Source organism: Trachypithecus francoisi, unplaced genomic scaffold, assembly GCF_009764315.1.
Source record: "Trachypithecus francoisi isolate TF-2019V2 unplaced genomic scaffold, Tfra_2.0 Lachesis_group3, whole genome shotgun sequence".
Lineage (NCBI taxonomy): Eukaryota > Metazoa > Chordata > Mammalia > Primates > Cercopithecidae > Trachypithecus > Trachypithecus francoisi.
Window position 1 is genome coordinate 11,291,226 of NW_022681468.1, and position 208,857 is coordinate 11,500,082.

The 208,857-nt window shown below is 48.1% G+C and overlaps 2 protein-coding genes, 2 long non-coding RNA genes, 1 other non-coding gene and 2 pseudogenes across 13 annotated transcripts; 5 read left to right on the plus strand and 2 right to left on the minus strand.

The window, feature by feature from the left end:
* Positions 1–7,555: 7,555 nt before the first annotated feature.
* GLRX5 (glutaredoxin 5) lies at positions 7,556–17,378 on the minus strand. Its single transcript, XM_033191439.1, has 2 exons — positions 16,884–17,378; positions 7,556–8,342 (listed from the first exon to the last, which is right to left on the minus strand). Exons 1-2 carry the CDS (start codon positions 17,176–17,178, stop codon positions 8,164–8,166), a joined length of 474 nt encoding a protein of 157 aa, XP_033047330.1. The 5' UTR covers positions 17,179–17,378; the 3' UTR covers positions 7,556–8,163.
* On the plus strand, positions 8,560–9,681 carry LOC117071458. Of its 2 annotated transcripts, none has more exons than XR_004432309.1 (4): positions 8,560–8,627; positions 8,974–9,085; positions 9,171–9,330; positions 9,551–9,681. It is a non-coding gene; the product is annotated as an uncharacterized LOC117071458 (long non-coding RNA). The 2 variants fall into 2 exon arrangements; XR_004432308.1 differs by lacking the exon at positions 8,560–8,627 and adding an exon at positions 8,638–8,809.
* Positions 17,379–18,624: 1,246 nt separating the features above from the next.
* Positions 18,625–18,899, plus strand: LOC117071876. The gene has a single exon (XR_004432605.1).
* A 15,917-nt stretch (positions 18,900–34,816) lies between these two features.
* Positions 34,817–36,321, minus strand: LOC117071462. Its single transcript, XR_004432312.1, has 2 exons — positions 36,237–36,321; positions 34,817–35,469 (listed from the first exon to the last, which is right to left on the minus strand). It is a non-coding gene; the product is annotated as an uncharacterized LOC117071462 (long non-coding RNA).
* Positions 35,768–153,241, plus strand: SYNE3 (spectrin repeat containing nuclear envelope family member 3). 7 transcript variants are annotated; one of them, XR_004432310.1, is made up of 21 exons: positions 35,768–35,878; positions 73,934–74,091; positions 81,415–81,587; positions 82,925–83,234; positions 92,079–92,240; positions 93,366–93,713; positions 96,694–96,830; positions 99,598–99,772; positions 103,608–103,790; positions 105,101–105,244; positions 106,743–106,877; positions 109,966–110,127; positions 110,257–110,429; positions 110,884–111,013; positions 113,317–113,478; positions 116,893–117,042; positions 118,159–118,197; positions 142,435–142,531; positions 144,170–144,278; positions 150,336–150,569; positions 152,841–153,241. XR_004432310.1 is itself a non-coding variant. In XM_033191446.1 (19 exons), the coding sequence occupies exons 2-18, from the start codon at positions 73,948–73,950 to the stop codon at positions 142,510–142,512; spliced, it is 2,805 nt and encodes a 934-aa protein (XP_033047337.1). In that variant the 5' UTR covers positions 35,768–35,878; positions 73,934–73,947; the 3' UTR covers positions 142,513–142,531; positions 144,170–145,307. The 7 variants fall into 7 exon arrangements, 6 of the variants coding, with proteins under 6 accessions (XP_033047337.1, XP_033047332.1, XP_033047336.1 ...); XM_033191446.1 differs by lacking the exons at positions 150,336–150,569; positions 152,841–153,241 and having other exon boundaries at positions 144,170–145,307; XM_033191440.1 differs by lacking the exons at positions 142,435–142,531; positions 144,170–144,278; positions 150,336–150,569; positions 152,841–153,241 and adding exons at positions 68,376–68,509; positions 130,780–131,199 and having other exon boundaries at positions 35,813–35,878.
* LOC117071460 lies at positions 83,241–88,753 on the plus strand (annotated as a pseudogene).
* Positions 132,999–140,891, plus strand: LOC117071461 (annotated as a pseudogene). The gene has a single exon (XR_004432311.1). The product of XR_004432311.1 is annotated as a putative uncharacterized protein encoded by LINC00341 (transcript).
* Positions 153,242–208,857: the final 55,616 nt, after the last annotated feature.

The following is a 208,857-nucleotide window of genomic DNA, read 5'->3' on the forward strand; positions in this document are numbered from 1 at the left end:
CTTTCCTGAAACGCACCCCTGCCTCTAAAAACCCTTACCCACAAGTCATCGGTGGGGGGAGCGGTCAGGATTTGAGCATTCGCTTCCTGGTCCTCCCTGAATGGTACCCTGCAAACAAATGGCTTCCTTTCTACTGCTGCAAAGCCTCAGTGTGGATATCTGGTCTTAGCGTGCTGAGCAGGCAGACCCGAGTTGTATAACAATATCGGTGTAAGGAAACCTTTTCCAACGATCTGGTCTCAAAAAGTGAACCTCCCATGCATCTTCTTTAGGAAGCTTTTGCAAGATGTGCTCCAGCAGAGCAAAGGAATAAAGCAAAAAGACCAAGACATGGGACACGGGGAACAGAAAATCCAACACCGGAAGAGCAAGGATGATGACAGACATCAGACAGCAGCTGGACGGTGGAGGATTCCAGGAGGGAGCTTGGCAGGGGTCAAGGGCGACTATGAGTTACATGATGCTTCTGTTCAAAAACTTTATTGACAGGTATTTGGCAGATGCCTGTGCACTGTATAAAAATCCAATACGAAATAATCAAATAGAAAATAAACAACTAAAAAAAGACAATTTTTAACAAAGGGAGATAAAAGTTATAAAAAGAATATAGCATTTGCTTATTTATATATATTTATTTCACTAACATATATACTGTCAGTAATAATGTCAAGACTGATGATTGTGCTAATTGTATAGGGAACAGTGAGTAGGATAGATTGATGGTCATATGAGAACATTCTTATCTATCAAAATGGGAAAGAGGTTAGATAATATCTGATTGATTAGCAAATAAATAGCAATACAAGCACATTAAAAAACACTGGCTAGGTACAGTGGCTGACGCCTGTAATCCCAGCACTTTGGGAAGCCCAGGTGGGTGGATCTCTTGAGCCTAGGAGTTTGAGGCGAGCCTGGCAACACAGTGAGACTCTATCTCTTCTAAAAATACAAAAAAGTAGCTGAGCGTAGTGGCACGCACATGTAGTCCTAGCTACTTTAGAGGCTGAGGTGGGAGAATCGCCTGAGCCTGGGAAGTCGAGGCTGCAGTGAGTCGTGATTGTACCACTACACTCCAGCCTGGGCAGCAGAGTGAGACGCTGTCTCAAAAAACAAAACAAAACAAAGAAGAAAGGAAGGGAGGGAGGGAGGGACGAAGGAAGGGAGGGAGGCAGGGAGGGAGGGAGGGAAGGAAGGAAATGAAATATGGAGGGGAACAAGAAACTGCTTAAGACATGGAAAGGTGTTGCCTATAGAGAGCAGGACCCATGGATCAAAAGGTAAAAGGCAGGAGAGTGCTGTTTTTCATTATACTGTAGTTTGTAAAGTATCATTTGACAAATTATATGCATGCATCGTTTTATTAAAAACAAGGTTGAAATTGCAAATGAATGGGATACTAAGAGCTTATACCCTATTTGACCATGTTTCTGACAACCACAGGAAACAAAAGGACAACTGTGACCAAGGAAAAGGCTGGCGGGTGGGGGACAGACAGAGGAAGGTGGGGGCAGCAGCAAGGGCTGGCAGAGGGACGCCGCCAGGAAGTAGAACTTGGGGCAACAGGTGGCCCTGAGCATGGGTAGAAATATCTGACCCTGCCCAGGGCTGTGACCGAGGTCGGACGGAAGTGCAGGGAAAGGCCAGCAGCCTGCAGGAGCTCGTTTATAAAGCACTTTGTTTACTTCCTGCTGTCTGGCATTTCACAGTGAAGTCCAGCGGGACCTCTGGCCTGGCCACCTGTCCGTACAACACATGGGGCCCAGGAGACTTTCCCTGGCATCATTTGCAAGGAGGCATCATTTGCAAGGAGGCGTTATTTGCATTCACCTACCATTTGTCTGACCTCAGAGGTGGGATCCTCTGCTTCCTTCACATACGTGACAGTGGATGGCCAGGGGCAACTTCCAAAATCCCTGGCCTCCCTGGCTCTTTCAATAGGAAACTGAAGCTCAAATTCAGTTATTCTCAGGGCTACAGGGCAAACACTCTGGACACCACGGCCACAGCTGCACTAAGTGGATGCACTCACTGAGCTGGGCCTCTGAAGGGTGCTACAATATGGATTTGATCACAGCTCAAATTCCACTAGGTAGCAACCTTGGACAAGTAACCTGACCCCTCCCGGTCTCTGTGTCATCCTCTGAAAGGAAGAGTGAATATCCCACATTTGCAGATCTTTGGTGAGGACCAAATTATGGATGTAAATGCTCAATAATTGTTTGACCCTTCCCACTGTCTGCTCATACCAAGTAAGTGTCCACCATAAAATCCAGGCAGCCAGGTGAATTAGTCTCCTTTTGCCGCTGCAACAAATGACAAGCTTAGTGGCTTAAAGCAACACCAATTTTTAATCTTACAGAGCAGGAGGTCAGAAGTCTAAAATGACTTTCACTGGGCCAAACTCATGACCTGTGTTCTTTCTGGAGACTCCAGGGGAGGATCCGTCTCCTTGGCTTTTCCAGCTCTAGAGACTGCCTGCAATCTTTGGCCCGAGGCCCCTTCCATCCTCTTCAGAGTACATCACTCCCACCTCTGCTTCCCTCCTGCCCAGGACACCTGTAATTACACTGGGCCCACCCAGGTGATCCAAGACAATCTCTCTATCTCAAGATCCTGAACTTAAACACGGCTTACACTTACCCCAGGTAACATAGTCACACATGCCGGAGATTAGGATATGGACATCCCACCACACTTTTTACGAAGTGCACCTGAAGTAACTTAGCCAGGTGTAACTGACACCGCCCCTTGTCCTCTGCTCTCCCAAGAATCATTTTAAGAAGACTTTACTAAGGAATCATGGACAAAAGTTAAAAAAACAACTTAAAGGCCAGGCGCAGTGGCTCATGCCTGTAATCCCAGTGCTTTGGGAGGCTGAGGCTGGTGGATCACAAGGTCAGGAGTTTGAAACCAGCCTGGCAAACATGGTGAAACCCCATCTCTACTGAAAATACAAAAAATTAGCTGGGCATGGTAGCAGGCGCCTGTAATCCCAGCAACTCAGGAGGCTAAGGCAGGAGAATCGCTTGAACTCGGGAGGCAGAGGCTGCAGTGAGCCAAGACCGCGCCATTGCACTCCAGCCTGGGTAACAGAGAGAGACTCCATCTCAAAAACAAACAAAAAACAAAACAATTCAAAAGGCCAACATAACAGGAAGTGTGCTGCTAGTTTCCCAGGATTGCAATTTACTTTTAAACGTACTGAACAACTGAGACGTTGATTCTCCTTGAGATCTGAAATATTATGATACCTATGTGAGACTCTGACTGCACCCTAACACCCTCAAGGTCAGGGCAACGGGTGAGGGGTATCTGACACCCAGCTCAAGTCTCAGCCTCTGCGCAGCCTGGGTCTGGAGCCAGAAGAGGTCCCCATAGACTCAGGCTCCGCACGGCCTCCCCAGGAAGGTTTCTTCATTGGTGGTGGGGATGATCAAAGCTGATAGCTTGCTCAGGACTAGTGAAGACACAGCAATAACCTGGAAATACTTTCCACATTTGCTCACCACGTTTCCTAGGAACCGGCGAACATTTCTACCTCCTTTTTCTGGCAAAATGAATCCCTGTGAAAATGGCTAATGAGGTATAGTAGAACCCAGTGTCACAATCCTTGCTACTGCTAAATTAGAATTAACTCAAGGTTAAACTGCGTTCTTTGAAGCCTAACTCACCACAGTAACTGTCTAACATATCCGTTCAAAAAAGACTCTCCACTTTGGTATGAAATAGAAGCAGTCTTTTTAAAAATAAAACTCAGTGGCAGTAAGTCAAACTGTAATGGTAGGAAACATACTTTACAGGGAATTCTTTCTGGCTGAAGGCCCTGCCGTCCCCTAGGGCTGCTGGGCAGTCCACTGACAGATGATCACAAGGATTAGATCTTGTCCTTTGCCTTCAACAATGAATCTCTCTGTTCTGGAGGCAACCAAACATGGACATTGTTCTGTTCATCAGCCTGTCCTCCACTCCCTTAAACACTCCAAACGGTGGTGGATACCACAGCACGGTACAAAGTCCAGGTGTAATCCAACATTAACTGTCAGGGTCAACTTACAGGAGAGCTCATTATGAGCCATGTTCTCGATAAGGTGCTGTCATCTAAGCTTGTAACACGCCTGAGGTCAGTGGCATCTGCTATTTGCCCACTTAAGCAGGAAGGGAGGTTACTAAGTCGTCCGAGGTCAGTAGCACACCCGGCAAGGGCTGGGATACAAATCCCGGGAGGGTGACTTAAGTCCCGGCTACTGCTGTGTTGCGAGGCTGTAACCTGTCATAGTGTGACTTGAGTCCCAGCTCTTAGCTACTGCTGTGTTGCAAGGCTGTAACCTGTCATAGTGTGACTTGAGTCCCAGCTCTTAGCTACTGCTGTGTTGCGAGGCTGTAACCTGTCATAGTGTGACTTGAGTCCCAGCTCTTAGCTACTGCTGTGTTGCGAGGCTGTAACCTGTCATAGTGTGACTTGAGTCCCAGCTCTTAGCTACTGTGGTGTTGCGAGGCTGTAACCTTTAACAGTGTGACATTTCTTGTGACTAATCCAAAAGGAATGAAGAAAGGAAATTCTTCGCTCTTTTCTAAATATATTTTTCGGGGCACTGTGTATGCTGGCCAGAGGGGATTTGAATAAAGCCAAGTAAAAGGTAGTTAGGTCCTGGGGTGATGAGCAAAGAACAGGGCTGTAGAGTGGATTAAGGGCTCTGTTCCATCTGGGGTCAGGGGAGGCTTTCTGGGGTAGGAGAGACTTCACTGCGACACAACCAAGCACCCCGGGAGGTTCACAAAGAGGGGAATAACATGGCTATTCTGGCTGAATCTGGGATAGAGATCTTTGAGGTGACGTGCACCTTCAGTGGCATCTATTGGCTTAGACTCTGCCCTCAGCTCAACTGCACTGGGCTCCCAGGGCGACTGCCAAGAAAACAATGCTCCCCTTACGCACAATGCCCACATAGCTTTCAGACCTCAAGTGATGCTACTCTCAGGAAATAAGACGGGAATGTGGCTTTACACGAGTCCACCTGGGTCACCCCATGCGTCTCCATAAGCCCCTGGACTTTAAAATGGCTTTTTTCTTCACCATTCCTCTGCTCTGCTTCACAGTAGCTATTATATGCTTCTCAGGCACCATTTAAAGCTGTTTTTTAGATTTACTAAACAGTTCTTAAGTGGAATGTTAAATTTTTAAAACAATCAGTGTTCTGTGTGGCCATCCCCTAACATGTATCTTTTCCTGTCGGTGACTCTCAGGAACCAACATGAAAGCTTTCTCACCTCACATTTCAATTTGTTTCTGCCGGGCACAGTGGCTCATGCCTGTAATCTTAACACTTTGGGAGGCCAGAGTGGGAGGATCACTTGAGCCAGGAGTTCAAGACCAGCTTGGGCAACATAGAGAGACCCTGTCTCTAAATAATAATAATAATAAATTAGCCAGGTGTTGTGGTGCACATCTGAAGTCTCAGCTATTCAGGAGGCTGTGTGGGAAGGATCGCTTGAGCCCAGGAGGTCAAGGCTGCAGTGAGCCATAATCAGGCCACTGCACTCCAGCATGGGCAACAGAGAAAGACCCTTTTACAATCAATCAATTTGCACCAATAAAACCTTGCCAACCCAAGTCATTCCTCTACCCTTAGCACAGTCCCTCCTGTCACAAACAAGGGACCTGATTTCTCAAAGTATAATTTATATCAAAGTATCTAAGTAAACCTAACGAATGTAACAAGAATTCTCTCTTAAGCTGGCAGCTATGGCTTGTAAAAAAGAAACCCAACTTAAAAGTTATCTTCTGTACTAAGGTATCTCTAAAACTCATAGCTTACATGAAGCGTAATGACATTTATGTAACTACCAATCCATGAAAAAAAATTAAAACTACCTGAAATCATAAAATGTTTAATCTTCTAAAATAACGTGATCTATTTCTAAGGGTCTAATAACACAGACCCTGAAGCTATGACAGAGACAATATAATCACACGAATACAGGCCTAATGGACTGTACTGAACACCCGAGAAGCAGTCCTTGCATTTTAAATAGCTGTGTGGTACTGCTGTTTGCACAAGGAACCTCTGTGCCTCTTCTCACAGCAAATTCTAATGACGCAGACCATCAAAATTATTCAGACATACACTAGATAGCATCTTCAATTTTCTACTTGGTAAAGTGGTTAGGCATATAGAAAAACTTATTAATTAACTCTGAGAAAGAATACTTACATTCCTGGTAGAGCCCAGTGATTCCTTCAACTTATTAAGTTCCCTAGTGACTTTGATATGATCTCACTATGACTCATAAGCATGGGTCAAATTATTCCCTTGGCAGCCTTTTCCTAGCTCTAATCACATTCTAGAGGGGCTTCTCACATTGATGCTTCCCATCAATAAGTTTCTCATCATTCCACTTTTCAGATGAAACCTAAGGGTACACAGGTAGATGTAAGGAAAAGCCAAAAGCAGCAAAATTGTGAATACATACCACACTCCTCACTAGATGTGACAGCAAGGGACAATTTTGTAGACCCGGCCTCTGGTCCACGGCCTATACCCATCCAGAGGCAGTATGAAGTGACTTATTCATGGTGACTCTGTCTACAGGACAAGGTGGATCCCTCTAGTGCTCCTGCTTCTCTCATTTCTAAACCAAATGGCTCCAATGGATGTGTTTTAACCTCCTCTAAGATCCTAAGGTCCTTTAGCTTACAGAAGACATAAAGGTATCATGGGATGTAGCAGACAATGAATGTAATAACCTTTTTTTCTGAGAATAATCTATTTTTCTTTCTCTGACACTGTGAGGTGGGTGATCACTGAGGAGCAGTGCTCTCATCTGATGCGGCAGTCCTCAGGGTGGGGGGCATGGGGATACAGCTTTCCTTCCCCTTCCAGAACCTCTGGGGAAGGGGAGCAGGGGCAACTCCGTCCAGTTCTAGCCTGACTTCATGGAGGAAGTCTGTTTTCAGAGTATTCTCAAGAGGAACTCAGAGAGATTAAATAAGCAACGAAGAACAAGCCTCTAGAATGGCTCTGGGGAAAAGGAGCCATCCTGTCCCTTTTTGCCTTTTTCATGAGAAAATGCATCCTTCTTCCCATCTCTGCCACGTAAAGATACATTTCTAGACAAGTGCTCTCTTTAAGTCCCTGAAGATGAACGAAGCCTTCACGCCACACAAGGATAGGCTTCCTTCCCACGGCCACTGCACAGCCCCAGGCTCTACCAGGCTCCAGTCTTGGGATGCAGAAATCATGGAAAAGTCTTTTAAAGACACCAGACACTGGGAGAATCTCTGCCACAGTCCCAATTATGTCCTCTTTGAAAAAGGGCCGCATTTTTTAAGAAGTAAAATACTCATTAAATCCCCTAGCTCTGTGGACTGCTGCCGATGTCTCCCTATCTAACTGTAGCAGTTTGCCAAGCACAGGACTCCAGAGATAGGCAGGTGGGGCCGCCTCCTCCGGCCTCACCCACTTCTGCTCCCTCCAGCCCACCCGCACCTCCAGCTGCACAGTTGACTCACCATCCAAACAGCAGCTTCCCCCAGAAAGTAGACCAGGGCTCAATGGCAATTCTTGTGGCAAATTTAATAGAAGAATATGAGAATCACCCTTACTTCACCCTTACTTCCCACACATAAAACATTGCAGGCACTCCAAAACCTTACAGACACATGCACTTCCGAATTAACTCAGGCACGCACAGCATCCCTGTGCTGGACTTTATTTTAAAAAACAACGCCAACACCTCAGTTATCACAGTTTCTTTTTTTGTCCATCATTTTCCGTAACAAAAGAAGCTACACAAAAATCTGGGGGGGAGATACTGTCTTTGGAGACTGACACATTTGCAGAGGGGTCATGAATAATGATTCCAAAGCTTCTACTTAACTCCTGAATCAGGCAAAGAATAAGCGACAAGAATGAATTTTGTTTACAGCAATCTCATAATACAGCATTGAATCGTTACAGTGCAGTGGTTGGAATTAAGTCCACAATAAAATATTCTTAGCCCAAACACCAGACAAACTAAAATCACCCAACTGCTCACGAACCAAAATGATCAGTGCAAGCAGCTGCGGTCTCAAGAGTGAAAACCAAAATGGGTAAGGCTTTTCTGGCAGTGAGTCTCTGACGTGAACGGCTCCCTCTCTGCTCAGTGAGGACCTGGCCGCCCTCACTTGGAGTCTTGGTCTTTCTTTTCATCTAAAAGGGCGGAGTGGATCCCCAGCTTTTTCAGTTCTTCCACCAGGTCCCCATTCTGGTGCATCTGCAGAAGAATGTCACAGCCCCCCACAAACTCGCCATTCAGGTACACTTGCGGGATGGTGGGCCAGTTGGAATAGTCTTTAATGCCTATGGAGAAAGAACATTTATTTGTTATTTAAATGGTGAAAGCTGAACCTTTCATGATTAAATATGTAATTCTGATCCACTAATAGCAGACAACCCATTGTCCCTCCCTGGCTTCCCCCAATCTTGAGAGCACTGTGTTTGCTACTGAGAGCACGAGTTTTTGTGTCAAAGAGATCAGTGGTTAGGCCCTAACTCTTCCAATTACAAACCGTCCGCCCTCAGACAAGTCACCTGACTTCTCATCCTGTTTCCACCCTCATCTTACAAGGTTTTTGTGAGAATTAGGTAAGTAAGATTCTCAGTAAAATACCTGACACACTGCAGATTAATGGCAGAGGACTGGACTGGGTAATGCAAGTCACATAAGACACATAAGGCCATAATTCTTCATCTACCAGTCAAGCTTCAGGTGAAGCAAACTTGAAGAAATGTCACAACCAACTTCATAACCAAATGGATCCATCACGGTAATTCATGGCCAATTCGGGCAATCCCACCTGTGTGCTTTTCATGACTGTGACTGTCTAGGTTGGTGCAGGCCATCAGTTATTTCAGCTCGAGATGATGAGTTGCTAAGTTTTTGTTTTGTTTTGTTTTTGTTTTTTAATTTTTAACAATTACTTTTACCCAGGGAAAAATTCCTGTCCCATGGCTATGGGTTGTCAGTTCCCATCTATCCAGCCACTATGATGGGCTCTCTGTGGAGTGGATGATCAGGCTCTGGGCAGAACCCGAAGAGACTGGTAAGTCTAATGAAGGGCCAGAGCTCAGCAAGGGCCCTGTCCAGGGCTGGGGGGTTCAGGGGCTGAGACCCACTCTGCTCTTCAGAGCTCACAGCAGCCAAGAAACCAGCCAGCAAGCACGTGATCAGTCCTGTGTGCAAATGGCTCTGAGGACACAGAGGAGATGAGGGACGCTCTGTGACAGCGCAGCTGTGCGACTACTCTGTTCAATTCTGAGTCACAAGGACGACGACTGTAACAAAATGGTAAGAAAGTAATGTGGCTTCAATCTTAAGACATAATAGATTACTCTTAACATTCCTCTTCATCATTCTACTTCCTTTTCTGCTTGTATGTTGAGATGACTGTGCTTTCAAAAACATAGCCGGCCATTAAAAAGCCTATATTGGTCATGTTAAAAATGAAGATGGTCAAAGCATGGCATATAGGAACTAACTCTTATGTGACACTTTTATATTTACACAGATATTTTTAAATGGCCAAAATGAGCATATGGGTAAACAAAACAGAAAAGTCAACTTTGTTCAAGTACAGTACAGTTTACACAAATTGATTTTTATGTAAACAAACTAAAAATACAAAAACTTGCTCTTGATACCCTATAATTTATTATCGTTTTCCAAATAAAATTACTGATTTCAGTTATATCACAAGTCCCAATATACAATTTAGTTTTTTCTTAAAAGTTATTGCCTTATAAAAAAAACTGACTTTGCTCTAAACGACAGTCCTAGAGAAAGCCCCTGAACCAAGGGCTTTATCTTCCTTCTCCAGACTTCACATATTAAGAAAGGGTTACATTGCTCCAGGTCTCCAAAAAGACACCTCTCAGCCACTCTGGGTGCTGGTAAAGAAACATCAGCTAGCTCTTTTGGCATTTGCTAACAAAGGGTAAATTCCATTAATCATCAAAATGTCTTTATAATGCCAAATATCTAGATATACTAGAATACCCTGATGAATTCAAGTTATTCATCATGCTGATGTTTGATGCTATGTCAACAAAAACAACTAGCATAATTTGTGTGTTTTTTACTTTCTTCAAACTCTGTCCTCAAATACAAAGTCTATCAAAACTTACTTTTTACAATGATGCCGATTACAAACTTTTATCTTTATGATGACTGAGAGCTGGGTGCGAGATTAAGAAATGTTTAAAGTAAACATGAGCTTCTTTTCGTTCTCTTAAACTTTCTTATATACCTTTTATGCAAATGAGTCATTTATGTGCATGAACGATCTGTTTTGTTTCAATGAGTAATATATTGCGTGAAGCTTTCTGTAATAACCAGTTTTTACTGATTTAGTTTGGTGGGTGTCTATAATTTTTGAAACACACCAAAAATGGAAATAAGTTTGCTGCCTGAGAACAACCCAAAAATACGTTTTACCCTAAAAATACATGTTTCTAAAGTAAAATTGCTTTTCATCAATCATTTTTTATAGTATCACACTCAATCAAAGCACTGGGCTTGCCTCATTCATTAAACTTTATGTTGCTGCAGATTGTATGTCCTGACTATGAGAGAAGGGGAGACCCCAGAATCCTTACCACCAAAACTACCAAAACAAGCAGGCTTTCAGACGTTCTGAACACCCAACACACACAGCCACATGCAAGTGATACTAACTTCTCGTGAGCCACCTCCCTGTTCTTGACAGCAGCTGACAGTGTATCAAAATTAAATTTAGCTGCTTCTTTAATTTTTAGATGAATAGGTGCAACGGGCAGCTGACATCAAGGCCAAACGTTGGCACCCTTCTTAATGACTATGCTACTTTCCATATTTAAGAAAACTGATTACCAGTTTAAATATTTAAGGAAATAACCAATTGCTTCCTAAGGAGTGAAGTTGAGAAACTGTTAATAATAAAAGACTACTCTTCGTAAGTTGAATATTAAAATGAATCCTGCAGACTCACAAGTAACTGTTTAAACATGGTTAATCTCTCTCACACTTTAGTTTTCAAAAACTGCAATATGCAGTGGTAGTTCTTACAAATATCACTTGAATATAACTCAGAATCAGAGAGCTACTCTTGAAAATTAGAAAATCATATCCAAGAATGAATTTTAATGATAATCATTATTTCATACGTGATAGACAGTGGTGATTCCATTCGGGGCAGAAAATGCTGACTGCAAAGTTATATGGCAGAGTAACACTAGGAACTGGTAGTTCGGAGGCTATCTTACAAAGTCAGTTTACGCACATCTAATGCCCCACCAAAAAAACCCATACAAACACATTCATATTCCAAAGTATCAACCCAGAAAGAGGACAGAAATGTACTTTAAAATTCCCTTCCAGAACTTTCAAAAGGTATTTTTCAAAATTCATCACATTCAGAACACTGGACAATACTCCTGGTTTGGACACTAAATTATAAGAGCAGCATAATCATAGTTTTCTTTCTTTTTATTTTTCCTGGTAGAACTTCACTACAGTAGCTTCAGAATCTAATGTGAGTTCCAACTCTGTCTCTTACCTACTAGGCTCTGTGACCTTGGGCAAGTTGCACCACCTCTGAGAGTCACAATTTCTTCATATTCTCTAATTTAGAGAATGGCGTTAAGTCAAGATAAGATGGTCTGAGCTGAAAGCATGGAAATCAGCAGACCCTCACTAGAAGAAAAGCAAAGCATGGGGCAGAGTGGGCAAGGCACAGGCTTAAGGGTCAGTAGATCTGGTTTGCTAGCCTGTAAATGTAGCCTCAGACAAATCTGTTCATCTCTTAGCCTCAGTTTCCTCATCTGTAAAATGGGAATATACTCTACGCCTCGCAGATGTATTATGAAGATTCCGTGATATCTAAGGAATGAAATGAATTGAGCTCCCAGCATAGTACCAGGCACAGTGTGGACATTCTCTCCATACCAACATCCTCCACCACCCACCCTGCAGAGCGATGCTTTTCTGAGAAAAAGAGGCAACAGAAAAAGCACAGGAAAATAATGCAGGAAAAAGTGATTACGTATACCATAAAGTAATAAAAATACCATTTAGGCCAGGTGCGGTGGCTCACACCTGTAATCCCAGCACTTTGGGAGGCCAAGGCTGGTGCATCACCTGAGGTCAGGAGTTCAGACTCGCCTGGCCAACATGGTGAAACCCTGTCCCTACTAAAAATCAAAAAAAAATTAGCCAGGCATGGTGCCAGGCACCTGTAATCCCAGCTCCTTGGGAGGCTGAGGCAGGAGAATCGCTTGAATCCAGGAGGCAGGGGTGGCAGTGAGCCAAGATTGCCCACTGCACTTCAGCCTAGGCAGCAGAGTGACACTGTCTCAAAAAAAAAAAACCCAAAAAACAAACAAAAAAAAACCAACAAAAAAAACCCATTTATTGAGTTAAGGATTACTGAGTTTCACACTCTTTAAGCGTTTTACAAAATAATCTTATTTAATCTTTACAAAAATCTGACAAGGCAGGTACAATTATCCCTACTTTACAGATGAAGAAAGTAAGGCTCAGAAGGGTTAAGTAACTTAACAAAACTCACAGTGACAGCATGCAGTGAAACCAGGATTTATATCCAGGCTTCCAGGAGTACAAAAGCCCAGACTCTTAACCGCATGCTACCTGAGTCCCTCACCAGAGGTGGCCTCTACCCTCTAGCTGCCATCTGTCACTCCTGCCCATGAGCTACAAGTGCACTGCACACATATCTGCAATATATGGGACTGTTTTATATCTTTAACATTTACATATACAAATGGTATTATGCCATAATTACATGTTTGCTACTTGCTTTTTGACTAAACATTGTATTTTTGAGATTCAGCCATGTTAAATACAACTAGATCTAGTTTATTTTAACAACAGTTTACCTTTCTATCATATGACTAAAGTTTATTTATCTGGTCTGCTACTAATAGACCAAGATCCCTTCCTGTCAAGTTTTTCATTATTGCAAGCCATGCTACAATGAACGCCCCAACACAGGTATCCTGACACAGAGGTCCCCAACCTTTTTGGCACCGGGGACTGGTTTTGTGGAAGACAATTTTTCCATGGACAGGGAAAGGGTGGGGATGGTTTCGGGATGAAATTGTTCCACCTCACATCATCAGGCATTAGTTACATTCTTATAAGGAATGCACAACCTAGATTCCTCGCATGTGCAGTTCACAACAGGGTTTGTGCTCCTATGAGAATCTAATGCCGTCACTGATGTGACAGGAGGTGGAGCTGAGGCGGTAAAGCTTGCTTGCCCACCGCTTACCTCCTGCTGTACGGCCTGGATCCCTGGCCTGGGGGCTGGGGACCCACGTCCTAACACACCCATGCAGAAGTCAGTCTCTAGGCCAGGGGCGGATAAACTGTAGTCTTCAGGCCAAATCTAGTCTACTTCCTATTTTCGTAAATAAAGTTTTATGGAAACTCAGCCTGCTCATTCATCTACATATTGCCCATGACTGACTTCAGGCTATCTAACAGCAGAGTTGAATAGATGCAACAAAGACCACACTGCCTACAAAGCCTGACATACTTACTCTCTGGCCCTTTACTAGGGTAAGTTTGCAGATCCCCCTCTCTAGAATATATACCTAGGAGTCACGCAGCTGGGTCTTAGGCTCTGTTCACCCATAACTTGACTGGGTACTGAGAGTTACTCCTCCAAAGTGTTGGTGCCATTTTATACTGCCATCTGCAGCTTACTACATGTGCACCACACAAACACAAACACAAACACACAACTTGTTATCCAACTTTTAAAGTTCACCAGCATGACATGCGTTTCACTACTGTCCTCAATTCCCCGATACTGAAAAGGTTGAGCGTATTTTCAAATGCTTAATAAACACTCAACAATAGGATATGGTTATTTATTCCACAAATATTTGAGTCCCTATTCTGTCACTGTTCCAGAGGCAAGGACTACAGTGATGATCTAAATCGGCAGCAAATGTTTATAATGTCTTTGAGGCCACAGAGTTTGCAATATAATGACAAATAAAAGCAGCATTTATTTATTTATTGAAATGCTCACCGAAAGCTTGCTTTGCATAAGCCGTACATGCAGTGCCACAGGCAGCTGCATAAGACATGTTCCCTCCTCTCTGGAGGGCAAAATACTATGTATAGACAAGCATGGTCTCAATGTGTTTTTTAAAAAAAAGCTGTTAGGAACTAGATCCAAATGTTAATACAATGGTTTCCATAAAATTATAGGTGATTTTCCTTCTTTAAACTTTTTCGTGTTTTCCAAGTTGCTTCCATGAGCATACGTTCTTTTATTAAGACTAGGATTCGGAAGCGATGTCAGTCTACTAGGACCTGATCCCTTTGTGGCTGTCTTCGGTGTGCGCTCCAGATAAAAAGAGAAGTACAAGAAGGTCTTGAGAAGGCCAGAACACAATGCTGCCTCATAGTCACCTTTGTTCCCTGGGTCCCAGTCTCCAGATCTGTCCGCATCACACTCCTGGGAACCAAGTACCCAAAACTAGGAAAGAATGTTTTCCTCTGGTTTGGGCCCTTTGTAAAGTTCAGGTCTCCTTGGCCTAAGAGCCAACAAAAGGCCAGTTTTGCAAGAGCTCTGTTCCTGTTACTAGAAATGACCTTGGATCTGGTGTACACAGCTTTGGCTGGCAAAAGCAAGCATCAGACAGCCCATCAGTTGCTCTTGGTAAATAAAGCTGTATAGGGAAGAGGGCAAGAGTCTTAATACCCTGGCTGAACTAATCCCCATTTTGGGAACGTGCTTTTACCACCCTGCCCTAGTCCAAATGTTAATACTTACGCTAATCTTTACTTTTCTAAGCAGTAAAAGAGGTATATGTTATATTCAATATCTGTGCAACACATTTATTAACCAAAACAGCAATCTGATGAAACTCAGTGGTCAAGGAACGTAAGGGTTAAATTCCTGTTGCTGCTGTTTGAATACTTAAGAAAGTAAACTCCGAAACCAGACACCAGACATGGATAAATGACAGAAAAATAAAATGGTATCAGTACATATTCTTATTTTTGCTCCTACTTTCAGTTTATTAGCTATATTCCAGCATATCTCATTTCCAGTTATATTAAACAAGAGAAAATAAATTCACAAACCGAAGACCCTCAAAACTTTATACTAAGCGAGATAACAACACAACTTTTTTACTAGTGCCATATTGGCAATTTGCAGCGGACCCCCTGCAAGGTCTCTGTCAAAAGACTGCAAAACAGTTACTCCTCTTTTAAGCTGAGAAGCTGTCTTTGAAGGAAGACTGCAGGTCCTTTGCTTTGTACGTGATAAAACTGAGCCCAGTACCTGGCGGCATTCTCGTTGACCAGGAAGACAAAAGGGTCATGAGAATAACACAAGGCAATATTAGATATACGTGGTAATTTGAACTTGCCCTGTCAACTCCTCAACTTCACATGCCTTCTAGGTCCCACCCACACCACTATCACCTACAGCAAATGGAAGATCACTCATCACCAAGAGTCTTTAAGGACTAGATAATCTGGGAAAAAATACGTTTGAAAACCATAAAGTGCTATATGAAGCCAGCTACCATTTACCGGGTGCTTTCTGTGCCAGGTAAGATGACACACACTTTCTGTAATTTTTACTTTGTCTTCCTAACAAAAACTTTGCCAAATTGTCTCATTATCCTCAAATGCAGTTGAGTGACTTGAGTTTTACACCTGATTAGCCACAAAAGAGGATTTCAACCCAAAGCTTTTCCAAACACCAGCCTGTCTCTTCAATGTAAGGAATGACTATGGTTAGTAATTTCAAATTTAGAGTAACAGAGAACCTGGCACCTATTTTTAGCACACACTTGGCACCTCTTTTTAGCTAGGGACATGCAGGGACTCAGTCACTGAAAGTCTCTAACTGGGATGCAGGTACCCTAAGTCACTCTTTAGAAGGAACAGGTACAGCCTTCCCAGTTCTCCACCAACCCTGATCATCCTGGCCTCTTCCTCCTCCCCCACTCAGATAAGACTGGCGAATGCACGTGGGGTACTTGGAAAAGATGCTAATTAGCTGCAGCCTCCCCTCTCTTGGCCTGATCCATCTGGCCCCTGGTCCTCTGGGCTCTGAGGCTGAGCCAGTGAGTTAGCCCGGCGCCCAGGAGCCAGGGCTGCTTCTTTTCCCCACAAACCTCTCCAAGCCCTGGCCCACATACATTCAGTCCTGTGTTTGAGTATCTAAAGCCAAATGTCATGACTTTTCCCCGACAACACAGATCCCGACTAAGGCCAGCCGACAGCAGTCCCAACCCTTTGCTTGTAGCAACCACAGACGATGGTGCTTGCCACCCTGAGCCGTGAGCCAAGAGAGATCAGCCTCCGACCTCACCAGCCTCAAAGACAACTTCAGTCCTCTCCCCACCATCGACAGCCCCAGACCCTTACCCACGAGCAGGCCAATGGCTTCCAACCTCCCCAGAGTGTCCGCGAAAGTACCTGTCTCACAGTGGATCCTTACTATGTTTCCTAACCGTGCAGAGCAGTCAGGCTGCAGGCCGCCCTCCTCCGAGTCAGTCATTGACAAGTCGCCCCGAAACGCCTATATTAGCTCGAAGTGAGGATAACTGAACTCTCAGGACTTTACCTACTGCTCAAGTTGGCAACAGCAGAGAGCCGCAGATCCTCAAGACCCAGTCAAATCAACCACACCCGCAGCCCAGACTCTACTCCAGGACAGTACTCCTCGCCCTAACCCGGCTAGAACCTCCAGACAGACCCCAGCCGATGGAGCCCCGCTCTCCAGCCCGGCGCGGCGGAAGCCCTCGGCCTCGTGCAGCGATGCTCCTGGGCCCGGGGCGAAGGGCGCTTGCCCAGCACACTGGCCTGACCTTGTCGGAGTTCGGGGTCGTCCAGCACGTTGTAGGCCGCGTAGTCGCGGACGCCGTGCAGCCGCAGGATCTGCACCACGGCGTTGCTGAAGCCGCACTGGGGCTGCTCCGGCGTCCCCTTGAGGAAGACCACCACCTTGTCCTTCTTCACCAGCGCGTCCAGCTGCTCCGCCGAGCCTCCGCCGCCCGCGCCCGAGCCCGCCGCCCGCACGCCCGGACCCCAAAGGCCACCGCCGCCCGTGCCGCGCCCCCAGCGGAGCAGAGCCGCCGCCGCTCGGCCGAGGGAACCGCTCATCTCCGCACGCTCGCCGGAACCCACGACAGCCGGGGCACCCGGCTGGCCACCCGGAGCGCTCCCCGGCCCGCGGCAGTTTGACCCACCCCCTGGAGACCCTCATTGGACCGGCTCTAAACTGCCCTCCGTGATTGGGCAACACTCATCGGCAATTACTCGATTCTACCAATCACGTTGCTCGTCTCGTCCAGCAGGTAGGAGGTGGGCCTTATGCCTGAGTCGCATCCTACTGCCTTACTATTGGCCGTCGGCAACCGCTTTGCTAGTTAATTGGAGAGAATGGATGTCCATCAGGGTCACGCTTGCAGGGCAACGAGAGGCAAAACAAGAGGGAAGACGACTTTCCTCCCGTGAGCCAATGAGGCCAGATGGGATACCCCGAGACAACTGGGAGAGGCGCGGGACTCGCCCGTTCCGCGGAATGCCGGGAAGGGGTCACCTCCCGATGAAGTTTCCGGTTCCGGTGTTGGCGGTGGTTGAATTGACATGGCAACGCGGTTGGCTGGCGCGTGGTTCCGGTCTCTTGGGAGGTAGCGGGGTTAGGCCGGGCCAGTATCCGCCTCTTCCAGCTTAGGTGAGCGTCCCTGGGCGCCTGCCGAACGCCGCGGCCGAATGCAGTTCGTCGTGGCGGAGAGCGGGAGCCTGACCGGGATTCCAGCGCTCGGGCTGTAGCCTCGGCTCCTGGACTCTCCCTCGGCTCCGCCGCCACGTGGGAGCTGAGGCTCCGGGGCTTCCGCCTCCGGCGCGCGATTATTTCTCTAGAACAATTTTCATTTTTAAAGTTTGTAAAGCGCTTTTGCGTGTGTGATTTCCTCTGGGTTTCGTTTTTCTTCCTTTCTTTTTGTAGAGACGGAAGTGGCCGGGAGGGCGGTCTCACTTTGTTGCCCAGGCTGGTCTCGAACTCGTGGCTTCAAGGGATCCTCCTGCCTTGGCCTCTTAAAGTGCTGGGATTACAGGCGTGAGCCACCGCGTTCGGCCGCCTCTGAATTTCCAGCCTCGTTGGCCCTCCAGCCTTTTAAGCTGTTGGGCCTAGGATCAGGAAAGGTTTGTAGAATGGAGAACTAAGAAGTGAATTCGTTCGTTCGACAAACGTCTTCTGAGCAGCCGCTGGGTGCTAGGCGCGGTGCCAGCGCGGAATGTCCAGGGAGACCTGGTGCCCAAAGCTTGGAACCAGCGTGAGAAATGAGAAGCAGATACAAAGCAGTGTGGGAGTGCAGAGGAGGGAAAGCAAGCCTCCTTAGGCCCGTTGCTTGTTCTGTTCTCCCTTGTTCTTACCAGTGTTTGACAATATACAGGATTTACTAGCTTGGTTATTGACTTCTGTACCCTGCATTCAACTTTATTCAGTGCTGTATCCTCAGTGCCTAGGACGGTACTTGGAACGTGGTAAGTGCTCCTATTGGCGGGAAGAATAAATCCGGAAGAGCAGGACCAGTGGACTTACATAATCTGTAGTCTTGGAGCCGCATGGGGTTGGTAGTACCCTCGAGCACACCAGACTTGCAGAAAAAGCATACTCCAGAGGAAGCTGAGGCATGCCTGCTCGAGAGCCAGCTGTTCCATGTGCAATTTTCCTCTGATAGTTTCTGGTCACTGTTGCCACGGTGATAATGACTGGGCTATGTCATTATCTATCCGCCAACAGTAAGATAAGCTTTGCAGTCGAGATATTGTTTAGCAGATGGAGTGTTTTCTGTTGGACACTAAGTACTGCTACAAGTTACTCCTTTTTTTAAAACTTTGAGTATTTTTTTACAGTGTTGCTGGAGGTGATCTGTTTATGCTTTGGGAGTGTTCAAATTTAAAATCAGAAAATCAGCACATGTCAGTGAGTGAGTCTTTCAAATAATCCTTCTCCATGAAACCTGAGCCTAGTAAACTATGAAAGTAAACTCGGAACATTACCTGGAAGTCTCAGTGTCATGTTTTCACCTCCATCAATATTACTGATGCTTGCTCATTTTCTAATGTGGGACCTGAAATTTACCAGGTGCTTAAAGAATCTTTTTGTTTTTCAGATTCCTTGATTCCGGGTAAATCAGAGGAACAAACAACATGAACAGAAATATGTAGAAAATGCTATTATGCTGAAGCATAATTGTTGTTTCAGAAGTCCAGCATCTGGTGCACTTAACAATAGAGAATATATTAAATTCTTCCCAAAATAACCTGTTGTTCATGCCTGTGTTTAAGTTTTTTGTTTGTTTTTAAGTAAATATTGGTGATTTGTTGCCAAAAACCTAAACTGTTTATTGCTGTCAACGAACAGAGAGGCTCCCTAAAAGAAAATGGCATTTATTCAGGAATAGAGCATTGCAATGAGAAAATGCATGCTATAGCTAACTGTGTGTATCCTGGGAGATAGAGGAAGACAAAGGTCTTTAAAGGAAAAATGAGGAGGGTTACATAATTGTTTTGAGATAATTATTTTTGACTACAAGGATTAGTAGCAAAGATGACGCCAGTCCCAGGTTGGACAGGCAGTTGCTCAGCAGGCATTGCAGATGTATTTTTTGTGTAAGATTGAGATGGCCTTTGTGCAGGATTGTGGTTTTGCAATCTTTTGTGATCGTTTTTGCTATCAGGCATTTATGCTTGCGAACTCTTTATGACTTTCCCTGTGTCTATTTTGATTCTGACATCTTTCTCGTTGCTCACTCTAAACTGTCTAATTCTGCTTTTGTGTTGACTGACATTGGGAGAAGAATGTGCAAACGTATATCCTGAGACCGAGCAGTAATGAGGAGTGTGGTGTTCCTTACCTAATGTATAATATTGGGCTCAGAAGCAGTTGTCTTTTTTGTTTGTTCAACGTTGTATTAAGTTGAGAACGCAGCTGCCATTAAAGATGAAGAGTAATCCTTGAGAAGGAAGAGTACAAAGCCTGTGTTTTGCTAAATCATAGGGAAGTTGCCGTGTTTTTGTAGAACATGATAAGAACATACAGTGCGTGAAATGCTAAGGATATGGAAAAGCATGTTGGTGCTCTTTCAAGGAGCTGTTTTGATAGCATGACCAAGGGCAGGAAACAGATCATGTATCCGAACCAAAGAAATTGAAACAATACATCTAAATTTAAGTTTTTAATAAAACAACCCAAAATATAGTGAAATACTTAGCCCCAAACGTCAGTGATCTTAAGAAGCAAAGAAAACAGTATTCAATATATTGCGTCCAAAGTATCAGACTTTTGCCTGTATGTTGGCATTTTGGTTTTGAAATTCCTCTTTAGTCCTATGATGAAAACATGACGAAATATACAACTTAAATAAACAAGTGTCGTCAGTCTGCATCTATGGCCAAATGTTTTGGGTGTTGTGAGTAAATGGCCTGTCTTAGTTTGTGATCGTTTCCTGCCCCTGGACATTAGTGAAGAGGTGAGGGTGGGAAGTACTCAGAAACTTCTGAGAATCCTGGGATTTGAGTCACAGGATGGATTAAACCCCAAACTAAATAATCATGCCATGGAAACATGCTGACTCAGGCATCCTAAAAATGTTTTTCTTCCTTGTGTTTATTTATAGATAAGGCTTTACTATATTTAGTAGAACTCCTGTTTTCTATCCACTTCTCCAAAAACAAATTGACCATTGAATTCATAGTGTAAACCTTCACCTATCTGAGATAGCCCCTTTTTCAGCCCCAAATGAAGAACTAGAGTTCAGATTATTGAACTGAAGGTGATGCTTTATCTGAGCACTCCACATGTCAGTGTTTCTATACCTTTCCTTTTTTAAAAAATTATTTTTGAAGAGGTGAGTTCTTAGTAGGTTGCCCAGACTGGTCTCCAACACCTGGTCTCAAATAGTCCTCCCGCCTTGCCCTCCCAAAGTACTAGGGTTATAGGTGTGAGCCGCTGCACCGGCCCTGTTGCTTTTATACTCAGTGCTGCATTCTTGTTTGTTCTTAGAAAATGAGAGGGTGTGTTTGCATGAGAATGTGTGGTACAGCAGTGTGTATCTGAGCTGGCCAGAACATTCTGCAAATGTCATATTAAGGACAAGGTGGCTGCTTGGATTGTACAAGGGGCCGAACCACCACACATTCCTAAACTAAAATAGCATTTGGGACCCAGAGTTCTGTTGACCTGAGCTGGAACCTGAAACCTTTCTCTGTAATGCACTGAGCTAACATCTAGTAGTTTTAGAGCATCACTGCAACCCTGGAATTAACTGGATTCCCTGACAATACCAAAAATAATGTGTAAGAAACTGAAGCAAAATCCAGCCCTCAGAATTTTTCTAGTTCCTAATGTGGAGATAGAAATGCTTGTTTGGCCGGGCGCGGTGGCTCAAGCCTGTAATCCCAGCACTTTGGGAGGCCGAGACGGGCGGATCACGAGGTCAGGAGATCGAGACCATCCTGGCTAACACGGTGAAACCCCGTCTCTACTAAAAATACAAAAAACTAGCTGGGCGAGGTGGCGGGCGCCTGTAGTCCCAGCTGCTCGGGAGGCTGAGGCAGGAGAATGGCGTGAACCCGGGAGGCGGAGCTTGCAGTGAGCTGAGATCCGGCCACTGCACTCCAGTCCGGGCGACAGAGCGAGACACCGCCTCAAAAAAAAAAAAAAAAAAAAAAAAAAAAAAAAAGAAATGCTTGTTGGATTTCTACTACCTCTATCTGACAAGGCAGCTGGTTTATTAATATTTCTTTGGCCGAGGCTTTGCTCATGACAGCCGCCCACATCTTGGAGACAGGAAGGCAGGCCGCCTCCACTGTGTCACACAATTCCTGCTCCCTTCACCTGCCCCGAGTCACTGGGTCACTGAAGAGAAAGGGCATGCTATAGATCTGGTTAGTTCAGTCTAGAATAGACCGTGGGAGATAGGTGAGTGTTTATGAAAAGCCCAGATGCCATGACAACCCAGTTTTGTCCTGGAATTTGGGTAGAGGTGTAGTACTGGGTTCTGGTCTTAAATGTTGCTGAGTACTTGAGTTCTTTTTGATTTTCCTCAGATTTTTCCACATCTGTTTTCCCCTTTCTGGATTTTGGACAAATCCAAATTGACGTCTGCTAAAGATTGTATATAATTCAAGAATTTCTTCATATAAAGGCTGCAGGGTTGTAAGGAATCTGTGTGTACTTTCTCTGCTCCTAAATATTTACCCCCAAGTGTTATCATCTTGCATAGATTGTACTTTTTTTGTTAAATTTTTGTGTAGATATATGAATTCATTAGAACCATACATTAACCCTAGGATAACAGTTTTCAGACATTTTGGTCTCCAAATTATGTTTTTTTTCCGAATATAATATGTTAGATATTAGCACTTGTTTCTCTAAGTTTTTTGCCTTCACATGCAATTTCTGTTCTTTTGCTGATTCATAGCATCGCCAATAAGTCCTGTAGAAAATCAACTATCTCAGTTATCTTTACTGGTTCTGCATATATACTAGATACACAGATGATTTTTGTGCTTTGCAAATTAAAATGACAAAATGTGCAATCCAAAGATCTAATAGCGGGATGTGGTGGCTCACACCTGTAATCCCAGCACTTTGGAAGGCCAAGGCGGGCAGATCACCTAAGGTCAGGAGTTCAAGACCAGCCTGACCAATATGGTGAAACCCCGTCTCTACTAAAAATACAAAAAATTAGCCAGGCATGGTCGCGGGTGCCTGTAGTCCCAGCTACTCGGGAGACTGAGGCAGGAGAATTGCTGGAACCCAGGAGGCAGAGGTTGCAGTGAGCTGAGATTTTGCCACTGCACTGCATACTCCAGCCTGGGCAACAGAGCGAGACTCTGTCTCAAATAAACAAACAGAAAACCAAAAATCTAATAAAAAAATCTAAGCCCATAGCCTGCTGTTTCTGAAAGCTCTGTCCCTCTTATCCCCGTGCTACTTTCTCGCATTGAGGACCAAGCTCCTCGGCTGCATGCCTTGAGAGTCGTACACCTGTTGGACTTCATTCTGTTGCCTGATTTAATAACAAGGACATGGGCCTGAATCATATCTCCCGGAAAGCGGTATTAAGAATTAAGTGGTAATCATAAAACTTGTGAAGCCTTTTGATTAAAGGTGATGAAAGAATTGTTTATTTTCCCCAACTGCCTGTTGAATGGCAATGTTTTGTAGTATTATGTGTTTCATTTTTTTTAAACCAGTAGTTTTTGTAACTCAAATTATTACATTCCAAAGACCTGAAAAGGTCCCTAGATCACAGAATACAAAGAGTAAGGAGCCAGTGCTGCTGTTTCATGTATCAAACCTGTTAGGAACCTTTATCTGTTAGTTATGTCTCCCTCTGATAGTACTGAGTTTGCAGCCAGAAGAACATTTAGGAAGTTTGTTTTCTTTTGAATAATTGCCGAGATGTATTGCCAAGGCCATCAATGCACTTTATGGTGAGTCAGAATTTCACTTTGTACTTCAATCTTTGAGCTTTAATAATTTCGTGCCTTCACAATGCAGTCTTGCTATTGTGGGAACCCATTGCTCCAGCCTTCTTCAATCGTTGGTCTAGGCCTGGCACAGTGGCTCATGCCTGTAATCCCAGCACTCTGGGAAACCGAGGCTGGCGGATCACTTGAGATCAGGAGTTCGAGACCAGCCTGGCCAACATGGTGAAACCCCAGCTCTACTAAAAATACAAAATTAGCCAAGCGTGGTGGTGGGTGCCTGTAGTCCCAGCTACTCGGGAGGCTGAGGCTGGAGAATTGCTTGAGCCCAGGAGGTGGAGGTTGCAGTGAGCCACGATCACACCACTGCACTCCAGCCTGGGTGACAGAGCAAGACTCTGTCTCAAAAATAAATAAATAGAAAACAGTTCATCTAGCAAAGAAGAAATTGCCCCCGTTTCATTGCAGGGAGGGGAGGGATGATTCAGGTTAGAAATGAAATGAGGCATTAATTGTTCACTTTCCTTTGCTGGAAAAAAATGGAAGATTTTAAATATTATTTTCTCCTTTTACAGTCAGAAAAATCCTATTTGCTAATTCTAAACTTACTATTTTTTGAAAGTGTATCCTAGTGAGATACTGTTAATTGATATCAAATTTTAGTGAGCCACAGTTTTGAAGAGTTTTAATAAAAGACTGTATCATAAGGCTGGGTGTGGTGACTTATGCCTGTAATCCCAGCCCTTTGGGAGGCCAAGGCAGGTGGATCACCTGAGGTCAGGAATTTGAGACCAGCCTGGCCAACATGGTGAAACCCCATCTCTACTAAACATACAAAAATTAGCTGGGCATGGTGGTGGGTGCCTGTAATCCAAGGTACTGAGGAGGCTGAGGCAGGAGAATCACTTGAACCCAGGAGGTGGAGGTTGCAGTGAGCCGAGATCATGCCATTCCACTCCAGCCTGGGCAACGAGCAAAATTTCATCTTAAAAAAAAAAAAAAAGTCTGTATCATAAAACAATTACATTCTGTTTTTTTAAAAAAAGCTTTTTTGCATAAACTTTATTACATAGACAAAATTGGGTGACCAAAATAATTTTGTATTATAATAGTAATTTTGTATTTTAATACAAAATTTTTCTTGAGGAGAAGCCATCATATTGGCAAACCTTCTTCCCTCTCCAGATAGAGGGTGATCTGGCATTTTCATGTCTTTGCTGTATGAGTGCAGCCCTGAGGGGACATGCCAGGCTAGTCGATGTGAAATCGATGTGATACTCCCATCGTTTCATCTTTTTATACCGTGCAGCCACAGCTCCATGATAATCCACATATACTATTGGCTGTTTAATTACAGAGCAAATAATATCCTCTTACTTGAAGGAATTTTTGCTTGTGTTCAGAACATAACACATCTTTCAAAGTCATTCTGGTTTTGAGAAACACATTTTATAATCGAATGAGTGTCTTTCCTGGCAAGGCAGGTAGGGGGCACTAGTCTCTTTTTCTTAGGAAGCTGGGGCAAGAGCCAATAAGGGCTGCCCCTGTAATTATACAGTGTCTGGAAATTAATCATTTTGCCCAATTCTAGGAAGAGCCTCTCAGTTCTCACCCAATTGCTATTCTTATTTTAGGGAACAACTAACTTACTTAGTTTTCTAATATAACCACAACAGATCAGAAGCAGTAAATGTAAAAGGCTCCCACTAAAAGCAGAAAGAAACAATGACTGAACGGTAAGTGAAAGGTGAAGCACTAAGAGGCAGATATTCTGGGATTCTTTTTAAAAAGCAGCATTCTGGGGCATTCGATGTAAGAAGGGGTGAACAGCCTTCACCCGTGACCGTTTCTTGTGCATTAATGCCTTGTGATGCTTCCGAGCAAGAAAAAGAAATTCTTTTCTGCATGCTCTGAGTGGAAAGTCAAAAAAAATGCTGTTTATTTTAGCTTGCCAGCAAAAACTACAAACACACACACACACAGCTTAAGGTGATGTTAAAAAATAAAAGGATTACTCCATTGTGCTAGATAAACAGTTGTTCTGACTCTGTTATGTACTTCATGTTAGTCCATGGAAGATACCTTCGAAGTACCTACTAGATTTCATCAGGTGTTGAGGGACTGAATAATATTGGTGTAAAGTTGAATTTTTCTAACTGTAAACCAAATGGGCTTGATGAGAGCTCAGCTGACGTTAGGTCAGAAAGGGCCGTCCATAAAGTGGTTCTGCAAATGCTGATGTCAACCGAGGACACACAATTAGAGGCGTCAAAGAATATAACCACCTCACTTGTCCTACTGCCCAGCCCTGTTTCACAGTGGTTGGGGGCCAGCACCCCTTCAGGGAGTGTATGCATTGTAATGTTACCTATTCCTTCCCCACCCAGCACCACACACACACTAGGCCATCAGCTTCTAGTTAGGTAGGATTCATTTTTGAAACCTGGTGCCCCAGTGCCGTCCCTGGCACTTACTATGTGTTCAATATGTAATTTTGAATAAAGAAAACATGGTGAACAATACAGAGCAGGATCTCAGCAAATCCCAAATTGTGTGAAACTCATATCGACCACAGGTGCCATAGGAGGTGGAGAAACATTCAGTGATGTGCCCACAGGCTCTGTTAAGCGGGCTACACAGTGGAGTAAGATGCTCCCAAATCCCAAGGACCTTGCAGTCCTGTGATGGGGACAGATGCAAGAATGCCCCTGAGAACTGGAGAGAGGGGGAAAAGCTCAGCGCCTAAGGGGTGGGAAAAGCTTAGTAGGGAAGCAGCACTTGAGCTGAGTTTTGAGAGAAGGGTAAAGTGCCTCTATGTAAAAAGGAGGAGCATTCCAGGAAGAGGGAGCAACCAGGGCAAAGGCACAGAGGCCCCTGGGCCCGCTGGGGGAATGCCGGGCCGTTTCTTGAGAAATGCAGGACTGGATATGGCTGAGGGGAGGGCAGATGGTAAGGGCTTGGGCTCTCCTCTGGATGAGGGAAAGTCCCAGGAGGAGTGTATAAGCTGCTGAGTGCTTGAGAGATCACCCTGCAGGAGTGTTGATGGATTGGAGGTGGCTGAGCTAACGGGGCCACTTAGGAGAGGGTCACCAGATTTAACCTTTGCAGATATTGGGGTGGGGGACATAGGGGAAGGGCACCACTGCAAGCTGAGTTCTTTGAAGGTAGGGATGACGGAATTTGGTGACTGGCTGACTGGGGAAGGGGCTGGGAGGAAGAGGGGAAGATTCAGGCTTATTCCTGGGTTTTTGCTTAGCCACTGACTACACTTGCTGATGCAGGGAATACAGCGGGAGGGGGAAGGAGGATTGGAAAGGTAAGATCAGGAATTACTTTTGGACATTTGTTTCCAGGTGCATGAGGAACATCTAAATCATCTGGTTATGTCTGAAATAAAAGGAGAGATTATGCATATTATTGCCTCTACAGGTCTGGATCTATTGATAAAGGAGATTTGGGCAGGGAGGGCAAGAAGGAGTGCAGAGAAGAAAGCCTGGGGAAAGCATATAACTGGGGAAGGACAGGCCATGAGGAGAACTGGGAGCAAGTGCTTCGGGGAAGAGGAATTTACCAGAAGTCACAGAGGGCCTGGGCGTGGGGGCTTACACCTGTAAGCTCACACCTGTAGTCCCAGCACTTTGGGAGGCTTAGGCAGGAGGATTGCTTGAGGCCACGTGTTCTAGACTGGTCTGGGCAACATAGTGAGGCCCCGTCTGTAGAAAAAGTTTTAAGTTAGTTGGGAGCAGTGGTGTGTGCCTATAGTCCTAGCTACTTGGGAGGCTGAGGTGGGAGAATAACTAGCCCAGGAGTTCTAGACTGCAGTGAACTGTGATTGTACCACGGCACTCCAGCCTGGGCAACAGAGCAAGACTGTCTCTTAAAAAAAAAAAAGCCACGGAGAGGCCAGCTAAGGGCCCAGGGTCTTGTGGATTTGGTAATGGAGGTAAACACAGTGTGGACCGATACAATCAGTGTTTGCTGCCCTTGGACGCTTCACTTCAAGTGTAAGGGGCTCTGTAACATGATAGAGTTGGGCCAGTGAATTTGTCAAGTGTCTTCTGGCTGTTACTTTTGTCTGTGTGTGAACCCTTATTTTAGGCCATTTCTGTAGTTAGTGAGCAGAGCAGATGGAGTTCAGTCATTTTGCAGAAATGTTTCCGTTTGGATGATGAAACAAGCTCGATTGCTGAAGCTGGTGCACTCATCCCACTGGCATGGTGCTAGCCGAAAGCTTTGAAATACCTAAGGACACTTCTTGCCTATTTATAGAAGTTGCTTCTGTCTGCTGAATAGGGCTTTTTAATTAACCAGGAGGTGCATTGAGTGACACTGGCCATTTTTCTCTGCATACCAAGTCTATAACATCAAAGAAGAAATTTAAGATAAAAATTCTTTAACATCTTAGGCCAGGTGCTGCTGCTATTACCACTGCAAGGACTTGCGGCAATCAGTTGGGAAACGTTTGTTCTGCATGTGTTCCGTGCCAGGTGTTGGCAATAAGATTCTAAGGTTTTGGAACTAGGCTACGACAATGAAACAACTTTCTCTGTTAGGGAAGTGTCCTGGGCCGTCAAGAATTGTCATCAAGAGCAGCAGGTTTTATGAGATACATGGACCTATTTGGCATTTACCAGCCCCTGCCGCTCGGATAGAGGGACAGGGCTGGGCCCCAAGTGTGGGCTTCCCGGAAGAGCCAAGCGCCGGCTGCTCATATGGGATGGGTGGGGGTGGTGCAGGTGCCCTGCATGGGTTCCGCTGCCCTAAGGAGGGTGCCAAGGCCACGCCTCTGTGTGTCTGCCAGGGCTGGGCTCAGAGCCTCCCCGGCTTCCTGGGCACTCTGCCTATCACACAGTGATTCTAATATGATCACGTGTTCAGAACAGTCACACTTGTCAAAGCAAGGAGAGAGCGCTTGAGCAGTGTTCAAAAACGTATCTCCAGGGATAAAAAAAAAAAAAAAATGAAAGTTTCATTTTCCTCCTTAGTGGGGAAGTCTTCTTTACTCACAGACTCCTCCTGAGTTGGTGTCTATCGTGAAACATTCTTTGAAAGCATAGTAAGTGGAGGATTTAATTTACAATAGTAGTACACATTTGCACAGAACCTCAAGTTTGTAATGCATTTCATCATCTTTATGTGAATCTCATGACAGCTCTTACAGGGAAAACAGGAAGAACTGGCCCCATTTTCTAAATGTGGAGACAGGAGGTGAGATGGCTCGCCTCTGCCCAGCCAAGTGGGAAATGCAGAGCCCAGAAAGACAGCAGGTCAGGAGAGGTTGATCCAGGGAGCTGTTCATTCTGCCACCCACCCCATCGCTGGCAACACCGACATTATCAAGGCTGCATTTAGATTTCAAAACAAAAACAAGCAAACATGCCAGGCTCGTAGTATGCTGTTGTTTTAACCAAAATGAGACAGCTCAAAGGGTGAGCAGCCATCAGTGCTGTGAGTGAAGCGCGATCACACATCTTGTGTGTTTAGCAACTCAGGAGGTAGCTGAGCCTGGAAGTGACTTTCCTGGTATGTAGCAATTCAGAGAATACAAAACCACATTCATTATCTGAAATGGGCTCAGTTGCCTCTATGTTTTACCATATAGAGCCAGGAACTTTGATGTGTGTAGTGTGTGCGTGTTTTGCTGCATATGCAGATAATCTACACAACTGGAGGCTTCAGCCTTGCTGTTCACACACACACACACACTCACACACACCAGCAGATACATCACACACAGACTTCTCACCTGTTATGTTACTAACAGTGGTGCTGGTTTGTTTGAAAAGTCTTTGAACTTATCAATAACCTTCCCCCAGAAGGCTCAGCATAGCTGTAGCATATGCTGTGTGTGGAAAATATAACCGAAGAAACACATTGGAATTGAATCATGACCACTATTGCTATGAGACAGAATCCACAGCGATGAAGTGGGCGCTGGGGTCAGACTGCCTGAGTGTGTACCCTAGGTGAGTCACATAATAGCTGGGTGAATGGCCAAGTTTTCACCGTTTTTCCCTCATTTGGGAAATGGGATGATAATAGGAGCTATCCTGAAGGGTGGTGATGAGGACTAAATTAATAATATAGGTAAAGGCTTAGAACAGTGTGTGGCAGATGGTAGGTAAGCCCTTAATAAACATAAAATATCATTATTTGTCTCCATCATTTGAGATATATCTCACATCTTATCCAGAGGACTCCCAAACACTCGTGCCTTCCCTTCTCTCTCCTGTCTCTGGATTCCTCTACAAGTCAGTTTTGTACCACGCAGTCTCACATATGACGGACATGCAGCATTACTTAGTTCCGTGAATGATTCACGTGTCTTAATGTTGCTTCCCCAACAGACTCTAAATTCCTTGATGTCAGGAACCCTGTAACTGGCTTTTGTTAGATTTCCACGAGTCAAGACCCAGTCCAGGGCCACTGTTGGACACTTAAACATCTTTCATCACTAGCTGTGTTCATCACTAGGAAAAAGTAGGAAAAATCCAGTGTTGTGGGATTGTAAGTAGATATTAGATCCAGCAGCTGAAACTTAAGATGTTAAGAGTATATTGACACAGATGTGCACACAAAACGTTTATAGCAGCTTTATTGATAATAGCCAAAAACCAGGAACAACCTGGAGGTCCTTCAGCAAGGGAAGGGTGACCCAGCCAGTGATGCATCCATCACACCGTGGATTGCTGCTCGGCAATGAGGAGGCACAGACTCGATACAGGAACCAGCTTGGGTGATGCTCCAGAGAACTGCACTGAGTGGAGAAGGGCAGTCCCACTGTGTGATTCCATTATTATTACATTCTTGAAGTGACAGAATTATAGAAAGGAGAACAGAGGAGTGGCTGCCAGAGTTTAAGGAGGGAATGGAAAAGGGGGGAAGAGCAGCATGCGGGATCCTTGAGATGGAAGTGTTTTGTGTCGTATTGGTGTCTGTCAGTATCCTAGCTGTGATACTGTACCATTGTTTTGTAAGATGCTGCCATCAGGGGAAACCGGGTAAAGTATATGAGGACCTCTCTGTATGATTTCTTACAACTACATGTTAATTTACAGTGGTCTCAAAACATTAAATTACACAAAAAAACCCACATACACTTAAAATAGTCCCAACAGAAGCAGAAAAAGTAGACCAGGCTTCCCACTGTTGGGAGAAACATGGCAAACCTCTTCCAGAAGGATTTTATATTTTTTATTTTCTGTTTTTTTTTTTTTTTTTTTTGAGATGGAGTCTTGCTTTGTCACCCAGGCTGGAGTGCCGTGGCGTGATCTCGTCTTACTGCAACCTCTGCCTCCTGGGTTCAAGCAATTCTTCCGCCTCAGCCTCCTGAGTAGCTGGGATTGCAGGCACCCGCCACCACACCTGACTAATTTTTTTTTTTTTTTGTATTTTTAAGAGAGATGGGGTTTCACCATGTTGGCCAGGCTGGTCTTGGACTCCTGACCTCAGGTGATCCACCCACCTCGGCCTCCCAAAGTGCTGGGATTACAGGCGTGAGCCACTGCACCCGGCCAGATTTTATTTTTTAGGAATAAAATGTATCGATTGTCCTTTAACACTTTTGTTTATATTAGTATTTACTCCTTGGAGTATAATAGTAGCATTGTTTAGTTATGTTAAATGATGATTGTTTAACACAAACAAGATTCCTCTGTTTTCAAAAAGATATATGTGGAGAGAGAGAGAGAGACAGGGTCTCACTCTGTCACCCAGGCTGGAATGTAGTGGTGTAATCATGGCTCACTGCAGCCTTGACCTCCCAGGCCTAGGCAGTCCTCCTGCCTGAGCTCCAAGTAGCTGAGACCAGGCATGCAACACCCTGCCTGGATAATTGTATTTATTTATTTGTAGAGACGGGGTCTCACCATGTTGCCTAGACTGGTCGTGAATTCCCGGACTCAAGCGACCATCCCACGTTGGCCTCCCAAACTGCTGGGATTATAGGAGTGAGCCACTGCACCTGGCCATTATATATGTATACATATATAGTGATATATGTATACACACAGTATATATCATGATGTATTTATTGCATTATATATATTACATTATATATAATACTATGTGTGTGTGTGTGTATATATTTCTTATAGTTACTTAAATTGGGGGAATAATTTAGAGAAAATCTTTTCCAATTCTCTCATTTCACATATTCAAAAACTCAAAAGTGACCCGAGGTCATACAGCTAGTTAGCAGCCTTAACAAGGGTAAGAACCCCGTCATCTGAGAATCCAGTCCTGTGTTTTGTACACAATTGTATTTTATACATGCAGCACAATTAAATGTACGTAGAGGAATATTCGAGTTACTGCAGTTACCCTGCTTGGTACTGAGATGATTCATTGCCACCCGGGGGGTGCCCCTGCTCAGTTGATGGGTGGCAGCTGCCCATGGAGAAGTGAAGAAACCAGGGTGCTGGATGTGCTCACCCTAGAAGCACATGTGGCACCCGTGTGGGAAAGGACAGGCTAACACTTGGAGGACTGGCAAAGAAAAAACAAAGGAGAAGGGAAAGTTCAGAGCAGAACTGGGATGAGAACCAGCTCTCCAGGCTCAGACCAAGACCTCTCTGATGGGGCACCCCAGAAGTGAGCACCCTTAATGTGAGCTTTTCATCCGTGCTAAGCTGAAAGCACTTATGTTCCTCACCACTAAGTGGGAAGCCAGGCTAGAGACAGAGAGATGGGAATGTAAATGTTCTGAACAGCAATTCCTATCCTGGGACTGTGGGCAATGTCCCTCTTCCCTACTCTCTTGCCTCAGTTTACCCATGAGGTGCTTTATTAGCCAGAAAAGCCATTGCAGCTTTTGCTGTCATCTATCTGTGGAGATTGAACACATACACGCAAACAACTGAACACATCATGCTTACAAAATGAGGATTGTGCAGATTGCTGTTGAAGCTGGCTAACCAACAGCAAATGTGAAACAGACCCAGATAATTTCCCCTGCCTTCTTAAATTGATTCCTGCTTCCCCGTGAGTGGTGGTGGAGATGCTGGCTGCAGGGAACAGATACAGGGAAAGAGTGGTAAAAACTTCGCTTTTTGGAAGACATTTGGTATGTTGCACAAACAGCCCCCACTACCAAGTGAGTCAGAACTTCCGAACAGCATAATTTTAGTGCCCTTCTTGTGGTTCTCTCTCTGGGCTGCTTCTGAAAGGAAGGTCTCAGGGCGGGGTTTCCTGTGTTCCATTCCAGAGATGACAAAGGGACTTTTCCCCCAATCCTTTGCCAGACTTTTTTTTCCAGATAGGTTTTCATGTCCACCCGCTTCTGTAGCTGCAGGTAATGCTGAGGACTAAGGCATTGTGGACTTCCTAGTTGCAAACTGCCCCATCCCTTCATATTCTTTACTCAACTTCTGTTTGCCTTCCATATGGACTACTTTGGAGAGGAAAAAGACTGGCATCAAATAAAAAATAGGATTCTGTTTTTGATGTAATGTTTATGTCAGGCTTAAGAAAAGTAATGGATGGCCGGGCATGGTGGCTCACACCTGTAATTCCAGCACTTTGGGAGGCCAAGCGGTCGGATCTCTTGAGGTAAGGAGTTCGAGACCAGCCTGGCCAGCATGGTGAAACTCTGTCTCTACTAAAAATACAAAAAATTAGCTGGGCGTGGTGGTGCATGCCTGTAGTCCCAGCTATTCAAGTGGCTGAGGCACGAGAATTGCTTGAATCTGGGACGTGGAGGTTGCAGTGAGTCAAGATTGCACCACTGCACTCCAGCCTGGGTGATACAGCGAGACCCTGTCTAAGAAAAGCAATGGAATGGGAGAGTATTCTGAAAAGCAGCAAGCCCTGTAAAGCCCAAGATAATAACAATCACATTGATAATAATAAAACTATCTGCACAGTATTTTGCATTTCATAAAATATGTTTATCACATGTGTTTTCACCTATGAAAAATTATTACTATCCCCATCTAACACGAGAAAAACCAATGTTGTAAGAGGTCACATTCAGTGTAAGATTACACTGTATGTGTACACTGTATGTGTAAGTCAGTCTTACATTGTAAGATTCACTCAGCTAAATAAGTAGCAAAGCTTGACCAGGAAAGTGAATATCTCCACTGCTCTGAACTGGTGCTCTGTACTGCACCAGCAGCAGGAGGGACAGTTCATCTCTGTGCACCATGGTCCCCTGACACAGAATTATTACACCCTGACCTCCTTGGAGGTAGTCGTCTATGCCTCATTCTTCTTCGTATTCCCAGAGACTGGCACATAGTAGATACTCAGGAATGTTTGATGAAAGACTGAGTAGCTGTATGCCAGAAACTGTAGCAGTCATACCATTCCCAGAACCATAACATAACAGTTCACCTGAGTTGGGTGCTCAAATACCAGGCACAAAACCATACAAGATAAGCTCCTATTATTAGATCTATTTAACAGAAAAGGAAACGAAGTATGAGTAATCAGCTGAAAGTTGCAAATTGGGCACTTTGTCACTAGAGCCTGAGCTCCCAACTATACCCAGCCATCTCTTCCTGCAGGACATTGAGTTACAGCGGCCTGCTCCACTCTTGGAGCAGCCTGGGGGAGCCATCTCTCTCCTTGTGCAAATCACCTGCCCTCTTTGTGCCTTAGTTTCCCTTGTCAGGCGAAACTCATTAAACTTTTCCTAACTACCTGGAGGATGTTTGCAGAGATTTAATGAGGAGACACATTTGAAAGCATTCTGAAAAGCAAAAAGCATGATCCAGATGCAAGCATTATAATCATTGTTACTCACTGCCTGCACCTGCAGTTTGACTGTGGTAACTTCAAGGCCTGCGGCAGCACTTCTAATTGAGTCACAGTGATAATAACACGTATAATAGCATACTTGGAACCAGTCAGTCGCAGGGAGATGGGAGGGGTCTTGTGTATGTCTTCAGCAATGCTGTGAATAATTACAGCTTAATAAATGGGATCTAACTAAGAGGTGTGGGTCTACCTCAGAGTGAATCCTGGGTTTTGGCTAATTCTTCTACCTCCCTCTCAATTTCGAAAAGACATACACACACACACCCCATTAACTATCTTGTCCTGCTTTACAATTTAATCTCTTAGGATACTGACTTTTACACGGATCTGTTCTGCAAACATCTGGCATCCCTGCTAAGAAACAAAAAAAGGAAAACAGCATCCCGGAAGCACTGGATTTGGGTCAGTTACTAACTCCTCATCTGTAAAATCGCTAGCCGCACCTAAATTGTGATGACTGGAGTTCACATAAAACCTAGTTTTACAACCTGTATCCCTCATTAGTGGCGCTCATCTGATCCAGAGGCGGTGGAGTCAATCATGCAACTATGTAATTACTCGGAAAAAGATAAGAGCTGGGGCCCAGGGCTGTTCAAAGCCGGGCTGGATGCACAGGAAGGCCAGTGACTGCTGACCTGGGAGAGAGGGCCAGGGTGCGAAGGCTTCCAGCCATCAAGCAGTAGGAGTTTGGCAGAAGGCTGTGGAGCAAACCCCAGGCCAAGGCAACTTCATGTGCACAGGCACAGAGGCAGATACAGTTTAGACATTCTGGGACAAGGTTAAAGTGTTGGCATGGCTGGAGCAGGGGTTGGCAGGACGAGAGGATGTTTCTCCTGGATGGGAGGGAGAGGGGAGGAGCATTTTGAGGCCTTGGGTTTGCTGGGGGTTCACATTATGTCTGGTGATTCACATTCCTTGCGACTGCCGGACTGTGGGCCCGAACTGTGGAGTGGGAGAGGATGGGCAGGGTGCCACTCCCCCCCCAACCACCCCGCCCTTTCTCCCCGCGTGAGGCTGGCTGATGGGTGTCATTTTCTTCTTGGATTTCGCGCCTCCGGGCGGTGTGCCCCTTCCTAGGCCCCCACCTCTCCTCTGTGAGGGCAAGATCTGCCGGTGTCCTAATGCCTTTTCCAAGTCTGGGCGCACAGATCCAACTTTCCCGGGGGAGAGGCAGCTCCGCGCCATCCCCTAGAATGAGAAAAGGGAGGGTGGCTGTGTGTGTGTGTCGCGCAGACAGACAGGGGCCAGGGCTCCGGGCTGCTTTCCAGGCCAGCGTGGACAGGACACCCCCTTAACCCCCGCCCCGGGTCCGCGACAGGGAGCGGTGAGGCTCTTCCTCGGCCCTGGTACCCGGGGCCACGCACGGTGTCCGCCGGGCTCGGGTTGCGCACCCGGGGCCTCCGTTGAGCGCGTGCGGAGAGGGGCGCGGCCTCTCCCGCGGGGCCACCGGGCGGGTCCCGGCGGGGGCGGGGGTACTCGCGGTGTCCGGGCCCGCCCCAGCCCTGCCCCGCCCCGGAGCCGCCCGGGACGCAGGAAGGAGGGAAGGAGGCTCGGCCCCAGCTACCCGCGGCGCCGCGCTCCTCCACGCTCCGGGCGGGTAAGTGGCACCGGGCCGGGAGGCCAGGCCGGGGGCCGGGGCCCGGGCGGGTGGGGTCCTCAGTCCCCGGCCCAGCTCTGACACAGCCCCGGGGATCGGGGGCGCCGAAAGTCTGGGGGACCTGGGGAGGCGCGCCCGGCGCGGGGGCGGGGGCTCCGGCATGACAGCTGCGGGCGGGCGGGTATTTTTAGTTTAAATCCAACCGTTCCGTGCTGGCTGCGAAATTCCCGAGCCTTTCCTTTCAACCCCGGGAAGCTTCGGCCGGCAAGAAAAAGCCCTAAAGCCCGGGGCAGCACGTCCCAGGCGGGCCAGGTGCCTCCTCGGGGCTTCCCTCTGCCTCTCCTAGGGGCGAGCTGACCTGTCACCAAGGCTTGCGCGCGGCGGGGGCCCGACCCGCTCCTGGCGACCGCGAGCGCGCTCAGTGGTGTCTGGGAGAGCAGAGCAGGCGGTGAGGAGGGGAAGTCCAACCCCGAATGCTCAGTTTTGTTCAGACGCCTCTTGGCTGTGCAAACTTGACAAGCAGCTCAGCCTCTCTGAGCCTCATTCCCACATTTCTAAAGGGGAGGGCAGTGAGGCCAGAGGTGGCTTGCAGGGCCTGAGAGAGCCTCAGATGGATGTTGACTTCCCTTGGGGTCTTGGGATCTTGACCCCAAACAGCAGACCCATTGATGTGGCCCATTGGTCAACCCAGGAGCAGTGCCCCACACCGCCCAGCTGACTTCTGCTTCAAAACTGGAAGCTAGGGGCTCCAGCCTGGGCGGGGTGATAATGAATATTTTTAGTGAACCACTTTGGCCCTGAAGCTCCAACCATGGGCTGCCCTGGGACTCTTTCCCAGGTTCCTGGTCACCCCTTTCAACTCTGAAGAGTTACCCTTATCCCAGCACTGGGTGCAGGGGCTTTCTACAGCCAAGGGCTGCTAGTGGGATAGCCTGATGTGTCTTGGGGGCATGCCCCATCCCACATGAATGAGGGCATGAGGAGACTGGACCATCCTCCCAGAAAGAAGAGCATGTCAAAATCACTGCCGTTCTGAGCTTGGCAGGACAGCCTCCCTCATCCACCAAGAGAAGCAGAAACAGGCCCAGAGAGGGGGAGTGATTTGCCCAGAGCCACACTGCCTGGCTCTCTTAAAGGGCCTGGCCTTGACGCCTGCACTTCCAGGGCAGCTAACAGCCCACAGGAGTCAGGAGCTGGGAGGTGGGAGGGGCGTACCGGTGCCAACGAGCTGTTTTGCTCAGTTTCCTGTCACTGTGCCCCAGCGGGACGCTCCAGCACATGTGGGTCTGCACATTCCTCAGGCCGGACAGCGCTCCGCAGGCTGACAGCCACAGCTGTGCCAAGCCTGCTGGCCCCGGGCGTTGTTTTCAACCAGAGAGGCCCCTCTGGGGGTGGCTGAGCGGGAAGTGGGCTGGGATGTCTTATTTCTGGAACTTGTGTCTTGCTGCGGGTCCTGAGGAGAAGACCTGAGGATGTGTTGGTGGCACAGAGGGAAGTGGTGAGAATCCAGGCTCAGGTTTCTGCCTCCAGGTACAGTCTGGCATCTGGCACCTGGCTCCCTGCAGGTGCACTTCAGGGTGAGTTGGAGTCTCCATGGGAACAACCCTCCTGCCCGGGTGCTTTGCATGCTCTCCAGCAGCCATGGACCTGGCCATGCCTGGGCAGCCCCTTTGCCTTGTGATGCAGCCTGGAGCAGGCTGCCAGGGGCCCTGGCTTGGTGGCCCCGGGAGGCAAGACTGGGCAGGCCCAGCTCAACCTTAAAATCACCCTGGAGGCTTTGGGAACCCACTGGGCAGCTAGGTCTCCCACACTGTCCAGCTGTTAGGAATGAGGGCAGTCAAGTTGGATTGCCTGAATCCAGTCCTGCCTTAGCCAGCTCCTGGCTGTGTAGCCTTGGGAAAGTTGCTTCACCTTTCAGAGCTTCAGTGTCCTTCCCCATGGAAAGGGGCTAACCATAGCACTGCAGGTGTTGCCTTGCAGGGCGTCATGAGCACTGAATGAGCTTTGTCCTGATCAGCATCTCGTATGATGTCAGACACAGCACACGTGAGAAGGTGTAACAATTTGAGGCGAAGGGGCCTCATCGGGATACCTGGATTCCCCTCTGCTCTGCCCCTCCTCTCCCTACCTTGATTTCCCCTGTCTGTCAATGGTGAGTGGTCCTGGCTCACCCCCCTCACAGTCCTTCCAGCACCGAAAGCTGGCCCTTGGCCCCGGGGAAGGCAGGAGGTTCTAGAGAAGTTACAGAGGGACTCAGATGTGTCAATGGGGTCTTCCAAAGCACTTCCTGCCTCTCACCTCCTAGGATCTGGCAGTAGGCAAGGCTGTCACTGCTGGCCCGTTTACAGATGAGGAGGCTGATATCCGTGGCTGGATGTGGTAGAGCCAAGATTAGAACTCAGGGCTTTTGACCTGATGCTCTTCCTGATACCACACAGCCTATCCTAGACAATCCAAGGACAATGTTGTACATTCATCACTGGGAAAACAGTACCAACTAGACAGGATGCTTATCTTCATTAAGTCATCAGTACTTGCTGGAAAATAATATGGATTCTGAATATATATATATTCCTAAAGCAGCCTGACTGGACCACAAAGATAGGAACCCAGGAGCAATAGTGTTTCCTGACCCTCCCATCCCAAAAGGAACCTTTGCTTTAGGACTGAGGGATGATGTTCTGGGGCTGAGCAGCTAGGAAGTGGACGGGAGACACCTTTAATTCTGTCCTCTCTAAATACTTCCCTTTCAGGGTTGCTGTGAGGATAAGTGAGGTCACTGAGGATGATGCTTAGCAGAACGCCCAGGATGGTGGGGGCACACCATAAATAGGACTGATGGTTTTTGTTATTACTAACCTTCTGCTATCACTGGAACACCAGAGTGCAGCCTGGATCTCTCGCCTGGCTTTCTAGGCTGCAGATGCAGCATAGAGAACCCTAGCATCTCCATGGAGAACTGCTAAGGCAATTGTAAAAGCTCAAAACACAAGCACACTAAGCAATGAGTTGTTTAGTGACACATAGCTGAGAAGTAAAATGATGACAAAAAGCAAGAAGGTGATTATCTTAAATAAAAGCCAAGCATTACCACATGTGCCGAGGAAAGGCAAGAGAGGATCAGGAGAGTCATGGGGGGCAGTTGCAAAGGAAATCACTTTGTAGTTATTGGATAATTACATGTATGTTTTATACATGCCTTTATACATAGATTCTTTTTTTTTTTGAGGCAGAGTCTCACTCTGTCGCCCGGACTGGAGTGCAGTGGCCGGATCTCAGCTCACTGCAAGCTCCGCCTCCCGGGTTTACGCCATTCTCCTGCCTCAGCCTCCCGAGTAGCTGGGACTACAGGCGCCCGCCACCTCGCCTGGCTAGTTTTTGTATTTTTAGTAGAGACGGGGTTTCACTGTGTTAGCCAGGATGGTCTCGATCTCTTGACTTCGTGATCCACCCGTCTCGGCCTCCCAAAGTGCTGGGATTACAGGCTTGAGCCACCGCGCCCGGCCACATAGATTCTATTTCACAAAGTTCAGCCAGTTTAAAAAAGAAAAAGGTAAGGGAATGATAATACAAAATGAAGGTGGTGGCCGGGCGCGGTGGCTCAAGCCTGTAATCCCAGCACTTTGGGAGGCCGAGACGGGCGGATCACGAGGTCAGGAGATCGAGACCATCCTGGCTAACACGGTGAAACCCCGTCTCTACTAAAAATACAAAAAAACTAGCCGGGCGAGGTGGCGGGCGCCTGTAGTCCCAGCTACTCGGGAGGCTGAGGCAGGAGAATGGCGTAAACCCGGGAGACGGAGCTTGCAGTGAGCTGAGATCCGGCCACTGCACTCCAGCCTGGGCGACAGAGCAAGACTCCGCCTCAAAAAAAAAAAAAAAAAAAAAATGAAGGTGGTTATCTTTGGGGAGAAGTGGGTAACTGATCAGGGAGATGCCTGTTTCACTCTTAGTGGGATCCATTATGTTCTGTTTCTTCAGTCCAGTGGTAGGCTTGTGGGTGTTGTTTTTTATTTTAATATTTATTTATTTATTTATTTATTTGAGACAGAGTCTCACTCTGTTGCCCAGGCTGGAGTGCAGTGGCGCGATCTTGGCTCACAGCAACCTCCATTCCCCAGGTTCAAGCAATTGTCCTGCCTCAGCCTCCCGACTAGCTGAGATTATAGGCATGTGCCACCATGCCTGGCTAAGAGTGTTATTTTTAAATATTTTTCTGCTTCACCATTTGCAAATAGGAGACACATATATTACATTACATATATATATAATCTTACATAATACCAATTAAATTAAAAGATCATATGGAGCATTTTCAGATGCTTTCCTTGAAAATCTGCCTCTCTCCTCAGATTCAAATGTTAATCTGGCTGGATTTAAAAAATAAACCAACAAATCCTGTTGTATGACACATACTTCTCTTTAACATAGGAGACATAATCTCCTTCTTCCCAAATCATACAACGAGCAAGATAACAATAACACTGTATGACCTCAGGTGATCAGCAGGATTTGTAAAGGGCCTGGCCTAATGATTTATGCTTCTGAATCATAAAATCCTGAAATATTTGAGCTGGGAGGAACCTCAGGTCACCTGGACCAATCTGCTGGTTTTATAACAAAAGGAAGTGTCCTGGCCAAGATCAACACTGGCACACACGTAGGGAAGACACTTCTCTCCAGACTGCCACACCTGTGTGACTATCATGAGGATACCACCCGAGAGACAGACCAGTGTGAGTCCTGGGTCACTAGTCTCCTTCTTAGGGCAGTCAGGGAGAGAGACGGGAAGTATGCATGAGATTAAACTGATAGGATCATTTTATTTATTTATTTTATTTATTTTATTTTTATTTGTTATTTTTTATTTTTTTTGACACGGCATCTTGCTCTGTCTCCCAGGCTGGAGTGCAGTGGTGCGATCTTGGCTCACTGCAACCTCTGCCTCCCAGGTTCAAGCAATTCTTCTGCCTCAGCCTCCTGAGTAGCTGGGACTACAAGTGTGTGCCACCATGCCCAGCTAATTTTTTTTTTTTTTTTTGTATTTTTAGTAGAGACAGGGTTTCACCTCATTGGCCAGAATGGTCTCGATCTCCTGACCTCATGATCTGCCCACCTCGGCCTCCCAAAATGCTGGGATTACAGGCTTGAGCCACCACGCCTGGCCCAGGATCATTTTATTTTTTAAAAGTCAGAGGAGAGTTACATTTTACAATGGAACACACATTTCTAGAACTTACATGAACAGAGACATCCTCAAAGAAAACATGTAAGCAGTGCTTAGAATCTCCTTTCCTACAGGAAGTCCTCTTAGGGAAGAGCTCCCCTTACTCATCCTATTTTTTGCTGGCATATTTGATCGCCAAAACAATTGAGTGCTGCAGGTATGGTTATTTCCATTTTTCCGTGGGGGAAACAGGTTCAGAGAGGTTCAGTGCTTTGACCCAAATCACTCAGCAGGTGAAGATGGAGCAGGACTTGCATCCAGAGCGGGAGTGGAAGAGATGAGCCACTTTTGTTTTCAGTGCGCTGTGCTGTGAGCGCATTCTTCACTTCTTAGATGCTGAAATTCCGCAGCCCAGCCCAGCCTGGGCGGGCTGTGGGGAAATGTCCTGGTGGAGGATAGTTGAGTGGTGGCTTTCTAGCTGTCAGATCACAGAGACGATCTAAAGGCCAAAGCTCTGCCTCTGCCTTGCTGCTCTCCTGCAAGGAAGCCCACTGCCTTTGTGGCATGGGCAGTGGTGAGTCAGGAGTTGGAGAATCCATCCCAGTTTGGTCCTGCAATTTTTTTTTTTTTTTTTTTTTTTTGAGACGGGGTCTCACTCTGTCACCCAGACTGGAGTGCAATGGTGCAATATCGGCTCACTGCCACCTCCGCCTCCCAGGTTCAAGCAATTCTCCCTCAGCTTCCCGAGTAGCTGGGATTAGAGGTGCCTGCCACCATGCCCGGCTAATTTTTGTATTTTTAGTAGAGATGGGGTTTCACCATGCTGGCCAGGCTGGTCTCGAACTCCCAACCTCAGGCAGTCTGCCCACCTCAGCTGGGATTACAGGTGTGAGCCACTATGCCCGGCCAAGTGCTGCACATTTTGATTCTTGGCCACCTTCTTCTCTCATCAAAGGTATTCTTCCTGCCCTCCCTCTGCAGAAGTGCCTGTCACAGACGACAGGGCTCCAAGGGACAGATGTTCCAGGAGTGCTTAGCTTCAGAGGATGGTTTTCCTAATGCACGGTTGCTGTGTCCCAGCATGGGTGCTCCCCTGGGCAGTGTAGGCCTGGGTCCAGGTCTCAGCCCTTGCTCTCTACCCTCTGCTCTGTGAATCCATTTCTTGGCCAGTTGCTGCACTGTGAATCCAGTTGTTTCCCATCTAACTGGGTTGGTGATACCTCCGCATGGGGCAGGGCTTAGTAAGGACCTAATGACAGAGAACTTTACATGGGTAAGGCAGCTTTCAGAGACTAGGACACAAATCCTCATGTACGTGCCCAGAGACACTGTGTGTGGGAGCTGGAGAAGTATTTAGAAGTGACAGCTGCAGTGGAACCAGCCCGAGCCTTAGAGATGATTTACGCTTGTACTTTCACATATGGGGAAACCGAGTCTCCACAGCAGAAATGGTTGGCTCAAGTCTTGCAGATGCTTTAGGGCCAAGATGGTATCTCCTAACTCCCTGACCAGTGCTCTTACCTTACAATCACCTTCCCTAAGAGTTTGTCTCATTGATATTCGTGGTATAACACAACTTGGGATGGTTGCTTGATGAAAATGAAATGGCAGCGTTCAGCCCGTGTGGTCATCACCAAGGCATGGACAGAACAGGGTGGGCCACCATGGCTGGTTGGACTCTAATTTAAGCCAACAGTTTTATTTGAGATCTGAAAAGAACTGAGCCCCTCCCAAGTGACACTTGCTGAAATAATGCAGCCGGCTGACTCACTGGGGTAGCCTCGTTCCTTAAGGACGGGAGGAGCCTGCATTTGACCTTCACCTGGGCTAGTCTCTGTTTCCTGCTCTTTAAAGAGAGAGGTTGAGATTAGGGGATTTCTAAGGTACCTTGAAGTTCAGATGTTTTCTCATTCAAGGACCACAGCTTCAAAGTAGGTGTTTGGGGACCTGGGTCTGGCCAGTGCAGTTCACCCACTCACCCCAGGAGGGTCCAGATCACTGGCAGGTGACTCCTTGCTTACCCGCCTTGCTCTGAGGATTAGGTCCCATGTTCCCAACTGGTCCAGCTTTCTACAACCTGGGCCACCTTCAAGGACCATCAGGCCCCTAGCTCATCCTGGCCTTTCTCACCTGGACACCTGTGTACAAGCTGCTCCCCCGCTCAGCTCTCCTTCTCCCTGCCCCTTCCAACCAACACTTGGCTAGACATGACCTCCTCCTGGGAGCCCTCCTCAGCCACCTCCTACGGGATTGGTGATCTCTGTTTCCCTGTTCCCGCTGCACTTTGCCATTGATACTAATCCACAGTTTCAAGAGTGATTCCACACTAGCCTGTGACCTCCTTGAGGGCTGAACACAGGATTATTCATCCTCACATCCCTGTTCCCAGCCCAGAGAGAGAGCGTGCTATTACTACTATTATTAAATTAAAAGGCTTTAAAATAGGATCTTACAAACTTTAGGGGTGCTCACAGCTCCCTTGAATTAAGTATAAAGGGCAGATCCTGATATTTCCAGGACACAAGAAAAAAGCGAGCTCTGGAACCGTGATCTGAGGCTGGGGAGAGAAGGTGCAATATACATCATCTCCCTCTGTGGCCCCTTCAGGGAACTGCCCTCTTGGAGATCTCTCCATTCTCCTGGGTTCTGTGGGGTTGGCCCTGGAACCTTGCAAATATCTCTTGGCATCCCTGGGGCTCACATCTGATGTTCTCTCTCCTGTGCGTGCCAAGTCTTTCTCCCTGCAGCTTGACTTTTTGTTCGCTCCTCTTCCTAAAAAGTGCCTCCCCCAGGCCTTCCCCTGGCCACACCCTCTCTGCGTTGAGATCTCAGCTCACAGTCACAGCCTCAGAGGGACCCTCCTGCCCACGCAGTGGCACTCATCCCATCCTGCCAACATGCTCTGTCCTGTCACCCTGAAATTATTTGTGTTAATTATTTGCAGTTGAGTTTATTGTCTGTCTTCTGCACTAGAAGAAGATAAGGCCAGGGATTGTTATCTGCCCAGAACCCAGCCATCAAAGCTGCTCAATACTGTACATATTTTTAGAACGAATGAATGAATGAGTGAATGGGCTGATGGAGTCCATTGGGTGCCACCTAAGATTCCTGCATGGTTCACCTTTACAGCTCATATCTGCTCAGTGCTTACTGAATGTCTAAGTGCTCTCTGCCTTTTCTCTTTATCCTCACAACAGCCCAATGAAGGATGCTCTGATGTTGTTCCCATTTGGCAGAAAGGTTAATTAACCCATCCTCAGCTACCTCAGTTAGCAGTGGAGTTGGAAATTGAACCCAGGTTACCTGATCCCAGAGTTCTGGCAGGAAACTACCAGGCTACACTGGCCCTTCCACGCCAGGAGAGCTGTGGGCTGAAAGTGGTGAGTCACTCAGCCTCCTAACCAGGCATCTGGCTCTTTCTCCACAGTCTCCAGTGGCTCTCACACTGCCAGGCCATTCCTCAAAGGAAATCCTTTCTGTGGGACCAGTGTCACATGGGCTAGGAAACCAAAGGTTTTCCAGAGCCAGGGCCCACCCCGGAGCCTGTCTTCTCTGACCACATCCTTTTCTCCTAGGGAACCCCCTCTGCCATTTGTTCACTAGCTGTTGAGAACTTGGTGACCACAAGCCAGTGGCTGTGGGGTGGGGTGTGAGCCAGTTGGGGTTGCCAGGTTAATCTCTGTCATTTATCCAGCACCAGGCAGTGCGCAGGCCTGGCTTCCGTGATTTGCCTGTTTATCTGTTTGCCTTTTTCAAACTCAAGTTTGCTCAGGCATAATTTTAGAAAATTGATTTTTTAAAAAATTTCATCTTGTGGCATCTCTTGTCTCACTTCCCTCTGGGTGAAACCACCCGAATGCCCAGGGAGGGGGATCCAGGCCAAGCTCTTCTGGTCGCAGTCTTCACTTGCTAATGTGCTCCTTTGAGGGGCTGAGAGGATAGCCCCGGTAAGTTCCTGTCTGGGTCTCCTGCAGGAAGCTGCAGGGTTAGTCATGCAGCGCTTAGCTGGAGCTAGCTTTGGTTTGGGAGCCAAAGAAGCACGTGTTTGTGGCTGGGATCTGGGCTCTTCCGCTTTGTAACCAGTGCCTTGGGCAATGGCGTTTCTTCAACGTACTGACACTGGCTGAGGAGGACACGAACTAGGAAGACGCCAGAGACATGGCCCTGCCCTGTGGGAGGAGTCCAGTGGGTGAGGTGTGTGCTTTAAACAGTCCCATCCTAGGGGACGGTGACTCCGTGAGAGAGAAGCTCAGGGGATTGGGAGGGGCACCAGGAAGGACCCTTTAATTTTGCCCAGAGGTACAGTCTTTCTGGGCCTCAACTCTCTTCTCTGTAAAGTGGGGGTGCAGGTGCCACACTCCTTGCCTTGCTGGCTGTGCTGTGAACTGCAGGCCACCCCATGGAGGTAAGGGGTCATCACTATTGTTGGTTTAGCCAGCAGAGCAAGGCGTCACTGGTGCCATCTGTGCAAAGGAAGTTCGACTTTCGACTTTGGTGGAGTTTCTCTCTGTTCCAGGGCCTCAGGTGGAATCCTGCAGATCTGAGCTGGAACCCTGATTTTGTCACCTGTGGCAAGTCACATAACCTCCATGGGCCCGGCTATCACACCTGTAAGATGGGGCTGGCCACACCTTCCCTGCAGAGTCATTGTGAGGCTCAGATGAGATAACAGATGCCGGGATTCCCAGTAAACAGAAAGTGCTGGGTCACACCCATTCCCATGGATTCCCCTCCCAGCCTCTCCAAGTGCTCCCTCTTTTCTTTGGGTGCTCATTAGCTGGGGAGGTGACTTTGCCATTATGCAGGTCACTTGGAAGGGAGCGCAGCACTTCTGCCTGCCTCTGCCCCCAGCACGTGCAGTGAGTTGAACAGGGCACAGCTGCTGGTGTGTCAGCCCTTGGCTCAGGTGTTGCTGGCCGATGCCCATGCCCTGGCAGGTCTAGGAAGGCATGATGGGCCAGAGTCGACCCAGCTAAGCCTGCGCCCATGTGCACAGTGTCCCCCTTTAGAGGTATACAGGGTACAGACCATACACCTTGACCATTCATTGCCTGCCCAGGGCACCAGCCATCTGCAATTGGCCAATGTGACTTTTTTCTTTTATGGAATTAACTATGGAGAAAAAAGTCAATATCACCGCAGCAGGTCCTGCTGTCTCATTCCCAACCCTGAGCCTCAGGGTCCTCCTCAATACAGTGGATGGGCTTAGACTAGGTCAGATCTTGGTGAATTTGGACTAGAGGCTACTAGTAATTGCCAGGATAAATTTCATGGTACAAGCCCAGGGCATTGAATGACAGCCACTCCCTCTTCATCTCCTCTCCATCTTTTTCTTTTCTTTTTTACTTTTTCTTTTAATCTTTCTCATTATATGACCTTCTCATAACCACCTGGGCTCCACCTTGGACCAAGGAATTAGAGAGATCTCTGGATGTGGGGCTGCTTACCTGTAGCTTTTGAAAACTCCCCAGGTGATCCTGATGCACAGGGGTGGTTGCGAACCTCTGGATTTTGTCTAGGAGAACATCTCAGTGAGTTGCTAATGTGTTTTTAATAGCTCTCCAACACTTGCCTCTGTCTCTAACAATGAGCAGGCCCCAGGTGTAAACTGGCAACATTATCTAGAGTTAAACACTGTTTATATTCATTATTTTATGATATATGGCAATTTATCCCAACCCTGTTTTTTATTTAAGGTAAAAATATATTTCTTAATCCAGCTATAAGAAAAAAAAAGAAAAAGGTAAACAGAAAAAAATCTTCCTTTAAAATAGTTTAAATGGGTCAAATTGAAGAATATTAATTAGAAAAAAATGTGGATGTGTCTGCATGGCAGATATAGTCAAAATCATGACTAATGCACAAATGGCCACACTGTGAAGACGTGGAACTAGATGACCTCTGAGGCCCAACATTCTGACAGATCTGAGGGCTGCCCAATGAGATCGCTAACTCAGGACCATTGGCACCAGCCACCTGGACTGGCAGAGAGTGGGGTAAGCAGGCTGGGGTTTCCCAGTGTGGCTTTACTCAGAGCTCTCCAGGGACAGTGCAGCTAGATTCTCTCTGTTTCAATGCATTTGCCTTCTTGCTCCACCTTCCCCAGACCATAGAGGCAGCCTGAGAAGCAACCTGTCCAGCAATCAGGGCCATTTCCCTGGGGACAATGCTGCCATGTAAACTCGTTGACTGCAACATTACAGGACCCCAGCGCCCACAGGAGCCCGGCTTCTTCACTGGTGCTTGGGTGAACCAAGCCATGGAGGGAAGTGAGTCGCCCAGAGTCCCAAGGCAGGACCCAGCAGCACTGCTGCTTCCCAGGCCTGGATTTTGTATATCAAATAGGGCCCCTGTCCCCAGGTCTTAAGCTCCCCAGAAGGGAAACAGAAACAGAATGTGATATAAACAGGCCCTGCCTGGCCCTGGCCAGCTTTTTCCGCCTGTGTCTGGTGGACCCTACCTGTTATCACTGGAGAGTTGGCCGGTGAGCCTTTCTTTTGTGAGTGATTGTGAGGCTCCTATTGTCTTTTTTTTTTTTTTTTAAATAGAGGTGGAGTCTCGCTATGTCGTTCAGGTTAATCTCGAACTCCTGGGCTCAAGTGATCCTCACTCCTTGGCCTCCCAAAGTGCTGGGATTACAGCCATGAGCCACCATGCCTGGCCTCCTATAGTCTTTTAACTGATGTAGTAATTCATACCGTGGGCCCCTGGGAGGGTGGGGCCCAGTCTAGAAATGATTCAGATAGTGCTTGGAGGACGTGGGGAGATGGTTTCAGCAGAACAACCGTGACGGTGTGGGGGAACCTCAGCTTAGTGGCAAAGGCCCCCTAAATGACTGTAAGTAAGATAAATGCCAGATGGAAAGCCCTGATGAACACACGATTCTTAGCATTTGGAAACCTTTGCCCATCAGCAAAGCTGGCTATCCGGATTGTGACACGGTTTGCTGAAAGGACTAGTGTAGAATTTTCTAGGATAATGGACCCGCAGGAATGCTGTGTTGATAGGTAGAGGATGGGGTGAGGTAATTCCCTTGGGCTGATAAATAGTACTGGCCTCTGGAGCTTCTAGAACAAACTTTTTTGGTAAAAGGCCAGAAAGGAAATATGTAAATATATTTTGGCTCTCCATCATATCGAGAAGGCAGCCACAGACACTATGTAAATGAATGGGTGTTGGTTGTGTTCCAATAAAACTTTATGGACACTGAAATTTGGATTTCACATAATTTTCATATGCCATGAAACATTATTATTCTTTTGATTTTTTCCAACCACTTAAAAATGTTCAAAAACATACTTAGCTTGAGAGCTGTACAGAAACAGGCAGTGGGCCATGGTTGGCAGCCTCCTGTTTAGAAGCCCCGTCTACAGTGGAGGGTGAGTCTTGCAGGTTTGAGCTAGTCACTCTTCTAAGAATTTCAGTTCTTAAAAATGTAGTTCTGGCTGGGCACAGTGGCTCACACCTGGAAACCCAGCACTTTGGGAGGCTGAGGCAGGAGGATTGCTTGAGCCCAGGAATTTGAGACCAGCGTGGGCAACATGGTGAGACCCATCTCTACAAAAAATATAAGAAAATTAGCTCAGCATGGTGGCCCATGCCTGTGGTCTCAGCTACTCAATAGGTGGAGGCAGGAGGATCACTGGAGCCCAGAAGGTCAAGGCTGCAGTGAACTGTGATCACACCACCGTGCTCCAGCCTGGGCGACAAAGAGAGACCTGTCTCAAAAAAAAAAAAAAAAAAGTAGTTCTGAAACAAGTCTCAATCTTGTGTCTACTGTTTAAAATAGAACCTAGTGTTAATTTGTTTGCTCATTCAGCAAATATTAATGGTCTAGTGGTTAAGAGCAGGGGAAACTTGTCATATACAGGCTGTGGGACTTAGGGCAGGTGGCTTAGCCTCTCTGAGCCTCAGTTCTTTCATCTGTAAATAGGCAGGAATAGTAGGACCTACGGCAGCAGTGAAAGGATCCTTGTAAGACTGAGCCCAGTGTCTGGCAGATAGCATGCCCTTGGTGAAGGTTTACTATTACTGTCTCATGTCTATAAAGAGTTAGAGATTGGTATACAAAGGTGGATGGCAATGCTTACCCTGCATGGTAGGGGAGGCCCAGAGAAGTTAAGGGGCATTTCCAAGGTCACAAGCTAATAATAAATGGTAGAACTAGAAAACAGTGTGAGCCACAAGACCCAGCCCTTTCCATGCGACGCCCTTGCAGGGGACTTGAGGGTAGATTAAATCCACTTTATCTGGAGGCTGGCTAATGGGATTAATTTAATCATTAGCACCTTTCGCATGAGAGCTAGAGCTCTTGTAACTCCTCATCCCCGTGCCTCAGATTCTTGAGGAGACCTGCATTGTTTGGGGAGCCTCAAAGCTGGGAGTCAGACCTCCAGCAGCTTGGGGTGGCACCAGCCTGACTGTATTCTGTGAATGTCTTTGGTGGAAACTCGCTGCTTGACATGGAGCTCTACTTTAGAAACCTAGAAACAAGCATCTGTGGAAGACTCAGTTTTTCCGAGTCCTGTGGTTTCTGAGTCTCTGCAGGGTTAGTGGAAAGGGCCCTGGAAGTCAAGATTGTGAGTAGCTGCTTTTGAATAATGGAATCCTCGGGGCCTTGTGAAATGAATCCCAGAGGTGAGTTCCTGACCGGTTTTCCATGCTGGTTTTCCTTCTGCAAAATGGAGATGGTGGTGTCGTAATTAGTTGCTCGTTGCTTCAGTTTGGCACGTGGTTGCTTGCGGGGCACCCACAATGGGTCTCTTTCTGAATGCACAAAGACAGGCCGGGGAGGAAGCCTGTCCTTGGATTGTGGAGGCCTCGGGAGATAAAGCTCAGATAAGGAAGACAGTGAGTGGATCTGAGAGCCTGTGGCAGCTGTGATTAGGAGCCAGCCGGGGAAGATGGGACCTCAAAGGCAGGACACACAGGCTGTAGGTGGCTGTCCCATCATACCCAGAGCAAATCTCCCTCTCCACCCTGGAGGAAAGGCTGCTCGTGAGCCTGGCTAGTTCTGAGGACACAGGCTCCAGGAACCCAGCCCTTGTGAGTGGCTGGAAGGTGGGGGTGGGGTGTCAGTAGAGTGGGGGACAGTCTGGGGATCTTGGAAGGGGATATGAAGGTGAAAGTAAGTGTGACCAACTGTCCCTGGTTTGCCCAAGACTAAGAGGTTTCCTGGGGTTTGGGACTTTCAAGGTTAAAACCTGGATGGTGTGCATCAACTCAGGATAAATTGGTCATCCTCGGTTAAAGTCACGCTACTCTGACTGTGGCACTGGGCGGTCGAGTCATTGGTAGAAGGAGTAAAGCGGGGATCATCTCTCCCCTGAGCCTTGTTGCACCCTCAGACTAGATTGCCCCTTCGCAGTGTTCCCGGAGCCCCCGTGCTATCCTTCAAGGGTCTCTGTGCTCCCCCAAGAGTCTGTGAAGGCAGAAAACGCCCTTGTGCTTGGGGCCAACTCGTGCCTACTCTAGGCCAGCGTGTTTTGTAAATGCTGTTGAATGAATGAATGAGGCTTGAGGCTCTCCACCTTCATTTCTTCCCCGCTGGGGACAACCTACTCAGATGCTAATTCATGCTTTGCTGCTCTGCACATCTTGTTCCTTCCCCCCATGCCCTTCCCTCCTGCGGCCACCTCCCCCACTGTCCCTTCAGCTCAAGAGTCTCCTTCTCTGTGACTGCTCCTGACCAGCCCTCCCTCTGAGTGGAGTTTCTCCTGCCCTGCTGTGTCCCCTCTGAACCGAACCTCACTCAGTTCCCTAATCGGGCCTGCTTGTGAATGCATCTTTCTCCCACATGCGCTGTGAGTTCCTCAAGGGCTGGTGTCCAGCTTAGTGTTTCCTCTGCTGTACGTGGCGCCTGGATGCCCCATGGAGGTGCCTTGAGAGAATGAATGGAGCTGAACACACGGAGCACAGATCCGTTCATTTCCTCACTCACCAGCTCCTCTGCGAGGCCTCCTGTATGACAGGCACAGTCCTGAGCAGTGGGGTGGGAGTCATGGACGAGATTGGTAAAGCCTTTGTGCTGTTGGAACTCACATTCTAGAAGGATCTAGAGTCAACAAGCAAGCAAATAAATAAATGAGAACATATCAGAAGGATACGTGTGTTCCGAAGAAAACACAAAGGAGAAGATGAGTCACCTGAGCTCCTGCCAGCTGCTTGCAGGCTGGGATGGAGTCACCAGCTCCATGGAGCGGGCATTGCTGAGGCCCAGCACATGTGCCCATTCTATGGAGGCAGAAGGCATGCATTGTCCCCTGGGTCGTGGCATAGTCAACTTGGGCACAGTGGCTTTTGGCTTTCATGCAAAGTGTGTGGACTGTGAGTCCCTTTAGAGAAATTCATTAAAGCCAGTATTGTCTGAGAGGAGAGAGAAAATATTTTAGAAAGTCAGACGGGGTTTTGTGCCTGGTGTGGGAAGCAAGCGTGTGTCCTTCCCGCTTCACCACTCCCCCTCCCCCACTGGGAGTACAAAGAATGGGGCTCGTGTGCTGACCGTCCGCCTCTTCCAGTTGGGTGGGTGGCCTTGGAGCTGTAGCTGCAGCAGGAAGGGTCATGACTCTGCTATGGGGCTGCTGGGGACAACCCAGGGTCCTGCAAGGGAAAAGGTGTTAAAACGGCCAGCCACTGTCCCTCAGGCTGTCAGGGAGAGGATGAACAGGGATCATGAAGTTGGTTGCTCAGCTTCCAAGCACTGCACACAACAGTGGGGCATTGTTCTCTGGGTCTGATGGGGAGCTCAGCCCCGGACACAGGCCAGCTCCAGGAGGAAGGCAGCCTCCTCCCACTGAGTCCGGCTGGGCCAAAGCAGAGCCCCAGAGGGCAGTTTCTCTCTGCTGCCTGGCTGTGGGCGGCCGCTGGTGCTGAGGTGTGGGGACTCAAGAGGACACCTACGAGTCTGCAAGGTAGTCACTCACTCCTGCGGGTAGCCCCTTCAGGTTGGGAGCCGCAGAGAGCAGTGGGACAAAAGGCAGTTCCTAGGCTGGGTGCCTGGCTTCTCACAGGCACATCGTAAACCTGGCGTTGCAAAGTTCTGGCAGGAACAAGCAGGTACTAATTATAACCTGCACAGCCTGTTAATGATCGACCTTGGACTCCAAGGAGGTGAAGGTTCTGGGGAGAAGGTCTCAAGGGTTCTCTGAATATCTCAGATATAAGACAGGAGGTAGGCTGGGCACAGTGGCTCACGTCTATAATCTCAGCACTTTGGGAGGCCGAGACGGGTGGATCACCTGAGGTCAAGAGTTCAAGACCAGCCTGACCAACATGGTGAAACCCCGTCTCTACTAAAAATAAAAAAATTAGTCGGACATCGTGGCGGGTGCCTGTAGTCCCAGCTATTCGGGAGACTGAGGTGGGAGAATTGCTTGAACGTGGGAGGCGGAGGTTGCAGTGAGCCAAGATCGCGCCACTGAACTTCAGCCTGGGCAACAAGAGCGAAACTCCGTCTCAAAAAAAAGACAAGAGTTAGTGATACAGGGGGCTCTTCTAGGTAACTCAGAGGACATTATCCTGCAGCCCCAGCAGAATGAAGACAATTTAAAACCGCCCGGGCTCTGCTACGCTATTGCTTGCTGTGTGACCTTTGGCAGGTTACTTAGCCACTTTGAATCTAACCTCAACTTCTTTATCTACAAAAAGAAGCCAGTCATTCTGGTTTAACGGTGGGTGGGAGGACTCAATGAGCTGATGTGTACAAACACCTCATGGGTACTTAGTAAGGTGCTAGTTCCCAGTCCTCTACACTATGAAAAATCCTGGAAGACTTTCTGGAGGTGGTGATGCCAAAGCCAATGGGTGAGTGTAGCCAGGCAGAGAAGGGCGGAGGGACCAGCAGGAGCAAAGATCAAGGGGAGAAATGATGCATACAGAAGCCACAGGTGGCTCCTGCTACAAGCAGAGGAGATGGAAAGTAGGGGAGGCTGAGGCTGCAGAGATGGATGGAGAAGGACTTTGAATGTCCTGTTAAACACCTTGGACTTTCTTGGGTGGAGGCTGTCAGGCACAGGAAGTGTTTATTCAGAAAAGCCTTTGACCCTGAGCCTTTAGATGCTCCTTTCTGCCAAGAGAGGACTCTGGTCCCACTGCCTCCTGCAAAACTGGCAGGTTTCCTGGGAAATGAATGGAAGCATCCTCGTGCCTGAGCCTCTGGATCCAGGCATGGATTTGGCTCTGCCAGTCAAGGGCCCAGGCACTGCAGGGCCATGGATCTCCCTAAGGGTTCAGTGAGCTCTGAGATTCACTCCCGCCAAGAACTCCCATTTGAAACGAACTCTACCGTTTCTCAGGCTGGGGCACCAGTTATTAAATTAAAAGTGAGATTCGAATGGTTCTGTGTTGTTTTTGTAAACCAAAGCTGAAAACTGTGGAGAGTATTGTTTTTAGCTGGAAGGTAAAGCATGCCAGGCTTTGTAGTCCGCCTTGTCCTGCTGCCATAGACCCAGGGCCAGCAGGATCCAGCCTGGGGGACACTGAGAGGTGGCTTCTTTGTGTTGAGGGCCTACAGTGCGCCAGGCTCACTCAGTGCCAGGCTCTTTGCATGCTTGTGGGTGCCATTGTCATCCTCATTTTACAAATGAGGAAACTGAGGAACAGAGAGGTGAATACACTTGCCTGAGTCACACAGCTAGTAGATGGAGAAGCCAGATGCAGTCCTATTCTATACATACTTCAAAGTCTGTGCCTTTTCTGTCTCATGTAATGTGAATGCTGGACTTAATACTCTTAACTTTTTCTGAAAGTCTAGTGGAACAATGAAATCTTTTAATTTCTAGGCCAGGAGTAGTGGCTCACACCTGTAATCCCATCACTTTGGGAGGCTGAGGCAGGCAGATCACCTGAGGTGAAGAGTTCAAGACTAGCCTGGCCAACATGGCGAAACCCTGTCTTTATTAAAAATATAAACATTAGCTGGCTATGGTGGTGCATGCCTGTAATCCTAGATTTCTGGCGAAATGAATGGAATCCCAGCTACTTGGGAGGCTGAGGCAGGAGAATGGCTTGAACCTGGTAGGTGGAGGTTGTAGTGAGCCAATATTATGCCACTACGCTCCAGCCTGGGTGACAGAACAAGACTCCGTCTCAAAAAAAAAAAAATCTTTTAATTGTGATTAAAATGTAACGTTAAAAGCCTCTATTTTTTTTTTTTTAACTGTTAATACCACTTTAAGGAAATTGAAATCTTAGAAACATACCCATGATTTCACTGCTCTGTGATGCTACTTTTTTCCCTTTCTTTTTTTTTTTTTAAGAGATGGGATCTTGTCCTGTCACCCAGGCTGGAGGGGAGTGCAGTGGCGCTCCTGTCACAGCTCACTGCAGCCTTGGATTCTGGGCTCAAGAGGTCTTTCTAAGGCTCTCTAGTTGTTGGGATTACAGGCACGTGGCACTGCATCCGGCTTCATTCCTCATCTTTTTTTGACAGTTTTTGAATGATTTGCACAGGAGGGGTCGACAAACTGTGGCCTGCTGGTCAAATGCCACCTGTTTTTGTAAATAATTTTTGTTGGAATGCAGTCATGCTCATTTATTTACATGCTATCTGTGGCTATTTTCATGCTACCATGACAGATTTGAGGAGATGTGACAGAGACCATATGGCTTGCAAAGCCTAAAAGCCTTGCTCTCTGACCGTGTCTAGAAAGAGTTTGCCAACCCTCGTCCTAGAGTGCGGCGCTTTGCAGTCTGCTCTTTTTCTCTGCAGACCGTACATTATTCTAGGGCATTAATTTCTCATTATAAATGGCCAGAATATGCCGTAGAGTGGGTGAATGTCACAAACTTTCCTTGCTGGACTGTTATATTGCATCTTCTTTTTCTCCCCTCAGGAGAACTGTCACATTTGCACATTTATTATTTATTTAGGAGGCACTTCTGTAGCACCTACTGTGTGCCAGCATTTTTCTAAGCACTTTACCAATATTAACTTACTTAGTCTTCCGACCTGCAGTGAGAAGTTTGTGCTAATACCATCCCCATATTATAGATGAGAAGGCAAAGTCAGAGGAGTTAAATATACTAGGCTAAGACCGCATAGCTTATTTGGCAGCAAAGTCAGGTTTGAATCCTTAGTAGCTGTTAGGAAGTGTCCCAGGAAAAGCAAGTCTTTGTGAATCCCTGTGTAGGGGGACAGGGGCTGGGGCAGTGACTCACCAGGAGTGAGCCCTGCCAGACCCTACCTCGGCCCAGCCCTGGAGCCTCACACCATCGAGATTTGACTTGGCCCTGATCTTCCAGCTTGGGCCAAGTGACCACAAATTTTATTTCTTTGTTTAAAATGGCCCTGAAAAGATGGCCAGCAGCTGATGCTGAAGAGAAAGTGCAGAGGCCTAAGAAAATAATGACTCCAGATCAGAAAAATACCATTTGGGTGTAAGAGTACAAGAGTGGATGGTTGAGCCTGGCAGGAGCTCTGCTTTGTGGCCGGAAGAGTCCACAGCTTGCTCACTTGTTAGATAAATGGTAACTCTGCAAATATTTGAGTTGCCTGGAGAAAACAAAAATGTAATGTAACTATCCAAGAAAAAGGAGGTAGTTCAAGAAAGTTTGTGACCTTCACTCCATAGAATATTCTGAGCCATTTCCAATGAGAATGTAATGATGGACACCGTGGATTGCTTGTGGCAAGCATGTTCTTAGTCCTCTGGGAGATAAAGGGCCTTAGAGGAGCAGGAGGGAATCCCAGACGTTCTCACCAGGAGAACAAGCTTCCTAAGATTTCACGGAGCCCTCATGGCCCCTCCGGGCACCCCCACTCCAGTGATGTCAGAGGAGGCTGGTTAAAATCCCCTGCTCACGGAGACATTTTAGAATGTGAATTTAGCCAGGGCTTCCCACAGGACATTTATGAATGGGTGGATTCCAGAAGATCCCGTGTTAGGAAATGCCATGTTATCGAGACTGGAGTGGAGGCGGGCAGGGGAGGGAGCCCACAGTGTTGAGAATCCTCCAAATGCAACACTCACTTTCCAGAAGAGGAAAGACATACTGAGCTGTGTCAGGGCAGGACGCTCTAATCTGTTTGGTTCGTCTCTGTGATCTTCAACACTGACCACAGTGTCTGGCATAGGCTTTGAAGTAATTGTTATTAAATGAATTAAGCATCTCCCAAGCTTTGGAAAGGAGACAAATTGGGTCTGACATGGTTCTTGGTCAGAAGACAAGATGACCACAACCCAACTCTCTGACCATCCACTTAGGGTCCTTTTAGGGCACGGCCTTCATCTTCTCCCGGCCCCTCTGAGTGGAATGAGAGGTGGGAGAGCCCTGGCTTTTGGGGCCGCTGCCCTGTTGAGCTGCTCTGCCTGATTCATTTCAAGCCATACTCTTGAGAGACCCACTGAGGAAGCCTTCGCAGGTCTGGCTGCCATAACCCTAAGCCTGGCTGGCTCCTCCGGCTTGTCCCAGGCTCAGGAATGCTCACAGGGGATGGTCCGGCCTGAGCTGCTGGGGCTCACCCTCCACCCTGTCTGTCTCTCAGTCAGTTGGGAGGGAGATGGGAAATCCTGTTCTGAGTCGAAAAGCAACCCTACTCCCTTGCCTTCCTGATTCACTTCCTCATTCTGCCGACATTTTACAGCCTGGTACAGGCGCGGGAGCCACGCAGGCCTGGGCTTGCTTCTGACTTGGTGCCTCAGTCACTGTCTGACCTGGGTGGGAGAGCCAGCCTCAGTTTCCCCATCTGTCAGGCAGCATGATGACCCCTGCTTTGAAGGTTGATGAGGGCCTTCATGGTGTCTGCCCAGTGCCTGGCATGCAACAGGCCTCACACGTGGGAACTCTTGCGGTTGTGAGTAGCATTTGGTAACATTTTACCCAACCAACAGGAGTCTCCTTCGGCATCCTAAGCTCAAGACCCAATGATAACCTTGACACCTACCAGGACAATCACAGGGTCGCAGATGAGCCCAGAGCAGGAGATAGGGTAGCAGCAGGGAGGAGACTCCTTAACTGTCAAACAGCATTGTCCAAGGTGGGCCCGGCTGGGCATTTTGCTGGGAAAGGGACTGTAAGGACAGACTGGGCACAGACACTCTTGGAAAGAATGGAGGCTGCTCTCACAGTTCATTAGATATTGGCAAGCTTAATCAGTTCTTAAGAAAAGACCCTTCTATCTGAACCCATGGCTTGCTTCTCTCTCTCTCTCTCTCTCTCTCTCTCTCTCTCTCCTCTCTCTCTCTCTTTGTTTCTATTGAGTCTCGCTGTGTTGCCCAGGCTGGAGTGCAATGGCACGATCTCGGCTCACTGCAACCTTCGCCTCCCGGGTTCAAGCTATTCTCCTGCCTCAGCCTCCTGAGTAGCTGGGATTACAGGTGCCTGCCACCACACCCAACAGTTTTTGTAGTTTTAGTAGAGATGGGGTTTCACCATGCTGGCCAGCCTGGCTCAAACGCTGGACCTTAGGCGATCCACACACTTCTGCCTCCCAGAGTGCTGGGATTACAGGCATGAGCCACTGCACCTGGCCCCCATGGCCTTTGTTTTGAAGAGCAGGTTTACAACAAATAGGATGCCTTAGGGTTAAACGGCGCCTTGCAAGGCATCTCCTAGCATGTGACTTAAGGTGCCCTGTTGCAAGGGCCCTGCTTGGTCCAATGTGGTTTTCACACCATTGAGCAGATGCTGCCCTGACTGCATGTGGATCCTGTCACTGAGTAGGCCGTGCCACTCTCTTGCTCACAAACCCTCACTGGCTCCCTATTGCCCACAGAGTAAAACCCACACAACCCTTTGGAATCCTGTGCTGTTCAATACCCTCAATCTGCTCTCCACTGGGCTTTTCAGTGTGCTTATTGGCCTTCTTAGAGGTAGGTATGATTTAAAGAAATGTCTATTCAGATCGTTGGCCCATTTTATGATTGGGTTGTCTGTTTATTATTGAGTTTGAGTTCTTTGGACATTCTAGATGTAAGTCCCTTATCAGGTATGTGGTTTGCAAAAATTTTGTTCCATTCTGTGGGACATCTTTTCACCTTCTTGATGATGTCACTTTTTTTTTTTTTAACCTTTTTTGCCTTTGAAGTACAAAAGTTTTCATTTTGATGATGTCTAATTTATCTATTTTTTTATTTTGTTATTGTGCCTTTGCTATCACATCTAAGCAACCATTGCCTATTCCAAGGTCAGGAAGATGGATGCCTATGTTTTCTTCTTAAGAGTTTTATAGATTTGGCTCTTACATGTAGGTCTTTGATCTATTTGGAGTTAATTTTAGTATACAGTGTGATGTAAGAGTCTAATCTCATTCTTTTTCATGTGGCTGTCCAGTTGCCCCATCACCACTGTTGGAAAGATTATCCCTTTCCATTGAATTGTCTTGGCACCCTTGTTGAAAATTAACTGTCTGTAAATAGGAGGGTTGATTGTTGCTTTCTCTGTGAGTCGTTTTGAAGAAATGGAAGGATCCTTCTCAGAGGTACAAGATAGGTCTTGGCCATCACTCTACACTGAGCTGCTGCCAGATCTTGGGCAGGTCTATTTCCCTCATTAAGTCTCCTCATCTATAAAACAGCACAGCTAGATAACAGGATTCCTAAGAACAGGTCCAACTGTGACATGTTAGCTGGGAGATTTCCACAGAACCTTTCATTGTTCATTGGCTCACTGGAATGTCCTGTCATCCCATGAGCCTACCCCACCACCTGAGATCTACAGCCAGCCTCAAATCTGGGGGCAGTTCCAGCAACTCCCTACCCTGACCTGGCCCAGAAAAGCCAGCCCTGCTTTTCCAAGAATGTTGATGTTGTGTGTATTTATTGAATAAGCAGCACTGCCCTCCTCCTCTGTGCCAGCTGTGTCCCAGGCCTGAGGATACTGAGGGGATGAGACATAGCCTCTGCCCTTGAGGGGGACATTCTAATGGGAAGACAGACACATCAACAGATGATGCAGAGCTGAGTAGGGCATGCTGGCTGGTACTGCGTGCCACAAGCTGCAGATGCGAGAAGGTGGATGGCAATGCACGGCCTTGCTGATAGGGCCGCAGACCTGGCCACCGTGGTGAACACTTGCTCTGGGCCATATCTGAAGAGTGTCAGGTTGAGCTATGGAGTCAGGCCACCGTGGGGAACTCTTTAAAGCTCTTTCACCCGCCATCCAGCAGCAGCTCTTGCTTGACTTACGCCTTTGGCTCTGCAGCCAGCCTCAGCATGCTGACCAGGGGCTTGCTAGACACTTGTCTATAAGCTCAGTATAGTTCAGGGTAACAGGAAGCCTCTGCAGCTGGCCTGCCTGAAGTTCAATCTTGGCTCTGCATGCTTTTGGGAAAGTTATTTAACAGCTCTGTGCCTTATTTCCTATCTGTAATAAAGGGCTGGTCATGGCATCTACCTGATAGGATGTTTGCTTCTGAAGCCCTGTGTGGTACTGTAGAAAATAGCTGGGCACAGAGCTAGCTCCTGCCAAGGTCTCCAGCTGTTGCAGGTTGGAATTAGAGCTTGGAACAATATAGCATTTACTCCAGCCTGCTGTGCATGCCATAATCGGTTATAGCCCATGGCTATTACGCATTATAACATGGAAATATGGTATAATTAGCCTTTAGGTTGCCAGAACAAGAGATGACAGTGCTAGTCCTTTACACTGGGATAGGGCAGGGTCTCTCAGCAGCGTGTATTTCCCTTACTAACTGATTCTGTTAGAAAAAGCCCCAGGGTGAATCAGACGTGCCCCTCTCTTTCACAGCAGCCTTCCAACTGAAAGCTCACTCGTCTCAGAGCGGGTGGAAGTCAGGTGTGCACTACTGCTCCCCTCTGACCATTGAGGAAACTGGGGCTTGGGCGCAAGTTGGTGGTGGAGCCCACACTGGAACCATGACCCCTAACCCCATTCCAGAGCCTGTTCTGCCCCCACTCGTGACCTGAAGGAAGCCTCTTATTTTGGGGTTACAGAGTCTGTGCTGAGGCCCACTCTTGCCTCTGATTCCTGCCTTTCTCAGTTCCCCTGAGCCAGCAGCACGTGAAATCCAGGACTAATGAGGGCACAGAGATGTCCATTCTGGCTCCACACTTCTTTCTTTTCATAACAAAATAAGCCAGGCCTGGTGGCTCATGGTTGTACTCCCAGCTACTTGGGAGGCTGAGGCGGAAATCTTGGGCCCAGGAAGTTTGAAACCAGCCTGGGCAACATAGCAAGAGCCTCTCTCTAAAAACAGTCAAATAAAAGAACACTTTCTGAGTGCCTACTAAGCACCAACCGAGGTAGGTATTGTAGTTTATATTTTCCAGATGTATCTTTCCATTCACAAATGTGTGTAAGCACTTACTGTGTGTCAGTACCTGTTCCATGCCACATGTCGTGGTTAAAGTAGGCAAGGGCTGTGCCCAGAGGCAGTTTATGTTCAAATGAGAACAACAGGCTCAGAGTTCAGAGGAAGTGGACTGGAATCAGGTCCCTGAACTCAAAAGTTGTTGATTTCTAATCCTTATTCTAGGAGACCCCCTGGCAGCTGCACGAGTTGTTCAGAAATTCCAGGCCCTACACAGGAATCTGTCTGGGACCTGCAGGAGATGGGAGAGAGGCCCCGTGGATGTGCTGCTGGGGAGCTCAGAGAGCCCCATCACCTGTGGGTGACTCCATTTGTCTTCTGCTTTTACTGGTTTTGGCTGTTGGTTCATGGTGCTTGGTTCTGTCCTCAGAGAGTTGCCTGCATTCAGGGAATTGGCTGGTAGCACCCTGAGAATTGGAGCAGGTCCCTGTTGGCCATGTGTCTTTGTCACTCAGTCACTCAGCTGCTCACCCCCTTAGCCTTCAGCCAGCAGGCCCAGTGCTGAGCACAGCAAGGATCTTTCAAGGAGGAGATCCCTGGGAAGCGCTCAGCACAGAGTCTGGGAGCTCAGCTAGGCCGTCCTACACCACAAATGCCAAAACCCTTGAGAAATGCAAGCCACAGTGAGCCAGCATGGCATACTTACCAGAAGGGCTAAGATGAAAAGACTGACCTTACAGTGTTGGCAAGGCCGTGCAGGAACTGGAGCTCACACATGGCTGCTGGGTATGTAAAGAAGTGCAGCCACTTTGGAAAACAGTTCTACAGTTTCTCCTCTCCTCTCCTCACCTCTCTTCTCTCCTCTCCTCTCCTCTTTTATGAAACAGGATCTCCATATGTTGCCCAGGCTCATCTCAAACTCCTGGGCTCAAGTGATCCTCTCACCTTGGCCTCCCAGAGTGCTGGGATCACAGATGTGAGCCACCACACCTGGCCTTTGGCAGTTTCTTAAAAGTGTAAACATACACCTAGCATGCAATCTAGTCATTCCACTTCTAGGTATTTACACAAGAGAAATGAAAGCATATGTTCACACACAGGTATTCATCACAGCTTTGTTGGAGACTGTCCATCAGTGGGTGAATGAATCCACAATCGGTGGCACAGGAATGCTATGGAATAGTACTCAGCAACAAAAAAGAACGAACCACTGATACAGGCAACAACATGGATGAATCTCAAAGTAGCCATCTTGAGTGAAAAAATCAGATCCCTCTCTCTAAAAAGAGTACAGTTGACCCTTGCACAATGCAGGGGCTAGCCCCTTCAACAGTTGAAAATTTAAGTCTAACGTTTGAATCCCCGAAAACTTAACTGCTATAAATAATATAATATAGTAATATATTATAATTATATAGCTATAAATAATATAATATAATATATACTAAATAATATAGTAATATAATTAGTAATAATAATAAAGTAAGCTAGAGTTAAGAAAATGTTATTAAGAAAATCATAAGAAAGAGAAAATATATTTACTGTTTATGAAGTGGAAGTGGGTCATCATAAAGTTCTTCATCCTTATCATCCTGATGTTGAGTAGGCTGAGGAGGAGGAAGAGGAGGGTTGGTCTTGCTGTCTCGAGGGTGTCAGGGGCAGAAGACGTCTGCGTATGAGGGGACCCACACAGTTCAAATCTGTGTTGTTCAAGGGTCGCCTGTATTTTCTGTGTCATCCCATTCCATTTATGTACAAAACTCTAGGAAATGCAAACAAATCTACAATGACAGTCAGCAGATCAGTGGTGACTGGCACAGGGTGTGGGTGGGAGGTGGGAATTACAAAGCCAGACAGGGACCTTTCAGGGGAGGTGGATATGTTCATTTTATAGATGGGTGTTGGCTTTATAAGTGTATATGCTAAAACTTAATAAATTGTGCAGTTGAAATATATGAAGTATCTTGTTTACCAATTATACCCCCAAGAAGGTGGTTTAAAATAATGTCAGCTCCAATCTCCAGCCAATCAGTCAGGAAGATGAAGCTGCCACACCCCTCTTTAGGGAGCTCCTGTGGTTTGTGCCAGCAACATGGACAGTGAAACATGGCACCGTGGTGGAAGTGCCAGCTCCGGGTCTCACTCTATCCCTCACCTTGCCAGGCCTCCCCAAGCCTTGGTCTTCTCATTGAGAAATGGGAACAATAATAGGACCTACCTCCAAGGTGTAAGAAATATAAGAAAGAATATAAGAGAATATGAGAAAATCATGTCAAATGCTTAGTAAACGTGTCATAAATGGCAACAGCCACAGGGCCCCGTGGGGACCCAAAGAAAAGAAAAGTCGCTTCTACCAGGGGGAGCAGAGGCTGAAAAGATTTCTTCCCTGCACCTGCAGTGACTGTGAGCTGAAAGAGACAGGGAAGAGTCAGCTAGAGGCAGGTGCAGAGGGGCGGGTGGGGCGGAGTAGGGGAAGGACTCTCCAGGCAGAATTAACTGGAGCTGTGGCACCCAGACTCTGATATTCTAGAAATGCAGGCAGTGTGGTACAGCCGGCGTGCAGCGTAGAGAGCACCCTGGCTAGTTAGGACTGTAGGGCTGGCAGGAGGCACTGTTCTTGAGGGTCCGAGGAACACTGACTTTATCCTTCAGGCTGGGATCCCTCACCTTGGGGTGTCAGGAGGATTTCTCTGGAGACCATGAGTTTTATGTGAAGTTTAAAAATTTGTGTGTAATAAAAACAAAAAAGTGTAAACCCTATATTTTGGCACAGTCCTTTTCAATGGAAAGACATTTTCATCCAGTAGAAGGCTGTCATTTCTCAAGTCTGTGTTGATAAGAGTACAGTCTGAGGATGTGTTCTTGTGCAGCCATAATTTTGCTTTAAAAGGGTCTGTCCACTGGCTGCTGGGGTTTAGGGCTGAGGAGGACTGTGGTGAGGTGTGTGTGGTCATTGTGCCATTCCCGCTTCTTTGGGCTGCAGTACAGATGGCCCAGGAAGAGGGAGATGTCTGGGAAGGCAGGGCCAGCCGGCCAGGCAGGTCTGGGGGGTTCACGGAGGGTCCCTCTGTGGGGAAGACTCCTGTCTGAGAAGGCATGAGGCGCTGGTGGGGAGGGTGAGGTCTGGCACCTCTGACTCCCAGGGCCAAGAAGACATTGGGAGAGGGGTGGGGGATGGCCTGGGGGACAGACGTCAGTGCCATGCTGTCAGGGGTGCTGGGTGGGTCACTGGGGAAGGTACAGGCAGGTTCAGGGACCAGGGGTCAGACATCCTGGCTGGTTCTGCCTCACTGGGCCAGATCTTCTTGAGGGTGATGGGGGCCTGGGGCCTGGCTCAGTACCTGGGATTAGCCTGGCCCCAGAGCATATGGGAGCTGTCCTCTGGGGCCAGGGTCCTGGGGGTTTCATCTATGGGCACTGGGGAGTATGTTTCCGCTGCAAGGTGTGCGGTTGGGGAAGGGCTGCTTTCCCAGGGCTCCTAGAGGGCACAGCCCTTCTCCCTTCTGCCTGGCATGGTGTGGATGGAGCTGATAAGGGGTGGTGGGGGTGCAGTGTACCGCTTGAGTGCAGGCTGCTGTCCGCACCTCTGTCCCTCCCCTGACCCTTGTCCCAAATCAGACTCTGCTGGTCCTCAGGGTTGAGGTGGGAGAAGTTGCATTCATTCCTATTGACTCAGAGCAGGCGCTGAGCTCAACGGGGGAGGTGAAGTGGGGAGCAGGAGAGATGAGGGGACAGATATTTATAGTCCAGTGGGATCCAGGCTGAGATTGACATCTGCATAGGAGTGGACATGGCTGGGTCAGTCATTCAGGGAAGGCTTCCTGGAAGAGGAGCCATCTGAGCTGAGCCTGTGGGGATGCTGGGTTTCCTAGAGGGAGTGGTGTAAGGGGAGAGGGAGAGGAGACAGCCTGGCGAGGGCAGAGGGGAAAAAATCGCTGAGCATTTCAGCTTTACTGGGAGGTCTAGGGGCTCTGGGGCAGGGGTGGCCATCAGAAGGTGGAGTTGCAGCGCTCCTGGCACCTGTAGTTTAGGGAGTCCTGTCCTTGGTCGGGGAGCAGCCAACTCCCTCAGTTTACCTTCAGGGCCTCTGAGGAATGTGTGCATTTTCACCCTCAAGTGAATGCCTCAGGTCTATTGATTAAGGTGGCTCCAGGGAAGCTGTGTGAAGTGAAGCCCTTTGGAATTTGGGGAGGGAGCCAGCAGCCCCGCCTCACTCCGTCCTTCTCCAAGAGGAGGAAGCTGATTCTGCTCTTCAGAAACAGAAGTGACTGATGCACCTGAGGCAAGAAGGGCAGGGGTTCTTTGCACTTGTATTGCTTTCTGATTTCTAGTCTTGGCCCACATGGACTCAAACCTAATAGCACCCAGCCCCAACTGCCCCCCACACCATATGGAAGAATTTGCCAGATACACTCACGCCCACGGTTAGAATCATCTGTTTTCATCTACTGGAGCCTGAGACATCCTCCAAGCCCATGGTTCTCAAAGTGAGGTCCTGGAGCAGCAGTGTCAGCGTTACCTAAATACTCATTAGAAATGCAAATTCTTAGCCCCCACTTTTATAAATTGGGGGTGGGGTCCAGCTATCTGTGGTTTAACAAGCCCCCAGGTGTCTCTGAGGGAGGCACCAGTGTGAGAATCACTGAGCGAATCCACCGTTCCTCAAAGGATTTTGGTTTTGTTTAAATCACAACTCTCAGGGAAATATATTCTACATTTATACATATGCAACGCATCCATCAAACAAGCAAAAGTCTCACAAAACAGTATTTATCCTTCGTCCGTGAGAGGCACTGTGATATTTTTCATTCTATTCTGTCGTCTTTCCTTACAAAGCACTTTTGATCAAGACCCCTGATTTGATTTCACAATACATGCGTAAGTCACACTCACAGTGTGAAAAACCAGTACCAACCCCGCTGCATTAACTGGCCTGTCCATATCACTCCAGTGGCCCATAGCACTCAATGTTCCAGCCAGGCTGGGACCTGTGCCCTGGTACCCTGCCCAGTGCTCTCTGACCTGCAGCAGACAGCCAGTGCCCTGCCTGCCTGCCCTCTGACCCAGCTCCACCCACACTGCCAGCAGCCCCTGTCACTCTGTGGCCAGGGCTCCTGGGAGCCCCCTTGAACCTGCTGGGAGCCGTCCCCTTCACAGTCTCTGGAGCCTGAGACAATCACACCTGGTCCCAAGAGCTAAGGCCCCACCCCTTGGAGCTGCCCGCCCTGCCTTAGGAACACACCTCTGCAGCAGCCTGGCCTTCATCCCTACCACAGCTGGAGACCTCTTTTTATCTTGCACACACTCTGCCCCCTCCGCTCTGTCCCATTTCCCTCTTAGCTGCCCTGATGTCTTCCCTCCCTCTCAAACACCTGTATTTGTGTGTTGCTAAGGCCAGCACTCCTGGGTGGAAATCCTGGCGTCCTCCAGACTGTGCCTGTGGAACCTGGGCTTCATTCATCGAATAGAGACTGGAAATGGGTTCCATGGTCGGCGTATTTGGAAAAGGAGGTGCATCAGAGAGCAGCTGGCTTTCCCTACCAGGCACCACTGGTCTGTGACAGCGGGGCTGACTTAAAACGGCTTTGGGACCACCTGCCTCCAAAGCAGTCCCTGGCCAGTGTCCTTTGTGACTGTAATTGTAGAGTGGGCCTCCCAACCCCTTCCAAGGTGGGACTTCTTGTGTAACCATGCATAGCCGGTGGACAGAGGGCAGTGTGGCCCTGCAGCCTGCATGGCTTTGGTACAGTCCCTTAACCTGCCAAGCCTCTGTCTGCTCACCTCTAAGATGGAATGAAGCCCAGTAATTGCTCCTCACTTTGGATTAGCTGCCTGGCAGAGTTGCTGTGAGATTAAATGAGATAATGCATGGGCGCCATCATTGAGTTCCTATCCCTCCTTTCACACATTTTGTTCTGAGAATCACCTTCGCCAGTGCCACAGAGGAGGGGATTGCCAAGGTCCGTGCTCTTGGTGCAATCTCCTCTGCGATAAATAAACAAAATTGTGTTCCCAGAATCCACTGGAAAAAGCTTTGGGATTAAGACCAGCTGTAACTCAGTGCCTGAAATTCCATCCAAGCATAAGAGCAGTGGGAAAGAGAGGATAAGGGTGGGAATGTGTGTGGCGGGGCAGGAATGAGTCACAGGACAGCGAGTGAGTCACAGCAAGTGAGGACACCCATGCCAGAACTCTGGGTCAGCTCGTGGTGGGCGGCCCTGGCCAGCTTGACAGAGCAGGGGCACCAGGCGGTAATTGCTAATGGCGCCTGCCATGGGAGCTGGGGTTTACCTGGGTCTGAATCCCAACGCTTTCTAAGTTCCAGAGCAGAATGTCAGTGGGCAGCTGGGTTGGCACAGGGCTGGAGTGAGCGGGCACAGTGTGACGGAGGCTGCCTGGCAGCTGGGGGGCTCAGCTGGTTGTCCTGAACTCTAGATTCTTGAGCTGCAGCTCAAGATAGATTCCTGCCCTGGAGTTACCTTCCTGGAACTCAGCAGCTCCCATTGGGGTTCTGGGAGGGACAGGGAGGGCCGTGGAAGCTGTGTGGCACTGGGGGATTTAAGAGCAAAGAGTTTAGACTCAAGTCATCCTTGGTTCAAGTCTTGCCTCTGCTACTTAGCGTCCCAGTGACTTTGGGCAGCGGTGTTAGTGTCATTAAACCTGTTTTCTCGGCTGTAAAGTAGGGATAATATGAATGTGTCACTGGGCCTGTGTAGGATAAGTGAGTTAATACCTACAAACATTTTATCATACGGTCAGGCACATGCAGAACACCGGGTAAATGTCGGCTTTTACTGTTATTGATGGACCCGGGTTCGTCACTTTTCAGCAGGCTGTCTGCTTCTCCGAGTCTCAGTTTCCCTCTTTGTAAAATGGGACAAATAATGCCCGCCACATGACAGTCACTCCCTGAAACTGACGTTGCCGCTTTCTTTGCTTGGGAGGGGCGTGGCGTCATGTTTCAGGGGTGTTCACTAAGGAGATTGGGTTAGGTCCCGAGCAGGATTCTTGGAGCCTCTGGATCATTGAATGACAAGAAGAATTACAGTGTTTTCAAATTCCCAGATAATATTAATTAATTAATTAATTTTGAGATGGAGTCTTGGTGTCGCCCAGGCTGGAGTGCAGTGGCGCAATCTCTTCTTACTGCAACCTCTGCCTCCCAGGTTCAAGTGATTCTTCTGCCTCAGTCTCCCAAGTAGCTGGGATTACAGGCGCATGCTATCACGCCCGACTAATCTTTGTATTTTTAGTAGAAACGGGGTTTCACCGTGTTGGCCAGGCTTCTCAAACTCCCGACCTCAGATAACTCGCCTGTCTTGGCCTCTCAAAGTGTTGGGATTACAGGCGTGAGTCACCGCGCCTGGCCCCAAAGAATTTTAAAAACTGCTGTTAGGATGTTGGAGGGATTGAGACAGAGGTAAGAACCTGGTCCTCATGGGGTATCAGCCCCTTACCAGTGGCATTGCAAAGCCAAGTAGGGGCTCCACCCAGCACCCTGAGCTTTGGAGAGCCAGGGAAGGAGAAGGGAGGGAGAGAGGTCTGTGCCCAGCGACCCCAGGACACAGGGCCCTCAGCCCCAGTTGGCAGTCCACGTGCTGACCCAGCAGGCGATCTGCCTCAGGCATTTTTTCAGTGCCAGTATCTTTCCTTCCTGCAAGGCTGGTCCCCCAGAGACCAAATTGCATCTCGGCCAATTGCTTTCAGGCCCAGATTCAGGGCAAAGGGAGCTGATGTCCAGATGGACATTCACAGTTACCCGATGGACCACAGGAGCAGCCCTGGCCTGGGGGCCCACACATCTATTTCTCCCTGTCCTCAGCTCTGCCCTTTGTCACAGGAGAGCTGACCCCTGCAGGCTACATTGTCCCAGCTCCCCTATACTGGCTTCTGGCAGGACCAGAGGTAAGCAGTCGGCTGGGGGTTTCTCTGACAGCCTCTTCTCTGACAGCCTCTCCACCCCGGGTGGCGTCTCCTGCAGCAGATGTATCTCCTTTGGGGCTCTAGTTCCTGCTGCTCAGCGGCCCCCAACATGGGTCTAGTAACATCTAACATCGCCTCCCCGCCTTGTGTCTCCAGCCTAGGGGCTGATCTCTGGGCTTCCCTTTGTCTCCTTGCAGCTTCTCAGCTCCTCCTCCTCATTACACCCTCCTGGTTCGTAGCTGGACTCAGAGGGGCTTTGCTCTGCTGATTGGACCTTGACTCACACGGGGTTGCTTTCCTCGCAGGGGCAGTTCTGTCGGATGCCCCCATGGTAGGTGAAGTTCAACTTTATTTTGGAGTCAATATGGTCTAGGGAGAATCTAGGGCTTCAGAATCCAATAGAACAAGGTTTAAATCTCAGTGTTACTGCAAGCGCCTCCATGCCCTGGGCCAGTGACTGCAGTCTGCACATTCTTATCCAGGATCTTGGAAGGTAACAGCCACTCCTGTGCCCTGGGTACCTATTACCGCTCCGGGCACCTATTACCGACCAGGTGCTCCCACACCTGCCCCAGTCAGCCCCACAGCATTCTCAGAGGCAGATGCCCCTGCTGTGCCTGGGGGCGGGGTGGGGAGGAGGCTCTGCCTAGGCCGCCAGCTAATGGGCCACAGAGCTCACCTGAGACCAGCCCTGCTGCTCCCCTCTCTGCTGCTCCTGAGATGGGCTGGGGCTGCCTTTCAGACCGGGATGCAGGAGGCCCAAATGGACAAGGGCCTCACATGGTGTGGGCCTGTCATAATTTCATGAGTGTTAGCACCTTCTCTTCCATGGCTGGCCTTTTTTTTTTTCAGTCTGCATCACGTTTGCCCGTATCTCCGAGTCAACCACATGCTTCCTTATGACATTTCAGCTTCTTCAAAGCGCTCTGAGCTTTCTTTATGACTCAGATTAAGGTGTCCCATTTTGAGAAGATGGCTAAAGCCTGGAGCTCAGATTCTGGAAGCTTCCTGTCCTCTCCCAAAGTGCATCCTTGCCGTCCATTCCTGGGGAGACTGTGTCTCCAGCTGTGCCCACAGGCCTTATCCACCTCTGGGGGACTGGCTGGTCTTCCAGGCCCATGGCTTTTGACCCAGGTTCTGTGTTCTGAGCATGTGCTGAGTCTCAAGCCTGCCTTATCATCTGCCCTAGCTCGGGGCTTTCCATCATGAAAAAAAAAAATCACTTCTCTTCCGCTGTCATTTGTGGTAACCACATGGACGCTGAAACCCAAACCCAAGGCTGTTTCCTTTCTGTCTCCTCCATACATCAGCGCCAGCATGACCTAGAAAAGGTCAGCACCCTCATGGCCAGCCCTCTCACTGACTCAGTGGGGACTCAGAGACACGCCTAGAGCCCCACTCTCCCGCTGCCTGCAGCCACACCCGAGGGATGTCCCCAGACAGGGCTTGGAAACAGAAACTACTTTTTTTTCTTCTTTTTACCCCCGAGCACAGTTATTTTGCAATATTGTTTGGTAAATGCACAGTGCCTTTTCTTTCTTTCTTTTTTTGTTTTAATGCTATCTCCATTTAACCAGTCCAGAGATGAAAGTTCTCCCCTCCCAGAGAGGCATGCTGGCTCTGCTCACTCCTGCAGCCTTTTCTCATTGTCCTTGGCCATGTGTATCTGCCGTCTCTGCAGGGACCCCAGTGTCAGCCTCCCTCTGAAGTGCAGAGCGCTTCCCTCCTCCACCCACCCTGGCCTGGAGCTGTCTCCCATCTGCCCCCTCCAATGCCTAACCCTTGCCAGCTCCAGTGCCCTCAGCAGGCAGTGCCTCCCAGCCACCTTCCTCAAGCCAGGTGACAACCACTCCTTTGAGGTCCCGTGGCCCCTGATCTCCTATCTCAAAGCTCGTGCTGGCCTCACTGTAGCTGCCTTACTGCATGTCCATCCCTGCCGTCCACCCCTACTACACTGGACATGGAGCCTCACCAAGCCAGAGCCACACTTGGTCTGTCTCCACATCCTCAGCACCTGCACTCAGCAGCCACTTAGTGCACTGATTCATTAGTCTATCAGCCGGTAACCCAGTTCCTATGCTCCCCCAACCTTGAGCTGGTGAGACAGCTGCTGTCTGGATACAGGTTCCCAAGGAAGGAAAACCCTCCACCCAACACCTGTGCGTTTGGTAAAAAGGAACTATTTCCAAGCATGGTGTGTGCTCCAGGCTCTGGACAATTTTTTATTTTATTTTATTTAATTAATTAATTTATTATTTATTTATTTTAGAGACAGAATCTCTCTCTGTCACCTAGGCTAGGGTGCAATGGTACCAGCATAGCTCAATGCTGCCTGGACCTTCCAGACTCAAGTGATCCTCCCACCTGGCTATTTTTTGTTTTTTTGGTAGGGACAAGGTCTCACTATGCTGCTTGGGCTGGTCCTGGGCTCAAGTGATCCTCCCATATCAGCCTCCCAAAGTGCTGGGATTATAGGCGTGAGCCACTGTACCTGGATGGGTTTTTAAATTAATTAAATCTAGGTGTTATCCCCATTTTCCAGATGAGAATATGGACATCCAGAGAGGTTAAATGACCAGCCAGATGCCACACAGCTAGTGAGTCATGGGGTCTTGACCACTGGGACCAATTCTAGATCCTTCTGGCCTCATGGCTGGCTCTTTCCCAGACACGTGCCTGTGGGGTCACTTAGCCAGCGAGCTTTGCTGCCTGCTGGGCTTTCCTCAGTTTCTGGTTGTAGCCTTGGACCAATGAGGGAGGGGCTGGCTCACAACAGCCTATAGGCCAAGTGCCCTTGTGGTGTGTTTTTGTCTAGCCAGTGAGCTAAGAAAGGGTCTGACATTTTCAAAGGGTTGTAAAAACAAAGAAGACGATGCAACAAAGACTGTATGTGGCCCGAGACAGCTAAAAATGTTTTCTACCTGACCCTTTACAGGAAGAGTATACCTCTGCCAATAGACAGTGTCCCCTAGACCATTCTTCCTTGCAAGGGGTTCAGGGGGTGACCAGCAGCTGTGCAATGGTTGTGGGAGGCTGGCTTACCTCAGCCTGCCTTAGAGGGAGTGGTGACACAGGCAGCAGTGCTCTAGGCTGGCTGAGGAGCGGTCTGACCGGCAGAGAAAGGGAGGACCAAGAGCAGTCTGATAGTCCCAGGGCAGAAGCTAGTCCCCAGAACTTGGCGTGCAGAGGTCACAGTAACATCGACCCTCTCAACCTACAACCTCAGAGGTCCCTCGGAGACTCTCTGTTCAACTGTCCCTAATACCACATGAGGTGGTAAAGAAGCTCCTCTGAGAGCTTCTTCAGAGTAGTATAGTGTCTGCTGTCTGCTTATTTGATGCTATGGTCGTAGCATCAAGTCTGGCTCTTAGCATGTGCTTAAGTCCTATGTTTCATTGAACTGAAGCAAAATAGGCAGAATTGGCCAAGAGGAGGCTCAGGTCTCCTGAACTCTGCCTGCAGCCTCGCCCAGCCCACAGTTTGGTTGGTTTGAGGCAGCCCCGCCTGCTCAACCCCACTGGGTCCCTGGGTTTTCATCTTCCATACCCTCCGGACACCAACCACTGAGCCTCAGAGGCCACGGGCGTTGCCAACAAGAAGGGATGCTCTAAAGCCTCGCTGCCCATTGATGATTAGAGCCACGCTTCCCCACTGTCCCATCATCTGAGACTCAGCGGGACTCTTCTCTGTCCCTCCCATTCTTTGCTTAATAAAAATAAAAGCTGAGTTTTTGGAAGCCAGTCAAGTCACACACTAGCCGAGAAATGAGAGCCAAAACAAATACATTTAAATGCTTGCACATCCAATGTGCTTTTCAAGTAAAGCATTCAAAGGCAGGGAGTGGCTACAGGGAACATATTCAGTTGTTACAAAAAAATCAAAACAGGCCTGAAGGGAAAACAACTCGTTGGGAGAATCACAGGACAGGTTTCCAGAGCACAGCCCGCTACGTCGCCTGCCTCCCCTGGCCAGCCCGCATCCTTTGGCCCAGCACGCGTCTGATGGCCTCTTCCATTTTCTCCTTCTCTCTCGTGGATTCTCTCCTGAAGCTTCCTCTGGCCCCGTGCAGGGCCTGGGGAAGGTGCCCAACTTCCCAGTAGATACGTACTAACGGATGAGTGAAGACAATTTTTATTTTTAATCGTGATGGTTTTTACTGCAATGTAATAAAAATTGTAATGTAAATTCTAAGTGCTTAATAGAAAAAAATAAGGAAAAAAAAAAACTTTCAACAGTGGTCCTACCCATCTCAACCAAGTGGCCGTCAAGGTCACTGTGCCAGGGAGAAAGAGGCCTGAGGGTCCCATGGGATGTGCTTAAAAGCCAGGCCTGGAAGGGGCTAAGGCCACTGCACACAGCCCCAGCTTGATCACATAGACCGTTTAATGGCAAGACGTCTCAGCCTTTTTCTTGAACTCCTGAGCTCAAGCGATCCTCCTGCCTAAGCCTCCCAAAGTTCTAGAATTATAGGCATGAGCCACCATGCCCAGTCCCGGCCTTTTTCTATGAGTGTAATTTTTGTTAATGTTTTGTTTTCTTTTACTAGTTGTTGAGCTAATATAAAATTTTGTCTCTTTTTTGGTATTGCCATTATATCCTACAAATTCCCATTCACGAATTCATTTTAAGCCTCCTTTTTGCTGGTTGCATAATATTCTAAAGTGCCAGTATACCATAACTTACTTAAGCAATCCCCTATAATTGGGCATGTGAGTTGTTTCTGGTTTTATTTTGCCATTTTAAATAATGCCGTGTTGAGTTTTTTGATGTGTTAAACTTTATACCCATTCTGGGCTCATTTAACAGCATCGGCCTTACTCTCTATAAGGTATTGTGGGAGATTGGAGGATAAATGAGATAAAGTCCCTTTAAATAAAATGCAGATACAAATAACTTTAGTTCAAAGCAGTTACATGGTTGCTATACTCAGACTAGAACTGGAATACGGAAGAGTTTTGCCTGGACTTACTGGGATTTCAAGAAAGTCACAGGAGAAAATCTGAGACTTTGCAGCCATAGCCCAGGGGAAGTCAAATGGACATTCCAGCAAAAGTGGTCTCTGGTGGGTGACCTATGCCAGCAGCAGGTGTTACCTGGGCCAGCGTAGCAAGCAGGTTGCACCTCAAGCGTTAAGTTCGTTTTCAGTGGTTGCGAGGAGTACTGTGCGGACATCAGAGGGGAGCGGCTCAGTGGGTAACTTTAGCAGCACCTGCCCATGGACCCAGGTTGGTGGAGCGGTGGGGACGGCATACACCTAACATGGCCATCCCCAGCCTGAGAGGTTCATCTCAGGGAGAGCTCGGGGCTGGTGTCGGCTTGGCCCATGCCCAGAACTGTGTTCCTTAGGTTGAGGCCTCTTTGAGCTATTCAAATCAGGACCATTATGGGTCCAGACATTTCGGACTGCAGGTTTTGAGGTCCTCTTTTGGAGAGCGTGCAGTCTGAATAGACAGACGAGAATTGCCTCTGGGCCCCAAGCTGGGAGAACAGGAAGCAGGGAACCTGGGAGGCCGAAGACAAAGCAGTTTTGCCAGGCCAGAGCCCTGGACTGCTTCTCCCAGAGGCCAGACCTGTTTTCCTTCCCTGCCTAATTCCAGTCCTGACAAACGCTCCCACCTCTGGCCGTATTGCCCAACTGGGAGCACCAGGGGAGGGTTGGTGGTGGGAGTGGACCTGTCCCAGGTGTCCTGCCGGAGTCCTCTCCACAGCCCCCTACATTCCTGCCTGTTGACCTGATCTGTGGCCCTTTCTTAAGCCCCTGCAGGTGCCATGACTCAGCAGCCCCAGGAGGACTTTGACAGGAGCGTGGAGGATGCCCAGGCGTGGATGAAGGCTGTGCAGGATCAGCTGCAGGTCAATGACAACACGCAGGGACCCCGCGCGGCCCTGGAGGCCAGGCTGTGGGAGACAGAGGTATGCAGAGGCGTGACCTCAGATGGCCCTGTGGTCTTGGCCCCGTCCTGTCCCGCCCTCAGACCTCAAGTTTCCTATCTGTTAAAGGCAAGGGTGGACTAGACCAGTGTTTCTCAAACTCTGATGTGCACACAGATCTCCTGGAGATTTTGTTTAAGTGCAGACTCTGATCCGGTCTGTAGAAGTGAAGCCCAAGACTTTGCTTTGGGCAAGTTCCAGGTGATACCATTATTGCTGGTCCTTGGAACCTTATCTGATGATAAGGAACTAGAGCCTGTCCTCTCACCCTGCTGTCCCTGCAAGGGGAACCTGTGCAGCCAGGTGGGTCCCCCAGCCCTTGGTGGGGGGCTTCCCACCCCTTCTCTGCTTCTGCCTGGTTGGGGTCCCTGCCAGATCTGGGTTGGCCAAGGTCTTCCCCCAGAGGAGCGGGGAAGGGGCTCTGCCCAGCTAGAAGTGACTTCCTGAGCTTCTCCAGAACCGGAGTCTGGCTTTACCCACCCCACCTGGCACAAGTCCATGTAGCACTAAGTGCTGGTGCCCAGTGCCTGGCCTGGCATAGTGGTGCCCCTCTCTGAGGGTGGGTTGCCGACAGCCTGGGGACAAGAGGGAAGAATACTGAGCTAAGAGTTAGCAGCTGGGGTTATAATCTCCTTGCTGATGCTAGACTGCTGTGTGACCTTGGTCAAGTCTCTGTCCCACTCTGGGCTTCAGTTTTCCCATCTGTAAATGGAGCAGTTGACTTACACACCTCTGGGGTCACATCCATTTAGATATTCCATAATTCTAATTTATCACCCAACAATGGTTGCTTGTAGTTGGGGGATGCTGCCTTCTCCTACAGCAAACCAGTCACCCAGCCAGGCTGGAAGCAGTGGTGACCCCACAGCTGGTTCCTTGTGTGTTTCCTTTGTGTGTGTTGTCTTCTCGATTCTGCATACTGCGCGTCGTATTGCATATATCTCATGCCCTTGCTGGAAGTGGACAGTGGGAATTAAGAATCCTCATCACCTTTCTGAGTCAATGTTTGATTTCAGTGTCACCACCACATCCAGACGCAGGGGCCATTGTCTGCCTTTTGCAACTAGGGAAATGGAGTCTCCTCACACCGTTTCCTGTGCCCGGAGAGCCCTGTCACTCATGTTCAAGCTCTCTGCTGTGCTCCCTTCACCTTCTGTTTTGGGAAGCTCCCTCACAGATCACCCAAGAGTGGAATACCTCCTGCTTTCCGCCATCCCTGTGCCGGGGCTGGGGCTGTGCAGGTGGGTGAGGCCCACCCTGCTCTGGAGGGTTCCCAGCCCAATGGAGACACATATGCAAACAACCAGGGCGACTGCACAAGCATGTATAAGGCACACCCCTAACGTGGGTCCCATGATGTTATGTTCTTCCTCTAAAACCTTCCATGGCTCTCACTGTCCACCAAAGAAAAAACAAACGTCACCTGGCATCAAAAGTCCCCCACTATCTGCACTGCTCTGTTAGCTCCAGCCACTGTCACCCCTCCCAAGCTCACACCGGTCTTAGCTCCAGCCACTGTCACCCCTCCCAAGCTCACACCGGCCTGAGCTCCAGCCACTGTCACCCCTCCCAAGCTCACACCGGCCTGAGCTCCAGCCACTGTCACCCCTCCCAAGCTCACACCGGCCTGAGCTCCAGCCACTGTGACACCTCACAAGCTCACGCCCTCCTTTGATTGGCTGAAGACCTCCTAGACTTCCCATCACCAAGCCTTTGTTCACGTGTTGCCTCTGTTAGGAATGCTCTTTTGTTTGGGTCTGCGTGTGCACAAGAAATGAAACCCTCCTGTCCATGCATCTTTCCTGACCAGTTTCCCCCTTTCTCAGCCCCAGCTCCTGACCTTCCCTGTCTATGAGCATCACAGCCACTGTGTTAGGGTGCTTAGCATTTCAAACTTTCTGCCCTTTGCTGGCAGGTCTTTCCCCGCAGGTGGTGGTTCTGGTTTAAGCAAAGTCAAGGGTGGTCCTTATGAAGACACATTGGCAGGCAGGGTGGACGGGCCCTGGAAGCCAGCGGCAGCACTTCTGTGGGCCCCGAGGGTGCGGGAGTCCAGGCAGAGAGGAGTCATGGCCTGAGCCTTCTGCCACTGTCTCCTCCCACAGGGCTCCAGCATGCTTCATTTATTGTGTGTTTTGCCATTTTCAAAACCAATTTCACAATAAGAAAGAAAACATTTTCCTATTGCCAGCTGGTAAGAGGGGGCAGCTAGTGCCTCTCGACCTACCCATGGGACCTGCCCCCAGGTTCTGGGATCTCCCTTGTGCTTCCTCCACCAACTGTTAGGCTTGTCTCCAGTGCCTGTTTGCTGCATGGACGAGGACATGGACTCTGATCCAGTTCTGACCCTTAATAGCCTGCAGCTGGGAGGATGTCCCATGCCTTCCCGGGACCTCATGTTCCCATCTGTAGAGCAGGAACGAACCCCCTCAGCCCTCGTGTTCCCAGGGGGTTAAGGGAGACTCCAGAATCCTCATGGGATGGGAGCTTTCTGTAAGGTGTGATTGGAGAACCCATCACTCCTGGATTGAGAGCTTGGCTACTGGGCCTGCAGGCCTGGGCTCCAAAATCTGCCATGGCTGTGACACCTCAGGAGGGTTTCCCAGAGCTCTCTGAGCTTCAGCTTGCTTCCAGGGAGAGTGATAACTGCTGCCTTGCAGGAAGGAGGGAGGATTAAGGAGAATCACTTATAAACATGCTTGTATACACAGTGCAGGGTATGCTGGCAGAGCTGGCTAAATGGAGACGATTGTTTCTTGTGGTTTTAGAAGCTGGGATACACAGTGTACCAACTGTCCCTGACCATCCCCAGAGCCTCCAGGAGTGGGTCTTAGGAGCTTCCAGCCACACTCCCAGGTCCAGCATAGGTAGTTATTTATTTGTTTATTGAGATGGAGTCTCGCTCTATTGCCCAGGCTGGAGTGCAGTGGCACGATCTCAGGCTCCCTTGTCCTGTGTCTGGGTCCTGGCCTGAGCCAGGCAGCTTCCTCACCAGCTTCTGGGCCACCCTCTTGGTCAGGAGCATCCTGGTGTTTCCCAAAGCTTGGCTTCCCAGTGCACTCAACCTTCAATATATCTTACTTCCCTACCTTTGCTCAAATATCCTTCTCCAATTGTCTTTAATTAGAGACCTGCAGGCTTGATGCCAATGCCACCTTCTCCACAAAGCCTTCCTGGATTTCTCCCATCCCTCCTTGAGCTCTCATACAAACTTTGCGGTCTCTTCTGACCCTTTTTGCAGTCATCTACGCTCTTATCTGCAGCCCTCTTTCCTGCCAGCTTGTTCATCCAGGACCCTAGCACCCAGCGTAATGCTCAGCTGGGGGTCACCTGGTCTTGGCTGGGTTGAGGGGAAACCCTGATTAACCCCATTCCTCCACTTTCCTGGTCTCCTGATTCTTCTCTCCAAGGTGTTTCCTTACATCCACTCGCCACCTTCCCCTTGACCTCATTGGCTGCTTCAAATTGGAATAATTTTGTGGCTGCAGTTCAAGTACTTTCTCCCACTTGGCCTCGCAGCCCTTGCCAAGCACTCCTGGACTGTGTCCTTGCTGGTGATGGGCTATAAAAGAACCTCGCACCAGCCAAAGAGTGTAATCATCAGGACAGTCAAAGAGAGTGGAATCTACTTCTCAAAATTTGGCTTTTCCAGCCCAGCCACAGCCTCTGGCCTCCCCTGGCTTCAGGCCTCCAATAAACACCCTACAGGTTGATCTTTCAGGGCAGACGTTTCTTCTCCAGGTCGGGGAAGGGGGCTTGGTGTCTGGCCTGCCTTTGGACCAGCCAGCTCCTCTGCTTTGGTAAAGAAGCATCAGACTCACTCCCTTGAAAAGGCAGTGGGTCTCAGGTCTTTGTGTCCCCCTCTGTCCAGCCTGTGCCTCTTTCATGAGGATAAGAAGGACAAAGGTCCAGGGGCCTGGGGGGACCACACAGTCAGGACACCAGGCTTTGGAGAAGGGGCCATTGTCCACACGGGACATTCCAGACCTGGCTGCTCCTTCTAGATGTGGCCAGGGGAGATGGAATTTCACTTCTTCCCCAGAGTTGTTGGCTCCTATGATTTTCAGAGCTGGACTCCATCTGAGCTGAAACCGGGAGCAGGTGTGGAGGAGGCTTCTCTGGCAGCTACAGAGAATCATTCCTGTGGTTTCCGTGGGTCCCCAGCTCCCCTGTTTGTAAAATCGGACTTATTGTGATGCCTGTCTTGCTAGCTTGGGGAATATGAAGTCTCCTTTCACATTTCTGGGAATCAGAAATATCATCTTACTTTTTTTTTTTTTTTTCCTGAGATGGCATGTTGCTCTGTCACCCAGGCTGGAGTGCAGTGGTGTGATGGCTGGAGTAAAGTGGTGCGATCTCGGCTCACTGCAACCTCCACTTCCCGGGTTCAAGCAATTCCCCTGCCTCAGCCTCCTGAGTAGCTGGGATTACAGGCACATGCTGCCATGCCCAGGCTAATTTTTGTATTTTTAGTAGAGATGGGTTTCACCATGTTGGCCAGGATGGTCTCAAACTCCTGACCTCGTGATCTACCCGCCTCAGCCTCCCAAAGTGTTGGGATTACAGGTGTGAGCCACCATGCCTGGCCCTTTTTATCTTATTTTTATTTTTTTAGTGACAGGGTCTTGCTCTGCTACCCAGGCTGGAGTGCAGTGGTGTGATCATGGCTCACTGCAGCTTCAACCTCCTGGGCTCAAGCAATCTTCCTGACTCAGCCTGTTGAGTAACAAGGACTACAGGCATATGCACTAGGCCTGGCTAGTTTTGTTTTGTTTTGCTTTGTTTTAATTAAAAAAATGCTTTTGGAGAGATGGGGTCTTACTATCTTGCCCAGGGTGGTTGCAAACTCCTGGCCTTGGTCTCCCAAAGTGCTGGGATTACAGGCCTGAGTCACCATGCCCGGCCTACTATTATTTTTAATCAAATTAAATCTCTCTCTGAATGACAACAAATTCATCCTCAGCCATGCTGTGGAACCCTGCTCCTTGGTGGTGTGAAACGTCCTGGGTGGATAATCATATTCGGTCTAGAACATTCCGCACTGACCCTTGGGTCTTCGGGCCACACTGGCCACTATGGTACTTTTGTTTGCCCCATCATTGCTTGCTGCTGAGAGGGACTCAGGGTCCCTGTCTGGGTACTTCCTGTGGCCATCACTCCTTGGGCTCCTGCCACATCCTGCTACTTGGCCAAACAAACCCTGTTTCCTCTCTTGGGGCATCTCCCCATTCTTCACTCCCCCTGAGCAGCCCCCACGCACATGCACACAGAGACAGCCTTTGGAAGGAGCTTGTTTGCCTCACTGTTTGGTAATGCACGTAGGAGGGGAAGTCCCTCTATACTGTTATCATCGTCATCATCATCATCGTCGTCATCAACGATTATTGTATGGAGTAACAAAAAGGATGGAGACCGTTGCCCATTTGCACACATTGGGGAAGAGTCTACATAACTATTCAACAGTTTACAAAGTACTCTAACTTATACCCATGTTTAATTCACAGTGTTTTTATTTTATTTTTATTATTTTTAATCTTATTTTTTGAGGCAGGGTCTCACTCTGGCACCCAGGCTGGAGTGTAGTGGCTTGATCACGGCTTACTGCAGCCTCAACCTCCCAAGCTCAAGTGATCCCTCCACATCAGCCTCCCAAGTAGCTGGGACTACAGGCATGTGCCACTACATCTGCCTACCTTTTAATTTTTTTTTTTTTTTTTTTTTTTGTAGAAACGTGGTCTCACTGTGTTGTCCAGGCTGGTCTCAAACTCCTAAGCTCGAGCAATTCTCCCGCCTCAGTCTCCCAAAGTGCTAGGATTACAGGCATGTAGCACTGTACCTGGCTAATAGTGTTTTTAAAGTTAATATTATAACCCTGGGAGGTGGACAAGCAGAGATTGTTATCGTTGTCTCAGGATGAAAAAGGAGACTCAGAGTAGTCTAGTGACCTGCCTGAGGTCACACAGCTGTCGGTGGGGCCGCATTCCACATGGCAGGAGCTCCTCCCTCACCCCAGCCATGGGGAAGGGTCAGAGACAAGCAGGCTGCTGGGAAGCCAGTGTGAGGACACTGACCGCCAGCCCCCGGGGAGACAGGCTGGGGATCTGAGCTTGAGCTTTAGACCATGCCTGCTCTTGGTAAAGACAGATCCAAAGATAAGGATAATAATAATAATAGTGAGCAGGTAGTAACTGGGATGCGGTGTGGACTGGGCAGCGTGCTCATGGCTCTCCCTACATTACCTAATGCTTATCTTCCCTCATTCTTAGGCCTAGAGAATGTCACTCCTGTGACAAAGATCACATCAGTAGTAAGGAGTGGCCCTGGGTTTGGAATCCAGTGATATTTGCCTGCAGAGACCAAGCCTTGGCTGCCACTGAATAGTAACAGTGGAATAGTAACTGGAATAGTAACAGCAATGACAACAGCTAGCATTGCTTGGAGACTTGCTATTTGCTGGACATCATGTGTTGGTCTTGGTCCTCCAAGAAGCTGACAGCAAGATGAGATAAAATGTGCATGGCATTTATTATGGGGATCACCCCTGGGAGAATATGGGGAGGAAGGGAACCAGGAGAGGCTGGTCAGAGGGATGCAGATGTGACCCCAAGGCCAGGAGAGCAGGGAGGAAGGAGCAGGGTCAGGAGGGGCCATCTCAGACTGCTGTGGGTTCTAAGGCAGTTAGCAGGAACATGGGCAGTCTGTGAGTTACAGTCACTCACTCAGCATCTCCCAGGAATGGAGCTGCTTCAGTGTCCCGGCTGCTCTTGGTCTCTGGTGGGAGCAGCCTCAGGAGCAAGCCTCTGGTGCAAACTGCAAAAGACAGAGATGATTCTGGAGGCTCAGCTGGGCCCCGGCTTGGGCCAGCTCCCTGCTGTCCCCGTGAGAGGTAGACCCTCACGCTGTACACTGAGACATGTACCTCACATGCATTTTCTCATCATTTAATCGTGAAAAAATCTGAGAGATAGATGTGATTAATACTTGCTTTTTACAAATGAGAAAACCAAGTCCAAGGAGAGAACAAAACTGGTCTGAGTTCACACTCTAGAAATGGGCCGAGTGGGGAAGGAGGCAGCCATTCGTCGGACAGCACCCAGCATGCTAATTGCCTTTGCTCCCACCTCTTACCCTCAGAGCTATTAGCAGGTTGCCCAAGACCCCACAAGAAGGGGTGCAGGGCCTGTGATGTGAATCCTGGATCCTCTGGCCTTCGAGTCCTGGCTCTTTGCACCATGCCGCTGTCTTCTCAAGGCTGTGCCTGTCTGCCTTTTGCTCAACCCTGGAAACTGGCTTGTGTGTCCACAACAGAAAATATGCCAACTGGAGCCCGAGGGGCGTGTGAAGGTGGACCTGGTGCTACGGATGGCCGAAGCCCTCTTGGCATGCTGCCCTGGGGACCAGAAGCCCGAGATCCTGGCCCAGCTGAAGGACATTAAGGCCCAGTGGGAGGAGACGGTCACCTACATGACCCACTGCCATAGGTAGGGCATCCAGGGCCTTTGTCCACAGCTGCCATTGACCCTCCTTGCCCACTGCGACACTAGCTTGGGCCCTCTGCCCAAGAGACATTTCTCTAGTCCTGGGATTCCAGGGGACAGGATATTCTCTTGGGATTAGGGCCAGCCCTGCCTGCCTCCTTCTAAATATAATCAGGTTGAATAATGATAACAGGCACTGGGAACCCAGCATGTTTTGCCAACAATTCCTAAGAGACTCGCCGTGTGTGCATCCTCCAGAGCATGGCACAGTGGCTCTGGAGAAAGAGGGCCTGGGGCCCTGCTAGCACTGTAGCCAGACTCCCTGCCTGTGCCAGGAAGCTGGGTGGTGGTCAGTGGGGACAGGGGGTGGTGGGGAGCAGACACTCGGACAGACCTGGCATTGACTATTGTCCTGCTGGTTACTTCCTGTGTGGCTTTGGGAAAGTTACCTGACCTCTCTGAACCTCAAGCACCTCCTCTGGACAATGGGAATAATCAAGTGCTCCTTGAAGGTTGTTAGGAAGTTAGAAGGGGACACTGCTTGGCGCAAAGTAGGCCCTCAGTAAACAAGAGCTGCCAGGATCATCTCCATTTTTAGAAAGCAAGGATGTGCATGGAGATGGGAATGACTCTGCCCAATGCTTTCTGCTTTCTAAATCCTTGTGCTTGAAATTCCGAACAAAGTGGCTTGATGTTCGCTGGGGAGATAGAGCCACCTCCATGTTAGAGATGGAGAAACTAAGGCAAGCGAAGAGGCAGGGTTGCAGAGTGAGTTCACAGCACCCCTGGAACCCACACGCAGGCTCCCAGCCTTCCATCCCCATTGGGTTCAACAAGCCCACAGATGCAGCGGTGCTTTGCAGCTGCCTGGACACATCCCAACCGCAGTCTGCTCCTAATATTAGTGGGTGTGCGTGTGCCAGGGGCCTGGAGAAACTGTGTTCAGAGCCCCAGTGCCAGAGAGAAATGATTGAGGGTGTCTGTGCATTGATAGTCGGAGTTCAGGGCCAGGATTTAAGGTGCTAGAGGTAAAGGACTCCCCAAGATGCGTCCCCAAAACTGGTGGTTCTGGGAGGAAGTTTGGAGTCTGAGCTCCCCCGGCTCCTACCCTCACACAGGGAGCTTATTTACTGGGCAGAGGGTCTTATCCAGTAGCACTGAGGGAGGGTCTAGAATCTGGAGTGTCAACCAGCTGCCCAGGTGACTCAGGGGCCAGAAAGGGCATCACCATGTCCCCAGACCACAGCCCCCTAGTACTGGGGAGGGGATGGCAGCACGGATCCCCGACCTGGGAGGCAGGTGACGGGTTCTTCCCAACCTTGAGGTCTCTGTGCCCACAGCCGCATCGAGTGGGTGTGGCTGCACTGGAGCGAGTACCTCCTGGCCCAAGATGAGTTCTACCGCTGGTTCCAGAAGATGATGGTCACGCTGGAGCCCCACATCGAGCTCCAGCTGGGCCTGAAGGAGAAGCAGTGGCAGCTGAGCCACGCCCAGGTGCTGCTGCACAACGTGGACAACCAGGCAGTGCTCCTGGACCGGCTGCTGGAGGAGGCAGCCTCCCTGTTCAACAGGATCGGGGACCCCAGCGTGGATGAAGATGCCCAGAAGAGAATGAAGGCCAAGTATGATGCAGTGAAGGCCAAGGCCCAGGTGAGGGTGAGGCTGAGTGGGCTCCATCTTCACCCACCCATCCATGTATCCACCCTTGTCTATCCATTCCAGCCACTGTTTGCCTACTATCAAGCTGTCTACCTACTGTCAATCTATCTTCCTACTATCAATCCATCTACTCGCCTGTTTCCTATCCAACCACCCTCCTATCCATCTACCCACTCACCCATCTACCTCCCCACTAAATCACCAAATCTCCCCTTCACTGTCCACCCACACACCACCCCATTCACTTATCTACCCCACCATTTGTTCATTCACGTATCCTGCCACCCATCTGTTGACTCACTCATCCATCTACTTCCCTGCCAGCCTAACCAATCTCCTATTCATCTCTTCAAACACTTAATTGCCCACCCATTCATCTAGCTATCCATTCACCTACCCATCAACCCAGCCACCTCTTCCTCACTCACCCATTCACTCATCCATCTCTCCACTGCCTACCCCTTCACCACCTACCTACCCACTATCGACCATCACCCACTTGTTTATCCCACCATTCACCCACCTAGCTACCCATCCCCCAATCCTCACCTACCTACTCTTCCACCACCCCCTCACTCATTCACCATTATCTACCATCCAGATACCCAGTGTTGCGCAGTGCTTAATATACATATGGGTGTGTTGACCGACTGACTGATGGACTGTGATGTTCACTTTGATCCAAACAGCTTCCCCCTTCTCCTCCTTTCTCTCTCTTCCTCTCTCCCTCCTCCCCTCCCTTTCTCCTTCTACCCTTTAGTCCTTCTCCTTCAGTGTTTCCTCCTTGCTCTCTCTTGCCCTTACCCTAGTCCCTCTGTCCATCCCCTGTCTGCATTTCCTCAACTCATTCTTGCCTTAATTTGGAAACAGTCCATTGAGTTACCAAGTTCAATTATATATTTTAGAAATTTTATTTGGTTCTGTGTTATGTCTCCCTGTTCTTTTTAACGCATTTTGTCATTTTCCCCCTGAGATTTTGCATTCCTCTCAGAGATAGCTTATATTTGCAATCATTCTAAACATACGTATTTTACAGTCTCCGTCAGATTGTTCTAGTGGCTGAAGTTCAGGGTCTAAGGCTGAAGTTCCACATCAGGCACCTACGTGTCCCCTGACATGGTAGCTTGTTTCCTTGGGGGGTGTCGTCCTTTTGAGCTCTGAGCTCAGCCTGAGCGGGCTGTGTCTGCAGAAGCCCACAGCTGGGACACCGCCTGAGAGTGGCTTTCTGTTGGCTTCAGCCGGGCTCCCCCGGAGGTTTATCTTCATGACTCCTATTTTTATGTCAGTGAATTGGCTTGGGGGTTCCCAGATCAAGCGGATATTCTAAACGTGAACCCCTAGCCAGAATCACACAACAGGCCCCAACTCCATATTCTGAAGGGTGATTGGGATTTTTGTTGTTTGTTTGTTTGTTTTTAGGCCGAGGCTAAAACACACAAGTTTCCTTCTTGAATTGTGTTTGTAACGATTTTTTTTCTACTTCACCCTTTGGCTAGTGGGGGCGGGCAGTCACTTGAGGCTCTGTCTTTTTGCAGTGGTCTCTGTTGCCTCTGAGCCCAAAGTCTCACTTCTTACTCTAGCCTGAGCATTAAACCCAAGTTTCTAGTAACCAAGACTTCAGGCACCTGTGTGAGCTTAACAGAGTGGTTTCCTGGGCATCTTTACTTCTAGCTCACAGGAATGTCTCTTCCCTCGGTGTGACGTGGGTCTGCATTGAAACAGTGTTTGTTATGTTACATTTTATCTGGCATTTCTGGCTCTCTAGTCGGCTGTAGCGCAGGAAGCTGGACGTCTCCTGGGTTCTTCATGCTGACGGTTTAAGGGAAGTAAGCTCTATGATAAGCAGAGCTAGAGAATCCACCAGGAACAGGACTCTGGCACTTGGGAAGGGACTTGGATTCCAGGCCAGGCACTGCTGCTTTCCGGCTGTGTGGCCTCAGGGCAGCTCACCTGACCTGCACCCAGGTTGTGGGGGCTGTATGGTTACATGTGAGCTCTTTGAAAACTGGCAAACATTTTGCTAACATAAAGAATGACTTCTACTCTCAGTAGCAGTGAGAATAAATAGTAACAACAGTGGCTCTTTGCCATGCAGCAGGTGCTCAGAACTATCTGTTGAAATAATGAGAACTCCACCCCTGCAGTTTGAAGGCAAGCAACACCCAGGGCCCCAGAGAGAAGTGGTAGGAGGCTCCAGGAGGCTGCACAAGGTCCCAAATGGATGGGATTCGACTTGGCTCTTGCAGAGGCAGCCAACAGGCCCTCATCCGGTCCTGCCAAGTCCCGTGTGGCACAGGCAGGCTTCACGGAAGTTCTCCAGGTCTGCCCCTCTGGCCCAGCTGGGACAGGTGCCTGGCTCCACAGCCTCTTTGCTGTGACTTTACAGGAAACAGGTGCTCATGCCAATCAGCAGACAGCGCCTGGTGCAGGGTGTAGAGATGAGATCAAAAGTTGTTGGTGTGTGTGCAGGTTTACATGTCTGTGCGTGGGGGTGTGTGCATGTTTGTATGTGCGGGTGGATGCTGGGGTGCTGAGTGAGCATCAGTTCTGGCCCAAATGCTGAAATGATTGCCTTCAAGAGCCTCATTTTCATTCCCGGAGGCTCTCCCCTCCCATGATCCAAAACACTATAGATACCATAGCTCTTATCAGTGAGAGCTGTTTTTTCTAACCTTTTCCTGTCTCTGACCTCATCTGCTCCCCCAACCTTTCTATGAAGTAGATAGAGAAGCTGTTATTGAACTTTTTTTTTTTTTTTTAATCTGAGACTGAATTTCACTCTTGTTGCCCAGGCTGGAGTACAATGGCACGATGTCAGCTCACCGCAACCTCCTCCTCCCAGTTTCAAGTGGTTCTCCTGCCTCAGCCTCCCAAGTAACTGGGATTACAGGCTTGCGCCACCATGCCTAGCTAATTTTTTTAGTAGAGATAAGTTCTCTCCATGTTGGTCAGGCTGGTCTCGAACTCCTGACCTCAGGTGATCCACCTTGGCCTGGGATTACAGACGTAAGCCACTGAACCCGACCTTTTGGACTCATTTTTTAGATTAAAAAACATTCTATGTGTCAGACACCAGCGGCCCAGTAGAAAAAGCCAGAGGTGCTGGCGACTCCTAAGGTGGTACTCCCTGCAGTGGCACCTCAGGTCCTGGGTGAGTGTCTGCACCTGTGACCATCAGGATGAGCTGGGGCCCCGGGTGCTTCTGTGGTCAGGCTGGGACAGTGAAAGGCAGGTTTGAGCTGCTGAAGAGGGAGCCCTTGCGTCCAGGGCTCTCAAGAGGCGAAGGCCCACCTGGCAGTGTCCTGGGGCAGGAGCATGGGAGCCTGTGTCATGTGCGGAGACAGCAGTGATGGGGGAGATTTGGGGGGCAGTGAGGGGGAGGCTTCCTCCGTGGTGGAAGCCCTTGGAGTTGCCAGATGGCTGGTCAATGCTGATGCCAATATGGAAATGGGGTGCTGTTGTTTGTGGGGTGACTGGACCCTGCATGGAGAAGTGAATTCAGTTTTGGCTTTCTCAGCTGTTGGTTGAAGCCTGTGGCTCCTGATTAAGTCTTCCTGCAAGCTTGAGGACTTTGTTCTCACTCACAGGGAGCCTGGTCAGCTCTTAGGCAGGAGACCTGTGGTGTACCCTGGAGGGGATTCCTGCCTCTATAAATAAGCTGGTCATGGGGAGGACTGAGGGGTAGGTGGGGAGGGGCTAGGCAGACCCCTATGGCCCCTTTGATCTTGTATTCAGAAGGTATGAGCATGCATTTATAAGGTATGAGGAGCTATAACATCCACCAGATTCTATGGATGGAGCTTTTGTGGATCCAGAGGGTGCCATGTTCTTCCTAAGCCTGAGAGGCTCCTGAGAGGGGCAAACTTTTCCATTGACCTTGGCCAGAGATTTAACCACCCAATCCTAAGCTCCTCATCAGCAAGGTGGGATGCAGTCCCAGGCGTCGACCTCCTGGGTGTCCCCAGCCCTCCAGCCCCAGACAAAGGGGGAGGATTCTAGCCTTATCTCAAGGCGGGTGGCGACTCCACATACCCAGCAGCCCGCAGGGATCCTTGATGGTCTCAGCCTCCCAGTCCCTGCTCTGAACGTTGATGAAGACCCCCCCTGGGTAAAAGGTCTCTCTCAGGGCAGTCCGCTGACTCCAGCAACAAATCTGTCCTGGTGCCTTCCTAGGGATCCAGGCCTGGCTTCGGGGTGGGATTGGTCTCTAGGTTCAGATTAGTGCCCTTACTTTTACCTATGAGAGCCCATTGCCACTGCTTGGTGTGCTAGGAACAGGCCACTGCTCCAACAAGGAAAACACATTTTTGACGTCCAACATGTTAAGTAGCACAGCCTCTAGGGTTGATGGGGACAGAGCCACAGAAGCACCATGGGGTCCTTCCTGAACTGGAGCCTTTGTGACCACCTGATGGAGGGAGATTCTTGACTAGGGCCAAGGCTAAGCCCAGAGGGGAGCAATGGCACATTGTCACCCCACAGCGTTTGCAAGTGAAGTGTAGACAGGGCAGGCTGGCTGCGGGGAGGGGCTTGCTTGTTTGTTTTTAATCCTGATTTAGTTTTCCCAAAGGCAGGCACATGGAAGCATCTTCACCCCCCGCTGCTTCCCGTGGTGGCCCTCACAGAAGGCGCGTCTGTCTGGCATCTTGGCCATGAACCAGAGCTGCTTGTGATGAATCAGAGCTGCTCGTGCAGCCCTTTGCAGAGGCATAAATCCACACCACCCTTGTTAATTGGTTGGGTTTTGACATTCCTGACAGCTCTGCCCGCCGCAGATAGTGTAATTGCTGGGTCTAATGAGAAGGTTGAGCACCTTCCCGTTTGTCACCCTGTCATTCTCCAGCACGGCTGGATTCTGCCCTGTTACTGTTATGCCTGGCGCAGGTCTCAGCTGGATCCCTGCGCCTCCTGCCAAGGTCCCCTCTGAGCACCTGCTCCCCATCACACAGACTTTTATTTACCCTGGACTTCTCTGGGTGCCAGCACCTCATCCTTCACACCCTGGGAGCTGCGGCCGGCACTTCCATGGGAGAGTTCACTCCTAGCTGCATCTATCATCATCGGCGCGGCCAGGGGCCCAGCATTCAGCCTCTGCCTGTTACTCCTGACCCACTTTGTTTCATGAATGAGCCTTTCCTGTGGATGGAGGAGGCTCCAGGAGAGTTTTGACGGATTTAAATAACCCTGCAGGAAGGGGAAGCCAGCAGGGGAGCTTGCCGAGGCCCTGGAGCCATCCTTAGGGCTGCAGGCGGAAAGCATGAAGGGCACCATCCTCCCTGCACTTGCTCCATTTTCAGATTCAAGCAGGGCCCATGTTTTGTAAGAATTTTGTCTTTCTTTATTCAAATTGTGAACTATTTCAATTACTGTAACTTTAAAATAGGCTTTTGACTGGGCGAGGTGGCTCACGCCTGTAATCCCAGCACTTTGGGAGGCTGAGGCGGGTGGATCACTTGAGGTCAGGAGTTCGAGACCAACCTAGCCAACATGGTGAAACCCCATCTCTTCTAAAAATACAAAAAAAAAAAAAAAGAAAAGAAAAGAAAAGAAAAAAAGAAAGAAAGAAAAGAAAAGAAATAAAAGAGAAAAAAAGCTAGGCATCATGGTGCACCCCTGTAATCCCAGCTACTTGGGAGGCTGAGGCATGAGAATCGCTTTAACCCAGGAGGCAGAGGTTACAGTGAGCCAAGACCAGGCCATTGTACTCCAGGTTAGGGGACAGAGCGAGTCTCTGTTTCAAAAAATAAGAAATAAAAATAGCTTTCTAAATAAGAATGTATGGTGCCTCCAATGTTATTTCTGTTTTTCACAATCCCAGTTGGAGTGCTCAACATTTGTTGTTGTTGTTGTTATTTTTTGAGACAGAATCTTGTTCTGTCAGGTGAGATAGGCTGGAGTGCAGTGGTGCAGTCACAGCTTACTGCAGCCTCTTACCTCCCGGGCTCAAGCGATCCTCCCGCCTCAACCTCCCAAGTAGCTGGGACTACAAGCGTGCTTCACAAACCCAGCTAATCTTTAAATTTTTTGTAGAGATGCCATATCACTATGTTTCCAAGGCTGGTCTCGAACTCCTGGGCTCAAGCGATCCTCCTGCCTCAACCTCCCAAAGTGCTGGGATTACAGACATGAACCACCATGCCCAGCCTTGAGAGAACTTCTCAGCTCTCTACTGAAGGGCTTGGTCCTAAGCCTGGGCTTCCCGTTTCTAAAATGGGGATATTTTCTCCTACTTGCAGTGGTGGTTGCAAGGTTTATATGAATTCATATTTCTAGATTTGGTGAGGAGCTTCCCAAAGAAGAGAAAGGCATATCTGAAAGAGCTAAGGGTGCATTTCAGATGCATTTGCTGGTTCACTCTACCCAGCTGAGAATGTCTGACTTAGCTTTGTGGATGGTCAGAACCCTCCTGGACAGGGCCTGGCTCCATGGTGAAGAGCTGAGGTCAGCCAGCTATGGTTCATGCACCACATCCAACCCATTCCTAGCTTCAGCCTCAGCCTCCCGAGTAACTGAGACTACAGGTGCACACCACCACACCCAACTAATGTTTTTATTTATTTTTTGTAAAAATGAGGTCTGACTGTGTTGCCTAGGCTAGTCTTGAACTCCTGGGCTCAAGGAATCCTCCTGCCTCAACCTCCCAAAATGCTGGGATTATAAGCATGAGCTAGAATGGCATTTATATTTTCAAACGGTTGGGAAAAATGAAAAGCCAAATATTTCTTGATGTGTGAAAATGACATGAAAAACATTTCAGTGTTCATAATTAAAGTTTTATTGGAATGCGGCCATTCTTTTCACGTTATCTGCAGCTGCTCATGTGCTACAACAAAAGTTGCATGACGGCGGTGGAGGAGCTCCATATGGCAGGTCAAGCTAAAAGCATTTCCTGGGTGGCCCTTGACAGAAACAGTCAATGATTTTGGAGTCTGACACTTGCTGTTGGAATCTTTTCTGTAAGACCAAGAGAGTTCTGTGACATCCCAACTCCAGTCTGAACATTTGCAGATTAGGAGGGTTTTGCGATTGTTTGAGTATTAAATAAGATAATGCTTTGAAGTTTCATGCACACCTAGCATAGGTGCTTATTGAATGAGTCTCCTTTTTCCCTTTTCTTGGCTCTCTTTGGAAACTTCCCTCCGATGGCAAACACTCCAGATTTGTGCTTCCTGCCATTCAGGAAGCGTTCACAGAGCCTGCCCTGAGCTAGACCCTGGGAGATGAAATAACAGGGGTAGCCTTTTTTCTAGGGACCCCCTGGATCCCCCAGTGGGTGACGATGCCATGGACAACTGCTGTGCTGGAGTTGCATCCCAGTGGTTTGGGAACGCAGAAGGAAGGCCATTAATTCAGCTTGGGGCAATGGGCACAGCCTCAGAGTGAGAAGGGAGCCTGGGGTTAGTATGGCAGGTGGGCACCCGCTGGGGGTGTCAGAAGAGCTTGGAGAAGGCAGGAGACGATCAGCAATGCCTCGAGGTTGTTAAGCACTTATCAGTTGCCAGTCTCTGTTTTGGGGGCTGTGTGAGCTCTGGCCTATTTCATCTCACTTTCTCCCAATGAGGCAGGTGTTATTAACCATACCATATGGATGAGGGGACTTGGGCACAGAAGGGTTAATTAGGTACCTAAGGGGGGCCAAGGTTCAAGCCATAGGCAGTGGGATCCCAACCCCAGGGTCTTGACTGCTGGACCACAGAGCTACATCATGGGGACCTGTCCTTGAAATGATAGGCTACCAGGATTGGACTTGGGCCTGGGGCCAGTGGGGAGCCATGAAGGAATATGGGGAGACAGCACTGTGATCAGGGCGTGTTTTGAAAAACTTAGTCTCTAGGAGTACAGTCTGGCTCATAGCAGGGACACCATCATTTTTCCAAATGTCAGCCACCCTCAGGACATCATCTTGCCTCTGTGTTGTTAAGACCTTTGGTGGGACTGGCTGAAAATAGAGATGACTCCAACCCATGCAACACATATTGCCATATTCATGGGGAAGTGGGGCAACTTGCCATTGATTTGCACACCCTGTGGACACTGTTGTGTAATGGAGCTAGAAATACTGGTTTCTAGCATTCAACCCAGCTCAGATTGAATCTTGGCGCTTCCTAGCTGGGTGCCCTTGGGCAAATCGCTTTCTCTCTCTGTATCTTGGTATCCTCATCTGTCAAACTGGGATTGTAATGGTACCACCTTATGGAGTGGTCAGAAGAGTTCACTGAGCTCGTGTATGTCAAGCTCTTAGAGCAACGCCCAGCACCTTGATGAGCGCTCAGAACGATAGTGTGATGTAGTAGTAGTCAAGCTCTTAGAGCAACGCCCAGCACCTTGATGAGTGCTCAGAACGATCGTGTGATGTAGTAGTAGTCAAGCTCTTAGAGCAACGCCCAGCACCTTGATGAGTGCTCAGAACGATAGTGTGATGTAGTAGTAGTCAAGCTCTTAGAGCAACGCCCAGCACCTTGATGAGTGCTCAGAACGATAGTGTGATGTAGTAGTAGTAGTGCTAATGTTGCTGCTGCCGCACCTCAGTCTTGAATGTCATTCCTAGGATGTGGCAAACAAGAAAGCCAGCTGCATAGTGACAGGGCCCAGTGTCAACATGCTCTGGTCTCCAAAGCCAAGTCTCTTGGCATATTGCTTGTAAGGCAGAACAGAGTATCTGAGAGCTCTTTGTATCTAGAGAAAGGGCTGGGGGTTGGTTGCACCTCCTGCTAACACACACAATCACACACACACACACACACACACACACACACAGGCAGGCTACGGGTTTTCTGGCCTTTGGGCTATCTGGGCTGGGGACCCTCATGGCTGGTGATTCTCCTCCTCCCGCAGGACCGGGTAGATCTGCTGGAACGGGTGGCCCGGGAGCATGAGGAGTACCAGGCAGGCGTGGACGAGTTCCAACTGTGGCTGAAGGCGGTGGTGGAGAAGGTGAATGGCTGCCTCGGGCGGAAATGCAAGCTGCCCATCACACAGCGCCTCTCCACACTGCAGGTAATCCCCAGCTGTGTCTCAACCAGAGGGACCCTAGGGACACTCACAGAGGGCGGATTCTATGGCATAGTTTCTTTAATAGGACAGTGCTCGGTGCCACAGAACACATAAGTACCTACAGACCCCCATGAAGAGAAGCATGGAATCTAGTCTAAACGCTTGGGTCCTCAGAGGCTTTATGGAAATCCCTGGCCAGCAGAGCATTTGGAAAACCAGGACCACAGAAGCACGGTCTAGGCCAGTGGTCTTAAATGGGGGGCATTTGGCAGTATCTAGAGACTCCTTGTCCCGAGGAAAATCTTCGGCAATGTCCTAAGACAGCAGAGGGGGTGGATGCTGCTGCTGCATCCAGGTGGCGACCGGGGTGCTGCAAAACCACCGTACAGTGCACAGGACAGCCCACACAGCACAGAGCGATCAGCCCACGTGGCAATGGTGCCAAGGGAGAAGAACCGTGGTGCAGGCACCAGGTCTGCCTTTGGGAGAAGTGGGCTCCCCACTTTTCACCTGCTGTGTGGCTTCCAGTGAGCCCCTGACTCCCTCCATAAAGTCAGTGGGTAGAATGTCTTTAACAATTCAAGAAGCACTTGATAAATTTTGCCACAACTGTGCAGTACCTGAACTATTTCTTTAATATTTGTATTTAAATGGACTCTTTTTTTTTTAAACTGATGATTATTTATTTAGAAAGAAAACATATCACTGTCATAAATGGAAAAGATGGTGCCAATTCCAAATAGGTAGATAACCACACAAATAAATACAATGAAACCGAACGGAGCCATTTGGTTCTATTTGGCTCCACACTGTTTCCAGCTGAAGGCGTGGAAAGGAAGATAAACGAATGTCAGAAAGTGTTCAAGACAGAAGCACCCAACAGAGACTTTTTTCTTGACTTAATCAAATGGCTTGAAAAAGACTTATGGGGAAGGAATTAGGTTCTCAGATGGTGAGTCCATGCTGCTTAAGGCAGACAGTCCAGCCCTTGGGAAGGCCCCTCTGGCTCTAACATGGGACTCCAGGAATCAGTGTTTTGCAGGGCAGTCCTAGGTCTGCTCTGGAAGATGCACCAACTGTTTTCTTTTTCCCTGCCTGTTTTTCCCTCACTCCCTCTACCCTCTTCAGGACATTGCCAAAGATTTTCCCAGGGGCGAGCAGTCTCTGGAGAGGCTGGAGGAGCAGTCTGTGGGCGTCATTCGGAACACCTCTCCTTTGGGTGCAGAGAAGATCACCGGAGAACTGGAAGAGATGAGGAAAGTTCTGGAGAAGCTACGCGCCCTCTGGGAGGAGGAGGAGGAGCGGCTGCGGGGCCTGCTCCAGTCCAGGGGAGCCTTTGAGCAGCAGATTAAGCAGCTGGAGGCTGAGCTCAGCGAGTTCAGGATGGTCCTGCAGAGGCTGGCCCAGGAGGGCCTGCAGCCTGCGGTGAAGGCGGGGACCGAGGATGAGCTGGTGGCCCACTGGAGACGCTACTCGGTAAGTGTGTTTGGCCGAGTCATGGAGCCCGGGTTGCTGTCTGTGCCCCAGGGTCCTGGCACTCAGACCTCCTCTGTGATGGAGAATCGGGATGAGCCCTGAACACACTCACTCCGCTTCTCCAGGATTCTTGATATCTCAGCTCCCTGAGCGGGGAGTAGACAAGTTGGATGTTTATCCCCATTTTCTGGAGGAGAAAGCTGGGGCCTGCAGAGATTTTTTTTCCCCCCAGCATCCCTAGAGTCACATGGTGGGTCTGTGAAGAAATAACAGCAGAAGTGGATTGGGCAGCCAGGGCTGGGCCTCAAAGCTAGTCTCTTGCCCAGTGGTGGGATAAGATGTGGGCTTCCTCTGCGTGGAACAGGGAATATTGGATCAGAAGGGGAAACTCTTAGTGTGGAGATGATGGGGAACAAACATGGGCCTCTAGAAGGCCAAGCAGCCCGGGGGGGTGCTTCCCAGACCAGACACGACATCCCATCAGAGGCTCCCCACCCCTCCCCGCAGGTATATGAGCCGAAGCTTGACTTGTGGATAAAGAGAGTTTTAAAATAATAAGCAACGGTCCTCCCCACCTCTGTCTGTATATATTGTTAACTCAGGATCACGACTCCATGAGAGGAGATATCTCCAAGGGAAGTCATCCCAGGTCTTACCTGCACTCTGCCACCTTTGTTATATTTCTCCTCTTCCTTCTAATCTCTGCCCATACGCAACAATATTTTTTGTAGGGAGAAACAAAGGGCACGTATTCTTCAGGACTGTCTTCTCGTTCGATCTTGTAACAGAACAGGTTACCCTGCAGTGATCACCTTCCTGCAAAGGGAACTGTCCCCCCTCTTTAGGACTGTGTGCCTCAATGCTCATTGGAGGTGGTATGGCACAGTGGTGAGGGATGGGGACTTTGGGGCCAGACTAACTGGGTTTAAGTCCTAGTTTCACTCCTTGCTAACTGAGTGGCTTTGGGAAAATTACTTTAACTTCTGTTATGTGTGAAATGAAGCACTGAGAGGCTAGGAGACTTGCCCGTGGTTATATATCCAATAGGTGGAGATAGGGATTTTAACTTGAACCCAGGTAATCTGACTAAAGGTCATATGCTTCCAACCACTGGGCCAGCTCAGGCTCCCAGTTCTAGAAAATTAACATAGCAAGAGGAACAGACCAGGAATCCAGACATCAGTGGATCTGTCCCCTCCGGGACTGCAACCCTGGGATGCTCCCGAGAGAGCAGAGGGCTGGGTATGACTTGCGTTATCCCTCTGCTGACCAGAACAGGACCCTTGTCTGTTTCAGGAAGACTGTTTTCATCGAACGTTGAAGTCAGGGTGGATTTGTGGCTTATCCAGTGTCAGGTCAGGAAATGCAACTACCTGGCAGGGTCCACCCTCCTGAGCCTCCCAAGGAATCAGCAAACTAAACCTGATAACAGTATAGGTCCCAGCACGGCATGTCAGAGCTGGAAGGGATGCAGTCTTATTTTTACAAGGAGCGAACTGAGCCTAGAAAAAGGTCATGCTTAGCCAGGCCACCCAGCCATGGGGCAGCGTCCTTCCCAGGAATGAGGGTCCTGGGTGTTCCTGTACTGCCTCAAGTTGATGATGGGCCTTCCAGTGGCCTGGACAGGCCTCTCTCCAGGGGCAGCCCCTCTGCACCCTTGCCCTTCTTTGGCTGAATTCCTGCTGGCCAGCCAGCTTTCCTGACCACTGATATGCCGGGCTGCTTCATGAATGATTTTCAACCTGCCAGTTCCCACAAACCAACTGTGTCTGGTCTGTGAAAACTTTCATAGACGTCATGACATTTGCTAACTAATTGAATAGCGATAGGAATATTTTTGAGAATGAACAGGGCTGGCTGGTCAGCTTCTGTGTCCTTCTGCCTACATAGTGGCAGCCACTATGCCCGTATTGCCCCAGCCACTGCCTAAAATCCTTCCCTCTATTTGTGCTTTCTCCCTTGAGCTTAATCCTCTAAACCCTGTTCATCCGTGGGTCACCCCAGGCTAAGCCTAATTGGAGCTGCCCCTGGTTCCTCGTGAATGAAGGATTGAGCAGAGGTCGGTATAGTCAAGAAGGGCAGAAGCACGAGGCTGCCTCCTGGGATTGAGGGAGCTGGGGATGGGGAGGGACCAATGTACCCCTGCTCTGTACCAAGTGCCTTGTCAGTATCACCCGACCCATGTGGTTGGTGAAAGTGACCCCATTTATCGATGAGGAAATAGCCCAAAGTGCACAGCTAGGAAAAGACAGAGGTGGGTCTCCAGGCCAGCTCTGTGTTGTGGCAAAGCCCATGCACTTTCCACTACCCCACCTTGCCTCCTACTGAGCAGGGCCAAGCAAGGGACCGGGAGTCCTGCAGATCAAGGTCAAACGCAGAACTTCCCAGGACAGCAGGGAAAGGCTGTGTCTGGAGTGTCTGCACACATTGAAGTGAAGCAACTTAGGAATAGTCCATGCAAATATCTTCTAGGCCTGCCGAGAATAATAACCGGGTTCACAAGCACCTTTAGAGGCATGAAGAGGCCCTGCTCTGATGTCGGGTCCACCATCTGCAGACTCTGCAACCATCAGAGAGCTCTTAGCCCAAGTTTCCTTGTTAATAACATTGGGACACAGAGACTAGCCTTTCAGGACTGTTGCGAGGCTTAAACGAATGGGACACCCAGGGCGCTCAGCCTGGCATTAGTTATTTGTACCATTAGGTGCTAGTGTTTGCCATGGCAATGCTGGGAGGTAGGGGATAAAAAAGAGCAGAACTGTAGCCCAGCAACAGACAGGAAAGGCTGAGTTCCGGGTCATGGAGCTGGAGATGGGAGGGCAGGGACTGAGCTCAAGAGTGGGACCCAAGTTCCTGCCCCCGGTGACAGTTTCTGCCCAGCCTGGCCCACCCCCACTGGCCACGCTCACCCCCCTTCACACACACACTTATCCTGTTGAGGAGCCTCATCCTCCTGCTGTGATATCGTCATGTGCTGCAGGCAACACGGGCGGCGCTGGCCTCAGAGGAGCCCCGTGTGGACCGGCTGCAAGCCCAGCTGAAGGAGCTCATCATCTTCCCCCATGACCTGAAGCCACTCTCTGACAGTGTCGTCACTGCCATCCAGGAGTATCGGAGGTATCTGGGAAGGCTGAGGGTGGTGGGACTCAGGGTGTGCTGGAACCCACATTTCCCCATCTCCAGAAGGCAGGCTTGCTTTCTCCTGCAACATAGTAACTTCTAAATCATTCTTTGCACCTCTCAATGACTGACTTTTGCAGGTTCTCTCTTGGCTCAGACACTGTCCCCTTTGACTGCTTTGCATTTGCTCCCAGAAAGAGGCCTGAACTTTGCATTTATCCAGGCTAGTGGCTGAGCCACCCATCCTGTCATGACTCTTTATGCAGGTTAGCACTGGGGAGGGGTGATGGTCCAAAGGGAGGACTTTTCAATAGACCGACTCCATTCCCCTGCCCTCGGATGCTGACTTCAACATCCGAGCTGTCTCCAGACCAGCCTCCACCTGCCCCCTCAGCCCCTGGGCTCAGGCACAGCAGGACCTTCCAGCTTCCTAGTTTAGCAAAAGCAGCAGCCCTGTATCCTCCCTGTGCGGAACTGAGCCAAGTGTTGATTTGAAATCTGTTACCTGTCTTCACTGCATGAGCCTCCAAGGTGTTCTGAACATGGTACAACTGTCCACACAGCTGTCGCACGTCTCCTACCTCTGCCTGGTGCAAGGAGCTCTTTCAGAATGAACGAAGGGAGCTCCTTCTTTGCCGTGTGTCTCTCATCCCACAGCATGCTCAGGCCCACATCTATAAAACTGGGGCAGTGGCCTGGATCCCCCATGGCATGCTAAAGTAGCGGTAGGACTGGGGTTGGGGGGTTGAATTTCCTGTGCATGAAGCAGGCAGGGAAACAGAGTGGCCAAGGGTCTTCCTCTCTCTCTGGTTTCTCTCACTGAGGTTTCAGGTACTGGTTTCCTATGACTTGGTGCTGGACATTATGTTTGAAAAATTATTTGTAGAAATTAAATGGGCCTAGAATAACATTATCTTACTCAAGAAAGGGTTTTGTTTGCTTCTGCCAGATGCCTGGGGGCAGGCAGGACTAGTCTAGGGTCTCCATAATTTATCTTCAAGGCTTGTATTCCCTGGTCATGCAGCTGGGCTATCTGTCTGTTGTACTGGCTTGCTTGCAGTGCATTTTTTATCCTGAGGGCATGGACCTTTGCGATCCCAGCTTCATGTGAGGTGCTGTTTTCAGAATCTGCCCATTTTTGATAGACTCTTATCCTGAGAGGCTGCCAAAACCCTAACTCAGTTTTGCAGCTATTTCTTCCAGATTGGTAAGTGCCCTCAGGGTCAAAGTAGCTTTGGATGTTGGACTCACATTTTTATTACTTGTTTTTTAAAACTTTGATCAAGCAATTTTTTTTTTTTTTTTTGAAGCGGAGTCTCGCTGTTTCCCAGGCTGGAGTCCAGTGACCGGATCTCGGCTCACTGCAAGCTCCGCCTCCTGGGTTTACGCCATTCTCCTGCCTCAGCCTCCCGAGTAGCTGGGACTACAGGCGCCGCCACCACGCCCGGCTGGGTTTTTTTGTATTTTTTAGTAGAGACGGGGTTTCACCATGTTAGCCAGGATGGTCTCGATCTCCTGACCTCGTGATCCGCCCGTCTCGGCCTCCCAAAGTGCTGGGATTACAGGTTTGAGCCACCGCGCCCGGCTCAAGCAATTTTTTTGTTTGCCTTTTGTTTTTGTACTCAGTGGGAGGGCCAGTCTGAATTAATTATTCTTCTGTTACTGGAAGAATAACGTCTCCATGTGTCATCTCATCTAACACTTAACATGATTATATGTGAGGGACACTGTGTTGCCTATTTCATAGGTGAGAAAACTGAGGCTTATTAATATTGAACCACTTGGCTGGGCGCGGTGGCTCAAGCCTGTAATCCCAGCACTTTGGGAGGCCGAGACGGGCGGATCACGAGGTCAGGAGATCGAGACCATCCTGGCTAATACGGTGAAACCCCGTCTCTACTAAAAAATACAAAAAACTAGCCGGGCGACGAGGCGGGCGCCTGTAGTCCCAGCTACTCGGGAGGCTGAGACAGGAGAATGGCCTGAACCCGGGAGGCGGAGCTTGCAGTGAGCTGAGAGCTGGCCACTGCACTCCAGCCTGGGCGGCAGAGCAAGACTCCGTCTCAAAAAAAAATATTGAACCACTTAAGGTCACATAGCTGGCCTGTCTGGCTCCAAACTCCCAGCTCTTTATACCTACTATAGAATCAGAGAACACTCATGCCTCTTATTTATTTACATATTTACTTTGGAGACAGGTGTTGCTCTGTCACCTAGGTTGGAGTACAGTGGTGCAATCACAGCTCACTGCAACCTCGAATTCCTGGGCTCAAGCAATCCTCCTACCTCAGCCTCCTGAGTAGCTAGGACTACAGGCATGCACCATGATGCCTGGCTAATTTTTAATTTTTTTTTTGTAGAGATGGGGTCTTGCTATGTTGCTCAGGCTAGTCTCATATTCCTGGCCTCAAGTGATCCTCCTGCTTTGGCCTCCCAAAGTGCTGGGACTACAGGTGTGAGCCACCGTATCTTGCCCATGAATGTAAATTATACAAGAGCCTACAGGTCCCAAGGAGCTCCGGTGTCTGTCCTCAGGAAGACCCCAGGCCTGCTGCTGATGCCTTTTCATAGTAATATTAACCAGAGTCCCTTCCAGCTACATCTTGTGTCTACTGCTGCAGACACTCCCAGCAACTGAGATAGGAGAAGGCCCACCCTGGGAGCAGTGCACCCTGGGCCTCTTGAGGGTCTTGGTGGAGGCCTCATCCCTGGACTGAACCCACTCTCTCTCTTCCCTCGTTTTCTCCCTCCATGCTCCTTGCAGCCTGAAGGGGAAGAGTGCCAGGCTGCGCAATGCCGCGGGGGTGGAGCTGTGGCAGCATTTCCAGCAGCCTCTGCAGGATCTGCAGCTGTGGAGGGCCCTGGCCCAGCGGCTCTTGGAGGTCACTGCCAGCCTGCAGGACCTGCCTTCCCTTCACACCTTCCTACCCCAGATCGAGGTAACCATGGTCCTGCCAACTGGGTGTGGCTGGGGTGGGCCACTGGCGGGGCATGGAGTTTCAGCCTCTCTCCCAGGGCAAGGCCCACTGCTGGGTCCTCCGGATATCTGGGGAGAGCTCACTGCGGCCGGTCTGCTGAGTCCTGGTGCACAGGGAGTGTCCATGCTTGCTTGTTACAGTGACAAAGGTCAGCTCGGCTCCGGGTTAACCCGGGGCTCCGTAGGGACGCTCCCCACCCGCAAGCACCTCCCAGGTGGAGGCATCAGCAGTCCTGAGAGAGCAGCGTTTCAGGCCATTGACTTTACTGCAGCTGCAAGCGGCAGGAAACCTGACCCGACCTGCGGTATCTTAAAACAGCGACATTCAGGCAGTCCAGGGTGCCAGGCCATAGCTCAGTGGTGTCACCAGGACCAAGCCCTTTGTAGGTCTAAGCCAGGTCTCCCTTCATGGCCCCAGCATGACTGCTCTGGCTCCAAACATACATCTCCCATGAATAACAAATGGCTCCGGATGGAGCCGCGGGTGCATGGGGCTCTCTCCACTTCCACTTCCGCCTTTCAAATCCTCCCGACTCCTGCACACTCCCCTTACATCTCATTGGCTGGTCAAGGTCATATGATTATTCCTGGCCCAATCACTGGCAAGGATGATGGGATTACCGTAACTGGTTTATACCAATTAGACTCAGTGCCCCGGAACTAAGCACTTTGCCTCCCAAAATTCTGGTTGTTTGGGAAGAGAGAAGGAGGAATGACGGTGGGATGAGCAGAAGACAGCATCTGCCATGATGTCCACCATTACGGTGCCCCCAGTATGCCTGTACGTACTGTCTCTGACATCATTGAACTCTGAAGTGCATAAAATGATTTTGTGTCTAGAGATTGTTAGACACAAAGAGTGGGAAAAGGCTCAAACGTGTGTGAAATGTATAATCATTCTGATTATAAAAGGCACACCTACTTGGAGAGTGTAAAGGTATGTGAAGAAGAAAACGAAAAGCACCCATTATCCCACAAGCCATAGGGATGAACATGTTGGGGCAATTTCTCCATTGCTTTTTCTGCCACCTTGGTATTACTGGGGAGAACCAATAACCAGGATTGGCCCCTGCTCACCCTTGGGTGCACTACTTGGCCATGTGCCTGCATTTTGAAATGTCTACCCTTGTGATTTTCCGCTTGGGGCTTATGTTGGGCCAATAATTTGTTTTCTTTCTTCATGGCTTTTTTTTTTTTTTTTTTTTTTTTTTGGAGACGAAGTCTTGCTCTATCATCCAGGCTGGAGGGCAGTGGCGCGATCTCGGCTCACTGCAACCTCTGCCTCCCAGGTTCAAGAGATTCTCCTGCCTCAGCCTCCCAAGTACAGGATGCACCACCACGCCTGGCTAATTTTTTGTACTTTTAGTAGACTCAGGGTTTTATCATCATGTTGGCCAGGCTGGTCTCGAGCTCCTGACCTCAAGTGAGCTGCCCACCCCAGCCTCCCAAAATGCTAGAATTACAGACATGAGCCACTGTGCCAGACCTCTCTTAATAGTTTTTAAGCTGCAGGGCATGGCCTTTCTTTCCAAGGGTCCAGGGGGCCTCTTCTTCCAGCCCCATGCTCCAAAGGATGATGGGACATCTTTTCTAGGTGCTCCTCAGGGCATCCTGGAGTGAATTTCATATGTGCCACAAACCTCAATTTTAGATCAGAAGATCCCAAATCTGTCCTTTATATCTGATTAAATCCATTTAGATATTTTCATGAGATATGGTCACCAAGAGACAGAAGATTTAATTACAATGTTTATGTATTTGGGATCAAGTTCTATAATTGTATATTCTGATATTCTCACTCCACACATTTGAGCTTTTGTTCTCAGCATCATTTAAAATCATTCAAATAAAAGTGATCATTTTCAATGGCTGGATAATACTCTATTTTGGAGTGTGCCATAATTTAATGTTGCCACCATTAGAGGCTTAGGTTCTTTCTGATTTTTTATTGTCGTAATTCACATACTTTGAATATCTATGCACTGTAGTTTTATTTCCATTTCTACCATGATCTTCCTTGTTTTGCAGATGAGGGATCAGAGCCAGGGAACCTATTTGACAAAAGAGGAAACTGAGGCTCAGAACTGCCCCTAGCTTCCCAACCAGTACATAATCCAGACTCATCATCTCAACTCCCCAGCCTAAACTCTTAACTCCCATAATATTGTGTCTGAGCTTGGTGAAAAGGGGGTAAAGGTGACTCCCCTACAGTCATAATCCAGACTCATGATCTCAACTCTCCAGCCTAAACTCTTAACTCCCATAATATTGTGTCTGAGCTTGGTGAAAAGGGGGTAAAGGTGACTCCCCTACAGTCATAATCCAGACTCATGATCTCAACTCTCCAGCCTAAACTCTTAACTCCCATAATATTGTGCCTGAGCTTGGTGAAAAGGGGGTAAAGGTGACTCCCCTACAGTCATAATCCAGACTCATGATCACAACTCTCCAGCCTAAACTCTTAACTCCCATAATATTGTGTCTGAGCTTGGTGAAAAGGGGGTAAAAGTGACTCCCCTACAGTGAGAGGCTTGACCTCTGTGTGGCTGAACACAAGCTAGATGCCCTGGTTTGCAGGTCATGCCAGTACAGCTGTATCAGCTGTGGCTACACTGCCTCTTCCAGAAACACCTACCCTTCAAGGCCTGTCATCAGTACTGCCTTCTCCAAAGTAGTACTCGATTTCCCCAACCAGGAGTGTCCACCTCCGCCTTGAACTCCCACGGCACTAGCTCCAGCTTTGCTTAAAGAATGACCACTTTCTGTCTTGTCTTGAAATGACTTACCTGGGTTGGAATCTTTGTTCTTTCTCTCCCAACTCTGTGCCTAGCTCAGTGATTTAAGTCTGAGAGTGGGTTCTCAGCAACATCATCAGGTATAAAATGAAAGAACTCTGGCCAAAGACAAAACCTCTGACTTCCAGAACCCCAGACTCTTGATTAGAAATGCAAGAGGTGCTTACCTGAAACAGCTGGAGAGGCAACAGGAGCCAGAGGCTTGGTTCAGGCTCTAAGAGTTGCAGGGCTTTTGGGGCAAGAAGAGTGAGTGTAGGCTGGGAATGGGGCCAGGGAAGGCTTCCTGGAGGAGGTAGGGTCTGGGCTGTACAGAGTTCAGGCCGTATGGCAGCCTGCTACCATTATAGGAGGCTTCTGAGCCCCCTTAGTTCTCCTCTTTGCCTGGCAAACTCCTGCACATCAGCAGTCTGCTGAGTATCACCTCCTCTGGGAAGCCTTCCTGAATTCTCTCTGATCATGCTCCTACAGGCCTGTAGCTCCCTTCAAAATGTCCAAAACACTGTTGCAGGTAGTGCTGGGGGTGCATCCACTGTTACTGGTGATGGGGGATCACTGAGTAGAGGATCGAGCTGGCTGGGTCTGGGTTCTGCTGCAATGTGGTGGGTCGGTGGTGGGGAGCCAACTAACTGGGAGGCAGCAGCCATTTAGGAGCTGTGTGGTCCAGGTGCCCAAGGCGGAGGGTGCACTGCAGTCAGGAGCAGAGGCCATGGAGAGGAGACAGACTACTGAGGCCTGTAGGAGGTGGATATTACTCAGGCTTGAGTATCAAGAAAGACAGATGTGGGAGGCGAGAGAGGAATCAAAGTTGACCCCAAAACTCAGGGCCTTGCCGGCGCATTCCTGCCAGCTCATTTTGTTTCTACTTGAGTTTGCTGCTTCCTCAGATACCTGCACAATGGTAAGCTTCCTAAGCAGTTGCAACCAGAACAGTTGTGCCCCTGGCTGTGTTTCTGAGCTGTGTCCTGCCCGGTCTGTGGTTCATAGAAGTCTTGTCTCCCACAGGCGGCCCTGATGGAAAGCTCCCGCCTGAAAGAGCCACTGACAATGCTGCAGCTGAAGAAAGACCTCCTGATTGGCGTCTTTGGCCAGGAGAGAGCCACGGCACTCCTGGAGCAGGTGGTGGGTTCCGTGAGGGACAGAGACCTGCTGCATAACAGCCTTCTCCAAAGGAAAAGCAAACTGCAGGTGTGCAGCACGTGGCGTCTGCTCAGGACTCGGCCTGGCCACAGGGCTGGAGCACCCGCTGGGGAGGCAGATGGCCCTATGTCCTAAACTCAGCTCTGCCACTTGCCACTGTGTGGCCCTGGGTGTATCCCTTTGTCCCAGACAATCTCAGGCTCCTCGTGTGTAAACTGGGTAGGATTCTTGCACGCTCCCTCTAACTGGCTTCCTAGCCACCACCTGTCTGCCTCCCAGCCCTGTCCCCAAACCCCCTGCAATCAAATTGAATCCAGTCCAGTCTTCTGCAGAGAGTGACTGGAGGGTCAAATAAGAAAATGGCGATAAAAGCCCTTGTAAAATTTAAACCACCCTGGAGCTGGAGGCTCATATTAGCAACACATTTCAAAATGACTACTCTACATCAATGACATGGCCTGGCACGTTGTGGACAGCTTATTCTTTTAGGTAGCAAATGTTTGCTGAGCGTCTAATGATAATGACAATAATAACTGTGATCTATGAGGCACTGGCTATGGGCCAGGGCGTTGCTAAGAGCTCCAGATCCTTGATCTTATCGAATCCATGTAAGAGCACTGTGAGGGAGGTACTGTTATTTTTCTTGTTTTACACACGAGGACACCGAAGCAGGATGGTCAAGAAGGTGGCTCATGGTCCATATGGGGTACAGCCAGGACCCTGTCCAGGTACAGCCAGGACCCAGTCCGTGATTTCAGCTCCCATGCATGTTCCTTCCATCTGCAGGGCCTGGTGCAGTTCTAGGAGCTGGGGGGATGAAGAAAGGAAGCCAAAGTCTTCACCCTCAAACACTCACAGCTTGCTGGTGGACACAAATAAATAGGCAATTACTGGAAGACATCGAAGTGCTGTTTTACAGCAAGGGTTGGCAGACTGTTTCTGTGAAGGGCCAGATAGTGAAGGTTTTAGAGTCTGCAGGGCAGGCCATCTCTGTCGCAGCTCGTCAGTGCCACCACTGCAGCATGGACACAGCTGTAAATGTATGGGCATGGCTGGGTTCCTATAAAACTTTATTTACAAAAACAGGCCTCCTGTGGGATTTGGTCAGTGGGTGGAGGGGTGTAGTTTGCCCCAGTTCTAGAAGGATGTGGCCAAAGTGTTCTGTGAGGACACTATGGTGACTCTAAGGAGAGGCACCCAACTCCATCAGGGCTCAGGGCAGGCTTCCTGGAGCGGGCGGTGCCTGGTGAGCGTGAGCTGGCCGAGACCAAGAGCAGCCTGGCTGCGCAGGTCAGGTCTCACAACACGGTGCCCATGAGGAACGCTCTTAAGGTGCACGCTGTCCTGTGTCTCTGCAGAGCCTGCTCGCTCAGCACAAAGACTTCGGAGCGGCTTTCGAGCCCCTGCAGAGGAAGCTCTTGGACCTCCAAGTCAGGGTCCAAGTTGAGAAGGAGCTTCAGAGGGACCTTCCTGGAAAACAGGCCCAGCTCTCAAGGTTACAGGTGAGGGGTCTGTGAGGCCTGAATCACTGCTGCCCAGGCGCTCACCTGCACCCAGCAGCAGCTTCTTCGTCTAGCAGTAAATGCAACAGCTGCCGTGAGCCAGAAATTTAGACCCTTGGTTGAGATCTGACCTTTCATCTCAACAGAACCTCTGCTTATTTATCTGATGGTTCCTGACCTCAAACAACTGAGTCTTGAGCTCAGCAAAATGACAAGCTGTCTTTTTGTTTACTCCTCAGTTCCAAAGTCTAACATTGGTATTTGTTTTTAGAATTGCTTTGCTAAGTATTCTTAATGAGTCCAGGTGTTCAGTTAAACCAACTTTGAGATTAAGAATAAATGTTCTGGCCGGGTGCGGTGGCTCAAGCCTATAATCCCAGCACTTTGGGAGGCTGAGACGGGCGGATCACGAGGTCAGGAGATCGCGACCATCCTGGCTAACACGGTGAAACCCCGTCTCTACTAAAAAAAAAAAATACAAAAATCTAGCCAGGCGAGGTGGCGGGCACCTGTAGTCCCAGCTACTCAGGAGGCTGAGGCAGGAGAATGGCATGAACCCGGGAGGCGGAGCTTGCAGTGAGCTGAGATCGCGCCACTGCACTCCAGCCCGAGCGACAGAGCGAGAGTCCGTCTCAAAAAAAAAAAAAAGAATAAATGTTCTGAAGCGTAGACTGTAAGTAGGTTGGCCGTTGATCATTGTTGGCTGGATAAGGAACTTGCTGGTTTTTAAAATGCATGTGATACAATTGTTCTCTTTTTAAAACCCAAGCACAACTCATACACAAATTGAGAGTGTTCTCTGGAAGACATTAAAAATAGTGCATTTTAGGCCAGGAGTGGTGGCTCATGCCTGTAATCCCAGCACTTTGGGAGGTGAGCAGATTGCCTGACTTTAGGAGTTTGAGACTAGCCTGGGCAACATGGCGACACCCTGTCTCTACTTAAAAAAAAAAAACAAAAAAGCAAAAAAATTTAGCCAGGCGTGGTGGCGGGAATCTGTAATCCCAGTTACTCGGGTGGCTGAGGCACTAGAATCGCTTGAACCCAGGAGGTGGAGGTCGCAGTGAGCCTACATTGTGCCACTGCACTCCAGCCTGCGTGACAGAAGAAGACTCTGTCTCCAAAAAGAAAGAAAAAAAATAGTGCATTTTGGGTTTTAAAACTAAAATTGGGCCGTGTTTCTTCATAATGAGAGGTGGTCGCCAACTATGAGTCCCGATGTGAGCTCGTCCCTGAAGATGCCATCTGGCCTGTAGCAGAGTTTATTTTCATGGTGTCCCAGAATATTTGTGTCTGATTTTTAAAATCTCTCCAGCCCTGAGAGTGGGCCCATCAGACCAGCCATGTGGTTGGTACTTCCGCTGGTATGAAAGAGCCCCACCGCCTTGGGGAAGTCACCCCTCCCAGGCTCTCCCACTCAGAGCCTCCGCCCTGATCAGCCACCCTGAGGGAGGGAAAGGTGGGAAGATGAGCCTACCTGTTCCCTTCTCTACTGCAGGGGCTGCAGGAAGAGGGGCTGGACCTGGGGGCACAGATGGAAGCTGCGAGGCCTCTGGTCCAGGAGAATCCCAACCACCAGCACAAAATGGACCAGCTTTCCTCCGACTTCCAGGCCTTGCAGAGGTCTCTGGAGGTAAGGGGCTGGCAGAAGGGCCTGTGTTTTGACAGAGAGCAGACCCCTGTCATCCAACACGCCTGGGGACTTTCTCCCCCTTTCCTGCCTTTGTTCCTTCTAACCTATCTTTTTTCTTTCTCCCTTTTTTCTTACCTTCCTCATTCATACAACAGATAATTATTGAGCACCTCCCATATGCCAGGCGGTGTTCTAGGTAGCCCTAAGGATGGAGGTAGCAGAGCATGACCGCCCAGGCCCCTGCTCTTCTGGGAGTTACACCCCAGTTGGGTAGATGGACAATTAATCATCAAGCAAACAAGTCAATGCACAATTACCTATCGAGATTAGGGCCATGAGGCAAAAGAAGAGAGCAGACTGCTGGAATCCTTAGGCAGCCCAGAGCACGGGCAGCCTTGGGTCCCCTGCAGCCTGCACTAGGCCTGGAGGCCACAGAGCTTTGTCGCCAGTGCCCTCTAGTGGCCACCTTGGCTCTTTCTAGGGTTCGCCCAGGATTCAGTCCCCTTCCTGCAGTGGGGATGGAACTCGAAGCTCCTTCAAAACTGCCCTGAGGACAAGTGGAAATGCAGACTCCAGGCTCCACTGTGACACTGATTCAGATGCAGTCCTCGGTCTGCCTTTGTAACAAGCCCTGAGGAGTAGAAAGCAGGGTCTCTGGCGCTCACACCTCAAGAAAAAACCCAGTGAGGCAGTGAGAGCTCTCCATGCTACCTGACTTTGCACACCCTATTTCATACCAAATATTCCTAACCTCCTCTTTACACTCCTGAAATTCATAGGAAATGTAAGTTACCCACCCAGGAAACAGAAAAGAGAAATCAAAGGAAATAATTATAATATAATATTGTCCTTCAATATGTAAGTACTCCCAGATGGCCACACTCAAGACATAAGGAGGGGTCAGAACGTGTCCTCCCTGCATGACAGCTGTCAATGTCGTGTCAAGTGGCACAGCCATCACGACCTTCAGTGATGTGGTTTTCTGAAATGTGAATAACGCTTGATAGAACTTTGATCAAAGCCAAGAGCAGTCTCCCGTCCACTTACACAAAGGGTGCAGCTCTAGAGAAGTCAGTACGTTTGTTAAAACTGCAAAACGTTCTTTGTGTTTGTGTGTTGATTGGAGTGAGAGTCTGAGCTCAGGTCATGACAATCAGGTTTTTTACTGCTGTGGATATTAGGAGGACATGAGAAAATCGTGTGGGATGTGGGCCAATTCTGCTTTGGTGGACTGTCCGCCCCAGGGTGGAATGCGAGCGCCCATCCCTCTCACTCCTCCTAGTGTCACCCTCACCACCTCTATCTCAACAACTGCAAACCCTCCCCACCGGTTTCCGGGAAATAAAGCACCACCTGTGGAGACCCGTTGGTCTAAGTGACGATTGATGTCTGGATGAATTCATTTAGTTACATTCAATAAACTAGCAGTGAGTAGTTTCAAGGTCGAGGCAGTAGAGAAATAGGACACACTGTCCTCACTCCTCAGGAGCCCATAGAAACCCACAAAAGCAGCAGAAGTCTCCTAATACCTCCATCCAAATGATGGGCTAGATTAGTCATTATAAGAAGCAGCATTAACTGAGGATCACTAGGTGTTGCAAACGATGATATTCCAACTCTTATTGATTGTTTCTATTCTTCTTTAAAGAGAAATTGCCCTTTTATTATTTTGGTACCCAGTGCTTGTTAATCTAATGTGTCCTTCCCTACAGCGAGGCAGTCTCTGCGTCCCCCTGGGGGGCAGGTATCCCATGTTGGAGATCACAGCTCTATGCACGGGAAGCCCTTGGAGGCGTCTGGTCTAATGTTGGCACACAGGGACCAGGAGGGGACAGTGGTAGGGACATCTCAGAGAAGTGGAGTTTTAGATAACTTCTCAGGCCCTCATTGATGGTTCACTGAGGACAGAGGCAGCAGTCTGCCCAGCCCCGGGTATGGGCCTGGTATCCAGCGGTCTCAGCCGGTGTCTGTGGAATGCAGAAGGCAGGGCCTATGGTAGCCCTGCAGAGAGTCATGACCTTATCCAGCTAACACAGCTGGAATGGGAATGGCAGGCCCTGGGGTCTGACTGGTTCATGGCGGGCTATGGAAAGAAGAAAGCTCCACGGGTCTCAGGCTGGGTGGCCAGGGGCATAGAGAATGGCTGCCCTTCTGGGGACAGTGTCCTCCTTTCCTGGGGACAGAGAGCTGAGCAATAGATTGGCCCAGGAAACAGTACTCAGGGAAAAAGAACAAAGAAAGACCGAATGCGAATATCTGAGTGTGCCGCTCGATGAATTTTTTAAAAATTAAATGCATCTGTGTTACCAGCAGACAGCTAAAGCACAGAATATTACCCGCCTCCCAAAGCCCCTGTGCCTGTGGTCACGCCCAGCTCACCATTCCCGACCCTCAAGGGGAGCTCTGACTTCAGGCTTCTCGCGACACAGCTTGGATTTGTCTGATGTTATCCTTCATTTCAATTGAATTGGACAGAATGTTTTCTTTTGTGCCTGGCCTTTAGCTCTCCACATGATGGTTGTAAATTCATCTACCGTATGGCATGTGGTTATAGACTGTTCATTCTTGCTGCCGTAAAACGTTCCATGATGTGAATATATACCACCGTGTATTTATTCATTCTGCTCTCGATGGGCACTTGGATCGTTTCCAGCTTGCGGCTGTCACATATATGCCCCTGGGTGAGGACATGTTCCCATTTCCGGGGCATGCACTGGAAATGGAATGGCTGGGCCATCAGCTACAGCCACATTCATTTTGGGTAGATTTTGACCCATGGTTTCCACAAGTGGTTGGGCCAATTTACACTTGGATCAGTGGTGGACAGGAGATCCGATTTCCCCCACCCACACCTAGACTTGGTCGTTTTCCTAAAAGTAAGACAGGCTTTAAACCAGAGTTGATCTTCCCAGGGTAAATTCCTTGTGCTGTGCGGAGGGAAGGGCCGGCCCAGCCTTTTGTGGTGCTACTTGGTGGGGAGCTCTGGGGTCCCCAGCAGGTGTGAGAGCCCTGCAGGGTGGAGGTGGTGCAGGGGTCTCCCCCTTGGACAGCACTCAGGGCACCCTGGGCTCCCCGGGCTACGCTGCAGGACCTTGTGGACAGGTGTCGGCAGAGCGTGGAGGAGCACTGCACCTTCAGCCACCAACTGCTGGAGCTGCGGCAGTGGATTGCCATGACCACGCAAAAGCTGGAGGCACACCGGGGAGAGGCTGGCCCGGGGGATGCTGAGTCCCAAGAGGCCGAGTTTGAGGTAAGGCGGTGGTTCCCTCACCCACTTCCCAAAGAAGCAGCCTTGACAGGCCAACGTTCCCACACCGAGGAGCAGAAACCTCCCTCCACCTTCACCGTGTATGTTTCTGTGTGTCTGTGTGTCCTTTAGAGGCTGGTGGCAGAATTCCCAGAGAAGGAGGCCCAGCTGTCCCTGGTGGAAGCGCAGGGCTGGCTGGTGATGGAGAAGTCTTCTCCAGAGGGTGCTGCCGTGGTACAGGAGGAGCTCAGGGAGCTGGCAGAGTCGTGGCGGGCCTTGAGGCTGCTGGAAGAAAGTCTGCTGAGGTGAGAGTGCCTCCTAGGCTCTGAGCCTTGTCTGGGACACCGCCTCTGCCCACTCAGGGGCACTCAGGTGCTTGTGGAGCAGATGGCCAGGGTGCTGCCCAGTGTGGAGCCAGGGGCCTTGGGCACCTTCACACTTGGCCCAGTTGGCTATTGGCTATTCTAGCAGGAGCAGGAGGAGCCAGGAACTGTCCCCATCTTAGGAGCTAGCCTCCAGTCCATACTGGTTTGAGCCTCAGTTTCCCCATCTGCATCAGTGGGCATATGCACCTTCATGACAGGTTACTGTGAGTTTAAAGTCAGAAACCGGATGTGAGCATGCCTCAGGACCATTCTGACAAACTTCAATGGGGGCACTGACTCGTCACCCGTGGTTCCCCAGTTCTATTACTTTTCCCATGTCCTGGTGGGTTCCCACCACATCTCTGCATTGACTGGGCTGAGTTTGTCTTCTCAGCCTCATCAGAAACTGGCACCTGCAGAGGATGGAAGTGGATTCAGGGAAGAAAATGGTTTTCACCAACAACATCCCGAAGTCAGGATTTCTCATCGACCCCATGGATCCTATTCCCAGGCATCGTCGACAGGTGAGTCTATCTAGCAGGGCTGTGGGAGAAGGGGCCAGGCCCTCAGGTCAAGAGATGGGTAGGGGTCTCCAGCACAGGCCCCTCCCTGTCTGGGGCAACATGCTCTGCTCTGAGGACTTGGCCACGTCCTGTCTTATTTGAGCCTGCCCCACCTGTGGCCCAAAGAGCAATTGATCCTGCTCCACAGTGGACCTCAGAGATCCCAGAGTCTGCAGAGCCAGGCTAGCAGCAGCTCCTGCAGGGAAGAGAGTGTCGGGGCTGAAAGCTTCCTGCTGGCCCTGGATTGGAAACCAAAACCATACGAGATGGGAATATTTTTGTGCCATGTTTCATCCATCCCTTACTGCCCGTAAGCAAACTTGAGCTTTGTTGAAAAGAAAGTTATTCCTTGTTATTCAAAGACATCAAATTATTCATTTTCCCATTCATTCTTCCACTCAGCCTCCATTTGCTGAGTGCTACTTTGTTCCAAGGACTGTGCTCAGAGCTAGGATACAGCTGTGAGTAGCACTTCCCACCCTCAGAGAACTTGGAATCCAGTGTAGAGCTTTTCAGTGGGCACCCAGCCTTGTATTAAAATGCAGGTTCTGGGCTGGGTATGGTGAGCTACACCTACAATCCCAGAACTTTGGGAGGCCGAGGCAGGAGGATTGCTTGAGGTCAGGAGTTTGAGACAAGCCTGGGCAAGATAGCAAGACCCCATTTCTATAAAAAATATTTTAAAATTAACTGGACATAGTGGTGTGCACCTGTGGTTCCAGCTACTCAGGAGCCTGAGGTGGGAGGATCATTTGTGCCCAGGAGTTTGAGGCTGCAGGGAGCTGTGGTTGTGCCACTGCACTCCAGCCTGAGTGACAAAGCAAGACCCCATTTCAATCAATCAATCCATCAACAAAAAATAATAAAATAAGATAAAATGCAGACTGTGAGTTAGTAGATCTGGCTGGGGCCCACAATTCCATTCTGCATTTCTAACAAGCTCTCAGGATAGGCCCGTGCTGCTGGGCCCGGGAGATACTCGCCTCTGTGAGCCACTAGCAGTAGCACCTGCAGGGGAGAGAGCATGGGGGCTGGACACTTCCTCTGGCCCCAGAATGGAAACTAAAATCAAACAAGATGGGTCTATTTTTGTGCCATGGCTATGTTTTTTTTTTTTTGAGACGGAGTCTCACTGTGTCGCCCAGGCTGGAGTGCAGTGGCCAGATCTCAGCTCACTGCAAACTCCGCCCCCCAGGTTTACGCCATTCTCCTGCCTCAGCCTCCCGAGTAGCTGGGACTACAGGCGCCTGCCACCTCGCCCGGCTAGTTTTTTGTATTTTTTTTTTAGTAGAGACGGGGTTTCACCGTGTTAGCCAGGATGGTCGCGATCTCCTGACCTCGTGATCCGCCCGTCTCGGCCTCCCAAAGTGCTGGGATTATAGGCTTGAGCCACCGCGCCTGGCCAATGGCTATGTTTTATAAAAGAAAAAAAAAAAGAAACTAACTACATTGTTTCACCCATCACTTTCCCTTACTGCCCTTAAACAAACTGAGCTTTGTTGAAAAGAAAGAAGCAAGGGAGTGGCATCCACAGGCAGTTAAATAAGGGTTTCCAAAAAAAAAAAGCAGCAAAAAAAAAAAAAAAAAATGTGGTGCACCTTGGCAGACAGGCCAGAGGCCACGGGAGTCTGCAGCAGTTCCCAAGTCCAGGACAGGAAAGCCCCTCCTGGAAGATAAGAAATCTCAGCTGAATTTTCACGGCTGAGTGGCAGTGAGGAGAGGAAGGAGGGAGGTGTGTTCCCAATAGAGGAGACAGTGTGTGTGAAGAGCAGAGGGAGAAATTCGAGTGCCAGTTTGAGGGGCCAAGACACGTCTCCAGGCCCAGGCTCAGAGGACAGGGAAGGCAGCACATGCAGTGGAACCAAGACTCCTGGGTCACACTGAGGAGGAGTGAGAGGCACCAACATGGATAACCAGGAAGTTAGCTGCATGGGCTTACATCATAGTCAGATCACTCTAGTCATGGAGCCCCGAGGGGACAAGCATGGTGGAAGGGTCACTATTTGTATAGTCACCCTGGTAAGAGGTGGCGGTGGCTTCTGTCACCTCTCAGGGGACCAGAGAGGGGACAGTGAGGAATGTTCTTGGCCCCTAAATGTGGCCATGTTGTGTAGAGATTCATTGTTCATCCCCCAGGCCTCTCCTGTCACCACTTTGGGCATCTTGTCCTCGTCCCTGCCCCTCTGCCTCAGGTGGAATTCCCAGGACACACGGCCAGGGGGTCTCTTTCACCTCTGATGCTTTGGCCGTGTGTGATCCTACAGGTAAATCTTCTCCAGGAAGAAGAAGGGAGCCATGAAGATTTCTCCCAGCTCCTGAGGAACTTTGAGCAGTGGTTGCAGGTGGAAAATTCCAAGCTGGTTAGAATCATCGCAATGAGGACTTCTGCAGCCGAGGACTTGAGGACCAGAGAATCGAAGCTACAGGTCTGTTCCCCAGGAAAGGTCCCTCATCCATAGGGTTTGCACCCACAGATGCATTTGCCGCCAGGGGGCTCTTCAAGAGAAAGAGCACACCCACAGTTGTGAGCTGTTCTGCCGTGTGTATAGATAACGGCTTTTATACTTTTTTGGTTCAAAGATTTTAGAACTTTTTCTGGCATTCATTCATGTATTCAGCATGCTTATGTATTTCCCTACTTGGAAAATATCACCACTAATCACTTGACTCCTGTGTCACTTAGCTATTGCTGTGTGACAAACCATCCCAACAGTTTGTGGCTGAAAACAACAACTAGGTATTTAACCCATGGTTCAGAAGCACAGCAAGTTAGGCTGAACTCAACCGGGCAGGGCCTGCAGTCTGTCTGCTATCAGTTGTAGGTCAGTTGGGTGTCTCTACTTCTGGGGGCTAGTGGGCTATTAGAGATGAGAATGACATGGACTACACATCTCTTATACTCCTGTGGCACAGCCTGGACTTCTCATAGCAGAGGCAGGGCGGAAGAGAGCAGTAGCAGCAGGCAAAGACTTTTGAGGTCAAGACTAGGAGCCAGCATAACATTAATTCCCCTGCATTCTGTTTGCCAAAACCAGCCTAGAGTCAAGGAAAGGGAAACAGACTCCGCCACTTGATGGAAGGGATGGCAAAGTCATGTGGCAGTGGGTATGGATATGGCTGTGGGGAGGGAGATGGGGAAAGTCACAGCCATTTTTGCAACTGTACTATCACTTCTCTTCTGTCTTCTTCACTCTCACATCTAATCAGTTGCTAAAGCTCCTTGATTCCATCTCCTAGATATGTTGTGTTTCTCTTTCCTCGCACTACCATTGTCTTGATTTAGGCACTTACCGTTTTTGGCCTTGACTATGGCTGTAGCTTCCCAGCTGATCCTCCCTTCTTCCTGTTGGGTTCCCATCTAGGTCATGGCTCATTTTGCAGCCAGAATGACAAATATGACCCTGTCCTCCCCGTAATGAAAACCTTTCACTATAGAGTTTAACCCCTGAGTTTATTACTCAAGGCCTTTCTCAACCAGGCTCCAGCTCACTTCTGTTTTCCTATTTTTCTGCAAGTTTAGGTTTGAATTTCTTTTTATTTATCTGGGTTGCGATTCATTTTAACTCCCGAATTTGTGGTCTAGGATCTTTCTGGAAAATTCTCTAACATTATTTTTTTTCTCTTACTTCCCAAACTTGTTACTCGTATTTTTTTCTACTAACAATATTTCTTAAAATATTACCTCTGCCTTGTTCCCTTTCTCCTCTTCTATTGTGATATCATTTAAAAATATGTAACTACTTCTCACTGTGTGCTTTATGTCTCTTACTCTCTCTTGTGTATTTTTCATCCTTTTCTCTCTTCGTGTTGCATTCTGGATAGTTTTTCTGATCCATCTTTCAGCTTACTAATTCTCTCTTTAGGTGTGTTTCATCTTCTGTTACACATGTCTATTGAGTTTTTCACTTTTGTTGTTGTAGTTATCAGTTCTAGAACTTCTTTTTGGTACTTTTAATAATCTAGGCTATCATTTTTCTTACCTTTATTTTTTTTTCTTACTTTATAACTCACGTCTTAACTGAAACTCTATCATTTTTCATACTTTCCAGATGCTTGCTTAAATTTTTAAGCCTATCTTTTAATTATTTGAACATAGTAAATATAGCTTTTTACAGATTGTGTCTAATAATTCTAATATCTCAAGGCATTTTATGAATATTTCTGTTGTATATTATTTCTGCCTGTTCTTATTCTTGGTTTCTTGTGTCTTTGTGTGGCTGCTTTGTGTGCTAGACATTGTGTTTGCCAAAATATGTATAAGAGTGATTTAAGATTTAGGAGAGGCTGGGTGCAGTGGCTCACGCCTGTGATCCCAGCACTTTGGGAGGCCGAGGCGGGCGGATCACCTGAGGTCAGGAGTTGGAGACCAGCCTCAACATGGAGAAACCCCATATCTACTAAAAATACAAAATTAGCCAGGCGTGGTGGTGTATGCTTGTAATCCCAGCTGCTCAGGAAGTTGAGGCAGGAGAATTGCTTGAACCTGGGAGGTGGAGGTTGCGGTGAGCTGAGATTGCGCCATTGCACTCCAGCCTGGGCAACAAGAGCGAAACTCCATCTCAAAAAAAAAGAAAAAAGAAAAAAAGATTTGATTTAGGATAATCTTTTCCTCCAGAGTCTATTTCATTTGCTACTGCCAGGCAAGTAGGGACCTTTCGTTCTGGGACCACTAAATCCAAGTTCAAGACTTGAGTTTCCCTGGTCTACTAAGATGACTTTGAACTGGGCTACAAGTCTCCACAAGGTCCAGGTTTACTTCTGGTTCATTTTTAACAGGGTGAAGGCTTTAGGAGCTCAGCAAAAGGGTAAATGAATCCTATCAGAATCTCCACCTCGCTAGGGCCCAGACTTTGACCTTTGTCTCCCCAGCCCAGTGAGGCTGCCAAAAGCACAGGTGTTTTACAGCTATTCCTTCCAAATTGGCAAATGTTCTGTGGACAAAAGCCGGTCTGAACACAGCACTGTCTGCCCTGGGTTTTCATTCTGTCCCAAGTTGTGTCCCGATGTGCCTCACATTCTTTTGTTAATACTTTTATGCCTTTAAAATGCTTTAAATATTTTGTCCTTAGTGAGAGGTTTGGTCCCAATGATCTAGTTGGCCATTACCTGGAAGTCTTCCTTGCCTGCCTCTCCTGTCTCATATTTGGCTGCTCCTCTCATTGCCCCCACCGCACCACCACCCGATTCCAGCCATATCAGAAATGACTTTCTGTTCCTCAAGTTAAACCCACTTGCTTTTGTACAGCATACGTTCCTGCGGGCTCTGAGAAGCTAAGCAAGGTGTCCCATATGACTTGCTAGTAGGATGGGGCAGAGTCAGGATCCAAAGCCAGGACTTAAACCTGGGCTCCCGGATTTATAGCCCCGCTGCTACTGCCCCATCACACCACCTCTCCGGAGTCCTGAGAATAAAAGGTTCCATCCCAAGGGAACACAGTACTTCTATTTCCTGAGAAAAATCTGCACATTCCAACACCACTCTGCCAGGCTCATAATGCCAACAGAAAGACATGTTCACAATGACAACTTTTAGAATGAGGCAAACTCTAGTCAAGCCCTCTGGAGGACTTGGTCCTGGAATGTCACAGTTGGAAGTAACCACTGGAGGTCTGCAGCCCAGCTGCTCGTTCCGTGCAGGAGGCCATCCTGTAACGTTCCTGAGAGCAAGGGCTAGGCCTTGGCTTGAACTGCACAGATGGGAGTCCCACTTTATGGATTCTGTCTGCCTCCTCCCTTCCTACCTGTCTGTTGAGTGAAATTTGATGGACCCATCCTTACCAGCCAGGTGGGGCTGTCTGGGCCATTTGGAAACCCCACCATGACGCTGCTGCTTCCCCCAGGAGCTGGAGGCTCGGGTGCCAGAAGGTCAGCATCTCTTTGAGAACCTCCTTCATCTTGGGCCGGCAAGGGGGACCTCGGACGAGCTGGAAGATCTGCGCTACCAGTGGATGCTGTACAAGTCCAAGCTGAAGGACTCCGGCTACCTGCTGGTAGGTGCCAAGGATGTGCAGGTCCCAGATTCCAGGGACAGGACTGTAGCTGGGCCTGGATTTGCCTGAGGATACAGTGCTCAGCCCGCATCCACCCTGCCCTGTGCATTCACACACCAGGCAGAGATGACTACTTAGAGGACAGGGATACTCAAGGGTCCTGGACACTTGACTCAGGTGATGCCATTTGGCCATCCAACCACCTCATGAGGCTGGAGTCCCAATCAGGACAGCAGTGACCTTGTAATTAATGTGTAAGGAGTGCTTCCTACCTCCCAAGCCGAGGGCTCTGTGTGCACTATCCCATTCAGTCTGTATGGTTCCCCTCTGCTCAGGTCATTGTATCTCCAGCCTCCAGAGTGGAAGCTGAGACTCCAAGCAGTGAAAAAACTTGCCCAAGGCTGCATGGGTGGTCAGTGGCAGAGCCAGCCTGCAGACCCACCGTTGTGTTGTAGGCGTGACCTGGGGAAGCACTGGAGTGGCATCAGGAGCCCTGGGGTCCAGCCCCATGTCTCTAACTTGCCCTGTGTCTTAGTTGAGCAAGCACCTTCCTTTTTCGGGGCCCCTGTGTCTCCACACAAAATAATAATAATAATAATAGCAAAACTAGTAATGATCATAACCTTTGCTCAATGCTATGTCCTCATAACAGTCCTTTAAAGGAGGTGCTGTTATATGCCCTGTGAACCAATGAGGAAACTGAGGCACAGAGGTTAAGTTTCCTAGGTCCCTAAGTCTGAGGAGGGTGGTGGGATGGCCCCTAAGGGCCCTTTCAGCCTCAGACCCCAGGCCCAAGCTGGGTGCCCCAGGCTTTCCTGGCCCCGCAGCAGCCGAGACGGCCACTAGGTGTCACCCTAGCCCAAGCCAGGTCGGCCATGGCCCCAGCCGGTCTTGGCCACCGCCTTTCCAGACAGAATCCCAGCTGGGCCTGAAGTGTGTTAAAAAGCTCATTAAATCGAATCACCTGCTGGCTCAGGCTGTCCAGATGACCAGAAGTTTTAAAGAAACACTCCCCTGACAAAATGAATATTCCATTACAGGCTCTGTTGGGATTTAAGTTTCACTCACTTAACTTATTTTTTTTCCCCCTTTTCCTCTCCTTCCCTAAAATAACAGACACAAAGTTCTCCAGGGGAGCCGACTGGATTCCAAAAGGTACAGTGTCTGCCATCTGCTCCACACAGCTAGCGGGCAGGGTGCCTGGAGGGTTGGTGGGCCTGTGACACTGGGGCAGGACTCGTGGGCTTTCTGGAAGGCTCCAGGAAGACCAAAGAACATTTATGGGGGATCAACTCTGGGCTGCGCTGTGCTGGGCCCCAGGATTCTTGGTCTCAAGAAGCCCCAGGCTCAGGGGGAAGCTGGCCAGGGTGTGCAGAGTCCTCTGCTGTGACAGGCACATAGCAGAGAGGGGATCTTGGAGTTCACCTTCCCAAATCAGGACACGCTGGGGAGTGGACAAAGATGCTACCAGTGATTAGGCTGTGACAGCAGGTGTGAACCAGGACTGTCCCAGGAAACCTGGGTTGTTGTGGGTAAACTGGACGGTGTGGCCACCCTGGTGGTGGAGGGTCTGCAGGGCTCAGTAGGGACAGGAGAGGGAGGGATTGTGCCTTTGAGTTCTACTAGGCAGGTGTTTCCACTTACCCTGTGGAGCCGTGCTCAGAGTCACTCCCAGGGCCTTTGCAGGCTGAAGCAATAACAATAACAGCAGTAATAATGACAACAATGAGAAACAGGTATGATTCTTACTCGAGATGCTATGTATTGGCCATCCACTGTGTGTGTAAGGAACTGTGCTAAGTTGTGGTTAGGGCCTCTCCTGTAACTCTCCCATTGACACCCAGGAGGCAGTATAATCTCAACTTTCAGCATGAGGAAACAGAAGGGGCAAGCCTGAAGTGACTTGTTCAAGGAAGGCCTCAGCCCCTCAGTGGTCTCTGGCCTCTGAATCCAAAAGCCATGTTGTTAACCTTCCACGTTGTGACTTGCAGAAGACTTCCCTGGGGCCCGGAGTGTCTCCCCATTTCTGGAAAAGCCAGGTGTAAATCGGTGTCCCCTGGTGTCAGTGTTTGCAAAAGAACGAATGCTGTGTTTTCCTGCTAGGCACTGGCCCGTACTGACACAAGCCTCCGGCATGCTCTGGCCCAAGGAGCTGAGTTCCTTGAGATCTCTCATTCTTTGGAATCTGAGTTTCCTAGAAATCTGTGATTTCTTCTTGGCCTCAGGCTGGTGTCATAAGTAACATCTGTAGGAGAGTGGATGACACATGGACTGGGCAGGGCAGTCACAAAATCAAGGCTGGGCTCTGAGCCCAACACCAACTGGCTTTGTGGCTTTGAGGGAGTTGTTTGGCTCCTTCGGGCTCACTTTCCCCATCTATAAAATGGAACGTTTTTCTTTCTTTTTTTTTTTTTTTTGAGATGGAGTCTCTTGTCACCCAGGCTGGAGTGCAATGGCATAATCTCAGCTCACTGCAACCTCTGCCTCCCGGGTTCAGGCACTTTTCCTGCCTAAGCCTCCCGAGTAGCTGGGATTACAGGAATGCGCCACCACGCCCGGCTAAGTTTTGTATTTTTATTAGAGACGAGGTTTCGCCATATTGGCAAGGCTGGTCTCGAACTCCTGACCTCGGGTGATCCACCCTCCTCGGCCTCCCAGAGTGCTGGGATTACAGGCATAAGCCACTGTGCCCAGCCTAAAATGGAACTATTAATGGCAACCTTATTTACTTCATGAACTTAGTTTGAAGATCCGGTGAACTGCTGTATATGAAAGTAGAAGTGCTTCTGATCACTTAAACCCTGCCCCCAACACACCGCAGTTTCCAATAACAAACAGACTTCTCATGAGATAGGGAAAATCATCAAGAAAGGACAGGTGTTCTACACAGGCCGGCCAGGGGGGTCCTGGTGGGAGACGGGGCACCCAGGACCTGGTGTCCAGACTGACTCTAGCTCCTGCACTTCAAGCCTCTCTCTGGTTGGAAGCCCCCACCTCTGCAGCCCCCAGGCCAGGATCCATGTGGGTGTCAAGTCTGCGCCCCCTGGTGTCTAGCCATGGTGCCTAAAACATAGTAAGTGCCCACTAAATGTTTTTGAGTAGTGACATTTGTAGGCTGACACCAGCCCTCCAGTGCAGGCTCAGGTTCCTACAACCTGTAATTAATGTGTTACTGTGGTATGTTCATAGCCATAGTGTTCATTGCTATCTCTACGTCGCCTCCCTCCCTCCCTCCCTCCCTCCCTCCCTCCCTCCCTCCCTCCTCCTTCCTTCCTTCCTTAGTGCTGACTTTGTGCCAAGCTCTGCTTTAGGCACTGGGATACATCAGTGAACAGAAGAGCAGCGACCTGTCCTGTAGACTGTACATCCTGCTTGGGTGGAGAGAGGGGAATGAGGCCAGAGCACACGTGTCCAGCTGATGTTTCTCAGTAGCACAGTGGGAATCTCTGGATCAGAGAGCTCTGAAGGTCACACCGCTTGGGATCCATGTAGTCCTGAGGTGTATCTTGTCTGTGACCAGAAGACGTTGGGCACATCTTGGTGGGGTATGCAAAGCAGGAAAGCCCTAAATGACTAAAGAATCTGCTTACTTGGGCTATGTTTAAAACAATTGGATGTGTAAAAATTTGACTTTGGTGCTTGCTGGCTTTTGAGCGAACGGATCTCAGCCCACTGTGAAGAAGTAAACAACGTGGGGGCCAATACACAGAGACCGTCTGTGGCTCCTTTATAGGACAGCTTGTTAAAACATAGATTGTTGAACCCCACCTCTGGAGTTTTCGATTCATTAGTTTTAGGGTGGCCCATGAATCTGCATTTCTGACATGACCCAGGTGTTGCTGCTGCTGGGGTCCCGGAGACCACACTTTGAGAACCACCACTTTACATTCTGGATTCAAACCCAGGCTCCATGATTAGTGTGTGTGACCTCCAGTGAGTCATTTAGCTACAGTCTTCCAAACTCAAATGTGAGTTCACTGAGCTCCTGGTAGCAAAGTTCCTGTTGTCACAATGGCACATAGTAGGTTCTCAAGTGCTGTGTGAATGGGGACCTGGGAGACTTCTGCAGACACCGCCCTGCTTTTCTTTCTGAGAGCAAAGGGAGCAATGACACATCTGAGGGGAAATCCTCCCTTCTCTTTGGTGTGTGCGTGGTTCTTTGCGGGTTGGGGTGTGGCGTATGCCTGTGTGGTTATGCGCACGCATGCACGTATGCACATCCACAGGCTTGGCAGGTAGAAAGTAGGTGCTGTCTTCAGAGGCTGTAATCTTGCCAACTTAAAAACATTCCACATATTATTTTTGGTCTAAAGGGAAACGGGGAAAAAAAAACTTACCCCAAAGCTAATTATTTATGAGCAGTTGGCTCTCCACACTTTTTTTCCTCTCTCCATGCTCCAAGTCATTGAAAGCCCCAGCTACGTCAGTGGCTTCAGCCTGCTTGTTTGTATAAACAGAATAATTAAGATTTATTAAATTTGCAGCTGCCTACGCACTTGCCAACTCACTGCCGCGGGTGTTTGCCTGCAGCATTTAGACACGTGAAATGTAATTGCTTTTTGAGTTGCAGTTGCGCTGTGAGTAAATTGCATTCCTTGCATTGGCCCAGGGAAGTGGAATAGTCCTACCTGAGGCAAACTTTTAGTTGGGGATGGATTGGCCAAAGGTTCTGTGAATCAGGGTGCAATAGGGCAGTGCTAGTTTGCAGAAACAGAGAGCAGGCATCTCCCATCCATTTCATATGTGGGCTCTTGGACTATAGACCCAGATGCTGTGTGACCTGAGAGTAGCATTTTATTTATTTGACTATGTTGCATAGGTTTTAAGACTCATGTTTTTTCACATTTTCACATCTCTGGAATTCGGGTGTCTTATTACAATGTAGTTCTTCCAGTGAAGATTTAGATTTACTGCCCGTCACCCCCAACCTGAGATTCCTTTAAATTAAAATGTCTGCTTGCGGGTTGTGTTCTGTTTGGGTTTCCTTTGGACCACACCGGTTGTGTAAACGGAGACCGCCAACCTTGGGGAGCTCCAGCCCGTGGTTCAGACTCTTGAGGAAGAGTTTCTGGTTTCCCACCCTTCACCCAGTGCCAAGAGAAGACCTGGAGTTTCCTTGCCTCCTCTTTCTGTGAGGTGGGTTTATTTCTCATTTCTCCTTATATTCAAGGTGCAGCTCCCTTGGTCCCCCATATTGATGTGGGCTTTCCAATCAGATGCGCCATCTTGGTTGCTGTTCTTTTCTTTCTTAGCGGTTTGTAAAATAATGGTGCACTTTTTAATCAGCGTCTTAGATTGGATGAGCTACTGTGATACCCCAATCTCAGTGAGTATTCCATGTTAGATCGTAACTTTCACTCTTTGCAAAAATCCCTTTTGTGTGTCAGGCCCTGTGCTGGGCACACATGTGCTTGGTCCTTAATACTCACAACTGCCTTCTTCTTTTATAGTGGGAGGAAATGGTTTCTGGGCCCCTTGGCCCCTTCTCTCACTTGTGGGATGGGGTCAGATGGGAGTCAGGAGAGGCAACATAGCTTGAGTTTTTACTCCTGTGACTTACCATGGAACTCCAGGGGCAGGTCAAATCTGCTTCTTCCCTGGTCACAACCAAAGGCCTGGGCTTCGCTAGGGCCATGCAGTCTCTGACCTCCAAAAGGCAGAGCCAGGGACAGGCTTCACCATGCTCTGTGTCATCCCACGGCCTCGCCACTCCTTCCGTCTACAGAGCCCAGAGACAATCAGTCTTTGATGATTTGTGAACAAGTTGGTGCTAAAACTTTGGTGGTGAAGTATTTGAAACTAGTCCTTGACTACCAAGATCCAGAGACGCATTCTCTACACTTGCTCACTCACCTTCCATCCCACAACTCGTCTGAAATTCATCGCAGTGAGGGACCCAGCAGCTACTGCTTCACTAAGGCCAGTGAACTGCTATCCTCATCACACCTGGCCCTGGGGCACTGGGGCTGATCACCACAGCCTCCTCTTCCAGCTGCCTCTATCCTGATACCTCTCTCTTTGTTTTACTGTTTGCCAGCTATCTAAGTCAGTGTTGATAACACTCAATGTTAATGAAATACTATTATTTAATCCACAGTCCATATTTTAAAATTTTAAGCTGTCTCAATAGTCTCTTTTGAATTGATAGACTTTCGTTTTTCAGCAGCTTTCGGTTTATAGAAAACTTGAGCAGAATGTACAAAGTATTCCCATAGACCTCCTCTCATCCCAGCCCCCTCCATCGTCCACATTAGTTAACATCTTGTGTTAGTGTGGTCCATTTGCTAAGGATGATGAAGCACTTGATACATTGTTAATAACTCAGTTCGCAGCTTGCCTGAGCACCCACTCTTGGTGTTGTACAATCTATGGGTGTGGACAAATGTCTAATGACCAGTATCCACCACTAAAGTATGATGCAGAACAGTTTCACTGCCCTGAAAATCCCCTGTGCTCCACCTGTTCATCCCTCCCCACCTCTCCCCAGGCCCTGGCAACCACACATCTTTCTGCTGTCTCCATGGTTTGCCTTTTCTAGGATATCCTATGGCTGGATTCATACACTATGCAGCCTTTCAGACTGACTTCTTTTACCTGTCAACATGCATTTAAGGTTCCTCAGTGTCTTTGTGGCCTGATAGCTCATTTCTTTTTTCTTTTTTTTTGAAATGGAGTCTCACTCTGTCACCCAGGCTGGAGTGCAGTGGTGCAATCTCTGCTCACTGCAACCTCTACCTCCCAGGTTCAAGCAATTCTTCTCCCCCAGCCTCCCGAGTAGCTGGAATTACAGGTGCCTGCCACCACACCAGGCTAGTTTTTTTTTTTTTTTTTTTTTTGTATTTTTAGTAGAGATATGGTTTCACCATGTTGGTCAGGCTGGTCTCAAACTCCTGACCTCAAGTGATCCGCCTGCCTCGGCCTCTCAAAGTGCTGGGATTACAGGCATGAGCCACTGTGCCTGTCCAATAGCTCATTTCTTTTGACCACTGAATTATATTCCATTGTCTGGACATACCACTTACAGTCTTACTGGTAGATTTTTTTTTTTCTCAGTCCAGGATCCAATCCAAGATCACACATTGCATTTATTGTCACATCTCTGTTTTCCTCCATCTGGCCCAGTTCCTCAGTTTTTCCTAATTCTTCTTGACTTTGACTTTTTTGAGTACAGGCCTGACAGTTTGTGGAATATCCTTCCGTTTGGGTTTCCCTGCTGTTTCCTTGTGATTGGATTTGGTGACAGGTTCCTGGCAGGAATGTCACAGAGCGGTGCTGTGGTTTACTTGTGCCTCTTATCAGGAGACGCATGGCATCAGTATGTCGCACATGGGCTGTGTTCACTCTGATCATCAGTTAAGAGTGGGAGGTGGCCGGGCGCGGTGGCTCAAGCCTGTAATCCCAGCACTTTGGGAGGCCGAGGCGGGTGGATCACGAGGTCAGGAGATCGAGACCATCCTGGCTAACACGGTGAAACCCTGTCTCTACTAAAAAAATACAAAAAAAAAAAAAAAAACTAGCCGGGCGACGTGGCGGGCACCTGTAGTCCCAGTTACTCGGGAGGCTGAGGCAGGAGAAGGGCATAAACCCAGGAGGCAGAACTTGCAGTGAGCTGAGATCCAGCCACTGCACTCCAGCCTGGGCGACAGAGCGAGACTCCGTCTCAAAAAAAAAAAAAAAGAGTGGGAGGGATGGCATTGGGAGTTATATCTGATGTAAATGACGAGCTGATGGGTGCTGACGAGTTGATGGGTGCAGCACACCAACATGGCACAAGTATACATATGTAACAAACGTGCACATTGTGCACATGTACCCTAGAACTTAAAGTATAAAAAAAAAAAAAAAAAGAAAAAAAAAACAAACTAAAAAAAAAAGAGTGGCCCTTAGGGAGGCTTCTCCCTGTGAAGTTCCTACCATTGCTTTTGTAATGGATAAGTGACCTGTAGGGGCTGGGTAGAGGCACTAGAAATACAATACCTCTTTCTTCTTGGGTGGTATCCTCAGGTTCTCCAGGACCTGTCCCTCTCCTGGTTCACTCTCCCTGGCACCTCCTTCCATGCCTGTGGTTTGCACACTATCTTATGGGTAACTCTCCCTGGCATCTCCTCCCATGCCTGTGGTTCATGCACCATCTGGTGGGTGGCTCTCCCTGGCACCTCCTTCCAGGCCTCTGGTTTATGTACTATCTCTTAGGTCATTCTCTTCTTGGCATCTCCTCCCACACCTGTGGCTTTCTGCACCATCTCGTAGGTGACACTCCCCGGTACCTCCTTCCACGCCTCTGGTTATGCACTGTCTTCAGGCTGTGTGAGCTCTTGCTTCATCTCTAATGCAGGTCTGTCCTTCTAGCCTCAGTCCTAAAACCTCAACTGCCCACTAGATGCTTCCTTGGGGGTCCTGCAGCTGACTCAGTGGGCCTCGTCCACCGTCCCGCACTTGGTGCCGGCCTGGAAGCATCTTTGTGGTGGGTACTGAGACCTGGACAGGTCCTGGGTAAGACCCTTAACCTCAGTGGTGATGGGATGTGACTTCCTCTCTCTAGGCCCCAGGTCAGAACACACCCACCCTCCACAGATCCAGGTTGAACACCAGAGGCCCCAAATACGTTTGTTGTTATTTTATTTGTTGTTTCTTGTGAGAAATGCCACGTGGGATAGTAGGAAGAGCCTGGGCTCTTGACTGACACTGGAGGGCTGAGCCTATCTGTGTGACCTTGGACTGGATACTCTCCCAGCCTCAGTTTCTTCCTCTGTAAAATGGGCATAGGAAAGTCGGCCTCACAGAGATGCTCAAGGTGCCCAGGAGGCCCCTGAGTGAGGTGAAGAGCAGAGCTCAGGACCATTGGGGGTGTGTTTAGTGAGTTCACTAACAAGTGGAGCCCAGACATCCTGATGAACCATGGGCACAGTGAGAACAGCTCACAGATAGCAGGTACCCGTGTCTCCGGGGTGGCCTCCGATGTATTGAGGGAGAAGCGGATGGCCAGAGGTGCAGGGAGGGAAGGAGCCTTATATTCATGGTTTCATTCATTCAGCAAATATTTACTGAGCACTGCTGAGGATACAGTAAAGTACAAGACTAATGTGGACCCCGCCTCCGAGGAGTTAAGGGCAGCACAGATCTTAATCAGTGATCCAGAGGAAAGGGTGCCTTGAGGATGTGTAAGGCCAGGGAAGGTCTCCTGGAGGAAGTGACTCAGGGTGAGATTAGAATGGTCAGTCAGCACTAACCAGGTGGAGTGGAGAAAGAAGGACAATGAGCATTCCAGACACAAGGGACAGCCCGTGCAAAGGCCCTGTGGCAATAAGACGTGAGAGTCTTTAAGGAGCTGAGAGATGGCATTTAAGGAGGGCAGTGCTTTCTTCCCTGATGGGACCGAAGGTGATGATGGTGCCTAATCCCTGCATCCGTGGTGGAGGGGAAGCTTGTGGAACTTGCAGAAGCTGCCTCTCTGCCCCACACCCATCAGCCAGAGGAGAAAGGAAGTGAGCCTTTATTGGGTGCCTACTATGCATTTTATGCATAGCATGCATTGCTTCATTTATCCTTCCTACATTGGTAGGCAAGTGTCACTGTCTCCCAACAGAGAAGAAATTGAGGCTCTGAGAGGCTAAGCAACATGCCCTAGATCACACAGCTAGAAAGTGGTAGAGTCAGGGTTAGAACCCAAGACTCCAAACCTTTTATTTTCCCCACATCCCATTTCACCAATGGTAGAAGATTAGGTCTCATGGACTGAGATGAACTCTAGCCTGCGATCCTCAGAAATCTGGAGTCTCATGTAAGACCTTGGAGGACTCTTGGTCAGAGCCTCTGTTGAGTATGTTAACTCCTCTACTCCCTCCCCACCCCTATGGGCTCATCGACCCCTGCTTCCCTACCCTCAGGGATGGTGTATGAGTCCGTTTTCATGCTGTCGATAAAGACATACCCGAGACTGGATAATTCATAAAGAAAAGGAGGTTTAATGAACTCACAGTTCCACGTGGCTGGGGAGGCCTCACAATTACGGCAGAAGAAAAGCATGTCTTACATGGCAGCAGACAAGAGAGAATGGGAGCCAAGTGAAAGGGGAAATCCCTTATAAAACCATCAGTTCTTGTGAGACTTATTCACCACCATGAGAACAGTATGGGGGAAACTGCCCCCATGATTCAATTATCTCCTACTGGGTCCTTCCCATAACACATGGGAATTATGGGAACTATAATTGAAGATGAGATTTGGGTGGGGACACAGCCAAACCATATCAGGTGGGGAGCTTATAACTTCCTGAGGAAGCCCTTTCTCTCTTTAGAAGAGCCGAGATTGTCATTTTTCTTGTTGGCTTCTTAGAGGGTTGTGTGTGTGTGTGTCTGTGTTTGTATGGGCGTCTGTGTGTGTGTGTTTCTAAGCATTTAGAAACATATTGAAAGGTGTCCTCTTTTAAGAGCATTTTTGAATCCAGGACCCTTTAAGTGAGGATGTGAGCTCTAAGTAAACAGGCACTGGGCAGGCTGCAGGAATCCTTTGAGAAGACCACCCCTTGTCAACACTTGTATGTGTAAACACTTTTTGGACCTTCAAAGATGTTTTCCCCAGAGGATCATGGCCAAGGCACAACCCCTCTCCTGAATAAGCAAAGTGTTAGCTCTGAGAATGGAGGGGCAAATAAAAAAGGACACTTGTAAGCAGACCCTCCATTTGGGAGATCCTTAATTACAGGCTGTTAGTTGCAGTGAAAACCCAGACTGGGTAGCCCTGCAGCTCATTGTCTTGCCTCTTTTCTCTCTCCCTGGGTGGGTCACATGTGTCAGAGATTTGGCTCCACCCAGCCCAGCAGTTGTGGGAAGAGCCATCTTCTCTGTGAACTCACACTCATTCAGCTGCTTAAACAATTTGTCACCCCCTACCCTCCGCTCCCAAAGTCACTGCTGAAATACATGCAGCCAAGAGTACTTATTCATTGTTTTAAGCAGCCTGTTTTATAAAATCAGTGTTTAAGGACTTTGGTGAGTGAACACATTTGAGGCTGGAGGCACAGGGTTAAGTGTTATCATCTGGAGGAGATACTTGGAGCAGGGGAATACATGAGTTGACTCAGAGAGGAGAGGTAGAGAACTGCCCAGGTTAGAACCTCCCAGGAATATTTGCATTTAACAGTGCTTCTTCATCACCATCTTCACCCTCACCGTCACTACCACCACTACCACCATCACCACTACCATTGCCATCATCCTTAACACCATTGCCCTCACCTTCACCACCACCACCATCTTCACCTCTATCACCATCACAACTATCACCATCACCACCACCATCACCATCACCATCATCCTTACCACCATTACCGTCACCATCACCACCACCACCATCTCTACATCCATCATCATCATTACTATCACCATCACCATCACCAACACCATCAATCTTACCACCATTACCCTCACCATTACCACCACCACCATCTGTATCTCCATCATCATCACTATCACCATCACCATCACCACCATCACCAACACCATCATTCTCACCACCATTACCCTCACCATCACCACCACCACCATCTCTACCTCCATCATCATCACCATCACCATCATCCTTACCACCATTACCCTCGCTGTCACCAGCACCGCCATCTCTACCTCCATCATCATCACCATCACCATCATCCTTACCACCATTACCCTCACCATCACCACCACCACCATCTCTACCTCCATCATCATCACTATCACCATCACCATCATCCTTACCACCATTACCCTCACCATCACCACCACCACCATCTCTACCTCCATTGTCATCACTATCACCATCACCACCACCATCACCATCACCATCATCCTTACCACCATCACCCTCACCATCATGACCACTGCCACCATCGCTGTCATCATCACCATCACCATCATCACCAGCACTATCATCATCACTATCACTCACACTTACAATCACCATCACAGTCACCACCATCCCCATCCCCATCACCATGATCATCACCATTATCACCATCATCACCACCTTACTGTCACCACCCTACCCCCATCCCTACCACCATTAGCGTCATGATCATTATCACCATCACCACCATCATCAAGCATCACTGCCATCATTGCCCTCACCTCCATCATCATGGTCACGATCACTATCATCATCACGGGACTGTGGCTTTTGGTGTTCTGGAGGATGAACCTTGGTTCTTCAGGGAGCCAGCACATATATTCTATGATAATAGTACTAGTGCTATGATTACTAATATTAATAGTAATGAATGTTACTAACAGTTACTAATAATGCTAGCACTATTATTATAAATAATTACTAATAGTGCTAATAGTAAGAACTGGTACATTTATCAAGCGAGGTATAAATATACCTTTGCTTTGAGCCCTCACCACAGCCCAGCAAATAGGGGTAGGTGTTTGATCCCCATTTTGCAGAGCAGGAAACAGAGGATCCAATATTGATTTGCCCAAGGACACATAGCTGTTGAGTAACAGAGTCTGGGTGGGGACATGGTCTGCTAGGATCCTAAAAGCTGGGCTCATCCTGCACTCTGCAGCATCTTGACCATGAGGGCCTCACTTTTCTAAGTGACCAGCTCTTTCCCTGCACTCCTTGGAAGTCAGACATCCATGAAGCCACAACCCCGCCAGTCCCTCCAGAATCTAGAAAATGTTTTCTTGACCACTTTCAGGGATATTGTAGCAGAGAAGTCCATTAGGCATTTGGACTTGTGAGACTGACCTTCATGTGATACTGATGGCAGTGGTGATGGTGATGAAATTGATTATGAAATAAAAGGAGAAGGAGGAAGAAGGGGAGAAGAGGGAAGGGGAGAGGAAGGAAAAGGAAGACAGGGGCTGGGCACGGTGGCTCACACTTATAATCCCAGCACTTTGGGAGGCTGAGGAGGGTGGATCATGAGGTCAGCATTCAAGACCAGCATGGCCAACATTGTGAAACCCCATCTCTACTAAAAATACAAAAAAAAAAAAAAAAAAAAAAGCTGGGCGTAGTGGCAGGTGCCTGTAATCCCAGCTACCTGGGAGGCTGAGGGAGAGAACTGCTTGAACCTGGGAGGTGGAGGTTGCAGTGAGCTGAGATCACGCCACTGAACTCCAGCCTGGGTGACAGAGTGAGACTTCACCTCAAAAAAAGAAAAAAAGAAAAAGAAAAGAAAAGAAAAGGAAGAGGGGGAGGAGAAAGAGGAAAAAGGGAAGAAAGACGGGAGGAAGAAAGTGATGATGGTGAACTTGATGGTGGTGATGATGGTGATGACAATGATTTAGATGGTGACAATATTAAGGATGCGTACTAATAATGACAGCAGCTGGTACATACCTACTATGTGCCAGGCTCTGCCTCATTGGATCCTCATGACAACTCTGTCATGTAGGTACCATTATTGCCTCTATCTGTAGATGAGAAACTTGAGGTTCAGAGAAGTCAGGTAACCTTAGGATTCACAGCCAGCCCTCTGCTACACCAGGCAAAGATGTATGTCACAATGGCAGAGCCTGCAACTGTATTTTCTGTTCTTCCTTTCATGCCTTGAATGCTTTGGGAAAACTGCAGAAACCTTTGTTTCTGCAAAACTTACATTAGCCCCATTTCACCCATGAGAACACAGAGACATGTACATACAGTCAGTTCAGTGCCACCACCGCTCCTGGCATCCTCCTCACCCCCTGAACCTGCCCCCCACCCCGAGAGTCCCCCAGCCCACTCACCTGTGCTGTGTTGGTTCCGCAGACTCGGCGGTGGCGAGGACTGGGCTCCCTCTTCCGGAGGGTGTGCTGTGTGGCGCTCCCACTGCAGCTGCTTCTGCTGCTGTTCCTCCTCCTGCTGTTCCTGCTCCCCATCAGGGAAGAGGACCGCAGCTGCACCCTGGCCAACAACTTCGCCCGCTCCTTCACGCTCATGCTGCGCTACAATGGCCCGCCACCCACCTAACCCACTGGGGCACACAGGTGACTTTATTCTCCAACCTCCAGCAGTCCCAGGGCCCCTTCTGAGGATGCCCGCCAGGGAAACTGGAAACAGGGGCAGGCCAAAGACTGCAGAGCTGCATCCGTATCAGTGCTGTGTCAGCATTCCCAGAACAGACTTACTTTTTATACAGTGTTGTCTTAGTCTGTTTATACCAAATGTGTACTACATGTGACTAGGGAACAATGTCTAGAATTTTTATATGATCTGTATGTAAATGCTCAGTATGTATAGTTTCATATATGAGGTCTATTTGGAGTTGGGAAAATTCCTAGCAATGTCTCCCTCCAATGGGATTTTGTGGTATTGTTGACTTGGTCTGCAGTCATCTCTAGAAAGCAAGAACAATAACCTGTCACTTTCATGGCAACCTCTTCTCCAAAGCCAATCCCAGAACTAGGATGTAATGAAAGGCCTCTGAGCTGCAACGCAGAAGAGCGGCACAGACCCTCACTCGGCGCCCAGCGACTCTGGCTTTCTGCATAATGACAACAAGTATGCTTGTCTAGTTTTAACAACCACAGAGAGTAGCTGCTACGGACGAGAAGTAGAAATGGCGATGACCAGAGGCAGGTACAGTGATAGCAGTGACAACTGACAGAGTGATATCAAGAGAGAAAAAGAAGAGCTGCAGAGAGCAGATCCCCGAACTAAGAAAGTACAGCCGCGTGGAGGCACCCCATGCGGGAGCCCTAACCCCAGCTCTCAGCGGCTTCTGATTACACAGACCTGTGAGGACTGTCCCTGCTGATGACACCGAGCTCCCCGTGACATGGTGAGATCCTGCGCTGTGTGTTTCATTCAGGGGAAAAGGGAAGAAGACAGGCTTTGTTTTTAAGGTTTCCATGCAGAATGGTGAGGCCCACTCCGTGAGCAGCACCCACTAGCAGTGCCCAGGAAAGATGCATTTCCTCTGTCGCTCTTGGACTGAGTTTTCATCATCGAGAGCTCAAGCTGCAGGACAGAAGGGAAGCGTCTGCCATGCCGGGGGCCAAGGATCCAGGGTCCAGGACAGAAGTGAGAGAATCTGCTTTGGAGTTCGGCCTGTCTCAAGGGCTCTCCTTCCCCTTCCCAGAAAGGACTCTGGAGACAGCAGGTCCACGGGGCCAAGAAGGTCTCACAGGCATTCTCATATGGGACTAGGGCCCAGGCCACCCAAAACCAGGCCCTCTCCAGCCAGGTGTAGGCGAGCCGGGCTCCAGGCACCACCTGGGCTGGGGCCGCGGTGACTCTATGTGAGTTCCCGAGGCCAGAAACTCATCCCTTCCTTGCCAGGGAACTCTGGGATGGTTCCTAAGTGCTTAGCAACTGGATCATGTTTGTCCTACATCAACACTAAATTTTCCCCTTAAAAAAATACTTAATGCCCACTCTTTACAAATGGATTTTGTCTGTTCAACTACAAATAGGAGCTTCAGAGGGGATTTCCTTGGACCTTCTGTCTAGCTTTGGAATCATAAGGTATTATAGACCCAGAAAGGCCCTTTAAGTAGAGAGGAAACTGAGGCCCTAAGAGGGCCTGACGCCCAGCACCACTGCTGTCTCACACACACTGACCCTTGGCCTTTTACCGTGAGCTCTGCCCTTGGGAGCCCCGGCCCTCGGCAACCAGGATATTCACGGGCAGGAAACCCGTGCTGCCAAGGAGAGCCCTCGGGGCTGACTCAGAAAGCATACTTTTGTTTTTCTTTTAACTCGCCTGTATTTGTTACAGCTTTAAGCAGAACGTGACTTGGGCAGTATATTTCCATCCACAAGCCTGGCTCTGAGTTATTATTATTATTGTTATTATTATTATTTTGAGATGGAGTTTCGCTCTTTTTGCCCAGGTGGGAGTGCAGTGATGCGATCTCGGCTCACTGCAACCTCCACTTCCCAGGTTCAAGCGATTCTCCTGCCTCAGCCTCCCGAATAGCTGAGATTACAGGCACCTGCCACCACACCCAGCTAATTTTTGTATTTTTAGTAGAGACGGGGTTTCACCATGTTGGCCAGGCTGGTCTCGAACTCCTGACCTCAGGTGATCCGCCCGCCTCAGCCTCCCAAAGTGCTGGGATTACAGGCATGAGCTACCATGCCTGGCCATTTTTTTTTTTGAACAGCTTTATGATAAGCTATAGGCTTATAATTCTGCTCCTCCAAACAATACTTTTCTCTGGAAAACAAGCCCCGTGGACGCTCCATCCTTCCATCAAGTTCCTCCCCTCAGGTTGCTTCAGTTTAATTTATTTCTACAGGACCAGTACATGCAGAATTGGCAACTACAGGGGATGAAAAGTTCAAAAAGTAGATTCTACAACCCTATGGCTTGGTATCCAAATATCTGGAGAAGTATGTGATTTCATGGAAGAAGAGAAAGCACACTTTTCTCCAGATATCTGGAAAGCAAGCCATAGGGCCGTTCTCTGCAGGCGACCATCTTACTGGAAAATCAGGGGCTGAGCGAGCCCAGGCAGCCATGCACAGATGTCCAGTCCTGGAAGTCAGAGCTATGGTGCGGGGGCTTGCCAGGTTCCTACTCTCCCATGTCACAGGTGAGAAAGCGGAGGCCTGGAACGGGGAAGAAACGGATCCATGGCCACACAGTGAGAGGCAGCAAGGCCAGAGCCCAACTGGCCGCCACGGCCCTCAGGCGGTGCCCTGCTCACTGTGGTGTGATCCCTGCGTGTCGGCAACTACAGGAAAAAAACAGCCACCGGGCATGTGTGCAGCCTGTCACATATACCACATATTGGGGAAGGAGAAGCTGGAACATGCGGGCGGGGGTGGGGATATCTACCTATATTTTTTAAATTTTGATAATGATGCCATCAAGTCTGCTTGTCTGCATAACTGTTTTTTAAAAAAGAATTGATATTTTCAGTACTTTCTTATAAATATACTTGTAATATGACGGAACAGCCCACTGGTGCTTCCAAACACAAGTGCAATCTCCTTTGCTTAAAGGAGAGCCAGGTGATTGTTCTTATGGCTTTAGTTTCTAGCCTCTTTAACAGCCATGCAGAGCTTTAAGGTGCTGCTTGAAAAGGTGGCGCTGTGGCACGTGTGTGTGTGTGTGTGTGTGTGTCTTGTTCACCTGTCTCCAAAATGAAAGGGGTCTTAGAGTTTATAAGAATTAGTACTCTCATGGCCCAACACAGGTGTGTGTGTGCGCGTGTGTGTGTGTGTGTCAGAGAGAGAGAGAGAGAGGAGGGGAGGGGAGGAGGGAGAGAGAACCACCAGTGGGTCGGTTGATGAATTAGTTATCCCTGCTTACCTGTCTGCCCCACCCCTTTCTTAACCCATTTTCTGTATGTGGAAAGGCACATGCAGCACCCAGAGGGTGTTTAAAAAGAAGAGCTGGGAGTGAGTGGGATGGGCAGGTACTGACAGCACATAAAGCCAGGACCCTGGGAGGTGCTCAGTGGTGGCAGGACAGAGGGAACACTGACAAGGGAGACAAAGAACGTGCTCCCTTTGGTGCTCGTGGGTGCGCGACCCCCTTGGGTGGCACTTTGCAGCCTCACTTTGTGTAATTCCCCCACGGACACCTGCCCCCAGGGTCTGATACTATTTTACCCCCATGTTTGAGATGGAACACTGAGGCTTAAAGATATAAAGACCCTTGCTCATGCTGAAGTGGGTCCAAACCCACAACATGGGGCAATGAGGACCCCAAAGCCCAGGCTGGAGGGGGCTTGAGGCTGGTTCTACCAGGTTGCAGTCTCTGTAGCCTCTGGGAATGGAGTTCCCTGGGCAAGCAGGCAGAACTCTCTGCCCATCGGTTTGCCTGGGACATGGCCAGAGTGGAGCATCCATATGTTTCCCTGAGGGACTGGCCCTCAGCTCTGAGATGAGTCGCCACCAGCAGCACATTCCCCTGGGCCATCTATCATTACCTTCACATGCTCACCTTGAAGATGAGCCCCTCTAATGTCTCACGATGAGGTCCTCAGTCATGAATGACAGAACTCCACACCCACAGTGCCCAGCACAGGATAAGAGCTTCGGCTGTGGTTTGTTGAATTACATTAAAAACCCCAAGGCAAATATGTTTCCTGACACCCAACTCCCTTCCAGAGGAAATGGGTCATAGATGACCTGACCCAGTTCCATCTCTCAGGCCCCGTTTGCCTCGGGCAGGTGGCTGGAGTTCCCTGCAGGGACCAGGGGGCCAAAGATGCTTGTCTCCGGGCAGCTTCAGGGGAAGGAAGCTGGGGACCCTCTGCAGCCTGGGGGCCACAGAGAATGACAGGCAGAGGGCAGAAAAAGGCCTGAAGGTGGGCAGTTTGTGCTAACTGGGGGTTCCCTAATGGATTTTACTGCTGGCAAACTGGGACCGGTGGCATCATACTGCCCTGCTTTGCAGGGGATGGGAGGCTGGGGCTGCCCACAGTTAGGGAGTAAAGAGGGGATCTTAACTCTTCCATTAAACTGGAGCCAGGCCTGACTGGGAGGCCGGGAGGCTTTGCAGAAGCTTTGGGGACCTGCACTTTATGCTGGTCTGGCTGGAGAGGGCAGACAGGGAAGTAGGCCAGAAGGAGTCAAAGGCAAGAGGTGATGTCGGGCTTGATGCACTGAACTGTGTGCTTAAAAGTGGTTAAGATGCTAAATTTTATGTTATGTTTATTTTACCACAATTTGAGGGTGAGAGGAGAGAGAGAGAGTGAGAGCAAAAGAGACAGAGAGAGAGAGAGAGACAGAAGAGAGAGAAAAGGAGGGAGGGAGGGAGGGAAGGATAGTGAGAGAGAAGAAGAGAATGGGAATGGCAGGCTGTACCTTCGTGGTTCCCAGCTTTCCTCCAAGGACAAGCACTAGTGGCTTTCACTGACCAAAGGCGAGTGGAACAATACGAGGGAACGCCTTGAGTTTTTCTTTCTATAGGATTTATTTCACCCAAATGCTGACTCTTCATTCTAGGATTATGTTCTTCCTACTTCAAGGGTGCTCAATGGCCTTTAGGAAATGAGGAATGGGTAAAGGTGGCTCTGTCTTCTTTGATGGTTTCTATTGTGTTTTGGGAGCCCTCATTGGACAAAATAAAAAGTTGCCAACTCTATGTTGGTTTTGCTTCCTATACAGTATTCTTCCTGAAAAAACATGCTGTCTGAAAGTTTGGGAACCCGGGAGATGGTTGGGAGAAGAGAGCAGCTTGAGGATCGCTTAGTGCGGGAGTCCCCGAGGGAGAGAAGGAAAGAGAAATGGGAGGAGGGACATTGCGGAAATTTGTGTCACCTGGGCTCAGGGGAGGCCAGGAACCTGCCAGCTGTGCCCCCCCCCCCAAAAAAAAGGCGCTCACTGGCCCTGCCTTCCCACTGGCCATTTAGATGCTGTCCAGGGTCTACGACGTTCTCGCTTCTGGTTGGTGGGCAGACGTGCCCTGTGCCTCTTTGCATCTTAAGCCAATGCAACAAGCATTCTCCAGCCTGTGTCAGGCTTTGTGCCAGGAGATTTGGGGTGAGCAAAGCCCAGTCCCTGCCCTCAGGGCACTCGCAGATGAAGAAAAGGGTTTGTACCATTGAAGATGCCCATCTGGATTGCAGTCATTGCCCTTGACTTTGCCTATCTGCCTCTCCAGAGGGAGCAGACCCACTTCACAGAAACTGGAAGAGTCACATGGGGGAGACAGTGGGAGAGCTCAGGACAGGGCATGAGAGTGTCTTGCTGCCTCTTGGAGGCCACCATCATGACTATGAACCATGCCGGGCAGAGGAAATGGGTCAAGGCGGCCAGGGCAACTGGGCCGGGCAGGGAGAGGACCTGGGCATGGCAGAAGGAGGGGAAAATAGACTGACTCGGCCTCAGGAGGTCAGAAGGATGTTGGGCTGTGCTGAGTCTCAGAACAACACAGCTTGGGAGGCTCCTGGAGGCTTCAAGGTGAGGCCCAAGGCTAAGGCAGTGGATGTTGATTGTCATTTCCATTACTAGCCCAATTATTAGTCTGTCTTCCTGGTAAAAATATGTGGTTGGAAATGCCAAACTGAGAAGCCTATTTTTCCCCACTGGGGATTGTCTGGGTTGGCATGTACATCCCAGTGACCAATGTGTCCATGCTCGAGGATAATCTCTTGCCCTTTCCTGCCCCCTGCCTAGGATTTCTCCCCAGAGGAGGGGAGCTGAAGGACCCCCCAGGGAGGCTGTGCCTGTGGCTGTCAGCCTGAGATGCCAGAGGCTTCCTTTGGATTCTATAATCAGAGTATTTTTCACTGGTATCTGCAGTGATCACCAGGGTGCCTCTGTGTCCATAGGCCAGTGGGATCCTGCCCTAATTCCCTTTCTCATGGGGACTCAGCCAATTCTCACCCCAATCTGATTGTCACCAGTCTAGGTCAGCATTGGAGGGAGGTGTGGGCAACTACAGCCCTTGCTGCTTCCAAGACAGACATCAATAGTTGATTACCAACCTTTCCCACTCCCTACTCTCCAGCCCAATGGATGTCACAGTCCTCAAAACCACTCCAAGCAGCTGCCAATCAATCATATTCGCATGTGAGCAAAACCTGTTTGACATCCGTACACCTGTACCAGCCCTCTCGGAAAGCTCTCAACTCTGGCCTCTTTTTCTTTTTTCTTTTTTTTTTTTGAATGTATGTTTTTTTTTGTATGTTAAAATTAGGATGTTCCCAATCAAAAATCACTTTTCCTTCATCTAGTACTTGGGTGAGACAAACTAGCCCCAGAAAGCAGACAATGGGATGAACTGTCAGGTAGGACTTTTAGGGGAGGCAAAATGGATTAGGAAATGCTAAGTTCTCTGTTGAAGGAGGATACCTGGATTTTTTAGGCTGTCAGAGGTGGAGGGCTTCCATAGACTGTCTTGTTCCAACTTTGTACTCATTTTACAGGTTAGGACTCTGAGACCTCAGCAGTTCTTGTTTGGCCAGTGAGCTCAGGGAGTTAGTTCCAGGAGTGGGGGTCGGTCTCTGCACCCTCTGGATGACAGGGCAACATTGCTCAGCACTAGACAGGGTTGAGTTGGAACTCCGCTGCTGATGGGCTGTGTGACCTTGGGCCAGTTCCTTGCCACCTCCCCGCACCTAATGATAAGGAGGGAAGTCAGTCCTGGAACATCTAGTGCTCCTTGAAATATTAGGTATCCTAGGAGGGTGCAGGTGGGCTCACATCTGGAAGAGAAATCCCTAGATTCAGCCACAAGTAACAGAATCCCTCCTCCCCCGACCAACTTTGGCTTAAACCAATGAGAGACTTTACTTTTCTCTCCTCCTGAGAAGTCTAGAAATAGGCGGTTGCTGGCATCGTCTCCTCAGCTTGTGGATGTCAGAGCCAAGGCTTTGCAACTCTCTTTCCTTCATATCACAGTCACTTCATGGCCCAGGATGCTTGCTGTACCTCCAATTTTTCATCTGGGTTCCAGGCAGGAAGGAGGGGAGTGAGTTAGATGAATCTGCCCTACTCATGAGGAGTTTTCCCAGAAGCTCCACCAGCCACTTCGGTTCTCATCTCGTTGGCCAGGGTGGTGCCACATGTTTTCCCCACATCTGCAAGGAGTCTGGGAACATGCACCCAAAAAGATGGGGCCTTCTAGTAAGAATGAAGGGTAGGGTGGCTTGGAGTGGGACTTAGCTGTCTCTGCTACAGTTGGAGGAAAAAACTGGGGTTCGTCCTGACCCTCCATGCCTTGGCCATATGCTCCTTATGCGGAACGTGAAGGCATCATCCTTGCAGTGTGAGAGTGACCTGCCACCATGGCCTGCCACCTCGTCTCGGGGGTCCCTGAGTCCTACAGGTCTACCCAAAGGCATTGTAGACATTCTTCCTGCAAGACTTGGGAACCAACAAATAGGTCTGCCCTGCTTGCCAGAGTTTTTGTGTAGGAACAGCCCCTCCCGTCTTTGTCCTGGCCGTGAGCACCCAGGGCTAAGCTTTTGAACACGTTCTTTGTGTTTGGATTCAGCCCAGGCAGTGCATATTTGCTTTCATTTCTTCTCGAGCTTGAGAAGCTCCTGGGTGCAAATCTTGGAAAATGAGGATCTCTGAGCCTTTCCAGGCCAGCCCTTTGTTTTCTAGCAGACAATTGAGGCTTTGAAAGGGAAAGTGGGTGCGGACACCCCACAGGTGGCCCTCATCACCCAAATGCCAGTGCCTGCAGGCTCCTTCAGCAGAGGCCCAGAGTCAAAGAGGACTTAAAACCAGCTGTCATTTCTCTCTTAGCTTCTGTGTATGAGAGAAACGCCTTCATTTTTCAAAGTAAGAACAAGGAGGAATTTGTTTCTAAAGGAACATTAAAACACAGGCTCGGGGTTTAAAAGCAAATGGTTCAGCAGGATGTTCAGGGCCTTAAAACAGTCAGCAGGACTCAGCATCTCCCAGTGCCTGCTCTCCAGTTGTCATGGTAACACCATCCCCAACCCAACCACCTTGTCCAGCCGGGAGACACCAATCACAGGGAGGGACCTCGGTTTCCCCCAAGGATCCTGGGCTTCCTTTCTGAAACGCTTGCTTCTGAGCTCAGCAACCAGGAACACCCGGCCAGCCCATCCCCAGCACCTCTGTGGAGATGAGGGACAAAGTCCTGCAGCCCCTCTTCCTGTTCGGATGAGAAAGGGAGGGAAGGAGACATACCCTGAGGGCCTGCAATATGGTCATGACACTTTCAAAAAGCCTGTGCTATGGGGTCATGATCAGAAACCAGGTGCAGAAACCAGAGTGTGGAGGGTCAGCAGCCTGCCTGAGAGCAGCCAGCAAGGGGTGCGTGGTAAATGTGGGACTTGTACCCAGGCAAGACTGGCCCGATGCTCCACTCTATGCAATGTTCCCTGGGCCTCAGCTGCTTCCCTTTCCTTTGCAGGCTGTGGGCTGCTGTCACTCTGGCAGCTGGTGAGCTAGCTGGAGGGCGACATTCCAAAGCGGGGGCAGTAGGGCTTTCCTCCTGTGCCCACTCCCACGGGGAAGTCTGTTGACTCCTACCACTGCTGGGAGCTGGCAACATCAGGATGAGGTCCCAGGGGATGGCAGCAGGTACCCGCTGTCTGTCTACCTTCCCACTGGAAAAGCACCGACAGGCCAGCGCTTGGGGGGACAGGCAGAGGGCAGAGTTGGCTTTGCACGGTCTCTGCCTGCTGAGCAGCTCCAATTCCTCTCATGGGAGAAACAAGGAGGCAGTCACTTGTGCACATTCCAGAAGTTTTATTGGGGAGGAGGAAGCGGACAGAGGAAGCTGTGTGTGCGTATGAAGGGGTCGGCGGCATGGGAGGGATGCACGCGTATGTGAGCATAGCATGTGCGGGTACTACACATACATCTCCATGCAGAAGCACCCCTGGGCAGCCCTGGCTTCCAGCATTGGGCTTCAGCACAGCAGACCTCAGCCTGTGGTCTCTCTGAACCCAGGGAGACTGCATTGGGCTCAGGACGTTTTCCCCGAGGTCCAGAGTTTTATGCCTCTCCCTGGCATTCTCCATAAAGAAGGGAAGGTCAGATGACCCCTTAGATCTGTGTCATCTGGGAATTTCCTTGGGCTGGTTTAAAAACAATGCCCTCTCTTTTTCTCAGGATAGCAGATAACCTGCTGTGAAAGAGGGCTTAATTCTATGGGTCCTAAATTTTCTCCTTTGTCTCTCTCGTTCTGTGTGTGTGTGTGAGGAAAAATGGCAAGTTTCCAATACCAGCTTTGGAGGAATGATTATGTTTTCCCTCCATTTCAAGTCCAAAAGACCAGAGCCCTCATTCCAAAGGGCATCCACCCAGATAGATTTTTTAGTTTCATTTGTCATCCCTCCCATGGGAGGGCCCCATGTCTCCTCAGAACCCATCCTGGGCCGGGCGCAGTGGCTCAGGCCTGTAATTCCAGCACTTTGGGAGGCCGAGGCAGGCGGATCACGAGGTCAGGAGATCGAGACCGTCCTGGCTAACACGGTGAAACCCCGTCTCTACTAAAACACAAAAAATTAGCCGGGCTTGGTGGCAGGCGCCTGTAGTCCCAACTACTCGGGAGGCTGAGGCAGGAGAATGGTGTGAACCCAGGAGGCAGAGCTTGCAGTGAGCCGAGATCACACCACTGCACTCCAGCCTGGGAGACAGAGCAAGACTCTGTCAAAAAAAAAAAAATAATAATAATAACAAAGAACCCATCCTGGAGGCAGCAGGTGGGGTAGAGTTTGGCCTGCCCATGACTTCCACCCCTGAGATTGTGAATGAGGAAGGTCTGGGGCGATGCTGAGAATGTTTTTGAAGATACTCCCAGATGATGCTGATAATCACACGAGATTGAGTGCTGCGATCGCCTTGAGTCCAACCTCCACATAAACGCGGTCCTCATAAACAAGTTCACTCTACAAATTCACTCTACCCTAAGCTAAGTCTATGTGAGCAAATTCACTTCATCCTTTGTACCTGGAGACCTGGACCTGATACTGACCTATTCATGTAGCTGGAATGGTGTGTTGCGTGCAATGTGGACCAAGCAATAGCATGGTGTGTGTGTGTGTGTGTGTCTGTGCATGTGTGCATGTGTATGCGTGCACACTTTTGTGTGTATATGTGCATGTAGATGCTGCATAAATGATTTTTGATGTCAAAGGCAAACTCATTCCATTGTTTTAAATGTTCTATTATGTAAACAATACACAGAGGGACCATATCTACTCTTGTCATATTATTTGTGATGGTAAAACATGCATTTGCAATAAATTAAGCTTTCTGGGAAGGCGAGCAGTATTGGAGCCAAACGACTGTCTCGGAACATGTGTGTGTTATCTCGGTTCATATCAAGTCCAAAGCCAATGGAGCCTTCCCCGCCATCCAGGGAGGAACACCAGGACCCCAGAGTTTCTTCTTAGTGCTATATTTTAAAGTTGCATTGACGTTTTCCTCCCCTTCCTTTTGTGCAAGTTGGAAGTAGCAGTGTTCTAAAAGATGGTTTGAGGTTTTTGCTGTTGTTTTATGTTTTTAAAAATGTATCTGCTTTGTGTTTAGAAATAAACATCTCTATTTTGGTCTATGAAATATTGTGTGGTTTGGAAATTCGTTTTCTGAAGTAAAGGAGTTTGTCCAGGAAGTTATGAGAAGAAAGATGACACGTGGCTGAGGCTGACATTTTAAGATTCTGACTTCCAGTTCAACCTCGTTCATGCAGAGGTTGGACTCAAGGCGACAGCAGCATTCAATCTCACGTGGACGTCAGCCTCATCTGGGAGCATCTTCAAAAACATTCTCAGCATCGCCCCAGACCTCCTCGTTCACAGTCTCAGGGGTGGGGGTCATGCGCAGGCCAAGTGGATACTGAAAATTCCGAAATGTACTCTGAGTGCATTTTGTAGAGAAACAGCACCCGCAATAGATCCAGGTACTAGCCCAGATAGGGGTAAAATGAGGCCTTTCCAGCCATTTCACTCCCAACCCCAGGGATCAAAGCCCCACCAGGACAGTTTGTTTAACAAAGAATTCTCGGGTTTGGCTATCTGGTTCCTTAACTCACAGTGCACTGGAAGCTGCGGAGGAGAAAGGGAGGACCCTGCCGGATGTAGGAGAAGCCAGAGACACCATCCTGACTTTTGAGGGCAGGTCTAAGAAACAGGCAAGTAAACCCAGGAGCTGCCACAGGCTAACAAAAGCTCCTAACAATGGCCTTGGTTTGCCAAGAAAGGGAAAGTGTATGTCAGAATCTTCTGCTTACAAAGGCACGGAAGTGCACCCTTCAATTCAGAACACTGTCATTAGAAGGATTTAAAATAAAATGGTTTTGCCTCTTGTATAATTGGTTCTCCCAAGTGAGAATTTTTTTACAATCTGCCATTATTTTAATAATGAGTGTAATATGTTTCCTAAGCTTTTTCCATCTCTGTGATCTTAAACCCTTCTCACCTTTGGGAGGTGGGGCGGGATGGGGGTTGGGGTGACTTGAGTGAGAAGCATTGTATCTGTAGCCCCTCACTCCTTAAATGACTGGTAAGGAAGAGACAAAGTTTCAGTCTCCATATGAATTCAAGTGGAGTCCAGAGCAGTGCATGAGGCTTTGAACCACTGGTGCAAAAATTGCTACAGGCTGGAAGTGGTGGCTCATGCCTGTAATCCCAGCACTTTGGGAGGTCGAGGTGGGCAAATCATTTGAGGTCAAGAGTCCAAGATTAACCTGACCAACATGGTGAAACCCTACCTCTACTAAAGATACAAAAAAAATAGCCGGGTGTGGCAGTGCACACCTGTAGTCCCAGCTACTTGAGAAGCTGAGGCAGGAGAATCGCTTGAACCCAGGAGGTGGAGGTTGCAGTGAGCAAGCCAAGATCACGCCACTGCACTCCAGCCTGGGCAACAGAGTGAGACTCCATCTCAATAATAATAATAATGATAATTACAGTTTTTGCCATCAAAAGTAACAGATTTGGATCTGGTTCCGTGGTGCATGCCCTAGAGTTAAACGCCATTCAAATGAGTCTCTGAGTTTTTGACTTGGTGAAGCAGTGCTGCAGAGAAAGGGCAAAGGGTGGGAAAGTCTGTTCTATTAGGAAGAAGGAGTCCTTGGTTTTTCCATCTGCCTTGTTTAGGGCAGATGAAGCCAGGTTGCTGGCACTCCTATAGCAGACCTGCAAATGGAAGAATCACTTTCCACTGTCAGGCTGCAGCGAGACCACTGCTGGCTACAAGGAATTTACAACTGAGGGAGGTGATTTCACCCAGCATATCTGGATCCATTGTCTAAAGTCTTAGAGTAGTGCTAAGTACCCTCCCAGAAACATTTGTGAGTCTCGTGGCCCTGAATAACGAGAACCCTTACCTTCTAAGTAGTTGTCCAAAAAATAAAGCAGCATGTTTTTTGAAGAAAGACAGAACTCTGTCCACTGGGATGCTCTGCCTTTTAGGTCTATATGGAATTGATCACGGCATAGCCCTGTTTAGTTGATCTGAAGAAGTCTTAATCCATATAACATAAAGGTATACCACGTGTCATTTATGTTAACTAAACGTGGTATGCATGTTTATTTCTACAGCAGAAACATCAAACCTGGGGTCAGGAACTTCAGGGTTAAAACACTGTTTCAGTAAGAAAACTAGATTCACCCTTCCTTGTTTTAATTTAGCACCTTTTGTGAGAACCCAATCCACTGTGAGAGTAACATTAAACACACACGGTTTCTAAATCTTTACTGAGTTCTCTAGTGTTTCTGGCTGGGCGACTCATTCATTTTTATGACCGTGTGATTTTTTTCACAACCAGGCGTCCCATGGAAATAATTATCTTACCTCAGTTTTCATCCATGGCTTCCAAGCCCAACCATGACATGCTTAATTGGAGAGATTCATCATCTTCTCGTGGAATCCCCTTGGTGAGAAGGTTACTCCGCTACTTGGCCCTGCCCACCTGCTCTGTCACTGCCTCTGCAGCCCTGGCTCTCCGTTCTGCTACCCTTCATTATGCTGCAAGAGGAGATACCCCAACTTGCTCAGGGCTTCCGGGCTGGAATTCTGTATTGCAATTTCATGCTGGCATGCGTCCTGGTCCCTGCTCCCCGCTCCAGCTTGGTCTTCACTGTGGCTTGCTGCTGCCAATTTCTAACAGGAGGGCTCCTCTACCAATGGACAGCGAGGGAAATTGCTCTAAATTTTTCTGAGACATGGCCTGTCTCATGCTGTCTGTATTTGCTCTCTTTGAGCTTGTGCACATCACTGAGGCCCTTTTCCTTTGGAATGAGGTGATGGGATAACAAAAAATAAAAAGCAATAAACCACAATGCTGAATGCAATGTGGAATCCTGCACTGCATCCTGGAACAGTGAACAGGCATTAGTAGAAAAGCCAGTGATACACAAATCGAGTTAGCAGTTTCATTCACACTATTGTACTGGTGTTAATTTCTTGGTGTTGACAAATGCCCCATGGACATGTAAGATGTTACCATTAGAGGAGACTGGGTGTGTTCGCCTATTTTTGCGTTGCTATAAAGGAATACCTGGAGCTGGATAATTTATAAAGAAAAGAGGGTTAATTGGCTCATGGTTCTGCAGGCTGAACCGGAAGCATGGTGCTGGCGTCCACTTCTGGTGAGGTCCTAAGGAAGCCTGCAATCATGGCAGAAGGTGACAGGGAGCCAGCGTGTCATATGGCCAGAGCAGGATCAAGAGAGAGAGGGAGAAAAGTGCCATACTCTGTTAAACAACTCGATCTCTCTGAGCAAGCATCCACTTATCACCAGGGGAATGATGGGGGATCCAATGCCTACCTCCCACCAGGCCCCACCTCCAGCACTAGGGATTCCATGAATTCTGGAGAGACAAACATGCAGACTGTGTCACTGGGTGAAGGTTATGGGAACTTTGTGCTGTTTTTGCACCTTTTCTAAATGATTCCAAATAAACATTTTAGGTATTGTTTGTTCCATTTTATTTCATGTCTATTTTCATTAGAATGAAATGAATAGAATCTTATCAATAATCTCTTTTGCCTATCTAGTAAATGAAAAGACCTGAATTTTTAAAAGCATCAAATATTTCAAAAACTGAGTTTGCAGTTTTTAATGATATCTTTATAATTAAGAAATAGTAAAAAGTTATATGCTAAATAATGGCAATGTTCCAAAAAAGATTAGTCTTCCCTTCCAAGTGGCAAATTCAGCAGTATTTAGGACAAGCACGGTATGATTTGAACGCTAGAAAAATGTATATTTCCTTCTTTTTTCATCAGCTTACGTATTTTTCTTTTTTTCTACACTTAAAATTCTTTTTTTTTTTAAATGGACAAATAATAATGTTACATATTCATGGAGTACATAGTGATGTTTTGGTACATATAATATAAGGGATCAGATCAGGGTAATTAGCATATCCAGCATCTCAAACATTTATCATTTCTTTTTTTGGGAACATTCAGCATCCTTCTTCTAGCTATTTGAAACTATATAATATTGTTTTGTTTTGTTTTGTTTTTTTGAGATGGAGTCCCGCTCTGTCGCCCAGGCTGGAGTGCAGTGGCCGGATCTCAGCTCACTGCAAGCTCCGCCTCCCGGGTTCACGCCATTCTCCTGCCTCAGCCTCCCGAGTAGCTGGGACTACAGGCGCCTGCCACCTCGCCCGGCTAGTTTTTTGTATTTTAGTAGAGACGGGGTTTCACCGTGTTAACCAGGATGGTCTCGATCTCCTGACCTCGCGATCCGCCCGTCTCGGCCTCCCAAAGTGCTGGGATTACAGGCTTGAGCCACTGTACTATTGTTAACTATAGTCAGCCTACAGTGGTGTAATATACTAGAACTTATTTTTCCTATCTAGCTGTAATTTTGTATCATTTAACAAATCTCTCCCCATGCTTCCTTCCTCCTACTCTCCCTAGCTTCTAGTATCCCGTTTTACTTTTTACTTCTATGAGATCAACTTTTTTTAGCTTTCACATATGAGTGAGAACATTTGGTGTTTAACGTTCTGTTCCTGGCTTATTTTGCTTAACATAATGTCCTCTAGTTCGATCCATGTTGCCATGAATGATGGGATTTCCTTTTTTTTTTTTTTATGGCTGAATGGTATTCCATTGTGTATATATCCCATATTTTTTACATCCATCTGTTGTTGGACACCTACGTTGATCCCATATCTTGGCTATTGTGAACAGTACTGCAATAACCGTGGAGGTGCAGATATCTCTTCAATATAATGATTTCCTTTCCTTTGGATAAATTCCCAGTAGTAAGATCACTAAAAATTTTATTTTTAAAAATATGATTTTTTATGGTTGGAAAAAAATGTGAGGTTTCTCTTTTGCTCTTAACTAACTCCCTTAAAAGTGACGGTGAAACTGTTCTAGGAACAGGCTTGGAATCATCCTCATCAGTGTTTGGCTCCAAGCAACCACATCTGCAAGGCATTGGACCTTAAAAAAGTTCTCCCGTCTTCTGGAATACTTATCTCAAAGGAATGTGGTTGTGCGGCTTAAACGGGATAGTATGTGTAAAGGGCTTTCACGGTGCTCAGCCCACAGGACACACTCCGTAACTGGGAGCTATTTATTCCACCCCATCCCAAATGCCTTCCCCGGTCATGCTAGGCAGGTTCTGAAGAAGCATCTTCTTCTACATTCTCTAGGATGCATAGTCTGACTCCAAAGTACTGCCCTGCAACTACTGCCAGGAGTCTGGGGTCTCCCGCATGGGCTTACACGTGTTCTGGGGATGCTTGTTAAGGGGAGAATCTAGAATCCATCAGCGGTCAATTGCAGAAGACAGAATCCACTCTAACTAGCTTAAGGAGAAAGGGATTTATGATGGGGTGTAAAATGGCTCACAAAATTGCTGAAGAACAGACTCTAATCTGAGATTTCAGGAGGAGCTCAGCCTCAGGACCACGCTGCCTCTTCCATGGTGGAGAAAGTTAGTTGCTGCCACCCCCAGGGGGCTGCCAGACCAGGAGAGCACTGCCGCCGCTGACTGAAGGCCTCACCTCCGCTGCACTGCGGCAAAGGGGTGCCCGTGTCAAGCTGTCTCCTCGTGCACCTCCCTCCCACACTCAGTCTCATGAAGGAGTATTGGAATTGAAAAAACCTGGTTCACATTTAGAACACGGAAGCAAAGGAGGCAGGGATATGCCATGTTATTTTTTTTTAAATGATTTTTTTTTCCTTAAAAAAAGAGACAGAGTCTCCCTATGTCACCCAGGCTGATCTCGAACTCCTATCTTGGCCTCCCAAAGTGCTAGGATTCCAGGTGTGAGCCACCACACTCAGCCAACACCATTTTAGCTTTACCCTTCTGCATTACGGGTAAACATCTTGCAAGGAGTTTAACGGGCAATTAATAAGCAAATCCACAGTATCCCCCACAGCCCATGCCTCTGGATACTTCATGTCCGGGTGCACCCCAACTTCCATATTTAAACTTTCAAGCAAAAACAGCAGTGGAAACAATAGCTCCCATTCCCCCTAATGCACCTACCCCCGTATGAACAAGTGAATGCTTAGCAAAATGTCTCATTTATCAGTATATCCATCCCTGTCCTCTATTAGTTTTCCTGTGTTTCATTCACAATTCTACTTGATGTCCTGAAGTCTGTGAACTAAATTATGAGGTTGACTGTCACATCCCTGCCACCAGGCCCGCTTGTTCACGGGCAACTGAACTGACATCCAGTGACGTCTGGACACTCGATTATCAAGAGCCTTCTCTACATAGATGGACTTTTGATGAGCATTCAAACAGTACACACATATCTTTATACCCAAGATCTCATTGAAAGGGCTACCCAGATGTATTTTCCTTAAACTTCCATGTTATCAATCCCCATTCTTGTCCTTTTCAAGTCCTTGACCATCCTTAAGGAAAGAATCAAGTAAAGACTATTTAAATAAAAAATATTATTGAGCTCTTTTTTTGTTGTTTGAGATGGAGTCTCACTCTGTCACCCAGGCTGGAGTGCAGTGGCACGATCTCGGCCCACTGCAACCTCTACCTCCCGAGTTAAAGCGATTCTTCTGCTTTAGCCTCCTGAGTAGCTGCGACTACAGGCACACGCCACCACGCTTGACTAATTTTTGTATTTTTGGTAGAGACAGGGTTTCACCATACTGCCCAGGCTGGTCTCGAACTCCTGACCTTGTGATTCACTCCCCTCTTGGCCTCCCAAAGTGCTGAGATTACAGGCCTGAGCCACCGCACCTGGCCTATTGAGCTCTTATTATACATCAAGAATAAATAAAATGGCGAACAAAACAGAAACCCCCAAACCCTGCCTTCCCAGAGCTTACTCTCTGGTGCTGGGTACTGCCCATTCATCCGTGTAGATCTGTACTCTCAGTTATTTCTCCTTCTAGGCAAAATGAACTACTAAATACACGTTTCAAAGACAGTGGGGGACATTCCTTCCCCATTGTCTTTCCTCACAGGCCTTCACAGAGGCTGTAATCCTATAACATTATACATCTGACTAGTTGCATTGTATCACGCAAGGTCAACTAGGCTCAAATACTTTTTTTTTTTTTAGACAGAGTCTCACTGTCACCCGGGCTGGAGTGCAGTGGTGTGATCTTGGCTCACTGCAACCTCCGCCTCCCAAGTTCAAGTGATTCTCCTGCCTCAGCCTCCCAAGTAGCTGGGACTACAGGCACCTGCCACCACACCTGGCTAATTTTTGTATTTTTAGTAGAAATGGGGTTTCGCCATGTTGGCCAGGCTGGTCTCAAACTCCTGACTTCAAGTGATCCACCCACCTTAGCCTCCCAAAGTGCTGGGGTTACAGGTGTGAGTTACCACGTCCAGCCTCAAATTCTTTATTCTGAAGACAACTGGTCATGGGGGACGCCAAGTGAAGCTATGGGGTGGGCTGAGGGTTAGGCGTTATGCAGCAGGATTAGGTATCCTGGGGGGTGTGGACCACTGGTACGGCCTGCATGTTTATTTTCCCCCACTCCCAATTCATATGTTGAAATCCTACCTCGCAAGGTGATGGTATTAGGAGGTGAGGCCTCTGGAAGGTGATTAGGTCATGATGGTGGAGCTGTGATGCATGTGACTATTACAATGACGCCAGAGGGAGCGCTTGCCCCTTCAACCACGTGAGGATACAGCAAGAAGGCACCATCTATGAACCAGGAAACAGGCTCTCACTAGACACCGAAGCTGCTGGTCCCTTGATCTTCGACTTCCCAACCTCCAGAACGTGAGAAAAAAATGTCTGTTGTGTATCAGCCACCTAGGCTATGGTATTTTGTTGTAACAGCCCAAATGGACTGAAACACCACAGACTCACGCAGCTCACAAAATGACCAAATGAGACACTGCACAGAGATTTCAGGCCTGGGCATTCATTCAGCCAGTGGACCATGGCACTGAGGGTGGGCAGTGTGAGGTCGCCACCCATGAGAAAACTGGACAAGCACCTGCCGAGGTCCTTCCAGCCCACAGGGCTCCTGCCCCCCTGAGCACTGCTCCCGCCATGGAGGTCCCCTCCGTTGCCTCACTTTGGACCTTCCTGGAAAATGGACCTTCTCTCTGACCGCAGCCTCTGATTGAGCGCCATATACCTGGGACTCCAACCCCCAATCTCTGCAGGCCAGTTTGTGAACTCAGCTCTGCACTTCTCATCCAACACCGCCACGGCTCTTTGTTTGCTGCCTGTTCTGTGCGCTTGGCTGCCGGCACTCACCTTCTTGTGTTTGCTCCTGTTTGGGGTTCCATAAGTTCAGATTTGTCTACTTGTTTGTTTTGATGCTCAGAGCCTCAGACAGGGGTAGACCTGTGGGTCAAATCTAGCTGCCACCTGTTTTCATACAGTTCAAGGAGTAAGAACGGTTTTTAAATTTTTAAGCGGGTTACATTTTAAATGGTTATGTAAGTACCAACAAAATAGCTTTAATTTTGCCTCTTGCACTACAAAGGCCTAAAATATTTACTCTTTGGTCCTTCACAGAAGCGTTTGTCAACTCATGCTCAAGGACATCGCTGTGCAATTTCCTACCTGATTAATCCATGTAGCCAAGCTGTCCGACCCTGAATCCCAGCAAGGTCCTTCCCTATGACCAGCTCCCCAGCAGGCTGGCCATGACCTCCCTGAAGGGGGCCAGGAAGAAAGCACACTGGCCGAGGAGGCAGGAGAAATCGGTTCCAGCCTCGCACTCATCACCAGCTTGCTTTGTGTCTTTTGGTAAGTCTCATTCCCTCTCTGTACCTCACATCCCGCTCTGTCAAATGGGGAGTTTAGATGTGAATCACCTTGGAAATCTCTCACAGCACGGCCAGTCCTCTTCAAACCATTGTTCTCCATAACCATGAGGAACACGCAGAGAGAACAAGGCACAGGACTCTCCCAGGGACCCCAGGATTGAGCCCACGATCAATTCTTCATCCTAGAGCATGGGTGACAGGTCATGCAGGCACACAGACACACATGCTATATACACTGTAGACACGTGCACACACCTGAATGCCTGTGCACACACACCACTCATTCATGCACCACACACACAGAGGCACACATAGACACAGACAAACTCCATACACACACACCTACACATACACCACACACCTGTATGCAAGGACACGCACCACACACAACCATGCACCATACACAGAGGCACACACAAACACAGACACACTCCATACACACACACACTTGTACACATATACCACACACCTGCATGCAAGTACATGCACCACACACAACTATGCACCACACAGAAGCACACATAGACATACACTCCATACATACACACACTTGCACACATACAATCACACACACCATGCATACACACACATGTCACATACACAAAACACACACCACACACAGAGATATGCACACATGCCAAACACACCCACCACACCACATCCAGGCATGCACACATGCATGCACCACATGCAGCACATACATACACATCAGAGACACATGTACGTGTGCACACACCCCACACACACCAAACACACACAGATGCACACATACACTACACAAGCAGATATACTACATACCACACAGAGACACCACAGAGGCACATATGGATACAGATACAGACAGTCATCATACGCAACTGCCAGACACACAAGCCATATACACAGATGCACACCCACACCACACACACAGAGACCTACAGACACAGATACGTGGTGCTCTGGGCAAAGTGTTGTGACTGTGTCTCACGGGTTGTCACGATGGGAGCCGCAGCAGAGCTCTGGGGCACATCCCTGGGGGATCCCTCCTCGACTCTGGTCTGATTAAGTCAGCTCTGCAGAAACCAGAAAATTAAATTTGGGGCCATGTCTGTGTTCCGGATATGCTGAATAATTTCAGGATTACTCTGGGTAGAGAAAAGAGAAAGGGCTCTTTTCTTTTTTTAGGATTTGGAAAGGAAAACATGGTTGTGTGGGCTAACGTGTGTTGCTGGACGAGGTCTTGAGGGGTATGGTTTGAAGCAATGGGGGAGGCGTCTGTGCAGGCAGCAAGCCTTCCTTTTTGGGGTCAGGTAGGGGGTTGGTAATGCAGGGGTTATAAAAAGAGATTGCATTTGATTAATGAAATATTTTCTTACAATCATGTTTTTGCTGAAATGCATGTTCAATCCTGACCAAAGGCCAGGGGAGCCAAACGCAAAATATATAGTGTGCGGTTGCCAGAATATCTCCCAAGCTACATTTTAGTATATGTCAAAATTCAAATTTACCCTGGAGTCAGGGAAGTCAGAGAGGGAGCCCTTTGCCTTATGGGTACTGCATACCATGCTTAATAAAATGATAATGCAACCTTCACAGTTTGCTGGGCACTTCCACCCACAGTCTTTCATTTGATTCTTACAATAATGTCAAACGCTTTTTTGTCTCTTCTACTGAAGAGTAAAATAAGGCTGAGAGAGGTAGAAAGGTGACCTCAAGGTCATAGCCTGAAAATGGCCCTGCTGCCGTCCAGCCCTGCCCTCCAGTGATCTCTTGTCCCAAACCTGCACACAGCAACGAAGCAAACCCACTGTTTACGTCTCTTCAGTTTGCAATCCCAAAACTATCAGGTGTAGATGAAAAAGCAAGCCCCTAAGGTTAACAGAGCAGAGTTAAGGGACCCTGAGCAAAATCTCTTATCCCTGAGGTACCTGATCGGTTATCTGAATGGCTGCCAACACAGAGCACTGTATTAAGAGGGATTCTGAGGCTGTGATCAAGGAAAAAGCTGCATGATCTCTTGGTGATGTCTCCCATGACAGTCATAGGAGACAGTCATAGGGAGGGGCTTATTGTCATCCTCACTTTGGCCTCAGTTTCATTATCTATAAAGGTGAAAGAATTGCTCTCAATCTAGGTCTGTGAACTAGCATGCCTACAGAACTCAGATAGGAAACATCTGAGCAGACCGGACGTATTAGTTTGTTCTCTCTGCTATAAAGAACTACCTGAGACTGGGTAATTTATAAAGAAAAGAGGTTTAATTGTCTCACAGGTTCCACAAGTTCTACAGGAAGCATGGCTTGGGAGGCCTCAGGAAACTTACAGTCATGGCAGAAGGCGAAGAAGAAGCAGGCACGTCTTACATGAGTGAAGCAGAAGGAAGACAGCGAGCCTCTGCTACACACTTTTAAACAACCAACTCTCATGAGAACTCACTCACTATCACGAGAACAGCAAGGGCGAAGTTTGCCCCCATGATCCAGTCACCTCCCACGAGGCCCCTCCTCCAACATTGGGGATTACAATTCGACATGAGATTTGGGTAGGGAAACAAATCCAAACCATATCACCAGACCAAGTGTAAAAACATCCTGAAAGAAGGAAGGTTGGGATCTTTGTCCGATCATTGCCATGTGGGGATGTGGGCTTTGGATTAGAGCGACAGTTTCTCAATCATTCGAGATTTCACATTTTAATGTTAAAAAAATTTTTTAGGCCGGGCGCGGTGGCTCAAGCCTGTAATCCCAGCACTTTGGGAGGCCGAGACGGGCGGATCACGAGGTCAGGAGATCAAGACCATCCTGGCTAACACAGTGAAACCCCGTCTCTAGTAAAAATACAAAAACTAGCCGGGCGAGGTGGCAGGCGCCTGTAGTCCCAGCTACTTGGGAGGCTGAGGCAGGAGAATGGCGTAAACCCGGGAGGTGGAGCTTGCAGTGAGCTGAGATCCGGCCACTGCACTCCAGTCCGGGCGACAAAGCGAGACTCCGCCTCAAAAAAAAAAAAAAAAAAATTTTTTTAAGGGGGCAACTAATTTGAATGTTATTAAAAAATACCTGTGCTAACATGAGTGTGTACACATGTGCTATCAGGCTGGGTGTGGCCCACAGACCATTGCTCTGCAAGCTTTGGTTTAAATAAGCCCCAAGATTCCTTTCATTTCAAAAATTCTAAAATTCTATGTGGGATGTAGGTCCACAGACTAGGTGCATGTGAAATGTTTCTCAATAGATCTAGAGTTCTAAACTCGGTCCCTCACCCACGTGGGCCGAGATTAGTTCGGGCATCTGCTATGTGCCTATTGGGCTTCTACAGACATTGTCTCACTCAGGCTTCAGGACTCTGTCCAGCTGGCTCTTCTCCTTTATTTTGCAGCTGAAGACACAGGCTCAGAGAGATGATAATTTGCCTAAGCTGGTCCAGCACATAACCAAATTGAAATTTACTCCTTGGTGATTTCCCAAGATTTTGGTTTTGTGGATGGAAATTCCATGACATAATCAGCACTTAGTGGAAACTCAATGTTAAATGCATAAAGCTTGGGAGGGCTTCACCCCAATATTGTATGTAGATCCATTGTGGAATTTCCAGCATTCCCAAGGATTGTGACTTGATTGTCTTCAATGAAGAACCCAGCAGGCATTATCAGGCTGGGCCGGTATTGGCACCCCCTGGGTGAGCAATTGCTTGGCAGCCATCCAGCCCATAAAGTGTTCTAAAAGGTCACTTGGTTTTGGCTGTTGGTAGAAGGTAAGAGAGATGGAGAGGCCCTGAAAGCTGGGGTCTTTCCCATCTGTTCCACATTACAGTGCTGTTAAATATGTTATGATGTCCATTGTACCAACAAATAAAAGCAGAACCAATCTCTTTGTTTAAGGTTCCTTGACTGACATCATTGGTGATTAGATGACATACTTATTTTCTCATGACTAGGGTGGACTGGTTCAGTGAGAGGTTTGGAAAGAGTACAGGCTCTCACCCACGAAGTTGAGTGGGAAGTATCTTGATGCTGATGGATGCGAAAAGCAACCACAGCTCCAGGGATGGGGGTGGAAGAGAGAAAGGCTTTGCCATTGTCTCAGCCACAGAGATGAAATCTAAAGGAGACTCAAGACTTTCGGAGTGTCCATTCATTCATCCATCCGTCCATCCATACATACAATGATCCATCCATCCATCCATCCAATTATCCATCCCTCCATCCATCCATCCTTACATCCATCCATACATCCAGCCAGTCATCCATTCATCCATTCACCCATCCATCTATCCAACCATCCATCCATCCTTCCATCCATCCATCCATCCATCCATCCATCCATCATCCATCCATATATTCAACCATCCATTCATCCATCCATCCATCCATCCTCTGTTCATCTCTCCAACCATCCATCCATTCATCCATCCATTCATCCACCCATTCATTCTTCCATTCATGCATCCATCATTCAGCCATCCACCCTTCCATTCATCCATCCATATATCCAACCATCCATTCATCCATCCAACCATCCATCCATCTGTCCATCCATCCATGCATCTATCCATCCTTCTATTTATCCATCCTTCCATCTATCCATCCATCTACCCTTCCATACATGCATCCATATCCCCATCCATTTCTTTATCCCCGTTGCTGGAAAGGAGCCACAAACTGAGGGATGCACGTGGTTTCTCAAGGTTGCATAAGGCAAGGAACAGATTTTCCTCTAGATTGTCCAGAAGGAACATAGGCCTACTGACTTGATTTTTAGCCCCATTTTAGGACTTCTGAACTCTGTAAGTGTAAGAGAATAAATTTATGCTATTTTCAGACACCAGGTATGTGGTAGTTTGTTACAACAGCCATAGGAAACTCATATACAACCTCATGGGGTCATCAGAAGCATTAAATTAGCTAATATATAAAACGCAGTTAGCACCATGCCTGGAGCATAATAAATGCTCAAGAAAGTGGTAGTGACTCTTATTTTTGTGAGTGCTCTTATGATGTACTTTGGGGATGTGGCGTTGCCCTCTGAGGAGCCCTCAGTGTATTGCAACACAAGAGAAGTAAATTTCCAGGGGGTTGGATAAAGGGGAAAGTAAAGAGAAGCCCTCAAAGTGAGGAAGGCTGTGGTTTTGCTGCCTGAAACTGATTCGCCATGCAAGCACTGGTCCAGAGGGGTAAGGGGTGCATTAACACCTGATCCTAATGTGTGGGTGATGTTGCAGTGGCATAGCCAGATCCAAAGCAGACTGCAGGCCTGATGGAGAGGGTGCTCTTCACATCCAGCTGGGGCCTGGTTCTTAGCACACCATCCCCCAGGCTTCCAGGCAACTTGCAATGCTCTTCCTCACGCATTGACATGTTTAAATCTTATTTACTCCTCATAATAATCCTCTCTTGTTTTCTAAGCACTATTTTTGTTTCAAAGTGATAATAGCTAAATTTGTTTCTGATTGAAAATGTAATGCATGCTCATCGAAGCAAATTTGGTAGACAAAGACAGTGAACTTTGATATTTTCTACCACAATACTTATGATTAGTCCGAAATCTTCACACTCCCCCTACCAGCTCCCTGTGGCATGTGCTTGATCAGGGGCTACTGCTCTGGGTGCGGTGCTCGCCATGTCTTGGCTCTAGGCTCAGCTATGCAACTTGTTTTGACCAACGAGATGGGACTAAGCATCACAGTAATCGGAGGCCTGAAAGCACTGGCACCTCTGCCACCTCCATGAGAACATGCTGGATTAGCAAGTTCTCATGGCACATGGGGCAGAGATCCTCATGCCCATTTTCAGAGACACATGGCCTATTTGCCCCATCATTTCAGTGGACAGCCAGCTGGCAATGAACCTGTGAAGTGAGCCCAGACACAACCAAAAGAACCACCTAGCTGAGACCAGCCTGCATCACTGACCCGCGTATTCCTGCGATAAACAAATGCATATTATTTTAAGCCACTGGATTTGGGGAGAGTTTGTCATGTACCACTATTATTGTAATAATTAGAATAATGATTACAACAGGTACCAATGACATGTACTGAAGACGTATTGTATGCTGGGCTTGTTACTAAACCCTTTTTAAACATCAGTGCTTCTTACTAACATATCTAGATAAGAATCTCCTAGAATTTTGTAAGACTGTCCCAGAACTTAATCAGAAAATCTGAAGAGATGCCTGTGAACCTGCATTCCAACAGCTCTCTCTTGATTTTTGTGCACCATATGCCTGGGAATCATTAATACTTGTTATCTTGTTTCAGTTACACAGCATTCCCATGGGGCAGAGATCCTCACATCCATTTTACAAACAAGGAAAGTGAGGCTCAGAGGAATTAAGTTTTCTAGCTCAAGGTATAGCCAGAACTTGAACCCATGCTTTGTGATAACGAGAGATCAAGCCCTTCACTCATCATCAAGGCTGCCCGCTATGGTCTAGGGCTAGCTTGGTATAGCTCCCCTCTCGGCCTGACATTCTAGGGGCTGCCTCTGGTGACCAGCAGTAAGTGCTGTTCTGGGCTCACCTAAAGCTGGGGTTGCTACAGGAAGAGGTGAGAAGTGGCAGGGGATTAAAGTCTGCTTTCTTTGCTAAAATGGAAATTGTTGTTAAATAAGAGCATAAATATTTAATTACACAGAGTGACTACTCTTTGCATAACAATTTCAAGTCCAGATTCAATATGAAGCAAGCTTAACATAAACACAACACCTGGGTACAAGTCCCATACCTTCTGGACTAAAGTCAGCTCTTCCTGCTTACTCACTCCAAGACTAGTTTCCCGTGGTCTGCCCTGAGGAGAAGCCTTTTATTTTATGCTTACTTCTGCTCCCAGGTGATGAAAAGTGCCAGCTACCTGTCCACAAGGCCTTCTCACACCACAGATGGCTCCGACATTAAAAATCTCACCTTTTTGCTGCTAAAAGCCCTTAGAGCACAATTCACTGTCTGAGGCAGAGGTGGTGGTGGTGTGGTTTCCCCATGCCATTGGCTGCACCTCATGACTCCCAAAACAGCAAGTTTCAGGGGCTACTTTTCTCTATTCTCTCCATGACTTAGGTCGCTTTGCCTAGATTTTTCTCCTCTTCTAAGCTCACAGCAGAAAAGATGCAGCCATCTTGCATTACGTCTGTCTCCGCGTGCTATACGAAGGCTGATATACAAATCCCTGCCCATGCTGGGATTCTTTCTTCTGACTTAGGCTCCAGCCCGTCCTCTTGCTCTCTGAGCTGTTCTCTTGCCCCTCAGATGGTCTGTGGCAGCAAATCACTTCTCAGGAAAGCCCTGCTGCATTTAACACTTCATCACCTCCTCTGAGAAATATTTCTGGGACCTGCTACTTCAAAATGGCAGGCTTATTCTCTATCTAAACACTTTAAAGATAAGAGCAACAGAACCTTGAGACAAATCCCACAGAAACTATTTCAGCTGGGTGAAAATGTGAAATGGCTTAGCATTTGAGAGGCTCACAGATGACCAGGGCTGACTGGAGTGTTGGGGCAAGAGACAGCGTGGTGAGACATGAAGATGGAAGTAAAGACAACAGCCAGATCATGAATAGGAAAGTAACAAAACTAAAACAACCACATTAATAGTTATAGTAGCTAATTCTCACACTGTGCTTATCATGTACTGGATACCTATAATAACTCATTTAATCCTCAATGCCTCTATGAGGCAGGCACTGTTATTACTACCATTATACAGATGAAGAAATGGAGGCTTCCTTGGTCCTTGCCATTTCTAAGCCAGATCTTCCAGCCTCTTGTTACTAAGGAATGTCCCCCCTACCTCTACCATAGCCTTTCTGTACATCTCCTTTTGGGAATTATCCTAGTTCATTGTTGTGCTGCTATAACAGAATACCTGAGACTGGGTAATTTATAATGAACAGAAATGTATTGGTGTATGGTTCTGGAGGCTGGGAAGTCCAAGAACAAGGGGCTGGCATCTTGTGAGGGTCTTCTTGCTGTGTCACCACATGGCAGAAGGCATCACATGGTAAGAGAGAGAAGGAAGCAGGCCAAACTCATTCTTTATAAGGAAACCAGTCCCACAATAATGGCATTAATTCATTCATGAGGACAGAGCCCTCATGACTTAATCACCTCTTCAAAGTCTCACCTATCAACACCTTTGCTTTGAGGACTAAGTTTCTAGCCTATGAACTTCTGAGCACACATTCAAACCACAGGGGGAACGTTGCAAAAACTGACATTTGCTGCTTGCCACCCAAGATCCTAACCAATGTGGGGCAAGCCAAGGAGTCACCATTTATTCCACTAACTGGATCTTTGTTTACTCCTTTGCTCCTCAATCTGCCTCCCAAATCCCAAACAAGTTCATTTTCCAGATCCCTCTCAGCCTCAACAGGAGATAATTTTGCCTCCCTGCTCTATGGACATTTGGCGGCGTCTAGAGATACTTTTAGTTGTTACAACCGGAGGGGGGGTGTTACCAGCATCTAGTGTGTGAAGGCCAGGAATGCTGTTAATGCTACAACACATAGGACTGTCTCCGATGACAAAAAAACTATCCAGCCCCAAGTGCCAGTTGCGCCAAGGTTGGGGCATCCTGCTGTAAGCCTGGGGTTTTGCTTTGTTCTTAGAACTGACCCTTAATATGAGGATCCTATTTCTAAATTTCCCCCTTTAACTTGAACTATGAGAGTTCATTCCTGCCTGCACTTAATGCCAGCAAACTACCTTTGGGCATCCCATGGCTCTCTGTGGATCCTGACTACTTGCTGGTGTGGTCACCTGTTCCTTGTCATCATTGCCACATGCCACGGGCCATCTGGACATCCTCCACCACCCACAGCAAGTCCACTCCACCCACCTGCCCTCCCACAGTGCCAGACTTGACACATGGGCGCAACTTGCACTCAGGTCTTGACCAAAACCAGCTGCTCTGCCAAGACACAGAAGAGACCCCTACTGGAGTGAGGTCATCTCACTCTAGGACACAGTGTCCAGCTCAGACAGAACACCACCCACCAGCTTCCTGCTGAAGCTATTCATTTCCCAGGCTTCCAGAGACCCAATTCCCTGGAGTTCCAGTGCGGGGGCGAACCCGGCAGCAGAAAGAAAAGACTCTGTGACCCATGCCTAAAAATAAAAATATTATTCAATTTCATGTCTGACAGACTGAATGTCTGACGCAGAAAGCAAACCCATGGCAACCGGAAGAACACATTGAAAACCTTTTCACTTAGGCAGATCAGAATGAAGTGAGGCTGGGCCTTCTGGAGACAGAGAGTTTCTCAGCTCAACTCTCTGGTTTTTGGGCTGGGATAGGGGTGTCTGTGGGTGTGTTGGAAGGAGAAAGGGAGTGGACCCCACTCAGTGGATCTCATTTGTTTGGGCTTCCCCTGCTTTCCTGCGATTTCTCCCTCTCTTGAAGGACACGCAGCTTTAGAAGTAAACTTCCACTAGAACAGGGGAACCTGGAGGGCAAGTCAATACAGAGACTTCATCTGGGTCCTCGGTTCGAGTGAGCCTCTTTCCTTTTTCACCCACGTGAAACTGTGGGCTATGGACAAGCCAGACAGAGCCACGTTTGTCCCCCAAATACTTCCCTGGCTTTAGGTCTTGCTTCTACTCTCTGCCTTGTTTGAAACATCCTTCCCTCTCATCTCTGCCCCACTAAATCTGACTCATCTTTCTGGATCCAGCTAAACTGTCACTTCCTCCAGGAAGGATTTCTAGGTTTTTCCTCTCCACCAGTCTTATCCCAACCTTTGCAGGCAGCAGTGGTCTCTGCCCACCCAGGGTTCCCATAGCATCTTGTCAATGTGCATATCGGGCCTTCTAGCTCAAGGCAGGGCCAGGAGCCACTTGGAGGAGAAGTCAGGGGAACCTGCTCAAATCCCAACTCTGCTCCTAAGTGGGGTTGTGTTACTTTGAGCATTTCACCTCTGCATGCCTTAATTTCCTCACCTAGAAAACGATGGCCCCAATGCCTACCTTATAGGGCTGTTATGATTTTTAAGTAGTAAGTACGTAAGGAATTACCCATACACCACCGTCCCCTGAGAACACTGGCTGTCGTTATCATCAGCTTCAGGCAGAAAGAGGAAGGGCTGTGGAGTGAGACGTGGGTTTGAGGCCTGGCTTCACTGCTTAATGGGTTTTAGGAGTTGAACCCTTTCCTCCAAAAATGATGCATTGAGCCTTTACTCCTAGTAACTCAGAATATAAACTTGTTTGGATATAGGGTCATTGCAGACATAATCAGTTAAAACGAGGTTGGGATTTTAATCCAATATGCCTAGTGTTCTCATAAGAAGATGGCCCTGTGACCATGGAGGCAGAGGTTGGAGTCAGTAGCTACAGCTGTGGAATGCCAGGATCACCAGCAACTACCCGAAGCTCTGAGACAGGCAGGGAGTGGGTTCTCCCTCATGGCCCTCCAAAGAAACCAGCCCTGCTAAGACCTTGATTTTGGACTTCTGGCCTCCTGAACTATACAAGAATAAATTTCTGTTGTTTTAAGCTACCCAGTCTGTGGGTATTTGTTACCATAGCCTAGGAAATTAAGACAACAGGTGTTCACCTCTTTCAGCCTTGGGCCCTCCAGCTGTAATCCAGGGCTTAAGGGAGATAATGAGTGTGAAAGTGCTGGACACCCAGAAGACACTGAATTAATATTAATAGAATCTGAAACCCAACCACCATCAGAAAAAGGAATACAAAAGTGGGGAGATACGCATATTCCCAGCCCAGGCTAGAAGGAGGCAGTGTGGACCCCAAACGACAAATCCAATCAGCAATGCCTGCTTTATGTTTACGCATGTATTTATACTCTGTGACCTTTCACAAAGGCAGACAGTGTGCTGGAACACTCACCAGACAATAAGACAGAAAGGGTACCAGCCGGAGAGAGTACAGATAGCATAGAAAGATGAGGTGGGAAAGAGATATCTCTGAACGATCCAGGAGTCCTGCCAACCTACGCCCCCAAACGAAGTGGTGCGGAGGTCATCTGCTGTTTCTATGTGTCCAACATTCCTTCCTACATCTTCTTGAAATACGATCGTCCTTCCTCCTACTGACCTGTCCTCTGTGCATGTGATTCTAGTACAGCTGCCTATCAGTCCCTGGGCAAAGTAATGGGCATGTGAGCCAGACCTTGACAGTCAGAACTTCCCATCTCCCTGGACATAGTAATGGCGATAATACAGGAAACTCAGGTGACCCAGCTGACCAGTCCCAAGCTGGGATTCTACCTATGGGGGTTGGAGAAAGAAGACGTAAGCTTAGCCTGAGGCTAAGTTGGGATGACGTACACCTGAAGCTCCTGCAGCTGTGACCCTTTCTCCTACTGCGCGGAGGAACTCATCTACAGTAGGAAAAGCTGGGCCCACATGCAGAGGGGAGCAGAGGGTGTGTGTGTGCAGCGGGGAGCGGGGAGAGAGAGAGAGAGACAGAAAGAGAAAGAGGTCTGATGACATTATTTCGGTCCTTAAGCCAGCTCCACTCATGGACTTCTCAGTTACATGGGTCAATAAATTTCCTTTTTCACTGTAACCAGTTTGAGTTAAGATTCTGTCTTTCACAGTGAGAAAGTCCTGCTCAGTACAGGAGGGCTGGTAGACAGGAAGGGGGATCAAAGAGTGAAGCCTCACAGGAGGGAGCAGCCCCAGGGCGCCCAGAACCCTTCAAAGGAAGGACAAGTCTGTGCCTAAGTAAAGGCGCAGGGAGGGTCTTGTCTGGAGAGTGTTTGGAGTAGCTTCCAGGGTTGGGGGCTTTTCAGAAATGCTTACCTGGGGCCTAGCGCTGTGGCTCAAGCCTGTAATCCCAGTAATCCCAGCACTTCGGGAGGCCAAGACAGGCAGATCACCTGAGGTCAGGAGTTCAAGACCAGCCTAACCAACATGGCAAAACCCCACCTCTACTGAAAAAAAAAAAAAAATTAGCCAGGCATAGTGACATGTGCCTGTAATCCCAGCTACTTGGGAGGCTGAGGCAGGAGAATCGCTTGGAACCAGGAAGGCAGAGGTTGTAGCGAACCAAGATCGCACCACTGTGCTCCACCCTGGGCGACAGAGTGAGACTTCATCTCAACAACAACAACAACAACAACAACAACAAAAGAAATGCTTACCTGGGCATCCAGGCAAGGAGGCCTCAAACCTGCGTTCTGTGCACCCTGCTCAGAACCGCCACCATCGGCCCCCTAGGCCGGCTTTAACCCGCTCGTTTTAGTAAGTGTCTAGTGGAACAGTCCGTTCAGTTGCCTGCCAGGCTCACCTCCACCTCCTAACTCAGCTGTCCGGGAAGCTTCCATATGGAATCTTATTCCATAAGCCCTGAAAGAGGCCCAGGGATCCAATCCCTATCAGAGTTGTTTGGACTCTTTCTTTTTTGAGAATCTCAGCTAAGTGACACGAAGACAGTGGACAGTAGAGTTGTGTCGGAGTCAGCAGGGAGGGAGGCTGAGACTATGAGTAGGCTGGAAAAGCCGGTCTGTGGTTAGTTGTTGGGGGTGCGGGGGAATGGAGCCACCAGGAAGGGGCAGCTGAGCATCCAGGTAGCCTCTGCAAAATGCGTCTCAATGTTGTTCTAGTTCCCACGAGGCCCAGCTGTCCTTCCCGCACCTCCTTTCTGGGAGATTCCCTACCTCCTTCAATAACCTCTCTTGACTTGAGTTAGTTAGATGGGGGTTATGTTCCTCGCAGCTGAGACACAATGACCACACCTTCTCTGCCTCAGGTAGGCATGCTGGCTGCCAGCAACAGAGACCAACTCTGCCTGACACAAGCAAGAGGGAAATTATTGGAAGCCTGGCAGCTAAACTATCTGACTGGGAATAGGTAGGTTCTGGCTGTTCTGGAAAGTCTGGGGAGCATGAGCTTCTCAACAGTCTCCCTGGGCCTTGGAGGTGGAATAGATGAATTCTAACCAGGTTCCTGTCCCTCGCTCAGAAGAGTGGAGCCAACTGGTCTACCTGAGACTGTGCATCAACTCTTTGTGCATCAACATGTCAGGGTCACTCTTGCCCCTTCCTCACTCTGGCCCCCAGTTGCCCAGACCTGGGCCAGTGGAGAAGGAAGAGTTCAAGATACAGAGCTTTTGTTCCATACAACTCAGACACAATGGTGCCATCTGCATCTTCAGGAATCATGTCAGGGGTCCATGGAGAGACCTTCCAAGTGGGCAGGGAGGCACAGATGAAGGGCACAGAGGGTGAGATTGGTACCAGCTTAGAGGAGGGATGCCTTTTCTGCTAAGACAGGTGGACATGTCCTGCAGGGGTGCGGAGGTCAGGTGTGAGTGACACGCAGGAGCCCTGTGGTTCCTTCTATGAACTGGGTGTCAAGGCTTCTCCTGAGAGTGGAGAGGCTGGAAGAGAAGGAGATATTTGTGGTTTAATGGAGGCTTGAACATGCTGATGAAGGATGAGATGCAGAGAATGACCCAGAATCGGTCCAACAATCACCAAGGCATGGAGGGCCCCAGTGGGTTGGAGACCACAGGTTTTTGGTGGCATCAGTTGCCCTTGGCAGCCAGGTGAGAAATAAAGCAGGTAGAGGGCTAGGTGGGCACAAGATGGGGTGTTTACAGTTATGTAGGAAGAAGGCAAAGGAAAAAGACATTGAGGGTGGAGGATAGGAGACTCCAAGGAAGGAAGGTGGGGCTGATGGAAGAGAATGGGGGATCCAGATACTGGCGGTGCAGGTGGGCAGGAGGCTGCTCAGGGAGGGGCACTGGCGATCTCCCATATACTGATAGTCCCAGGTATGTGGGGGGGTGGTGGCCAAAGTGGAGTGGTGGGGCCCTGGGAGCCAGGGGCTGGGTCGTGCACATATCCCCTGAAGTCCTCTGGAGAAAGACAGGTCTGGAGAGGAAGAGAATACTGAACACCAGGAACCACAGTGCTTGTTGGGGTTGGCTCCACACCATGGCTGGATTGCCTTGAGGCTGGCTGAGGTTGCACTGGTTTCCTCATTCTTCGGAGTCTCCAGTTATTTATTTGCAAAGGGAGTTGAGAGAGGTGGGACAGGGAAGGCCCCTCTGAAGGGTTGAGCCTCATGAAGCTCCAGGGTGCTGCCCAGAGGGTGAGTAGCCGCACCCAGGGCCGGGGCTGGGAGCTCAGCAGATGTCAGGAAGAACAGAAAGCTTGCAGCCTGCGCCCTCTGCCCCAGCTCAGCTGTACCTACACCACCCTGGCTTAGGTCTGCCTGCTGTCCCCTTGTCCCAGAGGCCCGCCTGGCTGGCTCTTTTCAGAGAGCACCTGGCAATCACATGGCTGGCCACCCGCCTACTGGGCTTTCCTTACTGCTCATGTCACCCCCTTACCTGCAGGTTTGTGTGTCATTGTTCTCTATCTTCCCATTGGGCTATAAGCTCCGGGAGGACAGGGCTTTAGTTTTGCTCACTGTCAAGTGCCCAGAGCCTAGCACAGTGCCTGGCATGTGATGGCATCCAGGATTTCTCTGGAGGGGACTGCAGGGAGATGGCATAGGGCTTCATCAGTTGCAGGAAGAGCTTTCGGTTTTGTTCCACACTCCAGGCCTGAGCCACTGGAGGGAGTGAGCAGGTACAATGGGACCGGTTTTAGCCTTTGACAGCACCTTTCTGGCTGCTGGGTGTGTGTGTGTGTGGTTTATAGGGGCAAAAAAAGAAACGGGGGCCTGCTAGGAGCCCATTCCTGCAGTCCAGGTGAGGATGGAATGTGGACGGTCTTAGACCCTGAGTGTATAAGGGCCACACTGGAGACCAGCTGCAGGGGCTTGGAGTTCCCAGCACACACTGTCCACGGGAAGGGGAGGAGGTGGGTGGACAATGACAATGCCTGCCTGCCCCTCAACACACACAGAGCCAGGCTCACTGGGTCAGGGAGGGGACAGGCATGTGGACAGGAGCCGAGATATGGCCAAAGTGGAGAAGTGCAGGGTGAGGCAAGGGCGCCCGGCTCTGAAAAGTCCACATCCCAGGCCACGAGCAGCTGGAAACTGAGTCCTACTCCTGGACACTTTTTCTTTTTTTTTTTTTTGAGGTGGAGTCATCTCTCTGTGTCACCAGGCTGGAGTGCAGTGGTGCGATCTCGGCTCACTGCAACCTCTGACTCCCTGGTTCAAGCAATTCTCCTGCCTCAGCCTCCTGAGTAGCTGGGACTACAGGTACCTGCCACCACATCCAGCTAATTTTTGTATTTTTAGTAGAGACAGGGTTTTACCATGTTGGCCAGGATGGTCTTGATCTCCTGACCTCGTGATCCACCCACCTCGGCCTCCCAAAGTGCTGGGATTACAGGCGTGAGCCATCCTGGACACTTTAAATGCAACATGGTCTCTCTTTTGCTACAGAGCAAGCCACACTTCGTGCCAAGCAATGATTCTTTCTTGTGCCTCCCCCATCTTTTGTGTAATTATGCTCTTGAATACACCTGATGTGAGCAGCAGTACACGCAGTGGTTATGAGCCTGGAGCCAGACTGCCTGCAATCAGATTGTAGCACCACAGTCACATGCTGTGTGACCGGTGACAAGTTAATTAACCTCTCTGTGCCTCAGGAACCCATCTACACGATGGGGGTGACATCAAGAGCATCTGCCTCATGGGCTTTTTGTGAGCGAGCATTAAATAGGACAGAATGCAGAAGGCCCTTAGCAGAGCTGGAGGACAAGCTGGAGAGGGAGTCTCCTGTAAGCCAAACTTTTCATGGAGTGACTGTTACAGAGTAAGACAAGGGCCCGGCAGCACAAGGCCTGAGGAGTGGCCACAGGATTTGGGGACAAGGAAGCTGCCTGGTACTCCTGGCTGAGTTTTTTTGAAACACAGGACAGGCTTGTGAATGGTCTTAAAACTTTGAGAAGAAAGGCGCCTCCCTCTGCTTTTCTCTGTGTCTGCAGGTGGGATCCCAGTCTCACCCTCCGCCGCAGGTCTGCATGGGAGCCTCCAGAGTAACAGACCTCCAAGGCTGGCTCTGTCCATCACCAGATTCTCTCTTGAGGATTTCTTCTAGTGCACACTGGACAGCCTCTGCTTTGCAGGAAACTGAGGAAGGGCCAAGGTGATTCCAATGCAGTCAGACTCACAGTGGAAACAAATCAGTTGAGCTGAGGGTGCACCTGCTCCCACCTATGCCCACCCATAAGCTTTCAGAAGCATCTACTGCAAGGTAATCACTCTTGCAGGAAAAAACTGATAGACCTGGAGATGGTTTGAGCACTCTGACCTTGGGCGTGGCTCACACTGGGCCCACCCCATCTTTGAGCCTGGAGGACTCCCCAAACCAAGGGGTCCTCCAAAGTCACCATCAGGGGCCCTCCTTCTGCAAACCATGCCCTGCCCTTTGCCCTTCACACCCCGCTCAACTCTGTCTCCTGCATAATGACTGGCGATCACATTGCATTTGTCCTTCACAAAGCTCTCTCAAGTCCATTATTTCATTGACCTTCTGTCTCCCATCCAAAGACTGTTGGCTTCATAAGGGCTGGCACCAACAAGTAGACAGCTGCTGCAAAGGATGCTGGGCTGTGGCAGAGGAGCTGGGGCCATGTAAGCACCATGCCAGGAGTGGGAGTTCAGCGCGGGCTTCTTGGAGGAGGTGACACCTGAGCTGAATCCACTGGATGAGTGGCATCTTGACTACAGAAAGTTTTTATGCAATCATGACTTTGCCACATGTTAATGTGCTTCTTTGGGTTATATGATGAATAGAGGAATTGAGACATGTCATAATTACTGGTGGCCTCATTGTTTCCAGACAACTTCACAGAAAATGCCAGAATGTGTATAGTAGTGTCAGGAAATACGTGTGTGTGTGCATGCGCACACATATTTTAACCATATAAAAACTACTGGACTGTTCAGACTCCTCCAAGCCAGAGACAAATTATCTGCTATGAGATTTTCATTTGCCCCCAACATTTTTATGCTGAAACTTAAGAAGAGGCTTGTGCTGCTTCCCACAACTCCCCCCAACCCAGGTTATTTTCTAGGTAGAAGCTATAGATTTGGACAGACCTGGGCCTGACTTCACGTTTGACCTCAGTCAACTCCTCTGAGCCTCCAGTTCCTCCCCTGTGATTCTTCCTGGGGTTGCGATGAAGCCGTGTGTGTGGAGGCATCTAGCCACATGCCAGACCGATAGAAAGTGGCCAGTACCTGTTGGTTTTCTCTTTCCTCGCAGCTTGCTTTTAAACCTGGGGACTGTCTCAGCTTGGTAGAACGCAGCATGGTACCTGGCACAAGGATGACGCTGAATAAATGCTTGGCGAATGAAATAGACTCAGGGGGAGATAAACCACTCAGAAAACACAGGTTGACAAACGAATCCTATTTTGGAGTCTTTTGCTTTCCCATTTGATGGAAACCACGATGCTAGGCTTTGAGGACCCTCTCATCTTCCCCAGTGGCTGTAAATCCTGCCAACAAGTTATCAGATAGTAAACGTTTTTCTTGTGAAGTTTTCTCTTGAACAATAAAGGTGACCCTTCGGCCTCACTTATCACATTTCATGATAAAGTCAGGCCTCAGTGATGGGCCAGTTTGGAGATCATAGAAACATCTGTTTGAAAGCAGAAGGTAATACCCATTCAAGACAAGGGCTTCAAACGGGAGAGTTCCACCCTATATAAAATCCCAACCCCGTTTCCACCACAATAAACTTCTTTAGAAACTCAAATCTGATTTGGGTCTCAAAGGAGAAAATTAAAATCAGAAACAGAGATGTGAATGCCGTATTTTGCTTGGTTTGTTTTTTTCCGTGTGTGTGGCAGCATTTTAAAAGACAGAAATGCAAACGTTCTCTGGTCGGGATTCCACTTGCAACAAGGTTAAACTTTTCACTGAGCTATTGTTCTCAACAGCAAATCTGTGACTTCACAGACTTATAAATATTTTGCTGATGTGCGTGAAGTTTCAGTTATATGAACAGAGGAACAGGACTGTAATTTCTGTAAGCCAAGACTGCCTTGTCTGCCACTGTATTCTCAGCCCCTGGCACAAGACCTGGCCCATAGCAGATGCTCCTCCAATATTTGCCCAACAAATGAATTAAGCCATAGCCTCAAACATAATCATAACGCCATAATCAGTTTGGCAGACATTTTAGAGTCACAAGGCACTTTCACCCCTGTCGCAAGCAGTTCAGTCTACTGTAACACAATACCATCGATGGGATGGCTTATTAAACAACAGAAATTTATTTCCTACAGTATCGGAGGCTGGGAAGTCTAAAATCAAGGTGCAACAGATTCATGTCTGGTGAGAGATCACTTCCTCATAGACAGCTGTTTTTTCACTCTAACCTCTTGTGGCAGAAGGGGCAAGGAAGGGGCACTTTTATCAGTGAACCAGTCCTATTCATGAGAGCTCTGCTCCCACAATTTAATCACCTCCCAAAGGCCCCACCTCCTAATACCATCAGTTTAGAAGCGAGGATTCTAACATGGAAATGTGGGGTGACACAAACATTCAAACCACTGCATACCCCTGTCAACAGAAAACCCAGAGCAGTTTCAATCTGATACGTCCAGACTTCAGAACAGACACTCATCCAAAGGAAAATACTTGAACACCTCAATTTCCTATCAGGTCACAAGTCAAACTCTGCTCAATTTCCTATCAGGTCACAAGTCAGACTCTGGTCAGCCCTATATCTAGGCTGAACATGCCTCCCTATGGTGAGTTAGCTGTCTTCTTCTCATCTCTCATTTGAGAAGTGTCACACACAGCGATGCAGTGGCCTTCAATTTATTCTTTGTCAGTCACATGCAGGTATCTCACCTGCATACATGACCCCATGAAACTCTTTAGAAGACTCGAAAGTTAGGGCTCTATCCACCTCCAGCTGTCTAGTGTGGTGTGTTAGAAAGAGCGCAGGACTGGGGCCTATACTGAAAAGAAATTGCTGGAAGGAAATAATAAAAGCTGAGTCATAAGGAAGCAACTGAGACTACGAACAAGAAAGGCCAGATAAGAGCGGGGAGCTGAACAGAGTCAGGGGACTCAGGCAGCAGCACACCATATTTTAAAATATGACATGAAAACAACAGAAGCAGCAGCTCTGTGAAGTTAGGAGCATTACCTGAACAAAGCTTTCTTGTGAAAGTTCAAAAAAAACTAAATTGGCACAAAAAGGAGCAACAGGAAATAATCATCTTATACCAAGTTATTGTAAGAAAAAAGAGAACAAGAATCAGAATAATATCCCTACAGACAATGAAAGCACACCAGAGACACTCACAAGATACATCAAGCTGAAACCTACTATTAAAAAAAAAAAAAAGCTAAAAGGCACTGGGGATAAAATATGAGACACAATGGAAAGACATAGATTAGGCCAGGCGCAGTGGCTCACGCCTGTAATCCCAGCACTTTGGGAGGCCAAGGCAGGCGGATCACGAGGTCAGGAGATGGAGACCATCCTGGCTAATACAGTGAAACCCCGTCTCTACTGAAAATACAAAAAAAAAAAAAAAAAAAAAAAAAAGCCAGGCGAGGTGGCGGGCGCCTGTAGTCCCAGCTACTCAGGAGGCTGAGGCAGGAGAATGGCATGAACCCGGGAGATGGAGCTTGCAGTGAGCCGAGATAGCGCCACAGCACTCCAGCCTGGGCGACAGAGCGAGACTCCGTCTCAAAACAAACAACAAACAAACAAACAACATCAACAAAAAAACACATAGATTAGATTTTGAAAAACTAAAAAGAAAAAAAAATGAGAACTAAGAACTAGAAATAGAAGAAAAATTCATTTTATAAATGAAGACAAAACCAGAAGAACACAAGTGCAAACAACACAAATAAACATGCCCTAAGAGAAATCAAAGACAAAAAGCAGTTAAGTTTTTTTGACAAAAATAAAAATGAAAGAGACAAAGTGTTGAGAGGATGTGACCAAAGATTGAAAATAGTCAAAGAAGTTCTAATATATGGATAATGGAAACTCTGAAAAGTAGAATGAAAGCAAGAGAATAGAGAATAGTAAAAACTATAATTCCCAAACTCTCTTCTAAAAGAAAAACGTAAGATTTGAAGATATGTATTGAAAGAGCACACCATATATCTAGGAAAATTTACCAAGAACAACCAACACCAAAAGAGTCTATTAAACCCACAGACTTTAAGGAATAAGTCCTTTGAAAGCTTAGGAACAAAGACCATGTGATTTATAAGGTAAAGAAAACGATCAGATTTACTATCAGATTTTTTAAAATAGTAACAGTTTATGGCAGAAAATGGAATAACTTAAGATAGGCAAGAGGAAAAAATGCAAAGCAAGGATTTTATACCCAAGAAAACCAGTTTTCAAGAATAGAGGGTATAAAAATGGCACAAACTGTCATCAACATGTAGCACCCAGAAAATACTGTTAGCTGGGTGTGGTGGCTCACCCCTGTAATTCCAGCACTTTGGGAGGTCGAGGCAGATGGGTCACTTGAGCTCAGGGGTTCAAGACCAGTCTGGGCAATGTGGAAAAACTCTATCTCTAAAAAAATAATAAAAATAAAAAATTAGCAGGGCATGGTGGTGTGCGCCTGTAGTCCCAATTACTCAGGAGGCTGAGATGAGAAGATCATCTGAGCCCAGGAGATCGAGGCTGCAGTGAGCCATGATTGCACCACTGGACTCCAACTGGGTGACAAAGTGAAACCTGTCTCAAAAAAAAAAAAGAAAGAAAGAAAGAAAAGGAAAAGAAAACAAAAGAAAAGAGTTGTTCCTGTAGTCTTCCTAAGGAATCTACCAGAGAATCAGCTGCAGATGACAAAACGATAGAGCGACATTAACATGAAATATATATACTTACTGGTAGAACTAGGGGCAAAAGACAGCTTAAAGAAGGCATGCAGACCAGATGCAGTGGTTCACACCTGTAATCCCAGCACTTTGGGAGGCCGAGGCAGGTGGATCATTAGGTCAGGAGATCGAGACCATCCTGGCTAACACGGTGAAACCCCGTCTCTACTAAAAATACAAAAAATTAGCTGGGCATGGTGGCACGCACCTGTAGTCCCAGCTACTTGGGAGGCTGAGGCAGGAGAATCGTTTGAACTCAGGAGGCAGAGGTTGCAGTGAGCCAAGATTGCTCCACTGCACTCCAGTCTGGGGGACAAGAGTGAGACTCCATCTAAAAAAGAAAAAAAAAAGAAAAACATGCACTGGCCATATGTCCTGACAATGGACATAGCACAAAGACAAGTGAGAGGAGAGGAAAGCGCAGGTACAAGACATTCTTCACAGTTTTCAGTCATCATAATTAATCATATCAATGTTATGAGGCTGTTTTGTGTGTAAGATGAGATAATACAAATGAGTAATTATGGAATATTTAAATTCTAGCATCCCTCGTGCCCTTCAAAATCAACATGCTCAGATATGGAAGAAAGCAGACATAGATGTAATCAAAAGAGGTTAAGTTAAAAAACAAAAATCTATAGTCCTGATTTGAATGAGAAACATCATTATAAACTTATGAGGCGTGTTTTGCATAGTCTAGGTATCCTAGCTCTGGCCACTGAAAAGACCTAGAAACGATACCGGTCACGACATGCAAACATTAACCCAGAGACTTAAATGTAAGAGCTAAAACTAAAACTTCCAGAAGAAAATATCGGCAGAGAAAAATATTTGTGACTTTGGGATAGAGAAAAATGTCTTAGGAAAAAAGAAGTTTTGATCATCTAAGAAAAAAATGGATCAACTGGACTTCATTAAAACTTTCTGCTTTAAAATAACACCGTTAGTATCCACTTAAAATGAATTTTATAAAATGTAAATTATACTTCAATAAAGCTGTTTAAAATTTAAAAGCAAAAAACAAAAACATACTAGAAGAAAATAGAGCTTTCTTATTGTTTAAAAAATAACAAACTCCAAGACACCAAAATGAGCTGTGTGTGGTGATGCACACCTGTATTCCCAGCTTCTCAGAAGGCTGAGGCAGGAGGATTGCTTGAGTCCAGGAGTTTGAAGCCAGCCTGGGGAACATAGTGAGACCTCCATCTCAAAAAGGAAATAAATAATTTTTAAAAATAAATTTTTTTAATGCACAGAAGAAGAAATTGAAAATGCAAGACATAGTCTGGGAGTAAATATTCCCAATACATGTACTTGATAATGGACTGATATTCAGAACATATAGAGGACTTCTACAACTCAATAATAAAGAAACAAAATGCAATTTTTTTAACTGGCAAAAGAACAAATGTTCACAAAAGAAGGTGTGTGAATGGCTGATAGAGGTGGATACAACGACACACCCACTAAAACAACTAAAATTTAAAATCCTGAAAATACCTGATATGGTTTGGATTTGTGTCCCCACCAAAGCTCGTCAAATTGTGTCATGTTGAATCCCCAGTGTTGGAGGTGGGGCCTGGTGGAGGTGATCGGATCATGGGGCAGAGTTCTCATGAATGGTATAGCACCATTCCCTCGGTGCTGTTCCCGTGATAGTGAGTGAGTGAGTTATCATGGGATCTGGTTGTTTAAAGGTGTGTAGCACCTCCCCACTCTCTCTGGGTCCTGCTCCTGCCATGTGAAGATGCCTGCTTCTGATTCGCCTTCCCCCATAAGTAAAAGCCCCCTAAGTTCCCCCCCAGAACCTGAAGCCACTATACTTCCTGTACAGTCCGTGGAACCGTGAACCAATGATATCTCTTTGCTTTATAAATTACCCAGACCCAGGTATTTCTTTTCTTTTCTTTTCTTTTTTTGAGATGGAGTTTCGCTCTTGTTACCCAGGCTGGAGTGCAGTGGCATGATCCTGGCTCACTGCAACCTCCACGTCCCAGGTTCAAGCGATTCTCTTGCCTCAGTCTCCCAAGTAGCTAGGATTACAGGCACGTGCCACCATGCCCGGCTAATTTTTGTATTTTTAGTAGAGACGGGGGTTTCACCATGTTGATCAGGCTGGTCTCAAACTCCTGACCTCAGGTGATCCACCCACCTCGGCCTCCCGAAGGGCTGGGATTACAGGAGAGAGCCACCGCACCTGACCTTCAGGTATTTTTTTATAGGAATGCGAGAATGAACTGATACAATACCCAAAGGAGAGAAGGATGTGGAGCTGGAGTAACTAATTCTCAAAGGTTGCTGGTAAGAGTGTATAATGGAACAACTCCTTTGGAAAACAGCTCAGGAATTTCTTTAAAAAAAAAAAAATAAAGTTAAACATACACCTACCATATATCCCAGCAATTCTATTCCTAGGCATCTACCCAAGAGAAATGAAAACACATAACCTTGCAAAGATTTATACAATGATGAGTATGAGTCAGTAATAACAAGGAAAGAACTAGAATCCAGAATGAAGGAAGCCAGTCACAGAGGACATCATTCTATAGTCTGACTCCACGCACATGAAGTTGTAATATGGATAAAATGATTTCATAGTGATTCAAATCAGATGAGGAGTTGCCTGGTTGGGAAAACATGTATATGTCTGACCAGAAAAGGACAGAGGGACCTTTCTGGGACTTTGGAATATTCTCTATTTTGATCAAGGTGGTGGTCGCTTAGGTATACAATTTGTCACAATTTGTTAACTATACATTTTTGTTTATAAAGTATACCTCAATAAAATTGATTAAAAATAATAGAGTAACAGGCTGGTCAATATACATTTGTATAAATAAGGGGGTTTAAGGAAATTCTAACAAGTCACAGCTTTTTTTTTTTTTTTTTTGAGACGGAGTCTTGCTCTGTCGCCCAGGCTGGAGTGCAGTGGCCGGATCTCAGCTCACTGCAAGCTCCGCCTCCCGGGTTTACGCCATTCTGCTGCCTCAGCCTCCCGAGTAGCTGGGACTATAGGCGCCCGCCACCTCGCCCGGCTAGTTTTTTGTATTTTTTAGTAGAGACGGGGTTTCACCGTGTTGGCCAGGATGGTCTCGATCTCCTGACCTCGTGATCCGCCCGTCTCAAGCCTCCCAAAGTGCTGGGATTACAGGCTTGAGCCACCGCGCCCGGCCAACAGCTCTTCTTTCTTTAAGAAACACTGAGAAGTAGATCCAAGAACCAGGCAGATGGAGATTTTTTAAAAACCAGCTTCGTTACTGAAATTGCAAAGGTCACAGTTTTGCCTGGAGACCGCAGCTGGGCTCCCTACTTCTTTCCTCTTGCCCCTCAACCCGACGCTGCCAAAGCAGGTGCAGTCAGGCTCGTGCCCGCACCTGCCAAACCCAGCACTGGGCAGAGATGGGGTCTTAATTTGGGTTCTCCCAAAGCAGAGCCTGATGCAAGGACTTAGGTGCAGGCAGTTGATTTGGGAGGTGCTTTCAGGAGGCAGGAGTGACAGGCAAGGAGAGCAAGGCAGTACATGGGGAGGATCCAGTGTAAGAGAGACCCATGGCGGTGGCTGCTGCTGCAGGCAGAGTGACAATTCCAAGGCACCCTCTGAGAGGCACCCATAAGGACTCACAGAGCTTTTACAAAGGAAGCAAAGCCGTGCCTTCATCCACCACCCCTCTCCCACATGACTGACTAGTGCCTACTGAATTTACCTGGCTTTAGACTCTCAGAAGGCAGAGTGGCTTGGGCTGGGAGGGTCAGCATTTGCAGAAGGAGCTGACCAAAGCTGGCTGTTGCCATTGATGGTGAACCCCTCAAGGGCAGAAACGCTGAGTTACTCATCTCAGTGTCCCCTGGCACACTGATTCGTACAAAACAGGTGGTACACAGTGCACAATACTGCATAGTAAGTAAAGGAGGGAGGGAGAGAGGAAAGAAGGAAGAGGGGAAGGAGGGAGGGAGGGAGGAAAGAAGGAAGGAAGGAGGGAGGAAGGGAGGAAAGAAGGAAGAAAGGAAGGAGGGAGGGAGAGAGGAAAGAAGAAAGAGGGGAAGGAGGGAGGGAGCGAGGAAAGAAGGAAGGGGGGAAGGAGGCAGGGAGAGAAGAAAGAAGGAAGAAGGGAAGGAGGGAGGGAGGGAGAGAGGAAAGAAGGAAGAAGGGAAGGAGGGAGGGAGGGAGAGAGGAAAGAAGGAAGAAGGGAAATGGGAAAGAGGGAGGGAGAGAAGCAGGGAAAGGGGAAAGAGGGAGGAAAGAAGGAAGAGGGGAAGGAGAGAGGGAGAGAGGAAAGAAGGAAGAAAGGAAAGAGGAAGGGAGAGAAAAAAGAGGGAAGAAAAGAAAGAGGGAGGGAGGGAGAGAAGAAGAAAGAAAAGAAGGAGGGAGGCAGGAAGACAGGAAGGAGGGAAAAGGAGAGGGGAAAAGCCTTATCCCTATGAAGGGGCAGGTCCTGGAACAACTTCGCAGTCTCAAGGGAGATACAGGGGTCACACTGAGCTGGTGAGGGATGGGGATGGGGAGTGTCCAGAAGTGGGAACATCTCCAGTGAGAGAGGACTCCTGTCCCGGGGGAGAGCACAGGATTTGGGCTGGAGAAACGGCATGTCAACAGACCCAGGGGTTAAGTGTGTGCAACACTGTGATTTAAGAGATACACATATGGTCCCTGCCTCCGGCCCCTGACACAGAGTTCCTGATGCCCTTGGACTCTCTGGAGTGGTGAGTGTCTTTTTTCTGCTAATGAGATGACCGGTGGCTGGCAGCAAAGACCAAGGCAGGATTAGAGGGTTGGGACTTTAAGCCCCACCTCCAAGCCTGTGGGGAGGGGACAGGGACTGAGGGTTGAGTTGATTACCAACGGCCCATGGTTTAGTCCATCATGCCTACCTAATGAAGTCTCCAGAACACCTCAAAGGCACAGGGTTGGGTGGGTCTCCAGATAGCTGAACACGTGAAGGTTCTTAGAGGGTGGTGCAGCTGGAGAGGGTGGAGGCTCCGCGCCCCTTCCCCCACGCCTTGCCCTGTGCTGCTCTTCCACCTGGTTTCTTACCTGCATCCTTCGTAATACCCTTTATAATAAATGGTTCAATATATGTAAAGTGTTTCTCTGAGTTCTAGCAAATTAATCAAACCTGAAAAGGGGAGCTGTGGGAACCCCTGTCCATAGCCAGTCAGTCAGAAGCTCAGGCCACAGCCTGGGGCTTGTGATTGACATCTGAAGTGAGGTGCAGTTTTGTGGGACTGAGCCCTCAGCCTGTGCAATCTGATGCTTCGATCTGATGCTATCTCCAGGTAGATAGGGTCCGAACTGAATTGCAGGACACCCTGCTGCTGGTGTCTGCCGGAGAACTGCATGGCGTGGGGGGAACCGCTCTACGGGTCTGAGGTCAGAAGTGCTGTGCTGAGTGCTGTGACAGATTAGGAAAAACGCCTTGGTTTTTCCCATCCTTGATTAATGTGGAACCAAGAAAATCAAGCATGACGTTGGTGCAGGAAGGAGCAGAATCAGACCCACTGTGCGGGGCAAGGCGGCTGAGGGCATCTCCTGTGTCCTGTGCCTGCCGACCTTCTCCAGCAGCAGGAATGACCTTCACCAGGGCACAGCCAGGGTGGCGGCAAAAACTCCTCCGCTTCCTGCCCTTGGTGGGACAATCCTGGGGGGGGCACCAGAAAGACTCTCAGAGGGTCCCTGGTTCCCTGAGTTCCTGAGGCCCGCCCACCACAACGGTCTCATGAACTCCCCCTGGTTTTGGCTTTCCTGCCATCCCTGTTCCCTCATCTACTTCCTGGAACAACTTCCCAGATAAACCACTGACACCTAAGTCTCAGGACCTGCTTCGTGGGGGCCTCAAACTGTAAGTGAATAAAGGACAGTAGGTTGAACTGCAGGCTAGGTTGGATCACATGGAAATGAAAGGCCCCAAGAGCTGGATGCACCAGTATCTCTGTGATCACACTCTACTAGGAGTGTGCGGCCACCTTCTCCAATCTGCCGCGCATAAAAAACAAAATTAAGGCCCGCTCTGATCATTTCCTTCTTGTGGCTACCATATTCGTTTGCTTGGGTCCTGTAACAAAGTACCGCTGACTAAGGGGCAAAAACAACAGAAACTGACTTCCTCACCACTCTGGAGGCTGGAAGTCTGAGATCAAGGTGTCAGCTGGGCTGGTTTCTCTTGAGGTCTCTCTCCTTGGCTTGCGGACGGCTGTTTTCTCCCTGTGTCCTCACATGGTCTTCTCTGCGTGTGTCTGTGTCCACATTTCCTCTTTTACGAGGGCATTAGCTCCATTGGATTAGGGCCCACCAGTTTGACCTCATTTAGTTTAATTATCTTTTTAAAGACCCTATGTTCAGGCTGGACACGGCAGCTCATGCCTGTAATCTCAGCATTTTAGGAGGCCGAGGAGGGTAGATCACCTGAGGTTAGGTGTTCGAAACCAGCCTGGCGAACACAGCAAAAACCCATCTCTACTAAAAATATAAAAATTAGCTGGGCATGGTGGCGCACACCTGTAATCCCAGCTACTTAGGAGGCTGAGGCAGGAGAATATCTTGAACCTGGGATAGGCGGAGGTTGCAGGGAAGCAGGGACAGTCATATTCTGAAGTACCCACATTCATATGAATTTGAATTTGGAGGGGGACACAATTCAGCTCAAACACTAATCCTGAATCTTTTCTTTTTTTGTTAGACAGAGTCTTCCTCCGTCCCCCAGGCCAGAGTGCAGTGGTGCGATCTTGGCTCACTCCAACCTCTGCCTCCCGGGTTCAAGTGATTTTCCTGCCTCAGCCTCCTGAGTAGCTGGGATTACAGGTGCCCACCACAGCGCCCGGCTAATTTTTGTATTTTTAGTAGAGATGGGGTTTCACCATCTTGGCCAGGCTGGTCTCGAACTTCTGACCTCCTGTTCCACCCGCCTTGGACTCTCAAAGTGCTGGGATTACAGGCATAAGCCATCGCGCCCGGCCAATCCTGAATCTTTTATTACAAGCAGGCTGGCTAGTCATTTGGTTTGGTGGCCCACATGGGCTGACCTGTGGACAGCAGAGGACCCCCCGGACAGGCACTCTCTCCCCAGGCATCGCCTTCCCTGCCTCCAACGCCAAGGTCACTCCGGCCATCTGTTGCTCAGAGCTCACTGTGAGCTTAACCCCCACTGGGGTTTTAAAATTTAAATCCCCTCACAGAATATTAATCCCTGCACCTCCTTCCTATTCCGGGTCCCAAAGAAGGCGGCAGTCATTGAGACCCGGCCATTCAGTCCTCCCACGAGTGAGCTTGGGCTCTCAAGGTGCAGACGATCTGGAGTGGTTTGCATTTGTGTTTTAACGTCCTCCAACTCCGGAGCATTTCCCTGAGGGCTGGAGAGGCCTGAGCTCTTTCCCTTCCACCTGCGTCGGCCCCGTACAAAGCTCCGTTTGTGTCTCTGCGGCTGAGGGGAAACGGCTACCCCGCGCCACCTCATCTACCCACAGGCCACAAAAGCCCAAGCACGAGGTGAGGCTCAAAACAGGCCAGGCCGAGGCGTTGCCAAGCCAAACACAGAGGAAACGGGTGCGAGCCCAGCAGAAAAACCAGATTCCCCTGGAAATCGCTGCTCCCCGCCGTGTCTGGAAGGCCGGCCCCAATAAAGCGGCTCCGGAAGGCCTGAAGGACCCCCATGGCCCTCACCTTGATGGAGATGCCAATAAAAATCTCAGAACATCCAGCCTCCAGGCCCCGTAGGCACTGCCCCGGGGCCGTAAACCCGGATACGAGCAGCTGGGGAGCCGGAGGGAAGAGGCCTGCTCCCAAGAAAGCCCACCAGCCAGCCGGGCCTGGCCCGCGAGTAACCGAGACGCCTTCAGGGAAAGGCAGGCAGGGCAGGCTGGACGGGAGGGAAGCCCGCAGCCGGGGCCCCTGCTCCAAACCAGGTCCAAAGCTGTTAAATCCATGGGAACTTCAGGAAAGAGTAATAACCGCCCAGCAACTGCAGGTTCTTAAAGAAACCCGGGAGAAATCCGCCTCAGGAAGCAACAACAGAGCCTGTGGTTGTAAACTCAACTCGGAGGGCACCTTGGGGTCACAACTGTGCTCATGACAGAGGAGGAAGTGTGTGTGTGTGTGTGTGTATCTGAATCCATGGGCAAAGGACAGCCCAGTTATGCATACGTGTGCACATATTTGTGTCTCTGTATCAGAGGTGTTGTGGAGGCACATACACAAATGGGTGCATTTGTGTGTCTGTAGCATTCCCAGAGTTAACAAATAAAAATACAGGATGTGCAGTTAAATTTGAATGTAGACAAAAAGCAAATACTTTTTGAATGTGAATATTCCCAAATATTGCCCGGGATGTACTTATGCTAAAAAGTGTTCACTGTTTATCTGAAATTCTAAATATCGAAGTGGGTGTCCTGTATTTCTCTAGCAACCCTATGTGTGCATGAATGTCTAAATTCAGAGTGGCAATGACATTTGAGATCACAGAAGAGGTCTTTGATAAACAGACACATACATATACACACTCATACACTTTGCCTCCTTACACACACATATATAAAATGATACTATAATAGTCCTCAAAAGTTCTCTTAACAGGCGATTAGTCATTCTTTGTAAGAAGAAAATTATGTGCCTTATATGGTATGGCCATAACCTAAATGCATTTAGCTTGCAAATTCATCTACAGGGGCTTGCAGAGAGAGAGACATAACACAAGTAAATGGTGTGGTAATAGCTCCTCCTGTTCCACCCAGAGCTTAGGTTGGGAGATTGCCTCTGAGCTCCCTCCACCATCTCAGCCCCAGACACCATCCCAAGGGGAGCACTGGCTGTCCAGGCTTCTCTAGGGCTTAAAGTCACACATATTTTTCTACCCTGTGACTCCGAAAGGTAAGCCAGCTCCTTCATTTGGGGCACCCTGCAGAGACAGAAATCTGATTGAAGGGGATGGAAATAACTGATTTGAACCTTCTGGAGGCCAGAGGAACTGAACATTCAACACAAAGACTTTTTTTTTTTTTTTCCCTTCGAAAATGGTCTGAGCTTGCAAACTCCCAAACACGAAATGTCTTCCAAGGGTAACTTATTCAATGGTATCACTGCATATCCCACTTGATGTAATAAGCATCTCCCAGGCCATTCCTTAGCCTTTTCCTCAGTAAGGATGTGAAGGACAGGAGTTCAGGAGATGGGCAAGGCTCAAGTCTGGTGGGTAGGCAGAGGGGCTGTCAAACCAGACTGGGCCCTAGAAATCCTCTAGTTGGGGGATCTCAAACTGGCACCCTGCTGGCCAAGTCTGCCAGGTCAGCAGCGCACAGTCATCTTTAAATATTTGAATTTAGTGCTTACACACAGGGCACACACCCTCCATTTTCACCCCGACTCTTTACCCTCTATGATCTGAGGATCAGCTGTTTATTTTATTTTATTTATTTATTTTTTTTGAGATGCAGTCTCACTCTGTTGCCCAGGCTGGAGTGCAGTGGCATGATCTTGGCTCACTGCAAGCTCCGCTTCCCAGGTTCACACCATTCTCCTGTTCACTCCAGACTCCCGAGTAGCTGGGACTACAGGCACCCGCCACCACGCCCGGCTAATTTTTTGTATTTTTAGTAGAGATGGAGTTTCACCGTGTTAGCCAGGATGTTCTTGATCTCCTGATCTCGTGATTTGCCTGCCTTGGCCTCCCAAAGTGCTGGGATTACAGGCGTGAGCCACTGCGCCCGGCCTCAGCTGTTTATTATACGTGGGCCGCCTGCCTGCTCCTGCGCAAGACAGACTCCCTTTGTGAGGACACTGGGTCCCACACAGAGTGGGGCTCACAGCAAAGCATGGCAGGAACCCAGGTCTCCAGCTCCCAAGCCAGGGCAGGACTCTGTTTCCCCTCCATTCTGTAGCCCTCAGGCCATGGAAGAGTGAGTCCTACTAGTTGAGAACGCAGAAGTGAGACATGAGCCCTCTGTCCATGTCACCTTGAGAAGCCTTCTCAGCAGTGGTGACACTACTTTCGAATCTGAATCTGATCTGGTGGAATTCAAAGGGTTACCCTGATCCTGCTCTGTTTACAGACCTTGATCCCAGCTTCTTCATTTAATTTGGTTTTTGTTTTTCTGGTTTGTTTGTTTGTTTGTAACAGAGTCTTACTCACAGAGGCTCACTGAAACCTCCACCTCCTGGTTCAAGCCATTCTCCCGCCTCAGCCTCCCAAGTAGTTGGGATTACAGATGTATGCCACCACGCCCAGCTAACCTTTGTATTTTTAGTAGAGACAGGGTTTTGCCATGTTGGCCAGGCTGGCCTCGAATTCCTGACCTCAGGTGGTTTTCCCACCTAAGCCTCCCAAAGTGCTGGGATTACAGGTGTGAGCCACCATGCCCCCCTTCAGCTCCTTCATTTAAATCCACTGATTGGAATCCCAAGCATCTGCAAAGAAAAGAGAAAAAGAAAACCACATTTTTTTCTGTGGGGGTGTTTTCTGATATCCAGGGATCCCGTAAGAACCCACTGTTAAATTTTCAAGATTTTGAAATTGCTAAGCACAATAAATATTAAATTTATATGCTTAATAATTATATTAAAATGTGGCAATAAGTACTTAAAACTTATCCCTTCCTAATTATGTCATGAGAGTTCACTGTTACCTTTGCTCTCAAGGATATGGATGTTTATTGCATCTGTGTGGTGATATATATATATATTTTTTTGAGACAGCATCTTGCTCTGTAGCCCAGGCTGGAGTGCGGTGACACAATCACGGCTCACTGCACCCTCCACTTCCCAGGCTCAGGTGATCCTTCTACCTCAGCCTCCCGAGTAACTGGGACTATAGGTATGCATCATGACACATGGTTAATTTTTGTATTTTCTGTAGAGACAGGGTTTTGGCATGTTGCCTAGGCCGGTCTCGAACTGGGCTCAAGTCATCCACCCACCTCAGGTTGGTAATATTATATAATGGCATGCTATTGTTCAACTCTTGCCAACTCCATGTTCAATAATATCACACACATTAGTAGCTTGAAATTTGTTGTTGTGGAAATATATACACCATGGAAATTGGCAAGTGCTACAAATGAGACTTGGATTTATTGTTTTATTGATTGTCTAGACTTAAGAAGGTGATGAAGAAAATGTTAATGATCAAGATTGTTAGAGGACAATTTTCAAAAAAGGCTAAAATTATGACTCTCAAGCAGGCATAATATGAATACAAGTGAATTATTTTACCTAACCCATTAATTAATGAGGAAGCAGTAAGAAGTTACAACTGGGTTAAATGAGGATTTGCCTTGTGCAGATTTACCTTTTCTACCTGGTAAAATTCATTTGCATGGCCTTGGACAGGTATCGTTTGCTTAGCCATGGACATAAAAGATTTGCCCACTATCAATTTTCTGTAAGTCAACATCTCTGCACAGTTGTAAAATACAAAGACAAAGGGACATACCTCTATAGCATGAGATAATCCCTGGAGGCCCCAGAGATTTACTAAAAGAATATCCAGTAATCTTTTATTTGCCTCAAAATCTTCCACAATTTTTCCTCAAGAGATTACATTTAAAAGTATGTTACACCTGTAGCCATTACATTGTGAATAGCACCCAAAAAATTAAGAAAATACTCTTAGAATTTGAAAACTATTATCCAACTTAGGAAAAAGGTGACACAATATTGATGAATAAGTGAAGTTCTTTTTTTTTTTTTTTGAGAGAGAGTCTCACTCTGTCGCCCAGGCTGGATTGCAGTGGCTCCATCTCAGCTCGCCATAGCCTCTACCTCCCGGGTTCAAGTGATTTTCCTGCCTCAGCCTCTTGAGTAGCTGGGATTACAGGCGCCCACCTCACACCCAGCTAATTTTTGTATTTTTAGTGGAGATGGGCTTTTGCCATGTTCAGGCTGGTCTCGAACTCCTAACCTCAGGTGATCCGCCCACCTTGGCCTCCCAAAGTACTGGGGTTACAAGTGTGAGCACCACGTCCAGCCTGATGAATGAGTGAAGTTCTGACATTCATCTTTGTTGTGTTAGTCTTCTGTCACTCATTGAGGTAAAAGAAAATGCCAACCAACATACATGTTGAAACTATACTCATTCATCAATGATGGGAGTCACTTCTTTGCTGAACTGGACAGTATTCAAACATTTACTTGTAGTCCGATCTTCTCAAATCATGATTGAGATGCAACCATAAGTCAGCTATGGATAAGAAGTTAGTAAAAGTTAACAAAAGCATTCTATGAGAATCAACTGGCTCTATGGAATTTGCAATAAAGAATATTATATATTTTCTTATTTGTAAGTTGTGTGCTACAATCTTTCATATCAGTAAAATGCATAATAAACGTGTACACATATGAATGCATACTTTTTTTTTTCTTAGTCAACTGTTTAAAAATTTAACCACACACCACTGATGGAGATCCTCTGCATTCTTATCTGGATCATAGAATTTCCTTAAAAATGTTTTTAAAAATTTTACTCTATAAGAGTAAGAACATTTTATATCAAGAACCATACACACACACATACACTTCTAAAACAATCATGACACAATTATTTTTCCCTTTAACTCTAGACACATTCCAATATATTCCATTCCAGTCCAGTCCATTTCAGTTAAAATAGTTACCATTTCATTATGATCTTACTATTGATCTCAGGAAGATTCTCATCTGCAGTTTGAAAAACTCTTACCTAAACTCAACTTTCAAACCTCCGTCCTCTCCCTCCTCCTCCTCCTCCTCCCTCACCCCCTCCCCTTCCCCTCCCCTTCCCTCCTCCTCCTCCTCCTTCTTCCCCTTCTTCCCCTTCTTCCTCTTCTTTCCTTCTCCTTCCCCTTCCCCTCTCCTCCTCTCCTCCTCCTCTCCTCTCTCTCCTCTCTCTCCTCTCTCTCCTCTCCCCCTCCTCCTCCTCCTCCTCTTCCTCCTCCTCCTCCTCCTTTTTCTTCCTCTTCTTCTTTTGCTGTTGCTGCTGCTGCTGCTAGACAGGGTCTTGCTCAGTAGCCTACGCTGGAGCTCAGTGGTGCAATCATGACTCACTGCAGCTTCACCCCTCACCTTCCCAGGCTCAGTCAATCCTCCCACCTCAGCGTCCCCAGTAGCTGGGACTACAGTTGCGTGCCACCACATCTGGCTAATTTTTTTTTTTTTTTTTTTTTTCGTAAAGACAGGGTCTCTTTGTGTTGCCCAGGCTGGTCTTGAACTCCTAGGCTCAAGTGATCCTCCTGCCTCAGCCTCCCAAAGTGCTGGGACTATAGGCATGAGCCACTGCACCTGGCCCCTCCCAATTCTCTCCTTATTCCCACATCACACTGGAATTTGAAGGTCTGTCTCAGATGCCTTCTCCTGGATCAGTGAGTGAGCTAATCTCCAGAATTGGCTCTCTACCCCAATATTTTTTCACCCTGGCACAACTGTATGTTCCTTTGTGTCTGGCCCTCCTGACTTACTCTACATAAAGGTGGGAATAACCTTGTACTCATCTCTGGAGCTGCAGCACATGACACAGTGCCTGGCACAGACAAGGCTCTTGAAAGTGTGCGGAATGAATATATGAATGAACAGTTCATGCCTGTTTATGAATGAATGAAATTCACAGTGCACTGCCTCTTATGAAAAGACAGCCTTCAGTAGAGTGACCACTCATTCAGTCTCATGAAGTCTGTAGGAATCAGATGAATCATCATGCCCTTTTCACTAGACAGAGAAACTGAGGCATCAAGGAGCGGAGTGACTTGTAGGGAAAAATACACACAACTTATTCTTTGGCCGTCCTGTTAGCAGAAAAGGGGAAAATAGTTATGACAATTCTTGCACGGAAGAAACCAAAAAAAATCTCTCCCACACTGGCTGAAATAGGAAGTAAAGCTGAATGCTGATTTGCAGATGTTAGAAATCAAATTGCATCATGTGTAATGGAATTCTAGAAATTTGTAGGGCCAAAAAACAAACAAAATAACCAAACACACACTTTTCATTTCTTATGCAATAGTACCAATAAAAGAGTGTTAACCCAAATCACATTTCTTTGTTTTAGCTTCAGTTACCCTTAAGAAAATTCCAGCCAACAACTTACCACACTGTTGTTTAAGTAAGCTGACCCGGGTCTGGCTTTGATGTGAATTGTGAATTAGACATGGACATTTGTATTTTATTGATAACAAAACGCTATTATTTACCGAGGGCTGATGATTGTTATGTCAACTATGTATAATCTTTGGTAAATTTCCCATCACCCATATGAAGATGTTACTATTATTATGCCTATTTCACAGATGAGTAAACTAGGTTTAAAGCAGCTCTTCAGCCAGCAAGTGGCCAAGCTGGGGTTTGAACCCAGTGCTCCAAAGCCAAGATTTCCTCCAAAACACGCGAAGAGCCTAAGGCAACATGGTGCTGAACTTACCAGGAAGTATCATAGAAGTCTGTAGGACTGAGCCGGCACTGTGTCTGCTCTACCAGAGGCCAGCGTATGGAGATAAAGAGGGAGTGCCTGGTGACCTGACCTGTGGCCCCTGGCTGGTGACCCTGGCCTTGACCCTCTGCTGTGTTTGTGCTTAGTGATTACAGATGGTCAGGGTCAAGGGCAGCTTACCTTCATGGGTGATCTAGTGGAAAAAGTGCAGGTTTTAAAGGCAAACAGGGCTGCTCTTGAATCTGGACTTTATTATTTACCAGTTACGTAGATCTTCGACCTGGGACTGCCTCTCCCTGAACCCCAGGCTCCTCATTAAAAAGTGTGGCTGCAGACTTTCTTCACAGGTGTACTCTGAGCATGAAATGAGCTAACATGCATAGAGGCATGCAGTGAGGGCTGAACGATGTTGCCCCTTTCCTTGCCACTTGCAAGTGCAGCCCTAACCGCTGAGAGTGCTGGGCCACCCTGAGAGAGAGAGAGACAGAGAGAGAGAGAGAGAGAGCGAGCGAAAGCCTGCAGAGAAGGTCATCACAAGGACAGCAGCACCTTACAGGTGTCAGGGAGACAAGAGACCAATGCTTTCACCTGCCCATGCTGCTTGATTTTGCCCAAACCCAATTACTCAGGCAGGGAAGAGATTGTCATTCTCCTTTCTATGTGAGGAAACTGAGACTCGAGTTGGATGACCAAGTGTGAAGCCTCTACCTCCTCTCACTGCCCCCCACACCCCAGGCATTCTCGAACCCCCTTCATGAATTTGCCACCTCCATGTACCACCCATACTACTGTTTAATAAATATGTGTCCTCAAGTCTACTTGGTTGCTTACTTAAATTCATTGCCAAAGGAAACTTGACTTCACCACCATAAATGGGAAACCAGCAGTGCAACTGCGGCCACAATGAAGAATGTGATGGAAGTAAGTCCACTTGATGAAATTCCAGCTAAACACAATATTGCCTGTGAACCTGGAGCCTGCCTGCTGTTGATTAAAAAGGAGATAAATGAAAGTCAAAGAAGCATTCAAGACAAAGTAGCACCAGAGACTGTCTTCTTAACAGAGGCTTGAACGCAAACTGAAAAGGGAAGAATCATTTCATATGTGGTCTGTGTGACCTAAAGTTACAGTCCCTGCACCATCAAAATTAACTCTGAGCTTCTAAAGTCTCTCCACTCTGGAAATCACTGATAGACCTGGTCCTACTTTGGGCTCTGAACTGTTGAGTGGCTTGCCAGTGGCAAGAGGGCTGAGAGGCGGTGTCTCAGGCTGGCCTCGACCGCTGAGCAGAGCTGTTTCTGCTGCTCCAACGGTCCGGAAATGCTCAGGGAGGGACGTCGGGGCTTTGCTTGCTTGGAACTTCCATTTCCCAGGCTCAGCAGCTATCAACTTTTCTCCCACAGATTGTTCTAGAAATGGTCTATCTGGACCACCCCACACACACGTGGTTTGGCAGTGGCATGTTCATGCCTCTGTGTCTACCATTTAGACCAGGGTGTGTCACTCTCAGCAGTGTTGGTGTTTGGGGCCAGAAAAGCCTTCATTGTGCAGGGGCTGTCCTGGGCACTGCAGGATGTCTGACAGCGTCCCCGGCCTCTGCACCCTGGGTGATGGTCGTCTCCTTCCAGGAGTGACAACGAAAAATGTTCTTGGGGTACAACCCTCCCTCTCCCCCGGCCCCACTTGAAAGCACTGCTTTTGATGGAAAAAAAAAAATGTGGTTTTTAGTCCCTGGGAAAAAGTCTACTATTAGTGGGATTGAGTTAGTTTGTTTATTTTACCTTCTTAGAGAAAGACTTACCTTTTTAGATAAATTTGTAAGTTACAGTTATTATTCTTACCTCCTGACTAAAGACTAATAAAGCCGTGGGGAAAAAAAGGCATTTATTGCTTATGTACCTGAGGCCAACTGAAAGCCAAGATAATGGACCAGAGGACTTAGAAGAGGGAGGGAGAGGATAGGAGGAGGGAAGGAGGGAGGAAGGGAATGGTCACTGATTAAGCATCCCTCCGGGTGCTGGGACCTCAAAACATTGTCTCCTTTCACTCTCAGAATCCCACAGGGAAGGCTGGATGAGGAGGCGAGACTAGAAAGGTCAAAGGGCAGGCAAGTGACGAGCTGGGTCCTCTCTCCGGCTGGGAAGACTGCACTCCCTTTTCTGGGGAGGAGAGAGGAGGAAAGAGTCCGTTCCAGGACTTGGAGGGACTTGGAGCTCAGCTAGTCCCACCTCTCCAAACTCAGAGCTGTGATGTGAGTTCCTTGAGGGCATCAGCTAATTGTCACTAGAATCCAAACTGTCACCAAGAAGATAGGGAAGAGGTAGACCCAGTGGATGTCAGTGAAGAGGGGCAAAGCAGGCTTCAACCCACACAGCCTGTCTCTTAGCCCTCTGTACTGCCCATGGCTCAGTCACATGCCTGTGTGCACATATGGGCTGGCCAAAGGGTGCTAAGAGCGATTAGCAAGGCAGGCAGTCAGCTGTCATGAATGGGGCCCCAGTGGGAGATCTACAGGCTTGGCATGAGGTCTTCTCAGACTCCTTGATCTTTTCTTCTATTCCTCTCTCCTTCCAACTTAGCAACCCGCTACCTAATTGCAGCCAGAAATGGACGTCTCATGGACCCACCCCTTGCACCTGGAAAACCAGAGATCACACACAGGTCACCCCTCAGGTCAGAAAAGCCCATCGAAGTAATCTTAACCCTGCTTGGGTGATAAAGTCCAGCTCCCAGAGCAAGGAGCACATTTGCTTGTTTCATTAAACAGCATGAAAAGATTCAAGACTCCTTCTCAACTGGCCATCCCCAGATCAGAGCAAGCCAATGAACAGCCCCGCCAATGAACAGCCCCGTTACTGCCCTCGCCTTCTGCAGAAGTGCCGGAGGACTAGAGAGGTTCATCAATTGTGATGGAAATTCTATCTGGGCAGACGTTTGTCTCTCTCCAGGTTTCTCTGCCTGTCGGATACCCAGGCTCACATCTGCTCCATGGCACACTCATTAAATATAATCTGAAAGAAAGTTGCTGGCAATCTGGAGAAAGACAAATCCTTCCCGTTTGTGAGACGGAAGGACTTCTCAGGTGAGAAGCACTTTTACATGCATAGCCCCCTTCGGAGCGCCCCAGCGCCTCCAGGAGGGCAGGTGACTGTGGAGGCTGTGGCTCTGTTTGCAACACAGAGCCGCCATCTACTCTCCTGGAGTCAGCAAGTCAGTTGGCATATTTCAGATAATAACTCAGCTAATTTGGGTGGCGCTCTCTGTACTTCTGTTTCCCAAAGGAAAGACGCCAGAGATGAAAAGATGTTAGAGAAACAGAAGAATGAACTGGGCTGAACTAAGAAAGGCAGTCCTTGGCAGGACGTGGGGAGGGTAGAGCCTCCCGCCAACACAATAGGATTCACCTGGGAGAGGGGCCGGCTCTAGAGCTTTCTGAGAGGCTCCTCTGCCAGAACCATCCTCCAGGTCCTGGTAAGATCGGGCCAAGGTGCCGGAGCCCCTCGGACTCTGCAGACTGTCCAGTAGGGGGCACTGTCGCCTCCACACTGGCCAACCTCAAACACCTTCTGCTCCTGGTGTGCCCCTCCCCAAGGTCCTCCCCCAGGAGTGGAAGGCGGTCTCCAGCCCTGAAGAGACTCAAGGAGCTTACCTGTCTGAAGGCCACCCCAGGCTGGCCTACCTGGCAAAGCCTAGGTGACATTCTGCATCCTTAGGGATGACACAGCAATCACTACAGCTGTTGTTTACTGAGCACCTACTATGTGTCAGATGCTTTCACTGTGTGACCTCATTAAAACTCCACCGGAGCCCTCTGACTGAGGTATTATAAGCCCCACTTTACAAATAAGAAAGGCAGCTTCAGAGGCCACAGAGTCCATAAACATCAAAGCATAAGCATCTCAGGTCTTTCTGGGTGGGAAGTTTGGGCCCCTTCCACTGTCCCCACAATGTCAGATGCAGTGGTTCCAGAGGGCTGCCTGTCCCCCGGGATCCAGGGCTGGTCATATATTATTTCACAAGCTTGTTAGCTAGGTACTGTTTTATACAAAAGCAAAAAGCGGTCAGACGCCTGCCCAAGATTGCACGGACACAGCAAGTAGAGCCGGGATTTGAGCCTGGACTTCTGGGATCCAAAGTCCGTATTCTTTCCATTGCCTGGCCCGCCCCCTGCAGAGGGCGCATCAAAAACACCTGTGACCTTGCTTGCCCAAACCAACAGGAGGCCTCTTCCACGATCTCCTCCACTATGGCTTTCATCCCCTATTAATGCACTCTTGTGAATTTGGGGCTTTCCAGGCCTTCTCAGATTGACCAGGCCCACACAAGCTCATTGGCCTCTCTGGGCCTCAATTTCCCCACCCGAAAACAGAGATTTCAAGGCCTGGGTGGGCAGGGCTGCTGGTATGGAATAAGACCCCGATTCTGGTTTTGGTTGGGGGTGGCCGGCAGGCTTTTTCCACCGCCAGGGTCAGGGAGGCTTTGCATACTTGTGTGGGCGGCGGAGCAACTGCCCCCACGTGAGCCCCTGAACAAAGAGGCCTCAGAGCACCTCCCCTCGCCCCGCTAGCCTCCAGCGCCCGCCGCCAGCCGGCTCAATAGAGCGCTTGTGGCCGCGCTGAGGAGCTGCGGCCCGGGCTCGGCGCATTGTGCATTGTCTGAGGCCTGGCGCCGCAGCCAAGGGTCGCTCCATCAAAGTCGCGCCTGGAAGGAGGGAGGATGAGGGGCGCGCGTGGGACTTGCCGGCCGCTGGGCAGCGACAAGGTGCATTTGTCCCAGCGCTAGGGGTCACGCGGACTTTCCAAAGAAAGGCTTCCGGGCGCCCCTCTGCCCCTGATAAAGGCATCCATTGCTGCTGTCAACCCAACCCAGGCAAAACCCCACATTCCTCAACAGAGCCCTGAACTGAAACGACCCAGCAACCCACGGTGGAGTGAACCTCAGCTGAAGCCAAATGTTCGCTTTTCACTGAATTGAAACTACATTTGTGCGTTTTCCAAAATCATTCACTGGGAACATTTGTGCATTTGTTTATTCATTTAATAAACGCTCACTGGCCACGGCCCTGTGGCCCAGGCACAGTTCAAGGCATCAGCGCTCCTTGTGAGGTAAGCAGTGAGGTCTGCTCGGTGGAGTCACGGATACGGAAACAGGATGGGCACAGTCAAGAATTGGTTGCCACTCCGTATTCTCAGGGCAAGCACAGTGCCTGGCTCCGGTAGGAGCTCAGCCTGTTCCCTGGAGGAAGGAAGATGGAGGGAGGAAGACAGGGAGGGGGTGGTGGGGTCCCTAATAGAAGCATGGCTCTGGTCTGTAATACAAGCAATTTAGGAGGCCAGGGCAGGAGGATCACTTGAGCCCAGGAGTTCAAGACCAGCCCAGGCAACATAGCAAGACCCCATCTCTACAAAATAATAATAATAATAATAATAATAATAATAGTCCCAGCTACTCTGGAGGCTGAGGTGAGAGGATCACTTGAGTCTGGGAGGTCAAGGCTGCAGTGATCCGTGATGGTGCCACTGCACTCCAGCCTGGGCCACAGAGCAAGACTCTCTCTAAAATAAATAAATAAAAATGTGGCCAGGTGCTGCAGGATCAGAGAGGTGAGGTCTGCTACTTCTCCTGGCAGTCAACATCTGAAGGAAACCTGAATTTACCCTACCTGAGCTACATGTTTTTAAACTGAAAGAAATCAAGTAATACAAGAATAATGAGAGGTTCAGTTGAGTTTTCAAAGGTCCGGAAGGTGTCCTGAGCAAAATGCCAGTTGGTCATTAATTATGCATTCATTCATCCATCATTCTTTCATTCAACCAACACTTATGGATGAAGCACCCACCTAAGCTAGAATCTGTGGGGATTTACCCACACCCAAGTCCTTCTAGTTTCTTTAACAATGAAAAAGCAACTCTTAAAAAGCCCACTCAGGGGCCAGGTGTGGTGGCTTACACCTGTAATCCCAGCAATTTGGGAGACCGAGGTGGGCAGATCACTTGAGGCCAAGAGTTCAAGACCAGTCTGGCCAATATGGCAGAACCCTGTCTCTACTAAAAAAAAAAAAATTAGTCAGGTATGGTGGCACATGCCTGTAATCCCAGCTACTTGGGAGGCTGAGGCACAAGGATCGCCTGAACCTGGGAGGTGGAGGTTTCCGTGAACCAAGATCATGCTACTGCATTCCAGCATGGGTGACAGAGTGAGACTGTCTCAAAAAAAAAAAAAAAAAAAAAAAAAGGAGTGGGGGAAGGAGAAAAGAAAAAAAGAAAAAAAGCCTACTTAGAGATTGGGGCCTGCAGAAGACCTGGACTCAAATTTTACAGCAAGTGACTTAAATAAGAAATGGAATTTGAGCTTGTTTCCTCACAAGGCTGCCTGCCTTACAGGGATTTGGGGAGAGTAATGTATAGAAAATGCCTTCCTCAATGGAGCCGGCATCACCATAATCTGCTACGTGTGCCCTGGTCTTTACAGTTAACAAATCTCCTTCACTTGCAAAGTTTCATTTTGTTTTCACCATAATCCCAGGAGTTCAGCAGGACTGCTATGTTTAATAGTCACCTTACAGAGCAGGAAATTGAGGGTCAGAGAGATGAAGCAACTTACCAAGGTCACACAGCAACTCAGCATTAGAACTGAGATGAAAACACAGAGTTTGAATCTAAAGCTTTGAGGGTTGGTCTGACTCTGTTGACAAAGCTCATGACGATGCCAGAAGACTCTGGGGGACTGGTATTTCCAAAGTAATTAGTCACATCTGACTTAGGAGAGACTTAGGATCAAGCACCAAGGATCTGCCACCTATTTGGGGCATGTGAGTAGCTCAAGGAATGTTCTAGAAGGAATACCTGGTGAGAAAGATCATGTTTCCCAAAGATGGCCACAACAGTAGCTCCCATCCCACATGCTGTACCTGTAGTGGGACTTTCTCATTCTCTTATTAGGATGTGGGGTCTAATTTGTCTCCCCTGGAATCTGGGCTGGTCTTACAGTCTTGCTTGACCAGTAGATTGTGGTCATTAGTGGTATTCTGGGACTTCTAGGACTAGGTTATAAGAAGCCTTGCAGTGTCCACTGGGGTCTCTTGGGTTGATCTTGGAGCGATCTGTGTTGTAAAATTCTTTACACACACAGGCCATATATGGATGTTCCCAGGGACAGCCTTAGCCATGCTCCCAGTTGACGACCAGGTCATCATGCTGTGTGAGCCATGTTGGACATCCTGCGTGGTAAAGCCTACAGATAATTCCAACCCCAGCTGAATTCCAACTACAAACAGCATAATACACCCTAAGCAAGAACTGGCTGAGTCCAGTCAAATCCCAGAACTACAAGAGACAATAATGCATCAATATTTTCAGCCATACAGCTGTGGATGGTTTATTATAAAGCAATGAATAACTGGAATACATGGAGGGGTTTACAGGGCTCTTCGTTTAAAGAGAAACTGAGGCTAAGAAATTAATCAAGGCCCTTCCTCTGGGATCCCAGAACGCCCAGTGTAATTGCTGTAAGGGTATCTGAACCCAAATCATTTATTTACTTGTCTGTCCCAAAAGACTGTGAGCTCCTGGGGGATAGAGAATATATAAGGGCTCTGGAGTTGCTAGTAATGGAAATAAAACTGGTTTACTTAAGCAAAGCACAATTGATTGGGAGGATTTGGGAGAGCTCAAAGCATTGGAATCACAACCAGAGTGGGTTCAGAGAACAGACAGTGATCCAGGGCAGGGCACATGGAGACTCTCTAGGGGTGCCACGGCCATAAATGGAGAGTAATCCTTTGTCCCTGTCATGTTATGCTGCTTGAGATTCCAATTCCAGGGGGAATACTCTTGACTGCCCTGCACTAGGCCACAGAAGGGCAGGCCCCACTTGAATGTGGGCCCCACTCGGGCTCTATCCATTGGATGGGCTGTCCCCCTAAACAAAATCAGTTTACCGATGCCAGAAGAATGGGCAGTGGGTATTGAAGAGGCAAAGTTGGACCATCACATTTGCCTCAGGAACCCCAGGACCCAGTTCAGTGTCTGGCACATAATAAGTGCTCAAGAAATATTTCTTTGATGTGTGAACAAACACTCTAATGAATAAATGTGTATGAATGAATGAAGCAACAAAGGAACAAGTGCGTAATCAGACAATGCATGGGCCATATGCAGGCCTTTGAAGACACCTGCTAGATATTACAGCACTTTAACTGCCCTCCACCAAGCCAGGCATTTTTTTCTCAAGAGAGTGTCTGATACCTGGATTCTAGAATGTATAGAATTTTAATCCCCTAATCCTGTCAGTTTAAGAACATTATACACTTTGAACAGGGTCTGTGATAATTCCTGAAAACACCCCAGGAGCGGTGACTCCCTAGCCCTGCTTGATTTTAAATTCAGTTTTCAGGGGAGGGCTGGTGGAGGAGACAGATGTGAGGGAGGCTTGTCTCTGAGGTCAGAGCTGGGAGGTCTGGCATTTCCTTTTACGGGTCCACAGCTGTTCAGCAGAAGGCAGCTGGACGAGGCTTGGTCTGGTGGCGGCCACACTACACCCAAGGCAGGTAAATGTGTCATCTGCACATCTGCCCAAAACTTGCACATAAAGGATGACAGACCATGTTGTCTCACGCCTTACACAGACTCACTGAGGGTAAAAGGTCAGACTTTACCAACTCCTGAAAACCTCGCTACTTCTATTTTTGGTACACTTTCAAGGCACTCATCCTAGGTGGATAATACAAAGAACTGGATAAGTGTTGGCAATAGTGAATAGAATCTTTGATGCCTTTACAATTTGTTAGCACACACACAAAGAAAACTTAAAAAGCAAACTGGCTCAAATATATATTAATACTTCAACACACCCTGATTTACTCATCTGGAGGATGGAGACTGTTACTTATCAGTCAACAGATATTCTCCAGGACAGGAGGGAAAGGGTTAAGGAAGGAAAGGTCATTTGTGCTGAGCACCAGGGGATGCCAGGGGTGATGTTAGGAACTGTCCATATATTATGTCCTTTAAGCCCTACAGCAATCTTGAGATTCAATGCAACCCCATTTTACAGGTAAGGAAACTGAGTCCAGAGAGGTGAGGTGCATTGCCCAAGGTCATGATACTCCTAAGTGGCAAACCCAGGATTTGAACCTGGGTCAAGTCAGACTCTGTGGCCCATCTCCATTTCATTACATCAGACTGCCTCCTGGGAAGTAAACAAAAGAGGTGTTTGAATGGAAACGCACAAACCTCATTCACCAGAGAGTCTGCCAGAGCCACTGATTTTGGCTGTTATACAATTCTCACAAGTGTGATTATTCGATCTCCTGGTTCACAGACAATGGGAAACATCAAATAAGAAGTAGGAGAGAAGGCTACAGAAGGAAGTACACACAAACAGTGTAACAAGTAGCTACAGAAGCCAGGGTTCCAGGTACAGTAAATGGTGGGGTGGCTTGAATCTGACCAACCCTCCTGATTGTAACCATTAAAAACTCTGAATAGCAAAAAAAAAAAAAAAAAAATTTGAAGATGCTGGAATGCAGCTCAGAACTGGTGGGAATACAACTCTTGGGAAAAAAAGGAAGCGTATAATTTTACTGATTTTCTCAAAGGAAAAGCTTTTGTTTCATTCTCTCCTTTTTAATTTTTTATTTGTATATATTTGGGGGGTACAAGTGCAAGTTTCTTCCATGCATATATTGCATAGTGGTAAATTGACAGAAAGTCAAATACTGCATGTTCTCACTTATAAGTGGGTGCTAAGTGATGGGTACATAGGGGCATCAGAGTGGAATAGTAGACATTGGAGATTACAGATACCCATCATCTGAAGAGTGAACATTGTACCCAATAGGTAATTTTCTATCCCTCACCCCCATCCCACCCTCCCACGTTTTGTAATCGCCAATGTCTACTATTCCACTCTGATGCCCCTATGTACCCATCATTTAGCACCCACTTCTAAGTGAGAACATGCAGTATTTGACTTTCTGTTTCTCTCTCCTCTTGGCTTTTCAATGTCACTGATTTCTAATTTTATTTTATTATTTCCTTTCTTCTTCTTACTTTGGACTTGATTTGCTCTCTCTTTTCTTGTTTCCTAAGGTAAAAGCCTAGGCCATTGCTTTGTGACCTTTCCTCTTTTTTTCTTTTTTTTTTTTTGAGACGGAGTCTCTCTGTCACCCAGGCTGGAGTGCAGTGGTGCGCTCTCGGCTCACTGCAAGCTCCGCCTCCTGGGTTCACACCATTCTCCTGACTCAGTCTCCCGAGTAGCTGGGACTACAGGTGCCCGCCACCATGCCTGGCTAATTTTTTTGTATTTTTAGTAGAGATGGGGTTTCACTGTGTTAGCCAGGATGGTCTCAATCTCCTGACCTCATGATCTGCCTGCCTCAGCCTCACAAAGTGCTGGAATTACAGGCATGAGCCACTATGCCTGGCCCTTTCCTCTTTTTTAATGGCAATTCATGCTATGAATTTTCCTTTGAGCACCACTTTAGCTGCATCTTGCAAGAACTGATAATGTCAGTTTTTATTTTCGTTCACTTTGAGTTACTTTTGATTTCTTCTTTTTTTAATTTTTAACTTTTGTGGGTACATAGTAGGTGTATATATTTATGGGGTACATGAGATGTTTTGATACGGGTAACTTTTGATTTTTGCTTTGGCCACTGCTTTACTTAGATGTATGTTATTTTGTTTCTAAAATTATGTCATTTTCCAGATGTCTTTTGGATGTTGATGTCTAATTTGTGAGCACAGAGAAAATTTTGTAAAACTGGGGTCCTTTTACATTGATCAAGACTTGTTTTGTAGCCCAGAATGTGGCCTACTTTGGTATATATTCCATGTGAGTTGGAAAAGAGTGTGTATTCTGTTGCCCTTGGGTGAAGTGTTTTGTAAATATCAACTAAGTCACGTTGGTTGATAGTGCCCTATCTGTTGTTTCCTTTTCCTCTTTTTCTGCCATCTTTTAGGTTGAAGTTTTTTTTTTTGTTTGTTTGTTTGTTTTGTTTTTGTTTTTGTTTTTGAGACAGAGTCTTGCTCTGTCGCCCAGGCTGGAGTGCAGTAGCACCATCTCTGCTCACTGCAAGTTCTGCCTCCTGGGTTCATGCCATTCTCCTGCCTCAGCCTCCCGAGTAGCTGGGACTACAGGCACCTGCCACCACGCCCAGCTAATTTTTTTGTATTTTTAGTAGAGACAGGGTTTCACGTGTAAGCCAGGATGGTCTCCATCTCCCGACCTTGTGATCTGCCCGCCTCAGCCTCCCAAAGTGCTGGGATTACAAGCATGAGCCACCATGCCCGGCCTTTTTTTTTTTTTTTTTAAACAGAGTTTCACTGTTGTTGCCCAGGCTGGAATACAATGGCATGATCTCAGTTTCATTGCAACCTCCACCTCCTGGGTCCAAGTGATTTTCCTGCCTCAGCCTCCCAAGTAGCCAGGACTACAGACACCCGCCACCACATCCAGCTAATTTTTGTATTTTTAGTAGAGATAGGGTTTCACCATGTTGGCCAGGCTGGTCTTGAACTCCTGAGCTCAGGCAATCCGCCTGTCTCAGCCTCCCAAAGTGCTGGGATTACAGGCGTGAGCCACCGCGCCTGGCTGAAAATTCTTTTATGATCCTATTTTATCTCTTGTGGGCTTCTTGGCTACCCCTCTCTGTTTTCTTTTTAGGGTTATAGTACACATTTTTCCCTTATTACAGTCTACCTTCAGGTGATATTATAACATGTCATGTGCTATATAAAAACTTTATAACAGTATACTTCCATTTCTCCTCTCCTGGCCTTTGTTCTAATTTATCATATATTTTTACTTCTATGTATGTTATAAACTCCACCTTACAATATATTAGTTGTTAGTAGTTTTACTTTTAACAATTACCTTTTAAAGGAATTATTTATTTATTTATTTATTTATTTATTTATTTTAGAGACAGGGTCTTACTCTGTCATTCAGGCCATATTCCCACTTCAGCCTCCCAAATAGCTAGAACTGAGGTGTGCACAACCACACCTGGCTAACTTTTTTTATTTTTATATTTTTGTAGAGACAAGGTCTTGCTATGTTGCCCAGGCTGGTCTCAAACTCCTGGCCTGAAGCAATCCTCCCGCCTCAGCCTCCCAAAGCACTGGGATTACAGGCATGGGCCACATTGCCTAGCCATTAAAGGGATTTTCTAAAAGAAATCATATATTTTATATTTACCAACATATTGCATTTATCACTTCTAATGCTCTTCATTATTTTAAAAACACAGACCACACCAAGTATTTCCAAGTATGTAGAGCAATGTAAGATCTCCTGCACTGCTGGTGGGCATGTAAAATGGAACAGCCGCTTTGGAAGCACAGTTTGGTGGTTTTTATAAAAGTTAAATACATACCTACATATGATCCAGCCATTCCATCCCTACATAGTTACACAAAACAAATGCAAGCACGGCTGGGCATGGTGGCTCACGCCTGTATTCCAGACATTTTGGGCGGCTGAGGCGGGCACATCACTTGAGGTCAGGAGTTCAAGACTAGCCTGGCCAACATGGTGAAAGCGCACCTCTACTAAAAACACGAAAATTAGCCAGGCATGGTGGTGACACCTGTAGTCCCAGCTACTAGGGAGGGTGAGGCAGGAGAATTGCTTGAACCCAGAAGGCAGAGTTTACATTGAGCCAAAATCCCGGCAGTGTACTCTAGCCTGGGTGAAGAGTGAGACTCTGTCGAGAGAAAGAAAGAAAGAAAGGAAGGAAGGAAGGAAGGAAGGAAGGAAGGAAGGAAGGAAAGAAAAGGAAGGAAGGAAGGGAGAAAGAAAGAAAGGAAGGAAGGAGAAAGAGAGAAAGAAAGAAAGAAAGAAAGAAAGAAAGAAAGAAAGAAAGAAAGAAAGAAAGAAAGAAAAGGAAGGAGAGAAAAGAAAGAAAGAAAGAAGGAAGGAAGGGAGGAAGGAAGGGAGGGAGGGAGGGAGGGAGGGAGAGAAATGTAAGCATATTTCCACACAAGGATCAATACATGAATACTCACAACAGTTTTATTTTTAATAGCTAAAAACCAGAAACAGCCCAGGGGCCCATCAGCCAATGAGCAGATCAATAAATGGTGGTGCATCCATATAACAATAAAAACAGGCATGCAGTCAAGCAGGGATGCATGCGGCACCCCGCAACAACATGGATGAAGCGTGTAGCTATCATGCTGGGAGGAAGAGCCAGAAAAAGAAAGGGTGCATGAAACTCCAGAAAATGCAAAACAATCAGAAAACAATCAGAAAGCAGAGAGAAGGAATGGCTTTCAGAGTAGCCCAAGGAAGCTTCTGGGGGTGGTGCCCTTTGTATGGCCGGAAACCTATGTCAAAACTCCTCCAAGTTTACATTTTAAATATGTGTGATTTATTGTATGGCAATTATACATCAATAAATCTGTAACATCTATTGAATGGGCTTAAGGCAGATCAGACGTGGCGGAAGAAATGAGCAATGACCTTGAGAAAAACACACGATGAAATGATCTGAACCGAGAAAATAGTATTGAAAAAAATAATGAAGAGCATCTCAGTAATTAGTGGGACAGTACCTGACAGGTTAGCATATGTCAACCAGGGTCCCAAAGAGGGAGGAAACGAGATGGAAAAAAATACAGGAAGAAATAATGGCCATATTTTTTTTTCAAATTTCCAACATCTACAGGCTCCCAAAGTTCAACTAACCCAAGAAGGAAAAAAAAAAAAAAAACCATAAAGAAATCCACATCATAATTAAATGCCTGAAAAGCAAAAATAAAGAGAAAATCTTAAAAGCCTCCAGAAGTTAAAAGATAAATGAAATCCTGGGTACGATAAGAATGACAGCTGCCTTCTCCATAGAAACAGCGGAGGACAGAATGGTGCTGTGTTCTTTAAAATGCTGATGCAAACTAACCACCAAGCCAGCGTTCTATATCCAGTAAACATTTTCTTCAGAAATACAGGGAAATCAAGATGTTTTGAGAAAAACAAAAGCTAAGAGAATTCAGTGCCAGCAGAGTCATGCTACAAGAAATGTTTTTAAAAATTATTTGGGCTAAAGGCAAAGGATATAGTTGGAAATACAGGTCTCAAGGAAGGAAAGAAGATGACTAGGTGATTAAATGTATGAGTAAGTATAAATGACCATTTTTTCCTTAATTTCTTTAAAAGATATGCATGTATGTTTTGTTTTGTTTTTTGAGACAGTGTTTCACGCTGTTGCCCAGGCTGGAGTGCAGTGGCGTGATCTCGGCTCACTGCAACCTCTCTGCCTCCTGGGTTGAAGTGATTCTCCTGCCTCAGCCTCCTGAGTAGCTGGGACTACAGGTGTGTACCACCATGCCCAGCTAATTTTTGTATTTTTAGTAGAGATAGGGTTTCATCATGTTGTCCAGGCTGGGTCTCAAACTCCTGACCTCAAGTGATCCTCCTGCCTCGGCCTCCCAACATGCTGAGATTATAGGCGTGAGTCACCTCATCTGGCCAAGATATGCATTTAAAGTGAAAAAATTTAAAACATATTGTAGCATTTATAACTTATATAGAAATAAAAATATGACCATAAAAGCTCAAAGGACAAGAGAATAATAAATGGATTTATGCCATTGTAGTTCTTGTAGTTTACATGAAGCAGTATAGTATTAATTTATGGTAAATTGAAATAAATCAAGGGTGTGTATTGTAATACCCAAAGTGTTAGTGGTAAGGTATTACTACTAAAACAAAAAAACCCAAAAACAAACAAACAAAAAAAATGGATACAGCCAAAATGGCAATAACTGAAGAGAGTAAAACTGTAACACACACACACAAAATACTCAATTTTCCCAAAAGAAAGCCTGAAAGAAAGAATAAAGAAATAAGAAAAGAAGAAAAAGAAGACAAGTAGGAAATAGAGGCTGACATCCAACCACATCAATAATTACTGTAAATATAAAATAAACCCCCAAATTAAAAGACAGCAATTGTCAGACTAGATTAAAAAGTTCAGAATCAAAGCAAGACCTAGCTCTATGCTGTTAACAAGAGAAAGCTTTGAATATAAAGAAGAAAACAGTTCTGAAATTAAAGTGACAGGAAAAAAAGTCTGACACAAAGGACAAGTAAGCGAGTGTGAATATAATAGTGTCAGAGAAAGTAGAGTTCAAGACAAGATGTGTTGCCAGAGACAAAGAGGGTTTTTGATGTTAAAAGGGTAAATTCATTAAGAAAATCTTTAATGTGTATTTAGGAATAATAGAGCTTCAAACCAGGTAAAGCAAAAATCAACAGAATTAAAGGGAGAAAGAGGCAAGTCTACGATCATGGTTGGGCCAGGTCTAGGGCAAGGCAAGTGAGACACTCGCCTTGGGTGCAAAATTTAAGGGGGCACCAAGAACCTCTGTAACTAAGGTAAGTAATATTTTAGAAAATCAAAATTACTGCAAAAAATCCCTGATGAGCAAAACGTCAACAAAATATCTTTTTTTTTTTTTTTTTTTGAGACAGGGTCTTGCTCTATCACCCAAATTGGAGTGCAGTGGCACAATTATAGCTCACTGCAGCTTCAAATGCTGGGACTCCAGTGATTCTCCCACCTCAGCCTCTCAAGCAGCTGGGACCACAGGTGCACGCCATCACACCAGCTTTTTTTTTTTTTTTTTTTTTTAACTTTTTGTAGAGACAGGGGTCTCACTATGTTGTGATCCTCTTGCCTCAGCCTCCCAAGTCTTGAGATTACCGGCATAAGCCACCATGCCCAGCCCTCAAAATTTTAAATAAAGATAAGTGCTCCATGACACCATCCATCAGACCTGTCCTTAGTGTGACTTACAGATCCAGCCACCTTCTCTTACCTGGCCCCTGGGGAACAAGGAGCTGCTTTGACAAGACAGCTGGCCAGGCACGAGGGTCCCGAGAACGCCCCCCTGCTCCTGCTCTGAGTCCACACCCACACACAGTGCAGAGTCCATTCACATCCACCCAAGCAGCACCATAAAATATTGAGGAGAGGGAGCTGTTTGTAGGTTTGGAATAATATCTGTGTCTTTACCTGTACATGCATTTCATGACTTGTAAAGCTCTATCCTGCATCTCATCAGATCTTGGCGCAGTCTTCTTCTGAGACCTCAAAGTAAGAATCACTTGCCCATTGTACAGAAACTGTCCATCCAAAGGCAGTAGAGACTTGTCTCAGGGTCCATGGTAATCGGCACAGCTGAGACTCAAATACTGCCCAAATCTTTGTCCTTGACTCCATCGGGCTGTGCAGAATTCACTTATTTTCCTCCAGTTGGAGGGAATTTGCACCCAAGGCGAGTATTTTGCTTGTTTTACCCTGGGCCAGGTCTAGGGTGAGGCAAGAGAGATATTCACTTTGGGTGCATGAAGTACATTTGTTGGGGATGCTGAAGGCTTGGCTGGGGCTTTTTGCCTTTTATTGACTTATATTGCCTTATATTAAATATCTTTGGAGCCAGGTGAGGCCAGTAAAATGTTACACAAATAAGAGCTTTCTCCTAGATTCTACAGGTCATTTCCTGGAGTCAAGACCAAGCAGGTGTGGGGGGCTGGGTGCAACTTCTGTTGGAAAGAAGCCCAAAGCACCCTTTGGAAGATGGTGAGTTTTTAGGGATGGGCCTTTGGTTTCCTCTCCAAACCTGTGTCAGCATCTGAAAGGATGTCCAAACGCTAGATTGCTGTTTCCCAGGGTGGGTGACAGAGATAGACAAAGATGGAGCTGAAAGGCAACTTGTTCAATGATGACCCGTCTCCCACGTACGGCCAGTAAGGGGTGCTGAGGAGCTGTTCGTGGCCAAGGTTTTCCCACTCTTGTGCTGTCTTCCCTAGCCCCTGCCTCCACCCTCCTCGGGGACTGCTTCTCTGGGCTGAGGAAAAGTCAGAGATGCCCAGTCCTTATTTTCCAGGGCTCATGTTTCTAGACGCCTCATGCCCCCTCCGTTTGTTTCTCTGAGGCTGCCTGATGCTTGATTGTTTGGCTTTTTCTCCCCATCGGCATGAAAGTTGCTTCTTTTTGGAAGCAGAAATGTGGGTGTCTTCCTGCAATCTTTTTTTCCTGAATCCTACTCCAGGGGAAATTTCTGACCTTTCACTTCTCCTGAATTCCTCCTGGCATCTCCATCCCAAGGGTAGGGTCCAAGTACCCAGACTCCCGACAGGACTGTTGCAGTTGCCTCTAAAGAGGTCCCTCTGCCTTGGGTCTCACCCATTGGGAGCCCCAAAACCAGCCTGGGAGGGTGCCTTAACTAACTCCACCTCTATCTGTGCCAGCCTCCTCCCTCCCAAGCCATTCCCCGTAGACTTCAGTCCAGGAAGAAAATAGCTGGCTTGTTACGGGAACAGCTTCAACACAAATCTCGTATCTCCTTCTCCACTCGAAGGGAGACCCATTGTCCTGGCCTATATTGAAATTCTGGAGCTACCATAAGACCTCTCAATACCTGTGTGCCTCAGTTTGCTTATCTATATAATAGGAATAATAGTAGGATCAACCTTTTAGCATTGCTGGAAGGCCTGTAACTGTTGCATCAAATGAGGAGAACTCATAAAGTACAGGCACTGAACATTCTCCCCTACCTTAACACCCCCATTCTCCTTCCACCCTAGTGCTTACTCCAACCTGCTCTTGGGGACTGTTTCCTGCTCCTTGAGGAAATCTTGGGGAATTTCCATGCTCACTCTTAGATATTGCTATTACTAATTATAATACCATGGTCACAGTGGTCTCCTGATCGCATTTTAATAAATATTACATTCATTTGAGGTAGCGGCCAACACTCCTGACTTCATTCAGAATTAAAGCTTCTTCACTTCCTTGGCCAGGGCCTGATGTAGAGACCTAAGGGCCAGACAGCATCTTGGCTCCTGGGGACTCATCTGCCCCTTGTCAGCATCATCTGCCCCTTGTCAACAGGAGCACAGCTGTGCTGCCCTGCTCTGTTGCCAAAGCCACTTCATGCAGCCTCGTAAAGGCCTTGGGATTTTTCAAGGGTGAGTTAAACAACAGCCCAGTGTCTCTGAAGCTGGAGAAAACAGGTATCACACTCTCTGAGGCCTCCTCAAAGCCCCCTAACCAGCTTGGATGAGAGAAAAGCACTACCCATGCATTCCCTGATTGGAGGTGGGGTTGGAGGTGGGGAGATGGAGCTGGGAGGGCCACTCACAGCTCAGCATACAGACCACTTCACTTAGGAATCCTCCAATCCCTGGGCCTGTCCTTTGTGTCTGTCCTGCGGTGGATGAGCAGACAAAAGTCACAAAAGCAGTCTTCAGCTACTTCCTTTGCGAGTTCTACCTTTGTGGTCTAGTCACCACTCCAGAGTTCAGGAGTCCATTCATTTGAGTCATTATCTAAGGGCCTTGATAAAAATGAAGAATAAAGTATTCCCAGCTAAACACTACAAAACAGAATAGTCTTTCCACTTAAAGGGACTAACACACAGCAAACACTCAATAAATGTTATTTTTCATTTTTTTAAAAAAGCATGGCCTCGTTCTGTCACCCAGGCTGGAGTAGAGTGACTCAATCTCTGCTCACTGCAGCCTTGGCCTCCCTGGCTCAAGTGATCCTCCTACCTCAGCCTCCCTAGTAGCTGGGACTACAGGTGTGTGCCACCATGCCAGGCTAATTTTTCTATTTTTTGTAGAGATTGGCTTTCACCATGTTACACAGGCTGGTCTTGAACTCCTGAGCTCCAGTGATCTGCCCGCCTTGACCTCCCAAAGGGTTGAGATTACAGGCGTGAGCCACTGCACCTGGCCAATAAATGTTATTATTCAACTAAATAAATAAGTGCTAGCCAGTGCTATTCTTACTACTAATCATTACTATCCATACCTGTCCAGGCTCAACCCTTCCAAGTCCTCTCTGCCTTCATGCTCCAAGCTCTCCCAAGGCTTTCAATTTCCTGCCTTTGCCTGTACTGTTTTTGCCCTGGATGCCCATCCCACTGGAACACTTAGGCTGGAACACTTAGTCTCTTTCTCCAAGCTCCAGTCAAGCCATGGCCACATTGGCAGGCTGTTCCCACCTCCCCAGATGAAGCAGACCCCTCTCTTATTCTGGCGCTTGCTGTAGCGTGTCCTCTGCGTCTATCCTGGTGAGTGAGTTCAACTAATCCTACTCACTGCAAGGTCTTCAACCTGCTGCTGTCATACCCCCTCACCCCTACACAAACACACACACACACACACACACACGACTTCAAACCATGGCTTATGCATTTCCATAGCCCTAGTGTGCAAGGATTATTGAATGAATGAGTTACTAGTGAATGAATGGATGGATGCATCAAAAAACTACAAATTAAAAAATCAATCCATCATCAATATGCTAGGAAAAGAATGAAATCCTCCTCAGTGAATCCTGCCCTAAGTTACCACCTCTGCTGAGCAGTTTTAAGGGGGCCTTGATGGCTGAAATGATGATGGGATTTTCTCTTCATAAAAATTTATCTATATTTTTCTACCCCATTCACCTAGAAATAGAGACTGATGAATAGTAGCAAGAGTGTGGTCCATGTTAGGTCTCCGCAGCAAAGTATCAAGTGCCTGGCAAATCCCAAGGTTCTGAGGCCACTGTGACCATGTTTTGAGTGGTGATGGCTGTTCCTTCACTCTTTGCTTGGCTGCCATTTCTGTGACTCCAGAGGTGCAAAGGACCTGTTCCCAGTGGAGCAACAGTAACTGTGATTACGAGCCCTCCATCAGACACTGTACATCCCCTGCCTCAGACTGTTTATGAAGGAAATCCATTTACCCAGTCTCACTTTTAGTCAACAGTCTTCACATGTTCCTTTTGCAAATTCAATGGTCAATTCTTATTCTTCATGGTTAATAGTGATTAACCATGTTAAATGTTTCTTGGCAGCATCCATCTTGAAACACTTCCTTTGCTTGCTTTCTAGACCATCACATTTCCCTGGCTTTTCTCCTTAGCTAGCGGTTCATTCCAGATGTCTCCTCCTCTCCCCTCCCATTCTCTTCTCTTCCCCAATCATTCTCTCCTTTCCTCTCTTGTCCTCTCCTCTTCTCTTCCTACAATCACTCCCTTAGTGACCTTGTCCATTCTTAAGGCATTAAACACCATTTATACGCTGATAACTCTAAAGTATTTATCTCCAGCTCTGTCTTCTCTTCTAAGCTTCAGATTGACAATGCCAACTGCCTATTTGACACTTACCTCCTCTTGGATGTCTCAAATTTTGAACTCATGATTGCTACTGCTTACCTCACCATACTTAAACCTGTCCCAGCCCGCTGGCCTCACCCATCTCAATAGATGATGTCACTGATCATCCAGATGGTCAGGCCAAAAACCTTGCATGGTCATTATTGCATTCTTGTTCTCCCTCTCCTACTAGCAGTTGCTGTCAATATCTTCAGAATATCTCTGGAATCTGATTACTTCCCTCCTTCCTGTTTCCACCCCGATCCCCATCATGATTACCTTTGTCTTGGATTATTGCAAGACTCTCCTAACACCTCCTTGCTGCCACAACCTGCCCCATTTTTTTGCCATGCAGCAGCAGCCAGAGTGATCTTTAAAAATAACAAGTTATATTATTCCACTCCTTTGCTTAACACTATCAGGTGATGTTCTAGCCAATGCAATAAAGCAATAAAAAAATAAGTTTGTAAAGGAAGAAACAAAACTGTAATGAGAGTGTGGTTATGAGAAACATCAAATTGCATTTCACTGTTGTTTCTCTTTATCCCCTTCAATCTGGAATGGATCCTTATTCTTATTCTTTCCCTATCTTTCATGTTCTCAACTATTCTGTAGGATAACCCTCAACCTGGGCCCATCTAATGTGTGTACTAATAGGGTCTATGTATGTTCAACTTTAGTAGAAACCACAAAGTTTTCAAAAGTGGTTGTATTTAATATGCTGTCCCACCAGCAATTGATGCACATCCTCATAAACGCTTGGTATTTTCTATGTTTTGTTTAATTTTAGTCATTTTAGTGGATGTGAAGTGAAATCTCATATAACTTGAATGTATACTTCTTTGATTACTAATGATGTTGCACACATTTTTGTGTGCTTTATTGGCCATTTGAATGTCCCCTTTTGTGAAGATCCTATTCAATAATTTTACTCATTTAAAAAATTGGTTTGTCTTTTTCTTTAAAAATGTTTTATTAATATTATTTTTAACTGACAAATATTGTGTATACATATATAATACATATATATATATACACATACACTTTTTTTTTTTTTGATACAGAGTTTTGCTCTTGTTGCCCAGGCTGGAGTGCAATGGCATAATTTCGGCTCACTGCAACCTTTGCCTCCTGGGTTCAATCAATTCTCCTGCCTTAGCCTCCCGAGTAGCTGGGACTACAGGTATGTACCACCACACCTGGCTAATTTTGTATTTTTAGTAGAGACAGGGTTTCTCTATGTTGGTCAGGCTGGTCTTGAACTCCTGACCTCAGGTGCTCCGCCCATCTTGGCCTCCCAAAGTGCTGGGATTATAGGCATGAGCCACCATGCCCAGCCTAATTGTATATTTTTTATGGGATGCAATGTATGTGTATATAGAAAACAATGTATTAATATATTACATATATTACCTGTATGTGTATACAATACATTGCATCCCATAAAATATATAAATTAAGTTAATCAGCATATATAACACCTCACTTACTATTTTTTGTGGTGAGACATTGGACATTCACTTTCTTAGTTATTTTAAAATATACATTATTGGCCGGGCTCGGTGGCTCATGCCTGTAATCCCAGTACTTTGGGAGGCCCAGGTGGGCGGATCACAGGGTCCAGAGATCGCAATCATCCTGGCTAACACGGTGAAACCCCATCTCTACTAAAAATACAAAAAATTAGCCAGGCGTGGCAGCGGGTGCCTGTAGTCCCAGCTACCCGGAATGCTGAGGCAGGTGAATGACGTGAACCCTGGAGGCGGAGCTTGCAGTGAGCCGAGATTGCACCACTGCACTCTAGCCTGGGCAACAGAGCGAGACTCCGACTAAAAAAAGAAAAAGAAAAAAAAAAAAAAATATATATATATATACACACACACATACACACACATGCACACATTATTATTGGCTATAGTCACTCTGCTATACAATAGATCTCAAAACTCATTCTATCTGAACCTTTGTGCCTTTGACCAACAACTCTGCATTGTTTTTCTTATTGATCTGTATTGGTTCATTAAACATTCTCTATACAAGTCCTTAAATGTTGAAAATAAAATAATAAAGTTTCTAGAGGAAAATATAGGAGATTATATTTATGATCTTTGTATAGGTAAAGATTTATTTAACTGAATACAAAAGGCCTTAGCCATAAAGGAAAAAGTTGAGAAATTTAATTACATTAAAACTAAGAACCTCTGTCCACTGAATGACATGTTTTTTTTTTTTTTTTTTTTGAGACAGGGTCTTACTTGGGCTATAGTGCAGTGGTGTGATCAGAGCTCAGTGCAGCCTCAAACTCCCAAGCTCAAGTCATCCCTCACACCTCAGCTTCCCAAGTAGCTGGGACTATAATTGCACAGCACCACACCTAGTTAATTTTCAACTTTTTTTGGAGAGACAGGGTCTTGCTATGTTGCCAGGGCTGGTCTCGAATTCCTAGCCTCAAGCAATCCTCCTACCTCAGCCTCCCAAAGTGATTGGATTACAGGTGTGAGCCACCACGCCCAGCCTTCACTAAATGACTCTTTTAAGAGTCAAAAGGTAAGCCATACAGTAGGAGAAGAAACTTGTTTTATATTTTTATACACCTATATAACACACAGTAATATATATTGTTATGTACTATGTAATATATTAATATATGTTTTCTATATTAATATATATAATGACATTTATTGGCCATATTTACTAAAGCTGTCCGTACATATACCCTATGAACAGGTACGTACACACTCCTCCATATATACCAAACAGAAGTGCTTATATCTATGCAGCAGAAAACACAAACAAAATATTCTTAGCAGTATTATTCTTCATAGCCCAAAACTGGCAACTACTCCTCAAACGTCCATCAACAATAGAAAAGATCAATAAATCGAGATATAGTCGTATAATGAATACCATACAGTGACAGGGAGGATATAGCTGCTCCAGGTAAGGACATGGATGAATCTCACAGACACAGAGTTGATCAAAAGAAAACAGGCACAAAGGAATACGTACGGTTTAAT

What these genes read in the sequence shown, in the direction of transcription:
- GLRX5 (XM_033191439.1), bottom strand. Translation starts at nt 17,178, where the DNA reads ATGAGCGGTTCCCTCGGCCGAGCGGCGGCGGCTCTGCTCCGCTGGGGG. An exon ending in CGACCCCGAACTCCGACAAG is followed by an intron (nt 8,343 to 16,883) that starts GTCAGGCCAGTG and finishes CTTTCTCCATAG; the next exon opens with GCATTAAAGACTATTCCAAC.
- SYNE3 (XM_033191441.1), top strand. Translation starts at nt 73,948, where the DNA reads ATGACTCAGCAGCCCCAGGAGGACTTTGACAGGAGCGTGGAGGATGCC. An exon ending in TACATGACCCACTGCCATAG is followed by an intron (nt 81,588 to 82,924) that starts GTAGGGCATCCA and finishes CTGTGCCCACAG; the next exon opens with CCGCATCGAGTGGGTGTGGC. An exon ending in AGCGCCTCTCCACACTGCAG is followed by an intron (nt 92,241 to 93,365) that starts GTAATCCCCAGC and finishes TACCCTCTTCAG; the next exon opens with GACATTGCCAAAGATTTTCC.